The 220,985-nt window shown below is 36.9% G+C and overlaps 1 protein-coding gene across 1 annotated transcript; it reads left to right on the forward strand.

Moving 5' to 3' along the window:
• The first annotated feature begins 2,290 nt into the window (after nucleotides 1–2,290).
• GATB (GLU-ADT subunit B) lies at nucleotides 2,291–152,679 on the forward strand. Its single transcript, XM_089829628.1, has 8 exons — nucleotides 2,291–3,058; nucleotides 45,179–45,388; nucleotides 61,815–61,955; nucleotides 62,171–62,374; nucleotides 62,456–62,653; nucleotides 63,213–63,281; nucleotides 130,037–130,153; nucleotides 152,261–152,679. The coding sequence occupies exons 1-8, from the start codon at nucleotides 2,378–2,380 to the stop codon at nucleotides 152,336–152,338; spliced, it is 1,698 nt and encodes a 565-aa protein (XP_089685754.1). The 5' UTR covers nucleotides 2,291–2,377; the 3' UTR covers nucleotides 152,339–152,679.
• The last annotated feature ends 68,306 nt before the right edge of the window (nucleotides 152,680–220,985 follow it).

Below are 220,985 nucleotides of genomic sequence, written 5' to 3' on the forward strand. Positions count from 1 at the left end.
AACTTCATCAAATTCAGTATAGTTGAGAGAGGAAGCTATATCAATTATCATTATATTGTAATTTTTTGCCTCTTTCATCTGTTCCATAGTCATAGGTTTAGGTGGTGGTACATATGTGTTTTCCAAGTAGAACATGCCAATATCTCCAATGCTTGATAGGTGTAGCTTCATCAATTCTTGCTATGCTAAAAAGTTTTCTTTGTTAAGCTTAGGAATCTCCCTTTTGTTTGACATCTTGATCTTTAACTTAGATCTTTGAAACCTTTCTAGCCAACACCAAATGCTCTGATGCCAATTGTTGGAAATGAAGAGAGTAATTGAGAGGGGAGGGGTGAATCAACTACCACAAAAATAATTCCTTGTCCCTAGATGTCAAAACAAACTTTTCACTGATAATGAAATACTTTATCCAGCTTAGTTAAAACTAAGTTCTTGATGTTTAACTCAATTAACAAAGCAATCTTATGATAGTTAATTTGTTTAATCCTTTAGTAACTTAGTTGCAGAAGCATAAAACATAAAACAAATAACATGAACACAAATGACACCAAGATTTAACATGGAAACTCAATTTGGGAAAACCACCATGCAATTAGTTAGAATATTTTCACTCTTCTAAAGTGAGCCCTATTAGGAGCCAACCCTATTAAAGGTTACAATACACATTGTTAAGTATGACCTTGTTAGAGGATTTAAATCACCCTATTAGGAGTGGTTTGGTTAGAGGTATTCAAACACTTCAATCTTGAAATATTGCCTTGTTAAGGATTTATAATCCAATTGTTAAGTCAACTCTATTAGGAGATTTCTTGACTACTACAATGGTTAGAAGGTAACAATAATTTGACCTAATTTATGAAGCATATTTTTTTGTAGATTAAGATCTCTATTTTGGCTTTACCACTAGGTCCTTACTTATCGGAATATTCTTTGTTGCTTATCTTCCACGCTTGCTCTGCCTTCTCCTTTGATCACATATCCATCTTATTCCACATTATTCACTCTCCTCACTTCTTGACCTTTCTTATATATCATAAGCTTTGTCAAGTTGGCTTGAATACCTTTTCAAATAACCATTAAATAACCAACTAGTTGGTCTCAATTAGTTAATTAAAAGACAAGTGTAATATGTTGATACTCAATCAATACTAGGATAAATCACTTGGTTAACACTAGAAATCCTTTGATGCCTGACCACTCAATTAATATTGAATATCAAATGTCCTTCCTTCCCTGACTGCTTGGTTAATACTGAATACCCTTCATTGACCAATGACTCAGTTGATACTGAATACTAAATGTCCTTCATTGCCCGACTGCTTGGTTAATACTGACATTTGTGTAACATCAATGACAACATACAATTTGAAGAATTGTTTCCAACAATGAATATCTTGTACAAACACTTTAATAAAAAATGATTGTAGAACTTGGTAGCTTTAAAAAAAATATGAATAAATATAATTTTTATTTTGAAGATTTCTTTCTAATGCTTATTGGGTTATAGATTTGTATGATTGACTTGGGTAATCTAACTTATCTTCACCATTTGTATGCCAATTGAGCTATTTAATCATGAATCTGTAATTTTTTAATGCACTCACTAACACTTATTGTAATGCACAAAATTTGCAGAAAAAGAAATCAAACATTGATTTCTTCTTTCGTCAAGTTAAATATCAAGGTGCTTAATTTAAATTTCAAATTTTATTTTCAAGCTACTTATTGCACATAGTTCTATATTCTATATCCGTAGGAACTAGACAATATGCGTCTTTGTTATAGAATGATATAATTTGCTATGCCTTGATTACAAAAATATGTTCATCTAGGATATCAAAATATATTAAAGGAAGAAGTTCAATTGTAAGGGACAAGTTCTTTGAGATCAACCCCCTTGTCATATTGACTTCACAATTTTGAGTCAATGTTTGTAATAACCTTATGAAACTTGTCTCTTTTACGAAATTTGATGTAAATTCTAAATTTTTTAAATATTCTATATAAAAATGTTTCTCAAATGATTTCTTCTTGATAATGTATATAAATGAATAATAACAACTTTACATAATAAATTAACGTATCATAATTGATAAAAATATATAATTCTTAAATTTATACCTTAATTTTTAAGATCTAATAATGATTAAAGATTAATATAATGATTAAAGATTAATTTGAGTACCACAAGATTGACCAAAAAAAAAAAAACGAATATTAACATAAATATTTAACTATACAAACATAAATAAAATTAAAGCAGAAATAATGAAAATTTTAAATTTACAATTATATGAGTGATTCTGTCAAAATAAGTAATTGAATTTGCACACTAAAAGAATGTGGTGCGTAGACAAGCTTCTTGTGATAGGATAGGATGGCTTCTGTCTGCCATTGTTGTCTGCAAGGAGCCTCCGCCAACAGCATCACTACCGCTGCATTTTCCCGGTCCTTCAATTCAATTGTTGAAAAGCACAGGCTTTCCCTGTCCTCAAGCTCATCATTTCACCAAAAGCACTTAAACACTAACAAAAAAAATTCGATTAAAGAAATAGCATGTAGAGCCCAAGTGGTGGAGAAAGAGAAAGAGAAAAAGGAGGGCTTCAGATTTGAACGGTATGAAGTGGTGATAGGAATAGAAACCCATGTACAGCTCTCAACTTTAACTAAAGCATTCTGTAGCTGCCCATCTCAGTATGGTTCTCAGCCAAATACAAATGTGTGCCCAATTTGTATGGGACTTCCTGGTTGTCTGCCTGTTTTGAATGAAAAAGTGGTGGAGTATGCTGTCAAATTGGGATTGGCATTGCATTGCCATGTGGAACTTAAATCGAAGTTTAACAGGAAGCAGTACTTCTATCCAGACCTTCCCAAAGGCTACCAGATTTCACAATTTGACGTTCCTATTGCTACAAATGGGTTCATTGACGTGGACATCCCCGTGGAGTTTGGTGGTGGGCATAAAAGATTTGGTGTGACTAGAGTGCATATGGAGGAGGATGCTGGGAAATTAATTCACGCCGGAAACGATCGGCTTTCTGGTTCTTCATACACCCAGGTTCTGTTTTCTATTCTGTTTCCACTTTCGGGGTTAAAAGTTCAGCTATCCATATACCAAAGATTAATGTCACAATATAGGAGAGGAAGAATCTCTATAGCTCCGAAAACTATAAAAGGCCAATCGTCTCCCATAACACAGCAGGACAATTACTTTAGCACTGCAAATAATAAGAATAGTGTCTCGTAAACTGTTATAGGAGAATGATTGCACCTGCCGACCACGTTGTAAATTTACATATTTGAAAATAATTTCTGGAAGAAACGTCGATGCCTCAGACTGAAAAGTACTGAGTAGCTTACCCATGTTTCTATGTAGCTGCTTAAATGCATTTTCCGCTTAATTGAAGCAGTTAAAAGAGTGTTCTTAAGCAGTTAAAAGAGTATTCTTATGGGAAATGATAATTGTGAAAAAAAAATGATATAAAATCTTCTCTTATTTTTGTGGAGACATTGTTGTTTGGGAAATGAAAATAAGGCAGGGGTCTTATGAATGGTTGAAGGATTATTCGGAATTGTTTCTTTTAAAATAAAGCTTTTACTTTTTGGTGTGGCATATTTGAGCATGTAAAAAAAGGGTGGGGCTAGAAATTGTTCCACTAGCTTAGAATGTCACTTGTGAAACATTTATTGAAGGATTATTTGGAATCGTTTCTTCCAAAATAAAGCTTCTACTTTTTAGCATGACATATTTAAGCCTGTGAAAAAGGGCAGGGCTAGAAATTGCTCCACCAGCTTAAAATGCCACTTGCGGAGCATTTAATTTCAAAAATTTGAATTTCTTAAAATATAATTTTAGAGGGAAATTAAATTTTTTTTATATGCACAATGTATGGAAGAGAAATGTATTGTATTCATGAAACCAGAGTCATTAAATACTGGTGTTTAAACTTTTAAGCCAAACTATACTACAAAATTCATGGGACCACCACCTTCAAATATTCCTAAAAGGTAGCAAGTAGCTCTAGCTCTATTTCTTAGGAAGTCTCATTGCATGGACCCCGGCCGAAGCTGTGAAGATGAATTGGAGGCTTCAAATAAGCAACAACCACTTATTTAAAAAATTGCCAGATGCCTTCATAAATTCATTTCTCTCTTGAGCCTTTAGTTGCCACTCAGTTTTCTCTCTTTCCTTTCTCACCAATATTTCTTTCCAAATTTTATGTGAAAAAATAATAGTAATATGATTGCTTAAAATAAGAAGCAAAGTTAGCAGCTGCATGGGGCTACCAGCTCCACAGATCACTCCTAAAAAAGTTATATAGTGACTACTAGCCAAAATAAATTAGGCAGCTGCATGGGGCCTTGCTCTTAGTGATAAACACTCCTGTGATGCAGGTACTTCCAAATCGTCATAACTTATATATTCTTTCCTTTAATAATAGACATTCAAAACAGGCACCCAAGAATGATTGGGATTGCTTTTCTATTTTGGGTTCCTAGTGAGTTAAATAGGTGTCATAGTTGACTCCTATTGCTAGCAGGTTGGTGGGTGGAGATGACAAGGCAACATTGAGCTATCAAGGCAAGTTTCTGAGTGTGTGAGAAGCTTTCTTTTGTTTTGGCATAGCATTTGGGAAGGTTATCAAATCAAAGGTTATGGTTTCTAGTGTAGTTATTGGCAACTGCACCTTTCAACAAAACAATCCCATACTTAGAATTTTCAAGTTTGAGCTTGGAGGGAGTGGGGAGAGATTGAGAAAGGGGGAGCTGATTGGAGAATGTGAATAAAAAGTGTTGAAGTTGCAGCTATGGCGCAGGGGAAGACTCCAAGTTTATTTTTAGGTGAAGTCACTACTCAGATCCAGCTTGAATAGAATATTATTCAGATGATGTATCGATCGTAATAGTATTCACCTCCGATATATAAACTAAATGATAAATAGGGTAAAACCATAGTCTCAACATAGGACAACTCATTATTCGACATAACTAATTCCATAAATTATTATTTGACCTAATATTACTAGTAAATAATATAATATGCCCAAGCACCTGACCGATAACCAATCTGTCATGAGAGAAACCAATAATGATGCGCACATCATTGTATATTTGAGGCCATGCTTAAACACGCAATCATTCAATTGAAATCTTTATGAGTGATAGTTCTTTTCTTGACCATTCTCCAAACTTGGGTGCTTACGTCATTGCATTTCTTTGTTCCATTCATGTCCATAGTTATTGCTCTGTTGATTTAATGATTGTTTCTCTGATTATATGAATGTTTAAAGTTGTTCTTCCTTTGATTTCATATACATCCACAGTGACTGCTCCTTTAATTCCATGCATGTCTTTAATTGTCGCACATTTAATTTCATGTATGTCCATAATTGTTACTCACTTGATTCCATACATGGTAATTATGATTTCTCCTTTATGATTGCTGCCTCTAGTGATGATTGGTGTCTATATGCCATATCTTTGGGTCTCTTTTTCTTTTGTATTTTATCTCTTAAGTAAATGAACCGTTAGAAATTTCTTCACAAATACCCAAGTTCTCATGTTGATTTTTAGTTTCTTTTCTGTTCTTTTTGTGCAGCCTTTTCTTTATATCCTTTGCATCCTTATTCCGACCTATGCTTTATTTTCTAATTCTTCTTTATGTTTTTCACAATTTCTTAGATGCATCCTCATGGTTTACTTAGACCTTGCTTTGTTCCTCGTTATGTGTAGTATCCTACATGGTTACCTTCTTTTCTTGTTCCGAAGACAAACTTTTTTGCATATTAGTATCACCCATTGAGAAGTCTTTAAACCCAAGTTGTTTATTTGGGCACAGATATGGATGTAGATGCAAGAATCTGGTGCGTGGATGCATTAAATGTTTTTGGGGGTTTTTGGATGCACACACAGATATATATATATGCAAATAAATGCAAAAAATATATTAAATTAAATCACTTGATAGTATGATACTTCACCATCGGTCAAGATATCTGATAGCTCACCAATATTCAAATTGAAATAACTAATAAGCCATATTCTATATGCCTATGTTCACGTTCACAATGTAAATTAGAAAATCATTGCAATTACAAATTGAAAATATAGTTCATGATTCAATGTTCATTAATCCGGATCAGAATCATATGGATTTGCAAAACACTCCTCATCATCTCCAACTCCTCCAACTGCTGCAAGTTCAAGATCATTTGAACCCAAAGTGGTTCCACTTGTGCTAGATGCACCATGTCTCATGATGTTATCACCATCATCATCCATGATTGTAGCAAGATCTTGAATCGTTGCATCCAATTTCGCACACTTGGGCTCTACATCCCAAAGCTTGTCTACTCCTTCTATGTAGCGATCCTCCTTTCGTGAGGAAAGACACAAGTTGGTATGAATGTAAATCAAGTCTTGAGCTTTTTTGAGCCCAACTAGTTACACTTCACTAAGTGGATAAAGGATTATGTAGTCCAATTCCGCTTAGCAGCAAAAGAACTCGCAACTTGGACAATGTTCACAAAGTTGAAGTAAAACATAAAAATGAAAAGCAAATTAAAGAATCATAGAATGCAAGTGGTAAACAAAAAACTAAAAAAAATAAATATTTGAGAGGACCTTAATTGCAAGAGGTTGTAGATGCTTAAATGGTTCACAATAGAGGTACCTCCATGTGATAGATCCCATGTCGCTTTGGTCCTTTATTGCAGTTGGACCAAGTTTACCTCTCAAGGCAAAGAAGCCAATTTTTGGCCTAAAATTTTTGTGCATTTTTTCATCTAGAAAGAGTTTTGCAAAAGCTTTGTAGCACCTAGTAGCAACTACTTCATTTGCATATGGTGCTACTCTATCTAACATAGCTAGTATTTCCTCGCTATAGTACCACAAAGATAGGGCATATGCAAGGAGGTACAATGGGGTGGTCATTTTCTCCCAACAATGATGAATGATGCTTCCCACCTTAATGCACAAGGTTTCAAATTCTGTGGGTCATTCTATGCTTGTATGGCAAGGTTTATCTTCTCAACCATTGTGTCCATGCCTGTCATACACAACCCCCCAACAAAGTTTATCTGTAACAGCAATCCAGAGCATACTCTTGATAGGCTCAGTGAAGTACAATACAAATTGCACAAATGCCCATCAACTGGCATCTAAGACCAATTCCTTGACCTTTTGGACCCTCTCTAAATTCGAAGCGTTCCAAACACCCCATTGGTTGGAGATAACCATTTGGCTCAATGCCCCTTGCACTTTGACAAGTTGTCTCATAACAATAGTTTGAGATGGAAATCAGGTCTCAACAACCTAAGAAGCTAATAACAATATGTCAATAAATTTTAAGCAAAGTTATATACAATTTGATAATTGAACATTACATAAGATTTATTAGAATTTTAATTAAAAAAACGAAATGTAGTAATTATAGTTTACCTTCAACAAATCTAATTTGGAGAGTGATTTGAATATCAACTGCGACATATGATGGTTTGTCACAAACATTTGTATCTCCTCTCCTTGGTATATTTGCTTCACCCAATCTATTTAAGTGCCAATTTGTTGCATGACCAATTTGAGGGTGTGTACAGTGCATGGTGTCCAATAAATATGGTCATATTGATCCTTAACCAAAGCACTAATACTCCTACAATTTTTGGCATTGTCTGTAATCACTTGGGTCACATTTTCACTACTCACCATCTCTATGGCTTCAATGAGCATTCTAAAAATGAACTGTGACTTTTTCACTTCCCTTCCACAATCAACTGTCTTAAAAAACATTGCCTCTTTGGAGGACACTGCAATCACATTAATCAATTGTCAGTTTTTTGTATCTTTTCTTCTTTCAAATACAACAGAAACACCTGAAGTTTTCCAAGAATTTCTAATTAGTTAAGTCTATTTGTATAGGTCTTCTCTTTTTTAAATTGAGTGATATGTACCTTTTCATACTCGGGACTTGTGTAATCAGCCGGACTTGTGTATCTTCTCTCCTTGGTATATTTGCTTCACCCAATCTATTTAAGTACCAATTTGTTGCATGACCAATTTGAGGGTGTGTACAGTGCATGGTGTCCAATAAATATGGTCATATTGATCCTTAACCAAAGCACTAATACTCTTACAATTTTTGGCATTGTTTGTAATAACTTGGGTCACATTTTCACTACTCACCATCTCTATGGCTTCAATGAGCATTTTAAAAATGAACTGTGACTTTTTCACTTCCCTTCCACAATCAACTGTCTTAAAAAACATTGCCTCTTTGGGGGACACTGCAATCACATTAATCAATTGTCAGTTTTTTGTATCTTTTCTTCTTTCAAATACAACAGAAACACCTGAAGTTTTCCAAGAATTTCTAATTAGTTGAGTAAGTCTATCTATATACGTCTTCTCTTTTTTAAATTGAGTGATATGTACCTTTTCATACTCGGGACTTGTGTAATCAGCTGGTGCTTATTGATGACTGGTGCTATTTCCTTCCAATATGGCAATTTCACCAAGTTGAAGGGAAGACCATTGGCATAGAGACAACGTGCAATGACTTGATCAACAAGCTCTCTTTCCTCCATTTTAAATGCCACGTCCAATGAACCTCTTTTGCAAGTGGTATTTACTACTTTTTTCACTTCCTCTCCCAGTACAACTACTTGCAAGAATGGATGTTTGGAGGACACGATTGGTTTAGTGGATAATTGTATTTTGTTCTTTCCAGTTGGAGGTTGATAAGAACTTTGTTTTGATCTTTTAACCAATTTATCAACAACTTCTTGTTCTTTCACATATGAAGCTATTTGTGTGTTAGAGAATCCCTTCCCATCATTGCCTTTTCACATTGGCATTTCTTGGCTGGAAGGGCCCATAGAATGAAGTTTGACCCGGGAATATGAGCTATTGAATAGTTTGCCTTTGTTACTTTTATAATAATTACACATTCAAAGATATGAGCCACCTCCTGAAACTTGTAATATTCTTGTGGTTTGAAAATATTGGTTCCTTGCCCTCATATTGAACTTTGACTACTAGTGGCGACTGTTCTTGCACAATAAAATCTAATTTTTAACTATAATAAGAATTAAATAAATTTGAAATTAGAAAAAAAAACTTTGACATCAAGTATACAAGTGCAAAAAATGATACAAAAATACAAAAATAGATAGCTAAACTTGTTTCTTTATTTCTTAAAAAAAAAAATGGAAAAAACTTGAAAGATTTCTACCCAAACTTGAAAAAATTCATCAAAATCTCAATTTTTTTTAATCAAAAGATTCAAGAATGGGATTGAATGCTTACATTAGATGCTTAAAACTCCTCTGTAGAAGCTATCTTTCACCCCACAAATGATCCTCTTCGAAAATAAACACCTTGCCTTCAAAATGCCAAAATGTAGACCAAATGAGAAGAGAGCCTAGTTGCAAACAAAATGAGATGCAAAATGATTATTGACATCTTTTAGGTTTTTTTTACAGTTTAGGGGCAAAAAAAGAATAAAAAATGTTCCTATTTTTTTAAAGTTGTTTTATTGGCTGAATAATACATTTTTCTCTAATTGTGCTTGCAAATGCCTAAGGAAGCACTCGAGTGCCCTATGGATGCTGCCCAGAAGTGCATCTTGGGCCCTTGAATACTTGTGGATGCACCAACTGGTGCACCCATAGGGCACTTGGTGTAATGTTCTGTGCTTCTGATGCGGTAAAACAAAGTAAATTATGTGGTGATAATGTTTGTGTGAGCACTGGAATGAAGTCCGTACAGGACGGGAGGATACCAGAAGTATGTCGTACAGTGGAGGAGTGGTGCAGGTAATGTACGGATGAATCCATACGATGCAGTTGGAGGTCCGTACGACAGCCATTGGAGGGGCACAGTACGGTGGAGTGAGTGGAAGTACGGTAGGAGAGGGTTGATGGCCGTACGTTGCACAAATAGGAGATTGTATGGGAGTAAGGAAAAGGTCGTACCGTGGCTTAATGAGAGCCGTACGGTGGTTGTAGGAGTATGATGGGGGAGAGAGAAGGATGTATGGTGAGTGCTAGATGTCCGTATGATAGGCCGTACTTGGTGTGGATGAGCGATAGGAGCAATGTACGAAAATGTGTATGGAGGGTGAAGGCCGTACGACCAAGGAAGAAGCAGTACGAAAATGACAGAAGGCCACATGGTTAGGTATCCGGACCCAATACAGAATACAATCTGGTTCATACACAAAACACAATAGATCTTGATAAAATCCACACAATAATAGAGACTTGAATGCGAATAATAATTGTCGAAAGATGGTGCTCTGATTTGCCAGGTCTGAGCGAAGAATTACATGCAACAAAGAAATAGGGTGAGGGATGAATCCCATCAAAACTGCAAGGCCAAATAGGGAAGATCTTTCACTTCTGAAATGGCAAACAATCCAAAACTCCAACAGGAATTTGCAGTACATAGAAAATAATCCAAAAGCATGCCTAAAGACTACCTACAAGCCGTGCTTAAATACCTGTTGGGAAACTTTCCGAGGGTGTACAAAGATAGCCGACGGCGACACAAACTACAAAAAAAAAAATAAAAATGGGTCCAAGATACACTAAATCAATCGGCCCGTTACAATAGTTTGATAAATGATTTATTTTATTACGCGAACATTACAGTCTTGTCCCAAATTTTGCTTGTCCTCAAGCAAATGCAATGCCGGTGTTGGAGAATGTGCTCGCCCTCCCATGTCGCGTCGTCCAATGGCAAGTGTTTCCAACGTACCAAATATTCCTTCACAGTGTGGTTCTGTAGAGTCTTCTCACGAACTCCGATGATCTCGGCCGGTTCCAATATGAGCTTACCTTCTTCATTGAGTGGTGGGAGGTTTGTGGCTGCTGTGACATTTTGTCCTACGACCTTCTTCAAGCATGAAACATGAAAGATGTTATGAATAGGGCTTCCCTCTGGAAGTTCCAACTCGTAAGCGACTTCACCAATGCGACAAATGATACGATAGGGGCCATAAAAACGTGGCTTCAATTTTTCTTTTCCCTTCTCCTTCAATGAAGATTGTTGATATGGCTAGAACCTGAGATAAACCAAGTCTCCTACTTCGAAACTGCTCTCTATTCAGTGTCTGTCGGCGTACATCTTTTATTGATTTTGTGCCCGTTGCAAGTTTTCCTTCAGGTGTTGTGGGATTTCCTGTCCCTCTTGAAGCTAATCCTTCGCCCTCGATGTGCGGCTGTCTCCCAATACTATGTCGATGAAGGATAGGGGTTCGTACCCATACAGAGCTTTGAATGGTGCCATTTTGATGGACATGTGATATGTGGTATTGTAGCAATATTCTCCCAGGTGTATCCACTTGACCCGCGCCCGTTGTTGTGCCGAGACATAGTTTCGAAGATAACCTTCAAGCCACTTGTTCGCAATCTCTGTTTGTTTGTTTGTTTGAGGGTGGTAACTAGTACTTAGTGACAATTCTGTCCCTGCCAATCGAAATAGTTCTGTCCAGAAGATACTGATGAATTGTCCGTCCTGATCACTGACAAGGTTTCGGGGTAACCCATGTAAACGAAAGACTTTTCTAAAGAACAGTTCGGCCTGAAAATTTGAGTGGATGGCAAAAAAATTTGCGTACTTTGTCAATTTGTCAACCACCATGAAAATACAATCCTTTTCGTTTACCTTGGGAAGCGCTGTTATGAAATCTATCAAGATACTTTCCCACTTATGTTCTGGAATTGGTAGAGGTTGCAGTAATCGACAGGTAGAGAATGTTCGGATTTGTTCTGCTAGTAGACTGCACACTCCCTTACATACTGCAACATGTCCCCTTTGAGTCCTTTCCATTGAAACCTCCCTTGGAGACTTCTGTAAGTTTTGAGGAAACCCGGATGTCCTGCCAAGGGTGAGTTGTGTACTTCCTTCAAGATTTTTTGCTTTAATTTGGATTCCAACACCAAAACTATTCGATTCTTATAGTAGATGATGTCATCCAGCACTTTGTATCAATCATCTGGGTGTTGTCATCTATTAGCTCACAGACAAATGTGTTTTTGGAATATTCTACCAACAGATGTGCCTTCTAGTCAGCTAAAATCTGGTTTAGTGAATAGATGGCAGGTTTCCTGGACAAGGCATCTGCAACCATATTGTTCTTCCCTTTCACATATTCAATGTCAAAATCAAAAGCTTGAACCTTGCTTACCCATTTTTGTTTCCTTTTGTTCAAGTCCCGTTGCTCTAGAAAATATCTCAAACTGTTGTGATCCATACGGACGGAAAACTTGGCACCCACCAGATACTGCCGAAACTTGGTTAGTGCATGTACGATGGCCAACATTTCTTTGTCGTAGGTGGAACATAAGCATTCCGTTTGTGTAAGCTTCCCACTCTCATAAGCTATGGAATGCCTATCCTGCATCAATGCCGCGCCAATGCCTTCTCCAGACGCGTCGCACTCCAGAATGAACGGTCAAGTGAAATCAGGTAATGCAAGTACGTGACAAGTGCTCATTGCCTCTTTCAATTTATTGAAAATGAGTTGTGCCTTTTTGTTCCACTGGAAAGACCCCTTCTTTGTTAGATCTGTTAAGGGTGCGCTGAGTTGAGAGAAACCCTTCACCAACCTCTGGTAATAACTGCATAGTCCGAAAAATCCTTGCAAATCCGTGAGTGATTTTGGGGGAGGCCAATCAAGGATAGCCTGAATCTTCTCTTGGTGTACTTGAACTCCGTATTTACTAACAACATGCTCCAGGTACAATATTTTTGTCATACTGAATTCACACTTGGATTGCTTGGCGAACAAGGACTGCTCTTCCATGATACTTAGGACTTCATTCAGATGCTTTAGGTGCTCTTCCCATGTCCTGCTATAAATAAGATCATCAAAAAATACCAATAAGTACTTACACAATTGTTTGTTGAAGATGCGGTTCATGCATGACTGGGATATAGCAGGTGCATTTGTCAATCCAAACGGCATGACCAGAAATTCATAATGTTCGTAGTGACAACAGAAGGCCATCTTTTCTACGTCTTCCTCTCTCATGCAGATCTGATGGTATCTGGAACTGAGATCTATTTTCGAAAAATAGATTGCACCATGCAATTCATCTATCCTTGGAATGGGATATCTATTCTTTATTTTTTTTTGTTCAAGGCACGGTAGTCCACACACATGTGCATTGTCCCATCCTTTTCGGCCAACACCACCAATGACGCAAAAGGGCTAGAATTGGGACAAATCCATCCTTTCTCTAGCAATTCCTGAATCATCTTTTCGATCTCATCTTTGAATTTCTTGGGATGGCGGTACAGTGTGGTTATGACTGGCTTGGCTCCTACTTCCAACTTGATAGTAGGTTCAAACCCTCGATGAGGTGGTATGTTAGGAGGAATGTCAATGAAAACTTTATCATGTTTACTAAAAATATCTTGGAGTTCATCATCCTGTGGAGGTGTCCGTTGTCCTTTTATAGGTTCTGCCGAGATAAAACAATGTACGACCCACGCAACGTCATCACGCCGAAAAATTGCCTCCATCCGATGTGCTAAAACTTCCTTTGGACCCTCATTTGCCATTCCATGGAGGACAACCTTCTTTTCATCAACAACAAAAGTGAAATCCATCCGTTTGAAGCTCTGAGTGTATTCATCAAGTGTCTCCATCCACTGTATGCCCAAAATAACCTCCATGTCATCAAGGTCTGCTATGAAGAAATCCTTAATCACTGTGTGATTCACCATTGTGATACTTAGTTGAGGAACAAGGTGTGCGCAAGGCAGAAGAGTCCCTTCGGCAACCTTGACCTGAAATCCTACACGTGTCTCCGTAGGTAGACCCCTTCGCTTCACCAGAGATGACTTTATGAAATTTAGAGTAGCTCCGCTATCCAGCATCACCGTAACCTGTTGTCCTTGGAGGGTTCCCCGTAGACGAAAAACTGTGCACCTTGGGCTACCGTCTAGGGCAATGGTTCCTCCGCACTGTACCAAAGCTACAATTCTTTCTGTATGGTTTAAACTGGCAATGCTGGTGTCGTCGTGAGGTTGGTTGTCTTCGGTAGGCATTTCTTCTTGTTCGTCCTTGTCATCGGACACGACCTCAATGTAATGGATCTTCCCTTTTCCGAGGCATTTGTGGCCAGGCTCTCAAGGTCTCTTGCAATTGAAACACAGTTTCTTCCTTCGGAGTTTCTATCTAGTAGCTTCATCCAATGATGGCTTCCTAGGTAGAGGTTTATTTTCCCTCGGAAACACCGACGGTTTGGCATGTGAGTAACTCCGAGAGGATGATGCGGATGACAATGCCATACTTCGTGCCTTAATGATAGCCTCCGATAGGGTGGCAGGATTGAACCCCTTTACCCAACCTTTCAGAGGTTCTGTCAGTCCATCCATGAAGACTACTACCTGTCTTCTTTCGGAAATGTCCATGACCAAAACAAAGAGTTTTTGAAATTCCGCAATGTCTTGATCGACCTATCCAGTTTGCCTCAGCTGTGCCAAATCTTTGAAACTGAGTTCCGGATCTTTACCATCAAATCTATCTATCAATCTCTCAGCAAATTTTGCGTAAGTATTTACCTGATCATGCCCCAGTGTGATACTGCCGTGATGCCACCATTCATGTGCGACTCCCTCCAGCTGTAGCATCGCAAATTTGATTGCTTCTTCTGGCATAGATTCAACTGGAAGTAAGTATCGGCCTTCATTACCCATGCTTGCGCGGATATGGATCTGGATCCGTCAAATGGAGACAGATTTACTTTACTCAACTTTCTTCTGAGATCATCGTTAAAATATCCTCTATTTTCGCCTCTCGAATATCTCATTATTAGATCTGCGTAATCTTTGTAGGATATATCTTCCTCAAAATTTGCATTCTTCCAGTCTTCTCTCAATTGTTCTTGCATCTCTTCAAAGGTTGGTTGTTTCGCTCCGTGTTGTGCCTCCGTCCGTAGAGGAAAAGTCAACATGGAAGGTCAAGAGCGTGCTGGATGAGGGTTTGATTTACCCGACACCGAGTCTGCGTTGTGACCATTTTGTTCTCCGAATATTTTGTTGTCCACCAACTTCTTGAGAGTCTCTTCCATGAGTTGTTGAGTATCAGTGATCTGTGCTTGATTCCTGGCAAGTTCCCTCAGTAGTGCCACGAGTTTGAGGTCTGTAAGATAGCAATTGGAGGGGCACAGTATGGTAGGGGAGGGTTGATGGCCATATGTTGCACAAATAAGAGACTGTATGGGGGTAAGGAAAAGGTTGTACGGTGGCTTAATGAGAGCCGTACGATGGTTGTAGGAGTATGGTGGGAGAGAGAGGAGGATGTAGGGTGAGTGCTAGACGTTCGTACGACAAGCCGTACTTGGTGTGGATGAATGACAGGAGCAATGTGTATGGAGGGTGAAGGCTGTACGGCCAAGGAAGAAGCAGTACGGAAATGACGGAAGGCCACACGGTTAGGTATCCAAACCCAATACAGAATGCAATTTGGTTCATACACAAAACACAATAGATCTTGATAAAATCCACACAATAATAGAGACTTGAATGTGAATAATAATTGCTGAAAGATGGTGCTCCGATTTGCCAGGTTTGAGCGAAGAATTACATGCAACAACGAAATAGGGTGAGGGATGAATCCCACTAAAACTGCAAGGCCAAATAGGGAAGATCTTTCACTTCCAAAATGGCAAACAATCCAAAACTCCAACAAGAATTCGCAGTACATAGAAAATAATCCAAAAGCATGCCTAAAGACTACCTACAAGCCATGCTTAAATACCTGTTGGAAAACTTTCTGAGGGTGTACAAAGATAGCCGATGGCGATACAAACTACGGAACAAAAATAAAAATGGGTCTGAGATATGTTAAATCAATCGGCTCCTTACAATAGTTTGATAAATGATTTATTTTATAATGGGAACATTACACTCGGGTGCTTCCTTAGGCAAAATGTTATTGTATACATGTTTTAATGCTTTTAAAGTTGTTTTTTGCTCGAATATTACATTTTTCTCTAATTGGGCCCACAAATGCCTAGGGAAGCACCCAGAGCCCTACGGATGCCACCCAAAAGTGCATCTTGGGCCCTCAAATGCTTGTGGATGCACCAATTGTGGATCCACATGCATCCGAGAGCCTAGGATGAGCTTTCGGGGGGCACCCACAATGCATCTAGATTAGAATTTGCATCCAGGCGCATCAACTTCCGCCTTGGAGCAAGCATTAATAACTAAGCTCTAAACAAAGGCATGCACGCACAATATCCAAGCTGTCAATAACATAAGAAAATGAATGCAAAACCTAATTGACCATAATAAACTTCAAATATTCAAAAGTTTAACCTTCTTACTCTTGATACAAGTCTTGATGTTCCTTGCTTGACCTAGAATTTTCTTATCAAAGCCAATATTGTGAAATTATATTTGTTGCTAAGGTCTATGAATGTATTGACCCTTTGAATCCTTATTGTCTACCCGTTTTTTGCGTTCTTCTTTATAGTTGTCATTTTTGCCATCCTCATCATTATCATTGTCATTTTCTTCTTTTGTGGCCAAAATACATGGATGCTTATCTTCATCCTTTACTTTTCCCAAGTCATCCTTATCATTACCGTAATGTTTTCTCATCTCACTTCCAGTTGGCAAAGAGTTCCCATGTATCTTTGCAAATTTGTAAAAATCCACAATCTTACACTTCTCTATGAGTATTGAACTTTAAAAAATGGATTGCAAAACATGAAGATTTTGGTAGGTCATGCCCTAAAAATTGCGAAGTTTGCAATTATGAAGGTTAATTTTGAATGGACTGCCACTTGTTCAATTAATTTTAGAAATTTTGTTGTGACCCATTGTTAGAAAACATTTGGAAATTTCTTTCCAATGATGCAGAAGTTGTTTGAATAAATATTCCCACAATGAAGTTGTCTGAAATTGATTTATTTTGCCCTAGTTTTGTTCCAAAAAATTTGCTAAAAATCAGGCATGACCACAATTCTTTTGATGTGACTTGGAATCTTTATTAAGAGTCTTGACGATTGTTTAAGGCCTTAAAAAGCTCCGTTTTTAATTGCTTAAATAAAAAGCATGAATAAGAAAATAAATCTTTTTAAATATACAATGCTTTTCCTTAATACTACACTAGAAAATTTTGCCAAAAATACACTGTCAAATTTCCCTTGAAATTACTTAAAACTAAGATTTTCTTTTGTCACCACTTGTAGGTCAGGTCTTGAAAAGTACAAGCCAATGGTGCAAGAATCACCTTGGTTCGATAGTGGTGACAGAAGAATGGTGTATTGAAAGATGGTCATTCTTTTGGGAAAATATCAGTAAAAAACTCTACGTCTGTTCAGAAGATTCCAACCTCTTTGCCAAAATCGTTGCTTTGATACCACTTGATAAGAATCAAACATTCAACATCAGAAATATGCCAAGTGGCTCCTTGCTTGGTATGGAAGATTGTGACTTGACCTCCATTATTCTAATAAATGGTAATGATTTCTCCTTAGGCTCGTCGAAGTCATTGAATCCCATATCTCCTATTGTACCCACATCCACTGATGCCTTCTCTTAAAGAAAATTCTCGTTTTAGGTTAACAATGGAATTTGTTCCTCCTATTCCATCCAATCACTATAAGGATCAATCTCATCCAAATAAATGAGATCCTTTGGTTTTTCCTTTACCCTTCTTGTACTTTGGGCTGGGTTGTACTTTTCCTCTACTCCTTTTGTTCATAGTTGAAGGACTCTACAAGGACAATGTCATTGAGTTGTTTTTGAGCTAATTTGTTCCTCTTGGTTCTATGGATGGACTAAAACAAGCTTCAATTCCACTCACAAATAGATGCACACTAAGGATGGCACAAATTGAGGAGGGTAAATATTTGGAGATTTCAGATATTTGCACCACATTCTATGCACCAAGAATCTACAAAATAAAATATTGAAGAGTTAGAAAGAAAATTCAAAACATATTTAATCAAATCATCAATAGTAATAAATTATAATTTTGTAACCTATAAGATGCATGTAATATAATGAGTCGAAATTTATATTTGGTGTTTGAGCGCTTCTTCTCCAGGTAGCTTTTCTAGTCTCCTAATTGTTAATTTCTTGGACAATAAGGTCTCTCATGTCAACTTGGGGTGTCATTTTATGAGTGCATGTTGTGAGGTCCTCTCTAACCTCTTTGTTAGGATTTGAGAAGCTATTTGAATAGAAAAAACATGGGTCGAGGAAGTACCTAGTTGCATGGATAGGTTGGTGGAGTTGATTGTTCCACCTCCAATCATTGATCTCCCAAATGGGATCAAATTTGAGGTTGTAATAAAATCAGATTGGTTCTTTGGGCATACCCATAGCCTCATAAATATAACCCTTTGGGTTTTGATCCCCATCTAGCAAACACAAAACTCTATTTAGGGGCCTTGACCCCTACAAATTACTAAAAGTAAATGAAAATCAAGGTTACAAATTAATTGTGATAAACTTCAATTAAATTTTTTTATTCAATTTGAATTAAAAGTCAAAGTTTTGAGGTTGCCTTCATGATCTTTATATCCCTTTGCACAAAAAGGTTGTCAAAGGCTATGCTTGGGACCCTCTTTTCTTCAAACTTCTTTGAATATGACAAGTTTAGCCATTCTTGACTTACAAACATCTATCTCAAAGAAATCAACAATTCAAGAATGCTCTGCAATGTTAGGAAAACCTTTGCAAACCTTGTGATACCTTATTGCACAACCTTTCCCTCTAGTGTGATCTCTCACTCAGATTAAGAACCAAATTTGTTTGTAGATAAATCTTGTTATGCTCCTTGCATCTTCTATAACTAGTTTCACCCAATCAAGTTTGCCTATCCCCTCCTAAATAAGGTCAAATTAAGGTGTCCAAATGTGTCTTATGTTTTTCTTGGAGCAATCTCCCTACTGGTTTTTGTGCTGCTGCATTATCAATTATGATTTGTATCACATTCTCTATGCCCACCTCCATCACAACTTGCTCCAACTTTAGGCACAATATTTTTGCATTTTCTACTTTGTTAGAGGCATTAACAAATTTTGAAAAAAATACCTCACCATTTGAAGCTACCAAAAAAATGATAATGGTGTATTTTTTCTCATTGGTTCACTCATTAAAAAGAATAGTGCATACATATATTTTCCAATGCTTCTTTTGTTCTTCCTCTAGTAGTGTTGCCTTTTTAGTTGTATTTGTGAGCAAATGACATTTACAAAGTAAAAATACAAAATTTTAGTTTTTAAACACAAAAGTATCGTAAATCTAACATAAATTACTTTAAATTAATGAATGTAAATGTAGCCTAAGATTCTAAATAAATTACTATAAGTTTAAATCAGGGTAAATTAATCACTCTCCTACTTAAATCTTTTACAAGAAGGTGCCATGTAGCCTTTTTGTAATTGTTAATGTAGATACCAAATTCTCCCAACAAGGACTAGTCATCACATTGAAACTAATGTTGTTGAAGTACCAAAAATCAGCACTTGCCACATCTACTTGTTCATCCACCTTCCTATTCCACCATGTAGCTTCTAATGATGGTTGTGCTGTAGGTGTGTTTTTGGGCACAAAGAAATTATGTAGCATGTGTGTAGGTGTAGGGATCGACGCCATGCTTGAAGTAGATGAATTGGAGTCTGATTTGCTTCAGATGTATGGACCACAAAGAGAACTTAGTATGCTTTGATACATACTATCTTCATTTCATTCAGGTTGCACTTGAGGACCTTGACCATCAGCTGGGACTGCTGCCATGGCTACCCTTGTCTTCTCCCTTTGTAATTTCTTTTCTTTCTCAATGCAAGGTGGACATTCTTCTCTCTTTTAATCCATTTAGTGGTGTTGACTTAGGGTTTGGCATGAGTAATGCCTGAAAGATGGTAATAGAGGCAATTTATGCCTTCAGGATATAAGTTTATGCATCTAATGCAAACAATCGCCCTAGGTAGTGGTCCTTGTAGGTACATTTCCAAGAAGTGACTAGTTTCAATAGGAAGAGTGCAACTGGCAGTGGCACCAATTGGGCATACCTTGAGCTTGAACCTAATCAAGAAGCTTTTGTATCTTCCATTAGATGATGTCTCTAGCCTATGCTTACAAAGTGAAAGTGTAACATTTTAATTTGTAAATACACAAGAGAAGATCCATAATTTGGCAATTTTCTATTAGTAGAAACTAGCATAAAAATAGTTTAAATTAATATGAACTAGTACAGATCAATAAAAAATATCTTAAGATTCTAAATGTTTAATAAAAAAAGTGTTAAAATTTAAAAAGAAAGATGTGTATGCAAAAAACAATGAATACATTACAAAGATTTAGAAAAAACTAAAACCATAGAAGATAGCGTTGAATCAATTTGTTTGGAATTTAAATGCAAAATATTACATTTTTCTAGCATATGATAAAGTTTTAAAAGAAGGAGATGCTGGATTTGCAGCAAAAATGTAGTAAGATGCAAAGAAAAAAGACAAAATACTGGTGTGTGCTTCAAATTTGCCTTCCAAATTTGCTAAAAAGCCTTTTTAGATATACTCGGAGATGCAAAAGATTATGAGGGCTGTGTAAAAAGTTTGAGGGTTTTGCAGATCAGAATTATGTTTTTTTTGGGGTGCTTCTGGGTGTTCTGGGGTCTGCTTTTGACCTGGCACACTCTATGTCCACTGGCCACGAGTTTCCTTCTACTGACTCCTTTAATTTTGACAAATACTTGCCGAAAATATGGCTAGTGCTCATTAGAAAGCTAGTGATTATTTCTAGCGAGTTAGTGCAATTACTTGGCATGAGAAAATGTCGGTAAATACTCGCTGAGTCCACCATCTATGCTTTGGAGTCCATTTTCTTTTTAATTATCTTCGAAATATTCCCTCATTAAGATTTTGTTGCAAAGAGCTTACTTTTGGGCATAAGACCTATCTTGTTTTGTTACTATTCAATGGGACATTTGATGAGCCTAGTATAAATGTTCTATTTTTATGACATGGATGACACCTTAAAGGAAACATTTATAATCAAATTCATGATGATAGGTTCTAGAGAACATAAAAATCTTAGGTGACCAGTTTTTCTTTCTTAGTGACATAATCTAACTCTCCAATAAGATTTCCATTATTTTTCAAAACTGTCATTTTACAATTTTGATAGTAATCAAACTTAGAGATGTGATTTTATCATCTTTTTCTTATGTGGATTAAATATTGGTACCTATGGTGTTATATATAATCTTACACAGTGCATAAATTTGTGCACTCTTTGCAATACCTATCTCAATTCTTGGAACTCTTAAACATAGCTACAACAGGAATATTTGACAATAATCTTATTTCTACATTTCTTCCCTGTTTGTTCTCTACCAAAATAAGCAATCTTTCTAAAGTATGTAATAACCTAATTATTTAATCTATATATTATTCTCAATCTCCAGCACTAGAAGTTTTTTGGCCATTTTGAATCTTTTGGAAGTTTTACTCTTTTATATTGTACTTGTCGCTATTTCCCCTCACCTTAAGATTTCTTTTGCACGGGGCCTCTCATATCTTGTTATTTCATTATCCTTTTTTGCTTGAGTACTCCTGTTCTAGACTTACTCAGTTATTTGTTTATTTGGGAATTCCTAGGGCTTTATATCCCCGTTTGGTTTCTCCTAAGCACAGTTCGCAACAGCCTTTTGCTTCCATCTTTGATCTTCCTCTATCTAAATTTCTCTGCCAATTTCTTCATTTTTTTTGGCAAATCATGCACTTCCTATCTTTCAATTCCTGAATAATATACCTCTTTGTATATTGTCTTTTGCTTACATCTTGATCTTCCTCTATCTAAACTTCTATGCTGATCTCTCCATTTTTCTTTTGTAAATCTTCCATTTCCTTTCTATCTTTTGATTACTGAATATTAAACCTCTCTGTATTTATAGAGACTACAAGTGGAATGATTTGTAATATTTTATAAAAAGATAGAAAAAATTTAATAGTTCTTCCATATATACCTGAAACACCTTTCAATGCGATTTCCAAAATTTTATAATTTTTTGATTTTGATATGGAAGTTGATTTTATTTCATTCTTCATTTGGTGTTTTTGTTAACATAGAAAAATGTTATAAGAGTGCAACTCTCACAGGGTAAAGTAAAGTGAAATCCCCAAGTCTGTGTTTATTGATCGCTATGAGTATGAAGGATGGTCACTCAGAGATATGATATACGGGTATGAGAACAGAGATGTCCCCTCCGAAATAGGATATGTGTCTGTGTGTACATAGGAAGCACATATAGTACATTTAATTATAGTTATTAGTGAACCTAAGTTTTTGGTAACTTTGATATCATTGATACAAAGCCTCACAATGTCCTGGAGAAACTGTAATTTTCTTATCATAAATAAATATTTAATCAAACCTTTGTTAATGGGCCGATTGATTTAGTATATCTCAGACCCATTTTTATTTAATTATTTCTGTAGGTAGGGCCATCGGCCTTTGTAAACCGTCAGGAAGTTTCTCTGAAGGGTATTTAAGCACGTCATGTATGCAGTAGTAGGTATGCTATTTGGATTATTTCTTTGTATTGCAAATTCCTGTAGGAGTTCAATATATGAAAGATCTTCCCTACTTGGCTATTTCGGTTTCGGTGGGATTCATCCCTCACCCTATTCCATTTTTGCATTACTTGCTCAGATTTGGCAAATCCATGCACCATCTTTGTTACAGATTCATCTATATATATCATTGGAATTGGATTGAACCATTTGCACTAGCATTAATTGAGGTTATTTGGCGAATATGTGTTTTGGCATCTAGCTCGTAACTCATTTTGCACCCACTGTACAGACCTTGCAAATCCCGTGGCTTAACAACACATACCGTATGGCCTGGACATCTCCACAACTATACGACCTAGTCATCTCTGTTGTTGGTAAAATTGTAAATCAGCCGACAGGCCCCTTTGGGAAGGTTCTTGTTATGTAGCTGACAGGCCCTTCGATAATAGTTATGTAGCCGATGGACCCCTTCGAGAAGTATATATACACCATTTGAGATTAGTGTAATCATCATAAGCATTATGTAATCTCTTTGGCATATATGCGAATAAAAGGAGTACTGCTGTTCTTGTGTATTGTCTGAGTGCATTAATCTATTTACCCTATATGGTAAACATTTGGCGTCGTTGCCGAGGATGAACCCGGGTCACCCGCATGATAGGTGGGAATACTCACCACTATACTACAAGATGGGGCCTGATCACATCTTGTGACGGTGTGTGTTAGAAGAGGAAATACCGAGGGTGTTGAAGGAAGCACATGAGGGTCCAGCAGGAGGACATATGGGACCTGATACCACAACATGAAAAATATTACTGGTAGGATTGTGGTGGCCAATAGTGTACAACGATGTGTGCGAATGGGTCAATGGGTGTGACACTTGCCAAAGGGCCGGAAAACTGCTAAAGAGAGACTTCATGCCGCTTAACCCCTCACACGCGTAGGAACTCTTTGAAAGATGGGGATTGGACTTCATCGGACCTCTGAAGGTGAGCAAAACTAGAAGGTGCCGATACATTGTCGTAGTGGCGGAGTATCTGACCAAGTGGGTGGAGGCATGTGCACTACCAAATAACTCAACAGTAAGCATAGCGAGATTTATTTATGAGAAAATAATCACTAGGTACGGGATTCCATTGCAGTTAACAAGTGATAGGGGAGGACACTTCGTTAACCATGTTATCTGACTGCTCACTACTGAATTTAAGATCTATCATTCATTTTCGAGCCTGTACTATCCGAGAGCCAATGAAAGAAGCGGAATGCCATGAGGTCACATTGATGTTGAAGGAGGTAGTGGAGGAGAACTCACAGATCAGAGCTGATTTAAAGGTCCGGACGGAACAAGTCTACAAGCTACAGGCAGAGTTGAACGAGTTGAGAGTGTGGACGACCACTACGCTAGGGACGCATCCCTCTGTTTAGTATTTACATATTGATGTACTTGGGTTATTTTAAGTTTTGTTGAATTGTCGTCTGGAGACGATTTTTCTTTTTGGGGGGGATGATGTTGTCAGTAAAATCGTAAATCAACTAACGGGCCCCTTCAGGAAGGTTCTTGTTATGTAGCCGACGGGCCCTTTGGTAATTGTTATGTAGCTGATGGACCCCTTTGGGAAAGTTATTCGGGAAGTATATATACACCATCCGAGATCAGTGTAATCATCATAAGCATTATGTAATCTCTTTAGCATATATGCGAATAAAAGGAGTATTGCTGTTCTTGTCTATTGTCTGAGTGCATTAATCTATTTACCCCATACGGTAAACAATCTCCACAACCGTACGACTGCCCCTCTTATTGTACAACCATACCATATGGTAGTCAACTCCACCCCCACACCGTACGACTTCCATATCACCGTACAGACTTCCCAGAAAGCATTGATCCACCGTATTTGCCCCGATTGTACAATCAAGCATTACAAGCCCTCTACAGTAGTTGCTCCTCCAAAACACTGTATTCTCCTCCCAGACCACACACCACGCTTCTTAGGCTATCGTACGAAATTGAGTCATGGTAGGAACATTACAGTGGTATTAGAGCTAGTGATTTTGCCAGCTTGTGGAAGTGAATGCAAGTTTAGACTCGAAGGATGTTTACCACATAGATTAATTAAGAAACGCACACAGATAATGAACATGAACACGAATAGTATAACTCTTCTTATTATTCGCATATGCCCAACAGTACATTATGCTTCGATGATAAGATGAATACAATGCTTCCCAAAGGGGTTATAAATACTTTCCGAAGAACTTTCCCGAAGGAGTCGGTCAGCCATATACATCATGTCTACTACAAACTATTTACCCGTCGGCTATATAACAAGAACTTTCTTGAAGGTACCCGTTGGCTGATACAAAAATGTTTCCGAAGGGTCCTGTCGGCTGATACACAATTTCTACCGATGACATCATCTCCCCCAAAAAGAAAAGTCGTCTCTTGACGACTAGCAAAATTAGGAGACAACCCACAAACAATAAAAGAAATACTAGAGAGGAGGTGTCCCAGAAGAGTGCTGTTGACGACGTAACTCATACACCTGGTCAGTCCGGATGCACAGATCTGTCTGAATCTGTGAATTAACCTCTACGGCCTCCTTCAGTAGAAGCGCAACATCCGTAGCCTGTCTCTTGGCCAACTGCAACTCATGCTCTGCCGCATCTTTATCCTGGATAGCCGCGTCCTTCTCCTGTACCATTGCTTCCATATCCTTCAATAGTGTTGCCCGCTCTGCTGCCCATGCTGCCTGTTTGTCGGCCAAATCAGTGGCTAACTTTTCTCTTGCTTCTTTTTCAACCGCTAGAGATCTCTGAGCTCCAACACTGTCTTCTGCCCTATCTGCCTCCGTGCGCTGCCGAGCATAGTAAACCTCTTTGTACAGTCCCACGATCTCATGTGCCAGCTTCATCATCGAAGTGTCAGTCGGTCCCAACTCTGGCTCAGTGGCCCAATCTGCCAACATTTCTGGTGTCTCAACTGCCAGCCAACCTCTATCCACAAAACAAGTTTGAAATTGCTTAGGAAAAATCCCACGAATATACGCTCGGATCAAATGCCACTCCCTTCGTCGAGTGAGAGCCTGAATCGCCACATCATGCCCCTTCTTCAATGCAGACTTCATAGTCCTGAGGTAGTCCCTGCACCTGTCCTCATCCGACCCGTAATCCTCCTTGGCGAAGTCCTCCAATGACCATTCTGCATCACTATTGTCCTCCTCATCAGCGGGAGCCATGCCCACATCCGGTGCCGCCTCCTCTGCTGTCGACGCAATCACGGCATGTGGCATTCCCTCCTGAGACTGAGGCTCTGGTACAAGTGCTACTCCGCAATAGTTGGGGGACTGAATGGACGGGCCACGTCGGTCAGGAATGAGTCGGAACTGTTGCCTCAGAAAAACACTAGCTCTATCCATGACCTCTGGTTGTTCAGACTGTGTTGGGTCTGTACACTCCTGCATTCCTCCGTCTGGTACGTTCTCTACTGGAAGTTCCTGAGCTTCTGTTGACTGTGCTACGGTAACAACTGCTGCTGGCTGACTTATGGCAGGCGCCACAGGTGCTGCTACTGGAAGTGCTTCAGCAGGGGCAGGGGTTGAAGAAGTCTCTCAGGTGACGGGTGCTGTCAGGTGGGCAAAGCCTACCGCAAATCCAACTCCTAGCCGGACAGGAGAAGGCCATACCCTGTGTTGCCATGGTGCGGCTAGTGTGACTGCCTAGTGGGATCCTCCAGTCATCAATATCGATCGCCGAGTCTGTCCAAACCCAGGAATGTGAGCCATGTGTAGACCTCGTGGCACCAACTCGGAAGTCACAGGAACTGTAGCACGCGAAAATAGCAAGGGGCTAGCCGTGACAATCTGAACCTCCTCATCATCCTCGCCTTCCCCTTCTTCCTCCACACTGTCCTGGTCAGAAGATGTCTCCTGTCGGCTGCTGTCAGTATCACCTGCCATGTCCATCCGAGGCCTCTTTTGGCCTGCTGAACCCTTCTGCCCAGTGGTTGTGTCCAAGTGCTTCCACCGCATGATAGGAGGTTCTCCCGGAGCCAGTGATCCAGGCTTTGCCTCTAACTCATCCGTTGGAATCATCTGTGCTGCTGCATCAAGGAAGAGACCAATCGCGTAATGGGGCATATAGAAGGTCTTGTGTTGGAGAGTCAAACTCATGCATCCGTTCAACCAGCACAGACGCCCAATCGTATACTTTCCCAGTCATTATTCCGTTCATCATGGATACTTGCGGAAATGTGATATCCGATGCCCTAGAGGATCCCGTGAGCTTGCTCTTGACCAAGTCCATCAGACACCACCATGGCCCCTCCTGAATGTCAGTTTTCTTTAAACCCCTTCCCTTCGATGTCTCAGCTAATGCGCCTGCTCTGCTTCAGTCAAATCTCCACATACTAATCTGGTTAAAAATAGCTTCCCATCCTTTGGAATTTTCTTTGGCTGAACCTTTTTGCCCTGCTGCCCTGAAATGCCAAAAACACGTGTACGCAGATACCCTTCATAATCTCGAATGCAAAAAACAGGCATCTGAATGGCCCATTCAACCTGTGCTCTTCTGATGCTTGCTTTAATTGGATGATCATCAGGGGTTTCTTGCCACCATTTCCAGCAATCCGTTCCATTCAACCCTTCAAATTGTATAGTCTGTGGTGTGACTTCAGCTGCTGTAGTCTTACGCTTCTCCTTGCTGTTGCTCGAGCCTTCATTCAGGTTACCTGTACTTGCCATGCTCCTGCCTTCCACAACTTTAGACTGTGCTAATTGTTTTTTCCACTGTCGTTTACCTGTAGAGTTCATTAGTTATATCTTTGTCTTTGCCTAACGGTCTTCCAAATCCGTACAGTGAAGAATTCTTCCAAATACGTACGGTGAATTGCAACCTTTGGAATGAAAATCCGTACTCTGGAAAAGTTGGAAGGAAAATCAAATAACAAAGCCGTACCACCAGAAGACCACAATTCTGTACAATAGTTTCCCTTTCCAAATCCGTACGGTGGTATTTTCAATGCCCTTCACTAATCATAGTATGTTGAATCCGACTAGAAGTGATATACCGCCTTGCTTACTGTTGAATTTCGTACTTCAACCTTCAGAACCTTGCATTCAATAATCCGTACAATGAAATCTGTACCCTGCTCTTCACAAGGAATCCATACGCTTGAAATGCTGGAAATCTTCTGTATGGGTGATGATTTAACAAGCCGTCCAGTGCCCTACAGAGGTGCATATGGTAACTTGACCCTTCTGTGATGAAATTTGTACGGCTTCAAACTTGACATTGTCTGTTGATTGCATATGGATGCCTCCTTCCTGGAGCTGCCACGCACACGAGTTTTGATGAAACAATTCTGAAGGCATCTTCCCTGTTTAAATCTTCTGGGAAAGCCGTACTGCCATATCCATCAAGTCTGGCAAAATCCGTATGATGGAAATCAACAAAATTTTGGCTTCAATTTTTGTACGCTAACCTTCTGTATTAAAATCCGTACAGTGGTCAATATGCAGCTCTTTACAAACCGTACACTGCTAAAAATCATACCACACTAAAACCGTACATCTTAAAATTTTTATTAAAAACTATACTATAGCAAAACCGTACACCAACCTTCAATATGGAAACCGTACATTGTCTTAAAAACCATAATTCAAATATGAAAACCGTACATTGTCTTAAAAACCGTACTACAAATATGAAATTGTCTTAAAAATCGTACTAAAATCGTACACCAGCCTCCAAATATGAAAAATTGTACGACACTAATTTTTTCCTTCAAATATGAAATCCGTACGATACTCTCCCCTTCAATTATGAAACCGTACAGTATTTTCACTTCAAATATGGAACCGTACGACACTCTTCCCTTCATATATGAAACCGTACGGTACTTTGTTTTTTTTTTCAAATTTTTTTTTTTTCTAAGAATGAATAGCAAAGTCAGTTTTCCCTTCGACTGTCGTCACCGTCGGTCTGCAATGACGAAGGGGTCTCCCGAAGGCCATTCTGTGACGCAGAAGTCTTCCGGCCATGGTATATCTTCAGCTTTGAGCCATTCACTGCCTGAGGCACTTCCTGTCCATCCAAAGTCCATAATTTTATTGCTCCATTGTCCCCTACTTCCCGAATCTGATACGGCCCGACCCACTTAACTTTGAACTTGCTCGGTTTGATCTCATTCCGGCCGTCGTACTTCAATACCCACTGTCCGGGCTGTGTTTACCGCATAGGTTAATTAAGAATTGCACACAGATAATGAATACGAACATGAACAACAACCAGCAGAACTCTTATTTTTATTCGCATATGCCAAATAGTACATTTTGCTTGCATGATAAGATATCTTGATAAGATGAATACAATGCTTCTCGAAGGGGTTATAAATACTTTCCGAAGGAGTCTGTTGGCCACATACATGTCGTTACATAAAAACCTTTCCGAAGGGATCTGTCGGCTGATACACAATTTCCTTCCCGAAGGGACTCGTCGGCTGATACACAATTTCCTTTCCGAAGGGACCCGTCGGCCGATACACAATTTCTACCGACGACATCATCCCCCCCAAAAAGAAAAGTCGTCTCTTGACGACTACAGAACAAAACTCAAACAACTAATACAACAATATTGATTTGCCATATCACTTTCACATTCATCCCGTTGCATCTATAGCCTTTGCTAACACAATACTGACTCCTCAAGCTGACCTTGATAGCCACCTGTGCTGCTTCCTTTGCTTCCAACTCCTCGGTACCTTGAGCCAAGTGTCGCTGCACTGCCTCCAACTGGATGATCAGCTCCTCCCGAGCTCTCTACGCATCCACCAAGACAGCCTCACGGCCAACACCTACTCTCCGTGCCTCTGATACACAGACACTCCACGCTTGCAGAAATTGTGTATCGGCCGATGGGTCCCTTTGGAAAGAAAATTGTGTATCGGCCGACGGGTCCCCTCGGAAAGGAAATTGTGTATCAGCCGACGGGTCCCTTCAGGAAAGTTCTTGTTATGTAGCCGACGGGTAAATAGTTTGTAGCGGACATGATGTATTTGGCCGACGGATACCTTCGGGAAGGTTCGTCAGAAAGTATTTATAACCCCTTTGGGAAGCATTGTAATCATCATCAGGATATCTTATCATGGAAGCATAATGTAATGTTCTGGCATATACGAATAATAATAAGAAGAGTTTTGCTATTTGCTATTCATTTTGTATTCCTTGTTTGTTTCTTAATTAACCTATGCGGTAAACATTTGGCGCCGTTGCCCGATGGACCTGGTACACAAGTAGGCGGATATGAATTAAATGCCGAATCAGTTGAACAAAGATAAGAATAAGCTAAAGGAAAAAGATGACATATGCGTTGCGCAGGAAAATTTAATTCTGGCTGAGCAGACAGAGCATCAAAGGAGATTTCAAAAAATTGCCGAAGGAAACAAGAACGCGAAGGATTGTTGAAGGAGACTCGACAACGGCTTGAGTTGGTGGAAGAAGCGAGGGAGGAGTTTCTAAACCTGCATACGCCACGAGAAGAGAATCCTGACGGAAGGAGATTGACTCGCACGGCTCGGAGTGCCGACGGAGCACGAGCATGGAGTGACCTCTTCGTCTGAGATACTTCCGGAACGAACAGCTTCGGTTGACGAACCCTCTTCTTCACCAAACAGTGTGGGTGTTGAAAACAACGCGGAAGCAGAAAACAATGCGGGTATTGAAAATAGCGCGGAAGCAAAAAATAGTGCGGGTGTAGAGAACAGCGCGGGTGTGCAGAACAACACAGGTGTTCAAAACAGCGCGGGAGCTTAGAACACCGCGGGTGCTTAAAACAGCGCGGGAGTGCAAAACAGGGCAGGTACACAACAAAACCCTCAACATATAGTGATAATGGCAAGTCCGAAGGAAAAGTTGCCTAAATTTGATGGTGATGAAGCAGCTGATCCCATTCGACATTGTAAAACATGTGAAACCATCTGGAGGGCAAATGGCATAACAAATACAAATGAATGGATCCGACAATTTTCCGCTACCCTACGGGGTGTTGCGATTGATTGGTTTACTGATACTGATCCACAAAAGTTAAACAGTTGGGATAACATTAAGGAGTTCAGCGTAGAATTTCAACTTTTGCGCGACGATAATGAAATTGTAGCGGAGATATTCAATACCAAACAAAAGAAGAATGAAACAGTACGGGTCTTCGCCAGGAGGTTGAAGGACTTAATCAGTAAAATGGAGAATAAACCGGCAGATGAAGATGGTTCATTGAAGGCCTTCACCCGAATTTGCGGAAAAAGATGAAGATTGTGCCACCATCAACATACAATGAAGCGTACAATCGGGCAATGAACCTCGAAAGTGACCAGAAGACAAAGAAGAAGAAGACTAGCTCATCTGATTTAGATGACGACGAGCCTTCGGGAGAAGATAGCAGCGACGATGAAGGCAGCAACAAGAAAGTTCGTGCTCTTCAGAAGGACATGCTTCGGATGATGAGGGAGTTCAAAAACATGAACAAGGAGACTAAGGGCAACGACTTATGGTGCACGGAGAGTAAAAAAGAAGGCCATACGAAGGGATCCTGCCCGAAAGATCAATTTTGTGAAATCTGCCAGATCCTGGGACACTCGGTAAAGGAATGCCCTTTCAATTTAAAAACAAGAACACTGCAGCAAGTGTTCTTAACACAGGAGGCATCCCCGTCAGGAGGGAACGGGAACACCAGTACGGAAGGTGCCACATCGGGTGGATACAGAAACAACCGGCACGGTCAAAACAATAACAATGGCGGCAACAACAATAATGGCGGAAGGAGTCGAATTTAGTACGATGTGAATGGTCAGCCAATTGTTCAATGCTGCGCATGCAATCTGTGGGGTCACTTTGCTCGAGAGTGCATAACGGCGAACACACCGAAGTTGCTATGCCGATGGTGTGGACCTGGTGATCATGATGATACTAAGTGCCCGAAGTCCAGAGTAAACTTGATTGCCATCGGGATGGACGAGGAAGAAGTTCTGGCAATCACTCGGAAGCAGGCGAAGCTATACCCTGACCCAGTGGAAGAAAAGAAGAGACTGGAGGAAGCAAGGGCAGAGATTCAAAAAGCAACACAGGCAGAAACGACAAACCTGAAGGACCCGCCAAGTACCTCCATACGGAACTGCGCAGAACAAAACATTGTACGGCAAATATTGCAAGCCGAGATACCCGTCAGGATAAGTGATCTGTTGCTCACTATGCTTCAGCTCCGATCGGCACTCACAAACATCGTTCCCGCTGCTCAACTACCAGGAGAACATGGAAGGAAGCAGGAAAGTAGAGCAAGTGCAGTGGACAAAAAGGAGAAGGAAAGTCGCGCAAGTACAGAAGATCCGATGCTGTTAGCTCTTTCATCCAGACGCTATCCAGCAGTCGCTGAAATGAGAATTCTCGGGACTGTATTGACGGAAACAATTGTGGACGGAGGGTCCAGTGTCAATGTGTTGCCTGAAGACACTTGGAAAAAGTTGGGACAGCCGACATTATGGCCGCCTACATTCCAGCTGCTAACGACCAATCAACATGGAATCAAGCCATTGGGAGTCCTGACAGCACAACTAGTGATGATTGGAACACAACCATTCTTGTTGGATTTCGTCGTGATCCCATTGAAGCGGAGAGGATATGATGCCATTCTGGGCTGGGGGTGGCTGATACAAGTCAAGGCGAAGCACGATTGGAAGAAAAATGCTTTATCACTTGAAAGCAAAGGTTGGAAGTATGTCATCTATCTACACACTCAGATGGTTGGAGAAGAAGCTCTATCGTCGGATTCTGAAGGAGAAGACGATAAGAGGAGACAGAGTATGGAACCCGATCAGGAGGGAGTCCTACGATTGGAAGGAGATGACGATCTGGATTCAGTAAATGGTCTTTACCATTGGCAGATAGAGGATTACGAGCTCTTTCCAAGTTGTAATATGCTAAGAATCAACGAAGATAAGAAAGAAGAAGGAAATGAATCTCCGAAGGAACATAGAGAAGCCGACGGAGGAAATGAATGTCTGAAGGAACATGGAGAAGCCGAAGGAGGAAATGAATGTTCGAAGCAACACATAGAAGTCGAAGAAGGAAACACGGGTATGATTGAAGCTGAAGGAAAGAACATACAGTATGAACCTGAAAGGAGGAAAGATTCTACTGTATGACTGTGCAGGAAGAAAGTATTATGTCGAACCATAGATATAGTAGAAAGGTACTGGCGGCAAGGAAGACACACGATACGGTCTGCACAGGCAACAAAGAGGAAGGGTTCAATAAAAGTTGTAGCAGTACAGAGTGAAAGTGTTATTGATGGATAGAAGGGGCAACTGATGGAGTCCATGCTACGGAGCTTCGGGAACAAACTGGGCGGTATGGAGATGACACAGAACAAGCATAGCAGGTTTCAACTCGGACAGTGGGTGTTGAAGTACGACGATCGGAATAAGATCAAACCAGGCAAGTTCAAAATTAAATGGGTCGGGCCGTACCAGATTCGAGAAGTAGGCAATAACGGAGCAATAAAACAGTGGATACTAGACGGAAAGGAAGTAGTCGATGTAGTGAAGAGGTCGAAGTTGAATGTCTTCCATAAAAGAAGTAACGCACCCCCGTGGACGAATAACTGAGAGAAGACTGTAAGTACTGTATATATGTAAATATTGTACATAATTGTTCCAGAAGTGAGATTAAAAAAAAAGAAAAAAAAGAAAAAAAAAAAAGAGGTACCATACGGTTTCATATTTAAAGCCGAAGGGAAGTGCCGTACGGATTTCACAGTGAAGGAAGGAGTACTGTACGGCTTCCACAAGCATCGTACGGATTTCATAGTGAAGGGAAGAATACCGTATGGCTTGCATATGTATCGTACGATTTTCAGGGAAAGGAGTGCCGTACGGTTTTCAGCAAAAGTACCGTACGACTTCATACTTGAAGGAGAGAGTACCGTACGGTTTTTCACATCTGAAGGATGGTGTACGATTTTTTAGATAATATAATATGTGTAGTACAGTTTTCAGGAAAGTACCGTACGGTTTCCATATTGAAGAAAACAATACCGTACGGAATTCATAGCCAAAGAAAAGTGCCGTACAGTTTTCATATTGAAGAAAATAGTGCTGTACGGATTTCATAGTTGAAGGGAAGAATACCGTACGGCTTCCATTTTGAAGGTTGGTGTACAATTTTGCTGTAGTACAGCTTTTTTTTGCAGTGTACAGTTTTTTTTAAGAGTTGCATATTGTAACACTGAGACCACCGTACGGATTTTAATAGCTTGAGAAAGTACGAACTTTTTCATTGTGTGGATTTCACTACTCACCATACGGATTTTATGAAGACTTGGAGCATACGGATTTTTAGCTATTTTAACCATGTAAAATCACCGTACGATATCCCTGTACGGATTTATGAGGAAAGCCATTGACACTGTGAATTTTGGCCGTACGGTGCACAGAATTTGGAAGTAAAAACAGCGTACGAAATTTACAATTTGGAATGCGAGGTAATTGTACGGATTTTTCAAGCATATCATGTCTACGGATTTGGATTGCAAGATTACAGGTTCTGAAGAGTGGGGTTTTGGCGTACGGCTTTTACTTGCTATTGCATTCAGACTTTGGAGGACGTTACAGGATATTGCATAAGGAGTCGATACAGTGGCAGGATGTATGGTGTAGCTGTACATTGGTAGCACAGAAGGGTGATAGGAGGTTTTCTAAATTATAAAAAAAAAAAAAAAAAAAAACGTTGACAAATCAAAAGTGCTTAGAATGAGTATCAGATGATGCCACAGGGTAGAGGAAGAACTAGCGGTTGCCAGAAAGAGTGTAAAATCGGCAGAACATGATAGAAACGGTGTGTTCCGTGCATTTTTCTGTGGGTTTCGGAGTGCTAATTTGGTCTTGGCGGCGAGGGGCGCTGCCCCTCGACCCCGCCGAGGCCCCCTGGACCCCCAGTTGTTGCGGATATCAATCGTGGGAGCCTGACCAGTTGAGAAGACTTGGAGCTGTTGCAAGCATGGAGTGTCTATGTATCAGAGGCACTGAGAGTAGGTGTTGGCCGTAAGGTTGTCTTGGTGGATGCATAGAGAGCTCGGGAGGAGCTGATCATCCAGTTGGAGGCAATGCAGCGACACTTGGTTCAGTGTACTCAGAATTGGAAGGCAGAAAGCGGCACGGGTGGCTATCAGGGTCAGATGTCAGATTGGCTCAGGTGACAGTGTTGAAGACCAGTTAGTCAGTCAATGTATTTTGGTTGTTGATTTGTCTCAGAGATTTTGTAATAGTCGTTAGGAGACAACTTTTCTTTTTGGGGGGATGATGTCGTCGGTAGAAATTGTGTATCGGTCGATGGGTCCCTTCGGAAAGAAAATTGTGTATCGGCCGACTGGTCCCTTCAGAAAGGAAATTGTGTATCAGTCGACGGGTCCCTTCGGGAAAGTTCTTGTTATGTAGTCGACGGGTAAATAGTTTCTAGCAGACATGATGTATCTGGCTGACGGATACCTTCGGGAAGGTTCGTTGGAAAGTATTTATAACCCTTTCGGGAAGCATTGTAATCATCATCAGGATATCTTATCATGGAAACATAATGTAATGTTCTAGCATATACGAATAATAATAAGAAGAGTTCTACTGTTTGCTATTCATGTTCGTATTCCTTCTCTGTTTCTTAATTAATCTATGTGGTAAATAGGCTGAAACCTATTTAGCTTCAGGTGCTTATCGTGCCATGCCTTTCGCCTATTCTGCGTTACTTCAGTCGCCCACTATGCTAATAATCGCTTCTCTAACCTGTTCAGTTTATACAGCTGCTCCCTTAAGCTCTCCATGTCGCCCAACTTGTTTTCTAGTGCTATCCGCAGGCTTGGTATCATAAATTCCGTTGGTACTACAGCCTCCTGTCCGAACATCAGTTGAAACGGTGTGTGTCCTTTTGTAACTTTATACGCCGTGCGGTAAGCCCACAGAGCAGAAGGTAATTTCTCCTCCCAATCCTCCCCTTCGACTGCGTAGGATTTGTATATAATTGATACCAAGATTTTGTTGGTAGCTTCAGCCTGTCCGTTTGCCCTTGGGTAGTACGGACTTGATAGCGAATGATAAATTTTGAACTCCGTGGTAAGCAGTCGGATCACATGATTTACAAAATGTCCACCTCTATCACTCGTTAATTGTAACAGAATGCCGTACCTGGTAATTATTTGTTCATAAATAAACTTTGCTGTACTTACCGCTGAGTTGTCCGGTAGTGCACGCGCCTCCACCCATTTAGTCAAGTATTCCGTCGTGACAACAATGTAACGGCACCTTCTGGTTCTGCTTGTCTTCAGAGGTCCTATGAAGTCCAAAACCCACCGTTCAAAGAGCTCCTGAGCATGAGAAGGATTCAGAGGCATGAAGTCTCTCTTCAAAGGTTTCCCAGCTCGCTGACATGTATTGCATGCAACAACCCATTCCCTGGTGTCATTGTATACTGTTGGCCACCATAATTTTGCTAGAAGTATCTTTTGTGCAGTTGTGTCCGGCCCCATGTGTCCTCTTGTCGGTCCTTCATGCGCTTCTTTCAGTACCTGTGGAATTTCTTCCTCCAGGACACAACGCCTCAGGATCTGATCGGGTCCCATTTTATACAACAATCCATTAATCAGCTGAAATGTTCTGCTCCGTATCACCAACTTCCGTCTTTCATTCAGTGGCATGGTATTTGGAAACTGTCCTGTTGACAAGTATTCGCTGATGCTTGTATACCACTCCGATAGTGCAGCAATCTGAAACAATTGTGCGTCAAGAAAGTCATCATTTACATCGTCTGCCGGTTCTCCTGTTTTGATTCGTGACAAATGATCCGCGCTTACATGTTTCTTTCCTGGCCGTACAATGATCTTGAAGGTAAACTCCTGCAACAGGAGTAACCATCGGCTGATTCTTCCTTGAATGACTGGTTTATTGATCATATACAACAGGGCTTGATGATCGACATAGAGCACAAATGGAGTAGCCAACGAGTAATGTCGGAATTTCTGCACAGCATAGACCATCCCTAATGCTTCCCGTTCAGTTGTACTATAATTTTGTTCAGCTTTTGATAGCAACTGATTGGCGAAGTAGATCGGGTGATCCAACCCGTGGCTTCCTGTTTGCGCGAGAGTTGCTCTGATCGCATATTTGATGCATCAACATGCACATGAAACTCCTTATTCCAATCCGAGTATGCCAAAATAGGTGTTGTAGCTAGTCGTACCTTGGGTCCTTCAAATGCTTCATCCTGTTCCTTCTCCCATCGGAACGATTCTGTCTTGCAAGTTAACCTATCCAACGGATATGCCATCTTGGCAAAATTTTTGATGAAACGCCTGTAATACCCTATATGTCCAAGGAAAGATTTTACCTTTGTCACATTGGTGGATGCCTGCATCTCCAATATGACTTGCACTTTGTCCGGATCTGTCTTCAGTCCCTCCTTATAGACTATGTGTCCGAGCAACCTTCCGTGTGGAACCATAAATCTGCACTTCTTCAGGTTCAGGGCCAAACGCACACGGTGGTACCTTTCCATACACTCGCCTAATGCTGCCAGATGTTTATCCTCCGCACTGAACACTGACCAATCATCCAAAAATGCCTCGAAGTTTCTGACGGACATCTTATCAAAAATGTGTAGTATGAACCGCTGAAATGTCGCAGGTGCATTTCACAGACCGAACGACATCTGATTATAGGCATACACCCCATCTTCTACGACAAATGTCGTCTTCAGTTTATCCTCCTCTGCGATTGAAATCTGATTGTAGCCGGAAAAACCATCCATAAATGAGTAGATCTCGTGTCCTGCTACCTCCTCCAGGATCCTGTCCGTGAATGGGATCGGGAACGGATCCTTGATGGTGACTGCATTCAGGCATCGGAAATCAACACATATTCGGATCTAAATGGAGTCCTTCAGTGAGATCCCTATCGGGGATACCCATTCACTGGTCTGCACCTTGAAAATAATGCCGGCCTCTAGCATTTGATTGATTTCCTCCGTACCTGGGCCGCATAATTTTTGTTCATTCTGTAGGGCCTCTTTCGTACGGGTATTGCTCCTTCAATCAATTGAATGCGGTCCACACACAATTCCGGTGGTACGCCCTTCAAGTCCTTGTACGTCCATGCAAAGACATCCTTATACTCTAAAAATATCTTGAATGCTGCTGTCTTTAGTACTGGGTCCCAATTGTCTCCCACCAGTATGTTCCGTGGTTCCGCTTTGTCTCCCAAATTCATGGTCTGCAACGCGACTTCATTGTATTTGATGGGTTCCCCTTTAGTGAACTTATGTGCCGGGGTCACATCGAGTGACGCATCCCCTTCCTTCATTTCAGTGAACTCCTTTGGAAATTCATTAGTATTGTGTTCTTCTATTGTCAGTACGTTGCAGGTTGGAAACAATTCATAATCCTCTATCTGCCAATTGTAAAGACCATTTACTGAATCCAAATCGTCATCTCCTTCCAATCGTAGAACTCCCTCTTGATCTGGTTCCATACTTTGCCCCTTTTCATCCTCTTCTCCTTCAGAATCTGACGATAGGGCTTCTTCCCTGACCATCTGAGTGTGCAGATCGATGACATACTTTCGACCTTTGTTTTCGAGTGATAAAGTATTTTTCTTCCAATCGTGCTTTGCTTTTGCTTGTATCAGCCACCCCCGACCCAGAATAGCATTGTACCCCTTCCGCCTGAGAGGAATCACAACGAAGTCCAACAGGAATGGTTGTGTTCCAATTGTCACTGGTTGCGCTGTGAGTATTCCCAATGGCTTGATTCCATGTTGATCGACTGTTAACAGTTGGAAGGTAGGTGGCCATAATGTCGATTGTTCCAACTTTTTCAAGTATCCTCTGGTAGCACATTGACACCGGATCCTTCGTCCACGATCGTGTCCATTAGCATAGTCCCGAGAATGCCCATTTCAACAACCGCCGGATAGCGTCCAGATGAAAGAGCTAACAACATCGGGTCTTCTGCACTTGTACCCCCCTGTTTCTCCTTGTCTTGCTCTACGGGTTGCTTAGCACTCGGGGCTATATTTGTGAGGGCCGTACGGAGTTGAGGCATATTGAGCAACAGATCATTTATCCTGACGGGTATCTCAGCTTGCAATATTTTCCGTACAATGTTTTGTTCTGCACAGTTCCGTACGGAGGTACTTGGCGTGTCCTTCAGGTGTACTGTTTCTGCCTGTGTTGCTTTTTGGATCTTTGCTCGTGCTTCCTCCAGTCTCTTCTTTTCTTCCGCTGGGTCAGGGTATAGCTTTGCCTGCTTACGAGTGATTGCCAAAACTTCTTCCTCATCCATCCCGACAGTAATCAAGTTGACTCCGAACTTTGGGCACTTAGCATCATCATGATCGCCAGGTCCACACCATCGGCATAACAACTTCGGTGTGTTCGTCGTTGTGCACTCTCGGGCGAAGTGACCCCATAGATTGCATGCGCGGCATTGAACAATTGGCCGACCATTCGCATCGTACTGAATTCGACTCCTTCCGCCATTATTGTTGTTGCCGCCATTGTTGTTATTGCTGTTGTTGTTTTGACCGCGCTGGTTGTTTCTGTATCCGCCTGATGTGGCTCCTTCCGTACTGGTGTTCCTGTTCCCTCCTGACGGGGATGCCTCCTGTGTCAGGAACACTTGCTGCGGTGTTCTTGTTTTCAAATTGAAAGGGCATTCCTTTACCGAGTGTCCCAGAATCTGGCAAATCTCACAAAATTGATCTTTCAGGCAGGATCCCTTCATATGGCCTTCTTTCTTGCACTCCGTGCACCATAGGTCATTGCCTTTAGTCTCCTTGTTCATGTTTTTGAACTCCATCATCTGAATCATGTCCTTTTGAAGAGCACGGACTTTCTTGCTGCTTCCCTCGTCATCGCTGCTATCTTCTCCTGAAGATGCATCGTCATCCGAATCGGACGAGCTGTTCTTCTTCTTCTTTGTCTTCTGGTCACTTTCGAGGTTCATTGCCCGATTGTATGCTTCATTGTATGTTGATGGTGGCACTATCTTCATTTTTTTCCGCAGCTTCGGGTGAAGGCCTTCAATGAACCATCTTTTCTGGAGCCCATCTGCTGGCTTATTCTCCATTTTACTGATTAAGTCCTTCAATCTCCTGGCGAAGACCCGTACTGTTTCATTCCTCTTTTGCTTGGTATTGAATATCTCCGCTAAAATTTCATTATCATCACGCAAAAGTTGAAATTCTGCGATGAACTCCTTAATGTTATCCCAACTGTTTAATTTTTGTGGATCAGCATCAGAAACCAATCAATCGCAACACCCCGTAGGGTAGCGGGAAATTGTCGGATCCATTCATTTGTATCTGTTATGCCATTTTCCCTCCAGATCATTTCACATGTTTTACAATGTCGAATGGGATCAGTTGCTTCATCACCATCAAATTTAGGCAACTTTTCTTTCAGACCTGCCATGATCACTGTATGTTGAGGGTTTTGTTGTGTACCTGTGCTATTTTGCACTCCCGCGCTGTTTTGAACACCCGCGCTATTCTGCACACTCGCGTTGTTTTCTACACTCGCGCTGTTTTCTGGTTCTGCGCTGTTTTCAACACTCGTGCTGTTTTCGACTTCCGTAGTGTTTGGTGAAGAAGAGGGTTTGTCAATCGAAGCTGTTCGTTCCAGAAGTATATCTCTGACGAAGAGGTCACTCCACGCTCATGTTCCCTTGGCACTCTGAGTTGTGCGAGTCGATCTCCTTCCGTTAGGATTCTCTTCTCGTGGCGTATGCAGGTTTAGAAACTCCTCCCTTGCTTCTTCCACCAAATCAAGCCGTTGTCGAGTCTCCTTCAACAATCCTTCCGCGCTCTTGTTTTCGTCGACAATCTTCTAAAATCTCCTTCGACGCTCTGTCTGCTGAGCCAGAATTAAATTTTCCTGCGCAACACGTATGTCATCTTTTTCCTTCAGCTGATTCTTTTCTTTGTTCAACTGATTCGACATTTAATGCATATCCGCCTGCCTGCGTACCAGGTCCATCGAGCAACGGCGCCAAATGTTTACTACAGATTAATTAAGAAATGCACACAGATAATGAACACGAACACGAACAGCAGAACTCTTCTTATTATTCGCATATGCCCAACAGTACATTATGCTTCGATGATAAGATGAATACAATGCTTCCCGAAGGGGTTATAAATACTTTCCGAAGAACTTTTCCGAAGGAGTCCATCGGCCAGATACATCATGTCTACTACAAACTATTTACCCGTCGGCTATATAACAAGAACTTTCCCGAAGGTACTCGTCGGCTGATACAAAAATGTTTCCGAAGGGTCCTGTCGGCTGATACACAATTTCTACTGACGACAAAGGAGAAGGTGAAATAACCTTGTTGGTAGAGTGGCAAATCATCAAGATTGTATGACAGATGTCATGAATCTTTTAAGAAAGCTCAGCAGAAGCCAAATGCAGATCAATGAAATCGAAAGGCTTATGCAGGAAACACTACAAAAATTGGCCAAGGGAAAGACAATAGGAGAACAAAATGGGCATAGCGACGACTCTGTTACGGGAAGAACAAACTCTCAACCCTGTCGCTCTCGACCCTCGATACCCCATCTTCCTTTCAAGGACAGAAGCACCACACAAAGAAAGATAACCCACTTTTAGGAAATGCAAGAAAAACTTCAAAACGATTGGACAAACACGAATATGGAAGTTGATATATCTTATAGGGACTATGTTGATCTAAGAATGAGATATTCAGATGGGGGAAATCATGGTTATTTTAATTATGATCTCAGGAGAAAAATTGGAAAAGTAAATCGGAAAAGTAAACTTATCACCATTTGATGGATTTGGAGCCATCATTGCATAGGCATGGGTTTTGAAGGTAAACACCTATTTCCAACTCAACCTGATGCTTGAAGAGGAAGCAATCAAGTTCGCATCACTCCATCTAGAAGGAGTGGCGCAAGAGTGGTGGCACCATGGATTGGTCACTCTCGGCCACAACCAAGTAACCTCTTATGTCAAATTCACTGAGAGACTCATTGACTGTTTCGATGGGAAGGATCCTAAACTAAACTTCAAAGGTCTAGCTCAGCTAAAGCAATCAAGTACAGTAGACAATTACATCACCGAGTTCCAAAGGTTGTCAGTACTAGTTACAGACATCTTTGAAAGACATTGAATTGTGTTATTCATGGATGGGCTGAGAGAGCCTTTGAGAGGCTGGATCAAAGGGTTCAACCCATATGCACTCAACGAAGCTATTAAGAAGGTACGTGACATGCCCACTTCTTCCTCCAAAACCCATGTAGCTATGCCAACGAAGTCTCCACAAGAAGACAAAGACAAGGAGCCAATTCAGAGAAAACCTCCATTGGATGAAGACTCTTGGCAAGAGCTCTAGAGAAAAAAACTTTGTTTCATGTGCAAGGAACCATGAGGATCAGATCATCGTTGCCTTGGGAAGGGAAAGATTCATTACATTGAGGTGTTTCTAGATGACGATGAAGGACAAGTACCTACAGTGATTGGTGAAGACAATAACTAGCAGGAGAGAATAAATACATTGATACAAAAAGGGGGTTCCCTTGCTACCCTCACTACAATGGCTAAAAGTAGTATCTTTAGGGTTCGTGACACACTTCACGGGAAATGAGTCATAGTCATGATTGATAGTGGCGCCACACTCAATTTCATCAAATCATCTTTGGTCACTAGTAATAACTTGCATGCAGTAGAGCATGGAGGATTTGAGGTTAAGGTTGCTGGAGGAACCTTGTTACCTTGCACTCATGTGATCCACGGCTAAAAGTTTCCATGGGAAACTATACCTTGACAGATGATTTCTTTGTCATAGATTTGATTGATACTAATATCATATTGGGCATCCAGTGGATGGAGACCCTTGACCAGTACACCCAGAGTTTCACGAGGATGGACTTTTCATTCGAGACAAATGGCAAGAAGCTGCTAAGATGAATGTCAACTAAAGGGTCAAGGGAAGTCATAATCAAGAAGATGGAGGCCATTTTTAAACATGATATGATCCCAGATGCTGCAAGTAAAAACATGACAGTCAACACTTAATCCCATTCCTTGGATAATTGGCGGGCCCATCTATTGGTCGAGTACTCCAAGGACACTACTGCATGTCAGTTGATGGATGACTATATACATGATGAAAGATACCAAGTTATTGATAATATCATTTACTACGGCGATAAGATGTACTTGGTACCTGACTCGAAATTGAAAAAGCTTATTACAAAAGGTTTGTAAGAATCGGATTTGCATTTGCTTGAGGACAAACAAATTTTAGGACGGAAGGACTGTAATGTTCCCATCATAAAATAAATATTTAATCAAACCTTTGCTAATGGGCCGATTGATTTAGTATATCTCGGACCTATTTTTATTTAATTGTTTCTGTAGGTAGGGTTGTTGGTTATCTTTGTAAATCGTCAGGAAGTTTCTTCGAAGGGTATTTAAGCACAACATGTAGGTAGTAGTAGGTTGGCAATTTGGATTATTTCTTTGTATTGCGAATTCCTATTGGAGTTCAGTATTGTTTTCCATTTCAGAAGTGAAAGATATTCCCTACTTGGCTATTCTGGTTTCGGTGGGATTCATCCCTCACCCTATTCCGTTTCTGCATTATTTGCTTGGACTGGCAAATCTGTGCACCATCTCTGTACAGATTCATCTATATATATCACTAGAATTGGATTGAACCATTTGCACTGGCATTAATTGAGGTATTTGGTGAATATATGTTCTGGCATGTAGCTTGTAACTCATTTTGCACCCACTGAACAGACCTTGCAAATCCTGTGGCCTGGACATCTCCACAACTGTACGACTGCCCCTCCTCTTACCGTATGACCATAATATATGGTAGTCAACTCCACCCCCCACACCGTACGACTTCCATATCACCATACGGACTTCCTAGAAAGCATTGATCCACCGTATTTGCCCCTACCGTACGGTCAAACATTACAAGTCCTTTGTAGTAGTTGGTCCTCCAAAACACCGTATTCTCCTCCTAGACCATACACCACGCTTCTTAGGCCACCGTACGACAACTAAGTCATAGTTAGAACATTACAGAAACTATGTTTGGTAGGCTCATGGAACACACACTTTGTTAGCTCTTGCAATTTTCCAGAATAGGTCACACTTGCTCCCTTTTGCAGACATTTTCAGATGCCATGTATTTATTTCTGCCGGACTGTTACTATAAACTGGTATGTGCTAAATTGTGTTTGGCTGGTTACTTTTTACAGAACGTATGCTTTTAGTTTGCTTGGCAGAGTTATCTTGTTTTTTTGGGTCATTTAGTGAGAGGTGTATTGCTTTTGGTTTTATCAAGAAGGATTTCCCCGCACTGTTGAATGTCATGGGTCTATCTGAGATAATGTTTGCTCAATGTTGCAACAGAAGTAGCTAGAGTTTGTTACCTAAATCTGGGAACAAATGCATGCGATTTCTCTGCATAGCTTGGACTAATCCTTCATGATTTACTGCTTCTACTCTATAGAGGAGATTTAGTTCTTGTGAAGTGGCCTCCTTAAGTTTTAATTCAGTAGAGCCTAGCTGATGATATGACAGTAAAGGGGATTATCTTAGAAATTCAGCAGAACAATGCTCAAATCTGGAGGAGCTTTATACCATGATAGCTTGTTTGTAAAACCTCAAGATTGAATTGCTCAAGAGTGGAGGGATCAAAGTCGGCTATATTTGCACTTCTCATTAGTCATATTTTTGTTTGGGTGGGTTATAGAAAAATTATGTTACATGAACAGATTGGTGATCTCAACTTGTACAAAAATTCCTCTAGTACCTGTACTAGAACCAGTTCCTTTATCTGAAATCCTAGTGATTATGATTTATGCTGATGATGATCAGTCAAAATCATAGTACATGCAATGCTCATGGGATCTTTGTTTTTCCTTGCAGTGCCCATTTCATTATGTGCCCAGGTGCCGAGTGTAATATTTACAAGTTTTGTTTTCAATGACATTTGTTGCTGTAGCACATGTTGGCTTCACATTCTAATGGAGCCACAATGTATGAAACTAACTGCGATGAGTCACAAAACAATAGATTTTTATTTCCTGAAATGTCAAGACCTCTAGAAACAAATGCAGCTCAGTTAAACTATTGCTAAACTATGGAGTTCATGGTTCTATTCCATGAATCAGAAGTTAATGGTTACATCAGTTTCTGTATTTTTACATGCCACTATATAATATTCCAATGTTCTCACCTGATTAAATTGAAACAATGACAAGTGACTTGTTTAGTTTGCTCTAAAGAAATGTATTGCAATGGGGGTTAATGTTGAAAATAAATGGTTATTTGCCTATAAGGAAGGTCTTCTATGCAATTGACAAGAACATGTCCATAATAAGGTAGATAAAATGTTATGTTAATGATTTTAAACCAATGGGTAAGTTACTGAAAGAAGGTAGATGTTCTTGCACTTTGGTTATTTGCTTTATATAACATCTGGATCAGCAAGGACACACATTTACTGAATTAGTGAATAATTCTGAAGAGAATTAATAAAGTATGTGCTGCCCATTTCAGGTGGATTTGAACCGAGCTGGTGTTCCATTGCTTGAAATTGTATCTGAGCCTGATATGAGAAGTGGGCTTGAAGCTGCCGAGTATGCTGCTGAGTTGCAAAGGATAGTACGCTATTTGGGAGTGGGCAATGGCAACATGCAGGAGGGATCATTACGATGTGATGTAAATGTTTCTGTTCGGCCGAAAGGTGACCTTCTCTTTGGAACTAAGGTATTGTACCGTCCTTTAATCCTTTACCTATAAAGGCCACTCAAAGGAATATGTAGCTGATTGTTGAACTTGTATGATGTTAGACATTTTCATGGTAGCTGTTGCTTGAAAGAGTTTGTGAGTTTGAGTAAATAGACCATTATTAAAAAAACTCCAACATGTCAAAACAAGCCTAATTGAAATAGACCAAAGACATAGACATAAATTTGCAAAAAAAACTTAAATAATAGATGATAAGCATAAATAATGAATCTAGAGAAAACATATGTTTATTTTGAACATAGCAACATTACTTGGATTCAGTATGGACTTGGCAATTCAAAGGTATCAATGGAATTTGATTGCCTTAAAAGAGTTCAGGAAACTAAGAACTTATGATGTTTTATCAGGATTCAACGTGTAGTTTTTGAGTCAACTCATGAGCCACTACTCATGAAATATGGGTCAATAAGATTAACTCAAAAACTGCATGGTGAGAACATGATACAACATAAGTTGACATAAGGCCAAAAGCACCACCTACATGGTTCATAAGGCACAACACTTGCTAAAGGTTTTTGAAATGGGGTAGAAAGCTAAGCAGGTTTGATCTTGAGGAAACTCCATGGTTAAGCAAGTGTGTTCAAGCCAGTGTAGTACGGGAATGGGTGACCTCTTGGGAAGTCTTGATGCTTCATCCCTGTGAGCAACACCTAGATGCAATGAGTACTAAGTGAGCTATTTACGTTCATTAGAGTTCCTTTTGGGTGACCCACTACTCATTAAAAAAGGATCCATTAGTTTGACTCAAAAACTATGCAACTGAGATTTGATAAAAATATTATAATTCCTGTAGACTATGCAAACTAGCCATCACTTGTAAAATAAGAAAATAGTGAAATATTCATCAAAATAAGATTTTTTGTTTTGTAATATCAAGCCAAAAAAAGGTAGAATTGCTATATTTTGCAGTATACAGCTGTAATGTCCCCATTTTTTTCGAGTCTCTGCAATTGATCAAGTCAGTTCATCATTGCAACCCTCGTGAGTTGATAGTGAGATTTGAGGTTCTTAGTTGTGGACTTGCTATTTTTAGTAAGTCTATTATGGGTAGTTGCCATATTTGGTAGTGTAGTTGGTGGTGTTGGTAGTTGGTCATCATCTGCATTGGATGGGGCTATTTAATGGTTGGGCTCGTATTTATTAATTAATTACTAAGGCTTCATTATTATAATGACAGTTTATGGTATTTAATGTTATAAAATGGAGTTGTGTTGATGAAGCTTCTTAAGTGAAAGGTGTGATGAAGAAGCTAAGTGCCAAATAATGTTATGAATATAAGCCCATTTGGTGAGAAAAACATCCAATTGTCTATTTGCTTTTATTGTTCTTATGAGGGTTTCTGAGTTGGTGAATTGCAATTCCCTTGCTATGATATAAGGGTTTGATTTGAGGTTTCTGAGGTCTGAGATTTGCAATTAATCTACTGCCGAGGATAGTAGATTATTTTGGACCTGTCAAATCTGAATTATTGTGTCTTCTTTCTGTGTACGCTGTTGCCAAGAAGACGTTGAGGAAATGGGAGAAATTAATAGTATTAATTACTGTGTATTATATCTTTATTCTGGGTGCTCATATCCCTGTTATTGTGAGGGAATTGGTACTGCAAATTGAGGTGGTTATTATCACTAGATTGTCTTTGCGTCAGCGTCAAGAATTGCTGTTTTGGCGACAGTTTATGACTGCTGTGGATTGCTTCTGAGTGCATGCATTTGGATGCCAAAGGTTTGTCAACCTGGGCAGTTTTTTGTGGAGGACGACTTCAGTTTTTGTGAGGGCTGGCTGTCCTATCAGGTTGCCTGAGGTTTCCAACGCCAGCAAACAGTTATTGCCTTTCCTGTTCCATCCAATGCCAATCTTGGTGCCATCTTTTGAAACCCCACTCTTGGTGTATATACTCACTGCCACTACCTGGATGCTATTGTTAGGAAAACGACCCAACTATCTACTAGCCAATCTCTGTGTGGAGGCGTCTGCAAGATTGAAGAACTCACAAGGCATTTGCTTGAAAGGAAAATAAGGGCGTCTTAGTATTTTAAACTGGACCGTGCAGCGTTGACCAAACTATAGTGAACTCCTATGCATATCTACTGGTTGTGAGCAGTGACAGGTTCATCTTTCATAATAATTTATTGCAGCATTGACTGGTTTTCCAAATAGCAAATTAATATAAATTTGTAAGTTTGCAACTGTTGTTAATAATTTCAATTCCTGGATTGCAAATTGTTAAGGCTTTGGTTTGAATAGTGAATATCAACCTGCTGCTCTTCTCAATCAACTACAAAATTATCAGCTTAGTTGGGAGAGCCAGCCAGGGTCACTACACCGACACAGTTAAGAGGTGGAGACCTCATCACCAAGTCTAATTTAAGGCCTTCAAGAGCACACAAACCCTCATGGTGCATTGGCAATTCTCTTTATTTTGTCCCTGTTAATCAACTATCAATAATTTGATGCCATGTTGTGAAAGAGTCAAATATACAAGAGTGAAATGAAAAACTGACAACAATAAGGGATTTTGTGTGTTGTCTGCAAGTTGCCTTGATTTTCTGCTGATAGTCAAGTTTTCTCCACAGACTTGGATGAATTTGGTAGTTTTTGGGTGATTTCTTGATGAGTGCCTGCTTGAAACTTGTTGACAAGTTCCTTGGGGAGTGACTTGCTGGACCCTTTTCATTTGTAACCCATGTTACTGGATTCAGCAAGAATGCACTTCCTATCTAATGGGTTTGGTACAGTTTTCAATCCATCACGTGCCCACATGTGGGCACAGCTAAAAATTGGGTATTCAAACTTTAAATGCTTGCCCAAAAGATCTCTTCTTCGAGATTGCAGCTTCTCTTTGAGTGCAAGGCAGCTCTCTTGTTCTACACTGACACTAGGGGGCAAAAGTATGGGGAAGGCTGTGAGTGTGCATCGTCTGTCTTCTTGGCCCCTTTGCTTTGTGTTAATCATAATAAAGTTATCGTCATAAATTGAATATTTAATTTTCCTCATTTTAAAGTGGGCATTAAAAATGCCAAGTTATTGATTTTATAGCCCCAATAATGTATAGGAGAATTTAAGTATAATATTATATTATTTAATATTTATATAAATTATACATTATTAATAACTTAATATAATCAATCCACACACAGAAAATTAAATGTATGATATATTTAGTACTATATATAAAAAGCATTATATATATTAATATTTACTCGTTATCTATATTTATTTAATACTTATCTATAATTATAAATATATGCATACTATTTTATCTATTTTTATGATTTGAGACGAGTATTTTCGTTTTTGCAAATAATGAATGAGGTTTTTAAATATTCTATTTATTGACAATTATGAGTATCACTGATCTTATATTGTACTTACGTACTGGGTTCCAGTTCCCATACCTGCACCCATCCAAGCTGACAACTTACTTTGTAACGATAAATCCATGATTACTAACTGAATTTATAAGCTATGCCCAATACCTCTATTGTTGGTAGTTATTGAAATTAAGCCTGCTTGAGTGGCTAAAAATACAACTGCATATATTTTGAATGGAAATATATTATGTTTGAGAAATATGGTTGTTTCAAACTCTCATGTACTTGCTGAACTTGATAATCACAGACAAAGCTCTTATCTGGATTTATTTCTGGCCTGCCTCAAAATTGCCTAAAATTTGGGGATTAAGTATTACTGGGGAGGAATTCAGCCTGTATAGAATGGATAAGTCTGTAAGTGCACCTGTGAATTAATTGACTCTAACAAGCCATTTGGATCTGAAGCTCTTGGTCAATATCTTAAATCAAAATTGATTCAATAATCAAGTGCTCCAAAGACACTTTATCATAGTTATAGAACCTCTCAAGTACTAGGCGAGTCCTTTGAGGCCAAGTCCGAGCAGTTTCAAATTAAGCCCGTTGTTTACTCAATTTGGGGTATGTGATTAATACTCAGAGAAAATAAAATATAACTAGAATATAAAGAGCATAATACTTGAAATAGAAAACATAACACAATATTGACATACAGATATGTTGAATTATGAGGATCGCTGCAAATGTATTAGCACTGCCTGTATGGTATTTGTTTTCCAAAGGCAGCTTTCTCTTGCATTTATATTGAAAATAAGTCAAGAAGCGACATGTCCTTTCATGGGACATGTCTATTCATTATTATGTGATTACTATAACTGAAAATGAAAATTTTGTGTGTATATATACATGCGTAATATCTCTTAAGTCATTATTATATTAATTTTTCTAATATTTCCTAATAGTACATAAACATATATACATATATATATTATATTATATATATAAAAGTATATATATATACATCTCATATATACTAAATATATATACATATCTTCATTAGTTTTGACTCATAGATTTATCCGACTGAAGCTACCAAACATCAACACTCCCCCTTAGCTAGGGAGGATAAACACAAGCTTACCTCAACGTAAAAGCAGGAATGACAAATTTTAAGGATATCTTTGATAAGAAGATATCCACCATTTAGACATCATCTCATGATATTGAGAGTAATGGCCTTCTAAATGTTAAGTCACATAACATTCACCAAATACTAAAAAATATCCATAGATAATGTATCCTCAATAATACTTACCGTAGGAGCATTCATGGTCTATTTAAGGAAATTAATTCACCATGCAAGATATAATCTATCACGATCTGTTACAGACATCATAAGATATCCGTCACAATAGAAGGCCATGATTTGTTTAAGCCTTAAGGAACCTAATTCACCATACAAGTTATCATCTATCATGATTTGCTTAGACATTCTAAGATGTCAATCATAATAGAAGGCCATGGTTTGTTTAAAGAACTAGTCCACCATGCAAGTTATCATCTATTATGATCTGCTTAGACATCATAAGGTATCCATCATAATAGAAGATTAAGTTATTGTAAGATCGTCACTTTTCAATAACTTCTATAGATACAAGTGATAATTGTTTGGAAGTCGTCACTTCCTCATGATGTACACAGGGGGTTGGTCCATCAAAATCGTGTAGTCACACATGGATTTTGAGATTCCCTTTGAATATCTATCTTTTGAGCTCCACATCCAATGTTTCCTCTGATGAAGTGCCAAAATCCCTCTAAATTTGACATCAGTCTTCCTTTTCTTGTAAGAACATCCCCAGAGAAAGGAAAAGATCAAGAGAACTAGCTCTTATAGTGCATATAGAAATATTAATGATAGATTAACTACTAAAATAAATACAAGTAGTTTTCAAGATATAATAATTAGAAAATACTTTTCATCTCCTTATCTTGAGCTCCACTTAATATATTCACTCTACTTTACTTTAGTATGTTCTTCAAAATCCTTTGTTTGCTTTTATAAATCAATATTAAAAACCCTTATTTGTTCCTTGTGGTTAGTGGGTCCCTCAGTACCTGCATGGCATGTGAAATTGTTGATGAGAGACTTGGTCCGTATTTTTGTCCCTTGACCTTGTATGAGTGTGTTCTTTTAACATATGGGTTTTGACCCTTTTTCATACTGAAATATTTTCGCTCCTTACATGGTTAGAAGCTGATGTGGACAATAGAAAGTGGGAGTATGTCATACCAAATCTTGGTATCAATTTTTGTTGTTTAATATCTATGCTTTATTCCTTCTGTTGTGAGCCTTTCCATGTGATGACAATGTTCTATTTTAAAATATATTTCTACCCATATAATACACCGCTCATGCAAACAATGCCCCATCAACATAGGCGGTGTGCTTGCTTTACATGTATTGGTGATGCCTTTACCAGGCCTCGGTTGAGGTCTATCATTAAGAAAAACAATTTAAGCATTGTTGTGTATGGGTTTGTACGTCAGTGAGGTCTAACTTTTTATGAATCTCTGCACAGTTTGTGATCCTTATGATAGTAGCGATAGTATGAGCATAACGTGTCTTCATACAGTCCAAGTAGTAAATGTTGCACTTGCTCTTGCTGGAATCTACATGTATTTTGTAGGGAGTAAAGAAAATTGTTTTTTGAGAGGTTCTTGTCAAGGCGGCGTTGTTTCGTTGTATCACAATGGTAGCATTGTCCCTACCATGACTTTCTTGTCCTTTGCACTGTAAGTGTTAGCCAAAGACTAATCCTCGATCACCAACTTCTCACTTTCAATAAAACTTAGAATGTAATTGTCTCGCCTCCTTTGCCTCTATAGGTATGGGGATTAACAAAAAAGCTTCACTGACAAGCAAAGCATCTTGTCGGCAAGAACCTTTTGCCATGGGCCAAGTCAAATCAGTCCTTTGATTTGCTTGCAGACTGATATCGATTGAATTGGCTTTGCTTATTAATTGGCTATCGTTATTCTCGAGTTGCTATGAATCACGAGTAACTGCTATGCTCGACTCTTCTTAGTGTCAACTTTATACCTTATGATGATTGTATTGATCCCTATTTGTATTTGATGCTGATTCAGCTATCTCCATGCCAATTATGATTGCTGGTTACATCTAATTGTTTGGTGATCGATTACAATGTTTTCTATTAACTCTGATTTTCTTACATTTGCAACTAGGCTTTGATACCATGTTGAATTATGAGGATTGCTACAAATGTATTAGTATTGCTTGTATGGTATGTGCTTTCCAAAGGTAACAACCTCTTGTAATTATATTGAAAATAAGTCAAGAAGAGACATGTCCTTTCATGGAACATGTATATTCATTATCATGTGATTAATATAAAAATTATATTTATTTACACACACATATATGTCCATAATACTCGAGTAAATTTTATGTTAATTTCTCTAATATTTACATAATAATAATATAAATATTTATTTATATGTATATTTAAGCATTTATATATGTAAATATTGTAATGTTCCTGTCATAAAATAATTAATTAATCAAACCTTTGTTCATGGGCCGATTGATTTAGTATATCTTGGACCCATTTTTATTTTATTGTTTCCATAGTTTTGGCCGTTGGCTATATTTGTAAACCCTCAAGAAGTTCCTCCGAAGGGTATTTTAGCGTGGCATGTAGGTAGTAGTTGGTATGTGATTTAGATTATTTCTTTGTACTGTGAATTCCTGTTAGAGTTCTGGATTGTTCGCCATTTTGGAAGTGAAAGATTTTCTCTACTTGGCTTTCCGGTTCTAGTGGGACTTAGCCCTCACCCAATTCTATTCAAACTTCCTGGCTCAGATTTGGCAAATCGGAGCATCATTATTGTTTACAAGTAACATTATTTTTGGAATCGATTTGTGTTTGGACTACATTTATATCTATCATTGTTCTGTGTATTGGCAAGATTGCATTCAAATTATTTCTAGCATAGATAGTGGTTAATCGTTTCCGCCCTTCGACTACCAAGCAATCACTGTACGACCTCCAAACCATTCCCGTACAGCCACCCCACCATCATTTTATAGCTCAAATACATGACTGTACGACCACCCCATAATCATCGTACGACTCAAATACATTACTGTAAGACCAACCCACTTGACCATACGACCTCTACACAAGCACCGAACAACTATCATATGACTAGATCCTCATCCATCAGGTGGTCTGTACATTACCCCTTGCTCACAATACGACCTATTCAAGCGAACTACTTTGACCTAGTGCACACATTGCGTGGAGTTTGTCTGGCGTTCGCCAGGCTCACACACGGGCAAACCAGTTCTAGAAGGCAAATCGGACATCGGAACATTACAACGTTCCCATCTTTTTAGCCTCTTAGTGGAGTTCTTAGCCTTTACATTCTCCAAAGGCTAAGTGGAGGAATAAGGAGAAGTTGATTAAATTAATTTCTTATAAATTCATTAAATAAATTACAATTAAAAGGTGACTTTATATTTAATTAATTTAATTGAAAGTGACTAAAATAAATAAATTAAAAGAATCTTCTAGAAGGAGGAATTAAATATCATTTTATTCTTCTAGGAGGTCCATCTATTGGAGGAAAATAATAAATAGGAAGGGCAGCCTCATTGTGGATCATCGAATGTGTGACCAGTTACTCTACCTAATAACTTGTGGAGCCAAGGGTTTCTGCAATTGCTACATTGATCATTGGGAACGAACACTCCCATTGATTTGCATAACTGAGGTGGTGAAATATCTTCTGAAGGGTTGCAGCTGTTGGAGAAGACAAATCAGTCTTATCATTGTGTCAAATTTGTGGCCTAGGGCCAGGTTTGTGGAGTGAGATTGAAGGAATAAGTCAGATATTGCTACAGTAACACTGCTATAGTAATGCTGCTACAGCATCGCTGCTACGGTGTTGTCGCTACAGTGATTTGCTATATTGCCACCCTACTAGAAGAACTCGCCATAGTAAAATCTAGATTTTCTCGAGTAGTTTCTAGGTTCCTATCCATTTCATTTTGTATTACATGGAGGATAGATCTGAATATCTTAGGGCATATGTAAGAATTTAGAAATCATTTGTAATCTAATTTATATTAGAGTTTTACATCAAAGTTTGTTGCCCTAATGTCTTATTGTTGGAGATGCACATTACAAAAACATTTGCATCTTTATTGTTAGATGTTTTAGAGTTCTTTGCAAGCATATTTATTAAAGTTTGACATTTAGAAAGAAATCATAATTTAGATCTGCAATATATCCCTTGTGTGCAAAGTGTTTGAGGAAATTCTCTGGTTAGAAATCAGGAGATTAAAATCAAAATTGCAAGGGATATTACATTGGTATCAGAGCTAAATCCTATCATCCGGAGGGTTTAGAAATCACATACAGCCTCTCGAGATTGGTTCTCACAAATTTTACACTCCCAGGTGAGCTTTGTTTAACAGGGAACAAGATATGACTGACAACTGGGCTCCATGGGTGACAGGCAAGAGAGTAGCCCACCTAGAGACAATAGGAATGAGGATCAGGAAACAAGGAAATTTTTCAGAGCAATGGTTATAGGATAGGAGTAGATGTCTTAGGTTTTGTAGGCACTCACCACTATGGGTCAACGCATGAACCCACATGACAGATGGAATCGAGAGCAAGGGGATGAGTGTAATGGGGTCGCCTAGAGCTCATAGGACACACTCCAAGGCAATAGACATGCCTATTCATCCTACCTTCATTAGAGATGAGCTTGAGATAACACCTACATAAGAAGCAAGAGAGGAGACGTTCGCAAATATCCTCATGGCTGCAAATGATGAATGAGATCTATTAGCTCCATAGTTGCGAGGGAGGATGACATTTGAGCGGTTTGTTAACCTGAGGAGAAGCATTACAGAGCAGTGAGAGAGGATAGGAGACCTTGTGGCAAGGCTAATGAATTAAAGCGTGCTATAGGGAAGCTTTCCTTGACTACATTTGATGGTAGTAGTAGAATGACAGCGCAAGCTTGGATTCACAAGCTTGGTACCTTCTTAGCACTGAGACCTATGACAAAAGTGGAGGCAATAAAATATGCCACGCTACATTTAGAGGAGGCTGTACATGATTGGTGGTACCATGGGATGGTTACCCTTCAACATAACTAGTTGACTTCATATGAAGACTTCATGGACAAGTTGGTAGAGAGGTTTGATAAGAAGGATCTAGAAGTCTACTTTAGGGAGTTGGCCTGGTTAAGACAGATAGATGGATCAAAGCATTTCATTAGTGATTTCTAGAGGCTTTCCATTATTGTGCAAGCTATCTCAGATAAGAGATTTGTTATTTTGTTCATTGAGGGATTATTCAAACCACTAAAGGGTTGGGTAAAACTTTTGATCCATTCAATTTGCAAGAAGCGATTAAGAAGGCTACAAGAATGGAACAAGCAGTTATAGTAAATAAATTTCAGTCAAAGGGTGCATCATCTAGAAAAGTCAACAACCATTCTTCAAGAAACGTGAAAAGAATGAAACAAAGGTTGAAAGTAAAGATAAGGAAGAAAAAACTCTGTTTTCATTGCGAAGGACCCCATGACATGAACCATGTCTATCCTTTGAGGCTAAAGGGGAAAGCCAACAGGGTTATGTGGGCTTATTATGAGGATTTTGATTCTGAAAATTTGGACCAACAATTTGAAAATGAGGAATCAATTGAAGAAATGAAGGCATAGATGATGAAAAGTTGAACAAAATGACTGGCTACAGTTGATGAGAAGATTGAGGCTAGACTTAAGGAGTCCAATCTCACTAGTGTACAACAAGAGGGATCATTCAGGTTGAGAGGGGTATTGGCTGGTCATTGAGTTATCACTTTGCTTGATATAGGTGCTACTCACAATTTTATTGATTCTAGGTTGATTGAAAGGTGTGGGATACATACAGAGCAGTTTGAGGGCTTGGGAGTGAGGGTAGCTGATGGTTACATCCTCAAATGTGATAGGAAGATTACATGTTTGTCCATAAAAATCAACAACTTTGATTTCAAAGCAGTTTTTTATGTTGTTAACATGGGTGATACAGATTTGGTTTTGGGTATGATTTGGTTACATGATATTGGAGAGTTCACTTGCAATTTGAGAGATATGGAGATGAGGTTTTAGTTAGACGTGAAGACCCATATACTTAAGGCCATTCGTGATTGCGGGTTTAAGATGATGGCTTGCAAACACATGGAGAGCTCGTTGAGAATGACCAGGTTGAGTAGGCAGCCCATTGCACTTTAATGCCATCACAGGGGCAAAAAAAATTAGAATATCAACTAGACACACAGGAACTAAGAATCAAGCACTACAAGGCTTTTAGTGAAATACCACCAGGTAGACCTCCAAATAGAGGTATTGAGTATATTATTGAGTTAGAGGAGGGTGCTAAACCCATCATGATCACACCTTGCAGGCATCCAAAGAGATTGTAGGATGAGATCAAGAAAACCACCTAGGAACTACTTTCTATGGGGCACATTAGACCAAGTAAGTCGCCTTTTGCTTCTTCTGTGGTTTTGGTGAAGAAGAAGGATGAAACTCGTAGAATATGCATAGATTACAAGTTCCTGAACAAGAAGACTATCAAAAAAATGTACCCCACCTAACAGATTGATGAGTTATTAGATGAGCTAACTGGAGCATGTTTCTTTTCCAAAATTGATTTGAGATTAGGCTATCATCAAATCTGAATCAGAGAGCAGGATATAGAGAAGACAACATTCAAGTGTCATTGTGGCCATTTTGAGTTTATTGTTATGCCATTTGGGCTAACTACTGCTCCAGCTACTTTTTTTTCCACAATGAACAAGGTCTTTTAGCCTCAGCTGAGGAAATTTGTGTTAGTCTTCTTTGATGACATCCTGGTGTATAGTAGGACATGGGATGAGCATGTGCTCCACTGAGACACTGTGTTGAGCATTATGAGTAGGGAGTCCTTGTATGCAAAGGAGTCCAAACGTGATTTTGGATTATTAGAGTTATTATATCTGGGTCACATTATCAGTGCTCATGGAGTATGCATGGATCCTGAAAAGATTCGTGCTATTATTGAGTGGCCTACTCTAGTGAACCTGACAGAGTTGAGACGATTTTTGGGGTTGTATGGGTTCTATAGGATGTTTGTTAGTGGATATTCCAAGCATGCAACACCCTTGACGGACTTGATGAGAAAGGGGGCTTTCTTATGGACTCTTGAGGCACAGGAGTGTTTTAATAAATTCAAGGAGTTGATGACTTCATGTCTAGTGCTAGCATTACCAGATTTTAACTAACCTTTTGAGCTGCATTGTGATGCATCTGGCAAAGGTGTTGGAGCGATGCTTATGCAAGATAAACACCTGATTGCTTATGACAGTAGGAAGCTCATGAACCTTGAGAGTAGCTTCAACATTTATGATAAGGAAATGTTGGCCATAATGCATGCTTTGGCCAAATTTAGGCATTATTTAGTGGGTAGCAAATTCAGTAAAAAAAAAACCAACCACAATAGCCTAAAACATTTCCTAGGGCAGCGAGGTCAAGTAGCAGAAATGGATAAGTAAATTACAGGCATATGACTTTGATATTACCTATTTCAAGGGGACACAATGTAGTAGCAGATGTCTTGTTGTTTGTTGTACAGGTAAAGAAATAAACGCATACAGACCATGAACATGAATAGAAGAATAATATTCGCATATGCCAGAACACACATTATGCTTCATAAGATTCGCAATAGTAGATGATTGATGATTTACAATGATCCCGGACGGGATATAAATACTACTGCTGAACCTTCCCGAAGGAGTCCGTCGGCCACAATATTACATCCGCTACAAACTATTTACCCGTCGGCTACAAAATAGAAAACACCGCCGGAACCATCCAGTCGGCTAACACCATTCCCCCCCAAAAAACAGTCGTCTCCTGACGACTAACAAAATTAGGAGACAACTTACAGACCACAGAAGAAATACTAGAGAGAAGGGGGCGTCCCAGAAGTGTGCTGCTGGTGACGTAACTTGTACACCTGCTCTATCCTGATGCGAAGATCTGTCTGAATCTGAGAAATAACAAAATCAAGACAAGCAATATGTTGATCAGAAGAGGACTGAGAAAACTTTTGAGGTAGATGATATGGTATATTTGATGTTGCAGTCTTACTGCCAGTCCACTCTCAAAAAGAGTGGTGCCGAGAAACTTAAGCCACATTATTATGGGCCTTTTAGGGTGATCAAGAGAGCTGGAGAGGTGGCTTATGAGTTGGATTTTTTGGCAGAGAGCAAAGTCCATTATGTTTTTCATGTGTCATGTCTCAAAAAGGTGTTAGGACACTAGATTGTTCCTTCTACAGTGCTTTCACCCTTGGACGATGAGGGAAAATTGGTTTTAGTACCAGAGGCTATCATTGAGTTCAGAGAGAGGAATTTGAGGAGACGTACTATTAGGCAGTACTTGGGGAAGTGGAAGGACCTGATAGTAGATGATGCCACTTGGAAGAGTGAAGAAATTTTGCAGCATTCAAAGTTGAGATTGCTTGGGGACAAGCACTTTCAAGGGGGGCGGATTGTAATGTCCTCATATTTTTAGCCTCTTAGTGGAGTTCTTAGCCTTTACATTCTCTGAAGGCTAAGTGGAGGAATAAGGGGAAATTGATTAACTTAATTTCTTATAAAGTCATTAAATAAATTACAATTAAAAGGTGACTTTGTATTTATTTAATTTAATTAAAAGTGACTAAAGTTAAATAAATAAATTATAAGAATCTTCTAGGAGGAATTAAAGATGAATTTATTTCTTCTAAAAGGAGGTCCATCTATTGGAGGAAACGAATAAATAAGGAGGGCAACCTCATTGTGGATCATTGAATGTGTTGCCATTTACTTTACTTGATAACTTGTGGAGCCAAGGGTTTTTGCAATTGCTACATTGCTCATTGGCAACAAACACTCCCATTGATTTGCATAACTGAGGTGGTGAAATATCTTCTGAAGGGTTGCAGCTATTGGAGAAGACAAATCAATCTTTTCATTGTGCCAAATTTGTGGCCTAGGGCCGGGTTTGTGGAGTGAGATTAAAGGAATAAGTTGGATATTGCTAGAGTAACTTTGCTACTGTAATCTTGCTACAATACCGCTGATATAGTACTGCTACTATAGTGTTGTCACTATAGTCATTTGCTATAGTGCCACCATTGCTACAAGAACTTGCTACGGTAAAATCTAGATTTCTTGAGTAGTTTCCAGGTTCTTATTCATTTCAGTTTATATTGTGTGGAGGCTAGATTTGAATATCTTAGGGCATGTGTAAGAATTTAGAAATCATTTGTAATCTGATTTATATCATAATTTTACATCAAAATTTGTTGCCCTAATATCTTATTCATAGTTCCGGGACTTTGTGAGTTAGAGTAGGATTCGTTGAGTTCGAGCTAGAGTCCATCAAAATGAGGCAAATTGCCTCTAGCCTTGGACTCGACAAAGTCACCATGGACTCTCCTGACTCTTAGATCTCAAGCATTGGATTCTCTCCAGCAACAGAACTCAAAGTGCAAAAAATAATAAAATAAAATGGTTATGTGAATTATTTGTGCTTTGTATAACATCTATTTGACCTAGAAAGGTCATTCCATCCTTTTCTAATGCTTGTGATAAAGAGAAAAGTGTTAGAGGTATTGGAGTTTTGAGAGAGAAATTGGCGAACGAGTTGGCTCTCCCATAATTATTGTTGATTGTTTGTGCAACTTTGTAGTTTGCACTTAAGCATTGAGAGGAGCTAAAGGAAGCATTTGGAGGAGGCTTCTACAAACTTATTTGCATTTCCATTGTTTGTGCAAAAATTGAATGATCTTGTTTTTGTTCACTACAACCTTTGCCTTCACCATAGATAGATCTAGGGCACCGATATATCATAGATTCGTATGAGAGACTGTTGATCCACATACAGAGTGGAACACAAAGATTGTTGATCCTATCTTCAGCGATGAAGACATGGAATGGGTTGATCAGGTGGATAAGGAGGAAGAGGTAGTAGCAATGGCAGTTGAGGAGGCTACGACCCAAGGAGACTGAGTGTAGGACCCTGAGGCTAGGAGTGATGGATCTGAGTCTGATGATGAAAATTATGTGGGTGAGGATGAGGATGCCCCTAAGGTTTAGACTCAAACATGGGAAGAGAGGATGACTCTAGAGTCTTCCATGACTTATCTTAGGCGTATTCGTAGGACAAGCTACTAAGAGTCTCAATCTTCTACACTTTAGCTGTTATTTTGATATATGTTTTTAACTTTTGATTCCATAGATTTCATAATCCATGAATATTGTGGAGATTTGATAGTGACACTATGTTTAACTTTATATTATGTTATTCAGTTTTTTTCCTTCAAAAATTCCCTTTTATACTTTTGTAGTCTATGCAAAATTGTGTGTGTTAAGTAGCTTCTATTTATCTTAGTTATTGTGCATTTGACGTTAATTGACTAAAAAATGTATGGAAAAAATTCTTTAAATCCTTAAAAATCTTTGAATTCATGGGTTTTCCGATTTTTCGAGTCTTGGCCGAGGCCGAGTCTAAGCCCAATTTTGACTTTCTGAGTTAGAGGCAAGTCCGAGTCCTGTAAATGTGGTCTTATTGTTGCAGATGCATATTTTCTCATTTATAGTCAATGCTCTATGTTTCAAAAAGATACAAAAACATTTGCATGTTTATTGTTAGATGTTTTGGAATTCTTTGCAAGCATATTTATTAAAATTTGGCATTTCGAAAGAAATCAGAATTTAGATCTGCAATATATCCCTTGTGTGCAAAATGTTTAACGAAATTCTCAGGTTAGAAATCAGGAAATTAAAATCAGAATTGCAAAGGATATTACAAATATATATACATCTCAGATATACACATATCTTTACTAGTTTTGACTCATAGGTTTATCCGACTGAAGCTTCCAAACATCAACAAGATATTACTCTTCATTCCATGTAATGTATATCCCATGCTAGCTTTGTTCTTGGTACCAATTTACAATATAAAGTACCTGAGGGTTGGTTGAGTGCCAACTGTCGGTTCACTTCAACTGCTTGAGAACCCCTGTATTCATTAATTGCTTATAGATAACAAAACATAACTTATTCAGATTAGAAAATTACTGCCAAAACCTGCCAGTTCATTTTCCAGACTTTGTGACTCTGGGTAATTAGCACATAATCTTTTTCATTGAAGGAATTTTTGAGTAGAGTACAGAGAACAACATTTTCTTCCTAAAGACATATCTATTTATCATCTTTTTGAAAAAAGTGTTGAGCCTGTGTCACATTTTCAACAAGTCTGATTCCGAGCTGAAATTTAATCTGCCAAATCTGCATTGTTAATATCTAAGAACTGTGCCAATTTCCAATCTGTATATATCTTTAAATATCTGTGAGCCAAGGAATCATGACAAATTATCTTTGAAACATAATATATATCATTTGTAGTATGAAAGGCTATACATTTGCTTTTTTTCCAGCCAATGCTTTGTTTCCTTTCATCTTCCTTATCAACATTGTTTGTTTATGTTACAAGTTTGTCCCATGTTGTCATAAACTTTGTTGCTTATTGTCTTCAAAAACTTCTTTTAAAATTATAGATAGGATAACTGGGAAAGATGGATAAGGATGTATCTGTTGAAGCCTATAGGTTGGAGGTTAGGATTCAAACTATTTCCTAGAAGGTGAGAGTTGATCAAAGGCATGTGAAGTCCATCCATGTTCTGTTTGAACTTCTTGCTATCCAAATGGTCTTCTGAAGCATAATCTAGTTTGAAACACTCAATTACTTGTCATTTGTTACTTCTAGTTTTACATCAATAGTGATTCAGATACTTAAATCGCTTGAATACCTTATCTGCATCAACATTTAGATGTCTTCAAATTGAAGTTGAATGCTTTGACTCTTTATTTAACTGCTTTTCTAGTTATTGTAGCAATTCAAATTTGTGAAAATTCATTAAAGATCGATCTTCTATCATCGCGTGATTTTCTGGACAGGTGGAGGTAAAGAACATGAATTCATTTTCTGCAATGCAGCGGGCAATTGAGTTTGAGATATCTAGACAGGTGTCTCTACACGAGGAAGGTCAAAAAGATATGATTGTACAAGAAACTCGACTTTGGGAGGAGGGAAGTCAGGTTTGAACAGGCCAGTGTTGATAGGAGCATGATTTTGAAGGTTTTTAGTGAGGCTTCATGGTCTTTTGGAAAGTTAAACATGTACAAGTTTCTCCATATTTTGTAAACATAAAACTATCTCTACTGCTTGCTTCATTTTGTGATTGATTATGTGTTCAGGTAGTCCTTAGATGTATATACTATAAACAATTTCTAATGTAGTTTTACTTGATCAGTGCACAATTACAATGCGGGTTAAAGAGGGGCTAGCTGATTACCGATACTTTCCAGAGCCTGATCTTCCTGAAGTTATCTTATCTCAGGACTACATTAATGCTGTCCAAGCTAGTCTGCCAGAGCTTCCAGATCAAAAGCGTCGCCGTTATGAGAAAATGGAACTTAGCATGCAAGATGTCATCATTCTAGCAAATGACAATGATGTAATTTCTCTACATAAGTTTTTGATATTGATATTTATCCTTTAAATTGAGTTGAATATGATAATGTGTAATTGGTATTAGGTGGCAGCCTTTTTCGATGCTGCTCTTGAAATAGGCTCTGATGCAAAGATGGCTGCCAACTGGATAATGGGTGACATAGCAGCCTATCTCAAGAGTGAAAAGCTTTCGATAACCGAGACCAAACTGACACCTCATGCATTGGCAGAACTTATAGCTTTCATTAAAGATGGAACTATCAGTGGAAAAATTGGCAAAGAGGTTGGATGTTTTCTTATGAAAGCTGCAAATGATATTTTGATCTCTTGGTGATCTTTCATGTATATCACTTGCAAGTGCATTTTAATAAATTGATAGAATAATTTATCAATATCACTCTATGAGCTCAAGTGATCTTTTGATATTTTAATTTTTGTAAATTTTTCATTTTAAAGAGTTTCTGTGCATTATTTTTTCATACTTAGAAGTTTAGATGTCCCTTGTAAAGAAGTTGAAGACTGAAAGTTCTTGAAGGAGAAGAGTCAGTTTAACCCATATTAAGTAAAAAGTTATATTTATAATAAAAGATGTTATCTGTGAGCATGCTTGCTCACTTTTACTTGCAAAGTGAGACTCTAGAGTTGAAATTGGTTGAAGCTTTACAAATGTTTCAATCATGAATTATATACATATGATAGATTTCCCCTTTCTTCTCTATTTTTTGTTGAAGATGCTGAAGACATTCGACACTTGTTTTGCTATGTTTAATAGTCTCCTTTGTTTGTTTTTCAACATTCAAATCCTTTACTGTATTTCAGTTCTCACATTTTGAAAGTTTCAGGTACTGGTAGAACTTTTAGCAAAAGGAGGAACAGTAAAAGCATTGATAGAAGAAAAAGGCCTGGTTCAGGTTAGTATTCCAATGACTCATTTATGGATGCTATGTTTCTGTGAAAGTTTGATTATATGTTTATACTATATAGTTCAAAATGATAACAGCGCTGGCATTCCTGTGTTGCATTTAGTTTTCATTGTAAATTTGTATAATGCAAGCATGCTGCAATGCAAGATAGGAGTATCATCGATCTCTCTTTAAATTACTTATGTATTATTGAAAGTATTGTTTCTGTTGGGTGGATATTTTGCAAAATAGGATGACTAGCCACAGCGTGTGAGACAGAGTCTCTCCTACATTAAAGGGAAGGCTCCCCTTTCTCACTGTTCGTTGGATCAACTCAAGGTAAGTAAGAAGTCGAGAGATTTCATAAAATGGGTGTTATCAATAGCCTTTCTTCTTATCTTTTAAGAAAGAATCCACTTACTCGTGGAGTGAGTAATGGGTAGGGTGAATCTCTAACTACACTTCTATCAAGAGCTGGAAACAGTGATACCAATAAACTTTCACTAACTCAAAGGCTAGCTGAAGATGTATTGGTTTGGCTCTAAGTTAGGTCGTACTTCTATATGGAAAGCTTTACAATTAGGGCACAAAAGACTCTAAAAGTAAGAATAATTTAAGTATTTTGCAAATTAAGAAAGAAGTATAAGCTACAGACAAAGCTTCTAACTATATATTTCCAGAACTGCTCCTAGTCATAGCTTCAGCTCCGATTGCTTCTTAAATCACTATGCTCTTCTATTGAGCACACAATAATAATATGAATCAAGACAATAGCTTCGAATCCAATTGCTTCTTTTATTCACTTTTCTCCCAAATTCGTATTACACAATGAAAGTTATGCTTGCACAAATGTGGTGGAGCTTTCTTGCATATAACAAAAGATAACTTTTACAATGAGGGGGCACTCCTTTATATAGGCATAGGAGTTGAGAAAAAGGTGGAGGAAAAAGTGGGAGCAACTCAACCAACTTTGACCTAGTCTAACTATAAGAGAAAATATAGGGTCACATGCAACTCGCGTTACATCTTTTATAAACACATGTAACTCGCATTACATCTTTTACATACACATGTAACTTGCATTACATGTAATTACACATCTTCATGTAATACTTCATGTAATACATCCTCTTGAATTAGAAACATGAAAGAACAAGAAGAAGAAAGACAAAAGAGAATTGAAACAATCCTAGGGATTGTTTTGAAGGGCCTTGTTCTTGGCAATGCAATCCTGGATGATCACAGGATTGGAAGTTCTTGTACTTTGTACCGCTGCATTCACCTTGATAACCATGGTTTTGTGTCTTTTGATAACCTCTGACTATGATAAATTGTTCATTGTCATGTGAAAACTTGATGTGATCCAGCTTTTCTCGCTCAAGTTGTCGTGAATTCTCCTTTGTAGATCAGCACAAATTGGAGTCTTTGACACTTTGAAAACCTTCTCGATGGTGTCCAGATGTAAACTTGGAAAAACTTTTCATCAGCACCTTTACCTCTTTTTTTTTTAAAGTAAAGTGCTTGGTGCATGGGAATGCATACAAATGGAGATTGCTGATTTCCAAATTGTGACTTGGGCTTTCAAGATGTCATTACACGGAAAATGGATTATATGTAAATGCAACATGCAACAAGGGATGAAGGATGAGATGGAAAGCGAAGGCGAATGGTGGACGAGCTTTTACATGTAAGTGCAAATGGAAGAGATGCAAAGCATGTAATGACATGGGAAATGGGAAAACATATATTTGCTCATGGAGGCGTGAATGCATATGGAGAGGCGAGAATGAAATAAAATTTGAGGGAAAATGAACTTTATAGTCTTCTTAGGTGAAAAGGTGAAGTCAAAGTGCATGGGAAAACATGCATATGACGTTTTGACTTTTCAAAAAGTGACTTTTAGTCAAAATCAGACCTTTTGGATGCTATTACATGCAAGGCTTTTCGTGTAATTGTGTCATGCGAGTGAAAATGGAAGCGGAAAATGGGATTACATGCATGTGTGGATGGTGAATGAGATGGAAAACTTGCAATCGCATTAGTCAGATGAGATGTGAAGTGTTGTGGCATAAAAAGATGGAAATGAAATGTGATGATGCTTTCGCATGAAGTGAAGCAACAACAAGTTCTTGGGAAAAAACTTGTAACTTCTCTAAAGTGGAGAAAACTGGCAAGCAAGCACAAAACACAAAAACACAAAAAAAAAACGTATCTTTGGAAAGTGACTCAAACATTCTAATATGCAATGCACTTCAACACTCAAATTCGAAATTGGGACTTTGGAAAGAACTAAAAACATAACAAAAATTTCATTTTTAAAGGAAAAATGCACTTTCCATGGTAAAGATTTTAACAAGTGGCAATCATCAAGTAATTACATGTATAAAATCAGCAAGATAAGCATGAATTGATGAGCAAGTTTGAAAATGTCCACTTGGAGGTTAAAGAGCCAAAATAGCAAGTTTTATAGACTTGAAGACCAATTCTCCCTCGAATTTGGATTTTCAAACAACTTTTTGACTTTTCCGCACTTGCATGTAATGGACATTCAATGGTCGAATTTGACATGAGAAGGCCAAAAATGTGGTCTCCAAAGACAAGAGCACGCATTAAAACTCAAAAAACGACCCCTCTTCATCCAAGTGTATGGGCTGAAAAGTCATTTAAAAAGTTTTTTGAACAAAAATGTGACCATTTTTTATGCAAAAATCTGGGTAGGTTTTGCAAAAACGTGGCCAAAAAATGCTTGTTTTTGAGTCTTTTTTGACTTGGGAATCCAAAAACAACTTCCCCAAATGTATATACATGGATCAAAATGCAAAAAAGTGGCTTCAAAACACAAAAAAGTGGATAAACCCCCCAATTTTTTGGGCGTTTTTAGCAAAAACGTGATTTATAAAAGGTATGAAATGAATTTGTTTTTGGCTTCTAAGTGCAAAAATGTGAACCAAGATGTAGAGCAAATGATTAAAGATGCTAGAACTCCTCTTTTCCTTGCAAAAACGTGACTTAAATCACTCAAAATGGATTTATTTGAAGATTTTTCCAAAAACATGCCCTTGGAAGGAGTTTGAAAAATTGTTTTTTAGCAAGATAAATTCATTTTCAATGTTGGAAAATCCATGACAAAGCAAAAACGACCCTATTGGAAAAGATTTCATGCAAAACCATCAAGTAAATCTCTCACAATCTTCAAAATCGGGTTCTTGGAGGGCAAAGAGATGTTCTTCAAAAACGAACTTTTGAGTGCCATTGTATATATTAAAACATGTTTTTTTGATAAAAAGCAGACCTTTTTGGGTCACTTACATATTTTAAAATGTGCATACAAGAAAAATTGCACTTTTTGGGTGCTATTGCATGTTTTAAAATATGCACATAAGCAAAATTGGACCTTTTGAGAAAGGATGCATATTTTAAAATGCATCTCACTTTTAAGATGTAAAAGCATAAAAACTTCACTTTTGATGCAGTAGCATAAAAAAGGTCAACTTATGATAACCTTTTGATGTAGTGAGTAGTGACATCAAAAAGGTCCACCAAGTTGAACTTTATATGCAATGACATGTAAAATGTCCACTTTTGATGGATTTTATATATAAGTGCATATAAAATGTCCACTTTTGATAACTTAAATATGCAGAGACATGAAAAAGGTCCACTTTTGATAGATTAATACTTCTAAGTTGAAAATTATATGCAATAGCATGTAAAAAATCCACTTTTGATGGATTTTACATGTAATGACATAAAATGTCCACTTTTGATGACTTTAAGTGATTAAATAAGCACATGTCAATTTAAATTCATTAAAATATTACTTAAGTGGGACATAAATTATATTTACATATCATATTAATTATATAACATGTAAATACCATTTAAAAAGTAATATTTACTAGAGCATTTGATTTTAAATGCTAAAAATTAAATTGAACTATATAGTTAATATAGTCATTTAAGTGAAAAATCAAAAAGTAACTCAACTTAAAAATATAACATAAAGTGCACTATAGTTACTTAAAGTGAAAATTTCAAAGATAAAGTAACTTAAAAACATAACATAAAGTAAATTTAAGTTATATTTTCCAAAAAGTGAATGTCAAATTAAAAATATAACATAATATTTTTAATTCATGTTGTTGCATAAAAAAGGTCCACTTTTTAGGCACTAAAACGGGCATATCTTTTGACTGACAACTCCGATTACACTTTAGGTTAGACTGAATCGAAGGGAAAAGTGAAAGGCATGACATGAGCAAAACCAAAGAATTAAAAACCAACAAACACAAACTCAAAAGCAAAGAAAAGGACGATGAAGGCCTCAGAAATTAAGCAAAGGCTTGACAGAAAGCAAAACGAAAAAGACTTGACAAAGGACTTCAATAAAAAAGATTCATTATATCAATTGGTACCGATTGGTTGATCAATACTAACCAATTAAATACTGAACTAAACTCAGAGAAACGCGAAACTAATTTGAAAAAGTTTCGTACTGTTACCTACATTTTGTGGTGACAAAATGCAGGACAACAGTTTCTAGAATAGGCTCTGTATGTTTTTCAATCAGCATTTCGGACCACACTTAGTGATTCATCATCAAGAAGAAGACTATGGAAAATTCATGCTAACTACTTCTATATTTATATTTTTGTGATCTGATTTGTTTTAGCTAAAATGAAACAAATATGATATTTAGACAACATATGCTGGTCCAAGGATGTCTGTTCAAGTTTAGTATTTAACAGCAACCAATTGTGGAAGTCATTATGCATCAAATTTCATGGACATAAGAATACATCTAGCAATAGGAATGCTGATATGATGTGGCAGTAGTTATAATTTGAATAAGAGGAGAATATCTATGATCTAATGACTATTTGATATTGAATAGGAAGGTTCAGGAGAAACCATCAATAGATCAGAAAAGGACAGCAGCGGCAAAAGGATTGATTACATCCAATAACAATGTCTGGGAATTGGAACAGTCAATGATCAATACAACTGCCAATATAAATAAATTCATTTTACCTTACAAAAGAGATGATGTAATTCCTATTGCAAGTTTGATTGTACGACCACTCAAACGATGGGATAGTAGTAGATGATAATGTGTACGGTGACCAGGTCTGGATTGTTAAGAATGCTATAAACAAAATCTTCTTATGTTTTATCAAAATTTTAGAACAAACTATAATAAAAAAAAAAATCATTTAATTTGCAAAAGAAAATCAAAGATTTCATCACAAGCAGTTGAATTAAAAGAAAATTCAAAATATAAAATAAAAATAATAAATTACAATATATTTTAATTATTAAACAGTAAGAAATTATGAATTTGAAATCATATGTGATGCTTCTAAAGCTAAACCTGAAGCAAGAGAAAAAGGAGGAAAAAAGAGGAGAGGAAAAAAGTGAATGCATATTTGTTCTTTTCTAAATGTCTATAAGTAAAGGCATTTAACAATTTATGAGGGAGGTAATTCTTATCGGATAATCAGATTCTTGTTTAGGAAAGTTTTCTCACCAAGCATGGTTCAAGGAGTCAAATTAGACTATCTTGAGCAAGAAGCTGCGCATGACAAAATGCCTGTACCAGAAGATGAACTCTCTTGTGATATTCAGAAAGAGGAAAAGCAACTAGCTTCATCTCTTAATGATAGCAATATTGACATCCAGCGATTATCTCCCGATGACAAGTCACTTTGCAAAGCTGCCAAGAAAAGCCTTTTTCTCCTCTATTAGAATAGGCTCTAAAATATGAGACACCCGATGACATAGATTCAAAAGGCAATATGCACACTATACATACGGTCTCTGCTATGACATGCCCATGTATCACAATCAGTCCATTTTCCATCAATCAAGCCATACAACCTTCATATTTTGCTTGATACTAGTGCAAATGTTGATATAGTCTGCTATCTGTGCTTCCCAAAGGATCAGTAGCAAACTGCCCAAACTAAGCTATGTTTTGGCAATGGTAATCACACATCAATACATATTGCCCTCTCTACAAATTATGGTGAATATGCTAATTTGTGCAATTTGAACTTGAGGGCTATGATGTCCTTATTGGTACTCATACTTTGGCTACATGGGAACCATTTACTATAACTAAAGATTTTTGCAATTTAAAGGAGTTTCTGCGCCTCAACTTACTCATGTCAAATGTAGTACTACAAAAGAGCCTTGAGTTGTGTGCTTCCAAAATGACATTCTATTAAATCCTGATAAATATCAAATTTACATGAATTCTATGATATTTATGGGCTCTAAGTTTCTTCCCCATTGGAAAATGGACACTCAGAGTCATATTCTCTCTAGAATACAAAATCTCTCTACTTCCACTATACAAGAACTCTGAAGTTTTTTGGGATTGGTCAATTATGTTGCCGATTTTTAACAAAATATTGCTTCTAATAGAGCATTGTTCAAAAGACTTTTCAAAAGGAAACCTTTGTTGATTTTTATAGACTATTTTCTGCAAATGCAATAACACTAGCATCATATTGGTGTGTTCCAAAATGCAGATTTGAATGACTTATAAATATGAGAGGAGAGAGACATGTCTCCATGGTTAATCATCATTCGATAATATATTAACAATATATATATATATATATATATATATATATATATATATATATATATATATATATATATATAACCATATCCATATATATAATATATATATATGTGTGTGTGTATATGTGTATATATAAGTAGATATAAGAGTATTTGTTTAAATGATGATTTATCAATAATCAGAAAAGAATTATTTACAGGACAGTTCAATCTGATTGAAGCTACAACCTTAACACTCTCTATTTGCTAGGGAGGACTATTATAGAACACATTATGCTCTCAAGTATATGGAGAGATATCATCTCAATATAATATTTCTGGAATGCCATATTTAAGGATATCAATATATAGTATCAACTTAGATGTTATCAATATAATTCGAAGTATGATTCAACAAGAAAATGTAACATATTAGAAAGATATGTGTTAACTGATCTTCGGCACTTCGAGAACAACTAAATGTAGTCTATCAGATAACAACCTTGACCTCAAGTACAACAAAGTAATCTCCATTATGACAAGTATTACAATCTCTAGTGCATTCCAGATCAAGAACTCAAGAGCAACAAATATAGTATCATTAATATCATGAATCGATGCTTGATACATGAGAGGAAGTATCACATCATGTATTGTTGAAGTATAGCATCAGTCAAAGTGATATCCTCATTACGTTGAGTATTTGTATTCAAGATTTATATGAACATTGTTTCATGTCTTATATTATTGATAAGAATAATATATATAATATATAATATATGTAATATAATATATATTATATATATTATACATTATATATTATTATATAATAATATAATAATATAAATATATTACATATATGGTTAATATATTAATATTACATATGTGCTTAAAGGTGAGTTATACATATAGTTAACTAAAGATGATTAACTATAGGGACATGTCTCTTGAAGAGACATTTCTCCTCTTCTCATATTTATATGAGATCCAAATTTGCATTTGGAAATCATCAATCACATTGGCAATGTTACTACATTTGTAGAAATGGTCCTCGAAAAACAACATGGTAACAGAGCCAAACTGTAAGTGTACGAAAACAATGAAGCAACACATTTAGATGACAAAATGGTAATGAGTGAGATTGCAAGATAGGGTTGTCATGGTTTAATCTTGAGAGAGCAACAAGATTCCATAAATAAGTTTTTGGCAAACAATAATATCTTGTCTATTCAAACTGGAGCTCGTCACTGAACATTTGGACAACACAATAAACAATGGTGGAAGGTGTTTGTAAAAAGAAGCATAATAAATATTTTAATAACCTCTAAGGCAAAGGATGATCGTCGGTCAAAGACCACTACTTCGTGCGAATACAAGGAGTCTATAATTCGTTTGCCTACACAGAAAAAGAAAATTAATTCATCCTGTGTGCCTTTGAAAATTTGTTTTTGAAAAGTTGGGAAGCAAATACACAACAGATATTACAAGAGTAGATATCGACAAAACCAACACAACAAGAAGAATTTTTTTGAACATTTCTAGGTGTCTTATACACATACACACAAGGGCAATGTTTAATTTACAAAAATAAAGAGGAAAGAATACGTTGTTTACCGCATAGATTAATTAAGAAATGCACACAAATAATGAACAGGCATACGAATAGCATAACTCCTTTTATTATATTTGCATATGCAGACATTACATTATGCTTGAATGATCAGATATGATCTCCTATGATGATTACAATGCTTCCCGAAAGGGTTATAAATACTTTCCGAAGAACTTTCCCGAAGGAGTCTGTCGGCCAGATACATTATGTCCGCTACAAACTATTTACCCGTCGGCTACATAACAAGAACTTTCCCGAAGGTACCCGTTAGCTGATACAAAAACTTTTCCGAAGGGTCCTGTCGGCTGATACACAATTTCTACCGACGACATCATCCCGCCAAAAAAAGAAAAGTCGTCTTCTGATGACTAGCAAAATTAGGAGACAACCCACAAACAATAAAAGAAATACTAGAGAGAAGGAGGTGTCCCAAAAGAGTGCTGCTGATGATGTAACTCATACACCTGGTCAGTCTGGATGCACAGATCTGTTTGAATCTGTGAATTAACCTCTACAGCCTCCTTCAGTAGAAGCGCAACATCCATAGCCTGTCTCTTGGCCAATTGCAACTCATGCTCTGCCGCATCTTTATCTCGGATAGCCGTGTCCTTCTCCTGTACCATTGCTGCCATATCCTTCAATAGTGCTGCTCGCTCTGTTGCCCATGCTGCCTGCTGGTCAGCCAAGTCAACGACTAAATTTTCTCTTGCCTCTTTCTCAACCGCTAGAGATCTCTGAGCTGCAACACTGTCTGCTGCCCCATCCGCCTCTGCGCGCTGCCGAGCATAGTAAACCTCTTTGTACAATCCCACGATCTCATGTGCCAGCTTCATCATCAGAGTGTCACTCGGTCCTAGCTCTGGCTCAGTGGCCCAATCTGCCAACATCTCTGGTGTCTCAACTGCTGGCCAACCTCTATCCACACAACAAGTCTGAAATCGCTTAGGACAAATCCCACGAATATACGCTCGGATCAAATGCCACTCCCTTCGCCAAGTGAGAGCCTGAATCGCCACATCATGCCCCTTCTTCAATGCAGACTTCATAGTCCTGAGGTAGTCCCTGCACATGTCCTCATCTGACTCGTAATCCTCATTGGCGAAGTCCTCCAATGACCATTCTACATCACTATTGTCCTCCTCATCAGCAGGAGCCATGCCCACATCCGGTGCCACCTCCTCTGCTGTTGGCGCAATCACGGCATGTGGCATTCCCTCCTAAGACTGAGGCTCTGGTATAGGTGCTACTCCGGAATAGCTGGGAGACTGAATGGACGAGCTACGCCTGTCAAGAACGAGTCGGAACTGTTGCCTCAGAAAAACACTAGCTCTATCCATGACCTCTGGTTGTTCGGGCTGCGCTGGGTCCGTACAGTCCTGCATTCCTCCGTCTGGTACATTCTCTACTGGAAGTTCCTGAACTTCCGCTGACTGTGCTACGGTAACAACTGTTGCTGGTTGACTTATGGTAGGCGCCACGGGTGCTGCTACCGAAAGTGCTTCAGCAGGGGCTAAAGAAGTCTCCCGGGTGACGGGTGCTGTCAGGTGGGCAAAGACTACCGCAAATCCAACTCCCGGCCGGACAAGAGAAGGCCGTACCTCGTGTTGCCACAGTGCGGCTAGTGTGACTGCCTGGTGGGATCCTCCAGTCATCAATATCGGTCGCCGAGACTGTCCAAACCCAGGAATGTGAGCCATGTGTAGACCTCCTGGCACCAACGTAGAAGTCCTAGGAACTGTAGCACGCGGAAATAGCAAGGGGGTAGCCGTGACAATCTGAACCTCCTCATCATCCTCGCCTTTCCCTTCTTCCTCCACACTGTCCTGCTCAGAAGATGTCTCCTGCCGGCCACTATCAGTATCACCTGCCATGTCCATCCGGGGCCTCTTTTGGCCTGCAGAACCCTTCTGCCCAGTGGTTGTGTCCAAGTGCTTCCACCGCATGATAGGAGGTTCTTTCGGAGTCAGTGGTCCAGGCTTTGCCTCTAACTCATCCGTTGGAATCATCCGTGCTGCTGCATCAAGGAAGAGACCAATCGCGTAATGGGGCATATAGAAGGTCTTGTGCTGGAAAGTCATAAACTCATGCATCCGTTCAACTAGCAAAGATGCCCAATCATACACTTTCCCAGTCATTATTCCGTTCATCATGGACACCTGCGAAAATGAGATATCAGATGCCCTAGAGGATCCCGTGAGCCTGCTCTTGACCACGTCCATCAGACATCGCCATGGCCCCTCTTGAATGTTGGTTTTCTTTAAACCCCTTCCCTTCGATGTCTCAGCTAATGCTGCCTGCTCTGCTTCAGTTAAATTTCCACATACTAATCTGATTAAAAATAGCTTCCCATCCTTTGGAATTTTCTTCGGCTGAACCTTTTATCCTTGCTGCCTTGGAATGCCAAAAACACGTGTGAAATCGGCTGCCTTGAATGATACCGCCAAGTTCCTGCCCAGATACTGATATGTGCTCCTCCGAGAAGCTCTGCCATATGTCTCAATCATGGTACGCAGATACCCTTCATAATCTCGAATGCAAAAAACAGGCATCTGAATGGCCCATTCAACCTGTGCTCTTCTGATGCTGCTTTTACTGGATGATCATCAAGGGTTTCTTGCCACCATTTCTGGCAATCCGTTCCATTCAACCCTTCAAATTGTATAGTCTGTGCCGTGACTTCATTCTGGTTACCTGCACTTGCCATGCTCCTGCCCTTTACAACTCCAGACTGTGTTAGTTGTTTTTTCCACATACGTTTGCCTGCAGACACCATTTTTCAGTTATATCTTTGTCTTTTCCTAACGGTCTTCCAAATCTGTACGGTGGAGAATTCTTTCAAAAATGTGTACAGTGAATTGCAAATCACAAGTAGTTTTCAAAATCCGTATAGGAGAAAAAATCCGTACGCTGAAGAAGTTGACAAATCCGTACAGCAGCAAGAGCACAAGTCTATAGAGTGGTTGCCCAAAAATCCGTACGGTGAGTTATGAGAATGCTGTGGTTACCGTACGGCAGTGCAATGAGATCAAATTGGAACCCGTACGTTACAAACTTATAGATTGTACATTCAATTGTAAATATCTGCCGTCATGGGTGAAGATGATGACTACGTTCGGCAAGTAGACCTCAGCCGGAAGTAATTTTGAAAAGTGGTTTATATGTTACTACCATAGGGATGAACAATTCTTCTGCCAATGAAGAAGAGCACGAAGACATTGTTGATAATTCAACTGAAGATTTTCCTCAAGACGATCCGTCGATGCTATGGTCCTCTGTTCACCCACCTCGTGCTCCTCTAGCTGCATGCAATGTTGGGCACCTTTCAAACCCTTTACTCGTTGCAGACACCACTGCCGTTTCTGTGGAGGATTAATTTGTTGGTCATGTTCAACTGGAAGATGCCTTTTACCTGCTACATTCCGACAAGGAGACCCTCAAAGAATATGCGTTATGGTAGGTTGGAACTATTTCAGAGATATTTGATGTGTAGCTCAGATTGCAACACATGATGTAACTAATTGGATGTGTAAGAGGGGATGGCTGAATACCCCTTTTGGTATATCCATGGACCAAGACATATATTGCGAGGTTATTGTGAGATTGGTAGATTGAAAGTAGAAAAATCCATACCATAAGCTGTTTTAAGAGGAGCCAAGGGATTGGCCATCTTTTCTGTTGCACAGGCAGGATCAGCACAGGCTCGACGTCAAAGAGGGCTCATCAATTTTACATGCAAACTCTGTCTTGAGTACCCACAGAAGACCTATTTATTATAAAACCCATATGCCGTATCACAAATTCGTACGCTGTTCAAAGCTCAGAAAATCCGTAACAAGATGCAAGACCTGGTGAATTCCATATTGCCCCAAATTTTGATGACTGGAAAAGCCATACATGAAAAGCCGTACAGTCAAACTTTATCATATACAAAACCGTACAATGCATAGTCAAGAATCCGTACCAGGCTATTAAAAATCCGTACGGTGGTCCCAATTTGATGTTACAATATGCAGCTCTAAAAAAAACCGTACACTGCTTTTAAAAACCGTACTGCACTTAAAACCGTACACCAATCTTCAATTAAAACCCGTACATTGTCTTCAAATATTAAAATCCGTGTATCAGCTTCAAAACCGTGCACCATCTTCAAATGTGAAAATTGTACGACACTCTCTTTTTTTTTTAAAAATTTTTTTTTGTTTTTTTGTTTTGTTTGGTAGTAATGAATAGCAAAGTCAGGTTTCCCTTCGACCGTCGTCATCGTCGGTCTGCAACGACGAAGGGGGCGCTCGAAGGCCATTTTGTGACGCAGAAGTCTTCCGGCTGTGGTATACCTTCAGCTTCGAGCCATTCACCGCCTGAGGCACTTCCTGTCCATCCAAAGTCCATAATTTTATTGTTCCATTGTCCCCTACTTCCCAAATCTGATATGGCCCGACCCACTTAACTTTGAACTTGCCCGGTTTAATCTCATTCCGGCCGTCGTACTTCAATACCCACTGTCCGGGCTGAAACCTGTTTAGCTTCAGATGGTTATCGTGCCATGCCTTTCGCCTATTCTGCGTTACTTCAGTCGCCCACTGTGCTAATAATCGCTTCTCCTCCAACCTGTTCAGTTTATACAACTGCTCCCTTAAGCTTTCCATGTCGCCCAACTTGTTTTCTAGTGCTATCTGCAGGCTTGGTATCATAAATTCCGCTGGTACTATGGCCTCCTGTTCGAACATGAGTTGAAATGGTGTGTGTCCTGTTGTAACTTTATATGCTGTGCGGTAAGCCCACAGAGCAGAAGGTAATTTCTCCTCCCGATCCTCCCCTTCGATTGCGCAGGATTTGTATATAATTGATACTAGGATTTTGTTGGTAGCTTCAGCCTGTCCAACGGTCAGGATAATTGCCTTCCAAGCAATAGACCCGGGTTTGACTCCCGGCAAACGCATGTTCGTAATCTCACATCAGTCATTAACTCAGAATGTTATTCCCTGGCAATGGCGCCAAATGTTTACCGCATAGATTAATTAAGAAATGCACACAAATAATGAACACGCATACGAACAACATAACTCCTTTTTTTATATTGCATATGCAGACATTACATTATGCTTGAATGATTAGATCTGATCTCCTATGATGATTACAATGCTTCCCGAAGGGGTTATAAATACTTGCCGAAGAACTTTCCCGAAGGAGTCCGTCGGCCAGATAGATTATGTCCGCTACAAACTATTTACCCGTTAGCTACATAACAAGAACTTTCCCGAAGGTACCCGTCGGCTGATACAAAAACTTTTCCGAAGGGTCCCGTCGACTGATACACAATTTCTACCGACGACATACGTCAACATAGAAGAACAATACTAAGAATGCACGTCACCCAAGGATCAAACCTCTATTCCAGTTCTTCCATCTATGAGTTGATAACAAAGTGACGAACATAACTTTGATTACCTTTGAATCTTACTTAACAAAGAACATTGCGATGGAGCTTTAACACTGAGGGTGAAGAAACATCAACCGCTCACCAAATTTGAGATTATATTAAGGCTACTGCGGACATAAGGAAGGATCCATATGTCCAATATTCCTGACAAGTCAAGGACATTGTTGAACACTCTAGCCAAACCATTTATATTGTTTCATCATTCGACCCGCCGAGAAGGATGCTAATGGCCCGTATGGTTGCTGGAATATGATGTGAATTCGATTAGAAAATTAGAATACGTTTTTAATTCTTTGTTTGGTTCACAGAATGGGAATGGAGAATAGGATTACGAATTGCTATTTTAGCCCAAAATGGGATTTTATCCATTCCCAAAAAAACTTGTAATTGGAATGGCCAATCCTATTCCCACTCTAGCTTTCCCAAAATTTGGCAAAATTTATAAATCGTCGGGTCCGTGGGAGCCTTTTTACCCAGTCAAAAAAACTCTCGCTCATACTCTACCATTTCACGAGATCCATTTATGATGTGCATTTTCAATGTCATCGATCACTGGAAACCCAGTTTTTGGTCTTTTCGAGAGAAATTCTGAAGTCAAATCTTCGTCATCATCCATTTCCATATATGCTTCAGCTAGGGCATCTAGGGTACTGTTACACTGCTCTGGACAACCCTGTACTTCATGGGATTCCTCATTTCTTTGTAGTCGTTCGAAATCACTAATGTATTGTACTGGCCATGAAAGAAATACTGTCAAAAACACATTGAATGATGCACTTCCAAGGATAAAAGCAAACAAAGACTTGCCCTAGATAAAAACATACTGCAAATGTGAGAAAGTGGATATGCAGACAGCAAGCACCACCCACTTCTTCAATATATTAAAACAAATAAGATATATTAAAATATAAAGTTAACTGTATTCCAATTTTAATTTTAGACAACCCAAAGAAGAATGGGATTGCTCTTTTGCATTCCCATTTCCCATTTCCATTCCCATTCTAATTTTCTTTTCCTATGCCGATAACCAAATGGGCCCTAAGTGTCGAATGGGATAAACTTTCATGTGATTGGGAGATTGGAGTCGCATTGATGGGTTCGTTGACATCATTGTAATCAACTTTGATATGTACTTGAACACCCCATGTGAACTAAGAGATGAATTAGAGAGATATGGGCATCAGGGATCTGGACCCGATATAGATTCGTAAGGAATATAAGTCTCGTCCAAAATTCATGTACCACGTAATCATGAAGGACCCACCACCAATACAAGATTATGAAGGACATAACAAAGTTAAAGAAATGGCATGGGTTGTGGGAGTTAAAAACAGACCCACGAAGGAAAACATTATAAATAATTTGTAGCGTGGTGCACTCTCGTGGCACTATAGACAATGCCCGATGCATAAAGGATGATCAAACAAATATTAAACGAATGATTTGATGGACAAGCCACGTCATCATGGAAATGGGTTAGAAGAAAGTACTCATCATGCTCGTACACATTGGGTACAACCAATACATGTATCATAAATTTTGACTGAATGTGCCATTGAATCTAAGAACTCCATTAGTAGAAAAAGTGTTTCATTGAATAAGATTTTTTTAATATATGGCCAGTGATGATATATTATGAATATCAAGCAAATCAATAATTGTATTATCGGTGATATAATGAATAGATTCGGATTCTATCTTTTTGCTTTATAAAACATTTTACCCAATCTGGTCTTAAACAAATCATTTGGATAATGAGTTAAATATGAATTATGCTCTTGATTGATCTTAGAAAAAATCTCTCTGTAAATAAAAGATTTATATCTATTTTTAGGGAGACAAACCTAGTATCTATTTGAATAGAAATAGATATACAAATTTTTCATATGCAAGGAGATCTTTATTACCATTTTAACAAATTAAATTGATCGATACGAGTTAATTTTCTGTTATGATATATTGCCAAAACAATAGCTAATCCAATAGCTGCTTTAGCAGCAGCAATAGCTATAACAAAGATCGAAAAGATATCCCCCTTTACTTGACTACTATCAAAAAAATATGAGAATGTTACTAGGTTTAAATTAACTGCATTGAGTATTAGCTCAAGGCACATAAGTGCTTTAACCATGTTTTGACTTGTTACTAGCCCATAAATACCGATAGAGAATAAATAAGCACCTAAAAGAAGCACATGTTTGAGCATAATAATTCCTCATACCTTGATCTCTTCAGATACAAACAAAAGTGTTAGTTTCTAATTTACATGAACGATCTATGAAGATAAAACAGCGTATTTATGCCGCACGAGAGCTTTCATTTTCAAACTGTTTCTTCTCGATGAACTATAGTAATGGCTCCTATAAGAGCAATTAGAAGAATTAGAGAAATAAGTTTGAATGGAAGTAAAAAATCAGTGGATAAATGAGCCCCAATATGTTGAATATTGTTTGTTAAATCTCGTTCTAATATTTGATCTGATTTTTGAGTCAGAGATATTCCGAACCATGATATGTTCAAGATAATAGTAATTAGTGAAGAAAAAAGACTCATACAAACTATTGAAGTAATGCTATCTCCGATAGTCCACGGAGCGGCATAATTGGGATATTTTGGATTATTTATCAACATCACAGCAAATAGAATCAAAATATTAACAGCTCCTATGAGATTAGGATTTGTGCAATAGCTACGAAATCCGCGTTCAGTATAATATAGAAAAAAAATATACAAATTAGAACTAACCCCAATGAAAGAGCGGAATAAATTACCTGCGATAAGATGGGCATTAGTAATTACAAGAGATTCGAATAAGGTTGTCATTCACTACAATACACGTAGATATGAACAAATGCGTACATAAGAAGATAAAGGTCTCGAGAATAAGGGTATGTTTACTAGTAATATTTAAAAGGTATGTTTTACTAGTAGTATTTATTTATTTAATAATATTCCTTTTCTTGCTAGAAATTATAGGATATTAATGTACATGTCATGATAGAATTATATATAAATGAATATATATTTTTATAATGTAAACATTAAAGTTAGTAATGGTACCAATTTACATGATATTGTTTTAAAAGGAATTATATATATATATGGAAAATTGAATATATATATATTTTCAAAGACATTTTAATCACATATTATCAATATTTTACGGGAATGATATTATCATTACGAATTTTTTTAAATTTCATACTCATTGTTAGTTATTTGATAATCAAATAATATGATAGATTAAAATATATATTGGGGATTGAGTATATATGTTCAAAGCATATAAGATATTTATCTATATTTTATTGAATTATCTTATATAATTATACAAAACTATTTTTATCATCCTTGAGTATTATTGAAGTCTCTCCTTATTTGCATGCATACAATCAAGAGCTATGTGCCTTGATCTTTTCCTTCGAGATTGTTATTGTAGGAAGAGGGAGATCGAGATTCAGAAGGAGACTGACATTTCAGGCAACCTTGAAAGAGAGGAAGCAGATAGAGGATATGGTTTTGTCAACTGTTAGTGTTATCAATCATATTGGTTCAAAGGGAGTAAACCAATGTTGTGATGGAATCTTCAGTGATCAATAAATTGTAATAGTCAAGAGGATTGTAATTGTTGCAATTGTTGCAACTATGTGAATGGGCCTACCGCTTGTGTACATCATAAGAAAGTTGTGAGTTTAAATTAAACTATCTACGAATCTCTCTTTGATAAATGAAACTTGACGTATGAGTTGTAGAGTCATTCAAGTGGCACAATCATACTCAATCAAGATATTGGTGTATTGTGAATGAGCTTGTGTTAGCTTCTACTATTAAGCTTAAAAAATGTTTGGAGCTTCAATGAATGAAAAGAGCAAGTTGGAACTTAGAAAGAAGTTGTCAAATTTGATGTGATGTAAAAGTGTTCAACGATATAAGAGTGAGAATTTTACATTGTGGGGGGGAATAATAGGTAGTGTTTCATTCCCACTTGAACCATCCCTAGAAAAGGAGAAATTCCATGACCCTTATGGGCAGATAAGTACTTGTATCTTTTACATTTATCTATTCATTTATTTGTAATTCTATACATACTATACGGGTTATTTGCTTTGATCTTTTCCTTTATGTTTGGGGATATTCTTATAGGACAAGAAAGTTGGTATTTTGCATATGCTACCAAATATTGTGCAGACTAAATCTAATGATAGTAGTTCCAAAGGCCCTCATGATTAAGATGGATAAAGTGAGGCTCTTGAAGAAAACATTTTTGATGATCAAAGATTATGAAATTCTTCTACATTAAGAGGGAGTATGACACTTCTTTGAAGGCAATGCAGGAGCTTAGAAGATTGATACTTAGAGGGAGTCTAGAAATACATGTGGGTGATTGCGTGATGTTTATGGGCCTACTCCTACGTATATCATGAGGGAGTGATTAGTTCGATAGACATCCTTGGGTAAAGAGAGTTTCTAAGGAAGTAAACTAGAGGACTTGACTTCCTAGGATCGATCAGAGGGAGAAATTTTGAGATACAATCCTTTGTGGATGATATCTTTTCTTTGAGGAGAAGTTCTAAGAGAAATTCTTTATAATGTGCTCTCCTATATGAGAGAGAAGTATGAGGTAAAAACCCTTTTTACCACCCTTTGACTAGGTTCATGATTGTTACTATTTGACACATGATATGTAATGAAAGGTGACAATCTTTCATTGACATATATAAACTGAAGGTAACCATTATAAGATGATCTTATAAATGGTAGACCTATTATCATGGTTCTTTGGGCTGGATTTTGCTAGACACCATGATAACAAACAGACAAAAGGTAATCTTTGTAAGATGACAATCTTGCAAATGATAGGCTTGTTATTATGACAGTTTTTTGTTCCAGATACACTGGAAGTCATTTGATAATGAAAGCATTATGATTACTCTAGATATTGTTTTGGACAATTAGAGATCATAATATATGTCATGATAGTGTTCATAACATTTTGATTGTAGTTATTTGACAAGTCACTGTTTCAGAGTGTTAAAGTCAAATAATATGTTGTGTATAGATATCCTTGATATTGATATGTTATAGAATGTTTTTTGTCACTTCTCCCTTGGTAAGAGGGAGTGTTGAAGTATAGCATCAGTCGAAGTGATATACTCATTACATTGAGTATTTGTATTGATGATTTATATGAACATTGTTTCATGTCTTATATTATTGATAAGAATAATATATATTATATATGTAATATAATATATATTATATATATATTATTATATAATAATATAATAATATAAATATATTACATATATGGTTAATATATTAATATTACATATATGCTTAAAGGTGAGTTATACATATCGTTAACTAAAGATGATTAACTATAGGGACATGTCTCTTGAAGAGACATGTCTCCGCTTCTCATGTACATATGAGATCCAAATCTGCATTTGGAAATCATCAATCACATTGGCAATGTTACTACATTTGCAGAAACAATCCTAGAAAAACATGTATATTAATATATACAACCCAAAAAAGGGATGATTATAAAGTATCGAATAGCACGAGATATTAGTATGTGAAGTAAATCAAACATATACATTTATGTATGTATATATATTTACATATCCACGTATATACATATACATACATATATGTATATTCCATACTGATATCAAAGCCAACCAAAGCTATTACTTTAACACGCCCACTTAGCGAGGGAGGATATTATCAATTTCTTAATCTAATAATCTCATATTTGAGTTTGCATCAAAAAATGCTTATACACAACTATATCCCTTAAGAATATAGACTATCTAATTTCCGACACATTTTGGGACACAAACATAGTCGATCAGATAGTTAGTATTGAACTCATGATTTTCGGCTCAATTCAGGACTATCATGATTTACTTATTGTCATGACTTCCGACACAGTCTAAGACAACAAGTTAATGTAGTTTATCATGACCACCACAATATCATGATTTCCGGCTCATTCCGGGACAACAATATATGTAGTCGATCATGATACATTTTGTTAACATGATTATCGACACATATCGGGACTACTTGATGAAGTCTATCGTGATAACATAGTCAAGCTATTGCTAAGATCGCTACCTTACAATAGCGACCTCACACATATATCAAATGAAAGATTGCCACCTTTCATGACATAAATTATAACATCATGTAGTAACTCACATGATATCCACCATGAACTAAGTTAGAGGGTGGATCCACCATAGCTTCTCGTAGAGGGTGGAACAAGGGTTTTCACTTCAAACTTCTTCCTCAAGGAATTTCACTTAAAATTTTCCTTTCGTAGAGAACTCATTAACATGGAATTGCATCTCATAATTCTTCCTCTGAACAAAAGATCTTGGGAAGTCAAATCCTCTTGCTACTCCCTTAGAGGTTCTCTTTGTCCAAGGATGTTTGTGATAAACTCTCAGATTCCCTCTGAATCTGATATCAGTCTTTTGTCTTTCTGGTGACAAGTCGTTACTTGCTCATGATGTATACAGGGGTAGGCCCATCGAAATCATGCAGTCACACACAAATTTTTAGACTCCCTCTGAGTATCAATCTTCTGAGCTCCTATGTTGCCTTTGAAGAAGTGTCAAACTCCCTCTTAATATAGAAGGATACTCATAATCTCAATCATCAAGGATATTTGAATCAAGAGCCTCACTTTATCTGGCCTGATCACCAGATGACTAATGAATTCTAGTCACAACTTCTTTAGAACTATTGTCATAAGATTGAGTCTACACAATATTTGGTAGCATGTGTAAGGTACCAACCTTCTTTTCCAGCAAGAACATCTTCATACATAAAGGAAAAGATCTAGGCAAATAACTCTTATCGTATGAATAGAATTACAATTACGAGAGAAAATATAATAAGTAGATAAATGTAAAAGATAAGAATACTTATCTGCACATGAGGGTTCACAGACATTTGAGAATGAAAATCTTCTTTCTAAAGATGGTTTAAGCGGGAATAGAGCATTGTTTATTATTATCCCCCCTCAATGTACAATTCCCACTTATTCCATTTATAGTCACAACATTTCTTCCAATTTACCTTGACATTTTAAGTCTATGATTTCTTGTTTTTCAGACAATAGTCTACTAACTTTCTTTAACATGACTTCAAGTGGAATTCGATATCTGATTAGAATTTAAAGCCTTATTGACAAATCCATCTTCTGCCTAACTGGTAACTATCCCATTCTTTTTCTTGACCCCTAGTTGATGTCTTGCCATAGCTTGGTCTTGATAGGATGCTTCACTATTGGAAGTCGCTTTAACTTCATTTAGCATTTTTATTTTCATTTTTTTGAAGACTTCCTACGAACGCCAATTCCATGATTGTATGCTAATGGCACTAGTTGGGCTATGGTGGCTTGTATGATTTAATACTCTATTATATTTGGAACAAATAATGTTTACTGTTAATGAATGATCTGCAAATAATATGCAACAGAGATGTTTTTCTCCATGATGAGTTGCCATTTATGAATTTCTATAATCTTTCCCTCAGTTTGAACTGTAATGTTCCTCATTTCAAACTTATCTAAAAATTCTAGATTAGGGTTTCTATTTCCCTTATGAATGACCACTAGCCAAATCTAAGTCCTGAATATTAGTATACAAACACTCATTTACTCCTTGTTAAACAGTTTGGCATACATTTATGATCATTATTCTTCCTTGTTAGCAAGGTCCATCTAATCAGCACCCATCTAGATATTTAATATCTTCTAATCTCCATTATTGCTCCTCATAGTCTCCATCACAATTAAAGATCCTACAGTATGGATTGGAGTCCTCATGAATATAGTCACAATGTGGTCAAGTTTTCCATGACATATATTAGCATAAAATAAGCAAATTATGATAAGATAAAGGTGACCCTTGTCTATGAGTCTTCGTCTTCCAAATTGTCAAATATTTTATCTTGATGGAGGTATCTTATCTACATTCAATGATGTTGAGTACTCCCCATGAGGACTTGTTTACTCTTTCCTTCTATGGTTCATATCCTGTGCCTGAATGCTTCGTATTTTTAATTAATCACATCGCCATCTTATAAGGACATTGGATCCTTGGTTATCGAGTCCCAATTTTAAATAAGTGCTCGTATTATGAATTCAATGTTCTACTTGTAGAGTATATTGTATCATTCCTCTAATAATTTCCTTCCCTTCTAGATTGTAATGCCTTCTTACATCTTGTATGAACACATCTCTATGGCATTAAAAGACATATCTCTCATCTAATTTGTATGTCTTGATAAAGAAATGTTGCTTGATTAAAGCTACTGTTCGAACTCATCTCAAGTTTGTGCTTTTGTGTTTCAAATATAGATAGCCCTATTGGTTGATCTTCTTAATTATGGTTGACCTTTGATAACTATAAATATATCTTCTTTTCCATAGGTCTCAACAATTGTTCCATGCTTGCGTGGGTCCTTTTTCATGTTACAACTCAAACAACACCATTTGCTGATCTCCTATTGACCTCCCGCTTATAGTTTTTCTTGGTGTTCGATGTCTTCATGTGAATAAGAGAGTATGTATTTTGTTCAATGCCTACTCTAATCATGTTTGAAATTGTTTCTTATCATCCTTAAGTGTCGTTATTCTTATGATTTGCTTGACCATTTGACTCGAGTGGATGGTGTATTGCTTAGTGGAGGGTCGTGATATCTTTAGTGTATTTGCGGTGAATTTACACTCCATTTTATTCATGGTGCCCCCTTCTATTACTTATATGATCTCTTTTTTGGTATCTTTGAATATAAGTATGATGGGATTATACCATACAAGAGGGAATTTAGACATTGTAATTGAAAGAAATGAATACATCATGCTTGCTATAGCCTCAAAAGAAAAATACGGAACCCACCATGCGATAGTGCATGAACTCACAAGAGACGATGTCAAACAATACACTGGAATACCCAACCTTCTCGATGCATTAGTAACAACCAATATCCATTGGAATTAGACGAGGATATCAATAGCCTTTCCATTGTTTAGTATATATCTTTAAACCATCTCTGAACACATCATAGAGGTAACATTCTGCTTGTCCATCATCTTTTGAAGGATAAAGAAATCATTTAGTTCAACCAAAGGTATATTTTGTGCATATTTCATTTCCATTAGTCATTCACAAATGCTCATAATAATAAGATATAAGAATCAGCAGTCCAGTTGTCAGCCGACCGGATGGTCCCGACGGTGTTTCTGTAGCCGATGGGTAAATAGTTTGTAGCAGACATAATGTTTGTGGCCGATGGACTCCTTCGGGAAGGTTCGGCGGATAGTATTTATATCCTGTCTGGGATCATTGTAAAGCATCATCTTCTATTACTGATCTTATGAAGCATAATGTATGTCTGGCATCGCCAAATGTTTACCGTACTGGTAAAGAAATCAACGCATACAGACAATGGAACAGAATAGCCAAATTATATTCGCCAAATGTTTACTGTACTGGTAAAGAAATCAACGCATACAGACAATGGAACAGAATAGCCGAATTATATTCGCATATGCCAGACATACATTATGCTTCATAAGATCAGTAATAGAAGATGATGCTTTACAATGATCCCAGACGGGATATAAATACTATCCGCCGAACCTTCCCGAAGGAGTCCATCGGCTACAAACATTATGTCCGCTACAAACTATTTACCCATCAACTACAAAATACAAAACATCGACGACAGTCATTCCGTTGGCTACAGAAACACCGCCGGGACCATCCAGTCGGCTGACACCAGTATTTGAGAAAGGCAATAACAATCCAATATTTGAGAATGGCAATATTGATGTTATTAGCCGATGACATCAATATTGGCTTGAGAGCTACCATTGTGCTTGCTGTTTGTTCTGCCTTGGCTGAACTATGGACACACCAATGTTGCTCAGCAATAGGTGAGGTCCTTTGCCCTACTCGGGTGAGTGCAGATGCTTGGGTTGGATCTTTGCTCATGCGATCTATTGGTGATGCGGCCCGTTCTGATAGTTGAATGATATGTGCCCTGTTCAGCTGGTTGATTTGCTATGTGCCACAGGTGATTGGTTGGATTTTTTCTCGTGCGATATGTGCTACTCAACTGATGCAAATGGAATAAATATTAATGATAAAATTATATATATAACAAGCCTTTTTTGAAGCTACATCTCCACTAGTCATCATCGCATACTCCAAGCCTCAATTGATCAAAACTTATTGGTAGAAGTTCCACATTTATTTCTGAATTTGCACTGAACTGTCCACATTTATTTATGAATTTGCAAATACTCAACTCATCCCTTAAAAAAGTCTCTGGTGTAAGGAGATGCATGATATTTTTAATTAGAGTTCCTTACATTCACAGTTTGGCTCTGATACTATGTTGATTTTTATAGACCGTTTTCTGCAAATGTAATAGTACTGCCATCATATTGGTGTGTTCCAAAATGCAGATTTGAATGACTTATAAATATGAGAGGAGACATGTCTCTATGGTTAATCATCATTAGATAGTATATTAAAGATAATATATATAACCATATCCATATATAATATGTAATATACATAATATATATAATATTACATATAATGTTATATATATATATATATATATATATATATATATATATATAAGAGTATTTGTTTAAATTATGATTTACCAATAATTGTAAAAGAATTACTTCCAGGTCGATTCACTCCAACTAAAGCTACAACCTTAACAACCTCCACAATGGCCCAAGGAATATGATGCAACTATCCAACGTATCAAAGGCCAAATGTGCATAACTTTGCCCACTTTCATTGCCTAGTTCGGGCCCCAAAATAATTGAAATTGATTCTCTTCTAGAGGAGTCTTTAAATAAATACTTCCATATGAAAAGAAGAAATGTTAGATATGTTTTTGGATCATTTAAATGGATTGAGTTAAATTACCACAATACCCATAAATAATTCTTGTTGTGGTTAATACTTGTAAAGCGTTCCATTTATTTTTTGCTAATCAAAAGTTTGTTTTGGGAACAAATTTGCAAAACTTGAAGGGCTTCTTCAAGGAGTCAAGGAACAAATTGGTTTGTGGTAGCCTACTTCGTTGGGCACAGTTTCTAGACACCTTTGAATTCGACTGTGTTCATTACCCAGGAAACTAACATCTTTTGGCCAACTTTTTATCTTGCGAAGGATGCTACTGCAGAGGAGAAAAACATTGCAATATTGTGATAGAACCTCGAATTCACAACTTTTATGCCAATGTTCAAACCGATGACCGTAGTGAAATTAGAAAAAAAAATATTGAGATCAATTAAGTTGTAAAAGTATTGTGCAAGAAAATGACTTCATCCACATAGAACCACCTTCCATCTAAAAAGGGCAATTTTATTGTGATCCTTGTCCAGAGGAATTGGTAGCTCGTAATTGGCAAGAACCTCAAGATCTCACTTTTCTGATGTGACAAATGGATTTTCATATCTAATTCAAGACGTTTTATACAAAAACCTTCCAACATTTATATAAATAACTGGATCCTTTTCACATGACAAAGACTACTTTTAACAATTAATAGAAAATAACTGTAATCATATTCAAGATCGACTATTAACTATTCATAACTGTAACTTCATGATCAACTGAAATAAATAGAATAATGATTATCTATCATAACTAAAATCATGCTCAACTGAAAATAAACATATTCAATTGAAATAACAAATCACTATTCCTAACTGTAGTCATGTTCAACTGAAATAAAACGACTAGCACATATGTATTCATGATAAATGATTAACAAGTAATTGCTTAACAAGAAAGAAAGGAACATACAAGCATCACTGGAGGATCTTTTATCTGGTTGTGCAAGCCTCGGTGTTGGTGAGAGAAGAAGCATTGTCATAGACTTAACCTCCCAACCTCGGACCATAGTTATCCCCACACATTCTATTATATTAGAATGACCCTCCCTACCTCGGGATTGGGCTTGGGATGTTTCTTCAGTCCAGCCATCCGAGCATCCGGGTGTTTTGAGTGCTCATTCAGTTATACCTATATAACGACGTTACGGACATCAAGTGATCATTAGATGATACATATGCCTATAAAACACCTTGGCCAAGGATTTCCGATGGGTACATTGACCCGATCACCACCACTCGACTTGACAACATGTTCCATTACAAGGATAGGCACGAGTTATTCATGTTTGATTTCTTTTCTGTATCCTTGCAGGTTCATTCCACCTCTTCACCATTTGTGGCTTCATAGCTGGTGATTCTTAGGTGCTTGAAAGATTATGAGCACTTTGCCCTTTTATTTACACCTCTTCACCATTTCATGGCTACATTGCCAGTGAATCCTAGGTGTTGGAAAACTCATGAGCATTCTGCTCTTTATATCCTCTATCACAAATTGCGACAACATAAAACATAATTCCTTTTGAGACCAGCATTACTCTTTGGACAGTAATTCAGATTTTAATATTCTTACACATGGGATTGTATCCAATTGACTTAAAGAAATTTAAGGAAAGAGGACTGATAATAAGGCCATTGAGTAAGTAACAATTCATATTGCAAAAAAAGAAGTCAGAAATGATAAAACTTCTAGATGCCTAACTGGCTGCTTTGGAAGAAAAAGAATAATGCTGGAAAAGTCATATCATGACCTGATGTATCATTGGATATGCTAGAATCCTTGCAACTCAAATTTGGAATCTGTCCTCCTTTAATTGCAGACGTCCCAAATGCAGATCCCTCCAAGCTGGGTTCTTACGACAGAATTACTATTGTATTGGATGCTCAGACTGGTAGTATAAAATGAAACCTTGGCTCACGGCTCTTGTGGATTCAAATGCTAGAGAGGTTATTACAACAAAGTTCATAGTGGTAAAGGAAAGTTGATGGTAACACGGATGCTAAGTTGAATGCCTTAATACGGCAAGGCTGGTGAATATATAAGGAAAGGTGTCAGACTCCATTCATGACTAAATTAAAAGGAAGGTCGTGCCTTCTTGGCTTCCACCGGTTATGTAACATATGTCATTTCAATTTACCAAGTAACAAATCGATTATGAAAAGAGAGGGAATAAATAATTTAAATAAAAAGTTGAAAAGAGGAGTTGGAAAGATTATAATTTTCATTTATTATTATAATATGTTCTTATATATGTACATGTAAGTATATCAATGGGGTGGCATCATTAAATTACGTTATTATAATTTATTGGCACCATTTCATTTTTATATTTATGTGTAAGTATTTATTATAATAATATGATGGAGATTAATTAAAAATCTCTTGAGGTATGTATTATATTTTAAGTTAGATTATTTTATGTTTTTCCTTGATTATTTTCTTAATAGCTCATGCGGGTCCCATAAATGTATCCTGTGATCAAGTCATCACATCCTTTCCAAGGAAGTTTAAGGTCATACCTGTCGATCCTAGTGACTGAACTAAGTGAACATCCCATTCTGATGATCCCATTCAGCAATGCTTCCCCCCTCTTCATCTTCTCCTGCAATCACCCATGAAAAACTCTTTCGCCATAATAATAATTCCATAATAATTCATAAAAACATATTAATCGTTATTTTAAATCAAACAACTAATAATCACCTAATAGTAGTTATTTGTTAATGACCATCCTCATTAACAGTTAATACAACATATATAAATAACTACCTATTTCACATGATCAGAAAAGAATAATTCGTTAAATCCAACGGTTATGAACAAGTTTAAAATTAGGTAAAAAATTTGGGATGTAACATATGATCCCTTCCAATTCCCAATTTTATGAGATGGGCAATCTAGACTACTTTTGGATCCGTGACAATACCTTGGTATGGCTCTGAGGATTATTCCATGCACCAATTGTAAACCAAGACTTTTCGGGCACAAGATATCATGGGAATTATTGACACATCTAGTTTGCAAATCCATGAGGGCATGATGATTTCAACTAGGAAATTGTTGATGAATATAGAGCCGAAGGTTTCTTTTTCACCAAACCACTATATGAAAGGATCCTTTCTATCGTAGAAAATCACATACCCACTTGGCTGCGCACACTCCATTACCTTCATAAACTTAAAGGGTATGATGATAATTATCCTGATGGAGAACGTATTCATTGGCAACATCAGACTGCGAAAGATTGTATTGGTGGGATGATCCTAATCCCAAATATCATGAAATTCATAATGAACCACCAATAGGCTTTTTGTATGATTTTGATGAATATAATTATGATATTGATTAATGTAAAATCAAGAGATAAAGGCAAGGATTGATACTGCCTACCATTTGGTATGACTATTCCTCCTTGCTAATGGAAAATTATAATGACTAGCACAAGGGTTTCTCTGTGGGTAAGAAACACGTAAAAAATTCCCATGGCCACTTATGGGTGTTAGTGGCCTATTCTCACTTTGTAGTATAACAAAAGGTGATAAAGTAAATCATAGTAGGAAATTATGATGTTTTAGTAGAAAAATATAAAAATGTCATAATGAGCTTACAAATCCCAATTAAACTTTATCACCTACCTTTCCTACGTTGACCATTTATCCTTATCCACATGCCACTTGTCATAATGCTCTCATTGTCCTTATCTTATCCTCTCCCCAAGATATCTTTTGTCCTTATCCAATTGCCACTTGTCCTAATAGTCTTATCCCTATTTGTATGACCTTATCCATATTTTTATTTTTCCAATCTTATTAGCACTCTTGTATTTCTTATCCCTTATCATATAGCTCCTTCCTACCACCTCTATAAATAGAGCCATGTGAACTCATTAAGGGACATCAAGTGTTAGTGTCTTGTGTCTAAAATCAAGAGTGTGTCTAAGTTTGTAATAATTCAAACTGTGTATGCTCTTTGCACATGCTCTTCGAGCGATCATCTAGTAGATCAAAAACAAAGTTTAGAGTTCAAAGTTTGTCACAAGTCTAAAAATGTTGTGATTGTTCTAAGTCGTTGTAAGTCCATCATATACTAAGTTGTGGTAACTGGTCCAGTCCATCATATGCTAATATTATTACATACTTCGTGAGGAGACTTTCCAATACAAGAATCTGATTTTTTTGAAAAGAGAGGTTTTGATAAGTAGGAGATAATTTCCACAACAAGCCAAATTGTGATATTGCTATCAGGATTTAACTGTGTGATTTTTGAGTCAAACTCATTGACCCATATTTCATGAGTAGTGATTCAACATGAATCCATATCTCATGAGAATAAATGGAACACTTAACACTCATTGGATCTAGGTGATGCTCATAGGGGTGAAGCACCGGGACTGGGAGGTCACCCATCCCAGTACTACTCCAGCCTGAGCGCGCTTAACTACAGAGTTTCCTCCATGGTTAAACCCAAAGCTTGCAACCCCATTTGCAAGCTTTTGTTCTCATAGAGGAACTTCATTGTCCTGAGAATACCATGGCTGAGGTTTAGAGGTCTTGGAATTCGAGGAGTGATGATTTGTTGCAGATTTATGTTGTTACCTAAATTTTGCAGTTGGAGGTAGAGATTATTAAGTTGTTGCTTATTACACTTCTAGGTTTCTTGAGGGATCACTATGTTTTGCTCCCTTTCTGTTACTTTAATTTCCTCAATGATATTGGTTAAGGCATTATATTTTGATAGATAGCATGGTGTTGAAGATATCATTCTACAAAAGAATGAAACTTCAGAATCTGAGGATCCAAAGGATATTTTTCTTTGCCATCCTTATCAACTTGGGGCAGCTTAAAAGTTTAGGAACATCAAAAAACACCTCATCATTAGATGAGAATTCTAAAGGAATATTAGAAGTTTCTGATGGGTAATTATTAACATATTCATATTATTCTTCATTAGAAAAGCCAAGTTGATGCACCTAATTAATTCTAATCTTTCTTTCTTGCTTTGTCTGTTTCCAACACTTGTTAGCATAATGAGTACCTTTACCAATGTAGGTGCCAATTCTGTTTCTTTTTGAAAAAAATCTTCTTTCGAACAATCCCTTTGATTTTTTTGATTTTCAATTTATAGACCCTTTAAACTTCCAAGAACAATTAACAATTTTTTTGTGATTTGTCTGATCTTTCCTATGTGAACTTGAAAAATTTCGACAACCATAGTCAGGAACCAACTGATTACAAACTGATCTAGCAATCATAGGTTGTAATTTTTCTTCTAAATTTTCTTGTTTTTAATCTTGACAGATTTCCCTATTGACTTTGGTAATGAAATTACAAATTTGTGGAATGGTTATATCTGAAGAGCACACAAATATATTGAGAGGGGGGGTGAATCAATATATTAACAATTTTTTGCCAATTTTTAAAACCTTTATCCAAATAATTATTTTAGATGCTGAAATCAACAATTATGCATTTGAACACAATAACACAAATTTACGTGGAAACCCAATGCGGGAGAAAACCACAGCAATTTAATTGCTTTTATATAACTTTGAATCTTCTACAATATGTTTGTAGGCTCCCACCTGCAAGAGGCTCCAACCTCGTTATGTGAGTACCTACCTGTTGGAAGCTGCAACTCCCACAGTTCGCAAGTTTCAACCCACTGGAAGCACCTACTCCCACTTCTGTTGTTAAATCTGAAATTCCATCTTTTATATGGTTTCTTGCTCAATCTGAAAATATACTTTCCTTTTTATGTCAGCCTTCAACTTTGCAAAAATATGTCTTCCTTTATATCCCTCTTACTTCCTTAATATTCTGATATATATATATGTGCTCTGCTCCTGCTCAAACTCCTTAAGTTGGTGACTTTTTTTGTGAAAATAAATAATTCTATATTTATATCTTTTGATATGACTTATGTGTGTGTGTGTGTGCGCGCGCTTTGCCCCTGCTCAAACTCAAGTTGGTAACTTTTTTTTGTGAAAATAAATAATTCTGTATTTATATCTTTTGATATTACTTAAGAGACTTGTCTCTTTACCTAGAGACTTCATAACTTTTAATACATCATTAAAAGCACCTTTTCAATTAGAAATAGAAAATATTATTTTTAATTGCAATCCTATACCGTTTTGTTAATACAAGCCAATACTTTAAAATGGTAAATTATATCTTTTATTCTTGATGATTTTTATAGCGTTGATCTTAATAAACATCACTCGTTTATTTCATTCTACGAAACAGACACCGTATGGATTTCAAATGCTGACTGTGCATTTTGAATTTGTTTTTGTCTCAGTGTACGCTAAGCCTCAACCTTAGTTGCCGATTCGTGAAATGAATCCGATTCGGGCACGCGAATCGGATCCGTGGATTTGGAATTTTTTTTTTTCCAATAATGATTCATAGAGGATTCGTGTATAAATATATATATATATATATATATATATATATATATATATAAGAAAAATTATTTCATAGTATGAATCTATGAATCTAGTATACTTGATAATTGATGTATTTTCATGATTATAAAGAAAATTAGAACATTCACATTCATGATTTTATGTTTTCGTAATTTATCAATAATTATTACATGCATTCATTCTTTGTATTTAGAAATCAAGATCAAAGCTTTATTTTACGAATATTATCATCCTTTTTATTTATTGTCAATTTTATACAGGCAAAGGTGATGGGTACACATTTGAAGAAGTTGAAAAATGTCATTTTTTTCTTTTCTAATTACATTTTGCCTATATCCTAGGAAATAGTAATGAGAATGTGAAATTGCAAACATTTATGGATAGAAAATCTATGGAACTTAACATCACTTTCAGCACAGAAGATTTTTCTTTGGGTGCTGAATTTTTTTATTTTGAATATATTTTTGTTTGCATCGCTAATATCTAGGGTGAGACCCTAAGATAATGGCTACACCTTAAGAATATTAGGGTAGAGCCGGGGAACTGTGTCATCCATCTAGTGGTACACCTTACTCTAAACAGTTTGCAACACTCATCTCATGTTATGTATGTAATCAAACAACTTCATTGGCCTATGGCTACCAGCCTTTGGGTGGATAGGAGACCTCTCCCAAATCCTATCCATAGTCACAGGAGGCAAAAGAGATTGAGTCAAACATACCTGAGATATGACCCATATGAAAATTCTTAAAAGCAGGTTCATCCTTGGAACTTGCCAAATCTTGCAACATAGATTTTGTGTTCATCTTTTGAAATTTTCAGATATAAAATTAATAGAGGAAGTTTTCTCATGCAGTTTTCTCAATTTTCAGACATAGGGTTTCAACTTTCAACCCAAGTTTTGCATCAACAACTAACTGCAACTGGGTTCAAAACAGGATTACTGAGATCCATCTTGTAATTAGAACTACACAGCAGAAAGATAGAAGGAAATACAATGATATAATCAGCATTGTTCCACCTTTAACCCTCAGGTTGGTTTCCTTTGGGTTCTGTTCTTGACCTTGTATTGCCATGGATTCGTGCTGGATCCTCAGGATTCGTGCTTGGATCCTTCAGGATACGAGCAAGATCCTTGATTCTACCTGTGGATCCATTAGGATCCTTGGGCCACGGATCCACAGGGAGGATCATGGACCTTGCCCGGATCCTCACAGATCCACGTGCGAATCCGGATCCGGATCGGACCCGAATCCGGATCCAGGGTCTGATTCACGAATCCAGTAACTAATGCCTCAACTGGATAATGTCAGCAACAACTGCTCTTTGGCTGTTTGCATGCATAGGATTGAACATATCATGACTTCCATATGTCTTTTTGTTCATACATATTTGAGAATCCGTGACGGTTCTTCTGATATTTATGTGTGATCATCTCATGTATTCTTAATATAATATAACTGCCAATATTTGTTTGTCGTAGACATAACACGTATTTCACTGCTGCCATTGAGTTTCATCGAGCTAGTTCTATTTATCATTGCAGATATATGCCAATTGAGTTGCCATTAATTTTCAACATAATAATAATGATAAAATCATCATTCTTTGTATTGTTTCTACTGTTTCTTCATTTTGTTTTATCCGCTGTTTTCCATTTCTTTTCCTCCAATCAGGGGATGTCCTTTTATCGGGTCTTCACTCCTAGACTATTTCCTTGCTTCATTTGAGTGGTTTATGTTTGCATTAGTCATGCTAAACTAAAGGCACACGACCTTCATACTCCATAGATGATGTGGAACTGCCCCCTTCTTGACTTTTAGCATAATCATTGGCACTGCTATTTATTCTATGTGATGCAGAAACATCCTGGATGTAAGGGCAATCTTGCATCACCCAAAAATATTTCCATTTCTAGTTTTCTAGTTTTTGTCTTTTCAATAAGGGCTATTCCTGTATAGAGTTTCTATTTGTGGGAGCTTGCGAATTTTAGTAAGTTGGTATTATGTTTTCAGATTGTTCTAATCCCATATGTGGAGGTGCATCTTAGACATGTCAGCCTGCCAGCTGAGTTTTATTTTTATATAATATTTATTGGTGCAGTTATTGCAGACTTTTGGTTTGAATTTTGGCTATCCAAACTTTAGGTCCAGTGATGAAGGCCTAAATGGCTCCAAAACAAGGTGAAACCTTGACTAATGGAAGCTTGCACAATAGGCCGCTATAGAGCGCTAGCCGAGATTTCAATGGTTTACTAGTTATGGTCTCTAGAAGTGAACCCTTCCGAAATGTAATTTGTAAATTGTCTTGAGTCGATCATATGTAATAAATTGTAATGAAATAATATAATATGAGGTTGGTCAGCCTCAAGGGTTAGGGCTTAGTGTCCAGAACCTTCTCGGGTGGTAAAAAATGCCTATATAAGGAAAGCCTGTGGGTTGTTTTAGGTAGTTTGTGGGTGATAGTCGCAGCTCTGTCTTGCTGACTGTTTTAAGGAAGGTACCCATGTGAGTTTGTATATTGTAATTATGTACTTCCACATTTACAGTAATAATAAGGAATCCATATTTTGTTCTCTCAATTTGTGTTCTCTGTTTCTGTTGTTTGTTGTGGTGTTAAGGAGAGCACCCTTTATCAATAGATTATTTGGTAAGTTCATGTGCTCATTAATAACCTTCATATTTCCTGTGTGTATTGGGCACCATGCAGGTTCGAATAGGAGGATTTCTTTATTGAAAAACAGTAACATGTTCTAGCTTTAGATCACAGTAGGATTTGTATACTTATGAATAACGATTCTTTTCTAAACAAGAGCAATATACAAATTCTTCTTCTTTGACTGGTTTGCTATATTCAACTCAAGTATAAATATCACTTTTACGTAATACTTCTTTTGAAATTTCATAATAGCTGCCTCAAGTACCCTTTCCATCATTACAGTTGTAGCCCAGTACAAAGTGCCCTGACTCGATGAAAGGGTCTGCTTCATTTGCTACTACAGTAGCATTCACTAGTTGCTCTTCCATATCAATTATACTTGACATATAGTCTCATAAATTGTTTTCAACTGTAATGCAATGATAGTAATGCCAATTTCAACTGAGCATCTTTGACATCAATGACAAAATTCCATCAATATCTGCCATGCTTTAATTTGTGAGGACAAAATGTTCTAGACACTTTTGCAAATAGTAGTTTCCAAGCTTATTTTCTTCAAAAGTACATTGCATCATAAATTTTGCTCATGCCCAAAATAGTAATTTTTTTGATGTTATCAAATTATCAATCTAGTTGTGGGAGATCACAACACTTTGCCTCCATAAAATCTTTGTATGCCATGCGTTGGATGACATCAGTGTGACCCACAAACATGAGAATACGTTGATTACATACCGCATCTAAGCCTGCGACCAACAAGTCTTCTCTATCCCAAATATCCCATCTATCCTAGGATTTTCAAGCTAATCTTGTCATTCCTTTTAAGACTTGCAGGATAAGTTCTCTTGGAGGACTCAATACTTCAGAGATTATTGATTGGGTCAAAAGAATCAAAATTTGATCATGGAGGAGTGTCTGCCTTGTAATTTTGTAGATTGCGGAATGGAATCTGGTAACCATTGCTTTCTCCATCTTTAACATTTGTCATGTAAAACCTGCTGTTGTTTGACAAGGATAATAACTTTATATGTCCCTGTAGCTAGATCCCATTGCTTGATAGGTTGAGGATCATCCTTTTTAGGCATTAATTTGGCAGGAAATTGTGAGTGTTCATCGATTTCCATATTAATTGTTATAACCCCAGTTGGTTATAGCTTAAACAAGTGTCAATTTTTTTCTCTACAGATTTTAGTTTGACATTTTGTAAAACTCTAGGCAACCATTCTTTTGACAGCTCACATATGTTGTTTCTTGTTTTTTTGTACACTTGGGTTTGGTTATAAATGCATTTAAATAAAAAAATCTTGAAAATGAAACTCTGAAATAAACAATTCAAACTAACCACTAAACTGCAAGTTTATTAATGTTGCAGTAGATGAAATTTACAATTATTAATAAATAGAACCTGATTTTTATTGTTTTCCCCAATGTCTTCTAAAACATAAATTGCAGCCACTTGCAGCAGATCACAGGGCTATGTGTTGACATGGAGGTAAAACAAGATGTAGGCTCCTTAACTTCCAACACTGCCTGCCACAATTCAACCACAGCTGCCAGTAGATGAATCACACTCCTCTATAACAGTTCTCAGGGTAATAACAGTAGCTGCCAATCACCAATAAAGATTAACAGGGCCAAAGTAACATCCAACACTCCCACAAGTAGGTAGGCAGCAGCCCCACATTGTGCACAGTAGTCTCACAAATAAAATTTCAGTTATGACAGATTAAGTGCAGCAGCAAATTCTCTTAATATCCAGACGGTTTCTCTCAACATTAATCTCTTCTTCCAAAGCAACAGTAATACAAAAATGGAAGATAAATCAATGAAATTAATTCTCAGACTTAACTACAATACCTCAGCCGTGGAAAGTAAAATCAGCTCAAACCCTTATATTTCAGCAAGGGCATAAAATCATCAAACTCATAAAACTTCTCACAGGCAACGAAAGCAAAATAGATATTCAAATACTTTTCTCATCAAATGGGCTCATATTTATAATCTCCAAATGACACAAGTTTCCCAAATGAACCCCACTTAAGAAGCTTCCTCAACACAACATTAAAATATAATAAAGTGTCATTATAATATAATTTATTAATTGCTTTTGGCTCCCAAAAATGACCTTATCCACCATAACATAATATTCTAACTCACAAGGCCACTATTTTTTGTGCCCACGATTTAAAACTTTTCAACCCAGTTCCAGCGAGCTATGATACCTGAGGTGACCAACATACAACAACAACAAAATAACAACCTCAACATATTTAGATGAATAATAATAATAATTTACCCGTCTTGCGAAAATGACTAAAGAAGCATAAGAATTGAAATATGACAATGCTAGAGTGGTCCTAATGAAGAAAGAAGATGAATGAAGCTAACGGGGGTGACTTACAATAAGTATATGCTCTTTCCAACATTCTTGGAGCCCAAAACAAAAAGTGAGAGCATTGCTCAATTCCTCTAACTCAACTGAGCTCATTGGAACCAACATATGACTTACTTTAAATAGTAAGTTTCTCAAAATGGAGCCAATACACACCATAGGTTGCTGGAAAGCCTATAACTCCACCCCACAACTAAGACCCTGAAATCCCACTGTCACCTGACAAGGGTCACGAAAATGAACTAACTAAGCCAACTGTATGAACCTACTAAAATTGGGGACAATAGAGTCCTCTCTCCCTAAGATTGCTTGTCCTCAAGCAATCTCAAATAATTCTGGAGCAAAAAGAGCATCATAGTCCACTTGGATCCTAAGGGCGGAACTCCGTACTATCCCTGTTGTGTACAAGCTACTTCTGTAGCATCGACACCCAAATGTCTGATATCAATGACAACCATTTAGAAACTGATTGTAGGCATTGACGGTGGTAACAACTCATCGAAACTCAATTCTACTTAAATACCAACTCTATCAATATGTGAGTCCCTATCAAACTGACACTTACACTCAACTATATTGTGGAGATGATAACGACCATAAGTTCCTGAACCACTATCACCAATTCCAAGCTCTGATAAACTATCTTAGGTGTGTAGATACTACAAGTGATCTAGCTTGTAGCTGCCAATCCCATTTGCAAAAGATGGTGCTAACCCATCCCATAATGGATGATATGAAACTGAAGCCAACCCACACTAACGTGAAATCAAATCCTCTAGGTCAAAAGAGAAGTGATGAGCACTCCTCACAGTGTACTGCCGATAAAAACTCCCAATCTCTGTCAAGGGCTCATCAATATCAAACTGGGAATTAGGAGACAACTCCAATCTTTGACTCCGAACTACTGGTTGGATAGGATCCTGGGTAACCCTCTTAGCTAACCCAACCTCAAAATCCTTGTTGGAAGCATTGTAGCTAAGGTCTCTACAATCTTCCCCACTAATTGCCGTATAGTCCAAGATCCCCAAATGAGAGTACCCTTAAATACTCTATATGAATCCTCCCGCAAATTTGAGCTCTCAAGAAATATTCCATGAATGACTTAATACAATAGAAATTATATGTAGAAGCATCAACTTGCTCCCCCGCAATCCACAACTGATCCCTTTGAAAATGTGGCACACCAGGAATTATAGTGCAGTCTTCAATTGATGGTCTCACCTTTTCCATACCTCCATATCCTGGGCGGATATGATTGCCACATCATCATGCCCCTCATTTCCAATTGTGGAACCAAACTCATCACAACCACGATATGCATCTGAATAGGGTTTGGGGTTGGTGTCGACTGTATCTGCTCCAACTCCATAGTAACCTCATCCAATTGTGATTGTGACTCTTGAATAGCCAATTGAGTACATTGAAGAGGCCACAGTCACCTCAAGCTCCTGGATGAGCTCAACCACCTCCTCCTCTTTCCCTAGCAATGCCTCATAATAGGTGCTACCCCACTCCATAAGGTAATCCCTTTCAACAACAAGCTATGAGTAATTATGCTTTAAGATCTTGAGAGCCTCTCGAAGCACATGAATCTTTGCTAGGGAAAGATTACTATCACTGTACTCATCTAACATAGGAGCACCCAAACCATATGCATCTAACATCTGGCGAATCGCATCATAATGCTTAAAAGATGAAGTGATGTCACCATCACTCGCCTTTAGCTGACTAGCCACATATGCCTCTGTAACCCTTGACTCCTATTCAAGCTCTCTGTCTCACTAATTACACTATGAGAGAAAATTGAATCAGAGTTGCTCATCACATGATAGCTCACTATATGTGTGCTACCATTCTTGTACACATCTGCAATCGAGGTACAACTACTTGGTACCTCAATCGACATCTCTTCGTCTAAAGAACTCCTCATTGTGTTGCACTTCTTGCATGACTCTACTTCCTCAACTAAAAATCCCTTTAAATCCTTGTTGGGAAAATGGGTAGTTAGATGATTAGTTAGTCTGAGGAAGTTATACGGATGCGACCTCGCATCCCCGCAGACACTATATGTAGGCATTTCTCTCTTGGAATGAGACACATATGGGGAAACTTGTATGTAGCAAAGAGTCGATGAATACAATGCTGTTATATTTTGTTTCTATTCATTGTTGAGTACTTTACTTATGTATGCAAGTAATATCTATTAGCCGTAGAGGGAAAACATTTGGTGCTGTTGCCCACCGAATCTGGGAAATAACAAAATGAGTGGATGAATGAGATTACCATTTGAGGAGAATTAGAATGCGAGGACACATTAGTGAACTCTTTGAAGGGGAGCATGCTCTGACAATTGAATTCCTTATTTTACTTCACACAGCGATCGAAACTTTTGTGCGAAGGCAAGCAGTACAAGAAGTCGATGAAAACATTGTGTGAGACATGCTCAATGTCAGTCTTGTGGCGAATAGGCTGTTGCATCAACTGCCTCATTTGTTGGCGTAGGCAACCATAGCACAAACGAACTGAAGGAGGAAATAGAGCATGAGAAGCATCGACAAGTCCTATGGGACTTTGCCGAATGAGAATGTAACCATTGTGAGGAGGAAGAGCACGATGTCACTCGATGAAGAACAAACCCATGAGCTTTAAGCCTCAAAGAGAAGAATATAGAACACTAGGAAATTCATGATAATGAGATCCCAAAGTTGATTTGTTGTACAGAAATATTAATCAATAAAAGTGTTGTACGTTTTGTTTTAAGATGATTATAATGTTTGATTAGATTGATGCTAAATCAATTAAACAAAGATAAGAATAGGAAGCAACAACTAAATGCTTTAGAAGCTACACATGATGCTTTAATTTTTGCTGAACAAGTAGAACACCGAGGAAGGTTTAGGCAACTTGCCAAAGGACAGCTAGCTGACGGGTTAACCAAAGGAGACCACAGAGGTGGTATTGAAGGTAACCACAGTGGTGTTACGAGAGAGACAATAATCGAAGAGGACTATTGTTTGCCGAAACCTAGGAAAGTAAGAAGTAGGGAGGAGTCGCTTATGGAAGCAAGACAGACTAAATTTGATTGAAAGAACGTGGGAACAGTTTCTCAACTTGTCCATCACGCCATGGGCGGAGAAAACAAGGAACAAAGGAGAAGAAGGAACCGATGAGATGAAAGGTGTCGAGGTGACACAAGCGCACAACAACCAAGATACCCTGTTCAGTCCTTAAGAGGGAGTTCGCTGTATCCTATAATTCTCAACAAGATGAGGTGGCTAAGAGGAAAAACAAAACCATTGTGGAAGCTGCAAAGTCAATGATTTATGACCAAAATCTTGATACTTTATTTAGGGTAGAAGCCTCAAGAACAACTGTCTATGTACAAAATAGATGTCCTCACTCACATCTTGATAACAAAACACTAGAAGAGGCCTTTACTAGGATAAAACTTGATATTAGCCTTCTTAGGATATTTGGGTGTCTTGTATACATACATGTACCTAAAGCTAAAAGGACAAAATCGGAACCTTTTAGGAGAAAGGGGATTTTTTGTAGGTTACAATGAAACTTCTAAAGGCTATATGATATACCTACCTAAACAAGGCCAAGTAGAGCTAAGCAAAGATGTCAGCTTCGAGGAAGACATTGCCTTCAAAAGGTCAAAGGGCTCAGATGAGTTAGAAATTCAAGACTCACCTGAGAACATGGAGGAGGACCGTACTTCTGAGCCTCAGAGGGAAAAACTAGAAGAAACCTCTAATAAAATCCAAACTAATCTTGAAACCAGAGGGAGAAAAACCAAATAATTTACAAAAGTAAACAACCACTTTGGGCTAGAAAGGTTGTTGAAGAAGCATACAACTTTACTACACCTAAAGGTACTTTTAGAGAGAGATGAGGCGTAACATATTATCTAATTATGTGGCTCTAATGAATGAGATTATAAACTCAGAACCTACTGGTGTAACAAAAACTCTTAAACACCAACTATGGAAAGATGCCATGACAGAAGAGTATCAATTCATTCCAAAGAATGATGTATGGGATATATTACCTAGAACTGAAGGGAAATTTATTGTCTACTCTAAGTGGCCATTGAAAATTAAACATGCTGTAGACAACGGCATACAAAAACATAAAGCACGTTTTGGTGGAAGAGGATTTTCACAAAAGGAAGGAATTGATTACGAGGAGACATTCACACCTGTTGCCAAATATACTTCCGTTAGAGAAGTTATAGCCATTGCTGCAGCAAAGGGCTAGAAGATACACCAAATGGATGTAAAATTTGCATTCTTGAATGGGACTATAAGAGGAAGTCTATGTAGAACAACGTGACAGTTTTGTGATTCATAGTGAAACATCCCATGTATGTAAACTAAAGAAAGCCCTATATGGTCTCAAACAGGCTCCCAAAGCCTGGTACGAGAGAATTGACAGTTATCTTACGAGGCTAGGCTTCTCAAAGAATGATGGAGATCCAAATCTCCACCTTAAAATTATTAAAGGTGACATGTTAATATTAATCCTATACGTTGATGACCTGCTGATTACAGGAGAAGATCACCTCATTGTTCAATGCAAGAAAGATTTGGCTTCAGAATTTGATATGAAGGACTTGGGGTATTTTACACTACTTTCTTGGATTGGAAGTCTGGCAGAAACCTGATGTTCTTCCTAATCAAGGAAAATACACTTGTTGATATTTTGAAAAGATTTGGAATGCTAAATTGTAGGCCTATGTCCACACCCGTGGAAACAAACTTGCCTAAGTTAAAATAGGCAACAACTAAATCCAGATTTGCAGATCCTACCCTCTACAGATAGATTATTGGATCTCTGATGGACTTGGTTAACACACGGCCTGGCATTTTCTATGCAGTGGATGCCTTGGGTCAGTTTATGTTTAAACCACAATAGATCCACCTTGCTGCTACTAAACATATATTGAGGTATGTACAGGGTACTATTGGATATGATCTCAAATATAATAATGTTGATTTAGACTTACATGGATACTCAGATTCAGATTGGGATGGAAGTGTGAGTGATCAAAAGAGCGTGCTTGGGTGTTGTTTCAACTTGGGATTAGCCATGATCTCTTAGATAAGCAGTAAGCAGTCTTCCGTAGCACAAATTGCTACTAAAGCAAATTATATTGCAGTTGCCATGGGAGCTAGAGAAGCAATATGAATTCAGAAGTTGATTTTGAGATTATTTGGGTAACCTGTGAAACCTACTACAATTCACCTTGACAATCAAAGTTGCACCAAGCTCTCAGTGAATCCTATTTTTTATGATCGATCCAAGCATATAGATATCCCTTAGCTCTACATGAGGTATATGGTTGAAAGGAAAGCAATCCAGTTGGAATATATTTGTACAAATAATCAAACATCAGACATTCTTACAAAACCTCTCTCCAGAGTCATAGTGGAGCACTTCAGAAAGAAACTTGGTATGGTTGAAATGTAATTCATTGAGACTAAATCTCAAAATTTGTTCTATTTGTAATTATATATATATAAGATGCTTAATGTGTAAATTCTTTTGTCATATGTGCAATTATATGACTTGATGGGCCTCCCTTGTGTATATTACTAAAATGTGATGATCTTTTTGATAATGTACACTTGTATCCAACATTTTAAGGTGACAACTTTACAATGTGTACTATTGTGATGAATACATGTTGACTTGATATTCATGGGAATTGCTTGATAGTTAATGTCTTTGGGACCAATTGATTGATATCTTGCTAACTTGATATTCGTCGTAGATCAATATGCTCTTAATGAGATAATAATGGTGGATGTTATGTAATGTAATCTTCGTAGACATGCCATGACATGCTATGGTAGACATCATGCGACGTGGTGTCAGTGCATATACCACAACTAGGATATACAAATATCATGCTGACTTGATACTTTGTATACTCCTTGATATCATGTGCTAGGTGATATCTAAATTGGTTCATACTTAGTTATCTTCCCTAGCTAAGAGGGAGTGTTAAGATATGGTAGTGTTGGGTGGATATTTTGCAATTGACAGTTTTGGGTAAAATCCAGTTGAAAAATAGGATGACTAGCTAGAACGTGTGAGACAGAGTCTCTCCTACCTTAAAGGGAAGGCTCCCCCTTCTCACCGTTCCTTGGATCAACTCATGGTAAGCAAGAAGTTGAGAGATTTTTGTAAAAAGGGTGTTACCAATATTCTGAAAGAATCCACTTGCTTGTGGAGCGAGTAATGGGGGGGGTGGTAAAATCTCTAACTACATTTCTATCTAAAGCCGAAAATGGTGATACTGATAGACCAACACTAACTCAAAGGCTAGCTGAAAGTGTACCGATTAGGCTCTAAGTCCGGTTGTACTTCTATATGAAAAAACTTTACTAATAGGGCACAAAGACTACTAGAAGTAAAATTATTTTAACTATTTTGTGAATCAAGAAAGAGACATAAGCTACAAACAAAGCTTCTAACTTTATATCTCCACAATTGCTCCTAGTCAAAGCTCTGGCTCCAATTGCTTCTTAACTCTTTTATATTCAATTATCGAGAACACAAGATTAGATGAATCAAAGATAACATATGCGAATTATAGACAAAGCTTTTAATCCACACAAGTAACAATCTCACTCAATCAAAGTTAAGTCTCAATTGCTCCTTTGTATTCACTTTTCTCCCAAAATAGTGCTACACAAACAAAGTTTTGCTGGTGCAATTTCTCCATAGCTCTCTTGCATACAATAAAGATAAAAGATCATTTTACAGTGATGGGGGTACTCTTTTATATAGGCAAAGGAGTTGAGAAAAAGATGAAGAAAAAGTGGGAGCAACTCAACCAACTTTGACCTAGTGCAACTAGAAGAGAAATAATTGGGTTACATGCAACTGCACATGCAACTCGCATTACATTTAATTACATCGTTTCATGCAATGCATCCTCTTAGATCTACAAACAGAAATAAAAACAAAATAGCAATCTTAAAGATTGTTCTTTAGTGCCTTGATGATAACATCACAGACTGTAGGAAGATCAGAAATCTCCATTGTCTTCGATATGGCCTCTATCCTTACTGCATTTGCATATGCTGATTGCACAACCTTAGAATTTTCTGCCAAGGAATCTAGCAAGTGTTTTGTCAAAGGTTTGTAGAGGACAAACTTCTTTATCGTGTGAGAACTAAAATCTTTAGAATCTAAATCAGCATTGATCCTGATTGCATATTCTGAACTTTCCCTTTCAACTGCAATCAGATTACTACATCCATCAAGAACTTGACATCCCATTTATCCCAAATCACATATGACACCTATTTCTACTACTTGGCAATCTCTAAGAGTTGTCTACAACTTTGTAACCAATTTTCTCAATGTTTCTTCTTTATAACCCATAAGTCCTTGATACCTGAAGAACATTTCACAGGATGGAAGAATATCACATGAAACCATGACATCTAAATCAAATTTAGCAATCTCATCCCAGTGATTGAGAATTTCCTTCAAATCATCTGCTTCTCGAATCGAGGAAATCAAGTTTTGCTCCATTTCATTCATCTCTTTGACACGCTTAAGAACTGCAAATGTTTCTGTAATGGCTCGAACTCCTTCAGAGATGACTTCTCCTATCCAAGACTTGGTGGCTTCAATCAAATTTCTTTCCTTGGATGTCTGAGACACAATAACAACACTTTGAGCAAATTGTTGCCGAATGACTTCATTTAAACGAGTAACCTCTTGTTTGAGTTGATTCTTCTTTTCCTATAATTCATGATTGCTTTTCAATACATTAGCTAATGCATCTTGAGCATCTTCCAAACAACTCAAACGTGGCTACTTCTCGATTTCGACCTTAGTGAACTTGTAATCAGAATGGGTAAGTTCTTCAACAGGTTTGTCCACCAGTGGCTCAACAACTTCTACAAACTTGGTTTTCTCCGAATCAACTAAGATTCTTGAAACAATCTTATCTTTCAAAGATTTGGACTTGTTTTCTTGATAGGAAGGTTATTTAGAGGTACAACAACTTTTCTTCTCTTCATTGTGAGCTTTCTCAACCATTCAAGCAAGTTGAAACTTTTATCTGTGGAGGCAGGTACAGTGGAGACCATTGGCATTGATCCTAATTGTATCTTTGTTGTGACTGAACAAGATTCAATCTGCACAACTGAATTCATAGGTGCACGATGAGAGGATTTTGTCATGAAGAGCTCAAAACCTATCAGAGATGTACCAAGTTGAGAAACTTGACCCTTTGTAAGAGTTGGAAAATACTCAAACACATTTCCCAAATATTCATTGTTCATTTGCTAGAATAAGAGGAGCAACTGAAGAAATAGGAAAAGCCAATGTATTGACTTCTGAAACTGGAATAGAAGGTGTGAAAATAGTGGAAAATGAATCCACATCATCATCTATCTCATCCAGAAAAGGTGCTTCATGCATGGATGGTGCATGAGTTTGAGAAAGTTCAAATTGGCGTAACATAAAGCCTATTAGAGCAAAAGCACCATGAAGAGCAACGAAAGTCCATAGACCACCTAATTGACACCAACGAGTAAAATCTCCTTGTGCTTCAGGACCCCATAATAGTAGCAAAGAATGTGCCAAACTATTAGCAGACGTAGAAACTATAGCAATTAAAAAATTACAACCTTCCAAGTAGGAATTGGCCAACCCGTGAGTATACCACGAAGTCACAAAAGTTGTGCCCGTGAACCATCCGCCTAGTGCAAAATAAGCACAATAGGTCTTGGAGGAGATATGATCATAACTTCCCCTTCTTCCTCATCTTCTTCATCTGATTCTTCTTTTGATTGTTTGTCCAACTCCTCTGACTTTTTCTCTGATTTTTGAACTGGTTCAGGGATTTGAGATGATTTAGATCTCTTTTCGCCCTCAACTTGAATTTAAGAGACTTCTTCACATTAGAAGAGGAAGCTCCATCTTTTCCTGCAATTTTCAGCTGTGATTTTCTTCCAAGAGGGCCAAAACTTCCACAATCCAAACCCAATTTAGGATTAACCCTTTTTAGGCCTTTAATTTTCAGCCACTTGTTGGTGTTTGTCAAAATGGATTGAAATCTATCCAAAGTAGATGTACCTTCTTTTTGCTGCCATTGAATAGAAAAGGGAACCTTTTATTAAAACCAACCTGATGATATTTCGGATCAAGAATGTTGCCGTCATCTTGATTTGGAAATTTGATGGGATCTCAAGCATGTTAAGATCAATGATTTGCTGCAAAGTTAATCTGCAGTAATCCATCTTCATTATATCCAACTCTGTTCTCATATCAATCCAAACATCCTCAATCCAATGAACATGTGTGAAAGCCCTCTTGGTTTGAGAATTCATTTCTCGGTAATCAAAGTCAAATCTGACTTTAAACTTCTTCAAAGTAATTAACTGATATTTTGCTTCCATATGTCTTGCTTTATGTACAAAATTAATCAAACGATTACCAATCGCCAAGGGTTTGGCAGAACAAATACCAAAACCAGGCCTATGCAAAGTATATTGATCATACTGCACTTCCATGAGTTATCTAGCTAACTCCATCAGAATGATCTTATTAGTAGCATACCTAGGTAAGGTATACGACTCACCTTTAAAGTATCCAACTCTCAAATAAGTAAAAGTTGGAAACTGGATAAAGATACAACCATATTGATTTACCTATTCCCAAGCTTCATTAGATACCCTTTTGATGGATAACTGTCTATCAAACAAGTATCGAAAATGCCCAAAGAAAACATCTTGGACTCTTTTGTAATGGAACTTACTATTAGCCAGTGTGATTTGATCATATTAATCCCAAGTTGGAATCTGAAGACGATCTCCTTTGGTTGAAAGGCCAGAGAAAGACCCCATGGTAGCAACAATGTAAACAAGGTAAGAATTCACGTAGAAAGGCACTGAAGTCCCTATGTTGAGCAACTGTTGATAGAGTGCAGTGATAATCAGTTCACCCCAAAAGATATGCTCTTTGCTATTAATGATCTAGAAGATGAATTTATACATCCATGACTCGAAATCAATGGAATCTTTAAGACCACAAACCCTGCTGAGAAGAATGATAAGGTCTTTGTACTCTTGCTTGAAGTTAGACCTATGAATGGTCTTTGGCCATCTCGAGAAGTCACTCCTTTTATTATCAAACTAGTATTGATTTATGTACTTCTGATAATCTCCCTTTTTTTTCATTCCAGATTTCCAAAGATGATTCTTTGGTAAGATCTATGCATTTTGCATTATGTGGCACTTTGTAGATTTGGTCAATAACTTCTGGATCAAGACTAATAATAACCTTGCCATCAACATCCTTGATTGTCTTTGATTTTGGGCTGAAACGTTTTGCACACCCGAGAACAAACTCAGGTTCCATGGCAGCCATGGGAAATGTAGATACCAAATGAATATGACTTCCCTTGATACATTTCATCTCATGACCAATAGGAGTTTCTACTCTTCACAGAAGATCAGTCATTCCACGTGTTTGATCTTCGTGTCCAACACGTTGTCAAGAATAGATGTGACTTGAGATGGAGTTGCATGAGCCAACTCTTTATCAAACTGATATTTTATCTTGCCCTTAGATTTAGATGGTGAGGGCATCTCTTGCGCTTGTGCTACAACACAAAAATCCCAAAATATAAACACATCATCAGAGGAAATTGCCATACAAGTTGATTCTCAATCAACAATAAAGGCTGGAGTACGGATTTGAAACTTTGTAGATCCGATGAAATGATCTCAAAGAGAAATCATATACATATGTAGCAAATGGAGATGGAAGGTGGAGTGAAAAGATATGGAAGTGAAAAATGGAAGGAAATGGATATGTGTGATAGCGGAATGCATGGGAATGCATGCAAATGAAGATTGCTGATTTTCAAAAACGTGACTTAGGTTTTTGAGACGTTATTGTATGGAAAATGGATTGCTGTAAGTGCAACATGTAATGAGGGATGGAGAGTGAGATGAGGTGCGAATGCGGATGGAGGATGAGCTTACGTGTAAGTGCAGATAATGGATGAGATGCGAAATGTGGAATGACATGGGAAGTTGATGTAGGAGCATCCAGAGGTATAAGGGCAATCCTGTGTCACCCAAAAAAATATACTTAGACTTACTTTCTGTTTCATGTGTTTTCATTTTTGGATACCCATTTGGGTCAAATAAAGGTTCCAACTCTCACAGTTCCACTATCAGTATACGTGTAAATCCCGAAAAAATAGGAGTATGTAATTTAGCCATCATTTTGGTGAACTAGGAGGTGTAAATTGGCTAGATGAATGTAATTGTAATTTAGAGCATTCCAGAAGAAGAATCAGGTCAAAAGGCCCCATAGTTTGAAAGTTATTGCAGTTTTTCGGGTTGTGGAGACCTCCTAAGAATGCTTTAAAATCAGGTTAGGGGCATTAAATAACCTCGAAAAGGGCCGAAAAATGGGGGATGAGCGAAGTTGGTCCATAGGGCTATAGAGCGCTTCGAGAGCTTTCTGAAAATGTAAACGGTTCGTTAATCAGAGCTACGGTTCAAAAGTTATGCCTCCCGAAAGTTCGGTTACCGTTTCTGGATTCTTCTAGGTTTGCGTCGACTTCTAACGCAGCTTCTGGAACCTTCTATTTGGTCGGTGGATGCCTACTAGCACTTTCTAGAATGTACTCCTAGTCCTTAACCCTCTGGGGTCTATTTAAGGAGATTTCTGGCATTGTAAAAGGCAGTTCGGAGTGGAGTATGAGAGGAGGTACTAAAAGGAGAAATTATCTCCACATTTATGCTATTGTAAGCCCTTAGGGCATGTTTTGAAGTTTATTTTCTCTGTACTGAATGTACTAGCTTATTTTTCAGTTAATATAATTTCCCTTTTCTGTTTTGTCCATTTTGTTCTTGGGTTGTGTCCCCATCAAGTGGTATCAGAGCTGGTTTTCTTGAGTGTGTAGACAGAGTGCCGACTGTGAGGCAGTTTGCACCAGGACTGTGTGGTTGTGAGTTTGAGTTAAGAAGATGCCTCCACGAAGAGAGCGTGGCGGAAGGGCCAGAGCTATTAATCCTGAGGAGGTTAGAGCCCTCCAAAGGCAGGTACAAGCATTGCAGGAGGAGCTCCATAAAGGAGCAACTGTGGCCGTAGGTGATGAAAGTGAAGATGACAACGAAGAAGATGAAATTGGACCAGAAGGGGAATTTGACGAGGAAGTTCTGAATCATGCAGAGGAAAGGCTTTTTAGGGCCATTACTAAGTTTGGGAAAAGACCTACAATTGAAGTAGGTGTATTTTTAGGAAATCTGAAACCAGATGAGTTGATCGATTGGATCAATGAACTGGAAGAATACTTTGAGTATGAGGATATCAGGGACCCAGATAGGGTTAAGTTTGCAAAGGCCAAACTGAAAAGCCATGCCAAAATCTGGTGGCAAGAGGTCCAATTGGAAAGAAACAGAAGAGGAAAGGAAAAGATCACAAGATGGGATCGCATGGTGGACAAATTGAAGAAGCAGTTCATTCCTGTGGACTACGAGCTTGATTTGTTTAAGAAGATGCATGGGTTAAAGCAAGCAGGAAGATCAGTCCAAGAATATAAAGAGGAATTTTACCGACTCTTGATTAGAGCGGGGCATGCAGAAGCAAATAAGGAGAAGGTTGCTCGTTATATCAGTGGGTTGCTACCTAGCATCCAGGAGGAATTAAGTCTGGTAAGAATGACCAGCGTTGAAGAGGCATACCAATTTGCCCTACGAGTTGAAGAGAAGTTGAATAAAAGGTTTGAAGGAAGACAAAGAGGGCGCGGTCAAGGAGGAAGGGGAAGCGGTAGATCATCTGGAGGCCGCAATGAAACCCAAAAGAAAAATGAAGATGTGGGTACTAGCAGGAACCAGAGGAATGAGGGTTTCAACTGCTCCCATGATCAAGACTTTGGAAATCAGAGAGGAAGAGGTAGAGGACGTGGACAAGGAAGAGGAGGCTTCCGTGGTACCTGTTTCCATTGCAATGAAGAAGGTCATCGTACCTTTGAATGCCCTCAACAACAAGGAAGGACAAATAGGAGAGCTGAGGGCCAAGCTAGGGTTGCTCATGTGGATGAGGATGCACAATCATCACATTCAGAGGATGCAGAAAGAGGAGAGACCTTGGTAAATGAAAGAGTCCTACTAAGTGGTGAGATTGAACCAAGACAACGGAGGAGTTTGTTCCGTACCAGATGCAAGTGTGAGGATAAATGTTGTGACGTGATCATTGATGGTGGTAGCACTGATAACTTGGTATTAGAAGAGATGGTCTCTAAGCTGAAGCTCAAGAGGGAGAAACATCCCCAGCCCTATCGGATTGCTTGGGTAAAAGATGATCATAAGGTCCTGGTAAGTGAACAATGTTTAGTGAAATTCAAAATTGGGAGTTACCATGATGAAGTTCTCTGTGATGTTATTCCGATCGATGTTTGCCATCTATTGTTGGGTAGACCATGGCAGTTTGATAGACATGCAGTACATGATGGGCATGCAAACACATACTCTCTAACAAAGGATGGAGTTCGCCACAAATTGAAGCCCATGAAAAAGGAAGGTGAAAAGGTATGTAGCAGTGCTAGGATTTGTCTTGTTGATAGAAGGATGTTTTTAGATGGCATGAAACATCAGCATATGTGCTATGCTTTGATTCCTAGGAAAGATAAAGAAGGTAGTAGTGAAATACCAGTTGAAGTTTCAGATTTACTAGGGGAATTTGGAGATATTATCTCTGATAATGTTCCAGATGGATTGCCACCAGTAAGGCAAATCAGTCATCAGATAGATCTGATTCCAGGAGCTAGTTTGCCTAACAAGGCTGCTCACAGGATGACTCCTACTAAATCAGAGGAGCTATATAGACAGGTTCAGGAGCTGTTGAGGAAGGGCTTGATTCGAGAGAGCCCGAGTCCATGTGCAGTACTTGCAGTACTCGCACCAAAGAAGGATGGAGAGTGGAGGATGTGTACAGATTCTCAAGCTATAAATAGGATAACCATCAAGTACCGGTTTCCTTTGCCAAGGATGGATGATCTTATGGACTGCTTGAGTGGAGCTCAATACTTCACAAAGATAGATTTGAAGAGTGGTTATCACCAGATACGGATTCAAGAAGGAGATGAGTGGAAAACAGCCTTCAAGACCAAGGAGGGTCTTTATGAGTAGTTAGTCATGCCCTTTGGATTGACGAACGCCCCAAGCACCTTCATGCGGCTCATGAATGAGGTACTTAAGAAGTTATTGGAAAAATTTGTTATTGTTTATTTGGATGATATTTTAATTTTCAGCAAGACTTTGGAAGAACATTTATTGCATATTCGTAGTGTCCTTGAAAGGCTAAGGGAAGAGAAACTGTTAATTAATCTGAAGAAGTGTATCTTTGCAAAAAGGGAGTTAGTCTATTTGGGGTTTGTTATATCACCTGAAGGTCTCAAAATGGATCCAGAGAAGGTAAAAACCATCTTGGAATGGCCTACTCCAAGGTCTGCTACTGAGGTAAGATCATTTTATGGTCTGGTTAGTTTTTATAGGAAGTTTATTAAGAATTTTAGTGGCATATGTGCACCCCTAACTGATACAATAAGAGGGGATATAAAAGAGTTCAAATGGACTGCAGCAGTTGCGAGAAGTTTTGAATTGCTGAAGAAGAAGGTGACAGAACAGCTTGTGTTGGCACTTCCAGATTTTAGAAAGGTTTTCCAGGTGGATTGTGATGCTAGTGGCAGCGCTATTGGGGCTATATTAAGCCAAGAAGGTAAGCCTATTGCATATTTTAGTGAAAAATTGAATGATGCAAAGAAGAAGTATTCTGTTTATGATCAAGAGTTCTATGCAATAGTTCAGGCCTTAAAGAAATGGAGGCATTATTCATTGCCAAAGGAATTTGTTTTGTATACTAATCATCAGGCATTACAGTACCTAAATAGCCAAGGTAAATTGAATCAGAGGCATATGAAGTGGGTAGAGTTCTTGCAGAGCTATACATTTGTGTTGAAGCATAGAAGTGGAAAATCTAACAGGGTTGCAGATGCACTAAGTAGGAGACAATTGTTGCTTACAGTAATGCAGGTTGAAGTAGTTGGGTTTGATGAACTCAAGAAATTGTACCCCGAGGATCCTGATTTTCCTGAAGCATGGAAAGCTTGTAAAGAACTTGTTGCTGTAGATAGAACCAAGTGGTTAGACTATTTGATTCAGGATTGCATGTTGTTCAAGGGTAGTCAATTGTGCATTCCAAGGAGTTCCATGAGGGAAAATCTGATTAAGGAGAAACACAGTGGAGGGATGGCATGACATTTTGGTCGAGATAAGACCATTGCCATTCTTAGAGAACATTATTTTTGGCCTCAAATTTCACAGGATGTGAAGAAGTTTGTACAGAGTTGCTAGGTTTGTCAAGTTGCCAAGGGGTTTAGTCACAATACTGGCCTATATCAGCCATTGCCTGTTCCATCAAGGCCATGGGAGGACATAAGTATGGATTTTGTTCTTGGATTGCCAAAGACACAAAGGGGTAATGACTCAGTATTCGTGGTGGTTGATAGGTTCTCCAAAATGACACATTTCATTCCATGCCACAAAACTCATGATGCTGTCCATATTGCAGACTTGTTTTTCAAAGAAGTGGTAAGACTACATGGTCTTCCAAGGAGTATAGTTTCTGACAGAGATACTAAATTTGTGGGGTATTTCTGGAGGACATTGTGGAAGAAGTTGAGAACAGACCTAAAATTCAGTTCCACGCATCACCCGCAGACTGACGGCCAAACAGAAGTGGTAAATAGAAGTCTGGGCAATTTGCTGAGATGTTTAGTTGGGGATAAGTCCAAGGGATGGGATTTGATTCTACCACAAGCAGAGTTTGCTTACAATAACTCTATAAATAGGAGTACTGGAAAATCACCATTCCAAATTGTATATGGGAATAGCCCAAGGACTGCACCAGAATTGAGGAAGATAGAACAAGGGGAGAGGACAAGTGCTGAAGCTGAGGAATTTGCTGAACATATCGAGCGTCTACATGAGGAGGTTCAAGCACACATTACCAAGATGAATCAAGAGTATAAAGCTAGGGCTGATCAAAGGAGAAGACATAAGGAATTCCAAGTAGGGGATCTAGTCATGGTGCACTTACGAAAAGAAAGATTTTCAGCCGGTACTTACAACAAGCTGAAAATGAAGAAATTTGGCCCTTGCAAAATTTTGAAGAAACATGACTCAGGAAATGCATGTGAAGTGGAGCTGCCAGATGGTATTCACATTTCTCCCATTTTCAACTTTGTAGATTTAACAGAGTATCACGATGATGGTGCAGATGAGGAGCTGGTGTTAGAGCCATGTCCAATTCCTGCTTCTAAGAAGGAGGAGATAGAAGACATTCTAGATCATCGTGTGGTTAGGAGTACCAGAAACAGGCAGTATGAAGAGTATTTGGTCAAATGGAAAGGACGACCGATCGAGGACTCAACTTGAATTTCAGCAGTTGAGGTTTCCCATTTGGGATTTCCTTTACCATTCATAAAGTGACAGGGTCACTTTTCAATCTACCCTGGGTGTCTGATGCAGGAGCATCCAGAGGTATAAGGGCAATCCTGTGTCACCCAAAAAAATATACTTAGACTTACTTTCTGTTTCATGTGTTTTCATTTTTGGATACCCATTTGGGTCAAATAAAGGTTCCAACTCTCACAGTTCCACTATCAGTGTTCGTCTAAATCCCGAAAAAATAGGAATATGTAATTGAGCCATCATTTTGGTGAACTAAGAGGTGTAAATTGGCTAGATGAATGTAATTGTAATTTAGAGCATTCCAGAAAAAGAATCAGGTCAAAAGGCCCCACGGTTTGAAAGTTATTGCAGTTTTTCGGGTTGTGGAGACCTCCTAAGAATGCTTCAAAGTCAGGTTAGGGGCATTAAATGACCTCGAAAAGGGTCGAAAAATGGGGGACGAGCGAAGCTGGTCCATAGGGCTATAGAGCGCTTCGAGAGCTTTACGAAAATGTAAACGATTTGTCAATCGGAGCTACGGTTCAAAAGTCATGCCTCCCGGATGTTCGGTTATCATTTCTGGATTCTTCTAGATTTGCGTTGACTTCTAATGCAGCTTCTGGAACCTTCTATTTGGTCGGTGGATGCCTACTAGCACTTTCTAGAATGTACTCCTAGTCCTTAACCCTCCGAGGTCTATTTAAGGAGATTTCTGGCATTGTAAAAGGCAGTTCAGAGTGGAGTTTGAGAGGAGGTACTAAAAGGAGAAATTATCTAAGTTGCCGGTTCGTGGTTCGGTTTCGGGTTCGGGTTCGAGGACCGGTTAGCTGGTTCGACGAAATTTTGGAAAGAGGTTTGGGTTCGTTAGTACAAAAACATGTAAAAATTATATATATATATATATATATATATATGAAGCATGAGTTAAAATTAGAATGTAGCATAGTACCATAAACACATTAAAACTTTAAAACAGCATAAACAATAACATATCAATGTATCATGGTGAGCATACCATCATATAGTAACATAATTCAATCAACTTCAACATCAAAGATGAAAGATTCAAAACATTTAAAATATCAAGTTCAAGTGTCATTGTTTCACGTTCAATGTTTAACAGTAACTAATAGAATGAAAATCTATTAAAATTCTGAATTTCTAGTTCTAAGTTCTTCATTCTTCATCTTCATCTTCTTCATATTCATCTTCTTCTTCTTCATCTTCTTCTTCATCTCCTCCTTCTTCGCCTACGCTATTACTTGCACCAAGGCCAATGGGATCAGCAGCAGAATCAACAATGGTATTGGCATCAAAGTTATCAAAATCATCAATTGTAAGCGCAGCAATGGAAGCATCCAAGTCTGCAATCTCTGCATCTACATCCCACTTCTTTGTCTCCCCTTCTTTGTATTCTTGACTCTTGTGTGAAAGAAGGCGCAAGTTGTTATGCACAAATACCAGGTTCTCGGCTTTTTTTGATTGCAACCTATTGCGCTTCACCGAGTGGATGAAAGAATAGGTGCTCCAATTTCTTTCTGATGCAGAAGAACTAGCAACCTATAAAGACAACATAGGGTAGGCAATTAAAAAGGAATTAATTCAATCTTATTAAAAAATTCTTTTGAAGATAAAGTGAGCTAATTTAAAAAAAAATAAAACTTACTTGTGATATAACTTTGATTGCAAGGGGCTGCAATGTTCAGAATTTTTGGCCATGGAGGTACCACCAACCATGAGCATGCTTCTTGAACCGATGACGAAGAGCATCATTACTTAGACCTGTAGCATTGACAAATGCTATGAACTCATCCATGATTACATCTCTTATATCATCATCAGGAAATATTCTTCTAAATGCTGCTTGGTACCCGTCAGACACTTCCATATCTCTGTATGGTGGCAACCTTCCTGGTAGATCACAATATTGTGAGCTATAGTATTTGGGGGTCAAGGCATAGGCAAGCAAATGTAATGGAGTGGTCATTTTGTTCCATCTTTCATCAATAATTTTTTGCACTTGTTTGAAAAAGGTCTCTTGCGGATATTGCTCCTGCTCATTTATAACTTGCCTGATCTTCTCAATCATTGAGTCTATGCCATCATAGAGCTCTCCAAGGCAAGGCCTATCCATGTCAGTGTACCTAAGCATGCTCATAATGGGCTCGGTGATCTTAAGGAGATATTCCACACGTTCCCACCATGAGTCAGCCAATAGCCTATCCTTTATTTTGTTTGCCCTTTTAGTGTTCTTTTGCTTCCATACACCCCAATTGTTGCTGATTACCATACCTTGAAGTGCATCTTTCACTTACACAAGTCGTCTTAAGACGATTATATGTGATGCAAAACGGGTCTCAGCAACCTGTGACATAAATTAGAGCAAAAAACAACTATTAGATACATATTTTAGAAAACTAAGAAAAGTATACACATTGGCAATTGCACAAGTAAAATATGAAAAATAAAAAATTGTCAAATATTAAAAATTAAATTACTAATTTGAGTTCAAGTTCATTTACCTTCAATAGCTCCAATTTTGAGTAGTTCTTGAAAAGAGATTGAGTCATGTGGTGGTTTGTGACAAACATTTGTATGTCCTCAGCCTCTTCATACACTGTTTTGATCCACTCAATTTGGTTCCCAATCTTTTGTAGCATAAGATTGAGTGAATGGACTGCACAAGGTGTCCAAAAGATATGTGGATATCGTGATTCAACCAACAAACCTGCTGCTCTACAATTCTTTGCGTTGTCCGTTATGACTTGGACAACGTTTCTTGCACCCACTTGTTCAATGGCCTCAATTAAGATATCAGCAATAAATGGCCCATCTTTTACTTTGCCCTTACAATCCACCGCTTTTAGAAACATTGCCCCTTTAGGGGACACCGCAAGGACATTGATCAAGGGATGGTTCCTAGAATCCTTCCAGCCATCTGAAACAATTTTCACCCCTGTCTCAACCCATGAGTCCCTTATGGGCTTCAATTGATTTTCAACCCATTGGACCTCATCATCCAACAAGGTGGTGCGCACTTTCTCATAATCGGGGCCACAATACCCTTTTGGAGCTTCATTGGCACCCCTCAACATGTCCTTCCAAAACGGAGAGCGGACAACATTAAAAGACAACCCATTTGCATAGAGGCATCTTCCCACCTTAATGTCAGCAATATCCCGAGCCTTGTTTTGAAAAGAAGTTTCTATTGGCCCCTTTCTTTTGTGTACAATGGGGACAGATTCAGTGTCAGTGTCCATTGTAGTATTGAAGAATGGATGGTCTTGTACAATAACATCTGAGGGGGGCTGCATTCCCTTAGCTTTTTTACTTTTATTGCTACTACTACCGAGTTCTATTGCCCTGTGTCCTTCTCTCTCTTCTGTTGCCTCATGCTCTTCAATATATTTTAACACGGTGTGATTTGGTATAGGGACACCATTTTTGCTAGGGCATTTCTTGACTCCTCTTCCAGTATAACCAGATAGATGGCCTACCACACGATAATAAGAACTATTTCTCTCTACATCACATCTTCGACATCTCCAACGGAATGCACCACCTCCTGGAATGGGTTTTATAATGTCTACATACTTCCATAGAGGAGAATCAGAGTTGGTTTCCATTCTTTGTTCGGTGTTGCCTATTGATGAAGAGGTAGATGATATTACTTTCGAACCTTTCCCTATGGCAATAAATTACTAATTAGATATATGTTCATAATCTATATGCAAGAAAATGACGAATTTTGAAATAATGGAAAAGATTCAAGAACTTAGAACATATGAAGATTGAAAGAGAAATGAAAAAAAAATGGAAAAACTAGAACAAAACAATAGTAAATGGAATAAGATCTTACCTCTTGGTCCTTTTCCAGCCATTGCAAGTTTGCAAATGTGTATAAATGATGCACAAACACTTCAAGAACACCAACAAGTCAATCTTCAAACTCCTCCTTGCACAATCGGATGCTTGCTCAAAAACTTATGTGCTCTCCTTCAAGGCAAAACAGCCTGTTTAGAAACAACAAATGACTATGAGAGAGCAAAAAACCAATTCATAACACCTTTTTAGGCTACGTGGACCCCAAAAATTATTAAAAAATGCAAATAAATAACTTTAATTTCGCGTCCGTGGGCGGGTTCTTGGCTGGGTTCGAACCTAGTTCGATTTTCCCAGCCTGGTCCGCCCGGGTTCGAACCATGGTTCGAACCAGGATTCAAAAATCGAACCCTAGGCGAACCTTGGTCGAACCGGACCCGAACCTTGAACCGGTTCGAACCAGTTCGAGGTCCGGAGGGGGGGGAGGGGTACCCGTGTAACTTAGGAAATTATCTCCACATTTATGCTATTGTAAGCCCTTAGGGCATGTTTTGAAGTTTATTTTCTCCGTACTGAATGTACTAGCTTATTTTTCAGTTAATACAATTTCCCTTTTCTGTTGTGTCCATTCTGTTCTTGGATTGTGTCCCCATCAGAAGTGGAAGAACATGTATTTTCTCATTGAGGCGTGAGTGCATACGGAAAGATGAAAATGAAAAATAACTTGAGGTGAAGTGAACTTTATAGTTGTCTTGGTGAAAAAATGAAGTCAAAGTACATGGGAAAACATGCATATGATGTAATGTTCTCGTTATAAAATAAATAATAATTTAATCTTTGTAACGAGCCGATTGATTTACTTTATCTCGGACCCATTTTTATTTTGTTTTTGAAGTTTGTGTCGCCGTTGGCTATCTTTGTACACCCTCGAAAAAGTTTCCCCGACAGGTGTTAAGCACGACTTGTAGGAAGTCTATAGACATGCTTTGGATTACATTTCTTTGTACTGCGAACTCCTGTTTAGGGTTCTCTGTTGTTCGCCATTTTGGAAGTGAAAGACCTTCCCTATTTGGCTTGTGTGGTTTCAATGGGATTCAACCCTCACCCTATTCTATTAGTGTATGTGTTATTCTGATCAGATCTGGCAAATTGGAACATTATCTTTTGGAAATCATTGTTCGCATTTCAAGTCTCTTTTGTTGTGTGGATTTCATCTACAATTCTCTCTGTTTGCGTAGGTGCAAGACTGCATTTTAGTTCCAATTGTTTTCCCTCTACATACAGCTCTCTAATCACACCGTACAGCCTATTCAAGACACTGTACAACCTTCTTTCAGCCACCGTACGACTTCCACTCACCTTTCCATATGGACTCTTGTTGCACAGTTCCAGTATAGACTTTCACCGTACGGCTTGTTCCTAATTCCCTCACCACTGTACAACGTACGGTCAACCTTCTTGGCACACGGATATTTGCAAGTCAAAATAAGTGTATGGATTCCAATCGTACGGCTTCCTGTGACCCTGTTCATTCTTTATAATCTTTGTACATCCTCTGCAACACATTATCACCACCGTACAGTTACTCCAGGCAGCATCCCCTCATCGTACGGACTTCATTCAAGGTCATATTTGCAGCAATTCCTTATAACAACACTCTGCTAATCAATCCATTGCTCGCCAGGAACATTACAGTGGTATCAGAGCGCTTCGATCCTACTAGCTTGTGGACGGTGAATGAGAGTTTATAGCCGGAAGAGAAGGATACATTTCGTTGAGCGAATGGCTGACGAACAGGAACCGAGTAGTGCCGAACATGTGGCACTTCTGAGGGAACTTGCCCAAAATCAGGCATAGATCACTGATACACAAAGACTCATGGAAGAAACTCTCAAGAAGTTGGTAGAGAACAAAATGGTCACAGCGCAGACTCAGTGTCGGGTAAATCACACCCTCAGCCAACATGCTCTCAACCTTCCATGCCAACTTTCCCACCACAGACGGAAGCGCATCACGAAGAGAGACAACCAACTTTCGAAAAGATGAGAGAAGACTGGGAAAATGCAAACCTTGAAGAAGACATGTCCTACAAAGACTACGCAGATCTAAGAATGAGATATTCAGGGGGCGGAAACAGAGGAGGATACTTTAACGATGATCTCAGGAGAAAGTTGAGTAAGGTGAATCTGTCTCCATTTGATGGATCGGGTTCCATATCAGCGCAAGTGTGGGTAATGAAAGCTGATACCCACTTCCAGCTAAATCTTATGCCAGAAGAAGCAATCAAATTTGTGGTGTTGCACTTGGAGGGAGTTGCGCACGAATGGTGGCACCACGACACCATCACATTAGGGCATGATCAAATAAAGACTTATGCGGAATTCATGGAGAGATTGATAGAACGATTTGATGGGAAAGATCCTGAGCTCAATTTCAAAGATTTGGCGCAACTAAGGCAAATTGGATTGGTAGATCAATTCATTGCGGAGTTTCAAAAACTTTTTGTTTTGGTCACGAACATTTCCGAAAGAAGGCGGGTAGTGCTCTTCATGGATGGGCTGATAGAACCGCTGAAAGGTTGGGTGAAGGGATTCAATTTGTCTATACTGTCGGAAGCAATCAGTAATGCACAAAGTATGGCATTGTCATCTGCATCATCCTCATCCTCTCGAAGTTACTCACATCCGAAACCGCTGATGTTCCTAAGGGACAAACCTACGCCCAAGAAGCCATCATTAGATGAAGCTTCCTGACAGGAACTTTGAAGGAAGAAATTATGTTTCAATTGCAAGGGACCTTGGGAGCCTGGCCACTGATGCCTCGAGAAAGGGAAGATCCACTACATTGAGGTTGTATCTAATGATGAGGACGAACACAAACATGAAGAAGTGCTGGTCAAAGACGACCCACCCCATAGTGACACCCACATGGTCAATCTAAATTGTACGGAAAGAATTGTCGCTTTGGTACAATGCGGAGGATCCATTGCTTTGGCTGGTAGTCCAAGGTGCATAGTTTTTCGTGTACAGGGTACCCTTCAAGGACAAAAGGTTATGGTGATGTTGGATAGTGGAGCTACTTTGAATTTCATAAACTCATCCTTGGTAAAACAAAGAAGTCTCCCTACGGAAGCGCATGCAGGCTTTTAGGTCAAGGTAGCCAGAGGGACCTTCCTGCCCTGCACACACCTTGTTCCTCAGCTAAGCATCACAATGGCGAATCACACGGTGACGAAGGATTTCTTCATAGTGGACCTTGCTGACATGGAAGTCATTCTTGGCATACAGTGGATGGAGACCCTTGATGAATACACTCAAAGTTTCAAGCGGATGGATTTCACTTTTGTGGTTGACAGAAAAAAGATTGTCCTCCAGGGAATGGCAAATGAAGGTTCGAAGGAAGTTTCTGCACATCAAATGGAGGCAATCTTGTGGCACGATGACGTTGCGTGGGCGATGCATTGCTTTATCTCCGTGGAATCTATAAAGGGGCATTGAACACCTCCACAGGATGAAGAACTTCAGGATATTTTGAGTAGACATGATAAAGTTTTCATAGATATTCCTCCAGGCATACCACCTCATGGGGGTTTGAGCACACTATTGAGTTGGAATCAAGAGCAAAGCCAGTCATAACCACGCCGTACCGCCACCCCAAGAAATTCAAAGATGAGATCGAAAGGACGATTCAGGAATTGCTTGAGAAAGGATGGATCCGTCCCAGTTCTAGCCCATTTGCATCATCCGTGGTGTTGGTCAAAAAGGACGGAACGATGCACGTGTGTGGACTACCACGTGTTGAACAAGAAAACAATAAAGTATAGGTATCCCATTCCAAGTATAGATGAGCTGCTGGATGAACTGCATGGCGCAGTCTATTTTTCAAAAATAGATCTCCATTTTGGATACCATCAGATCCGAATGAGGGAAGATGTGGAGAAAATGGCTTTCCGCTGCCACTATGGGCATTATGAGTTCCTGGTCATGCCGTTTGGATTGACCAATGCACCTGCTACATTTCAGTCGTGTATGAACCATATCTTCAACAAACAATTATGTAAGTATCTATTAGTATTCTTTGATGATCTTATTTATAGCAGGACATGGGAAGAGCATTTGAAGCATATGAATGAAGTCCTGAGTGTCATGGAGGAACAGTCTTTGTTCGCCAAGCAGTCCAAATGTGAGTTTGGTATGACAAAGATACTATACTTGGGGCATGTTATTAGTAAATACAGGGTTCAACTGCATCAGGAGAAGATTCAGGCTATTCTCGACTAGCCTCCCCCAAAATCACTCATGGACTTGCGAGGATTCTTTGGACTGTGCAATTACTACAGGAGGTTTGTTAAAGGATTCTCTCAACTCAGCGCACCTTTAACGGATCCGACGAAGAAGGGGTCATTCTAGTGGAACAAAGAGGCACAACTCACCTTTGATAAGCTAAAAAAGGCCACGAGGACTTGTCCCATACTTGCATTGCCTGATTTTACCCGACCGTTCATTTTGGAGTGTGACGCGTCCGGGGAAGGCATTAGAGCGGTTCTAATGCAGGATAGACACCCCATCGCCTATGAGAGTAGGAAGCTTACACTAGTAGAATGCCTATATTCCATCTACGAAAAAGAAATGTTGGCCATTGTACATGTACTAACCAAGTTCCAGTAGTATCTAGTAGGTGCCAAGTTTGTTGTCCGTACAGATCACAACAATCTTAGATATTTTCTAGAGCAGTGGGACTTGAATGAACGGCAACAAAAATGGGTAAGCAAAGTTCAGTCTTTTGATTTCGACATTGAATATGTAAAAGGGAAGAACAATGTTGTTGCAGATGCCTTGTCTAGAAAACCCACCATTTGCTCACTAGACTAGATTTCAGCTAACTGGAAGGCACAACTGTTAGTGGAATACTCCAAGAATACATTTGCCTGTGAAATGATGGATGGCCACACCCACGACAATCAGTACAGAGTGGTGGATGATATCATCTACTATAAAGATCGGATATACCTGGTGCCAGAATCCAAACTGAAGTAGAAGATCTTGAAGAAAGTACATGACTCACGTCTGTCTGGACACCCTGGTTTCCTTAAAATTACAAAAGTCTTCGGGAGAGGTTTTCATGGAAGGGACTAAAAGGGGACGTGTTGCAGCATGTAAGAGAATGTACGGTCTGCCAATAGAATAAGTCCGAACACACTTTGCCTGTTGGGCTGCTACAGCCTTTGCCAATTCCCGAACATAAGTGGGAAAGTATATCAATCGACTTCATAACAGGTCTTCCCGATGTGAACGGAAAGGATTGTATCTTTGTGGTGGTTGACAGGTTGACAAAGTATGCACATTTCTTCGCCATCCCCTTTGACCTTTAGGCTACTCAAGTTGCTGATTTGTTTTATAGAGAAGTCTTTCACTTGTGCGGGTCGCCCCGAGACATCGTCAGTGATCGGGATGGATGATTCGTCAGTATCTTCTGGACAAAATTGTTTTGGATAGCAGGGACAAAATTATCACGAAGCACGAGTTACCACTCGCAGACGGACGGTCAAACCGAGATTGTGAACAAATGGCTTGAAGGCTACCTTTAGAACTACATCTCGACACAACGCGTGTGGGTAAAATGCATCCATCTAGGGGAATATTGCTACAACACCACGTATCACGTCTATCGGGATGACGCCATTCAAAACTCTGTACGGGTACGAACCCCTCTCCTTCATTGACATAGTTTTGGTTGACAGTCGCACTCCAAGGGTGAGGGACTGGCTTCAGGAGGGGTAGGACATACTGAGGAGTTTGAAAGAAAACCTATAGTAGGCACAAAATCAATAGAAGATGTACGCAATAGACACTGGATAGAGAGGAGTTTTGAAGTTGGGGATCTGGTCTATCTCCGGCTCCAGCCATACCGACAGTCTTCATTAAAGGGAATAGGGAAGGAGAAATTGAAACCATGATTTTATGGTCCCTATCGCATGGTCTGTCGCATTGGTAAGGTAGCGTATGAACTGGAACTTCCGGAGGAGAGCCGCATTCATAATGTCTTCCATGTTTCGTGTCTGAAGAAAGCCATAGGACAAAACGTCACAGTTGCTACTAACCTTCCGCCACTCAATGAAGAAGGAAAACTCATTCTAGAATGTGCCGAGATCCTTGAAGTACATGAAAAGACCCTATGGAACCACGCTGTGAAGGAATACTTGGTATGCTGGCAACACCTACCGCTGGATGATGCAAAGTGGGAAGGCGAACACATCCTCCAGCACCTGGCATTGCACTTGCTTGAGGACAAGCAAATTTTGGGACGAGAGGAATGTAATGTTTCTGATATAAAATAAATAATAATTTAATCTTTATAATGGGCCGATTGATTTATTTTATCTTAGACCCATTTTTATTTTGTTTTCGAAGTTCTTGTCGCCATTGGCTATCTTTGTACACCCTTGGAAGGGTTTCTCCGACGGGTATTTAAGCACGACTTGTAGGAAGTCTGTAGGCATGCTTTGGATTACATTTCTTTGTACTGCGAACTTCTGTTTAGGGTTCCCTGTTGTTCACCATTTCGGAAGTGAAAGACCTATCCTATTTGGCTTGTGCGGTTTTGGTGGGATTCAACCCTCACCCTATTCTGTTGGTGTATGTGTTATTCTGATCGGATCTAGCAAATCGGAACATTATCTTTTGGAAATTGTTGTTCACATTTCAAGTCTCTCTTGTTGTGTTGATTTCATCTATAATTCTCTGTGTTTGCATAGGTGGAAGACTGCGTTTCAGTTCCAATTGTTTTCCCTCTACATATGGCTCTCTAATCACACCGTACGGCCTTCTTATCATCACCGTACAGCCTATTCAAGACACCATACAACCTCCTTTCAGCCACCGTATGGCTTTCACTCACCTTTCCATATGAACTCCTGCTGCACACTTCCAGTACAGACTTTCTCCGTACGGTCTGTTCCTGATTCCCTCACCACCATACGGTGTATGGTCAGCCTTCTTGGCATACAGATATTTGCAAGTCAAAATAAGTGTATGGATTCCAACCATACGGCTTCCTGTGACCTCGTTCATTCTTTCTAATTCTCGTACATTCTCTGCAACACATTATCACCACCGTACGGTTACTCTAGGCAGCATCCCCTTATCGTACGGACTTCATTCAAGGCCATATTTGCAGCAATTCCATGTAACACCACTTTTCTAATCAATCCATTGCTTGCCAGGAACATTACATATGACATTTGTGACTTTTGAAAAAGTGGCTTTAAGTCAAAAACGGGTTTTGGAGATGCAATTACTCGTAAGGCTTTTCATGTAATCCTATCGTGCAAGTGGATATGGAAAGTGAGATGAATGAAAACAATAGTGGAAAATGAGATTACATGAACGTGCAGATGATGAATGAGATGAAAATCATGTAATCGCATTTGACGAATGAGATGAAAAGTGTTGTGCAATGAAAAATGGAAACGGAATGTGATGATGTCCTTGCATGAAATGGAAGGTGGAGTGAAATGAAACATGACCAAGTTCTTGGGAAAGAACCCAAGCACTTGCAACTTCTCCAAAATAGAGAAAAACCGGAAAGCAAGCACACAAAACACAAAACAAGCTTCAAAAGGAAAATGTACCTTTGGCAAATGACTCAAACATGTTAACAAGCAAAGCACTTCAATATGCAATTTTGAATTTGGAGTTTGGGAAAAAACCAAAAACATGAAAATGAACCATTTCATCATTTTCAAAAGAAAAAGAATCTTTCCATGGCAACAAAATCAATAAGAAGATAAATACAAATTTATTAACAAGAAGGAAAATGTTCACTTACATGATGATTATGTGCCAAAAATGGAGGGAAAGCTCAAATATTGAAAAATTCTTCAACAAACTTAGAGCTTTTCAAACTTTGTGAGAGAAATCTGTAGTGAGCAGCAAATGAGGCGTTTTTGATGGACAATGCCAAAAACGTGCCCTAAGAATGCTCAAACACTCAACGTTTTTGGCAAATGCATGCACTTGGGATGTTTTTGAAAAAAAAACGTGAATCTCTAAGGGCATGAAATAAGTCATTGTTCACTTCTAAATGCAAAAATATGACCCTTGATGTATTGCAAATTATCAAAGATGCCAAAATGCCTCTTTTCCTTGCAAAAATGTGATCTAAATCACTCTAAAATGGATGTTTTTGGAAAAAAAAGTGACTGAAAATCATCATGGAGAACTCGTTTTTAGTATGAAATCTCAACATTAATTGTTTGGAAACTCATAGATTTGCAAAAACGACCCCAATGGAGAAGATTTCAAGAAATTTCATTGTGGGAATTTAGCAAAAGCTTCAAAAATGTGTTCTTGAGAGCATTGCATGAAGTTTCTCCAAAAATGGGTTTTGGAAGGGCAAGCACATGTGTTTTGATGCAAAACGCACCTTTTGGAGGTGTATGCATATATTAAAAACATGTTATGATGCAAAAACTCACCTTTTAGATGTGTATGCATATATTAAAAACATGTCTTCAGTTTAAAAACTCACATTTTGGAGGTGATTACATGTTTTAAAAATATGCATATGCAACTCAAGGCAAAAGTTAACCTTTTCGATGTCATTGCACATTTTAAGTGAGCTTACATGCAATGGCATAAAAAAGGTCCATCTTTAAGTGATTTTACACTTTAAGTTGAGTTTTACATGCAATGACATTAAAAAGTTCCACTTTAAGTGATTTTTACATGTAATGACATGAAAAAGGTCCACTTTAAGTGATTTTAATAAGCACATGTCAATTCATTTTCAATAAAATATTACTTAAGTGGGACATAAATTATATTTATATATCATATTAATAATATAACATGTAAATATTAAATAATAAGTAATATTTATTAGAACATTTGATTTAAATGTCAAAAATTAAATTGAACTATATAGTTAATATAGTCACGTAAGTAAAAAATCAAAAAGTAAACTCAACTTAAAAATATAACATAAAGTGCACTATAGTTACTTTAAGCGAAAATCTAATTGATAAAGTAACTTAAAAACATAACATAAATTGAAGTTAAGTTATATTTTTCAAAAAGTGAATGTCCAATTAGAAATATAACATGATATTTTTAATTCGTGTTTGTTGCATTAAAAATGTCCGCTTCTTGGGCACTAAAATGGCTATATCTTTTGACAAACAACTCCGATTAAGCTCTAGGTTAGATCAAATCGAAGGGGAAACCGAAAGCCATGACTTGAGCAAAACCAAAGGACTAAAAACTAACAAACACACTTAAAAAACGAAGAAAAGGTCATTGAAGGCCTAAAAAATCAAGCATAGGCTCGACAAATAGAAAAACGAAAAGGACTTGATGAAAGCCTTCAGTAAAAGATTTTGTTAAGTGAATTGGAGTTGATTGATCAATCAACATTAAGCAATTGATAACAAATTCAACTTAGAGAGATGAGAAACTAGTTTGAAAAAGTTTCGTACTATTACCTACATTTTGTGGTGACAAAATGCAGGACAAGAAGTAGCGTCAGTTAGAATTGTTATTCTTTCCATCCACAAATCATCTTTGCATTTAACCAAAATTTTCCATTGCGTGCTATGTCTGGAATCTGATCAAGTCTCTTGAAATAGAGCATTATTAATTGCTAAATTTATCTAGCACTGATCGTGGTTATGATCTTTTCTTAATCAGATCGGTGACCAATTGTTATATATATTAACACCTAATCAAGGTCAGGGCTAATGAATATTTGTTTGATAACCATAAATACCCGATTAGGATTGGGGCTCTTTGACATAACAATTCATTGTGCCTCTTCACTGTAACAGACATGTCTGCCCATACTGTGACCTTCAGAAGGTGTATATATATTAATGGAGGCATGGGATCAGACCCATCGAAATCAATTAATAGTTCTATCTCTTCTCACAGTCTTTAGATCAAATTTCAAGGAAAAACACAGAAACGCTTCTCCACATTGAATTATTATCTGATTAATATTTGTAGTGTTTCATTATTACCTGCAAATTAAAATACAGATCAGTATTACTGCAGTCTAATATAAATATAGATCAGAATCAACAGTCTGATATAAGTTTACCGATACATTTACACTATAGAACATTATTCTTCACAATGTATTGTTTTTAAACTATTGAACCCTTTATTCATTATGTAGTTAATTTCTACTGGCCATAGGCTCTTTAATGAATAATATTGTATTATAGTTATCATCTTTTTATTGTTTCTAGTTCTTTGTAGATTGTAACATGGATTATCTCCTTGTCTTCTCTCCTTCCATACTTGAAATTTTAAATACTTGTCATTTGTGAAATGTTATGCATTTTGCAGCCTGATTAAAAACCATTAGCTAATGTAATTTTTGATGAATGCTTGCAAGCAGATTTCAGATCCAAAGGTGATTGAAGTTATGGTAGATAAAATATTAGCAGATAACCCCAAGCAACTAGAGCAATATCGTGGTGGTAAAACAAAGTTACAAGGTTTCTTTGTTGGTCAGGTATGCATTATGACCCTGGACTAAATTTTTTATCTTCTTTCCTAGTCATACGAACATATTTGAAAATGTCTCTCTCTGCCCCTTACTACCTCTCTACTTCCCTTGCTTCCTCTCCCCCTCTCTCTTAGATGTTTTGAATATATCCTGATAAAATCTGTGTCCTTAAAGCTCCCAAGCATTTTCTCCAGCTCAGCTTCAACGGAGTCTCAATATGACCATAATTTGAAGATGACAAGGCCAGGGGAAAGTAAACAGAATTAATAGTTGACTCTTTACAAAACAGTTTAAAGTGTTGGTATGCCTTTATTGTCTCTCAAAGAAGTTTGAAATGTGTCTCTTCTCCCCTCTTGCTGGTAATGCATAGCTGAAAAATTTAAATACAGTGGAACTAGTGGATGCTACTTTTATGAACGTTGACTTGTCATTCTCATTTCAAAAGCATGTTTCATGTGCAGTTCATACAAAAAAGATATGAATTATGATGCTGTTGTGGAATAATATACAATGTAGAAATATTCACCACAGTGAGCCACTATTAGTCTTGGCATATAGGATATACTCTATATTTCATAATCACTATGTTCAAAATTGATTCTCTTTCAAGTACATACTAGTTTGTGTTAAACTCTCATCATAGAAACTTAACAATGAATTTGTAATTACAAATCTATTGTTCTATAATTACATATGCACCCTAATTCATTGAAATTACTTCATATTGGGTTCTTCTCATTGGTGTTCAAGTTGGTCCTTACCATTGCTTTGATCATCTGTTCTTTCATTTTTATTTTTTTCTTCCTCTTGTTCTTCTACCATCATTCTATAATGGGAATGCAGATATAACAATTTGTTTTTTGACAATCCCAGCATAGACCACTTTAGGATTCAGCACATCAGTTATGTGTTGTCATCAGTAAATACTATATTAGGATGCATGCCGTCGGTATCAGGATGTGTGTCGTCGGTATCGGCCGACAGGGTGTGTATTGGGATGTATGTCATTGGTATTGGCCGACAAGGTTGTATCGGGAAGGTTCTCGTCGGTATCGGGAAGGTTCTTGTCGGTATCGAGAAGGTTATTGTCGGTATCGGGAAGGTTCTTATTATGTAGTTGACATGTTGTATGTAGCTGACAGACACCTTCAAGAAGGTTTCTCGGGATGTATATATACCCCCTCTGGGATCGTTGTAAATCATCTCATCATAAGCATAATGTAATATCTTGGTGTATGCGAATAATATAAGAAGTTCTGATCCATTGTCTGTATGCATTGATTTCTTTACCAAGTACGGTAAACATTTGGTGTTGTTGCCCGATGAACCTGGGAAGGCAGGAGAATGAAGACTAATGCCGAATCAACTGAATAAGAATAAGAACAAGCTGAAGGAAAAGGACGAAATACACACAGCACAAGGAAATCTAATTTTGGCATAGCAAGCCGAACGTAGGAGGTTCCAGAAGATTGCCAGCGGACATAGAAGCGTGAAGGAATTATTAGAGGAGACTCAACAGTAGGTGGAGTTGGTTGAAGAAGCAAGGGAGGAGTTTTTGAATTTGTATTCATCGAGGGAAGAGAATCCAGACGAAAGAGAATCGACTCACACGGCTCGAAGTGCCGAGGGAGCAAGAGCATGGAGTGAACTCTTCATCCGTGATACACTTCCAGAACAGACAGATGCGCTTAACAGAGACCCTTTTTCACCAAAAAGCACAGTTGTCGGGATACAAACCATTGTTATCGGGATACCAAGTGTCAGTATTGGGATACCAAGTGTCAGTGTCGGGATACCAAGTGTCGGTGTCGGGATGGCAAGACCAAAGGAGAAGTTGCCTAAATTTGATGGTGATGGAGCAGCCGATCCTATCCGACATTGTAAAACTTGTGAAACTATTTGGAGAGCGAGTGACATAATGGATACAAACGAATGGGTCCGACAGTTTCCGGCTACCCTACGGGGTGTTGCAATTGATTGGTTCGCCGATGCAGATCCGCAAAACTTAACCACTTGGGACAATCTTAAGGAGTTTACTGTCGAGTTTCAACTGCTCCGCGACAACAATGAAATCGTAGCAGAGATATACAACATAAAACAGGGGAAGCATGAAATAGTTCGAGTCTACACTAGGAAGTTGAAGGACTTGATCAATAAAATGGAGAATAAGCCGACTGATGGGTTGCAGAAAAGATGGTTCATTGAAGGCCTTCACCTGAAGCTGCGAAAGAAGATGAGATCGTGCTGCCATCATCATACAGTGAAGCATACAACTGGGCAATGAACCTGGAAAGTGAGCAGAAGACGAAGAAGAAGAAGAGTAGTTCGTCTGATTCAGATGATGACGCATCTTCACACTAGGAGAGCAGTGATGACGAAAAGGACAGCAAGAAGATCTGCGCCCTCCAAAAGGACATGATTCGGATGATGAAAGAGTTCAAAAACATGCAAAAGGAGACCAAAAGAAACGAGCTATGGTGCACCAAATGTAAGAAAGAAGGCCATACGAAGGGATCTGCCCGAAAGATCAATTTTGCGAGATTTGCTAGATCATGGGACATTCGACAAAGGAATGCCCTTTCAACTTAAAAAAAAGAGCACCGCAGCAAGTGTTTCTAACACAGGAGGCATCCACGTCAAGAGGGAGTGGGAACGCCAATACAGAGGGTGCCACGTTGGGAGGATACAGAAATAATCGGCGCGGTCAAAACAACACCAACAATGGCAACAACAATAATGGTAGCAAGAGTTGAATTCAGTACGATGCGAACGACTGGCCAATAGTTCAATGCTGCGCATGCAATTTGTGGGGCCACTTCGCTCGAGACTGTACAATGGCGAACACCGAAATTATTATGCAAATGGTGCGGACCCGGCGATCATGAAGATGCTAAGTGCCCGAAGTCAAGAGTAAATTTGATCATCATCAAGACAGACGAAGAGGAGGTTCTGGCCATCACACGGAAGCAAGCGAGAGTATATCCCGACTCGACGGAGGAAAAGAAGAGACTGGAGGAAGCGCGGGCAGAGATCCAGAAAGCAACGCAAGTAAAGAAGGCACACCTGAAGCACACTACTGGTACCTCCCCACGAAACTACGCAGAACAGAACATTGTACGACAAATATTACAAACCGAGGTATCCGTTAAAATAAATGATCTGTTGCTCACTATGCCTCAACTCCGTATGGTACTCACAAACATAGCTCCAACTGCTAAGTTACTAGCAGAGCAAGGAAGGGAGAAAGAAGGTGGCGCAAGTGCAGAAGATCGGATGCTGTTAGCCCTCTCATCCGGACGCCATCCGACAGTCGTCGAAATGGGAATTCTCAAGACTGTTTTGATAGACACAATTGTGGACAGAGGGTCCAGTGTCAATGTGTTACCAGAGGATACATGGAAGAGGTTAGGGCAGTCGACATTGTGGCCTCCTACATTCCATTTGTTAACAGTGGACCAGCACGAGATCAAACCGTTGGGAGTCTTGACGGCACAACCAGTGACAATTGGAACACAACCATTCCTACTTGACTTCGTTGTCATTCCGCTGAAGAGGAGAGGGTATGACACTATTCTGGGCCGTGGATGGCTAGTGCAAGCAAGGGTTAAGCAAGGCTGGAAGAAGAATACTCTATCAATGGAGCGCAGAGGTAGAAGATTCATAATTGACTTGCACACACAAATGGTAGGTGAGGAGGCAGCATCGTCAGATTCAGAAGGTGAAAGCGAGAATGATGACGAGGGGAAGAAGAGAATAGAACCTGATAAAGAGGGAGTATTGAGACTAGAAGGAGGGTCGAGTGAGGACGATCTAGACTTGTTGAACGGCCTTTTGCATTGGCAGATGGAGGATTACGAGCTCTTTCCGAGTTGTAATATGTTAAGGATCGACGAAGGTAAGAAAGAAGAAGGAAATGAATGTCCAAAGGAATATAAAGAAGCAGAAGAAGGAAAGGCAGTTATGGCTGAAGCTGAAGGGAAGAACATACAGTACAAACCCAAAAAAAGGAAAGATTCCACCATACGGAACACAGTAAATGGACTGCACGGAAAGAAAAGTTTACAACGCACCGCAAATTTACCAGCAAGGTGTTGGCAACAAGGAAAACACATCATATGGTCTACATAGGAAACAAAGAGGAAGGGCTTAATAAAAACTTCAACAGTACGGAGTGAAGGTCCTAAAATCAAGAATACAGTTATTGACGGCAAGGAGTGGCAGTTGACACAATTCATGGTATCGAGTGTCGAGAACAAACGGGGCGATATGGAAAACCTAAAGGAGGTATTGTCTAACTTAAATAAACTTCGACGATCACAGGCACAATGGCCCACGAAGGTGACACAGAACAGGTGCAAAGCATGGCATGATAAGCACTTGAAACTGAACAGGTTACAACTCAGACAATGGGTGTTGAACTACGACGGCTAGAATGAGATCAAACCAGGCAAGTTTAAAATAAAGTGGGTCAGGCCATATAAAATCCCCGAAGTGGGCGATAACGGAGCAATAAAATTATGATGCTCGACGGGAAGGAAGTAGCCGATGCAGTGAATGGGTTGAAAGTCTACCATGGAAGAAATAATGCACCTCCGTGGATGATCCATTGAGAAAAGAATGATTGTAAATACTGCACATATGCAAGATAAGTAAAGGTAGCTAAAAGACAGAGTTGAACATTTTTCTTTAAAAAAAAAAGAAAAAAAAAGGAGAAAAAGCATCGTACGGTCAAGTGACCGCACGACATTATGAACAAGCAATGCTCATTGTACGACACAGTGTTTGCACACTAAACACATTAAACACCATATGGCATGAAGGTGTCACCGTATGACATACATAGTTTTTGTACATTAAGCCCGTACGGCTTTTTCCTAGGCGGAAACACTCTGAGTATAGCATCGTATGAATGTAGGAGGCAGTATGAAGATGGCCAGTGATCATCGTACGGCGGGAGCAGTGATCACTGTACGACATTCCTAGGTAAAACATCGTACGACAATTCCAGCGTATCTTTGCAAAGTTTTTCTAATCATTGAGCCCGTATGGCAACAAATTGCTCTTGGAGGCATCATTCTGTTAACCGTACAAGTTTTCTGGCTTGCTAATACCACCGTACGGTCCCATATTACAAGTATGGAGCGTAATGAAAGTATCAAGTAACAACCTAGACCATTTCACCATACGCAGGGGTTCATTCCACCTTATGAGCAAGAAAGGACTCAAGAGGCTGTACGGATTAGCAGCACAGAAGAAGGTGACAAGAGGTTTTCTAAAAAAAAAAAAACATCGACAAATCAAAAATGTTCAGAATGCATAACGGATGATGCCAAAGGGAAGGGAAAACATCAGCGGTTACCAGAAAGAGTGTGGGATCAGAAGAAATCACAAAAATAGTGTGTTCCATGCATTTTTGTGTGGGTTTTGGAGTGCTAATTTGGTCTTGGCAGCGAGGGGCGCTGCCCCAAGACCCCCTAGACCCCCGTCGTTACGGTTATCAATCGTGGGAAGTATGACCAGTTGATGAGTTGATGAGACCTAGAGCTTCTGCAGGCATGGAGTATCTGTGTACCAGAGGTAGAGAGAGCAAGCAAGTTCTTGGCAGAGTTGGTGCTTACAGAGAGAGGATGAGCAGAGGCTGGGCAGGAAGCTCAGGAGACGGTGAAGTAGGCTCGGGAGGAGATGGACGACCGACACCCAACAGATTGCATGGGAAGCAGAGCGGACAACCCTGTTAGCATAGCTTGAGGAAAGTGCACGAGGGAAGCAGTAGGCGGAATAGTAGCTAGCTGCAACAGAGCAACAACTAGTAGTAGCAGAGCAACGTTTGGTAGCAGCACTTCAGGAGAAGGACTCAGTGAAGAAGGTTCATGATCAGAAGGAAGTTGAGTGGCAGGAGGTTGCATTGATGCTGAAAGAAATGGTGGAGGAGAACTCTTAGATCAGAGCTGATTTGCAGGTTCGGACAGATCAAGTGTATCAGCTTCAACGTAGTCGGTCTTACCAATCCGAGACTCAGCCTTTTGGTTCATGATGTATAGGTCTATGTTGTTTTTATGAATAAATGTAGTTAGTTGTTGAGTTTTGTTATGTGGTCGTCTGGAGACGACTTTTCTTTTTGGGGGGGATGATGTCATCAGTAAATACTGTATCAGGATGCATGTCGTCGGTATCAGGATGTGTGTCGTCGGTATCAGCCGATAGGGTGTGTATCGGGATGTATGTCATCGGTATCGGCTGACAAGGTTGTATCGGGAGGTTCTTGTTGGTATTGGGAAGGTTCTCGTCGGTATCGGGAAGGTTCTTATTATGTAGCCAATGGACACCTTCGAGAAGGTTCCTTGGGATGTATATATACCCCCTCTGAGATTGTTGTAAATCATCTCATCATAAGCATAATGTAATATCTTGGCGTATGCGAATAATATAAGAAGTTCTGATCCATTGTCTATATGCATTGATTTCTTTACCCAGTACTCGTTGTAAATCATCTCATCATAAGCATAATGTAATATCTTGGTGTATGCGAATAATATAAGTTCTGATCCATTGTTTGTATGCATTGATTTCTTTACCCAGTACGGTAAACATGTGCTCCTACACATTCACTGCTAATATTTATTATTGCATATGCATGATTTAAGTACAGGTAACATGGAAGTTATAAACTTAAAAGTGTCTATCCATATGCTTAGATGTCATGCTCATAACTGACCACCAACTATATGAAACTCATTTGATTAATTTGAGCCACAAATCCTTTGTAGATGTCTATATCCATGGCTACATTGCTCAGAGGATTTCCTTAAGGGAGTTTTTATTATTGTTTACAATCGGCATTAATGTAGTTTACTCCCAAATTTTCCATAAAGTAACCAACATTTACATCAGCGAGGGCTGCAATCTGCATCTATAATCATCAAAAAAAGTATATTTAGGTTATAAGTGAAGAGAGAATATTGTTTCAAAGAGAACATAGAAAGAGGGTGTATACATGCTTGAGCAATACTTATGTGCTGGTTGAAACCATTCCTTAGAATTAGGCTGCTTTTACTTAAGACACTTCTTGAGCCATTTTTCATGCAGGTTTTTGGGTCTGATTGTAAGTCATTACATATTTGCTCGGAGAAATCTGACAAATAGGCCTCAAAATACCTATTTCTGATTGTTTAAATTCCAAATTAAAGCTTATATATGAAGGGTGAGAAGTTAGAATCTACTCCGAAAGTTTTATTTTGGTCGTGACTTAGTAAAAACATAGTTTGCAAAATCTCAAAGTTGCCAAGTTCTAATGCCCCACTTGGGAATCCAAGAGAACAATACAATAATTGAAAATAAAAATAAGTATAATGATTATTTTGTTCAACATTAAAGTGGAACGCGTAAATTCAAATATTATTTCATCTAACATTATACATTTTATTAAATACAAACAAAAACAATTATCACTAATTAATTTACCAAGTTCTTATAGGTTCCTCGAGGTCGCCACTAGCAATGCATATATACATGAAAGTTTATGAAGACCATCTTGCATATTACAAATATAGTCAGGTAATATAAAAATCACATGATCATATTAAGGACCAACACCCCGATTTACTCTTTCCTTCACATTTCAATTAGGCATGGATACATGTTTGCTTCTGCTAATTACAAGTATTTACTACATCATGTTTACATATACATTTTATGTTACTCCCACTTCAAGGGGCTCATCATATAATATGATTACATCAATGCTACATCATCGTAAAGCTCTTCAATTAGTTAAAATAATCCATAGAATCCATTTAGCCGCAAGCATATAAAGCTAAAGGAGGATATCATGTAACAGAGAATGGTCATCCAAGGCTCATAAACAATTCTGGCAAATACTTGACAGATAAAACATTTTCCACCTAACCATGTGGAACCTTACGACCTACTCCCTCGGGCTAGGAGATAATACACGACCCTAAACTAGACTCAAAGACAAACAAGGAAACAACATAACTAATCCCATCCAAGAAGTGAAATGGGAAAACACAAGGGTATCCAATACCAAAATAAACAAAACAAATATCCTATAATAGAGGCAAATCTAAAACAACAAGAGGGATCTCCTAAGATACAAATGGAAGGGTGTCATCACATGGTTCCTGCTAGTGCCAACCCATAGGTTCTCTAGACTCAGTGCCCAGGGGGACATTGTGTGGAAAGGATCACCTCACTGAGCCAAGGTTTCGCACTACTCGATCAACACCCCACGGACAACCAGGCCTTCTCAGCCCATCCTCACAAAAGAGTGCGTGTATACTCTAGGCATGGGAGAGGCACCATTATCTTCTATTAATGTGAGATTCCAACCCAATTAATTTTTTTAAATTACCACTTGATTAAATTTCACAATGGGTTATCCTGGACTAACCACTCTTGATCCCCATTGCAAGCCACCCTTCACACTATGTTCCTAACAAGACCCTCCTATGCTCCAAGCCAAAATCCAAAAGTAAAATAATCAGAAGTTGAGCCTCGTAAAATCCTCATAATTGAAAGCCATTAGGGCCATATTTGGAGCATAGACACAAAATCAACAAAAAGATCGGAAATGCCTAATTCACAAAGTGAACACTAGATCACTTAAAATCTTAAGTGATGCAGGAGCATCCTTGGGCAGATGGTAATCTTGCATTGTTTGTTGGTTATGTGCTCATACATGTGCTTTTATTGATACTTTTGGAAGATTTGGCTATGGATAGAGTTGGTAATCGAGTTATGAGTTGCTATCTTGGAATATGGTTAGGGATTGTCTCAAGATCACATATCTTTGATTGCACTTCATTCTGGTTTGGTTTGGTTCGCACATTGTGATCATACCGATTTGGCTAGTAGAATGTTCACCAGTTCAGTAGTGTTTAGCGATTGGAGTTCTTGTTCACCAGTTTGAGTGTGTTACTGGTTTGTTGATTGTTCATTATCAATTGGCGTTCTTTATCTACCGATTTTCTGATCGATGGTTGCACTCATGGATTGCGACCATTGAAGTGGTTTGGTGAGATTCTTGAGGTAGGTTTGTGTGTGGCCAACATGGTGGCTTGATCGATTCTAGAAGTTTCATAAATTGATGTAATAATTTGTAATTGAAGGTCAATTGATCTAATATGATGGTCTAGGGGTATGTGCAATTGTGAATGCTGACCTATTGGGGCATTGTGTATAAAAATAGGGTCTTTGGTCATTATTAGGCACTGTGAAGCATAGGGATCAGGCTAGGGGCAACTTAAGGGTTGATGGCTTGTAGTAGAAGGATCACATTTGATCTGTATCTCCTTGTTTTGTAAGTGGCCGCAATCGTGAAGGCCTTACAGCCTGACATATTGTACACAGATCTCATGATCCAATGAATAAAATGTATTGCTAGTTGAATCATATCTTTGTTGTACTATTTTGATTTCATTGTGTGACTCTTGGTTGGAGGTTTGAACATTTTCATTGGGGTTTCTCCATACCTTGCATTGCATCAAGTGGTAGTAGAGCTAGAGGTTGATTCCTATGGTTGCAAATCCGTGACTCGTACTTGTGAAGTTGTGGCTCGTTGTTCGTGAGGTGGTAGATAGCAGATCTGGCTAAGTTTGAAGAAGTCTTAGGGAGATGTGAGGTTGATATTTGATGAATTCAGGGGTGACTTGATACACATGCCACGAGTCTGAAATTTGGTTTTGCTGTAAATAAAATAGGTTGTTTTCTCTCCCTCCTACAGGCACGACCCTGTGAAAACCATCGAACAATTAGAAGGTACGCCTAACATATGATATCATCGGCAATCTCCCATGATATGGGTATGCTAAGGGACCCACCACCAAGAAAAGCTTAAATGGAGTGAATTAATATAAGAAGCCCATTGTGTTATATGGGAATATAACAAGGTAAAACTAAATCGTAAGGTAAGGACTTTGATACCAACCCCCACTTAAGGTAAAATGTATATGTATAATATTTTAAATATTATTTTACTTGCTTTATCTATATATTAATATATATATGGTAAGATTAAAATAAAAATGGAAACATATAGAATTTTTGAAGATAAAATCTTAGGATGATATTCAATAATATGAGATTTATGAGCTTTAATAAATCGATAAATTTTATGGATTAATTGATGTGTTGCAAGATAGCAAATGTAATTTACTATAATATTTTGAGTATTTTAGTAATCTCTCTCTATTTTGTTCATATTTTCAATTCATGCTATAAGAGTTATTTTCCTTGATCTTTTCCTTCGAGAATGTTCTTGTAGGAAAAAGAGGGAGTGGCATTTCATTAGAGGCAACCTTGAAAGAGAGGGAGCAGATAGAGGATATGATTCAGTCAACCTTCCGTGATCTAGGTCATATTGATTCAAAGGGAACTATATGATCTCATCAATAGTTTGACCTACCTCCTAGATATGCTACATTAATCTGTAGCACCAAAATGTTTTGGATGTCTAGGAGCGAGGGTTATCATGGTTCTTTGGGCCAGATTTTTTCGAACACCTTGATAACCAACTCATCATGGTTCTTTAGGCTGGATTTTGCCAGACACCATGAAAATCAATTTGTTATGGTTCTTCGGGCCAGATCTTGCTGGACACCATGACATGAATCTTTTATAGACCACATTTAAGGTGGTCTTTAATCTTGTATTATATGTGCTTCAATTCCCTCCTCGCTAAAGAGGGAGTGCTGAGAAATTTAACATCATTGTGAAACGAAGCAAATTCCATATGTAATATATGTTAATATATGTGTGTGTTGATGGATTTATGTTGATATCCTTAAATATGCCATTCTAGGAATATCATATTGAGACAATATCTCTTCATATACTCGAGCATAATGTGTTCTTTATCAATCCTCCCTAAGAGGGAATGCTAAGTTTGTAGTTCAGTTAGATTGATATGTTCATGAGATTCATTATTGATGATAAATCATCTTTCGATAAATATTCTTATATATATATATATAGTTATTTATATTATTAATATACTAACTTATGATGATTAAATATAGACATGTCTCCTCTCATCTTTATGAGTCCTCAAATCTACATTTGGAAATTATCAATAACAATGGCTATGATTCTACATTTGCAGAAACAATCCTAGATAGTAACATTCCTCACGGGCAGTGATAGGTCGTAGTGGCCAATTAATAGTTTGTGTTCATTCTGTTTTTTCTTTAGGTGACTCCAAATATAGGCTGCCTTTACTATTGCTTTAAAAAAAATCATCTTCTAAGATATCCTGTAGTATTTTGTAATCTGTTGGTAACCTAATAAATTTGTAATCTACTAATGAAAGTCCATGCTGTAAAAAATGTATGCATTCTAAACTAGAACATATGATGTTCTTATCTAAAGTGGGAATGTGTCCCCACTCTTGGTTTCAAGATCCCATCCCACATGTTATTTTCCTATTCCCATATTTTTAGCATTTTAAATGTTGAAAAAGGTAAGGTTTGCAATGGAAGATTGTTATTAGTTTGAGTATATTTAAAATTCCTTTTCTTTATTCCAGATTAGGGCCCTTCAACATCTCCATGCTTATCAAAAATCATTGTCTAAACAATATAACAAAATGTTCTTGCTCGAACTTCCAAACTGGATGATCCCTTTCTCTATGAGGTCTAGAGAAACATTAATGTGCTAGTTGACCAAAGAGGGAAGTTCAGCCGGAACTTGTTAGGTCCTTACATCATCACCTTTGTATATGGCTCTAGCACCTATGCTCTATTTGAAATGAATGGAATGCCATTGAATGAACCCATAAATGCCCTGCACTTGCAATGATACTATGTTAGATTCTGCCTATGTGTCAGCATCCATTGCATTAAGATGATCATGTTATGACTTTTCTTCATCAACATAGTCTACATGTATTGTGTTATTGATGTATAAATCCATATGTGTTTGGGATTTAGTCATGCATAAAAATGTATGATCTTATTACATGCATTGTATGTCTAACATCTATATGAATCCATTGTATTAGATCATTATATTTAATTAAACATTGTAACTTTCCTATCATAAAATAAATAATTAACCAAACCATTGTTTATGGGCCGATTGATTTATTATATCTCGGACCCATTTTTATTTAATTGTTGTCGTACATGTAGCTGTCGGCTATCTTTGTAAACCCTCTGTAGTTCCTTCAAACAGTATTTAAGCACAACATGTAGGTAGTAGTTGGGATGTGATTTGGATTATTTTCTTTGTACTGCAACTTCCTACTTAGAGTTCTTTGTTGTTCGCCATTTTGGAAGTGAGAGATCTTCCCTACTTGGCTCTTGTGGTTTCGGTGGGAATCAACCCTCACCTTATTCCGTCCATTGTATTTCTTTGCTTTGGATCTGGCAAATCTAGAACACCATTTTAGTTTGGAATATATCTATATCTATCTGTGATTATCCCAATACACTCTGGTGTCTTCTTTGTACAATTTCTTCGAAGTTGTCAATTGATTCTGGAGGACTTAGCTTTAGCGAATTTGAAGAACGCTGTATTGCATCACCTTCATCATCGTACAACCTCTTAGCCCTCACTGAACGCTTCATACCCCTCTCCATATGATCTCCCAATCACAACCGTACGACCATTCTACCTCAACCGTACGACCATTCAGTCCCAACTGTATGACCACATTCAACCTTCATTGTACGGCTTCTTAGTCACTACCGTACGACTCAGTTACTCCTCCCTCTAGGTTGTACATTGCCTCCAATTCACTTCCTCCCTTCCATACAACACCCCCCTAGCTACCTAACAGAGACAAAATTAGGTATATGGAAGACTCATGTCTTCAACTGCGAGGATTGGAACATTACAGTGGTATTAGACAAAAAGATCCTACTAGCTTGTGGACAGTAAATGAAAGTTTATAGCCGGAAAAGAAGGAGATCTCATTCAATTGATAGAATGGTAGATCAAGAACCCATTCCTGTGGAAGTCATGGTAGTATTGAGAGATCTTTTGAGGAATTAGGCATAGATCAATGGCACTCAGCAACTTGTGGGAGAAACTCTCGGGAAATTGGTAGACAATAAGATATATGGGGAACAAAATGGTCACAGTTCTGACTCAGTTTTGGGAAAGACGAATCCTCATCTGGCACGCTTTTGACCTTCCATGCCGACTGTGCCTACACGGATGGAGGTACCGCACGGAGGAAGGCAACCAACCTTTGAGGAAATTCAAGAACAGTTGAATGAAGACTAGAGGAGTGCAAACTTGGAAGAGGATATATCCTACAAACACTACACAAAATTGAGAATGCCATATTCTGGAGGCCAAAATTGAGGATATTTTAATGACGATCTTGCAAGAAAGTTAAGTAAATCTGTCATCATTTGACGGATCCGGATCTATATCTGCCCAAGCATGGTTAATGAAGGCCGATACTTACTTCCAGCTTAATCCAATGCCAGAAGAAGAAGCAATTAGATTTGTAGCACTCCACTTGGACGGAGTGGTGAATGAATGGTGGCATCATGGCACTAATATGCTGGGGCATGACCAAGTAAATACTTATACGAAATTCACTGAAAGATTGATAGACTGGTTTGATGTTAAAGATTTGGAACTTAATTTCAAAGAGTTGGGACAATTGAGGCAAACTCGATCGGTCGACAAGTACATTAGAGAATTCAAAAACTCTCTATTGTAGTTGTGGACATTTCCGAAAGGAGATGGATAGTGCTCTTCATGGACGGATTGATAGAACTATAGAGGCGTTGGGTAAAAGGTTTCAATCCTGCCACCCTTTTGGAGGCTATTAAAAAAGGCACGAAGCATGACATCATCATTGACATCATCCTCTTGAGGCTACTCCGACTCCAAACAGCCTATATTTCCAAGGGACAAAGATAACAAACCTCTGTGAAAGAAGCCTTCGTTGGACGAAACTACCAAACAGGAACTCCGAAGGAAGAAATTATGTTTCAATTGTAAGGGATTGTGGGAACCTGGGCACAGATGCCTCGGTAAAGGAAAAATACATTACATTGAAGTTGTATTCGATGATGAGGACAATCAAGAGAATCTACCCACAGAAGACAATGACCCCCATGAGGACTCCAAAATGATTAATTTGAACCATACAAAGAGGATCGCCACATTAGTACAATGTGGGGGAACCCTCGCCCTAGTTGTGAGCTTGAGATGTACAATATTTCATGTATGGGGAACCCTTCAAGGACAGAGGGTCATTGTGATGCTCGATAGGAGAGCCACTCTAAACTTCATAAACTCATCTTTGGTGAAAAGACGAGATCTACCTACTGAGTCACACGTAGGATTCCAAGCCAAGGTCGTCGGAGGAATAGTTATTTCCTGTACGCACCTTGTTCCCCATCTGAGTATCACCATGGCTAACGACACTGTGACGGAGGATTTCTTGATAGTGGACATCGATGATATGGAGGTTATTTTGGGCATATAGTGGATGAAGACACTAGATGAATGCACATAGTTTCAAGTGGACGGACTTCACTTTTGTTGTCGATGGAAAGAAGGTTGTTCTCCGTGGGATGGACAATGAGGGACTGAAGGAACTTTCGGCATAGTGGATGGAGGCCATGTTTCGACATTATGACATTGCATGGGCGACACATTGTTTCGTTTTGACAAAACCAATGGAAGGACATTGGACATTTAGTTGGGATGATCTTTAGAATATCCTGAATACCCATGATAAAATTTATATAGACATTCCTCTTGCCATACCTCCCCATCGCAGGTTCGAGCATACCACTGCGATGGAAGCTAGCGCTAAACCAATTATCACGATGCCAGACCGCCACATCAAGAAATTCAAAGATGAGATCAAGAAACAGATTCGGCCAACTCTAGCCCTTTTGCATCATCAATAGTATTGGTAAAAAAGGAGGATGGGACAATGCGCATGTGTGTGGACTACCGAGTACTGAATAAGAAGACAATAAAAAATAGATACCCTATTCGCAGGATTGATGAATTGTTGGATGAGCTGCATGGTGCAATTTATTTTTCCAAAATATATCTCCGTTCTGGATACCACTAGATCCGCATGCAGGAAGATGTGGATAAGACAACTTTTCGTTGTCACTACTGGCATTATGAGTTCCTGGTCATGCCATTTGGATTAACAAATGCACCAACTACTTTTCAGTCTTGCATGAATCGCATCTTTAATAAGCATTTGCATAAGTACTTGCTGGTATTCATATTCTCATTTATAGAAAAACTTGGGAAGAACACTTGAGACACTTGAATAAAGTCCTAGGGATCATGAAGGCTCAGTCCTCGTTCACCAAGCAATCCAAGTGTGAATTTGGAATGACTGAAATATTATACCTAGGGCATGTTGTCAGTAAATATGGAGTGCAGGTCCACCAAGAGAAGATTCAAGCTATTCGGGATTGATCCCCACCAGAATCGCTCTCTGAATTGCTAGGGTTCTTAGGACTCTGCAAATATTACCAAAGGTTTGTACATGGTCTCTCTTAGCTCAGCACACCATTAACAAATTTGACTAAGAAAGGTTCCTTCCAGTGGAATGAAAGAGCGCAACACACTTTTGATAAGCTAAAAGAAGCAATAAGCACTTTCCTGGTTCTCGCCTTATGTGATTTCACTCAACCATTCATTCTAGAGTGTGACACATCCGGAGAGGGCATTAACACAATATTAATGCAAGATAGACACCCTATAGCCTATGAGAGTCAGCAACTTACACAAGTGGAACGTCTATATTCCATTTATGACAAAGAGATGTTGGCCATCATGCATGCACTGACCAAGTTCCGATAATATCTAGTAGGTGTCAAGTTTGTCATTCATACTGATCATAATAGTTTGAGATATTTTCTGGAACAATGGGATCCAAATGAGAGGCAATAAAAATGGGTAAGGATTAGGATTTTGATTTTGACATTGAATATGTGAAGGGAAAGAACAATGTGGTTGTAGATGCCTCGTCAAGAAAACCTACCATCTGCTTACTATCTCAGATTTGAGCTGATTAGAAAGCACACTTATTGGTGGAATATTCCAAAAACACATTTGCATGTAAGCTAATGGATGTCGAAACTCAAGATGACTGATACAAGGTGGTGAATGACATCATTTACTATAAGGATTGGATATACTTAGTGCCTAAATCCAAATTGAAGCAGAAAACCTTGAAGGAAATACATGCCTCACCCTTGGCTAGACACCTGGGTTTTCTCAAGACCTATAGACAACTTAGGGAGAGTTTTTCATGGAAGGGACTTAAAGGAGATGTATTACAGTACGTATGAGAATGTGCAATCTGTCAGCAAAACAAATCCGAACACACTTTATTTGTTGGGTTACTGCAACCCTTTCCTATACCAGAAAAGAAGTGGGAAAGTATCTCTATGGACTTCATCATTGGACTTCCTAAGGTGAACGTGAAGGATTGTATCTATGTGGTGGTTGACAGATTGATAGAGTATGCATAGTTCTTCGCCATCTCAGATTTTCGAGTAGCATAGGTAGCCAACTTATTTTTTAGAGTACTTTTTCGTCTGTACGGGTTACCCCAAAACATTGTTAGTGACAGGAATGGTCGGTTTCTTAGTATTTTCTAGACATAATTGTTTCGATTAGCAAGAGCAGAATTGTCACCAAGTACTAGCTACCACGCTCAGATAGACGGATAGACGGAGATTGTGAACAAGTGGCTAGAAGGCTACCTCGGGAACTATGTTTTGACACAACAACGGGCATGGGTTAAATAGATGCATCTGGGGGAATATTGTTACAATACCACTTATCACATGTCCATTGGAATGAGACCCTCCAAAACACTATATAGGTATGAATCCCTTTCGTTTATCGACATGGCACTAGGTGACAACCATGCACCAAGGGCAAGGGACTAGCTTCAGGAAGGGAAAGACATCCTGAGATTCTTGAAGAACTTACAAAGGGCACAAAATCAACAAAAGATCTATGTCGACAAACACCGGATCGAGAGAAGTTTCGAAGGGGGAGATTTGGTCTATCTCAGACTCCATCCATGCAGGCAATCCTCATTGAATGAAAAGGGGAATGAAAACTTGAAACCACGTTATTATGGTCCTTATCGTGTAGTTTGCTACATCGGTGAAGTTGCCTATGAACTAGAACTACCAGAAGGGAGCTATATCCATCACATCTTTCATGTCTCCTGCTTGAAGAAAATCATGGGACAAAACATCATAGTAACCACAGATCTTCCACCATTCGATGTAGAAGGGAAGGTCGTGTTAGAACCAACTGAGATGATTGATGCACAGGAGAAGATTCCACGGAACTGTATCCTGAGGAATACTTGGTACGCTGGAAACACTTGCAGTTGGACGACACTACTTGGGAAGGTGAACACATTCTGTAGCATTTGAAATTGCATTTTTTTGAGGACAAGCAAAGTTTGGGATGAGAGGGCTGTAATGTTCTTGTCATAAAATAAATAATTAACCAAACCATTGTTTATCGGCCGATTGATTTAGTATATCTTAGACCCATTTTTATTTAATTGTTTCCATAAGTGTGACAATCGACTATCTTTGTAAACCCTTGGGAGTTCCTTCGAAGGGTATTTAAGCATGACATATAGGTAGTAGTTGGGATGCAATTTGGATTATTTTCTTTGTCCTGCGAATTCCTGCTTGGAGTTCTTTGTTGTTGGCCATTTCAAAAATGAGAGATCTTCCCTACTTGACTCTTGCGGTTTCGATGGGAATCAACCCTCACCCTATTCCGTCCATTGTATTTGTTTGATTCGGATCCAACAAATCCAGAACACCATTTTAGTCTAGAATATATCTATATCTATCTATGATTATCTCAATATACTCTGGTGTCTCTTTGCACAATTTCCTCGAAGTTGTCAATTCATTTTGGAGGACTTAGCTTTAGCAAATTTGAAGAACAACAACACTGTACTGCATCACCTCTGTCACCGTACGTCCTCTTACCCCTCACCAAATTCTTCATATCCATCTCTGTACGACCCCCTTTACCCCTCTCTGTATGCTTCATCTCCATCACCATAAGTCATCTTCCCCTCCTCACCATACGACCTCCTGGTTACAATCATACGACCATTCTTCCCCAACTCTACGACCACATTCAACCTTCATTGTACGACTTCTCAGCCATTACCATACAACTCAGTTACTCCTCCCTCCAGGCCATACATTAACTCCAATTCGCTTCCTCCCTTTCGTACAACAGCCCCCCAAACTACTTGACAGAGATGAAATTACGTATATGGTAGACTCATGTCTTCAATTGTGGGATTGGAACATTACAAGATTAGTGCAACATATGTAAATATTAAATCATGATACCATCAAACTTAACCATACATAGTAAGAGCATCCATAACATATGTTAGAACAATTGCTAAGTATCCACAAGAAAGTATAAATAGATGGATACAAATTTGTATATGTAGATCATCAATGTATAAATGTTAAATGTACATATGCTACATCATTGCAAAAACATGTTATGTGGGTATATGTGTATATATATCTATACATAAAAAAAGAATGCTACACATCAGATCTATCTCTTTAGCAAAAATGTATGCATATGATCACGATCTGCATGGAGCATGGGACCCGAAGCCTACTTGTGCTGGTGGATCCTGGTCTTTATGTGACTATCAAACCAACGTTGATCAAGAGTGGCTGAAGATCTTTGTGCAAGAAGTCCTCTTGACTCCCCTCTTAGCTTAGCTAAAACCACTTATAGCTCCATCTCTTGTCATTTGACCTTTGGTGCCTCCAACACCAACTAACGCACTCACAGGTGGTCAATGTGTGCATTAGTGCCACTCAAAACTCTATCAACCTGGTGTTGGAGGTCATCAACTCGACCTTGCAAGGTGTCACGTACCTTCTTGACACTCTATGCCCATGTCACTGCATGGTCTAGCTCCATGGCCTATTCCGGCTCCTTGAAGACCATATGCAACTCTATATCGTGCTGGTCCCTTTGCCTCGTCACAATGGCCAACTAGGTACCTTGCTCCACAAGGTCTACTCATGTGGCCTCGTAGGCTATCTTGAGACAAGCCAAAGGCTCAAATAGGCCCACATGTTGCCCAATTGTATTATATGGCTTGTAAGAGTTCAATTTAGACACTGAGTTGACACATTTGGGATCATTTCCTCCAATGCATGGAAGAAGACGAGACTGAGACATTGTTAAATGCTCATTGCATACACAAAAAGAACATGTTAGTATCTATATCATAATAATCTAATCTACATCAACTATGTCAAAGGAAACTATCTACACCATAAATGAATAGCTCAATTTTTACTTGGATCGTTCTACCAACAAGGCCTTGCAGTGGAGCTTTGTTTTCAAATGCCCCAAGGGTTTCCATAGGTGGTGCTTCTACACATGAAGATTGGGGAGAGATTAGTATTAGTGATCTTGGCCTAGGTGTTCAAACATGTATCATAGGGAAAATTGTTGGATAAGCACTCTTTGCCTTTGCCTTGGCCTCTTCTCTACCTACTATTATAGAGAAACCCTGTGTGGACTTCTTGGCATTATACATTGCAGGTTCCATTATAGGCTATGCACCTCCTCTCGATCTTCAATGGTAAGACTTGGGCTATCCCCTAGTGCATCTAGTGGAAAGATGAGGATATGACTTGCTTGGGCCCACTATGTAGCAATTTTCTTTTAATGTCGATGTCGTCAATGTCTAGTATTGATGTGAGGTCATCATCTAGTTGCTTGCCTACCTTCTCTAGTTGCTTGCCCCACCCCACGATGACATGTAGCTCTTCGACCTTGGTGGCCTAAAACTCCTATCTGTGATACATTTTCATTAAGATGCTCTAGAAAACTCAATGAACTCCTATTGGTGAATGGTGCAAATGACTTTTTATGATCCATTTTTCTCTCATTTAGCCTAAAATTGGCCAAAATAATTGAAAAAGAAATGTGTGGCAAATTTGACTCAGTTTCCTCCTCATTTTTCTCTGCATGTGGGGCCAAAAACAAGGCAGCTGCATTACCCATTCATTTGATTTTTCATTGCTTGGTGCATTTATTACAAAAATCCATGATGGAACAGCTGTATTCTAACATGGATTTCAAGAATAAGGCAATCATGAACCTTGGCCCAAATTTGGAATCAAATTGGTCAAACAAAAAAGTGCAGTGCATAGATGTCCAAGTAATGTGCATTCATCCTCGAAATATTCCATTTTCAAAAAGAGCATATTCCATGTTGAACCGCTTTTAATGTGCTCCCCTTCTCTGAGTGTGACAGCCACCCCTACCCACTTTAAGCTACAAAACCGTTCATCCTCTATATTTTTCACTCTTTAGCTCTTGGCTCTTTGACTCTTACAACTCTCTCTTACTCTCAAAGCTCAATTTATTCTTCCAAGTGAACGTTTCTTGAATCCACAGTCTATTAATATCAGTATTGTATCTTTCTCTTCTTGTTTTTGCCTACTAAGCTCACATTCTCAAAGAGGGGCCTATGCTGGGTAACTTTATATTTTCTCTCTTATCTACATCGCTATTATTTCATTTATTGGTTATAATAATTATCTATTTATGTCATAAACTTTGTGCAATAGAGGCTTTCCTCCATCAAGTGGGGTTCATTTTTAGTGCTTGTCTATATCTCTTATTTTATGCAATAAGGGTTTCCGTCTATTAAGCAGGGATTGTTTCTATTACATTGTCATTACCGGTATTATCACAATCTTCTTCTAGCTGTTCGTGAAGGTGGAAACACCAAAACAGGGGTTTGACTTTAGCAAGCACCTATATACCTCAACACCTTGCCTTGTTTTTGTGTGTCTAGATAATTAATAGGTGCGCAGAGTAAAGAGGCATGCATAGGAATCGGTTTAAAGTTCTGTTGTTTTTATTTGTACAAAGTAAAATGTGGTGTGCTGGGGTCAGAGTTGGAGAGCTTGCTAGCTTCAAGTTATTTAGTTGATTGTTTGTATCTTCAGTCCTTGTTATCAAAATATTTCTAACCTTATATTTATGAGTTTTGTCAGTATTCTGATTTCAATATTGATTTGAGAATTCTATTATCACATTTTAGTTTACTTATCTTCTATATACTTCCTTACATTTTCTTTAATATCTTGCACCTTAATCTTTTAAGTAGTTGTCTTGATTCCCCTAACTCACCAGAGTACTAGAAGTGAGGTAGCATAAGGTACATTTATTCTCTGGGGATCTTGATATTCTAAGGGTAGCAAATCCCCTCTTCTACAGGATTATTATCACACCTCCAATAACAAATCCCTATACACAGGCAAGTTGTTCTATCAACTCATAGTACAACCAAATATTTGTATGATCAAACTATATCAAAGTCTAGTAATTTCCCCAACATTCTTAATAAATGCATGATCTGTTACTACAACTTTACCTCATTTATTCATAGATTATTATTCTAAATTATGCGCAAACTAATATGAATTCCTAGCAGACCTTACTGAGGTATTGAAGAAGTTAGTCAAATGATGTCCAGTCGTAAAAATTAGGAACTCAAAAATTCAAATATAAATGTCACAATTTCTTTAGATTGTTATAGCATTCTCTTCCTAGGTCTAACAGTTCCAAAGTACAGTTCATCTTTTGTAACTAAGGCTCTATAAGGAAAAATGGGACCACCCACATCCATGATAAACTACAATTCTGAATTTCCATTGCCAATTGTAAGGATATTAAATTTCTACAGGAGATTTTTCATCTCACATTGTTATCACAGTATACAATGAAATATTTTGAATAGTTGGAATAAGAAAACAAATGGTAGAATCCTAGTGTTGATCCGTTGATTTTGTGAGCATGTTTATTTATTTATTTAATAGTACCAGCATTAGCATCAGTTCGTTCACATTCATTTGTGCCTTTTCCATTTACATGGGACCTCATAAATTGACTTGTTCTAGAAATGAGATTTTTTGTATAAGCTGATTCTCTATGTCAGCAACAAACATTTTATTTTGTAATATATCTGATCTCCTTGTGATAATAGAAAGCATTGCTTCGACATGTTTTGATTCTTATCTTAAAATTGATTTTTGGTTGCTCCAGATTATGAAGGCATCAAAAGGAAAGGCGAACCCATCATTGTTAAACAAGATACTATTGGACAAGCTAAATGCAAAATAGTGATATGATTGTTTGGACTATATGTTCAGTGGCTTGAGTGTATTGTAATACGAAGCTATTGATAATTAAGAGAATGGGAATTCAAATTTGTTATCATACTCTTAAAGTAGGTTTGTTTTGATTTTGTTCGAAAGCTTGGAACATAAATTAAATACTTTTTTGAGCATATATCGACATGCAAGAGTTAATGCTCAAAAGGCCAAAATTTTAAAAAATGGTCGTGTAAGTTAGCTCTCAATTAGTTGTAAAAGCACATAGATCCAATTCTATAGCACCAAATTATGCCAACAAACAACATAGACATGTATGAGATCCAATAATAAAAGTGGGAAAGTGAGCAACCATGTGTATAGAGCTCCTCCTGTTAACAATTACAATTAAGATGGAAAAGAACCATGTCTCTCATGTTGCGCTAAGGCTCAGCTAGGTATTATCTTGTACTTAACGGGGTGAGATGATTGTACTTGAAGAAATAAAAGGATTATAGGTCCATTTTCTTTTGATATCTTCATTAGGGGATAGGGTCCAGTAGTTATGCAACCTAGTTTTTTTGGCACTCAAAATCATATATCACAACTTAAATATGTTTCAAAATTTTAATAACATCTTGCTTGGCAAGTCATTTGTCTAAACCTAAGGTTTCAAGTTCACATTCTTATATATTATGCCACATCAATGTTGAAGTACCTCAAAGGCCCCCCAAAAAGGTTAGACCACCATTGTGTATTTAGTCAAATGTTTTTGATGTGCCAATTTAGCATCACATGATTCTTGGTTGTTTAGCTCTATTGGGTATATTGCATTAACAATTAGCAATGTTGATCAACACTAATAATCTTGAAGTCACTATTAATCATGATACACTATTGAAATACCTCTCCCTGACACACACATGTGCGCGCACGCACACAATACACACATGCACATGCACACACCCGTGCACGTGCATGCGCACGCACGCACACGCACACACTAAACCCACACATGGGCACACATGCACACACAGATGCACTGACACACACACACATGCACAGGTGCACACACATAGACATAAACATAGACAAACATAGACACACACACACAACTTAGAATGTTTGTGTGTATAGTTTATTTTGTGTGTTGTGTCTTGTATGCTCCCTTGTGAGTATTCCCATGTGCATGAGAATTTGTGCATTTTATCCTCCAATAGAGAATCCATGCTACTTGGTGCAAGAGCATCTGGGGTTTATGCTAAACACCCTAACACATTTTGGCTTGTAAATGATCCTAGCCATGTCATTGATGAATAAGGACTCTCAGAGAGTCTAGTTAGTATGGTAATGTTGATTAGCTGTTACTTAGAATGCTTGGGCAAAAGCTGCCAAGAGATGGCAAAAAGTCGTCAACGTTGACAAGAAATTGCAAAGTTGCCAAAAATTGGGTATGGCATGCAAAAATGACCCCAATGTACTTGGACTAAGTAGGAATGATGTTAGGAAGGTTTGAAGACAACTAAGTAGTCATTCTACATCAATTAGGGATTTTAGTACATTGAGAGAAGTCAAAATGCAAAATGTTGCAAAGTTATTGTTGACAATGTTGCAACTTTGCAATGTTGTCATGACAACATTTGAGCAAGAATTTGGAAAACACCAAGAATCAGTTATGGGTTGGTCCCAACAATTAGGCCATGTCATGTGAGGTGATATAAGGCTATTCACAACCTTGGAAAAGAGTTTGTTGATGTATCGAAAAAATTTCAATAGCAAACAAAGGCAAATTCTCTACAATTTTACTACAGTCTAGTTTGCAATTTGATCATCTACCACTTAATGGATTGAATGAACTTCTTTTTCATTGTACATAGTTTGTTTACATTGTATTCTTGTTGTGTGTGTGTGTTTGTGTTGGTAGAGTAGATAAGAAGTTTTGTTTAGTTAAATAAAAATCATCCTTATGTTGTTAGTTCACTAGCCTAGTCAGGGCTTGAGGTTGAGTAATGACACTTTCTTAAAATCCCACCATGAGACCGTGACGATTCTTTGGGATATAAAAGTGAACTCATTGTACAATGTAAATACCCAATTTGGAGATAAGATGAAACAATTTGCTATTTTTGGTGGCTTGCCCTAGGTGAGATAACAAGTACCCAGTTAGGAGCAAGCACTACAACAATAAGCAATTAGTGAATGGATGGATTGGGAAATGTGATAAAAAAAAGTCTCAAAGTATTGTTTGAGTGTTTATGGGATTGTAGAAGCTTTGACAAGGATTGACAAAATCATTTGGCCTGAATTTAAGCCAAGAAACTCGGATTAGTTCAAACCCATAAGAGAATAGCTTAGTTTGAGACTAGTGGGGTACAAATGATTTTGGGGACCCAACCTTGAAAACTCTTAAAATTCTTCCAAAAGGGTATTTTGATCAAGACTTTGTTTTTGAGCTTCTTTAGCAAGTTTTTGTGTTATTAGGCAAATACTTGAGTTGGAGGCCTAATTAGGCCTAAAAGGCTATTAGCCCTAAAATATAGGAGTTCTTGAGATCAGTAGAAATGATGTTACAAGATTGAGTATATTGGTGTGAAGTATGGTTGTTCAACTTAGTTTGGAAGCCCATCCATCCATCTTGAAGTTAGCCATGAGCATGGTGAGGTTTGGAGTGAACTTACCTTTGTGAGTTCAAGGTAGTGCAGTGGAACATTACCTTGGTAGAGAGGTCTTGAGTGAGAGGAGTTTGAGTGGAAACTCTTAGGTTTGGAGGTTGAATAGTGAACCCTAGGAAGGCTCAAGAGAAGACCTAGGTAGGAGTCGAAGTGGTTAGGGACTCAGAAAGATGATCTCCCTATCACTACTCTTGCAAGCTCTTGGATATATGAGGAGCACAATGTTGTGACTTCCACTAGTTGCACTTGGTATGCTTGGTATGTGCACCCATATTTGTAAACAATATCTTGGGATGATGCAAAGTATAGGGATATTTAGGCAATATCTTGCACATTGACATAGAAACTCTAGTGGTTATTTTTAATATATTCCTTTGTGCATGTAGTTTTGTATGTCTTGTGAATGATAATAGTTCTACAGATATTCAAAAACTTTGTGTGTGTGCATGCACATGTATGCGTGCAGTGCTTGTTTGCATGTGTGTATGTGCGATCACATGGAATACTAATCCTGTGTATGTCTTCATGTTGTGTTGCTAATGTGTATGTGGTGTTTGTACTATAACATATGCCATTCCTTTGACATGATTTTTGGTGTACATTTTTTATATACCAATATCTTGTAATTTTGCCTTTCATCGAACCCAACATGTTAATGAATCCAAGGGCATATGATCTTTATATATATTTTCTAAAGATTCTTTTGTCATCTTGCTTTCTAACAAAAAAATTATTAAATATTGATGAATTATGATATCATTTTAAGGGTTGCATATATCCTCACATGTACAAAGGTACATAAAGAAACTATTAACATATTCCTAGAAGCATCGGTAGTCTATAGCTTCAAATATGAATACATGCTTGAATTTACACATTCTTATTGGTATTTCCTAGCAATAGAACACAATAGAACATGTAATCCATGATATTGTATTTGCATATGAGCCAGCTAGAAACATAATATACTAACAAATGCAACTTAATCTAGCTATCTTTATACTAAATTTGAGTAACCTAACAATATAATATGCTTGTAAATGCAATTTGTAGAGGTGTTATATGGTTTGTAGGAATGAAGTATGATAGATCTTGAAGTGTCCTAGCTAACAATACCATTTGCACGTGCTTTGAAAGATGAGTTTCAATTCAAAAATCATCAAAGACTATTCTACTTGTCAAGGAAACTAAGTCTCAACCTTATATTTACATATGGTTATTATTTATAGCAAGTTTACATTTAAGTAGGGATTAATATGAATTTATATGAAAGTTATAGATTGGCTACACGAACACGCCGATAAATATTTGTTGCAGGACTATTCTTAAACTTCAAGATATTAAAGCTTGTGTTTTCAAAAGTTGTATAAGTTTCAAGTTAAATTTGGAAGCCCTAAAGGCTTCAAAATGACCCACAAATGGTTGTAGTTGACATAGTGGGTCACAACATGATGCTTAACATGGTTTTTGATGTATGGCTCACCAATTGGACTCTTGGGTTAAAGGTTGTGGCCTCTAAATATTGTCTTGTGAAATAAGAAAAATTAAAACATGGACACACAAATATTCTGTAAAATGGAGTTTCATGTGTTGGTGCATTTTGACATACCATAGGGCATCTCGGACTGCAATACAAGTTTGGCACCACTTTTGGGTGCCTATAGCCCATAGTTTTGTAATATCATTTGATGGTTTCATTAATTGTATCTCCTATATATTAGGTGCATGAGAAGAAGGTTATATGTAAGAGTCTTCCAATTGTTAAGTTACCCTCGAATCTCTAGCTTGTGATACTATTGTGAGAAGCATTCCCTAAAAGTCTATTGTAGTCTATTGCTGATTTAAAATAATATATTGGACGACTTTTAGAGTGTGGGATATTTCTTCCAAATAAGTTTCCCCACATAATTTTCTTTGTTGTGGTATGCATACCACTTGTGCTGATTTTTGTTAAGTTTATGTAGCTATTGCAAATATCTAAAACCTTTTACATAACCCTCTTCTCAAGGTTAGTCTTGGAAGTTGTTTTGGTACCTCAATTTTCTCCAAGTACTATCATAGCATAATCAGATTTTTTTTCATTGTGAGTTAGGTTTTCTTGAATTGATATAGATTTGATTGGTAGTTTGTGTAGAAAAGACTTTGTGATCTTGTAGGAATTTTTAAATGACAAGTTTTCTATGGAGAATATATGTGGAGATCTATTTTTAGAAATATCTTTCAAATGAGGAAGCTAAATATGGGGGATCTATTAATAATTAATGTTATGGACGGTAATATCCTTAGACCTATAGATCCCACCATGATCTTCAGTGATGCTAATGATCATAAAGCAAAGGCTCTAATTAGATTGTGCTTGGAAAACTCCATGTTAATAAACGCTCATGAAGAATCTTCTACAACAAAGCTAAGAAAGAAACTTGGTGAAATGTATCAAGCAAAATCTTTAGCGAACAAGATGTCTTGAAGATAAATTATAGGCTATGAAAATTTAAGACAGTGGATGAGTCGTAGGTCACCTGGAAGATTTCAATATGTTGGTGCCTTAATTGATATTTGTTGGTTTCAAGATTGATAGAGTATAAATATTGAATGTTTCTTTGTTCTTTATCCAGTTCTTCAATTTCTCTTACTAGGGCTACCAATAACATTTATGTTGTTTTGAAAATTGAAGATCTAGTGGATTCTTTTCTTTCTAGAGAGATGAAGACAAAGGTATGCATCAATGATAAATAAACCTTAATTGTTTGTGGAGGCCTAAGGAAAAGGCAAGAAGGATGAGAAGTGTAATAAATCCAAATGAACCAAATCTATTGGAAAGTCCATAGTTATTTGCTAGAATTGCAATAATTCTAGACAAGGACTCAAAAAAAGAAAAGAAGGAAAAGAGGAAATTCGATTATGATCTTTAGTTTGTAAAGGAAGAAGATGATGAGTTCATTGTAGTTTTGACCACTCATGAATGTAGTGATGCATGGTTGAATGACTTGGATGCATAGTGTCATATGATAGTTTCATATGACCTTTATAAAAAATATCTTTTTGGATATAAAGAATTTGATTGAGGTACAATGTATTCGGGTATGATTCCTATTTAGATGTTATTGGTCATAGCAAAATTAGAATAAGGTTTTCCAATCATAGAATAAAAAAGATTAGTGGTGTGTTTCATATCTTTGAAGTAGAAGGAATTTTGTTATCTATGGTCAAACTAATAGAAACATGTATTTAGGTAGTAATCTTTGGTGCAGGATAGAAAATGGTTAGAGGTGGTTGATGATTGCTAGAGGTGTGACATTGACATATTCTATAAGCTAGACTTAAACACTATTTAGTGGAATAATACATAATATGAACATAAAACATGCCAAAACTTCTTTGGAAAAGGGGAAGGTTTCACTTCAATAAATGTTCGTGCATTTTGGGTACTTAAGGATGCTTTTTCTTCTAAATCAAAGTTACTTACAAAGAAGACTATGCTATGGAAGCAACGACTAGGCTACATTGGATAAAAGTGTCTTAAGGACTTTGAAAAATAAAAATCTTGTTGGAAGTTTGAATGCTTGTAATCTTGACTTTGATAAATCGAGAATTGTATTTATAAATAATAAACTTGAATTCTAATTAATCTTGTGGTGTGTTGGGTTTTATTCATTTTGATGTATTTAGTCCTATAGATGCCCTTCCATTATAAAATCATATTTAATTTATTAAAAAATATAGGACATGGGTATATTGTCTAAAGAAAAAATGTAAAATTTTCAATTAATTTGAATAATTTAAAGCAATGCTTAAACTGCAAGCTGAAACCAAAATAAAAATATTTGATGATTGATAATGATGGAGACTTTTCAAATTATTTTGATACATTTTGTAAAGTGTGTTATTTGTCGAAAGAAGTCTACTTATTTTCCATAACAAGACAAATCTGCAAAAAGAATATCTTTACTTCCATAGTCGATGGGATGCCTTTTGAAGTGAGATTGATGGAGAAGACTAGGAGTATTCTAAGTTGTGCCTGTTTTTAAAAAAAAGGTTAAGGATGACTTTATTGCCCTTATTTTCTACATGATTAACATGTTTCATACATCATCTTTTGTTGCTCAAATGCCTATGGGGGTATGAAGTCATTAACTTTCATTAAGACATCCAAAGAGTCTTTGGTCGAGGCATATGCAAGTGTTACTAAAGGAGTACTAAACAAAATTGGACAATTGCTGGTAACCAATTTTGTAATTACGAATTTATCTTTTAAACTAGCTCTGTTTGTCCTATGAGCATTGACAATTGTGCCAACAATTGGTGAAATTGCAACTAGATTACAATCTTCCTCTATGTTTGAGAGGGTTAGATTCCTTGTATGATAGGGGTATTCATTGGTTTTGTGTACTTTTCATCTGAAAGTAGAAAAAGGAGACAAAACAAAACTAAAAGAAAGGGATAACACAAACCCCAAAAGTAGACATACAAAAACTAGTAGAGGTTCCAAATAAATAATGATTACAAAAGGGGTTTTTAGCACAAAATTCAATTATGGTTAGACAAGGGTTGTAAACCCTAACATTCGAAAATATATGATATTCAAACACATTCAAATCAATATACCAAGAATTGAGTGCATTTCATCCCATCGATTTTATAGATTAGAAAAATAATTGGATTTCACCATGAAATAAAGAGATTACTAAATCAACATATGAAAAATTAGTAATGACAACTCATGAATAACTTGCATGAGTGGAAACGTTGGCTTGGGCCATGGGTTTGTTCTCCATTGGTATCAGGTTCAACTTTGCTTCCAGTTAAAGAGATGACACAACTTGCAGGTGAAAGATCTCACTTGTAGGTTTATTAGTCTTGTTTTAGGTTACATAGGTACTTAAGAGATGAGTTGCTAGACATTGGGCTAGGTCACAAGGATATCTCCCACATAAACAAAAAAAAAATCATGAATACATTCAAAATAGATGATCAAATGTATTCTTCAAAATCTTTTTGAAAACATACAAAGATCAAAAACATGTTTTTTTATATAGTGTAAAATCAAAACCAACTTTCAAATTTTCTCCATAATTTCTCCTCTTCCAAAAAGTTTTCTTTATATTACAAATGACCCTATATTTATGGGCCCTCTCTGGTAATTAACTAGTATCTATTTAGGAAAACTACATACTTAGTCACTTAGGATAAGCACCCAGGTAAACATGTAACATAATTGTAAGAATTTTCCTTAGGGCAAAATTCACCCAAGAACAAAGAACTCAAACACAAGCACAACTGTAGACCAAAAAGAGTATGATCAATATATCAGAGTATGTCCTCATACATTGCTCTGTATTGTATGTTCAAACACACTAGGAGTGCCTGTATATGAAGGCCTCTCATGAAGCACTTAGAATGTCTCTAGAAAGAGCCAGGAGATAAGATAAGCATGACAATTAAGCACACGTCTTATCCATCATTCTAGATGAGAGGATAAGAATGACAAGGTGTATCTCAAGTGGAGATGTTGTAGACACCATGTGCATAAAAGAGGTGCGAACTCTAGTGTTGTCAATATGACAACTCACAAGAGTGCACATACTCCTAGGTGACTAATAAATAAATATTAAAAAAATGCATTAACCTAAGTAAACTTAAGCAAGTGTAAATAGTAAATAATTATTTACACCAACACCCCCCCTTAAGTGCAACTTAGGGGAATGCACTTAAGTTCACAAAAGCTAGGATGAAATGCATAATGGGTTCCGACTACTAGGCCATGCTAGGTACCCATGTACATAATGAAATGCAATGCAATCTCTCATAAATCAGAGAAAGAGGGAAAACCTCATAGGAAAAACTCTCCCCCAAACAGAGAGATGAAAATAGGATGCATGGATGGATGGAGTAATCAAGACCCCCCTCCTCCCCCCCCCCCCCCCCCCCCCCCAATTACAACATACATTGAGCATATACAAAAGAGAAATGGGAGAAGGACAAAACCCCTTAAGAGGAAGAAGTCCCCCCCATAAAGGAGAAGAAGAAGGAGACAAGTTAGTCCCCCCCCTCTAAAAGTAAGGTGTCGACCAGTGAGAAATGCTCCAATGTAGAAGCTTATCCATGACCGTTGAATGATGTTCCTCCCCTTTGGAAGAAACAATGGTAGAGATACTAGTGAGATGCTTCCCTTGTATGGAGAAAGAATATCTATGATGAACGATGTCTCTGAAACCTGTTCAAGTGTCCCTGTTTTGATACCGATGGTGGCTCCCTCCAAAACAGCTGAGAAGAAGTGCAGATCTAGCAAGGATTGTTGTAGAACCTGTTTGAAAGAACAACCAATCTCCTCAAATGATAGAGAGACCTCCTGCAACTGTTGTACATAAGGATCCACAATCATATCGGCCTGTAAAGACTGATCATGTAGAGAATGTACATGAGGGTCAAAGTGAGCCCTTGCAACAACTGGAGAAGGATCTGCCTCATAAAAAAGAAGCGATATATCATCAAAGAAGTCTCCCAAGTCTATTGTGTGCGACTCTACGAACAAACCTGAAATGTTAGTCAAGAAGTCATCACCCGAGGCTGGAAGTGGAAGACAAAGCGTACCCTGCTATGTTGAAGTACATGAATCTATCGCTATGGCAATAGATGAAGAATTTGCCTCAAAGAGAAGACAAATATCATCTAGGATGTCTCCCACATCTTCAATGTGAGACTCCAGGAACAACACTGCAATGTCTAAAAGGAAGTCGTCACATGAAGGTATAGTAGGAAGACATAAATGGTCCTGCTACACTGAATCCAAAACATCTATGGCTGAAATAGGATCAGTAGGAGCAACAAGAGCATCTGGAGGTGTGATCTCATTTGGAGAGGAAGAAACCATAGTTGGAGTGACTGGATGTAGAATGTCCTCTGGAGATGGAGGAACACATGGATCTACATATGCTTCCCAAATAGACATCCAAATATTATGAGGAAAACTTGACATTCTAAGAGGAGCAAAAGATTCCTTACTAATATTGTTATACAAAAAGTGAGGAAGGTGCACAAGATGTGTCCAATTAAAATGTGGTGGCAATGAATAGAGATAAGGAAGCAATTCTTGATGGTCCCTTAGATGATTAAGTATCAAAGCACTCCATTTGTGATAGTTCATTGTTGTCAATTGTGGTCTAATACCAGACTGACAAATTTGACAAGACTCCATGAGATCAATCAATAAACCCCCAAAGAATCAAAGAACCCCTCCCCCACCAATGTATGATTTGGCACTTAGTGTGATAGCCACATGCCAATTTAAGGCCTATTTCTGAAAAGTAATATTTCTGTCCACATAACCTATAATCTGATTGCAGATCTGGAAAGTAGACCAAAAAAAAATGCACTTTAAAAAAAAAAACGAAACCTGATGTGGAGTCCAGATGAGCTCATACTAAGCATTATAAGTGACAAAAATCAGGATTTGCAAGTTGCAGAAAAATTTAGGAATAGAGATCTCAAACCACCTGCACCAATATGTATATCACGAAATTCTACCCCAAAACAAAATGATATTGCTCACAAAAAGGAGTCCATATGAGGAAGATATCGCTGTTAAAAATCACCGTTGTTGCTATTTTTCTTGAATCACCACCGCACCTCAAAAAATCAAATGGCTCTAGATTTTGCCTCAGATGTCTGATTTGGATGAAACAAAATCCGATTTGGGAGTTTTTTGACCTTCTAAATGTGATGCAAATATCTGATTTGCACCAGCAAGCTTCAATTTTCACCTACAAAAATCACTCCTATAGCCTGATGGCCAAAAAAAATTCGAAAAATAATGCAAATATGAAAAAATAGCAGAGATGCAGATGAAAAAAATGCAGATCTGAAAATTAAATTCAAATCTAATACCATGAAAGAATTTGGTATAGCTTTGATACCATGTAAAAATTTGCCTTAGGGCAAAATTCACTACTTAACATAATTACCTAACTAATCATTTAGAGCACTACCTATTTCAAATAAGTTAGTAATTATCTAACGTTTACAAATATAAAGAAAAAAATAACTTTAGTTTTTGAGTAAGGAAAAATAGCTTTTCAAGGGACCTCAAAACCCTTTACAAAAAATGGAGGGGAAGAACAAACTCAACAAAGACAAAACATTACCACAAATAAACTCTTTCCATTTAGCATCCCAAAGCTAACTTTTGAAAAATAGAAAATAAAGGATGTAACGTCAAAGCACCAACTACTCCTAACATCAATAGAAGGTAGTAAGGAAATGAGACAAACAAAACTTTGTAGGTTTTGATTGTAGGAACACACAACTTGTAATAAATTGAGAACCAAATGGATACATTAAGATTTCCATTTGTCATTCTTCTCATGAGAATGAAGGGTCATATTAAATGAAATCAAAGACCTCTTAGAATGTCTTCCTTTAATTGAAATCCAATCATCAACAGCCTTGACAACCACATCATGCCAAGCCAAAAAAATCCCTCATGGAGATCCCAACACCTCTAGAGAGGTCATTATGCTTAGTAGTTCAAGAAAAACTAGGATCAGATTGAGACCTAGAGACAACAATAAGCTCCTACATAGAACCAACACACTTACTAGCAAGAGTATTATCATCCACAAAAGTTGATGCAACAAGAGGATACATGAAAACCAACAAACACTAGAGTAAAGCCAACAAACTTACCAAGAAGAGCTCTATCATCCACAAAAGTAGATGTAACAAGAATAGATCTAGCAGAACCAACCAAAGCCAAACTAGAAACAACGACAAACCCATGAGAAATAAAATCAGAACCAATAGTAGGGTTAACTTGACAAGCATCAACATCCAATACAATAATAGGGGCTAAGACTAGAACTAACTTAAGATCCTCAGAATCAGAACCCTTAGAATTGACAAGAGGAACAACTCCATTCGTAACCACCACAAAAGTTGAGACTAAAACCAACCAAGGCTCCTTAGGATCAAAACCAATAACTACATCAAGTCCATGAGAACTATAAGCTTGAGGATCTTTCTCAAGCACATGGGAGGAGCTTCTAGATGTATAGTGTTGAGGAGGCACCTTTCCACCATGAAGAGGGCTTCTTCGACTTCATTTTCTCTAGATCATACTTAGCCACCACATGCCCCATCTTGAAATACCTTATACATTTGAAGGGGGCCCCTTCATAGTCCAAAGGTTGAATCTGAAAACCCTTGAGAGAAATAAGTTTAATCTTTGTAGTCATTCCCTTAGAAGCATTAATATCTACCAAGATACATGCATGGGTAGAGTGAAGACTATCAGTAGCCTCTACATCCATCATCATAAAATCATCGAGAGCCTCACCACCTTTGTCTAGGGGTGATTTGACCCACATATGAGGTGGAAGGTAAGAAAATTAAGCGATTTTGACAACCTATAGAAAAACTATGAAGAAGGATTGAGATTTGGGCGCAAAGTTTGATCATCAATAGGAATTGATCCTCCCATCTGAAAAATGTTACATAGAATGATTCTTTTATCCTCCATATTATCAAATTTGACTATAATGATGCCCTTAGCCGTATGTAAAGTCTAGACTGAATCTAAAATGTTTCGTTCCCAAAGCTTAGAAATCCAAGCATGGATCCCTAAGAGACTAGGCCAGTGTCTCCTAAACCAACAAATGAAAACACCAGAGAGATGCAGGCAACACATTGATCAATCTCCAAAATTGTCTCCTCATCAAGATTAAGAGCAATAGAACAACAAATTAGAAATGACTTGGTTTTTGTATGTTTCACATTAGAGATAGGGGAAGACTCCTTGCCTCCACTTTTAGCCAGACATTTTGCATAAGAAGCCCTTGTAGCCATAGGGGGCTTCCTAAAAAACTTCATTGCAAAAGCACCAAAAGAATTTCTTACCATAGTACCATTAGTAATCGAACCCTAAACATAAATGGTAGAGAAGATGTAGCTTACCCCACCATAAGGGAACCACACCTATGACCTCTAGATAACTCATTAGACAATGTAAAAGGAGGGGCACCATTTGGCATTGAAGGGAGGGTCCCTATTGAGACTCACGAAGCATAAGGAAGACCCAACTCATCATCCACCACACATAAAGTACCTAGAGAACGACCAATGCAGATAAAGGTACCAAGGTAAGCAAGATTTGAAGACACCAAAAGGGGCTTGACATAAGTTATATGTGATGTGGAACTTGCAGAGGGAAGTCCATGATATGTGGGCCCAACATCAGAAGACCCGAGACCAATGCCATGCATGAGCTCAACATTAAAAGACTCGAGATCATTACGAGAATTTCTCTCTAAAAACTTCACAATTGAAGACCCAAAGGAATCATCAGATAATCAATGAAGCGCAAACAAAAATCCTAGAGGCATCAATGAAGCTGATGAAAGCCATTTTTTTCTAACTAAAAAATAAATTTAATTACTGTAGTGACATAAGTCACTTTTAAAAAAGAGAATTAAACTATTTATATCAAGAGGACTTGATATTGGATTTTTTTGAAGTACATTTTAATTTCCATCTTCTTCATGCCAAACCACTTCTTGAGAATTTTCTTGACACTATATTGTTCTCTTTGTAGTAGAGCATATTTTCAAACAAATGGGCAAAAAGCCCCACATGGTAGGGTAGGAATAAAATAGTCCAAACCAACTCTCACCAACTTCGTTGTGAGACCGGGCGCTGGAAGAGGCCAAAGGAGGCTTGGGAAGAGAGAATTTGCAGATTTTGCAATTCTAGGAAAGTGGAAACTGAACAGCACTTTATTCTAGAGTGTGAGGCCTACAAGGATAGCAGGGATAAGTTTGCGGATACTATATGTGACAGTTCTTGGCATAACCTGTTCAACGAAGAGTACATTGAGCAATTGGGGGGGCTCATCATTAGTCTACACAAGAGGCGAACAGCGACACTTAAGTCTGCTTGAGTTGTCTTGCTGTCCCATAGGCTATTTTTAGCCTCATGGACGTTAAAATTTTATCTATCTATCTATCTATCCCTTCTAATAAAATCCTGTTGGTTTCAAAAGTTGAAGAGAAACTTCACAAAATCTTTTCTATGGATAAACCTTTCTTTGGTTTTAAGCACTCTACTATAAAATTATACCAATTAAAATCCATCTACAACTTATTTATTACTTATAGTCTTAATGGGGTTTCAACAGTATTTCTCGGAGCACTTGTGATCTCTATGACACAACACTTGATGAACTCCATTGACTATAAGAATTTTATGTGGTAGCGTACAGACGACTTTGCCAGGTATTTTGTTCAATGTGCGTCTTTTAGTACTCAGCAATGATTCTTACCTTACAAGCCGCAAAAACATCTATGCATGGAAACTGACATATATATAATAGAAAGTAACCGAGCTCGATACCATATCTTCTTCCATTATACTATTCTAGGTCTCCATAAATTGTTTCTAAAAACAACATAAGGATATAATTGCAGAGAACATGAAGTTCCGAATTTAGGTCAGCGCCCTTAGAAATTGCAGTTTATTAGAAGTTACTATCCCTCTATTCACATCATATTACTCTAAGCCATTATGTCAAACTACTGAGAAATTTCATTCCATATGTCTTGCCCACATTTTTGACGAGTTGGGTATATATTATAAGTTGTCTTTACTTTAACTATTTAACATTTGTAGTATAAAAATTAGTCATAGGGAAAAGGTAAATTATAAATTTACAATTGTTTGAAAGTGCTTCATTACATGACTGATTTAAAGACCCTCCTTGTGCAATCCATTTTGTTGGCATTCTTTATTTCATTTAATTTCATTCCTTAAGAGGACATTCTACATTCATTTCATTTCATCTCATTTGAGATCCCTTGAGATGACATCTCTTGAAGTATTATGTCAAACAATATAGGTGCTTTATCTATGGTTGGACATTTTACATTTATGTCTACTTCAGAATTCCCTATTAATATAACAAATAAATATCTCACAATGACATGCTTTGATGAATGCCCATACCCCTTTTGGAAAGATTGGGAGAACACTAATTATGGTTGTCAACAATGGAGTTATGCACACAAATTATAATTACTTAAAGAGCTTCTTAGACCTCAACAAATCTTTCCTTTTACAAATCTTGCAATCATCACATTTAATTAGACTAGGTACATTGGAAGCAAAACAATATTGGTTCCGCATACATGCCAACCACATTTGTTAGAATTCTAAAGTATAAAAAGATTGATAATATTTATTCATATTTTCATTGGATACATTTAGACAGAACTGAATGATTCACATTGATATCTAGAAAGCTTTATATAGCCTTATTTTCCTTAAAAAATTATTTATGTGAATAACTTCCTAGCAACTAAATATCCAACTAATTTATTCATCTAATCTAAACTTAGAAACTAACCTAATTAATGCAATAAATCCAACATTTCCCACCTTATTACATTAATTGAACAAGAGTGGAATTTGTAAGGGTTTTAATCCAACCCTTTGAAAACTTTGATAAAGCACCTTCACCAATCTTCTTCATGGGAGGCTTTGTTGCATTGCTTTCACTTACTCGAGTATATTTTCTCTGCTTTCACTATACTTCTTTTCTTACTCAATTAGATTTCATGTTTGTAACTTCAGACTGCAAATCTAGAAGTTGTCCTCATAATATGAGTGTTGCCATCTCGCCTACACAATGAGACACAGTTCCTCCAAAATTCCACATCTCCTTCAAGTGTGTCAAATGCCCTCTCAAGTATTGTAGGAATAATCATCACTAATATGATTGTGTATGCAAAGTCTTTTCTTCTCTCCTTAGAAGGACACTCATGCTACCAATCCCTCTCTTCTCTTCAAGAGCACAAATAGGTGCTTATCATGCAATAATAATCTCTAAGCAATAAGCTAGCTTGAGATGATAGACGCTCTCCTGCTTCTATTTCCTCCAACTTCCTATAATTTCTTTGATATTGTTTAAAGTACAAGTCTTGTATCATTTCTAGGTGGACTATCACCATCAATACACTATTTTATGTATTGCTAAATCACAAAGGTGTCTCACCTTCAATTGCAACAAAAACTGTATTTTTCTTCAACTTCCCATCAATAAGATCTTTGGTCTATTCAATATAGTTCATCTGTACATGCCAATTTTTCAACAATGAAATCATTTAAATTGTCTTCTGACCGGAACATTAGATTTCTTTCTAGAAACTAAAGCACATTCCTTAACAATATGATGACTCTTGTGAGCTCTACTTCCTTCATCAATTTTTAAAAAAACATAGTTTCTAAGCTAGGATTCATTTTGTTCAAAGTGGAAACAATATGATCAAAGCTTGAAGGCATACTATTAAGTAGGATTGCTTTGGCATTGTCATTGTCAACTTTATAGTTCACACCTGCAAGTTGATTAAGCAGTGAACCAAAAGTACTTATATGTTGAACACTATTATCACCTTCATTCATCTTCAACTTGAACAACTTTTTCTTTGTAGACATTTTTGCACTAGAAGCCTAGGAACCAAACAAGATGTTAAGCCAATCCTATATTTCTTTTGAAGCCTTTGATAGATCAATATGATGCAAATATGCATTTGATAGAAAAAGTCCAATCAATATAGAGACTTTATGATCTTTAGCCTTCCACTTTGTTATTTCATCTGCAGCTTGGGGTTTCTTAATAGTTCCATTAACAATGTCATAGAATTTTTTTTTCAATCAAAAGCAATTGTATTTAAATTTTCTATGTGTGAAATCCAGACCCTTCAAAATTGAGAATCACAGTTAATTTATTCGTTGTTTAGAAAATAACACCGTAGAAAAATAGGTAATTTAAAAATTGAGTGATGCATGTAATTTGCAAGTGATCTCTATTCCATTCCTGATAAAAAAATACAACCTATTCATGGACTCTTGGGATTAAAAACATAACATTTTCACAATAAATCTCAAAATTCTTCAATAAAAAATTTCCATAATGTCTTCTAGGCTACCACTAGCCCTCTTTAGATGTTTGTACAATCCAACCACAATTGCCATACCACACTTCTCAGAAATAAATGTAAGGCTCCTAACAACACAACATAGTTTTATTTAATAAACTTCACAGTGAAGGAGAAAGAGTATTGATTCATGATTAAAAAAAAAGTTGTCATCAATATTCTTCAATAAGAATGTTCATGAGGCAACTTCCAACTTGTCTAGTCTTTGAACTCTGTGCAAGTAGCTTTTTTAGATGATCTCATATGCGAGAGCTAGGGTTTGGTCATCCAAAATCCATCAAAACCACTCTCCTCCCAAACCCAACATATTTTGTGACAAACTACATTCATTCCTTTGGTTAACTAGCTCTAATACCAAATGAAAGTGCTAAAGTATAAATAGATTGATATTATTTATTTAGATTTTCATTGGATACATTCAGATACAAATTAGAGGATTCACATTGATATTTGAAAAGCTTTGTAGAGCCTTATTTTCCTTTATAAACACTACTTATGTGAATAACTTCCTAACAACTAAATATCCAACTAATTTGTTTATTTATTGAGAAATACAAAGATGACTCTTGCTCTTGTGAAGGTTCCCACTCACGTTGGATTTCAAACTTCGTCTTCTCCAACCCATCCTCCTCTAGATGCTTCAAGGGATGCTCTTCGTTCTTAGGGTGCGGCTGTGGGCACTACTCCTACCGTGGCTCAAATCATTGTTGTAGTTCTTGCTCCTATTACCCCTGTTGTTCCTATTGATCACCATGTTCCTGGGTCTCGGGTTTTTGTAGGGACATCTGCTATCTGCTACGCGGATGTGGCTACTTATGAGGTAGGTATTGATGGCCTTGCTATGAGGAGGTTGGTGGGGGGTGCGGTGGGGTGGGGCAGGGGAGGTGTTGTGGTTTGGATGTGAAGGGGAAGCCCCATTTAGTTGTGCATGTTTATGTAAGTAACCAGCTTGTGCTTCATCTAGATTCAGAAATTGTTGATGAGATCAACACATATGTGGTGGATGACTACTATTTTTTCATTTTAGGGGTTTTTGGCCCTCTCTTTTGGATTTGCATGCTTGGATTTCCAAATATTGGGAACTCGATCATTTCAGATTTAGTTTAAATTTACCCTATGGCAAGGGGTTTTTTTATTGTGAAATTTTTCAATGTTGATGATAGAAATTCCATCCTATGTCGTGGTTTATCTTGGGAGTAAAGGTTCCCCCTAATGGTCAAACCTTGGTATCTGACTACTGAATCCTTTAATAAGGTTCCTCTTTGGGTAAGGATGTCAGATCTTCCCCTTCAATTTTGGTTGGATTTAGTCTTGGAGGCTGTGGGGGAATGCCCCGAGGGATTTTTTGTGGTTTCTTCTAATGTCTATAGGACAACGTATGCTCGCATCCTTGTGGAGATGGATGTCTCCAAAGGGCTCCCTGCTATGATGAAATTGGCTTCTCCAAATGGTTCTTAGATTCAGCTTCTTGATTATGAGGACATTCCCTTTAGATGTAGGAAATGTCATAAGACTAGCCATTTCATTGCACAATGCTCCTCTGACAAGGTTAGATCGAAGAAACCACCTTCTTGGTGGTTGGGAGTTTCGGATGATCACTATACGGTTCCAAAAGTATCCATGGATGTGGATGGGTTGGATAGCTCTTCTCATACAGATCTCACTTTGGCTGAGGATTTTTTTGTTGTCTCTGATGATTCAAATGTTGGCCCTATGACGGTTTTGACTCAAAATGTTGTTGTTAACCCATCTCTTCCTGTTGATTCTATTGATTTGATTTCTGTCCCTTTGGCGGCTTTGAGTCGAAATGTTGTTGTTGTCCCTTTTTCTATTGCTAACTCTATCCAGAACACTGTTGTTGGTGCTTCTCCTACTGTGAGGGTTTTGGGGGTTAGTGGGGATTGGTAGAAGGTTGTTGGGAAGGTGGAGGATGGTTGGACATCAATTATAGGAAAAAAGGAAAATCCTCCTAACCTTCATTTGATATGTCTTTACGTTCTCAAAAGATTGGACCAAAATGTAAATCTTGATGGTCCACGGCTTCTTGGGTTGTTTGACCTCTAGTTTATTGGGTGGTTTTCCACAATTGTTTTAAGTTCCTCATTGTTATATCTTTCTTGTCCCTTTGTACAAGGTTTCGGGTCCTTTCAAAACTTGTTTTTACTTAATCAAAACTAATTTATTTATTTAATCTTCACTTGGAAACTAACCTAATCAATGTAATAAATCTAACAATTTGCATACATGATAGGGCACTTGCAACTGTAAATCTTGACCGAAAATAACCCACATACACGCTTTGATGGATGTTAATAACAATCCAAATTTTGAATTTTGTGCTTAGCCATTAAGACAATATAGGGAAAGTTGTAGAATTCAACTTCACACCAAGAAAATGCATTAGCTTGAGAGTGGCTTTAATATTTTATATAAATCTATCACTGCAAATATTGTAATCCAGGCAATCACCCATGCCTCTCACCTTTTATTGTCTTGATATTTTAAGTAGGGGCACATAGAGGGGTTTGTGCTTTATTTACGTTGAGTGGAATAGGTTGAGGTCCCATGGAGGGGGGTTTCCTTCAAAATAGAACAAGCATCCTGTAAGATTTTCTAGGAATATTTAATAGAAAACATTTGATGAACTTTTAAATTTATTTGAGCTTAAGAAATTTAGCTCCTAAATTTAAGTAGAGATGGCGGTCCCATTAGTTTTAGAGTGAAAATAGCTTAAGATTTTAAATTTGTTAATTAGTTTAGATTGAAAAATAATGTACAATTATTGACATGTGGAAATTTTTTTACCTAAGTTGATGCAACTTTTTCCAGCCCCCCCTATTTCCAAATTCATTATTTACAAATACTACAATTACCACATTTGATAGATTGAACCCCATGGAAACTTGTAATAATCCTTAGAATATTTGTAATAACTAACTTTTTATTAACCAATGTCTTGATTTCTTCATTAAATTTAGAAAGTTGGTCAAAGTACTAATAGTAAGAGCTTGACACAATAAATAACAAGAGCTCTAAGAGAAATTGAGTCCCTTCCTTCTGCAAAGTTACAAGGTTAAAAATGTAAAAGGCCTTGTTATGTAACATTTGGTTGAAAGATAAAGCATAAATAGAAGATTATCATATTTTTTAAGTACTAATATGAAATTATATAAAGATTATACTTGTTAAGAGTATATAAAGATTTAGTAATGTGAATTTTAAAAAATTCTAGATAGAGTGTGAAAATGAAAGATTAAGTATTGTGAATTTTGGAAAATTTAATGTAAAAATATTGTTTAAATGTTGATTGTACAAATATATATTCTAAATATCACTCTTTTGATGTAAATAATTCAAAATTTTAACAAAAAATTGTCCAAATTAACACACCTTTTTAAGCATATCCCTTATAGCAAAAGAAATTGCTACAAAGAAAAATTTGTATTTCTAGTACCATAAGTACTGCAAACTAAAAAAAATAGAACTCAAAAGCATGATGATCAACAACTTCATTAGAAACCCTATAGTTCAAATAATAGAGCTCATATATTCAGATTAAGATGAAGCTTCCTAACTAGTTAATAACAAACAAATTTACCTCTGTCAAGCCAAAAAGGACTTATATATGGTTGCTAAAATTGTGTATACTCACTTTCAAAGGACTAATGTATAGAAACCTATCCTAATGTTTATGTCTACATCGATGGCATATGAGGGTCTCACAGATTTTTATTGTGCTACTCAAAAATGTTTTGATTAATCTTGAACACATTTCCACCCTTTTATGATAGTAAATATAGAAGAAATATTTTAAGATAAGATAAGATAATTTTATTAATGTCCAACAAAAGACCACATCGTGGATCTATGGGACTGGAAGCTTACACCAAGAAGAAAGCAAACAAATGGAGCACCAAATGGTGTCCAAAAAAGAACAAGTACAACAAATAAAGAAAAAAGCAGGAGACAACACGGAAAAGATTAGGTATATGTCCTCATAGGGAAAAAGTCCAACAATGACCGATTTGTGTGGCTACCAGAGGCCTTGTGATGAAGCTAAGTGCTACGAGAGGAGTGTTGCTAGTGAAGAGATCCCCTGCAGGGTCTCACAAATCTAGAATGGCCTATGTTAGGGAAATTGTACGGTCACTTCACACCCCAAGCCAGAGCTAAGGGTAAGAAGAAGGTGATAATAAGCTATCCCTGGGTCTAACTTCTAGGAAATGATAGCTGTAAAGTATGGTCACGAAGTTGAAAGAACTCACAAAGATAGAATGCAATGCAACATTGATTTGTGTACCTGAAAAAATCTAAGAGGGATCTACAATCTCTAAATAGACAATAAAATCTCCCTCTAATCTTGCAGTGTATGGGGCATTTGAAAAGGAAATGGATCTGCCTCTGCTAAGGTACAAAGTCTACACACTCAATCCTCTCTAATAATATGGTAATCGACTTGGATTTGAGGTCTATGCAAGCCCATCCTAAAGGAGCTAAGGGAGATACACAGGGTGTGTGTCCAGTATCTGTGTAAGTACTTAGGGAATATAATAGTCCCATCCCAAATATCTAAGAAGTGCTCGGTGTAGAAAGCCATCCTTGGACATAGGCCCCCCAAAGGATCCACCCAGGTCCGTATGATATATTGACTATAAATATCAAGTCTGACATGCACGTTCAACTCCTACTGAGAGGGGAGTAGATGAGTAGGAGTGTCCAATGAGAACTAGTAGGGAGGGAGATGGTCAATGTCGATCCCAATTGAACTCAGCAGGATAGTAGCCTGAGCATACCAACATCGGGCTCTGTGGCTGGATCAGAGTCTGCAATAGCAACTAAGGAGCAGTAGGCTAAGTAAGGGTATCTGTGTTGGCCTTCAGCTGAGTCTGCAAAGCCACAAAGATGGTAGAGCAACTATATCGGGTCAAAAATGGTTGCAAGCCTGAATGGGTGAGCTCCAAACTTAGCCAAAATAATACTGTGGGGGGTAGATCTATGACATCTGATAATCTGACAGAGGAGCAGAGTCTGGGTGCACTTGATCATGACCCAATCTGAGTCTAAAAGGGAAGGACTCCAAACCACCAAACCGTGGAGCATTGTGGGTCTTACTAAGGAATCCTTGAGGGATAGCTTAGACGATGTGTCCTAAAAGTGGTATCTGAAGTACTGTCTCTCAAGCATGGCAAGGGAACCCAACCCTTTACTGATTCGAGGCTGAATGGTTGGTCTCAAGTTGAAACGAGATCTAGAAACCTTAACCCCAAGGTATGTGTAAGATGATGTAATCTCAACTTCTCAACCTTGGAAGTGAAAATGGAGATGTGAGGTCTTTAGACTATTGAAGACCATAACACGAGTCTTGTCAATGTTCACAACCAACTATCTCATGTTGCAAAAAGATGCAAGTCCATCCAAAAGCCTCTGAAGACCCTTTGGAGAAGAGGCAAGAAGAACCACATCATCAACAAAAGAAGGATGGAGATCAATACCTGGTGTAGATGAAAACCATCACCCAAAAGCGAGGAGTCACTAAGAAAAGCCTCAAGCTCATCAGTGTAGATCCCGAACAAGGTGGATGAGATGGGGCAGCCCCACTTCACCCCAATGGTGCTCTGGGTAGGGTTGGAGAGGCCCTTTGTGGTCCCGAGTCTACCAATAACTGTCTCATATAACCTCATGATAGTCGTCAGTAAGATCTCAGAAATACCGATATCTCTTAATCTCTGAAAAAGGGCCACTTTAGGGATGGAATCAAAAGCCTTACAAAAATCCACAAAATAGTAGTAGACTTTCTTTGAGTGGTGCCGAGCCTCCTCAATAATAGCCTGTAGTGTAAAGATATGATCCATGTTTGGTTGTCTACCCTAAATCCTGCTTTACCCTTAGCCCTGCAATTCCTCTTGTCAAGCTCACTAGATAAGATAGTATTCAATGTTGTAGCATAAAGTTTGGCAAATGTAGGCATAATCATGATGGTCCTATAGTTTTCAAGATAGGAGGCTAGCATAGACTAATGGATTGGGTGAATAACATGTCTCAACCATGAGTCTGAAAATCCAAAAGAAACCACTCTAGTAAAGAGTGTAGACAGATAAGGGCCTAGGATCGTGGTACCGAGCTTGAAGAGCTCAGCTTAAAAACCCTCTTCATTAGCTGCTCTATTGCATCTCATAAGTCTGATGGCCTTGTAAATGCTGGAGGTGGAGAATAAGTGACAATGGGGGAGTGGGTTGGGAAGGAGAGCAAGCTGTCCCAAGATGTCATACAATGTGGAGGCATGGGAGGCAAAGAGGCGACGGTCGAGGGTGGACAGGGGTTGGTTATGCCGGGGAAACATGATGCACAAAAACTTGGGATACTGAATAAGTGTATCATGGAGGGATCTGCCCTTGAAGCAATAAATAATCGTTTCTTATGGAAAAGAAAGTGTTTGTAAGAGAGTTGTAAATTGGTGAAAGCAGGGGAATGAGTATTAAAAGCCAAGCACAAGGAGCGGTGGAAAGTTTTATAGGCATCATCAAACCACTGGTTCATGGGACAAGTATTCCATCAAACAGATTTGGGAGTGCTAGGAATGTAGCAGTGGGGGATAGAGAGGAGAGCCGACTCCCAAATCACGATAGCTAGTGAATGATACATGGTGAACACCTAACTGTAATCTGTGAAGCTAGCGGGGTAGAGGAATCTTCTCAAATGACAAATGAAGAGGTCTTGATCACTATCCTCAAAAAAAAAAAAAGAGTATGGGGGTGGATTTAGACAAAGTGACTAGAGGTGGGTGGTAGAGGGTGGGAAGAAACACAAATCGAAAGACTAAGGAGGGCATGATTAGCCAAGGGAAGACATGAGATAGTAAATTTTTGGATGGAGGGGAGGAAAGAAGCAACAATGAGGATATAATCAACCACGCTTACACCTCCACTATGAAGCCAATGTGTAAAAAGCTTAGAACCCAAAAAGCAAGAGAGGCCATTCAGAATCACCAAGTCAAAGGACTCACAGAGTTGGAGAAGGTGGCAACCATAGCAAGTTAGACGTCCATTGTGATCCTTGAACAAATGCTGAAGCCCCACACTAGTAGGATCACTCAATAGTACAGATCAAGTCAGACCCACAGTCATACTGGGGGTATGGAGATCTTTAGTTCATGCATTAAAATCTCCTAAGATGATGATGTCACCCATAGCCCCAAACTTGGAGATGCTCTTGAATAGGTCTCTAAAAGGGTTCCCATCCTCAACACTATGAATGGCATAAGGTGAGGAAGTTAGTGGAAAGTAACATACGACAATGAAGATATCTCTCTGATGGCGACTGGTGCCTCCAACTTGGATCCACATAAATCTGGCATGAATGTTAGAAAGAACCAATGTGGTAGTATTGAACAAATCATCTCTAGTCAAACAAGCAACCCCACCAGAACCACACACACCACCTGAAGTGCAGACCTTCTCTCTGCAAACTAAAAGCCACTGATACCCTGTGTAACCTAGAAGGGGTCGAGTAGGGCTCTCATGAGTCTTGGTAACAACCAAAAAACAACATACCTGAATACATCATGAAGTAAGCCTAGCAAAGACCATAGGGAGCCATTGCCATTCCAATAGTTGATAAGCAGAGAGCCAATGGAGGGCTTAGACTTGCCCAACTGTTGGTGCTTAGATTTTCATTTAGCTTGGGTATGTCTCCTATCCCAACCCTTGGGAGGTGAGTCACAAATAACTACTTTTAGATTCCTTATTACTACCCATTTTCCATTACTCCTTGCTTCTACCATGAGACTCCTAGAGTGCTTTAGTTCAACTACCTGTGATTTTGTGAGGTCCTCATCAAGAAATATCTTTGTGGGAAGAATGAAGAGCTTCTTCTTTTCCCTGAGAGCTTGTAGTTGATCAGCCAGTGAGAGAAACCTAAGAAAAAGGGTGCCATCGTGTCCAAACCATGCTCTGTCTAATGTAATATTGAAAATACCCAATTGCTCGCTGAGAAATGAGTAGCCTACAGGGAGAGGATCAATGGAGGATGAATGAAGACCTCTAACTTGAAGGTTGAGTTCCCTGAAGCGCCTAACCCGATCTTCTGCCAACTTCTCTTAGACAATTTTTTCGACCTTGGGCAGAGGCATAGTGTTCGAGTTTTTGCAAGTGGAGGCCCAAGATTTAATTTGCTGCTCTATTTCAGTCAAGAGAGATGTTTGTTTATAAACGAGCTCAGTCTACTTGTCCTTAAGGTTTCCAATGTCCCGAAAGTCTTCAATAATGGAGTTGATATCTTTTGTAATGCATGTTGCTTGGGTGGTAAAAGTTTCAAAGAGGTCTTGGATGCATGAAGAATTAGCCACAACCTGCTTATTCAAGTCATTTAATGATTCAGATAGGGAGTGAATTGTGTCCTAGAGAATTTGGTTCACTAATTCGAACTTCTGCAACTGTAGTAAGAGACCTTGGGAAATTGCTGAGAGAGAAAGAGTTGTGACTTTCAGAGCTGCATTATCCTTCTCTAATAATGTCAAGCGATCAATTGTCTACTATAATGGTGTTGGATTGGGTGGCGAGTCCATGATTCAAAACAATACTAAGCAGTATATGAATAAACAATACTAAGCTGTATTTGAAAAAACCAAATCAGATACGATACCGAACATTCTGTCAAATAGTTCTAATGCAATATGGTCTTGATATTAGGGTACTGTGGATAATCTGCTTGCAGAGGTATATTGTCAAACACTTGGTCTAGCATACCAACACCCCCATAGTATAATGACATCTTATCATGGTAGGGGCTCATGATAGGAACTCCTTTGCAACTCCATACCTTCCTTGCATATGGCACGGGCCTCTTGTCTATTCACTACAGGGAGAGATAGGATTATGCCACGATAGGGCACGAGCATGAGATTTCATCGTTTAGAAAATTGGGGGAAAATTTGTCATTTAACCCTGTTGTGCTTCAAGTGCAGAGAGTTGTTTGTTTTCATAGTAACTAGGAGGAATGCAAAGACACTTTCTGCAACATTTTTTACAAAAGAACATGCACAACTTCCTATACTAAGTCTACGAGCACCTGTTATTGCACACTCCTGCAAAAACCTTTGAAGAAATATGAAGAATGTTTTTCTTATGAAAAAATAAAATAAATAGATTTATAAAGTTTTGACAGCTTAATTTATAAGAAGAAGAAAATATATAATAAAATAATGAAATTTCCATCATAAGATAGTGGTTTAACTATTTGGTACAAATATATCTTTAAAAGAAAACTCCACAGTTGTCTTCGAGAAAGTCAAATTCTTTATTTACATCATTATATAAATCTTATTAATTACATTTTTTTAATTGTATTTATTTAATATTTAATTAAAATATAAATTAGAAGAAAAACTCATGCATAATTCAATTACCTATTAAAATTTTATATTTATATATAGTGATGGACGCGGCTATCCTCTCTAGAAATTGCACCATTGACTAAATTTCAAAAAAACAAAAAACACAATGATTTTTTTAAAAAAAATCAGCATTTGATCTTCATGATCTGTATATTTTGTGATCGAAAACAACACAAATTTTCAAAAAAATTTGTTGTGTTTTTGTGAATCTAAAAAAGAATCATGTTTGACTTTTTTTTGTCTTCAGTGCATTTTGTTTGGAGATTAGCCAACACCAATAGCGATAGGGATAGAATAATAAATCAAAATTATATTGAATAAATACATAATCATAGAATGATGAAAAGTACATTTTTCAAAGTCAAGTTGGAAGATTGCAATGTGTGAATTATTTCCAAATAAGCTCTAATAACTCTATGGTGGACAACTTCTCTTTAGCCTCAGACTTATCCAAATTTGACTTGACATGTTTCAACATAATTTTCTACTTGGTGATCACATTAGCACCTTTTCTAGAAGTTTCTTGTTGATTTCATTCAAAGCAAGGTTCCTTCTAATAGGTCCAAGAATGCCATGCGCATCTCAATACTACTTTAAGATATCTTGCAGGTAAATTTGTCATTGATTGTTTAATGGAATTTTCCAGAGAAATAAAGGGAAGTGTGAGTGACCACTTCTCTCAAAATGTTGTGTCTAGTTGTTGTTGTTGATAAAAAGGTTTTCTAAGAATAGAAATGCCCAATTCTATAAGGCTACAATTCATACATATTCATTTGCATAGGAGGTTTGAGAAGCAAAACAGGGTCAAGATTGGGGTTTTTAGTTGAATGCAACATTGCAACATCTTTCCATTCCTAAAAGCATTATATGATGAAGAAGAGATAATTGCTTTATTCCTTTTGGCTACAATCTGAACATTACCCTACCCAAGTGCTTGACAAAGTTGGATGTAAGATTTCTATGTAGTTGATAACTAGTACTAGGATTTTGAAGACATGTGAAGATGCCTTTGCCAATGGGTTTAATCTTCATTCTGTTTACTCCCATAGATAAACCATTCAGTGGTTGAAGAACCATTGAGGTCATCGAAGATTCTAGAATTTAATTTTGATAATTTTTTTGTCACAAAAAGATCAATTTTACCCCTAGGAAATTGGGGTTCGGCCAATAAAAAAAAAGAAATTAATGTTTAAACAATAATTTTAAATAAATGATTTTGAAACTTTAATGTTACAGTGACTTTGGTTAAGAAAAAATAATGACAGACCACCATGGGAACATTAATTCCCTGCCTTATGAGACAGGCTAATCTCTAGACAAAATGTACTAAAGACAAAAAAAAGTCAAACATTTTTAAATTTTTTTTTCAAGATTCACGAAAACATAATGATTTTTTTTCCAATTTTTTTGTTATGTTCAACTACAAACTATGCAGACCATGAAGATCGAATGTTGATAATTTTAGAAAAATCCATTATATTTTCATTTTTTTGAAAATTGGTCAACTATATAGTTTTTAGGGAGGATAGCCACGTCCCTACCTTATAGGATTAATAAAGTTGGTCAACTCTTATTGGTCATTTTGGAAATGAGCACAACTCATTAAATTACTAATGATAATGTGATTTAAATTTCCTTCTCAATTTGACCGATGGGAAATGTGAGTTACTTTCAGTTAGATGTGAGCTACTTTGGCAACGAATCAAAGGGAATTACAAATTCCATTTGCATCTTTAAATGATTTTCCAAGATCCAAATTAACTAACAATATAAGGCTATATTTATTAGTCATGCAAGATGGTTCGAAAACTTCATAAAATGAACAATAATGAATCTAAATGTGAGGGTTCTTATGAATTTCTTGGACTTAAATTACTTAATACAATGATTTTGATGTGAAAATTCCAAAATTTAACGATTTTTAAATGAGGGCTATCAATAACAAAAGTATGAATGTATTTTCATTCGATATAGTTATGGTGTGAAAAGATGCAAATTTTTTTTAAATGTATCTTAATATACAAAGTATACAAAAAAAGGAAGTTCTATTTTCTTTTTAAATTAAAGATTTTTTTTGTCACATTACAATTAAAATGATCTATATAGAAAGATGTGATCTATTTTCCTTGTACATCTAAGAAAGATGAACCAAGACCCCTAGATAGAGAAGTTTGAGACAACTCATCTAGCTCTATATGTTTTTAGAAGAGGAGGAAGACCATCCAAATAAGCTTGTTCAAACATCTACAAGATGCAAACAACCAAATGGAAGGCATTTATTTGAAAATTAGAGACATATTTTTTCTTTGAATATTAACATAGATGATCCTAGATTTGTAGATGAGATATTAGGTATGAATGATGTAAAACACCAAGAAATTTCTATGGATGGAGCAATGCCAAATCTAAACAGAATGATACATAAGATCTTGTACCATTGTCTTAAGTATGAAAACTTCTTAGTTACAAACAAGTTCAAATAGAGGTATTGAGACATATAAAGAAAGGTTGGTTGTTAAAGGCTACTTCTAGATTGAGGTTTTGTTATGGTTAGATATTTTCTTATTGTGAAACTTAAAACCATTAGATTTTTTCTTTCTATTGTTGTTGCTTATAATTTAGAGGTTGAGAAATGGATGTGAAATCAAAATTTTGATACATGTGTTGATTCTGAGTATTTTATATTAGATTATTGTGTTTATTATGAGTATGATGGTAATAAGACAAGAGCCTACACCACAATGGTAAATTATGAGCCTCTTATTTGTGAGGTCTTGCATTTGAATCTACTCAAGTTTAATAAATAATAATAATGTTAATTAATCACAACACATAATTAATTTCGGCCTCTTGTCAATCAAAAATTTAAATTTAAATTATGATGGTAATAATTTCCTAACATTGAACTATATGTTGAAGATATCTTTTTATAAAACTAATGGACCTTAGTTTGCTACTAAATTTGATATGATTTTGATGTGGCTCAATACAATCTTGGGATGAAAATCAGAATACATAAAGTAGACAAAAATCTATGACTAGGTCAAAGTAATATGTGAACTCAATTTTACAAAGTTTTAAGTTGCAATATCATAGACCATTATGTGTTTCTTTTATAGTTGGAACAAAGTTATAAGTTTCAAATTTTCTTACACCACTTTCAGAGATGGAAGACATAAGAAGAGTAACTTAATAGCATGTAGTTGGAAGTTTGATGCATGTCTAATCCTAGAAGAGTTCATTGAGATATAGGTAAAGGAGTCTTTAGCTATATGAAGTGTATCACAGAGTATATTTTCTGTTATCATGGAAATTTGATAGTAGACATGACTATTTTTGATATTCATTGTTATGGGGATTCAAACTAAGCAAGTGTTATTAATTATAGAAGATCCACCAATGTTACTTGTGGTGCAATCAGTTGGATGAGTAAGCAACACTATGATTATTTTTTCCATTGCAAAAATTGTGTATATTGAAGCTACTCATACTTGTAAAAATCTCATTTGGTTTAAGATATTGTATTCAAATAATGAAATAAAACAATGTGTAGGGTCCATCCCTAATAATAGACTACACTTTTTTACTAACCTTGACATTGGAATCAACATATTCCACCATATTGTCACTTTCTAACACTTATAGAAGCTAAACCATCAAAAATTTGAAGATGAAGCAAGCTACTAATTTGTGAGAATTTTTGTGTGAATAATAAATATATTTCTACAATTCATAATTAATTATACATTTTTCAACATAGTGGTTAATGACTCTTTTGTATAGTAATCAATATTTTTAAGATTTGATGTTTATGATCATGGATACTATTTTTCATAGAAAGAATAAAATTCTAATTCATAAAATGTAGATTTGTCACACAAGTATCTAGTGTTTGAATATGTTTTCCTTGTTTTGTTGCATATATATATTTTAAGACAATTTTGGATTTCAAAGAAAACATAATTTAGAGATAGATGTATGCCATCATGCATAATATATTTGCATGCATTTGAATTATATTGCTTTTGTATTTAAATAAAAATATTAATATATACCAAAAAGATATTTAATAACCTTTTAAATCTATATTCCTTTTTTCTGTGTGTGAAATAAAGTCCTTAATGCTAGATGGAAAACGTATGTTCATAAGAAGTAAAAATAATATCATCATCTTCTTCCTCCTCTTCTATTTCCCATTTTTATTTATCTTTGGTGTCTGTGTTTTCTTTCTTCTCATTTTTATCAATTGCCTCTTTCTGGTCTTTTTCCTTGTCACCATCTCCTTTATCTTTCTCCTCTTCATATTTCTTCTCCTCATTCTTGTTTTCATTACTAGATTAAATCCATTTCCCAATTCTTCTAGTGTGTATGAATATTAACCATCTTTGCCAGATTCACTAATATCTTTCTGCTTGCCTTTGACATTTTCAATGTCATGTTACTTTTTGGTAGATGTGTCCTTATCATTACCTATTGGTTGTTGGTTTTGGGGTGAATTCTAATATTCAATTGATATTATATTCTTCTCATAAACTTCTTCAATCGTTTGCAAATTTGGATCTACTAAATCTATAGTTTGTACTATAGATATATAAAGTAGCTTGTTCATGACTTTATCTGTCCTCTTTCTTACTAGTCTCTTCTTCTGTAACCTCTACTTTATCCTTCTCTTATTCTACATGGTTCACCTGTAAGGGTGCTTTCATTCATTTTGCTTCTTCTACTAGCTTCTCATATTCTTCTATTATCTTTTCACCATCAGTTCCAATTTTATCTATTGGTATATTAGTTACACTCAATGCATTGTTGACAAGTTCATTTATTGTGAATGTTTCATCAACATTTGAGGGGCATGCCTATGAATAGGCTTGATCATGTTCTTCATTGAGTATATTCTTCCACAATTTTGTGAATTGTTATTCTAATATAGATTCTTCATCCACTAGAACCATAGTTGTCAATGTCTTTGTTCTAAACTCTTTCTTGTACTATCCATATACACTTCTAAATCATTTTTGATAGTTTTGGCAATAAATTATGCAATATCTCTATTCTCAACTATAATACCCCTTATTTGCTACCATTGTAGACCTAGTTGTTAAAGTTATAAATGGCTCTTCTATATATGTGTTAGCCCTTAATTAATATTTGAAATGCAATACTCTAATATGTTGAGTAATTGATTATGTTTGGTTGTAACAATTTCCTACTTGTAGTGATGATGATTTAATTTCTCTTAGTTAATGAAATTACTTTTATGACAATGTCATTTGGTGTGTCTTAGAAAGATGTTTATTATGTCGACATGATGATGGGATATTTATGTTAGAATGTAATGCTATTTATATTTAGGATTTACTATTATAATTACCCCATATTTGCATGTTTATGGTGTGCATGTCAGTTTTATAGTTATGTTTGACATGCCTGATATGGTTGAGGGAGGGAGTTGTAGTCACCTACTAGTCAAGATCTACATGATGTACCACTCCCCACCATTGTCTGTTTAGCTTAGATATATATGCACATGTACATACTCATTTTATATATAGATTTGCAGGTACCTAGCATTGACTTCTTTGAATTGTCAAGATTAGTGTGCCCTATTGCAATAATTCAATGGTAAGAATGAGGAGATAATGTTTAGGTGCAATCCTAGTGATAGCCTAATTACTTGTCTTGAGAAGGAGGACATGTATTTGACTTTCTACCCCTTTTAAGCCCATGAGTTTATCTTTGCATGTCTTGTTTAATTTTGAGTTTTGGACAGTCTTCGTAATGTTGCTTTTATGTGGATTTGACTATGTGATTTAATTGGTAAATGATGTAATTATAATATTTGGATTAATCATATAATATTGAGAATTATTAAATATTATTTGATTAAATTTTTTTTTTAATATGAGAATATTTAATTAATTAAATGCTAATTAAATATTTGTTTCAGTTTAAAAGTCTTATTTAAGTAGTTGCACTAAACAAGAATTAGAAGATTAAAAGATTAAATATTAAATATTATTTTATTATAATTATTTAATTAATAATAATTAAATTAGAGTTGCATTTAAATGATGAGCTTTAATTATCATTATTAATTTAAATAATAAACTACACTTTAAATGGTGCTTGCATTAATTAATAAAGTGGAGGAAAAGAAAAGAAAAGAATATTGTAATTAAAAAGTTCTTTAAGTGTGCATAAAAAGATTAAACAATTAAAATATTAATATTTTAAATAAAGTTAGTGGCTTTCAAAATATTAAAGAACATAAACACTAGTTAGGGTTATGATTCTTTATTAGGGGGTTCCAATTCATTTGAGAGTGGCACAAGTTTTGTGGTGCAAAATTTGGAATTGGAGCAAAAGAATTGTTAAAAGTTTTAGAGGGTTTGGATTTGCATGCATTCATAGATTGTCTCAGATTTAGCTGTGGTTTTGAGGTAGGGTTTGAAAATCCATTGTATAATTTTATAGAAAGAGTTGTTTACTCTATGTCTTCCTATATGCTTGTATAATTCTTATTAATTTATTGTACTAATTGTGGATAAAGAATTATGTTGTAGATTTTGAAAAGGAAAACTTATTGATCAAGAAAATTTGACCGAGAATCTTTTTAGAAAAAAATAGAAAATTATTATGATTGGATTATTTTAAAACCCTTTCTAATATAGGGGAAATTCTATTATAGAAAATTGGAAGAAAATAACAAATTGAATAGCTAAGGTTTCAACTTTAAATTTGTCATTAGAACAATGTAATTACCATGATTTTTTTACATAAAGATAAATATTATTCTTACATCTAAAATAATTTAATTGCAAAACTTATTGGAAAAGCAAAAGATTAATTGAGAGGAAAATATGTTATAACTAAACTTATACATACATGTCAAAAAAATATACTAAAGATAGAAGACTAAGTATATTATGGTTGGATGATTTGAGAGATCGAAAAATGCGAAAATAGTGATTGCATGTTTATTTTAATTTTATAAAAAAATAATTTAATTAAAAAAAACCTTTTTTATGATTGATTATTAATTTCAAATTAAAAAACTTTAAAAAAATATTTTTGAATAATGATAATAATAATTTATTAATTTCAAAAATTAAATAAATTAAATTCATTTAGTTATAAAGTGAATGTTAGTATTAGTGATTCTTTAAGTCTAGTTAAACTCTTAGTTGCATATAAATAATTTCATATTTATTATACAAGAGAGAAGTTAATAAATAAATACTTATAATTTTATTATATTTTAAGAGAAGCCATAGTGGAGTTCACTATATAATCATCTAGTTATGAATATTTAATATTATGCGATAAATTGTAGATAACTTAACTAAAATAAAAATTTCAAGATTGAGTTATATCTAGTTACATTATGAATTAAAGGAGAATTAAATATTAATATTGGACTTAAATAGAAGTCAAATTAATATTTTAGAAATGAAATTGATATTAATATTTAATTTAATAATATACATTTATGTTATTAATTAAATCATTTATGATTTAAGATTATTTAAATTAATAATATGATAATATTGCATGATATTTTATATGCACAAAGAGTTTTGATATTTAAATGCTTATCGATTTAAATAAGTATATTAACATAACAACTTATATTATCATGTATATTCTTACTTTATTTCTAAACACATCTTTATGACCCAAACTAAACAAGAGAAATGATGGAATTAAATCATATGGTTGAAAACTATGTGTTTTCTTATATTTGATTTATAGTCTTGTGATGTTTATTTTCGTGATGGTTTTCTTTGTGGGTCATTTAGTTGATCAAGTTAGGATGTGCACCAGAGACATTTTTGAGATTTCTTTTATGATTACTTAACTGGATGTCATAATGTATTTAATGATTTAAATCGAGATTTATGTTTTACGAGCTTTATGCTATTGAGCATTTATGAGGACTTGGGTTTTGAGAACCAATGTTATTTTTGGGTTGCCTATTTAGGAACCAAATTTGATCGGATGTATTACTTTTGTGGTATGCGACACAATTATGGTTTGTGAGTTTTGGGAAGGTAGTATGTGTGCATGTCTATGGGAGTGGCTTACAATGGGGGTCAAGGCCCAAAGTGGTTGCGAGGGGAACTCATTGTAAGTTGTGTAATAAGTGATAACATAGTAATTTAAAATATTTAGACACACATTAAAAAGATAAGTTAGAGACATTGCCTCGCCCATGCCTTGAGTGCTTGTATAGGCTAAGGGTGGGAATGAGATGATACCTAGTAAGAGGTATGACTAATTTTTCTCATCTTCATGAGAGGGTATTTTAGTTTTGCATTTGTTATGGTGGGGTTTCGAGGTCTAGAGTGACAAGTGTAGGGTAACTCAACACTTGAGGGTCTAGGGTCTAGTGAGAGACCAATCCAAGGTAACTCAAGTGGTTGACCATGTGATGACACTCCATAGTATGTAGCCTAAGTCTCCTTCATGGTTTTTTTTTTTTTTTTTTTTAAATATTTGCCTCTAGTGGTGTACTTGGTGGATATTACTTTTGATAATGTATTTATTATGAGTTGTTACTTATTGATTGGATGTTATTGTTGTTGATAGTTGACTTTTATTGATGAGTGTCATCTATTAATTGGCGATGTATTTATTGGTGGTGTAGTTATTCGTGAAGGTTTTTTGTCAGATGTATTTATTGTTGATGATTATTTTCATTAATGGAAATTGATATTCGATTGGTTATTACTTTATCATATGGTTTTTGACTCGGAGTGGATATCTTTCGTTGACGTTATCTCTTTTTTCTTGAGACTTGATTTATACTTGGTGTTAGATATTGACCTTGGTATGTGGTGTATGATTGGATGAGTGCCCTTTCGATTTTGATTATCTCTTCTTCTTGAGTAGTTTGTGTTACCCTTGAGGTAAGTTTGGCTATTAGGATTCTTTTCTGAGGATTTTTTTTTTATGATTGATTAGTCATTTGTGGATCATACATTATCTCTCTTGCATGGTGGGAGTGGGAGCTTGATTAGGTGACCACACAGTTGGGAGGTAGTGTGTTCTTACCATTTGGGTCCCCCTCAAATTTGTGGATGTTGGATGCTCATTGGTAAAGTTGTATCCTTTATCATTTTTAGTCATATCTTGGAGACTTCTATTTAGGTAATGTATATATGTTAACATGTATCTTGTATTTGGATGTACTTGTATCTATTCTCACATACTTTGCGATATGTGTAGTGGATGTAATTCATTTGATGTGTTCTCATTGTATTAGTTGTATTCATGCATTTGCTTATGAGATGATGTATCTATTATTTCTTAATGATCATGGACATTTGAGACTTAAACTAATTCTTATAAACTTCTTAAATGTGACTCAACGTAAATGAACCCTTAAGAAATGGAAAATTGTATTTGTACTTGCTTATGTGTGCTTGATGTGTAATTGTATATTGCTTCCACATTGTTATTTTGATGTTTAAACTTTAAAAAAATAATTAGTTCACTAAACTTTGTAACATATTAGATTTATTTATTTTGGGTTCTTGAGTAGGGCATTACATCCACTCCTCTACTTTGTGATATGCCAAATTCCATTTGACTATTAATGTCTCGTAGAGTTCATTAGGAACATTATTCTTAACATCTCCAGGATATTTATTATATATACGAAAGTGTTTCACAATAGCATCTTCAATTAACTTCTTATCGTCCTCTAGCAATTTGGCAAAGACAGTCAGATTGAGTCCCCTAACTAATCATGTTTCTATTATGTATTCTTCTATTTCAGTGGGGTTTATTGGTATATTGAACATTTTTCTTCTTGATCATTTTCCCTGGGACCTATTTTTTCTTTTTGATTCAGTATTCTCTTCTTCAACTTTAGTTTTTTTTCCTTTGGCCAGTGGAGTCTTTGTTTGACTCTTGGTGATTATTCATATAGTTACTTGAAATTAAGGCTTCCACCTTCTAATCAACTTCCCTTTCTATGTTTTCTCAACTTCTATATCCTCTTAAAGTGTTTCATTTTCTTACATTTTTTGTATTACGGGTACAACTTGTGTCTTTGTGATTAATCTCCATGTTTTGTCATGTTCTTCTTTCAAGGTGTGGAGGGGGTCTCCCTAGGTTTATGTTCCTCTAGTGCTTTAGGCTCATCACTACTTCCTTCTTCACCACTTTCAAAGTTGGTTGTTAATTTCTCCAAAATCTTTACCTTTTTCTTCAAAATCTTTGGCTTCTTAATGTTCAAAGTTACGTGCTTGTAGGCTTCCTCATATGTAGAAAATTTGTTGGCAGTTGTCTCCTTAGGAAAATTAAGAATGTGATCAACACAACCAATGATGTCTCTTTCTATGACTTCATATTAATATGATGGTATGCAAGATGTTCTTGGTTTCACAAGTTGTATTCTACATTTGTTAGCATCGACTAGGAAACAAATAAAATCTCTATATCTTGACAACAGATGGGCATATCTGATGATGATTTATCATGTTAATACGAAATTATTTAAAATGTCCCACATATTCTAAGTATATTCATCTCCTAATTGCTCAATATAATCTATTATTTGATAAATAATTGGCCTATCTACACTCCAATCAATATGTCCTAATCCAGGAAACAAATTCTTAACATAGAAGTATCAAGACACAAGTAATGGTCCGTACTTAACCTCTTGTTTGCGATCTCTTTGCAAATGCTTCATGTTTACAAATAATTAACCTCAAACCATATATGCTAAATCACAAACTTTATTCAATTTGGATGTTTTGTAGGTTGTATAAACAACTCTTCCGGGTACGCTAATTAGTTGATTGGACTGGTAAACTTCGTAACCAACAAGAATTGAAGAAAAGTGTGTTTCTATGTCTTTCACTATATCTACTTTCATTTCTCTACCAGTCTTAGATGTTTATATTATTTTCTTTATCTCGTCCATGTTACTTACATATAGGGCACATTCCTTCTCTTCAACCGATAAGCCAATAGCCATATGAATTAGATCTTTTTAAAGTCTAAGTGGCTTCTCCTTATTTAACCATAGGAACTCCTCATGAACACAAATCAATACATATCTAATCCATTCCTAATTGGACTTGGGCAGGAAGATCATGTGGGTTAAACCCTTTGTCTCCAAATGCCTATGCTTGTCCTTCAAGATTTTGTCGACACACAACTTCGTGTAATATGGTTTCTTAATCCCTTCATCATCCAAATCTATAATCTTATTTTGAATAATATTTTTGATATCTTTGGTAAGCATAACTCTTAGTGGTAATGATGATAGGGCTCCAAAGTTGTCTTTTTTGGCTTCCTTCAAGGGGCATAACTTGAATCTAGATGTTGACTCATCATTAATGCTCACTACCATTGGTTTTGGATTCTAGCTGCCATTTTGCACACAAAATTACACCTAATCTTAGAGACTTAAGATGTCCATTAATATTCTATTCAATTCTACTAACTCCACTAAGCTAGGGTGCAAAAAATAATCCTAATAACTTTTATGACCATTTCTCAGTGATAACACTTCACAATAGATTTCTCTAAGCTCTTTAATGCTTCTCAAATGATTGCTTTAGAAAAGTAAGGTAATAATGAGAGTTAGCCATACATGTTTATTCATAAAAAACCTAGAATTGACTATCTTGGTAATGAATGTTTTCAATAGTAACATTTATGTTGATTGTCATCCCTTTTGTCTGATAGTGACGTCGTTTATGGCTTATTCACTGGCATGTAAATAACCTCAAAGTGATTAAGCAATAATGCCTAATACTAATTGATTTCTATAAGATGTATCCAATATAAATTCTGCAATATATAAATACATGATTCATCCTATGCTTCTTTTAAGGGACACATAAATCTAGTAATGCATTTTAGGTCAATAAGAAAACTTACTTTCTGAGTTTGATGATGAATCCTCAAGATCCGAGGATGAAAGTTTACATGTAGGTGAATTATTTTCTTCCTCCTTGACCGATATTTTCTTCATGTCACTCTTCACTTATTCTTGATTAAGCACTATTTTTCCTCTCTTTGTTGAACTGTCTTGTCGATACCTACATTTCTGAGTTAAATGTCCATACTTGTGACAAGTAAAAAACACCATTTCCATTGATCTCCATGGACTTGAATTTCCTCTTGGATTCCTTAATCTGTAATTCATCGTCATATGTCCAAAGTGTCCAGAGATATGCACATAGTTGAGATATTTCCTTCTCTTCTTAGTGCACTTATCGATTTATTTGGTATTTTGTCTGTAAAACTCTTTATCTATAGTATTGGAATTTGTGTCCATAATCATTGCATGTGTAACATCAACCTACAAAGATTCCCTTTTGATGATACACTATTAAACCTTGATCTTTATCCTTTTTCTTGATGACCAAACTTGTTGCAATTATAACAATGTCCATTAAAAGGTGTACCTCTTGGTATATTGACCAATCTGGCTCTACAAACTTTTGATGTATGACCAAGATTTCCACAGTTGTAGAAAGTGGTTTCTTAGGTTTATTATCATGTATATTAACAGATCCCTTATATTTATGTAATAGATCTTTTGCTACTGATTTGGATGACTCCCCAATTTCAAATTTGTTGTTACCAATGTAACTAAGACCAATTGTGTCTCCAAACCTTCTTTGATTTTTTAGATGTTCATCAATTTCTTGTAGGCTTTGATCAAGCTTTGTAAGTCTCTCATTAACTTATTTTTCAATTCTCATATTGTTTTTCATGTTTTCAACTTCTTTTCTCTAATTTTCATTCTTGGTAAGTATTTTCCTATTTTTTTCATTTGTTGCTCTTGGATATTCATTCAATGTGTTGTTTTCTTGTTGCAGTTTGAGAATGATATTGAGTGACAGAACATATTTGTGTCACTTTTTAGGATGCCAGAACCTATTTTGGCCAAATCTCATTTCTCCATAAAAATCATCTTTCTTCAAAAACTAAAAATGCCTTTTTATAGATCTTGGATTCAAGATCATTATCATATAAAGTTTTGAATAGTTATAGTTTGTTATGATATAAAAATAAAGAAAGTAATTTTTTAACATCCAAGTATATGCTACTTCAAAAAAAGAAAAAAGAAATAGTAAATGACACAAAATAATCTAAATTTATATTTAGCACTAGAGGAAAGAGCCATCTTCAAGAATATGTGATTTTATCAAGGTGTAGATTTGATGGGGAGATTTTGATGGAAGGAAAAAATCGTTGATTTTTAATGAGTTCAACTTTGAGTACTTATAATGGAGAGAATATACATCAGAAACCAAAATTTCCTTTTTTTTGCACTACATATACATGTCATCTATAACATATTTTGAAATCTATATGCAAAACACAATTATTTTTATCTACTTTTTTGATGGGACTACATCCTATATTTTTCAAAATAAAAAAAATGGACTTCAAATATTTTAAAGTGCAAAAAATAATAATTCAAATTTATACGTTTCATCAATTTACGTCACCTTCAAATTCTTAACAAAAATGTCACTTTTATGTTGTTAAAGTTGAACAATTTATTTGTCATCCTTTTTCTTTATAAAAGGTGACACAGGTTTGTGTTTTAACCCCATCATCTATCTTTGATTATTTTACGCAGATTTCTCTTATCAGTTTCAAGGCTTTCCTTGGCTTCTTCGGTAGTCTTCATTTTTAAAAGTATTTCTATCATCCTTATGGATTGATTATCAAGTTCTTTTTGAGCTTCTATTAGATTTTCTTCGGGACTGTGTTCCTTTTCCTTAGATCTACAACTTTTGCATTGACTTCTTCTAAATTTGAAGTCTTTTCCAATAGTTCTTTTAGATTGTCCAGACTTATCTGCAAGCATTTTGAGAATTCCTTCCTTTTTTTCAAATGGTTCTTTTAACTTCTTTAGATCTTCAATTAGTGGAAGAGCTTCATCCAAAACTTCTTCCATTTGTCTTTCTCTCCAATACCTCTGCATATTCCAAGATCTTCTCTCAACCTGTTAGACTTTCCCTCTAGATAACTATGAATCTCACAACCTTAATTATTATCTACTAATAGTAATCATAGTATTACCAATATGTTGTAATTGAAATCATAAAGAAAATAATTCTATAACACACAAAATTATTCACAGACCCATAAAACAAAGATTTTTTTACTCTCGTAGAAATCCTTTGTTGGAGGGAAAAGTTGCAGTGAGGATGGTACCCACAAATCTTCACTATAGTAGAAAGAGATTGTTAGTTAAGGATACAATTTGTCACTTTGTGTGTGGCTCACTCAATAAAGAGTGACTAATATATTGTGAGATGTGTCTACAATATTGTTAAGACTTATATGTTTTATCCCACCTATATAGTGTTTGCCCTGTTAAAGGATTTACAAAAAGTTCAACAATGAACTCAATAGTCTAGTTAGAGACTCCCCTGTTAATGGATTTTACATTACCTTGATGAAACTTGTTAGGAATTATTACAAGATAATGCTTCCTTCCAAAGCTTATAAAATCCCTTATGCTCACAATCTCTATCTTCAATCCTTCTTTGCTTCTCTTCTCAATTATTCTCTATTACTTGTTGATCACTATATCTTCTAATCTCAATTTTCTCCTTAATCTTTTATCCTCGATCATTCTTCTCTCTCATTAATCTATGCATCGCATCCTCATAGATTTAGGATTTCTCAATCTCGATCTTTCCATAAACCTTTTTCCTCTTTTTCCTTTTATTGGCTACAATACAATGTCTACTTTGATCAAGAATTGTCACCTTTCAATATCTAACTCCCTTATTTTGATGACTCCTCTATTTTGTTGAAATTATAATTGTTTGCCCATAGACTTAACCTTATCATTGTTTGACACCAATGTAAAAACTTATCATAAACATCATCATACAGTAATATTCAACAAACATTATCTTCAAATTTGATAAGTTTATTGTCTTGAGTATATCGCAATTCTACTAACCACAAACCAAAATTTCCATTTTAGGGTTTAGACTGGGTATTGGAGACACTACTCATGCCAAAGGTTTGTATTGCTTCAAGACAAGCAATTTTAGAGAAAAATGGATTTAAATGCCCTCTTTCCTAATAAGATTTTATAATTAACAACAATTAAATAATACATAATTTATTTAATAATAATAAAGAAGAATTTAATAGATAAATGATAGTATTAAATATAAAGATAATTAAATGTGTAGTATACAGTAAAAAATAAAATGATTATAATATAATTAAAATAAATATTATATCTGAAAAACACAAATTGGAAATTGTGAATATTGTAGATGAGACCAAAAGTGACAGTGAATCTGATATATTAAGGAGATGAATTAGTTAGGCTTGCAAAAGGAAATACTGAGATCATACTTAGAATTTCAAGGTGCAAAACTAAATAAAAAAAAGTGGCGATCTTAAGAAAGAATGTGAAACTGGAAGACAGATTAAAGAGAATCCGAGAGATGTAAAACTCATCAGAAGGAAGTGTGTTCTCATATTTCAAATCTCTAGATCACATTCAAATAAAAATAAAAAACCAGTTCATGATTAAAATCTTATTCTTTCATTAAAAAATCCAACAAGGAACAAATAATGTATCTTGGACAAGTGCAACATAAATTTTATTACATCAAATGCCGAGGATTATTTACGCATTGAATTTGTGAATGAATCTTTACAAAGAAACAAATTAAGATCAAATTCATAACGATTAGAAGACCTTCACCCAAATGGGTGATTTGTGCCCTAGTAAGCAATTTTGTAAGAAATCCAAGGGTAATTTCCAGAATTAAAAAATGCAGATTAGAATGAAAAGAAAGAAAATTTATGCCTTGATCAATCTCCGAAGGATCTCATAGCTGAAGCAACGAACTATCTAATTTAGAAGCTGCAAATTATAAATTACTCAACAACAATACAGGGTAGTGAATTTGTGTAAAGCACATTGAGGCTTCGATTTCGAAAGAATAGAGACAACTTAAGCAACAGAGCATTCTTATATGACATTATCATCATCAACACTCTACATCGGTCCCAAGGCATTCAAAGGGATACAAGATAGGAGAAATAAAAAAAACCTCTAGATCAGTTGCACATACAAATCATTTTCACTATCAACAAGTAATTTGTTAATCATGTTGGTTCTCTTTTCATTTTAATTCTGTCTTGCATTTTATGTATTTAAAAAAAAGTAGTTTAGTATCTAGTCAGTTGCTTTCAATTTTCAAGTTAATTTCTACATTATTAAAATATTAACAAATTTAGCAAATCAAGAATTGCCCATTAGGATAAATAAGTAAAGTAGGTAAACTACGCAAATTTAAAAACTTTTTGAACCGTAGATATGATGATAGAGGAAGGATTAAGGCAAACAAATGACATATGGTAGTAAACAAAAGATAGAAGTCTAACATGTAGGAGTAGATGGGAATGGTAGAGGTATAACATGTAGGAGTAGATAGGAATGGTAGAAATGATTTTAAGAAGATAGAAAACAAGAGGAATATGAATTTCTCATATGAAAATAATCTAGGGCAAAGGAAAGAGATTGCAATGAACCAAAAGATGAAGTGCTTGGTGGAATGTAGATAGTTCCCTTAACAAAGACTATTCCACCCTTTGCAAATGGTGCAAATTGATTAAACTAGGGTAAAGGATGGAGGAAGTCAATTGTGTTTTACCTAAGGAACAAAGGGAGGAAGTCAGAGATAAATCAAGAGCTCCCTTGACAAAGGTTACTAACCATCTCCAAAAAAGAGTTATTAACCCTCCCAACAAAAGCATCGACCTCCCTCTTTGGTCAAGGTTGTAAACCCCTCCATCACTAACACAAAAGAAGAAAGCACAAAGTCATGGACATGCTTCGTACCAAATTATGGCAATATGGAATGACACAATATGTGGTAGGGAGAAATGGAGGAATGATGGAACACCTCTTTTAGTGGTTAGATATGTATAACATGCATGACATAAAAATTTTAAATGTTACAAGTGTAAATTAGGTCCTCGAGGAACACATTTATATCTAGTATAAACTTAATGTTTAATGGACACCCTTTCTTATTTTTTGAATGGTACACTTGATTTCTCTACTTTTTCTTTGTTGCAGTTCCTAACTGGTATAGTCTATGGCATATTCTTCTGGAGTTAATCAACTTGGAAAATCTTGAAGCTATTGGAACACCATGGGAGGATTTTTAGGTTTTGAAAAACTTGGATAAAATACAGGAGAAGTTAAGGTCCTTATAGAAAGTAGTTCGATCTGTAAATTAAAATCCATTAAATTATCAATAAGGGTGTTGAATTATGAAATATTTCCAAAAAAAATCTAGGTCTAATTGATGATTCTAAGGTGGTTAAATCTTAAAAAAATTCATCTTCTGAAGATATATTAAGAACACCATGATGTTTACTAGATAAGCCAAGAAACCTTGTTAATCCTTAGCTCAATATAGCTCTTAAAGGAAATGGAAGAGGCTTCAAAGTGCATTTAATCCTAGAATGAGGAAACTTAGGAAAGTTTATGCCAAATATCTTAGAAGGTATCAATAGATCCATTAATGTATCTAAGACTTCAAAATTGGACCTAAACCAAGAAGAGGCAGTAAATAAAATTGAAGCAAATCTATCTTACTTAGAATACCTAGTTAAAGCCATCATAGATACATGTGATGAAGTAAGGGAGGAACTCCACATGTGGTATGAGCTCAACAACAAAAGGAAGACAATCAAAACATAGAAATTGGAGAAAACCTGTGGGTCCAGACTAAGAAGAAGATGTAGGAAGAACAACAAAGGATTTTAACATCAAAAGAAAGCAAGAATTATCAAGAGAGTAACAAATCACCAAAATATTCCTCTCAAGACAAGGAAAATGGTAGAGAAATTCCAATTCCTTTTGGAGATAGAAATAATTTGTGAGGTGCTAGAAGCCAATGAGGAAATTGTAGATGAGAATCTTGCATTAGAAGAAGTAATCGTAGAGTTACGAGATGATAAAGAGTGGAATTATTCAAAGAAGGGGACAATAATGTAGAAGAAACTAAAGATCCTAGGATTAAATTTCAAAATGATGGTTTCATCCTAGGTTTGGCAAAGATAAATAGTGGCAAGGAGAAACCAAACATTGGGAATGCAACAAAGGGAAGGGGAAAGAGCAATTAGTTTCCCAAGCTGGTTAGGCTGAAAATCAAGCCACGATCACTTCATTATTTCATGCAAGGAAGGGGAAGTGGCTTCCCAATGCGTCAAGAAGATTATAACATGGAGTATTAGGGGCTTCAATGCCCCCCCACAAAAAAAAAAAAAAAAAAAAAAAAAAAAAAAAACTGAAAATAATTAAATCAAACATTGTACTCTTGCATGAAACCAAATTATTAGAGGAAGAGGTAGTCAATCTAATAGGAAACTTGGGTTATGGCCAAGAGAGTTAAATCAATCAAGGGGAGCCTTTGGAGGAATAGCTATTTTGTGGGATCACATGAAGTCAAGCTTTGAAACCCAGATCAATAACCATAATTGGCAAGGTGGTTGGGGAAAAACAACACAAAATTATTTGAAGTTCTTTCTTATCAATGTATATACTCAAGTATGGAATGAAATCAATGAAAATTAGAGGAGATTTTAATGCAATCCTTAATAGGAATGAAAAAAGGGGAGGTGTGAACTATGAGCCACAATCATTAAGAGACTTTAGAGAATGAGTGGAAAACAATAATATGATGGACATTCAAATGAAAGATGGAACACATATCTGGAATAATAATGAAGAAAGATAATGTTTTATAGATGAAAAGTTAGACAAATTCTTATATATTGAAATTTTGGCCTCATTAAACTACTCTTTCTCTGCCTCAATCCTAATGATAGGAGAACTAGCTCAACTCTTAGTAGCACTTGAAACTAAAGAAGACAATAAGCCTCAACATTGTCCTTTCAAATTTGAGAAAGAATGGTTTCAACATTAGAGGTTCTTGGAGATGGTGGAAAGAAAGGAGTTATAAAAGACTGAAGTTATTTTTCTTTGTGACTAAACTAAAATATACCAAAGAAAGAATCTTAGAATGGAATAGGGAATATTTTGGTAATGTTTTCTTAGATAAACTGGAAGTACAAATTTAGATAGAAAAGCTTTTTTTAAAAATAATGAGAGAAGGCATGAATAGGGATAAGTACTTTTGAGAAAAAGATCCATTACAAAAATATGAAAACTTTCTAGCTAAGGAAGAGATTTTATGGCAACAAAAATCTTATGAAACTTGATTGTCTGAAGCTGGTAAAAACACAAAAATAAAATCATAATAACACTAAAGAAAGAAGAAGAATGAATAGGATATCCCAGTCAACAATGAAACTCGAGAAATTATAGATAATCAAATAGAATTGAAAAAAGTATTTACGTAGTCTTTTCACAAGGCCTTCAATGAATTGCTATATTTAGATCTAGAAGTGCAAAGACATATTTTGAGTAATATGCCAAAGATAATTACAAAAGATTATAAATTTCTAAATAAAATATTATCTATTGAAGAAATTACAAAATTCCTTTATGATAAATGCACCTTGATAAAGCACAAGGACTAGATGGATTCTAGGACTTATTTTTTCCAGAAATATTGGGGCTTTTTAGACTTTGAATTATAGGAAGCATTGGAGAATTCTCAAAGTGTGAGGAGTTATTTCAAAGAAATTAATAATACCTTTTTTTCTCTCATACCCAAAAAAGTAATCCTCTAAAATAGTAAGAGATTTTAGGCCTATAGCTCTATGTAACACCATTTATAAGATTTTCTCTAAAGCAATTACAAATAGATTAAAAACCCTCCTAAGTAAGATAATCATTGAAGAACAAATAGGTCTTGTATTTGGCAGGTCTATTTTAGATTGTATAGTCATCACCTAGGAAATGATTTAGTCTACTAGTTCTAAGAGAGAAGCAAATATGATAATTAAAATTGATATTCAAAAAGCATATGATAGGGTGGATTGGATATTTCTATATAAATATTTGGAAACCTTTGGTTTCTCTAAGATATGGATTAATCTAATTTTTAGTTGTATTTCCACAACAAAAATATCTATATTGATAAATGAGAACTTAGAAGGATACTTTGGCATTTTAAGGTGACTGCATTTCTCCCTTTCTTTTTGTCATCATGGCTGAGACATTTGGAAGAAGTATTAAAAAAACACATTCATAAGGGAAAATATTAGCAATCAAGTTACATATAGAGTAGATAATATAACTCATCAACAATTCACAGATGACACTATACTCCCAAGCAAGAACAATATTTCAAAACCCTAGGGTTACAAAAATATTCTCAACTGGTACCAAAGAGTATCTAAGAAAAAAGTTAGTAGGGAAAAATCTAAAATTTTCTTTTTAAACACTTAGTATGGGTAGAAACTAGACTTTCCCAGGTATTGGAATTTACTAAAAGTAATTTCCCCTGTAAATATCTAGATATGACTATGGAAAAAGGGACTCATAACTCTAAATGTTAGGATATACTATTATCTAAATTAGATCATAGGATAAATAGTTGGAAAGGGAAGTGGGTGTCTAGAACATGACGAGAAAAAATGATTAAGTTTTGTCAACTATCCCAATCTATCAAATGCCTTGTTTCACTCTATCTCAAATGGCTAGAAAGTTAAATTAATTAAAAAACCTAGAACCTTCTTTTGATAATGTACCTCTAACCAATGTAAATTTTCCCTTATCAAATGGGATAGAATTTGCAAACCACATAATCAAGGAGGGGTAGGGATAAAGGATATAGGGCTGAGAAACTTGGTACCAGAGGCCAAAATAGTATGGAGATTATAAAAGGAAAATAGTGGCAAATGGGCATGGATTATCTACAATAAATCTTTGTATCTTAATCATCCAACAAGTATATTTAGAACTAGCAACCCTAATAATGGCTCAAGGGTGTGGAACTTCATGTTGGAATGTCAAAATATTATATGAGAAAATATAAGTTGTGACATAAGAAGGGACAATTTAACACTATTTTGGAAGACCCTTGGGGAGGATATATACCATTAGAACAACAAATTAAATATCAAATTCATAAAAAAATCCCTCAAAGACCTCTACGGGGCACTTTTAATCATTACATAGAAATATCTACGGGAAACCCAATTATGGGATGAAATTGGAAACTTTTAGAAGGTGCAGCTTTAAACAAAAAAGAAAGAGAAGACTTTCAAAAGATCCTTAAACTTATAAATATTTTGATTAAGGATAGAGAAGAAAAAATCAAATGGATTAAATCTAAAATAGTTAAATATGTGGTAAATAAAGGCTATAATCTAATTAATCAAAACCATGCTCCTTATAACCCAAATCCATTTACATCTTTGTTGGGATAAAAGTTATTTTCCAAAGGCATGCTTCTTCCTATGGGCAGCAATGCAAAATAAGATTTTAACTGCAAATTGGTTGAGGAAGGTTTGATTTGAAGGGCCCTCGACATGTTTATTATGTGACAACAATGAAGAAGACATGGACCATCTTCTTTGGGAGTGTCCCTTCTCACAAAAATGTTGGCAATGACTTCAACAAAAATTAGGATGGAAATCAACAAATCTACAACAACTCTCTAACTTTCTTATAACATGGCCCAATGAGCATAGTTATTCTTTGTATAAAATCATTTGGAGAATAGATCCTTCAATAGTGCCTTGGGAATTATAGAAAGAGGAAACAAAAAATTATTTAAAGGAATGAGGATGGAAATTCCTACTTTTATCAACAAAATGGAAGAAAATATAGTAGAAGTAATGAACAATAGGGTAATCAATAGAAAAAAAATTCAAGGATACTTTTCTCAATGGGATGAATGGATTAGCAAAGAATGGTTTGGTCTTAAAGTCCCAAACTTAGTAGGAAATGGGGGTAAATAAAGAAAAATTGCTAGAGAGAACTCTAAATGGACTCCCCCTTAAGAAGATTGGATTAAATTAAACTTTGATGGGGAATCGAGAAGCAATCTAGGTGTAGATGGGTGTGGAGGCATTATACATGATAGTTAAGGTATATGTTAGTCAAATTCACCAAAACTCTAGGACCAACATCTAGCAATAGAGATGAAGTTCAAGCTCTTATAGAAGATCTCAAGATTTGCAGTAATAAAGGGTTTCCTAATCTAGAAATAGAAGGTGATTCACTCATTATTATTAATGCAATAAGAGCAGGAGAAACTCTAAATTGGATTCTAGACTTAAAACTAGAAATCACTTATGAACTTTTAAAATCCTTTAGAGATGTTAAAATAGGTCATATTTATAGAGAAGGGAATGGACTAGCTGATAAGCTAGCCAACCTAGGGATTGACAATCATCTTATTATGTAAGAATTGATATAAGGATTTTATTTTAATAGAACAACTTAGGTAATAGAGACCTTAATAACTTTCCATCATATACTTTTTGCATGCATAACTTTATTTAATAAAAGTATAGATTTATATTGTGTTGGTTTTCCAATCTAGGGAAACCATGCTATGTTGGAGACATTTGTCTAAATTGTAGGATATAACTATCTGTATTCTGAAGCACATATTGTGTAATATTTCTTTGTTTGCATTATCTACATATTGACAAAGTACAAATACATTAACCCATTTCATTTAACACCTAATACTCTACAAAGTGATATCAAATTTAATTAATCTAAGCTTTCTATATTCTAACCCTAATTTTGGTCAAGAAGAATGATTTTGCAAAAATCCAAAACATGACTAAAGGATAAAGGAAATATTAGTAGAGAAGACCTAAAGAAGATACAAGTATCCAAATTAAAGACACGAATATCATCTATAATCAATTGGGTCAACTTTGAATTATGATAGAAGTCATTTAAGGGATCAACCTAAGGGCTAATCAAATGAAAGATTGGATTGTATCTATGCAATATGGGGAATACCCCATATCATCATTGAACTACTATATGTATCTATATAATAAGGGAAAAGCTCCTTAAAATGATGAAACTGAGTAATGTATTTGTGTATCATGGGGAATGCCCCATGAAGACCCTAATATAACCATATGAAATGTGTTAGACCTTGGTTCTTTTCAATGTAAATTAATCTCAATTAATAAAATGAACATAGGCCTAGTGTCATATATATATATATATATATATATATATATATATATATATATATATATATATATATATATATATAACAATAAAAATTAAATTAAACTCGTTAATTAATCAATAATAATGCAATTAAATAACTATAAAAAGAATAAAAATAAATAAAAATATAAAATTTTAAAATTTTAAAATAACACAACTAAACTTAGTTAAGTTAATGAAAGGTCAAGACACATGAAAGGAATAATTGTCTCCCTCAAACATCAAATACAAAGAGGGAAAATAGAACTTTATTTGGGAGGGGATAATGAAGTAAAAATAACATAGGGATTAATAAAGGATTTTAAATCTAAAAGGTTATGACTCTTTTAAAGGGTGGTAACTATGAAAGGTTGTAACTCTTGAAAGGTTGACAATAATGATGTTGTGTGACTCTTCAAAACATTAGTAGTGGTAAAAGGGCCATGACCATTACAAAAGGTACGAGTCTTCTCCACCTTGGAAGATATAAAGGAAGAATGTTTCATTTGCAAGACAAGAAAGGGAGAGAAATTTGGGAAATAATATATCATTCTCAATGGTAAAAATAAAAAGGAGTGACTTAATTCTAAAGAAGGTGGTGACCTTGTCAAAGAAGTATAAAGGGAGTTTCATTCTAAGAAAAAAAGGAGGGTAACAATAAATGATTATTAATCAAATTTTGAGAGAAAGCATAAGTGAAAAGTGATTCTAAAAGGGGACATCACACTAATTTAGCATGGATGTGTGTAATTGATAACATAAGAACATGTGCTAATTAACGATTATCAATGCCACTTGTTGTTTTTGTTTGAATATATATTTAGAACATTTGGTTTCATGGATTTTATATTCCATGAGTTTTGTATGCATTTGACAATATTTATATCTTGGAGTTTACTATTTCTTCACCTAGATTTTGCATTTATACTTATGTGATTGATGTAGTCTTATACATGTGATCAAATTAACTTCTATTTGATGATAATGTGTCTTTTTGTTTACTTAATGAATAATGCATGGAAACAACTTTACCTCCTTAAAAATTTATATGTTTATTGGGGTTTTCACTTTGTCAAGTTTTTCTCAAGCATTTTCCTTGAGTCTCATGTCCAAAGTTGGGTCGTCCTTATTGAGTTTGTGTCAAGTTTGAGTCTTGTTTCTATGGTACATATAGTGAAAAGTGAAATACATTAGGCCAAAATCCACAATTTCATAATGTTTTGATATCACTTTAAAATAAAATAGAGTTGTGTGAGGAAATTAGATTGATTTGAGAAAATTGAATGCATTAGAAAAATAAAGATTTTGAATTACTTTTGGATATTCACTTGTAAGAAGAAATAAAAGTACATTGCAAATGACTATAAACACCTTTCTTTTTTAAATTTTGCTTGTATTTCTCATATTTATGCTCTCAAAGATATCACCCCAAAAAATTTCAAGGCTTTCAAATATTCAAATGCTTGTGCTTTCAAAGAATTTCTAATGCAACATGAAATGGGTAGAGTAAAGAATAATTTTATTCGAGGTTGGAGGAAACTGAGGAAGGTCTTTTATCATCAATATACTTTGTGTACACACATTGTCATAAATAGGGACCCCTAATGTTCTTCTTGAGGCTTCAATCAATTTAGGTTGGTGCTTAGTTGTATCTTTGCATCCAACATTATACCTATGCATTTGAAGAACATGAATACTTTGCATAAACATAGATTAGGCCAAGTTCAACATTGCTTTGCCTAGGACATGATTAGGATAAAAGAATAATCACCACCAAAATCCTCTTGGAATCCATGGGATAGTAAGGAAATCCAAATTGAAAGCTAGTCTAGGAACAATAAAAAATTCTATAGGATAGAAATAGAATTAAAGATGAAGTAATTAAGAGCATTCAAGATGAAGCAATTTGGGAATATGAACCATAACAAAAAGGTATACAATGTTGAGTATCAAGAGATATTATTGGAGATGCAAAGCCTTTTGTATGATGGTAAAGATGTAAAGTCAAAACAAGAATGGAGAAGCTTACATAGCTTCATCAGGGTTTTCAATCTTTCAGCTTTGAAATTTTTGATTAGGAATCAATCAAGGAATCGAAAGTTAGCAAGAATAGGGAAATCAAACATGAAATGTGTTGCAATCAAAAAATGAACGAAGTAAGCCGCAAAGAACAAAAATTAAACAAGGAATCAATGAAGTTTGATGTCCCCTTTCCAAAATAGAACTTGGTAATTAGTTATATATGACACTTGCATCGAAAGGAGGTGCAAGGGATACATTGATAAGTAAAGAAAGTGCAAGTTTATATAAGATAGTTGCATATATATTTTTTGTCATGTTTAAAAAGTGTCTAACATCATGAAGGTTCAATTTACGACAGAGATTCTAAGGCCTTGAAAGGATTGAAGTCACACAGACCATTGATTCTCCTACTCCAAAACCATAGTCGCAAATGAATACAAATGAAGGATGAAGGTTGAATAAGTCAATCATTCAAATGTAAGTGGGAAAAGAGAGTCATTTTGATTGCATGCTAATATAGGTTATCTTGTTTTAGGTTGCCAATTATTTGGTGGTTGTATCCTTGGTTATCCTCAGTCTATATAAGATAAACGCCATCTATTTTAGGCAAGATTCATTTTCTAGCTAAAGATTCGAAAGGACTTTCAATAATATTTAAACAAGAATGCCTTTTAGAAGGATGCATTCAACATCTACATCTATAGACAATACCTTAATTTTAAACCTTATTTTGAGCATTTGTAGTTGAATACCCAATTCCAACATAATCTGAAACCTTAAGATGTAATTCTTGTTGTTTTGTGATTATGCACAATTTCTTCAATCAAGCCAAATTGTATTTAATATGTTCTTGTAGATACAAACATGTTAAGGCTGGTGTTATGCACTATATACTTGCTCATAATAATGAACATGGCTATCATGTGATGTTTATAGTATACTTCTAAATAACTTAATTAAATTTTTAGCTATATGAAATGTAAACCAAACAAAAGGGCTAATTGACCATTTGAATCAATACAAGTTTTGTCATATAAATCCACATGATAGAGAAAACAAAATCATATTTTTACTTATGCAAATTCGGTGTACATGGATTGTTAATATTACTTGTGCATTTATTTGTGCTTTTGAAACATGTGAGACATCTTTCTAGTTGAATCTCCTTACACGGTTACTTTAGCAACATGGAAGGTTGTGCTAAGCCAATAGTACATCAATTGTTTATAAGGAATTATGAAGCTCAAAGCCTAATCCCAACCTCTCTTATTTATTTTTCCTTAATGTTAATTTAGAAGTGGAAGATTGTTGATTTTATTGAATTTAGACACTTAAACCTATTGGATTAAAAAAAATTCATGTGGGATACTATACAACTAAACATAAAATTGTATTATTTCATAACTGTGCAAATACATTAAACTATTAACACAAAATAAATGAGAAAACCTATTGAAGGACATAGTTCTCACTATCAAACTATTATAAGTAGATTGTTTTGATTTCATTCAAATAATTTAGTTTAATGTTTCTTTTTAATTATTTAGTTACAAAATTTATTTTGATTGAATTGATCCTTTTCTCCACAAACAATTAATAGATGTGTTTTTATTATTATATTATATCGTTTTGTATAATTTGATCTATTAGTTATTGAGAAATTAAGTAATCATTGAATTTTATTTTTATATAATATTTGATAATATACAATACTAAATTAGTTAATATGTGAACAAATCTAACAATTCACAATCTTTATCTTTATAATATTTAATAATTATGAACAAATCAATTCATAAATTAAACTATTTAGTTCATAGAAAAAAAATTAACAAATAAATTAAAATCTAATTTTCAAACGTCAAACTTTTTATTTTTAATATTAATTAATGTAGGTAGGCATTCTACAATGGCAAAATGGGTGGTGTCATGGTGTGAGCATGTTAATGTTAACTTTGATCTTTCTAGATTAAATTTGACAACCATCTACATGTCAAAAATTTTAATTTTATTATAAATAGATTGTACTATTAAATTTTTTTTTGAGTACACACCAAACAAAATATTTGTTAAAATTATAATTTTTGGAGATATAAATCACCACTTTAACATAAATAAAACAAAACAAATGGAAAAAAGAAAGAAAATATAAATAGTTTTGGATGTAGTAAATTAAATTTTAACATTTTTTTGGTCAATATGTATCGACATTTCTTTAGATAGATTTATTTAAGATATCTATACTAGTAACTATTTTTACAAATACCACATTCTCCTCGAAATAATATAAAATCTTGTATGTACTAAAATAAAATATTCTATTTGAAAAAATAACATTTATTTTTTCCTTAACAATCTACAAAATCAAAACCCACCATTACATGGAGTATCGCCTATTCTACAATTTTTTATTAGGAATAGGTAAAGCCATGGATTAAGAAAATCAATCGCTCAATGGAAAAAAATAGGAAATTGTATTGGTTTTTCATGTGTAAACACAAACATTTTTATTATCAAACACACTTTAGAGCAACTGTACCTCTTACGCTCCAACATAAACCTTAAACATTGTTGGTTATTTGATATATATATATTTCCTATTTTAACCTTAAAAATTGTTGGCTATTTGATAATTTTTTTTTTCTATTTTAACCTTAAAAAACTTAGTTTATATTTCAGATATTTTTAAAGACTCATATAAAAGTACATGAGTATCTATCATTACAAAATTGATGTGAGATGACAAAAAATGTGTTGGACACATTTGTAAGCTTCTTTGTTTGGACATTGTTCAAAATCACTAGTAAGAATATGATGTATGCTAATTTATATTTAGCTTATTGTTCTTCTACATAGAGTAATGCATCCAATGACATAAACCAGTGTTTTGATATGCAATATGAAAATTCATAAGTGTTTCTTACTTGTTTAAGTGTCCTAAGTGTAGATGCCAAACATTATATGGTGAGGCCCCTTGTTTTATGGGTTCTTTGCCTACAATTACTCTCACAATTCTATTATTTTTCTTTTGTATTTGGGCTTCATCCTATGTTTAGTGCTATTAAGAAGTAACTTAATGCCTTATTTACTCTAACTGCTTGATCCAATTTTTTATATTTAGTTTAGATTTTTTCAAAATTTTGAACATTTCAGAATTTAGTGCACTGTTTCCAATGCCCTTTAGTTGTGAAATAGTGATCCTGTTAGTTGTGCTTACTTGATGTAAATTGACAAAAATGGATGTTATTGGGTTGGGTGGTTTTGTTGCTTTTGTTAAATGGGTCCTTGAAGTGTCATCTTTTGTTCATACTTGATTTTTCTGAGATTAATAAGCAGTAATAAAAATACTTCTTCAATTTTTTTTGGTTGATGAGAGTTTTATATAGAAGGATTGAGTATGTTGTGCAATTTAACCATATGGGCTTTGAAGAGTTTATTGTCTGTGAAGACAATAAATTTTGGAATGATCAATTATTGATTTTTTTGTGGGTTCTTATCCTATTCCTTTAAAGATGACTAGTAGTTTGATTTTAACATAAATAACTATAATTGGACAATGTATATTGTTTCTACTATTTGGTTTCTTTTAGATTTTTCTTTTTTCTTTTTTTTTGTAATGGTTTGATGTAATCTAATGAATACGGTGGTTGTTGAATTGTTTTCCTACATAGCTAGAGTCTAATTTGATATTGGATGATTATTTGATGAAATTTGTAAAAAGTGAAAAAATGGAAGACATTTGTTGTTTTCATTATTGGGGTTCTCAAAAATCTTGTTTTACATGAGGCATTTGAGTATTTCTATTAGATTTATGTTAATTAAAAGGGTATTACTTGCTAGTTTTAAATTTAACATTTGAGTTAGTTATTTTATTATGGATGTATGCTTTTTAAAATTGATTTAGAATAATAAAAATGTGAATATTGTAAAAGCATTTACCATATGATGTTCTTGATTGTTCATAAGTGAAGTGCCCAATGACTACTTTAGTTTCAATTTGTGAAATATAATATTAGAGAGTACAATTTAATTTGTGCAAAAAAGATACAATAGTTTTATCTAGATAATATTTAAAATACCATGTACAATTTTTAAATTTTTTTGTATATAATATTATATTTGAAGTTTAACTTTTAAGAGAATGCTGACACTATTGACATAAGCATAACATATAAATGGATATATAATCCAAGAGTTTGAAATTTTTATCACTTACAATGAATATCAAATTAAATTCTAGAAGACAAATAAAAGATTATCCAAATAGGATGGTGAGGTGTTTCTTTCTTCAAAAGCTTATAGAGCATTCCAATCTTTAAATGTTAAATACAAAGTACAAGCATCAAGATTTGATGGTGAGCAGTTGTGTAAATGTTCACTTTTTGTTTGTTAGACATTCAAGTCATTTGTTTTTTATTAAGAAAACCAGCAAGAGGGTGCTAGCCCATGGTACAAACAACTCACACTAGATACTGCTAAACAGAATTAGCAACACCTAATGCCAAATCCAGGATCACCAAGGATCTACAATTTAGACTTACCTTTGTCAAAGACAAAGGTCTAAGAGTGACACACCTTGGGACAAGCCCCCATACAAACTTCAACGTACATCCAATCACAAGAAGACAAGAACCAGGAAGAAGGTCCTTTCATCACCATAAAAAATGAACAACTAAACAAGGCAGCAACTTGCCTATCCTTTCTTCTCTGTTAAAACCAGAGATCCATAACCATCTTGGCCCCTTTCTCAGGCCAACACTTTCAAAGATCTTCCAACTCACAGTAGTCTCCTTTCCCACCTCAATAGTGAAAGGGTTCCCCACAACAGAAACAGGGGGAGGGAAGATCAAAACATCAAGGTTAGGAAGATAGAGCCACCAACCCCCCAACCTATCACAAGCAGCAACTTTGAAAATGTCCCCCTCAATAGGAGTCTCCAACAACTCACACCAAATCTCCACCTCAATAGGAGATAACTTCACCTCCATAGAAGCGATGCAAGAAGGAGCAGAGACAAAAATCCAAGTCCACAACCTTTGTAACAACATTTTAGCCATAATGAGAGGACAATGGAGAGCTCTCCCAACAAGGAACCAAACATCAAGGTTAGGAAGATGGAACCACCAACCCCCCAACCTATCACAAGCAGTAGACTTGAGAATGTCCCCCTCAATAGAAGTCTCCTCCACAACCAGCAACTCACACCAAATCTCCACCTCAATAGGAGATAGCTTCACCTCCATAGAAGCCATGTGAGGAGCAGAGATACAAATCCAAGCCCACCACCTCTGTAACAACATTTTACTCATAATGAGAGGATAATGTAGAGCCCTCCCAACAAAGAACCAACCACCCACTAGTGGGGGAACCCAAGCTTGATCAACCAGCACAAAGGCACAAGAAACTAATGCTTGAAACCAGTAGTGCCCAAGAGAGACAAGCCACATAAGCCTCCACAACCCAAGATTGCCCCAAAGGTAGCAACCCATCATGACATCCAAAATAGGGAGGGGGTGAGGAACCATCCCAACCTAGTCTTTACGAGCATAAAAGCGAGGAGTACCATGCAGATAATTAAACTCCCCACCAGAGCTTGGGAAGACAGAAGATCCAAAAGACTTGATCCAAATAATGTTGTTCCAAGGTAAGATGAACCAAGGAGAATGAGAGCCTTGGAACAAGCATTGAAATCCAATACCCCCACCCTTGCCCATGTTACCATCATAACCAGCTATGAATTTGAGGGAAAACCTCTCTCCCCATAGACGTAGAATGGCAGAGCCAACCTTCACAAAAATCAACCAACAACCCTCAAAAGAAAGCTACCCCCAGCAAAGAGCAACACCCTGGAGGAACTCGTCAACACTGTCACCAGTAGGAATGGTACCAAAGACTAGACCCGAATATCTACACATCCTTCTCAAACAATGAAGGCCACAACCAACATGAGTTCCAACCCAATGGAAAAAGCTCCTAGCTAAACTGCACCACACAAGAGCAAGACGATGTGTCTAAAAAACCCTTGCCTTCAGACCAACAAATAGAGAGCACCAGGACAACAAGACAGCCGAATCCAATAGGGAAAAGTCCACCAAAAGCCCACAAAAACAAACTCCCTCACAGCCAAGTGTAGCATCATCCTCATCATCATCATTATCTTCCCCCTCATCAATCTCGAACACCCCTGTAACACTCTCGCATCTACAGGAAACCCTCAGTTTGAAAGCTCCAAACCCGCTCCCTTTCTTGCTCATCGCTCCCCTGTTTCGTAGAGTCCAATGTTTTGGTTCTAATTGGGTTGGATTGTTCCATTCTAGTCATTTGTTATAATGATGTTCAAAATTATTATTTTAAATTTTTGATAAATTGGAGCTAACAGTAAAAATTCACACAACTAACCATTATCAATCATTAAGCATTTAACTCAATTATATGTGCACATAAGCTAATTTAGCATCTTCCATGTGCTTGATTTTGAATAAATGTGAGTATAATTCTACCAAGCTATGAATTTAACCATCATAGTTCTTGTTGTATTTTTTTAAAGCTTAAAAAAATTACATAGCACTCCAACTAATGGATTTCCAATTACATTTTTTTTTACTTCTATAAATGTATAAAACAAGTGATTGAGATAAAATCATTCATGTTTTGGTATTTTCTTCAGGAAATTTGGAGCATTGATGAGATGCATTCCAAGAGTTAACTCATTTCTATATATGTTACACACATTGCCAAATTAACTGAAACTGGCATCTAACAATTTAGAGGAAAAATTTAGCCTGTCCTCACATCTACATGATCAAACTTGGTATTCTAATGCCAAATTTCTCCAGTGGTATTTTGCTTTGCTAAAGTTGTAGGAGATTTTTGCTCATAATGCTAGACCAATATAAACTTGAGATATATTTTCTATTCTTGCTACTCAAAATACCACCTTATTATATTGATGCCCTAATAAACTTGTTCTAAGATTTTCACTTTATCAATATTTGTGGCAAATTATCAGTCATGGTATTTTGAAATATCCCAAATGGATATTTGCTCTGCTACTGCTATAATATTTAATTATATTTTCCTATAGATTTTTCTTTGATCTTATGGAGCTAGACAGAAGTTGCAAAAGAATGTTGTTTCTTTTTGTATTTTTTAGAATATAGGTATTACAATGAATAAATAACAACTGATAAATAACAGTAATAGAAATAATATGCAACAATTCATACTAATCCAGAAATGATTCTAAAGCCATACCAACAGAGTCTAATTTATTCTAGGATAGTACCAATACATATGCATTTTAAACAAAATGGATGTTAGTTGAAAATGAGATCCAGGTGAGTTGTTGTAATAAACGCTAGGTTGAACCAAAGTGATCGCCTTCCCTAAAAATCCACTACTTACAAAGTGTAATTACAATACTAGAAACAGATCCATTGCCTTGATCAAACTGTATGCATAGGAACCTTCGAATCTGATATTGTTAAGGGCTATGTCCCAACAAATCTGCTATCAGCACTAGGGTTTACATCCCAGGTGAGGAATGCTCTTCTAGAGCAATGACATCCAAAATAGGATGATAAAATGATAAAAGATACTCATCTTTAGGTTTCCTTTGCCTTATATTCTCTCTCCAAGGCAATTCGAACCTTAAAAGAACCCTAAAGTGGATTTCATTTGAACTTTATAATATAACATTACTTTCCCAATAAAGGCGTCCAAATAGAAGGAAATCATTACTTTATTAATTGCAAATAGCTACAAGCATCAAATAAGTCTTGGCAAGTGATAATCAAATACTAAAGACTGAGCTCTATGGAATGAGCTATCACACATAGGCAAATCGATCCAAATGGAGCCAAAAAACTCCTTATTACTCCAAAATGGCTAAACACTTAGCCTTATTTAAATTATTAAAATGATAACTTAGTAGAATATTTAAATATATTAAAATATTTCCCAAGTAGCCAAGAAACAAACCAAACACTTCTAAAACATGAAATTCAGTTTGTCACTTGCTTGCAACTAATGCCAAACAACCTGGGCCAACTGACAGTCACACCCTCAAATTTAGGGAAACTCTTAAAAAAATAGGAAACACACCCAAATCTCCTTAAATTGAGACTGGGGGGTGATCTCGTAGAACCTCAACTCTGGAAATGTAACCAGCTCCTAAAAGGTAGGAATCTCCTCTTACAATCAAAGAACTGCCTCCTAAAATCAAGGAACTCTGAATTGATCTACTACTGCTCGTAATACCAAATTTGGACTCTAAAAGCCCTAACTGAGTCCCTAATCACCACTACTAGCCTATGAGACTCCATAATAGGCTAACTTTCATGTTACTGCTAGACAAAGCTAAAGAAGGGACATGACAAATCCTCTCCTCTTGGAGATGCTTGCCCACAAGCAACTGCAAAGCTGGATGCTGTAAAATAGTTTTGCCCTTCCAAGTGGCGTCCTCTATAAGGAGACCTCTCCAGCAAATCAAATACTCTTGAATCACCTTGCTTCTTAGCTGGTGTTCCCTTTCTTCCAAGATCTCAAGATGGTATAATATGTTGTCCTAGTGCATTTTTCAAACACGACATGTGGAACAAATATTGAATCCTATTGCGAGATGGTAACTCAATCTCATATGCAACCTCTCCAACATGCCTAATAATCCTGTATGGTCCATAAAAACAAGGTTTGAGCCTCACAACTCCACCCCTTTTAAGGGTGCTCTATTGGTAAGGTTGTAGTTGTAGGTACACCATATCTGCCACCTCAAATATCTTTTTAATCTTGTGTCGATCAGCATAGACCTTCTATTGATTTTGTGTCTACTGAAGATTCTCTCTACGAAATCTCATGATGTCCTGGTTCTCCTGTACCCAATCTTGTGCCAAAGGAACCTTGTTGTCACTAATCACTAGATCAACAAAAGATAGAGCATCATAACTGTAGAGGGCTCTAAATGGAGTCATAGCAATCAACATATGATATGTAGTATTATAACAATACTCGCCCAAGTGCAACCAACGCACCCATGTCCTCTGTTGTGCTACTTTGATATAAACATCAAGATCTTCAAAGTGTAGCATCTCACCATGAATCCACTAGAGAAATGTATTATACATGTCAATTCTCAGATTCCAAGCTAATTTTAAAAAAAAAAGAGCAACATATTCATATTGCACCTGTTTGAATAGATGTACAAACCCATATTATCAATGCCTCTTCATGAGGTCCCTACTAACAATCCTTGAACCTGATGCAATCTAGGGAAATTCACAAAAACATGCTCAACCACAACATGTGATCCTCCATATCTCTCAAACATACAACCAACTATTCTATTTTGACAAAAATGGCCAAACACTCTAAACCATGAAGCAATATATGGAAGTCTATGTAAAGTGATGTAGCTTGCGAATCAATACTTGGGTCCCATAACAAAACAAATGTCGTACTGTATGTGATGTAAAAGAACTTCATATTATCACCATCACTATCATGTAAGCCTTTGTTTATGCATGACACCATAACTATGGGTGAGTAATAGCTTGCATGCTCAAAAGCTATCAACAATGGCCACCCTATCTCACTGTCATAACTCTGACCAGCAACACAAGTGATATCAAACATACTATCAAATCAACTCCAATCAACAAAAAACACTCCCCACTCCATTGCTAACCTATATGGGCACCTCCCAACACTCCCATACTATTGAAAACCTAAAGTAGGTAGTGAAAAACTTGGATGTCATAAGATCCACACTAGGATAGTCACTAATCCTCAATGGATTGAAGAGGACAAAGTCACCAATCAGCAAGGTTACTTTTGTCCTATCAAGGAAACCATGAGGCCAACTCTTAACAAAAGTATATGTGTCATCCATGCCCATAAGGGACAATTCTAGAGTGGCCGGCCACCAAGTGTATGCTCAACTTCACAATCATACTCTGAAATTGAGCTCCTCATATCATTTATGTCATCAAGATCAAAAGCCTCTTCATCATCCAATTCAAAGAGTGGGTTATCTAAAATCAAATCAGCACTCATCTCGGAAAAGAGGTTATCAGGAATGACTGAATGTATGTCATCAACTTCAAGACTATAGGCAGCAAACTCATGAGAATGGGAAGTAAAATTGCTGGTATCCAAACTTAGAATTTTTGGAATCCTCCTCTATACCTTCTTTGGAATCATCTTGTATATCCTCAATATTAGTGGAACTACTGGTGTCATTGGATAATGTATCAAGTGGTTCCTCTTCCTCATTCACCTCATGAATATATTGTCTATCTGAACGTGTTGTTGGAAGAAGCAGCTTTTCTAATTGAGCTAAAGTAGAATGTAGTAGACTCATCTCCACACAATGTTCCTCCCAATGATTTTTTGATTTTGTCAGTAAAGCATGGATTAAACTCAACTCCCTACTCAGTTCTTCAATCTGATTTTTCGCCATGACGAGAGCTACTTGAGAATTTCCTAAAGTTTTTATAACCTTTAAAAATTCTAAATTAAGTTGATCAATCTCCTCTTCTTTCCCCCTCAAAGCAATAGAGTAAATAACACCAAGGTCAAGAAGATGATCTCTATCTGAAAGAAGGTTTAAGTAATTATTCTTCATTGCCTCCATGGCTGTCTTAAGCACATGCAAATCAGAGATTGGCGAAGCCTCTTCTTTACATTTATGTCTTCCCTCAAGTTGGACCTTCCAAATGTAGCTCTCTACTAACTTGTGGGAATTGTCAAAATGTGACAAAGCTACAATGACCTTTTCTTCACCAACTTTCATTTGGTTCTCCAAAATAAGCTAATGGATATGTGTAAATCCATAAGCAAAGGATGTGGACTACCATTGAAGAGCAGGGCTCTCTTCAATATCCTTTTTTGATACCCCCTCAAAATCTTCATTTAGTAATTCCTCTTGCTGGTTATTATTGGTTCATATTTCCTTTGTAACTTATCTTCTCTCCCAATACTTTCTTTTCTATCCTTTGATTCTTCTTTCCTTCCTTGCTGCTGATATGAACTTTTGGATACCAAATCATCCTCGACATTTAGTATACCCATAAATTGTGTGAACACAAGTATGTCTTGTATCTCCTTAGGAAGAGAATGATACTGATGGTAGCTACTCATTTTTGCATCATTGAAAGCCTTAGCAAGAGGCCTCTTGTACCTGTTGACAAAGATGAAACCATAGAGCACCCATTTCTCATTCTAGCCATGGTATTGACCTGCAACTAACCCAACAAGCTAGCAAGAACTTGGCTTGATACCACTGAAATATTCCAAATGAATATTTGCTCTGCTCCTGCTATAATATTTAATTGTATAAATTATATTTTCCCGTAGATTTTTCTTTGATCTTATAGAGCTAAACAAAAGTTGCAGAAGAATGTTGTTTCTTTTTGTATTTTTCATAATATAGGTATTACAATGAATAAATAACATTTGATAAATAAAAGTGATAGAAATAATATGCAGCAATACATACTAATCTAGAAATGATTCTAAAACCATACTAGCAGAGTCTAATTTATTCTAGGATAGTACCAATATAGATGTGCTTTAAACAAGATGGATGCCAGCTGAAAATGTGATCCAAGTGAGTTGTTGTAATAAATGCCAGGCTGAACCAAAGTGGTTGCCTTCCCTAAAAATCCACTGCCTGTAAAGTGTAACTGTAATACTAGAAACCGATCCACTGCCTTGATCAAATTGTATGCATAGGAACCTTCGAATCTAATCTTGTTGAGGGCTATGTCCCAACAAATTTTCTCTTAGCACTAAGGTTTGCGTCCCAGGTGAGGAATGCTCTTCTAGAGCAATGGCGTCCAAAATACAATGATAAAATGATAAAAGATACTCATCTTTAGGTTGTCTTCTCCTAATATCCCCTCTCCAAGGCAATTCAAACCCTGAAAGAACCCTAAAGTGGATTTAATTTGAAGTTTATAATATAACATTATTGTCGTTAGTAGATATTATGTAGCCGACGGGTTGATGTCGTTGGTAAATATTGTGTAACTGATGGGTAGATTAGCATGTAGTCGTTAATTGTTATGTAGCCAACAAACCCCTTTGGGAAGGTTTTGCGGGAAGTATATGTACCCCATCCGAGATCATTGTAATCATCATTATAAGCATTATTTAATCTCTTTGGCATATGCAAATAATAAAAGGAGTACTTTTGTTACATGTTCTTGTTTGTTGTCTATATGCATTCATCTATTTACCCCATAAGTTAACCATTTGGTGCCGTTGCCGGGGAGCAGCCTCCTCTCCCGTATATTATTTCTATATTGTATGTTGTTGTCTCCTATTTTGTTAGTTCTAAAGTCACCATGAGACAAATTTTCTTTTTGGGGAGGATGATGTCGTTGGTAGATATTGTGTAGCCGATGGGTTGATGCCATCGGTAAATATTGTGTAGCCCATGAGTAGATTAGCATGTAGTCGTTAATTGTTATGTAGTTGACAGACCTCTTCGGGAAGGTTCTGCGGGAAGTATATGTACCCCATCCAAGATCATTGTAATCATCATTATAAGCATTATGTAATCTCTTTGGCATATGCAAATAACAAAAGGAGTACTATTGTTAAATGTTCTTGCCTATTGTTTGTATGCATTAATCTATTTACCCCATACAATAAACAAGTTCTGTAGGAAGTATATGTACCCCATCTGAGATCATTGTAACCATCATTATAAGCATTATGTAATCTCTTTAGCATATGCGAATAACAAAATGAGTACTGTTGTTACATGTTCTTGTTTATTATTTGTATGCATTAATCTATTTACCTCATACATAAACAATTCTTTCCCCAATAAAGGCTCCAAATAGAAGGAAATCATTACTTTATTAATGCCAAATAGCTACAAGCATCAAATAAGTCCTAACAAGTGATAATCAAATACTAGAGACTAAGCTCTTTCCAACGAGCTATCACACATGGGCAAATCAATCCAAATGGAGCCAAAAAACTCCTTATTATTCCAAAATGGCTAAACACTTAGCCTTATTTAAATTAAAATGCTTAGGACAATATTTAAATATATTAAAATATTTTCCAAGTAGCTAAGAAACAACCTAAACACCTCTACAACATGAAACTGAGTTTGTCACCTGCCTGTGATTGATCTCAGACAACCTAGGCCAACTGGCAGTCACACCCTCAAATCTAGGGATACTCCTAAAAAATAAGGAACACACTCAAATCTCCTAAAATTGAGACAAGGGGGTGATCTCATAGAACCTCAACTATGGAAATGTCACCATCTCCTAAAAGGTAGGAATCTCCTCCTGCAATCAAGGAATTGCCTCCTAAAATCAAGGAACTCCTCTCAACTGATCTACTACTACCTATAATACCAACTCCAGACGCTAAAAGCCCTGACTGAGTCCTTAATCACTATTGCCAGCCTATGAAACCCCATAATAGGCTAACTCTCATGTCACTGCTAGACAAGGCTAAAGAGGGGACATGACATATTCCCTACTACTTTGTGTGTCTTAGCTTCAGGTTTCTTATTGTTCATTCCTTTTAACCATATATTGTGCCTATTTCAATTGTTCATGCCATCATGCCCCAATATTGGTGTGGACCTATGCTCGAGCTTGTGTACTATCCTTCCTAATGTTCATATCGTTGCATTCTACTTTAATTTAGTGATTTTACTCATTTTGCATACTGTTTGACATCATTATTGATGGAGTAATAAAAGCTCCTCCCTTTGTATAGATTTCACATGCTTCATGGATGAACTAATAAACCACATCCCAATTTTGCCAAATGGCTGTCCCAAAATTCGTAGCAACTCAAAACTCCTTTCAACATATTTTCTGACAGAAATTCTTGAAATGACGTCTCCACATTTACCCAAAACTCGCAAATTTTTAACCAATCAAACATCTATTGAATCACACCTTGGTCTTCATTTTAATTGCAAATTGATGCATTAGTTAAGAGGTCAATGAACTCCAACATAAAATGTTTGATCTTCAACTAGTGTGCTGCCATTGCATAGTCCTAATTATAGCTTGCAGTTTCTTTCTACTTTCTCACTATTGTAGTGTAATGACCCTTACTATAAAGGCCACTGAAACCCTCAAACTGGACTTAGGAATTTTGTCAAACAGTTGGCATGTAACCGAATAAGGCTGCAATATTACTAATTGTTGTACAACGAAACCTCAATATATGATGCCAATAATGTAGGAACAACAGTTCCAGATTATAACACTACCAAATCTAAGAGATAGATGACAATATGAAACTCAAATATAAAGTCCAATGCAATTTTGATTTTATGACAGCAAATAGAACTGATTACAATGAGAGACTGTCACAACTATGCACTTCTAATACATCAAGCTCTTGACAATGCAATGTTATGAAAAGAACAATAAACCAGTTCAGATTTGGAATGCAAATGACGAAACTTTTACAACAGTTATTAATGACTAGAAATAACTATTTATGCAATAACAGTGTTGACTGTTCTAATCCTTAACATGCAATATTTTGGCAATCAATATTTTGTGCACCTGGAATAGCTCCAATTTTGCCGGATATGAATGCTGGATTAATGCCACACGAAGACCTCACAATCTGCCCCAAACCGACTCACAAAATTGTTGCTGCTGCCCAACTGACAGGGCCGTACAGGTACGGCTTGGTACGGCTGCTAGATAAAAATATTGCAGCGTTTTTTGTCACTCCAAAAGCAATAAATCTGGGTGCCTAGGGTTGCTGAATAACCCCCTAAAATATGAAATTCATCCGTCAAGCCAATTAGGAGTTATGAGCAAAAACGTGGGTCCAAACCCTGGACTGGCAGTCTAAAAATAATGCACAACTGTGTCTTCAAACCCTGTTAATCAATCCACAAATGCTAGGGCACAACTGAAACCCTTATTCCAACCAAAGTAAACCCTTATAACTGAATCTCAATGAAGTCCAAATGAGATGGCTGCATTACCAACTCCTCAAATGCAACAATTCAGGTGATATTTCACACCCTCAAAGTCGCCAATCCAAGGGAATGATTCGTTCCCAAAGATCAAATAATAATTTGCAGACCCAAGAGACTACAAATTTGCTCCACAATGGAAGAAGTAGAAGAAATCTCAAATCCAAGCATGTCCAAATGAGAGGCCCAACCCTCTATTTATTCACTTTTCTAAGAAGTTGCTAGAACTTCTAGAAACATCCCTTATAAAATCTCATTATAATGCACTTTTTATAATAAAGTAATTTCATAAAATAAAAAGTGCAACTCAACTTAAAATTATAACATGTGGGCCCCAACAACACATAATAATAAAATATAACCTCTTAACACTTCTTCAAGAGCAAGATATGACCATCTGATCCACAGAATTGACTCTCTCTCCACACCGTTTGCCTACGAGAGTCTGGAATAGAAAAATCCATGATCAATGCCATGTCGGACTAAAGAGGGGACATTACAGTCCGCCCCTCCTGAAATTGCTTGGCCTCAAGCAATCTCAACGCCGGGTGCTACAAAATAGCTTCCCCCTCCCAAGTTGCATCTTCAACAGGTAGATCTTTCCACTTAACCAAGTATTCTCTGATCACTCTTCTGCGAAGCTGCTTTTCTCTGCTCTCCAGGATGGATTCTGACACTAAAATCAATTTTCCCTCATCGTCTAAAGGAGGTAATACTGCGAAAGGCACCAAATTCTGACCCAACGCCTTCTTGAGGCGGGACACATGAAACACATTGTGCACCTTGCTGTCTGCCGGAAGCTCCAACTCATAAGCCACCTCACCAACTCGCCTGATAACCCTGAATGGTCCGTAATAGCGTGGCTTGAGTTTCTCTGCACCACTCTTCTAAAGAGTAGATTGCCTGTATGGCTGCAACATGAGGTAAACCATATCATCCACCTCAAAACTACGCTCAGTCCTCTTCTGGTCTGCATACTGCTTCTGCTGGTTCTGAGCTCTCGCAATATTATCTTTGAGAGTAGCAACTATATCCTTACTCTCCTGTAATAATTCTCCTGCACTGGGTGCCCTTCCAAGTGAACCGCTCTCGAACTGACCTGTAAGTCTTGAAGTACCCGGGATGGCCTGCTGTCGGTGAGTCGTGAAATGCTCTTAAAATCAGTTGCTTAACCTTCGATCCTGGGACTAGGTAAATCCTGTTCTTGTAAATGATTAAATCATCTACAAGTGTGTATCTGGTATCAATCACTGTTCCCTCCACTATATCGGAGGCCCATGTATCCCTGGCATACTCTGCTATAATCAAGTGTCGCCAATCCTCTGATATCTGAACCATAAGAGTGAGGTGTGGCCTTCGAGATAGAGCATCTGCAACAACATTCTGAGTTCCCTTGACATATGAGATGTCAAAATCATATGCCTGCAACTTACTTACCCACTTTTGTTGGCGATCATTGAGGTCCCGCTGTCCCAAGAAATGCCTCAAACTGTTATGATCAATTTTAATACAAAACTTGCTACCCACAAGATATTGTCTGAATTTGGCCAAAGCATGCATGATGGCCAACATCTCCTTATCATATATACTGAATGAACACTCGGGGCCTCTGAGCTTCCTACTTTCATAAGCTATGGGGTGCTTATTCTGCATAAGTACAGCACCTACTCCCTCTCCAGATGCATCACATTGAAGCTCAAATGGCTTCGTGAAATCAGGTAATGCTAGAACTGGGCACGTAGTCATTATCTCCTTAAATCTCATAAAACAGTCCTGTGCCTTCTGAGTCCACACAAATTCCCCTTTTTTCAGTAGATCTGTCATGGGAGCTGCATGTCGTGAGTAGCCACTGACAAACCTGCGATAAAAACCACATAAACCAAGGAACCCCCTCAACTGTGTAAGGTTCTCTGGTGGAGGCCAATCAACAATAGCGCGAATCTTTTCAGGATCCATCCGCACTCCATCTGCACTAATAATGTGTCCCAAATATAATAGCTCGGTCATCCCTAAGTCACATTTGGACTCTTTTGCATACAAGGACTCCTTCTGTAAAATGCTCAACACTGTCTCCAAATGCTCTAGATGCTCCTGCCATGATCGGCTATAGATCAAAATGTCATCGAAAAACACCAGCACGAATTTCCTCAACTGATGGTGGAAAACTCTGTTCATAGTGGACTGGAAAGTGGCAGGTGCATTGGTCAGACCGAAAGGCATGACTACAAATTCAAAGTGCCCATAATGACATCTGAAAGCAGTTTTCTCAATATCCTGTTCACGGACTCTGATCTGGTGATATCCTGTTCTCAAATCAATTTTCATGAAATAACAAGCCCCATGCAATTCATCTATCAACTCATCAATGCGAGGAATGGGATACCTGTTCTTAATGGTTCTCTTATTTAATTCCCTGTAATCAACACACATCCGAAGAGTTCCATCTTTCTTTTTTACCAAAACAACAGAAGATGCAAAAGGTGACTTACTTGGTCAGATGTGC

The sequence above is a fragment of the Cupressus sempervirens genome, chromosome 5, assembly GCF_028749045.1.
Source record: "Cupressus sempervirens isolate cs-2001-9-10 chromosome 5, ASM2874904v1, whole genome shotgun sequence".
Lineage (NCBI taxonomy): Eukaryota > Viridiplantae > Streptophyta > Pinopsida > Cupressales > Cupressaceae > Cupressus > Cupressus sempervirens.

Excerpts from the sequence above, each read along its gene's own strand:
- GATB (XM_089829628.1), top strand. The coding sequence starts at position 2,378 with ATGGCTTCTGTCTGCCATTGTTGTCTGCAAGGAGCCTCCGCCAACAGC. Across the intron at positions 45,389-61,814 it reads ACCTTCTCTTTGGAACTAAG|GTGGAGGTAAAGAACATGAA; the intron begins GTATTGTACCGT and ends TTTTCTGGACAG. Across the intron at positions 62,375-62,455 it reads TTCTAGCAAATGACAATGAT|GTGGCAGCCTTTTTCGATGC; the intron begins GTAATTTCTCTA and ends AATTGGTATTAG.